This window comes from Stenella coeruleoalba, assembly GCF_951394435.1.
Source record: "Stenella coeruleoalba genome assembly, chromosome: 19".
NCBI classification, from domain to species: Eukaryota; Metazoa; Chordata; class Mammalia; order Artiodactyla; family Delphinidae; genus Stenella; species Stenella coeruleoalba.
The window spans coordinates 48,517,848-48,794,499 of NC_137165.1; the positions used below are offsets into that span (position 1 = coordinate 48,517,848).

The 276,652-nt window shown below is 49.8% G+C and overlaps 10 protein-coding genes and 2 long non-coding RNA genes across 23 annotated transcripts; 6 read left to right on the forward strand and 6 right to left on the reverse strand.

Annotated features, from left to right (window-relative positions):
- The first annotated feature begins 346 nt into the window (after nt 1–346).
- Nucleotides 347–33,105, forward strand: WDR45B (WD repeat domain 45B). 3 transcript variants are annotated; one of them, XM_079904058.1, is made up of 11 exons: nt 349–646; nt 4,922–4,996; nt 17,210–17,311; nt 20,930–21,017; nt 22,326–22,420; nt 25,732–25,922; nt 26,510–26,595; nt 27,797–27,898; nt 28,382–28,503; nt 28,876–28,995; nt 29,120–29,137. In XM_079904058.1, exons 1-10 carry the CDS (start codon nt 580–582, stop codon nt 28,980–28,982), a joined length of 1,035 nt encoding a protein of 344 aa, XP_079760184.1. In that variant the 5' UTR covers nt 349–579; the 3' UTR covers nt 28,983–28,995; nt 29,120–29,137. The 3 variants fall into 3 exon arrangements, with proteins under 3 accessions (XP_079760182.1, XP_079760184.1, XP_079760183.1); XM_079904056.1 differs by lacking the exon at nt 28,876–28,995 and having other exon boundaries at nt 347–646; nt 29,120–33,105; XM_079904057.1 differs by having other exon boundaries at nt 351–646; nt 28,876–29,262.
- Nucleotides 33,106–33,397: 292 nt separating this feature from the next.
- Nucleotides 33,398–43,664, forward strand: LOC307177183. Its single transcript, XR_013824994.1, has 4 exons — nt 33,398–35,509; nt 41,800–41,917; nt 42,855–43,047; nt 43,531–43,664. It is a non-coding gene; the product is annotated as an uncharacterized lncRNA (long non-coding RNA).
- Nucleotides 43,171–114,681, reverse strand: FOXK2 (forkhead box K2). Its single transcript, XM_079904008.1, has 9 exons — nt 113,665–114,681; nt 72,056–72,250; nt 69,235–69,382; nt 65,529–65,675; nt 60,252–60,445; nt 59,258–59,433; nt 57,826–58,122; nt 57,395–57,604; nt 43,171–46,546 (listed from the first exon to the last, which is right to left on the reverse strand). The coding sequence occupies exons 1-9, from the start codon at nt 114,075–114,077 to the stop codon at nt 46,350–46,352; spliced, it is 1,977 nt and encodes a 658-aa protein (XP_079760134.1). The 5' UTR covers nt 114,078–114,681; the 3' UTR covers nt 43,171–46,349.
- Nucleotides 114,682–125,676: 10,995 nt separating this feature from the next.
- LOC307177184 lies at nt 125,677–128,225 on the reverse strand. Its single transcript, XR_013824995.1, has 4 exons — nt 127,878–128,225; nt 127,089–127,262; nt 126,222–126,414; nt 125,677–125,853 (listed from the first exon to the last, which is right to left on the reverse strand). It is a non-coding gene; the product is annotated as an uncharacterized lncRNA (long non-coding RNA).
- An 8,314-nt stretch (nt 128,226–136,539) lies between these two features.
- Nucleotides 136,540–157,448, reverse strand: NARF (nuclear prelamin A recognition factor). 2 transcript variants are annotated; one of them, XM_079904034.1, is made up of 11 exons: nt 157,312–157,448; nt 156,288–156,368; nt 153,171–153,314; nt 150,553–150,685; nt 147,422–147,556; nt 143,412–143,530; nt 142,693–142,822; nt 141,611–141,674; nt 140,563–140,700; nt 140,125–140,282; nt 136,540–138,201 (listed from the first exon to the last, which is right to left on the reverse strand). In XM_079904034.1, the coding sequence occupies exons 1-11, from the start codon at nt 157,336–157,338 to the stop codon at nt 137,960–137,962; spliced, it is 1,371 nt and encodes a 456-aa protein (XP_079760160.1). In that variant the 5' UTR covers nt 157,339–157,448; the 3' UTR covers nt 136,540–137,959. The 2 variants fall into 2 exon arrangements, with proteins under 2 accessions (XP_079760160.1, XP_079760161.1); XM_079904035.1 differs by lacking the exon at nt 153,171–153,314.
- Nucleotides 157,449–161,495: 4,047 nt separating this feature from the next.
- CYBC1 (cytochrome b-245 chaperone 1) lies at nt 161,496–166,688 on the forward strand. 3 transcript variants are annotated; one of them, XM_079904071.1, is made up of 8 exons: nt 161,496–162,000; nt 162,371–162,589; nt 163,043–163,170; nt 164,006–164,047; nt 164,646–164,719; nt 165,296–165,392; nt 166,008–166,152; nt 166,555–166,688. In XM_079904071.1, exons 3-8 carry the CDS (start codon nt 163,086–163,088, stop codon nt 166,673–166,675), a joined length of 564 nt encoding a protein of 187 aa, XP_079760197.1. In that variant the 5' UTR covers nt 161,496–162,000; nt 162,371–162,589; nt 163,043–163,085; the 3' UTR covers nt 166,676–166,688. The 3 variants fall into 3 exon arrangements, with proteins under 3 accessions (XP_079760197.1, XP_079760196.1, XP_079760198.1); XM_079904070.1 differs by lacking the exon at nt 162,371–162,589; XM_079904072.1 differs by lacking the exons at nt 162,371–162,589; nt 164,006–164,047.
- Nucleotides 166,689–166,728: 40 nt separating this feature from the next.
- Nucleotides 166,729–186,139, reverse strand: HEXD (hexosaminidase D). 6 transcript variants are annotated; one of them, XR_013824993.1, is made up of 16 exons: nt 185,861–186,139; nt 185,496–185,612; nt 185,147–185,196; nt 183,236–183,376; nt 180,363–180,472; nt 178,583–178,670; nt 173,962–174,126; nt 172,647–172,830; nt 171,738–171,809; nt 171,412–171,607; nt 170,552–170,634; nt 169,536–169,614; nt 169,359–169,460; nt 169,086–169,175; nt 168,567–168,710; nt 168,341–168,475 (listed from the first exon to the last, which is right to left on the reverse strand). XR_013824993.1 is itself a non-coding variant. In XM_079904026.1 (15 exons), exons 3-15 carry the CDS (start codon nt 185,159–185,161, stop codon nt 168,289–168,291), a joined length of 1,512 nt encoding a protein of 503 aa, XP_079760152.1. In that variant the 5' UTR covers nt 185,162–185,196; nt 185,496–185,612; nt 185,861–186,137; the 3' UTR covers nt 166,729–168,288. The 6 variants fall into 6 exon arrangements, 5 of the variants coding, with proteins under 5 accessions (XP_079760152.1, XP_079760155.1, XP_079760153.1 ...); XM_079904026.1 differs by lacking the exon at nt 168,567–168,710 and having other exon boundaries at nt 166,729–168,475; nt 185,861–186,137; XM_079904027.1 differs by lacking the exon at nt 168,567–168,710 and having other exon boundaries at nt 168,275–168,407.
- OGFOD3 (2-oxoglutarate and iron dependent oxygenase domain containing 3) lies at nt 186,115–205,363 on the forward strand. 2 transcript variants are annotated; one of them, XM_079904061.1, is made up of 9 exons: nt 186,115–186,232; nt 188,131–188,348; nt 191,132–191,207; nt 192,338–192,380; nt 194,532–194,596; nt 195,152–195,208; nt 196,145–196,298; nt 199,595–199,718; nt 203,110–205,363. In XM_079904061.1, the coding sequence occupies exons 1-9, from the start codon at nt 186,159–186,161 to the stop codon at nt 203,244–203,246; spliced, it is 948 nt and encodes a 315-aa protein (XP_079760187.1). In that variant the 5' UTR covers nt 186,115–186,158; the 3' UTR covers nt 203,247–205,363. The 2 variants fall into 2 exon arrangements, with proteins under 2 accessions (XP_079760187.1, XP_079760186.1); XM_079904060.1 differs by lacking the exon at nt 203,110–205,363 and having other exon boundaries at nt 199,595–200,174.
- Nucleotides 205,364–215,426: 10,063 nt separating this feature from the next.
- UTS2R (urotensin 2 receptor) lies at nt 215,427–216,569 on the reverse strand (the record flags this gene model as incomplete). The annotated part of the gene is made up of 1 exon (XM_079904073.1): nt 215,427–216,569. Exon 1 carries the CDS (start codon nt 216,519–216,521, stop codon nt 215,427–215,429), a length of 1,095 nt encoding a protein of 364 aa, XP_079760199.1. The 5' UTR covers nt 216,522–216,569.
- A 5,491-nt stretch (nt 216,570–222,060) lies between these two features.
- On the reverse strand, nt 222,061–225,242 carry TEX19 (testis expressed 19). The gene is given in 4 exon segments (XM_079904059.1): nt 222,061–223,053; nt 223,056–223,491; nt 223,493–224,290; nt 225,105–225,242. Coding segments are annotated over 3 exon segments (1,029 nt in total). The 5' UTR covers nt 224,024–224,290; nt 225,105–225,242; the 3' UTR covers nt 222,061–222,991.
- Nucleotides 225,243–241,470: 16,228 nt separating this feature from the next.
- On the forward strand, nt 241,471–247,374 carry SECTM1 (secreted and transmembrane 1; the record flags this gene model as incomplete). The annotated part of the gene is made up of 6 exons (XM_079905234.1): nt 241,471–241,501; nt 244,981–245,134; nt 245,318–245,632; nt 246,206–246,238; nt 247,055–247,181; nt 247,290–247,374. The coding sequence occupies exons 2-6, from the start codon at nt 245,047–245,049 to the stop codon at nt 247,372–247,374; spliced, it is 648 nt and encodes a 215-aa protein (XP_079761360.1). The 5' UTR covers nt 241,471–241,501; nt 244,981–245,046.
- Nucleotides 247,375–250,272: 2,898 nt separating this feature from the next.
- Nucleotides 250,273–253,188, forward strand: CD7 (CD7 molecule; the record flags this gene model as incomplete). Its single annotated transcript, XM_079905235.1, has 4 exons — nt 250,273–250,342; nt 251,591–251,905; nt 252,150–252,289; nt 253,087–253,188. 4 exons carry the CDS (start codon nt 250,273–250,275, stop codon nt 253,186–253,188), a joined length of 627 nt encoding a protein of 208 aa, XP_079761361.1.
- Nucleotides 253,189–276,652: the final 23,464 nt, after the last annotated feature.

Sequence of the window (276,652 nt, forward strand, 5' to 3'; positions counted from 1 at the left end):
TTGCTAAGCACGGACTCTAGGCGCGTGGGCTTCCCTAGTTGTGGCTCACGGGCTCTAGAGCGCAGGCTCAGTAGTTGTGGCACACGGGCTTAGTTGCTCCGCGGCATGTGGGATCTTCCCGGACCAGGGCTGGCACCCGTGTCCCCTGCATTGGCAGGCGGATTCCCAACCACTGCGCCACCAGGGAAGTCCCTGGGCTGTCCCTTTGAATCGCCGCCCCCTGGAGGGCTCGTTGGCACTGGGGGTCTCCTTCCGCCTGGAACAGGTGGTTCCCGCCCCCAGATGCGCCCTCCACAGATGCGGCCCCTCCCCTCAGACCAGGCCCCGCTCCCGAACCGACCAGACCAGCCCTCTTCGGGCAGGCCCCGCCCCCCATAGACGTGACGCTCTCGGAGCTCCTTCCCCGCCCGGCAGGCCTCGGGTGGATGTGCTCGGCGCTCCGCGGCTCTCTGGCTGCGCGCGCAGGCGGTGGGCCTTTCGCTTCCGGCCGCGGCGGCCTCGGAGCTGGCCAGAGGGACCCCGGCGGCCTGCCTCCCCGAGCGGCATGCGGCGCTGAGGCGCGGTGGACCCCGCTGCGCCATGAACCTCCTGCCCTGCAACCCGCACGGCAACGGGCTGCTCTACGCCGGCTTCAACCAGGACCACGGTGAGGGAAGCCCGTCGACTGCCCCGGCCCTCCCGACGCCGCTGCCCCTTCGAGCGGGGTCCCGCCCTCGGCGCCCTGCGGCAGCGTCCGTACCGCGTCCAGGCCGCTCGTCGCCTCCTCCCCGGGCGCCTGTTCCCCTCCCCACGGCGTTCCCTCTCCTTCGCCCGGCGTCCCTCCCCTCCCCCCCGGCCGCCCCACCTCCCAGCCGCTCGCCCACCGCCCCGACGCCCACCCCTCACCCCGGTCGGACGGTGACGGGATTTTCCGGGCGGCGTCGGTTCTTTCCTGTCGCTTTAGGGTCCCCAGCGGCCGGGACGGGGTCGCGCTGAGGTGAGGACGGCCCCCCAGGCTCAGGACCTCGTCCGCGAAGGTCCTTGTCTTTTCTGTTGATTTTCATAGAAAAAAAATCGCCGGACTCACAGTTTATTCTTTTGTTGGGTGGAAACCGGATCGTCCAGCACGGCTTTGGGGAAATGGCATTTTTCGCGTTTCCGAGTCCGGCGGGCTGGGGGGCTGCGCCCCACTCTCACCCGGGGAGGGGGACCCGCGTCGGTTCCGAGTGTTCGCTTTGGAAGCCAGCTTGAAGAGAATCCAGAAGCGGGAACTGCAGGACCCGTATCTGTGGAGCTTGTTTGGTGTAGAGTTAAATAGGCCGGGCGGAGGTGGCCCCGCTGTGTCAGTGCGTGGGCACTTGGGCTTGTGGGGTTATGGCTCCAAGGTCCTGACTGTGGGGCCCCGGGAGAGTTAAGTGTGTCTGGGAACCGAGGCGAGGCAGGGGTTTTCCTTCGGGGAGGAGCCCTTGAGGGCAGGAAGTGTTCTTGGAGGGGTGGAGGTGGACGCGGGGAAGAACGTGGGATGGGGGCGGCTGGGCTGGGGACCGCAGGTGGTGTGGCCCCACGTTGGGGTGCCCTTTTGGGGCCACATGTTGGGCATCCAGCAGTATGTGGCAGAACATTTGGGGTTTTGATTTCCATAGGAGGGCCAGTAGGTTTTTCAGTAGGTTCTGATAATAATTGAGAACTCTTTAAAGAGTTAACCGTGTTACAACTCCTTAAGAAATGTGTTTTCAATGGAAAGAGGTGACTGGCTGATAGTAGGGGAGGGGAGAGGCAGCCCTGAAAAGCAAACACAGAAGCAAAAAGCTTACTGACTGAGGCCCTTTAAAGGCAAGATCTTCTACACCTGCCTTAGTGCCAGATGAGGCATCTTTGTACTAAGTTTCAGTATAGTAATTGAGGCTCACGATGATGCTGATTATTTTAGAAACCAGTGAAGTTTATAATGTTTTTTTATAAAGGTTTCATCAAAGATTATTTAGAAAATACAGCACTGGCTTTTAGATGGATATATTTCAGTTATCTGAAAAATACACTCTCACTTTTGTAAAACCATTTCATTTCATTGTAATAAATTACAAGTAAAGCTTACAGTGTTGCTGGAAAAAAATATACTTTTATACTTAAGCTTCTGCTTACCCTTAGCCTAATTTCCTATAATGTAAGTTTATGCCATATTGTTGAGTTCATTATATTTTGTTTTTATACTGATTTTTAATTTTTACTCAGCTTTTTTAGCACTCGCATTGCAACTTTAGAAACATCTGCTTATAATTTTAAATTGTTTAAACTTTTGTCTTCTCCCAAAGATAACTTGCATTACAGTTTTCAAGATTCTGAGGTGTGGATATGTACATTTCTATAATCTGGCTGCCGTTTTTCTTTCTCTTCCCGTGGGAAACACAGGGTTTGAGTACACACACCTTCTCTGTAGACTAGCTTGTCCTGCCTCGACCGAGACTGAGGCGACAGGCTGACTTCGCTGGCTCACTCTGCTGTGGTTCTGGAGTGTGGGCTCAGAGCACTTGCATGTGGACTGCACATGGCTCATGCGTAGAAGAATGCCCTTCAGTGATTCTGATGCCCTGTTGCCAGTCGGCTTCCTCTGCACTGTGCTTGGTCACCAGCTGTTGGTTTGAACACTTCTGTGTGGGGAAAAGTTTTGTTAAGATAGCAAGAATGAGAAGATTAATGCCAACTTTTGTATGATAGCCAAGTAAAATACGTTAATTATTTCCTCTACCCAAAAAATAGCAAGGATAATGCCTAGCCTCCTTAGTGAGTGGTTTCCAGTCTTGTGGTATTTGTAGTACCTTTTCTTCTAGCTTTTAATTGAAGCACACTATTCTTACAGAAAAGTGCTCGTATCCTAAGTATTCTGCTTGGTGAATTTTCCAAACTGAAAACACCTTGCACAGCACTCAGGTTAAGAAACCAAACACCTGGCCACCCTGTGCTCCTTCCAGCCACTCCCCCATTCGACTTCCAATGACATAGATTAGTTTTGCCTATCCGTATTGTATTTTGTTTCTGGCTTTTTTATTCAGTATCATGTTTGTGAGATTTTTTTTTTCCATACTGTTGAGTATAATTGTAGATCATTCTCATTGGTGTGGTGTTTCTTTGTGTGAATATATCACAGTTCATTTATCCATTGAACCATTCGTAGGTCTTTGGGTAGATTCCCAGTTTGGGGCCGTTATGAGCATAGTGGTGCTGCTGTGCGCATTCTAATACCTGTCTTTTGGTGAACGTATGTTGTCATTTCTGCGAGGCTTGTATACCTAGGAGTAGAATTGACAGCGGTAGTCGTGCAAACAGTTTTCTGCAGTGATTGTCCTGGTTTGCCCTCCAACAGCAGTTCTGAGAGTTCCCATGCGAGTTCTACACACTCCTTACATTTGGTGTATTTTCTATTATTTTGGCCCTTTTGGTGGATGTTTAGTAGATCTCATTGTGGTATATGTGAGATTGTATTTACATTTCCCTGATTCTGTGTGTTTATTGACCACTTGGATATTCTCTTTTGTGAAATGTCCAAATATTTTGCTCATTTTTCTCTTGAGTTGTCTGCCTTTTTCTTGTGGATTTGTAGGGATTGGTTGTTTATTTTATACAAGTCTGGTCAGAAATATATGTGTTCTGGCAAAGAAAAATAAGATAGGTGCAGGCTTAAAACTTGTGGAAGGTGTAATAGTTGAGAAAGAAAGGGAAAAGTTTCAACTTTGTATTTTCATATTTTCCAGAAAGCCAAGCTCTGGTTCCCCTGTCCAGATTACATGATTACAATAACACAAAGAGGGAGTTACAACCCAGAATAAGTTAGAGATAATAAGTAACGCTGTACTTTAGCGTGAGTGTCAGGCTCCAGGCCCAGATAAAGTGCCTGAGAGTTGACTGCAGAACAGTCTCCAACTCCTGAGGAGGCTGTCATGGTCCTTGCAGTTTTATAAGTAACCTGGACAAAAAATAGAAGCATGCTTTCCATGTTGGGGGCAGGGGTGGCAGATAGGATAGAATAATGTCTTCCCAACGCTGGAACGCAGATCAAAAGCAGGGGAAGAGACCCTGAGGGTGGCTTTCGCATTCAGGCCAGTAGTGCGGTCGCAGTGAGGGTGCAGGCTCTGCAGCTTGTCTTGGAAAAAGAAGCAGAGGGTTTGGTGTTTCTCCTTCTGGCCACAAGCTTCATATGAGCCTGCATGGTGGTGTTGAAGGAGATTAATGTGGTCTTGGTCACACTTAGGCAAGTGAAGTCCAGGTCACAGGATCGTCTTGAAACTTGAGTGCTTCATTCAGTTCATAACAGTGCCTTTAATTGGACCATTAACAATCTGGTGTGTGACTTGGGGATGGTGACCATGACAGAGGTTTAGGGAGTTAGGATTAGTTCCAAGTGGGAGTGAGGTCATGGAGACCTCAAGCTGCCTTCTAGAAGACCATCCACACCAGCCCTTCCCCCCCTTCCCCAACTGGGCGTGTCCATACCTGCTGGGGTTGCCTGCTTTGTGGCTGTCCTCATGGACTTTCTTGTTTGTCATTGCCTCTGTAGGACTTGGTGGCTGATACAGTCCTCGAGAGGTGTGTTGGGAACGGGGAGGCCAGTGGTGAGCATTAGAGGCGGGAGTTGAGGGAAGTGCTCAGTGGCAGAGTGGCTGGTGCAGTAGCCGGTGAACCCCTCGTGCTGGAGTTAAGTGAGCCTGGTCCACGGGATGCCAGAAGGGCCCTGAGGGGGGCAGTGGAGTGACGTGCAAATCTTCTGATAACAGTTCATGAGGAGAGTCGTAGTGACACTTGCAGACCACGTTCGTGTGGTCTGAGCATCCACAAGAGTTCCTGGGAGAGGTCACTGTCTCTGGACCCCTTGCTTGTGACGGTCCAGGCCTGGGGTCCTCAGCTGAGACCCCAGTGAGGTGATTAATTTGTCTGTCTCACACTTTAGGGTGCTTTGCGTGTGGGATGGAAAATGGATTCCGAGTCTATAACACCGATCCACTAAAGGAAAAAGAGAAACAAGGTAAGAGTAACTGACATTTCTTGGTTTCTGCCCTTTTCTAGCCGGTAGAGTCTAGATTTTATCTTGCAGATTAGAGGGGAGCTGGTTTTGAGAAGTGAACAGGGTTCGTGGCCCTGTCAGCTTGGATGCAGCTGTCCTCTTTCTTCCGTTGAGCTTCTATGAGTGCTGGGCCCTGTGGGCCGGGTGCAGTGGTGATTCAGCCGGTGTTGGCGACTCTGGGTACTCTGGTGAATCCAGTACCTGCTAGCCCTGCTGAGAGAACCAGGTGCGGTTGTGCTGGCCACTTCACTCTTCCTGTTGAAGTGTGAAGCTGTAGGGAGCTCAGGTGAGGGCTTTAGTTACAGCACGTGGGACTTTGACTCTTAAAATGACCCACACTTAGAAAATACTATTGTAGCAATATAGTTGCTTCTGTTTACTTATTGCAGTGTCTTAAATTATGTTTTCATGGAATAAAAGTTTTCAAAAGCTGGAATTAGGAATTCTGTTGGTAAAATAAAATAATGGTGGTCCTTTTCCCATTTGACAGGAAAAATGTGTAATTTACAGGTAGAATCATCCCATTTTCTTCTTCTCCTATGTATTTTTCTGAAGCTTTTAGTGTCTCCTGGTCCTTATCTGCCAACGGATGAACAAATCTCAGATAAATCGTAAACAATGAGAAACATTCTTTTCCTTCCTGCAGTTGTGGTTGTGGTTTTTATTCAATGTGCAAGTTATATTTTCTGATGCAAGAACTGTTTCTCATCTGTAAGAGGAAGTCACTGCATTCTTAAGCTTTCCTATCAGCCCCTTTCCATTTTGACAACTAATATCCTACATCAGGGATTTTCAGAATCTTTTTTTTTTTTGGTGGTGGAACTTCTTTGTCAAGTAAAATCTTCCATACAACCCTGGTATGTAAAACAGTAAGTGGTGCTTTATATTCAGGAGTTTATTTTGTAAGCTGAAGTCTATAACTTTTATTTATTAGAGAAAGACCATGTAGCTGGTTAGTAAAGGGCTCAGACTCTGGGCCCACACTATTTATTTATTAATTTATTATTTATTTATTTTTGGCTGCGTTGGGTCTTCGTTGCTGTGCATGGGCTTCCTCTAGTTGCGACGAGCGGGGACTATTCGTTGCGGTGCGCGGCCTTCTCATTGCAGTGGCTTCTCTTGTTGCGGAGCATGGGCTCTAGGCACGCGGGCTTCAGTAGTTGTGGCGTGTGGGCTCAGTAGTTGTGGCTCAGGGGCTCTAGAGCGCAGGCTCAGTAGGTGTGGCGCACGGGCTTAGTTGTTCCGCAGCATGTGGGATCTTCCTGGAACAGAGATAGAACCCGTGTCCCCTGCATTGGCAGGCGGATTCTTAACCACTGCACCACCAGGGAAGTCCCTGGGCCCACACTGTTTAGATCCCAGTCCTGCTCTGCTCCTTGTCACGTTGCTGTGTAACCTTGGGCAAGTTCCTCACCTGTTGACCTCAGTTTCTTGATGTGTGAAAAATGAAGATGATAACTGCCTACCTCCTAAGGTTATTGTAAAGACGGGTGAATTAGGATGCGTGAGACACACAGACGAGTGGCGGTACACACAGAAAGTGCTTTGTAAGCTTGTGCCCTTGTCATTGGTGGCAGCAGTGTTACCCTTAAAGAGTGGGTCTTTGGGATTAATGAGTGTTACAGGCGACAGTGGAAGTCTCCTATCAGTCTTCTATGCTGCTGACTTCTATTTGTTTTGTTTTGGTTAGGTAGTGAATTAAGACAACTCTTTTTTTTTTTTAAATAAATAAATTTATTTATTTATTTATTTTTGGCTGCATTGGGTCTTCGTTGCTGCACGCGGGCTTTCTCTTAGTTGAGGCGAGCGGGGGCTACTCTTCGTTGCGGTGCGCGGGCTTCTCATTGCAGTGGCTTCTCTTGTTGCGCAGCATGGGCTCTAGGCATACGGGCTTCAGTAGCTGTGGCACGTGAGCTCAGTAGTTGTGTCTCGTGGGCTTTAGAGCACAGGCTCAGTAGTTGTGGCACACAGGCTTAGTTACTCTGCAGTATGTGGGATCTTCCTGGACCAGGGCTCGACCCCGTGTCCCCTGCATTGGCAGGCGGATTCTTAACCACTGCGCCACCAGGGATGCCCCGACAACTCTGTTTTATACAGAAAAATAGTTACAAAATATTTTGAAACAGCTTAACTTGAAAATTTCAGGATTCGGTATGCGGGCCTCTCACTGTTGTGGCCTCTCGCATTGCAGAGCACAGGCTCCGGATGCACAGGCTCAGCAGCCATGACTCACGGGCCCAGCCGCTCCGTGGCATGTGGGATCTTCCCAGACCGGGGCACGAACCCATGTCCCCTGCATCGGCAGGCAGACTCTCAACCACTGCGCCACCAGGGAAGCCCTCAGGATACTTTTTACTTAAATTGACCTACTAACTTCGGAGTTACAGACTTTAGTTTCAAAGTTGAATCATTAGAGGCATATTAAAAACTGCTTCCTAATTAATGAAATGTTTACAGTAAATCTAGGATTTCTTATAAAAATAAGTTAAACTAGAAGCGTCTAAACCTCCTAAGTGCCAGGAAGGTTTGCTGCTGTCATGTCACAGTGCCGTGTTTGTTCCCTGTCCCTGCTTAGCTGCACTGTGTCTGGGGCAGGCCATCCCCGAGCTTAGCTTGTAGTGAATTTTGAATTTGCGAGGGATCCAGCAGGGCTGTGTGGTGCTTACTAATGATGTGTTTAAGGACTTCTCCTACATGCACTTGCAGCCTTGTCTGCTGCTGCATTTCTGGCAATTAACTCAACAGTAGAAAATAGGCAGAAGACTTGACCTTATTCCTTTTTTATCTTTGAGATTTACTTTCCTAAACGAGGAAGGAAGTGTGCCTGCATTGTAGGGTCATTCCCAGATCTGGGCTCTCGGCCTTGTCTCTGCTGTGACCGTGGCTCTGAGTAAGGGGACTGCGCGACTGGCCGTGAGCTGAATGCCTCTTGCAGGCACACCCACCATCGGGTGGAGCTGGCAGTGCTGGGATGCCATCTTGGGCATCCCCAAGACCCCAGTGGAGGCAGCTTTCTCCTCCGAGGTGGTGTAGGTCCTGCGTCCCATGCACAGAGCAGCATGGCTCAGCTCGGGGGAGGCGTGGGAGCCCTGGGAGCACAGCCCGTGTGGTGTTCTCACAAGGATGCTGTGGGGTCAGAGTGTAGAACTCCGATTCATGTATATCACATACACATCCAAGCATATCCTGGAAGGAAGGTTCAAATCATAATTTGAACAAAGATGTGTCAAGAGTGATGCCTTTGGGTAAAATTATATCTAAGTGATTATAGAAATAAAAGGAGTACTAAAAAGTCAACTCCACTCTTCACTTAGAAACACAACCCTCCCACATTCCAAAGCTGGCTAGAACTTTTGTAGCCTACACTGGATGAACTTGCAAGGTCCTCAGGGCGGGCAGCAGGGTCCAGAGGAGTCCCCTTGTCTTTAGTGCCGCCCGCCTTTTCCTCCATGTGACCAGTGCTCACACATGTGACATTGGCAGCCATGTGTCGGGAAGCAGAGGGGACACAGAGGCCTAGAGGGGATGCCGAGTGACAGGTGGAGCAGCAGGTGAGTCTGCTTGTTCCTGAGCCCACTGAGTGCTGCACTGGGGGCTGAGGATGCAGTAATGAATAATATGGGCAGGGCTCACGCCAAGGAGTACTTCCCAGAACTTCTGCTGCCAGTGTCCTTGTCCCCACGGTGAGCCACAGGCCCCCCCCCCCCACCTCTGCAGGAGACCCTCCAACACTAGCAGGTAGGTCTGGTTCATCTCCCCTGGGGTCACTGCTCCTTCCCCTGGGTCCCGATGCACACACTACTTTGTGTGTGCCCTTCAAGAGCGGAGTCTCTGTTTCCCCCAGTCCTGCTGAAGTCCTGCAATCAATTCCCACTAGGCTTCAAAGTCTGATTCTCTAGGAATTCCTCCTCCCATTGCCGGACCCCCAGGTTGGGAAGCCTGACGTGGGGCTCAGAACCTTCACTCCAGTGGGTGGACTTCTGTGGTATAAGTGTTCTCCGATCTGTGAGTCACCCACCCACCAGTTATGGGATTTGATTTTGCTGTGATCGCGCCCCTCGTACCGTCTCATTGTGGCTTCTCCTTTGTCTTCGGATGTGGGATATCTTTTTTGGTTTGTTCCAGTGTCTTCCTGTCGATGACTGTTCAGCAGCTAGTTGTGATTCTGGTGTTCTCTCAAGAGGGAGTGAGAGCACGTCTTTCTACTCCGCCATCTTGGTTTCTCCTCTCCGGTATCGGCCTTAAAGGATTTTATCTGAAGGAAAAAATTGGGAAAAAGATGCTAGATGCTGTGGTACATCCTGACACGGAGGTACAGCCATGACACACTGTTAGAGGGAAGAGTTGGAAAATAGTGTGATGGTGCCAAATGGTACAGCCATGACACACTGTTAGAGGGAAGAGTTGGAAAATAGTGTGATGGTGCCAAATGGTGCCATTGGTTTGAGTTCAATGCAAGTTACACGCATGATCTCGTTTACAGCTGTTTCTACTTTATGCTTTTCTGTGTTGTTTTATTTTCATAGTGATAATATATAATTTGTATAATGAGAAACAAGATATTTCCATTAAAAGAAAACTCCTCGGAAATAGAAGGAGCTGGGGGTTGCAGGGCAGAGGCAAGTTGAAAAGGCAGGGGCCTGCCGTCGTGCCAGGAAGGCTGAGTTCTCCCCTTTCGTATAAGAGCCTCTCAGCGGAATGGAGGTTAAGCCAACACTTAGACGTCCTTCTCCCCCATTTTATTTCAGTTTCTTTTCTTTTTTTTTTTTTTTTTTTTTGCCAAGCTGCTTGTGGGATCTTAGTTCCCTGACGAGGGATCGAACCCGAGCTCTCGGCAGTGAGAGCGTGGAGTCCTAACCACTGGACCACCAGGGAATTCCCTCAGTTTCTCATTATTTTTGAGGCAGGTTCTGTAGGAAGAGTGGGACCTGTCAGGTATTGATTTGTGCCTGAAGCTTTCATCAGTCGAAGTTTCCAGAGCCTGTCTTGTGTCTTCCATCTCTCTCTGTAGTTTAGTCTGCTGCATAGCCAGCTGCTGGGCCTGGGGACTTTTAGAGATGTGGATATTAACGAGCATCCTTGGGCACATGTCTCTGCTATTCTGTCAGTGAGTGATGCCTGTTGATCTTTCAGGACTAGCCCTTGGTGCCTGGGACTCGGGGGCTCTAATGGCAACCTTGGGCTTCCTTTTGGAAGACCCCCTCCTCTCCAGCTGCAGGAGGTGGGGGTCAGACACCCTTGGAGGCTGTGGCAGGTGCTCACTGGGTTGGAGGCTGTGGCCCTGGGTGGGGGTCGCTAAAAGTCCTCTGACTCTCCTGGAGTTTGGAGTCTCGCCTTTGATTGCTTCCGCTCTTCCCAGGAAAGCCTCACGTTCCCCTTTCTCTCCCTCACCAGTTGATGCTGAAAAATCTGCTTTTCTCTTCCTTTCCAAAGGCCAGAGGCCATAGCAGTTTACAGTGGTCAAAACTGCTGTCTTAATCCTTAACTATTAACATCTTTGTAATCTTGACATTGATTTTTTTTAATTGCATCAGAGTCAGCCATAGATAGGCATCAAGGTAACACAAAATCTGATTTCGTATAATACTGGGTTTTTTTTGTTGTTGTTGTTGTTAGAAAGAGGCTTAGAGAAAAATCATAGCCTGTACCATTTAAGTTAAAACCTTTTAAAACCTTTTAAACAGAATGTAATATCCTTTTAACACTCTTTTTTTTGCGGTACGTGGGCCTCTCACTGTTGTGGCCTCTCCCGTTGCGGAGCACAGGCTCCAGATGCGCAGGCTCAGCGGCCATGGCTCACGGGCCCAGCCGCTCCGCGGCACGTAGGATCCTCCCGGACCGGGGCACGAACCCGTGTCCCCTGCGTCGGCAGGCAGACTCTTCAACCACTGCGCCACCAGGGAAGCACATTTTTGGTGATTTCTTCACGTGGAGTACTTCAGTTTTTGTTTTTTTCCCCATCCCACCCAATCGGTTCTCTGTCCGTGTCACATTTCAGAAGCTGTTGTGCCTCCTGGCATTTCTTCATTCTCCCATTAGCTTGGTTACATCTTGCTAAGGGAGTGACTCGCTTTTAGAACTTGAGAAAACTCATGACTTTAACAAATCCAACATTAATAAGTTTGAAGTCTCAGTGCTCGCATAGTGTTGTGTTAGTATTAAATATTCTCCCTTGGTTGGATAGTATTTTGAAAATATGTTGCTTACCTCTTGGCATAATTCACAGGTTTCTCTAAATAAATTTGATTCTAGAACTTAGTGAACCTGCACTGAGGAAATAATTACACTCCTAACAGACCCCCAGAACTGTTCATCTTGCAAAACTGAAACTCTGTCCCTATTAGACACTGACTCCCCTTCCCCCTCCCCCAGCCCCCACCATCCTACTTTCTGTCTCTATGAATTTGTCTACTCCAGGGACTTCATATAAGTAGACTCATACAGTATTTGTCCTTTTGTGACTGACTTATTTCATTTAACATAATATCTTCAAGGTTCATCTGTGTTGTACCAGTGTTGTACCATGTTCCGGAATTTCCTTCCTTTTTAAGCTGAGTAATATTCCATTATGTGGATGGACCATGTTTTGTTCACCCCTTAATAGACATTTGGGTTACTTCTACCTCTTGGCTGTTGTTAATGATGCTGCTGTAAACATGGGTGTGAAAATATCTCTTCACAGCCTTGATTTCAGTTCTTTTGAATGTATACCAACAAGTGGGATTGCTGGATCATGTGGTAGTCTGTTTTTAAATTTTTGAGGAACCACCATGCAGTCTCCAGTAGCAGCTGCACCAGCAGTACACAGGGATTCCTATTTCTCTACATCCTTGTCAACACTTGTTATTTTCTGTGTGTTGTTTTTTGTTTTTTTTTGTTTTTTTGATAGTGGCCATCTTAATGGTTGTGGCAGGATATCTCATTGTATTGTTGTTTTAACTGAAGTATAATTGATTTAAAATGTTGTGTTGGTTTCTAGCGTATGGCAAAGTGATTCAATTATCCATACATACATCTTCTTTTTCAGATTCTTTTCCATCATAGGTTATTACAAGATAACTGAGTATAGTTCCTTGTGCTATGTGGCAGATCCTTGTTTATCTATTTTATTTTATTTTTTAAAATTTATTTATATATTTTTGGCTGTGTCAGGTCTTCATTGCTGCACGCAGGCTTTCTCTAGTTGCGGCGAACAGGGGCTACTCTTCATTGTAGTGCATGGGCTTCTCATTGCGGTGGCTTCTCTTGTTGCAGAGCACGGGCTCTAGGCACGCAGGCTTCAGTAGTTGTGGCACACAGGCTCAATAGTTGTGGCTTGCAGGCTCTAGAGCGTGGGCTCATTAGTTGTGGCGCATGGGCCTAGTTGCTCCACAGCATGTAGGATCTTCCCAGGCCAGAGCTCGAACCTGTGTCCCCTGCATTGGCAGGTGGATTCCCAACCACTGTGTCACCAGGGAAGTCCTACCTATTTTATATATAGTAGGGTGTATATATTAATCCCAAACTCCTAATTTATCCCCCCCTCCCCCGATCCCCTTTGGTAACTGTAAGTTTGTTTTCTGTATGTCTGTGAGTCTATTTCTGTTTTGTAAGTAAGTTTATTTGTATCAGTTTTTAATTATTTTATTTTTACAATATTTATTTATTTTGGCTGCTTTGGGTCTTAGTTGCAGCACGTGGGATCTTTCATTTCGTCACGTGGGCTTAGTTGCCCCGTGGCATGTGGGATCTTAGTTCCCCAACCAGGGATCGAACCAGTGTTCCCTGCATTGCAAGACAGATTCTTAACCACTGGACCACCAGGGAGGTCCCATTTGTATCATTTTTTTAGATTCCACATATAAGTGATACCATATGATATTTGTCTCTCTCTTTCTGACTTCACTTAGTATGATAATCTCTGCATACTATCTCCATATTGCTGCAAATGGCATTATTTCATTCTTTTTTAAGTCTGAGTAATATTCCATTATGTATATATATATATATCACATCTTCTTTATCCTTTCATCTGTCAATGGACATTTACATTGTTCCATGTCTTGGTTATTGTAAATAATGCTGCTGCGAACATTGGGGTGCATTGTATCTTTTTGAATTAGAGCTTTTTCTGGATATATGCCCAGGAGTGGGATTGCAGGATAATATGGTGAACTCTATTTTTAGTTTTTAAAGGAACCTCCATATTGTTCTCCATAGTGGCTGCACCAATTTGCATTCCCACCCACAGTGTGGGAGGGTTCCCTTTTCTCCACACCCTCTCCACCATTTATTATTTGTAGACTTTTTGATGATGGCCATTCTGACTGGTGTTAGGTGATACCTCATTGTAGTTTTGATCTGCATTTCTCTAATAATTAGCGATATTGAGATCTTTTCGTGTGCCTGTTAGCCATCTGTATGTCTTCTTTGGAGAAATGTCTGTTTAGGCCTTCTGCCCATCTTTTGATTGGGTTGTTTGCGTTTTTTTGTTACTGAGTTGTATGAGCTGTTTGTATATTTTGGAAATTAAGCCCTTCTCGGTAGCATCGTTTGCAAATATTTTCTCCCACTCTGTAGGTCACCTTTTTGTTTTGTTTATGGTTTCCTTTGCTGTGCAAAAGCTTTTAAGTTTAATTAGGTCCCATTTGTTTTTGTTTTTATTTCTATTACTCTAGGAGATGGATCCAAAAAAAATATTGCAGTGATTTATGTCAAAAAGTGTTCTGCCTATGTTTTCCTCTAGGAGTTTTATAGTATCTGGTCTAACATTTAGTTGCGTTTTTTTCTTTTGGTTTGGTTTATTGTTGTTGTTTTGGGTTTTTTTGGCAGCGCCACGTGGCACGGGGGATCTTAGTTCTCCGATCAGGGATCGAACCCATGTGCCCTGCAATGGAAGTGTGGAGTCTTAACCATTGGACCACCAGGGAAGTCCTACATTTAGGTTTTTAATCAATTTTGAGTTTATTTTTGTATATGGTGTTAGAGAATGTTCTAATTTCATTCTTTTACGTGTAGCGGTCCAGTTTTCCCAGCACTGTTTATTGAAGAGACTGTCTTTTTTCCGTTGTATATTCTTGCCTCCTTTGTCATAGGTTAATTGATCATAGTTTGTGGGTTTATTTCTGGGCTCTCTGTTTTGGTCCATTGATCTATGTGTCTGTTTTTGGGCCAGTACCACACTGTTTTGATTACTGTAGCTTTGTAGTATAGTCCAAAGTCAGGAAGTGTGATTCTTCCAGCTCTGTTCTTCTTTCTCAGGATTGTTTGGCTATTTGGGGTCTTTTGTGTTTCCATACAAATTAAAAAACTTTTTTGTTCTAGTTCTGTGAAAAATGCCATTGGTAATTTTATAGGGATTGCATTGAATCTGTAGATTGCCTTGGGTAGTATGGTCATTTTAGCAATATTAATTCTTCCAGTCCAAGAACACTGTATATCTTTCCGTATGTTTGTGTCATCTACAACACACTGACAACAGAATATCAGAAAGAGAAATTAAGGAAACAGTTCCATTTACCATTGCATCAAAAATAATAAAATACCTAGGAATAAACCTACCTAAGGAGGCAAGTGACTTGTACTCCAAAAACTAACATGCTGATGAAAGAAATTGAAGATGACACAAACAGATGGAAAGATATACCGTGTTCTCATTGTGGTTTTGACTTGCATTTCTGTATTTAGTGATGTTGTGCATCTTTTCATGAGTGTTGAACACATATATCATCTTTGGAGAAATGTCTATTCAAGTCCTTTGCCCATTTTTTATAATCCAGTTATCTGACTTTTTTTTGTTTCGTTTTATTATTGTTTTAGGGTTGTAGGAGCTCTTTATATATTTTTGATATTAACCTCTTATCAGGTATATGATTTGCAGACATTTCTCCCATTTTGTAGGTTTCCTTTTCACTTTAAGTTCTTTAATGCACAAAAGGTTTTAAAGTTTCATGTAGTCCCATTGGTCTGTTTTTGCATTTTTTTAAAAAATTTATTTATTTATTTATTTGCCTGCACTGGGTCTTAGTTGTGGCATGCAGGATCTTTAGTTGTGTCATGCAGGATTTTTTATTTAGTTGCAGCATGCGGGCTCTTGGTTGCGGCATGCAGGATCTAGTTCCCTGACCAGGGATTGAACCCGGACCCCCTGCACTGGGAGCGTGGAGTGTTAACCACTGGACCACCAGGGAAGTCCCAGTCTGTTTTTGCTTTTGTTGTCTGTGCTTTTTTTGGGGGGGGCGGGGAGCGGGCCTCTCACTGTTGTGGCCTCTCCCGTTGCGGAGCACAGGCTCCGGACACGCAGGCTCAGCGGCCATGGCTCATGGGCCCAGCCGCTCCGCGGCATGTGGGATCCTACCGGACCAGGGTACGAACCCGCGTCCCCTGCATCGGCAGGTGGACTCTCAACCACTGCGCCACCAGGGAAGCCCCTGTTGTCTGCGCTTTTGATGTCATGTCCAAGAAGTCATTGCCAAGTCCAGTGCCATGAAGCTTTTTGCCTTTGTTTTCTTCCAGGAGTTTTGTAGTTTTGGATCATCTTACATTTAGGTCTTTAACCCATTTTGAGTTAGCTTTTTTTAAAAAATTAAGTAATTTAATTAATTTATTTATTTTTGGCTCTGTTGGGTCTTCATTGCTGTGTGTGGGCTTTCTCTAGGTGCGCGGTGAGCGGGGGCTACTCTTCATTGCAGTGCGTGGGCTTCTTATTGCGGTGGCTTCTCATTGCAGAGCACAGGCTCTAAGCACGTGGGCTTCAGTAGTTGTGGCTTGCATGCTCTAGAGCGCAGGTTCAGTAGTTGTGGCACACGGGCTTAGCTGCTCCACAGCATGTGGGATCTTCCTGGACCAGGGATCGAACCCGTCGACGGACCAGGGATCCGTCCTCTCCATTGGCAGGAGGATTCTTAACCACAGCACCACCAGGGAAGTCCCCTGAGTTAGCTTTTGTACATGATACAAGTTAAGGGTCAACTTCATTCTTCTTTGTTAGTTTTCCCAACAGCGTTTGCTGAAGAGACCGTCTTCTCCCCCGCTGGCGCTCAGCATTTGTTTAATAGCCGGTTATTACAAGTTTTGCTCAGCTTTGTTCTGTTGGAGTCCATTAATCTCTTCAAGAGTGTAAAGGCCGAGGCTGAAGGTTAACCAGCAGCTAATCTCCCTGTGCCTAGTGAGTGCATCCAGGGAACCAGGTGGTGCCTGTGGTGATGGAGGCATGTCCTGCATTGTGGGATGAAGGATTCCTGCGTGGTCATGGGTCTGAGGCCACACACTGAGCCGAGAGCGGTTTAAGGACTGAAGCATTGTAGTCCTTTGAGTTTGGGCTGTGGCCACATCCTGTTACAGCCAGAATTACTTGAGGTGGCTTGTGTGTCACAGGACGATTAAATTGTTTATAAGGAGAGCTGTGTTCCTTGTGGATAATGTTAAGCACAGAGTCCTTTCTAGGGTTTCTGCTAGGCCTTGAATTTGAAACTTCCCCTTGAGCAAGCTGATGGACTTTGAGTCCATCTTGGGTGGCTCTGACTGGACAGGTAGGAGTCAATTTTTGGGCTAACTTGTGATTTTCAGAGGTTTTGTTTCCTGGCTTGCCCCTCACTGTCCCAGGAGCTCATGGTCACAACAGACCAGAGTGGAAGCTGGGGAGATGGGGTGGGGTGGCCCTGCTGCGACGGGAACCATTCAGAGTGCAGTGTGCTTTCCTGAGCCCCACACTCCTCCTGGGGTTTCCTGTTGCTCCCCTGAGAGAGCGTGTTGGGCTTCCTTCTGTCGTGGAGCACAGCTGAAAATCTGCTGGACATGTTCATCTTCACATAATTTGTGAACATTTTTGAGCATTTCGGACGTCCAGTGGAAGAGGTGTTTAAAGTGGTGAAAAGGAATTCCAGCTTTTGCATCACAGCATACTTTCTCAGAGCTTACAAATTTTGCTGCACCTTAAAATACGAACTCAGATATTTCATACATTTTGCTACATTGGCTTCTTAGGCTCTTAGTGTTTACACATGAAAATATAGTTCATGATGACAGGATGCTGAGAGGTCTGAAGCTAATTATTTTCCTAGCCGGTCACTATTCTCATTTCTGATGGCAGATACAAATTGCTGATTAAAAATCAAATTCTGACTATTACGTTTTTACTTTTTTTCTTTTTTTTTATTGTAAAATATACATACTGACTTATTTTTATCATTTCAGAATTTCTAGAAGGAGGAGTTGGCCATATTGAAATGTTATTTCGCTGCAACTATTTAGCTTTAGTTGGTGGTGGAAAAAAGCCGAAATACCCTCCGAACAAAGGTAAAGTAATCCTGCATTTAATAATGCACCTCATGTGTAGTCCTCTCTTGAACTTTTTAGAGTATCTTTGTGTCTCTGGCTACATTGGATCTTCCCTGGTGGCCCTGTGACACATGAAGGACTAGTCCCTGGGAAAGAAACATCCAGAAAGAGAGTGTCTTTTCTCTGCTGCTCCTGGGAAAAGAAACGTGTGACCAGGGTCACTTGTCCCCATGGACATAGAGCACGTACTTTTCAGTTGTGTTGGCTGGATGGGGGCCTTCGCCCCATTTTGTTCTGGATATTCTTCTGCGGTTGATGTCCTGTGCTGTGAGTTCCTTTTAAAGCCAGGTGTGGGGAGGCTGCTTCTCCTGCAGAGAGCCACTGACTCACAGAAACACAGAGAACAGACAACAGCTGGGCTCTGGGTTGAGGAGTGTTGTTCCTGGTATGTGTGTGTGTGTCTGTGTTCAAAGAGATGGCATTGAAAAGAGTGTGGCTCTTTGAAAGTAAAGGAGAGGGACTTCCCTGGTGGCACAGTGGTTAAGAATCCACCTGCCAATACAGGAGACATGGGTTCGAGCCTTGGTCTGGGAAGATCCCACATGCCGCGGAGCAGCTAAGCCCGGGCACCGCAACTACTGAGCCTGCACTCTAGAGCCCGTGAGCCACAACTACTGAAGCCTGCATGCCTAGAGCCCGTGCTCCACAACAAGAGAAGCCACCGCAATGAGAAATCCGCATACCACAACGAAGAGTAGCCCTCGCTCACTGCAACTAGAGAAAGCCTGCACGCAGCAATGAAGACCCAATGCAGCCAAAAATAAATAAATAAATTTTTAAAAAAGGAAGAAGAATTACTTGGGCTCCTTGGGGATGGGCAGAGATTCTGCCGCTGGATCAGTCTTTGTCATATGAAGAATTTCATTGATCATTGGTGAGGAGTCAGGAGCCTAGCCCACCTGTGGCACTGTTGGGGGGTGTCACTGCTCCCCGCCCCCAAGGGAGCAGTGGACCGGATAATCTCTGGGGTCTCTTTCACCTGTAACATCTTATTCTCAGTAAAAAATTCCGAGAAGTGAAAGTCTCAGAAATTTTGCAGAAGGAAAAAATTTTTTAGAAGAAAGAAATTTTCTAACTGAACATTTTGAGTAAAATTTAAGCTTTTTGTAGTGTGCTAAGGGCAATTTTTAAAAAAGAACTTGGTCTGTTTAAACTTTTGTAAGATTAAAAATACATTTTTTCAATGTCAAAATTACTGCTTAATATTTTAATAATTATCAATTAAGATGCATGGTGTTACAGTGTAAAGAATCTAGTGTCTTTGGTTTGTGAAAACAGAATAAAACAGGACTGGAGGAGACTGGTTTGTCACGGTCACCTACTGGGTCCTGACAGGGTGCTGTTCAGGAAGCAGAGAGGCCCTTTCCATTTAGGAGGAAGTCCAGAATTTTGAAATATATTTTTTGCTATTAGGAACTGTATCAGGAGACAGACACACAGAATCCCGCCCAGTACATTTAAAATTTTTGGTTTCCTGCAGTAAGGCAGCTCACAGCCCTCAGAGGCCATGGATTTTTCTCACTACCGAAGGCATCATGTCTGGTCACTTTGCTTTTGTGAATGAGAATTTGTGCTGCTGCCTCTGGGGCTTCATCACACTGTTTCCAGATGTTTCTGAAAATGGAGTTCACCCGTATTTGTGACACCCTTGACATCCGCATCTGTTGGCTTCTGTCTGGTTTGGGCCGGTTTGGGCCAGTTTGCCTTTGTGTTGAGTTGTAGGCTTTCTGGTGTTAGGTTGCAGGGCCAGAGGAAGTTCACTGATGCTTTCGTGTTCAAGAGTAGAGTGTCCTTTGCCCAGAAGGTCGTGAACATCTGGTTTGGGGAAGATACTATTTTCAGTAAGGTAACTGTCTACTCACTGACATGTTGGTGCCCTTTAAGGAAGAGCCGATGGGAGAAGTTTATCAAAGATGGTGTTGGAAGGAGCAAGAAGAGCACTATTCTCTGCTTCAGTTTTGAGTGGTTATAAATTATAACCTCTTTGATAGTAAATACCTCTTATGTTACTTGATAATTTTGGAAGTTCTGGTAGGCTGGTATTCAGTTCTCTCTTGATTTGAAACTTAGGATACTTACCCCTTATGGCAAAACTTACCCCTGAATTCCACCGGGCTATTGTTGGTCATGGTGTTGGGACCTTTAGGGGAAACATTCTTTCCTTCCATTCTCAGTCAGCCGTAACCTGACTGTTTAGGGAGCTTATTTCCCTCACCCCACACGCTTTGTACCCAGCTTTTCAAGTGGAAAAGAGGTCTGGACACACACTCCTCATCCTCCAGGGTTGTCTGTAAATTGTCTCAGCCCTTGGGGCATAAGCTGCTAATCCATCCTGAGGGAAGATTGTAGTGTGAGCAGAAGATATTCCAGAGCTTGAAGCAGAGCGAGAACAGTCAGGGCTGAAGAACACTGGCCCTGGTTTTTATGTGTCTGATTTCCCCATGAAACAACCCTTTCTTTTTTTTTTTTCTTTTTTTTTTTTTTTTTGCGGTAAGTGGGCCTCTCACTGTTTTGGCCTCTCCTGTTGCGGAGCACAGGCTCCGGATGCGCAGGCCCAGCGGCCATGGCTCACGGGCCCAGCTGCTCCACGGCATGTGGGATCCTCCCGGAACGGGGCACGAACCCGTGTCCCCTGCATCGGCAGGCGGACTCTCAACCACTGCGCCACCAGGGAAGCCCATCTTTTCTTTTTTTTTTTTGACGTGGTAAAATATTTAATGTCTGTACGTGTGCCTCACCCTCCCATTCCTGTTACAATTCAGTAGCCTCTCCAAACTGACTGTACCAGAGAAAACGTGGACACTTTTTCCCAGCAGAGTTCGAAAACCATTAAGGCCCTGATACTCTTGGTTCAGAAATGATAGCAGGTGAGGTCTTTCCACAGCATGCCTCAGGTCTCTCTGCTCAAGGAAAAATGCCCCCCAGCTCTACGGGACTCCCGAGGTCTTCTGTTCTCTGCAGCCTGGCGCTGGGAGCTGCGCCGCTGGAAATAGTGATAGGCTCGGGCACTGCAGCGGTAGCCGCCGTAAGCAGTGAGGGGCATCGTGGAGGCGGAGGAGGTCTTGTAGCCAGTGTCGGCTAGTTGCTTGGCAGTTGGCATGTTGCCTCCAGCCTGCGTGACCTCCTAGCACAGCCGGACCCTTTCTTTTCTTAATCCAGGTTTATCTGTAGCACTTGGTACCTGTGGCTGGGCTTGCTTTTTGGCTCAGTCTAGTAGAACCAAGGAAAGAGAGGTGGAGAGAAGTTTGCCTAAAAACTAGGCAAGGTTTGGCAGAGAGGAGGTTCAAGTGTGCTTGAATGTCTGTGTGCATGCCTGTGTGGGTAGAGGCAGAGACTGGCTGCCTGAGGTGTGCGCAGGTGTGTGGTTGCTGAACAGGAGGGTGGGGGGGGGGGCAGGGGGGCGGGTCTGAGACCTGGGGGCGGGACCGTCCTGCCAGTGGGAGAGCCTCGTGTCCCCTCACCCCCCGCCAGCTCCCAGTCAGGTGTTTGTGATGTGAGGACCCCTTCAGGAGTGGCCTTAGCAAGCCAGCCCCTGGCCTGTTCATTACCATGTTCTTACATTCTTTCCTGTTTCAGTGATGATCTGGGATGACCTGAAGAAGAAGACTGTGATTGAAATAGAATTTTCTACCGAAGTCAAGGCTGCCAAATTACGGCGAGATAGGTAGGTTTGGTGTCTCATTTTTAGAGGTGGAACAGTCACTTTCTCTGAAGATGGCTGAAATCATTTTATATTGAAGGAAGAGAAGTGTTCAGGAAAACGATATATAAAAACGTGAGACTGTAGTTTATGACCCAAGGACATAAGGAAGGCAGTGAGTTTTATTTGCCTCCCAGGATCACTTACAGGTGAGTGGTTGGTGGGCGTGGGTGAAGTGCACCTCCATGGACCTGGCCCCTGGCCAGCCCTGCCCCCCCAGCTCTCAGTCCTTCAGGGGAGCCGTCCCACCCGACAGGTACAGACTGAGGACTCGAGTTTTGAACCTTGCATTGCCTCCCTCTTAGCCCACACTTGTCCAAATGCTGCCTCGTAAATGTTTCAATCTGAAAGTAAAGGAAAATTCAGGAACTCCTCACAGAGAAGGTGTCATTGAATCTCACCTGTTGAAAGTAGTAGGTCTCTCTCTCTTCTCGGCTGTTGCCTTCCTGGGGTTTAGGAGAACACAGGAGTTTTTCCTAGTATGTTGATGGAGGTAGAGCAAAGCTTCATCACTTTGGATTTTGGTGTGATTTACATGTTATGCTCGGCTGTGGTGTGATTTACATGTTATACTTGGCTGTGGGAGGACAGATGCTGAACCAGACAAGTGTGAATAGGGGTCTGTCATCCCTGCACTCATAGGTAGACTTGTTTCTTCCAGGAATGTCAGCATTTAGGGGCTCGTAGTAATGCAAATCCTGGAGCCAAATCAAGGATATTACACTTTCTTACATTTCTGGATTGTCAAGACGTGTCTAAAAGTGTGTTAAGATAGAATTTCTGCCTTTGTGTCCTACTTGGTTCTTACTCTAGACAGAATATTTGATGACAATGCCCTCCCAACCCTTGGGCTATACTTTCCTCCAGCCGGGTGAGAGGCGCTCATTCCTAGTGCCAACCTCGTGCCCAGGGGCTCCCTGCCAACCTGCTCCACAGACCTTGCTGCCCAGTGCCTGGGTTCAGGAATGACCCTCTTTTTTAATAATTAATTAATTAATTTGGCTGTGCTGGGTCGCATGTGGGATCTTCAGTTGCAGCATGCGAACTCCTAGTTGCATCATGTGGGATCTAGTTTCCTGACCAGGGATTGAACCCAGGCCCCCTGCATTGGGAGCGTGGAGCCTTAGCCACCACCAGGGAAATCCCAGGAATGACCCTCTTGTATTTGCTCTTTGCGGTGTTTCTGTTTCCAGATGATAAGAACAAAAATCACAAAATGTTTGAGTTTCACTTTGGGGGAGAGAAATTCTGATGGTGTTTTTTTCTTTCCAGAATTGTGGTTGTTTTGGACTCTATGATCAAGGTGTTTACATTCACACACAATCCTCATCAGTTGCACGTCTTTGAAACCTGCTATAACCCGAAAGGTAAGAATCCAGAGGAGGATGGATGGTGGAAACTGGCTTCCTGGGTCTGATCCAGGCGGGACGCAGACCCATGCTGGGTGCCTCTCCTCCAGGTGTGTCACCCTAGTGGTGGGTCCTGAGGCATCTGGGGCTCTGGGGAAAGGTCTGGGAGATGCAAGCTCCCCACCTCGGTCCCTACCTTCTCCCCTGAACCTTCCCGCGGTCACAGCCCCGCTTCCTCGCTGTGGTTCTAAGATCCTGCCTCTTACCAGAATCATCGGAGTCCCTCTTGGGATTTTTCACTGTCAGCCATTCAGGAGCTCTATGGTGAGCCCTGGAATCCATGTTTTTATTAAGTTCTGAGACATTTCCTTCCCTTTTTCTTCTGGCTGGTGGATTATGTGTGGCTGACTTTGTTACTCATTTTATCATGTTAACTTTGCTTTTAAAATTTTGGAGTTTTTTCTTCTAGCTTTATTGAGGTATAATTTACATAAAACTCATTTTAAGTGTATCATTTGTTAAACTTTAGTCATTGTAAACAGTTGTGTAGCTGCCACCACAGTCAGGGCAGAACAATCCCGTCACCCAGGAGTTTCCCCAGGCTGTGCCCTTCCCCACCTGACCTTCAGGTTTTGCCTTTTCAGATGTGTTTGGTGTCTTTCTCTTAGCTTAATATTTTTTAGATTCCTCCATGTTTTTGTGAGTGTGCTATTATTTTGCTCCTTTTTATTACTGAGTAATATACCATCATATAGATATACCACAGCTGTTGATCCATACCAGATTTTTGGCTGTTATAAATAGAAGCTGCTGTACATGTTTACATGCAGGTCTTTTTGTGGATGTATTTTTTCATTTCTCTTGGAGTGCAATTGCTGGGTCATATTGTAATTATTTTTTAGATTCCATATATAAGTGGTAACGTACATTATCTGTCTTTCTCTGTCTGACTTATTTCACTTAGCAAAATACCCTCTAGGTCATCCATGTTGCTGCAGATGGCAAGATGTCATTCCTTTTTTATGGCTGAGTAGTATTTCATTGTGTATATATCCACTGTCTGTGTTTTGATTGGAGCATTTAGTCTATTTACATTTAAAGTAATTATTGATATGTACGTACTTATTGCCATGAATTGTTTTGGGTTGTTTTTGTAGGTCTTTTTTGTTCCTTTTTCTTTTGTTCTCGTCCCTTGTGATTTTTTATTTTTATTTTTTGGCTGCATTGGGTCTTCACTGCTGTGCATGGGCTTTATCTAGTTGTGGCGAGCAGGGCTACCCTTTATTGCGGTGCATGGGCTTCTCATTGCAGAGCACAGGCTCTAGGCACGCAGGCTTCAGTAGTTGTGGCATGCAAGCTCAGTAGTTGTGGCGCATGGGCTTAGTTTTGCTCCACGGCATGTGGGATCTTCCCGGAGCAGGGATCAAACCTGTGTCCCCTGCATTGGCAGATGGATTCTTAACCACCGTGCTACCAGGAAAATCCCTTCCCTTGTGATTTTATGACTGTCTTTAGTGTTATGTTTGGATTCCTTTCTCTTTTGTGTGTGTATCTATTATAGATTTTTGGTTTGTGGTTACTATGAGGTTTATATATAGCAATCTGTATATATACATGTGATTATTTTGAATGGCCTGGTCTCTTAATTTCAAATGCATTTTAACAACCCTACATTTTACTCCCCTCTACCCACGATCTGTTTTTGACATTATGTTTTATATCTTTTTGCTTTGTGTATCCTTTACTTATTGTGGATGTAGATGATTTTACTACCTTTGTCTTTTTTTTTTTTTTTTGTGGTACGCGGGCCTCTCACTGTTGCGGCCTCTCCCGTTGCGGAGCACAGGCTCCAGACACGCAGGCTTATCGGCCATGGCTCACGGGCCCAGCCACTCCGTGGCATGTGGGTTCTTCCTGGACCGGGGCACGAACCCTTGTCCCCCGCATCGGCAGGTGGACTCCCAACCACCACACCACCAGGGAAGCCCACTACCTTTGTCTTTTAACCTTCCCACTAGCTTTGTGTGTGGTTGATATTACTACTTTTACTCTATATTTACTTTAACCAATGAGCTTTTCTCTTTTAACAGTTTTCATGTTTCTGCTTGTGGCCTTTTCTTTTTTGCTTAGAGAAGTCCATTTACCATTTGTTGAAAAGACTATTTTTTCTGCATTGAATTACCTTGATACTTTTTTTTTTTTTAAATCAAATAAGTGTAAGATTCTTCTGGACTCTTTATTCTGCTCCAGTAGTCTTGTGTTTCTCTCCTTATGCCAATATCAGATGACCTTGATTTCTGGAACTTCAAGATAATTCTTTTTTTATGTATGTATGTATTTATTTAGTTTTGGCTGCGTTGGGTCTTCATTGCTGCGCACGGGCTTTCTCTAGTTGCGTCAGGTGGGGGCTACTCTTCGTTGCGGTGCATGAGCTTCTCACTGCGGTGGCTTCTTCTGTCACAGAGCACGGGCTCTAGGCGCGCGGGCTTCAGTAGTTGTGGCATGTGGGCTCAGTAGTTGTGGCTCGCAGGCTCTAGAGTGCAGGCTCAGTAGTTGTGGTGCACAGGCTTAGTTGCTCCGCGGCATGTGGGATCTTCCTGGACCAGGGATCGAACCCGTGTCCCCTGCATTGGCAGATGGATTCTTAACTACTGCACCACCAGGGAAGTCCCTGGAACTTCAAGATAATTCTTGAAATTAGGTAGTATAAGTCCTCTAATGTTGTTCCTATTTTATAAGAAATTGGGGGGCTATTCTAGGACCTTTTACTTTGCTTATAACTTAGTGACAGGTTGTCTGTTTCTTAAAAAAAGCCTGCAGAGATTTTAACTGTGATTGCACTTACTCTGTAGGTGGGTGAAGGTAGGTTCCAAGCTGTGGTCACAGGACAGCTCTCCACCCACCACGTCTTTGGTTTTCCTTTGCAATGTGTTATAGTGTCTTTTACATCTGTCGTTAAATTTATTCTTCAGTTTTGGTTTTTTTATGTTACTGTTAGTGGATTCATTTTTATTTTATTTTATTTTATTTATTTTTTAAGGATTCATTTTTAGATTTTACAATTTTGCATTCTCGTGGCTGACACCCCAAAAGACAGACATTTGATAAAGTTTATTCAGTAATAAGTTCAGCAAATGTTTCCAATTGTGAAGCCATCTCATGGGAGGGAGCTTTGCTTGGCCCTCTGCTGCCCTTCACAGGGAAAAGATTCTGTGAATTATTCTTACTTTTTCATGGGACCTGGAGGGCAGGGAGCAGGTATGGTTGTGGAAAAGCAGAAGCTTTGAGACGGTCCTGAGTCCTTGACGCATTTCCTTGTCTCTGTTTAGGCCTCTGTGTCCTGTGCCCCAATAGTAACAACTCACTCCTGGCCTTCCCGGGCACGCACACGGGCCACGTGCAGCTTGTGGACCTGGCCAGCACCGAGAAGCCGCCAGTGGACATTCCTGCCCATGAGGGCGTCTTGAGCTGCATTGCTCTCAACCTGCAGGGAACAAGAATTGCGACCGCGTCTGAGAAAGTAAGTGGGTGTCCCTGCCCCACAGAGGTGCCCCCAGAGTGGCGTCTCCCGCCGTAAGGTGCAGGCTCCCGGGAAACCAGCCCTTCCCTGAAGATCCTGACCCCTGAGAGGCTCTTAGCCACCTTCTCTCAGGAAGCAAGTCATAGTTGACAGAGAGAGTCCAAAAGTTATTTTATTTGGTTGTGCCCCATCTGTTTGGCAGTAGAATTAGTGTTTTTCTAACTGGCTGTGGGCATTATAATTAAGATGCCATTTCTCTGGACAGTGAGTGAACTGGTGGCTCTCAGGGTGTGAAACAGCCCGGGGCCTCTGCCAGGGGAGCGTGTGCACGGGGCTCCGAGAGGGCCATGCCTGTGGGCCTGGGCCCTGGGTCTCCCTGACCCTCTCTCGGCCCCTGCCCGCTGCAGTCGGACTAAAGAGACTCTAGTCTGTTCTCGGTAACAACAGAGGGAAAGTTGAGTTTTAGATGATGTGGGTGAGTTTGGGAACGGGTCGGATGGGTTAATGGGTTTGTGAATATAAATCATTTGAAGAAAACTAAAAAGTTGTGAATCTTTGATAATGAAACACTTCACTGTTTTTCAAAGGGGACCCTTATACGAATATTTGATACTTCATCAGGGCATTTAATCCAGGAACTACGAAGAGGATCTCAAGCAGCTAATATTTATTGGTAAGAAAGCACGTTATTTTACTCTAGAGAAGGGGCCCTATGTGATCCGGAGGAGAGTCGGGACTACCCCCACGAGGCGGGCGGGGGCTGCTCTGCTGGTAGGGGCTGTTTTATTAGCTTGTTTTATTATTACTAATTTAACTGTTTACTTATTATGGGAATATACACAAAAGTAGAGAGAATATTATGATTACCATGAACCCATTGTCCTGCATTTGTTAGAATTTGCTTGTTTTATTTCATCTCTTCACTGTCCCTCCAACTTATTTATTTATTTATTTTTAAAAATTTATTTATTTATGGCTGTGTTGGGTCTTCGTTGCGGTGCACGGGCTTCTCATTGCGGTGGCTTCTCTTGTCGCAGAGCACAGGCTCTAGGCACGCAGGCTTCAGTAGTTGTGGCACAGGCTCAGTAGTTGTGGCTCACGGGCTCTAGAGCACAGGCTCAGTAGTTGTGGTGCACTGGCTTAGTTGCTCTGCAGCATGTGGGATCTTCCCAGACCAGGGCTCGAACCCCTGTCCCCTGCATTGGCAGGTGGATTCTTAACCACTGTGCCACCAGGGAAACCCCCTCCAACTTATTTTTCAGTAGCATCTTCAGGCAAACACTGGAGGCCTAGTTAGCCCATCTGTAGTCATTTCAGCCTCCTGTGAGGTTGACCTGCTCTTTCTGTGGTGGTTGTTACCATGTCCCACAGTGTCTGTAGCTCTGACAGGGCTGCACCCCTGCTTGGGTGGGACTTCGTTCTTTGTGTCTGTGGCCTTTGCAGGTGTGGAGCTGCACTGGGGCCTGAGTGATAAAAACACAGCTAGTACCTGGATGCTGGATGTAGTGTCCTTGGGGCCTCTGGTGCAGCCCGCTCTCCCATCTGTGTGCTCTCGGGCCCTTCCAGCCAGCCTGCGTGACGCCCACCTCTACAGGGCCTGGGTTGTTGGAGGGGAGTTTTTCTCCTTCAAGTGGCATGTTTGGGTGGCCTCAGGGCCCCTGGGGTGGCAGGGTGGTCTGCAGGGAGCCCTTTCCCTCTCCCTGGCACTTGAGGAGGGGCTGTGCCCTCGCTTTGACCATCTGGTTCTGTGCTGAGCCCCGTCAGCTGGTCAGGAGGGGTGGTTCTTAAAATGACTGTCCTGACCATGGGGGGTTGAGGTCAGGGCTCACTCCTGCGTCCACATGAGACCCGAGCTTCGTCTGGTTTCTCTGCAGCATTAACTTCAATCAGGACGCTTCTCTTATCTGTGTGTCCAGTGACCACGGCACGGTGCACATTTTTGCAGCTGAAGATCCAAAAAGGAATAAACAATCAAGGTAGGTTTTCCAGTTAGAAGGACAGAACATTGCCTGAGCGTTGCCCCACTCAGTCTGAGTCACAGCCGGGATGCTTTTCTTTGGTCGTTCATTTGATTCTCTGAAAACCAGTGCAGATTACTTGATGCTAAGACAGTGGCATTCCGACTTCCCCTTCCACTAGCTCCTTAGAAAGTATCTGATGAGGATCCAGGCACCTTCCAATGAGGTAGAACTTGGTCCTGAACTCCAACCGTCATCCTTGTGTTAGCTGTTCAGAAAATTAATTTGGTGGCAGTAGAGCCCTGTGCCCCTTCTGGTGCTGATGGTTTCTGGATTTATAATAAACCCATTTGTAACAACTTAGTTTTTTCATGTGAAAGATAAAAATTAAAAGCAAAAATAGAATTTAAATCATTAAGGCTAAGCCGACATTAAAGAGAGCTGTGTCTCTAACTTTGTTATGTGACCGTAACTTACTTTCTTTGCTTCCTGTCCTCACAGTTTGGCATCAGCCAGTTTCCTTCCAAAATACTTCAGTTCCAAGTGGAGTTTTTCCAAGTTTCAGGTTCCCTCAGGCTCTCCATGCATTTGTGCCTTTGGAACAGAGCCAAATGCTGTCATTGGTAAGTGGTCCTTCCAGAGGAGAGTGGCCCCCAGGTGTGGTCAGCGCCCCACCAGCTCCACTGGTGGCCCTTCCTCTCTCCTGGGGGTCCTGTGCATCCCTCTCAGGGTCCGCACAGCCACCTGCCCTCCGGGGTTTCCCGGGCAGTCAGTGAGACAGATCATTTGGTCTTGGAACCGGCGACCAAAGAGGGTTCCCCCATCACCACACTAGCTGAGTAGATGCAGAACCCCCAGAACAGTGGGGTTCTCGGTCGAGTGCCCCCACCACCCACAGATCCCTCGGGGCTGCTCAGCCTCCACTCAGCCTGTGCAGTGAGCTCAGTGCGGGCTGCTTGCTTTCCACCCTGAGTGACACGGTCTCCTCTGCCCAGCGATCTGTGCGGACGGCAGCTACTACAAGTTCCTGTTCAACCCCAAGGGGGAGTGCGTCCGGGACGTGTATGCGCAGTTCCTGGAGATGACCGACGACAAGCTGTGACCCTCCACCAGGAGTGCGAGCACCACAGGCCCTGGGTGCCCAGCGGCCCCTCGAGCTCCTGGGAGTGGTGGTGATGGGCTGGGGGGATGGCCTGGGACCTTGTCGCGAAGCCATACGTTGTCGTCTGTTTTCCAAAGCCAGACCTCCCGAGTCCAGTGTTAAAGGAAGAATCTTCAGGGCACGTGGACACTCACGCCCAACTGCTGGCTTCACCTTTCATTCAGCCGTGACGCTCACTTCATTGGTTCTGCCGCATCGGCCACCTGCAGTTGGGGCTCCGGACAAACTGGGGGTACGTGGAAAAAAGGAGGGACAAAGTGAAATTTGTTTGTGGCGACAGATTTCATCATTTTTACTAAGTCTGTAATGGGGAGGTGAACACACGTGTAAGTGTTGGTTCTCACCAGATTTAAGTGGAACAATCATACCGGCAGCCTTAGGAAAGGAGGAAGGAAGCCCTTCTCCCATCTAAACTGAAGAAAGAGGGCATAGGTCTGGCGTCTCCCTCAAGAGCTGCATGTCGTGCGTCCTCGTCTTTTTGGAGCCATTGGAATTGAGGCAGCACCATGCCCACCCTGTGAGCAGTGCCTGTGGCCTCCTGGTGAAACTCTGGGTCAAAGGGAGTTTCCCTGTTACACGTAGGCAACAGAGTAACGCATAGACTTTAAAACTTAGTCATAGAAGAAAGCGTCACTTAATTTGGAGGATACCAAGGGAAACGGGCGTCTCAACAAAGCAGTGCCTGGTTTCTGTGGGCCTGGAGAGGATGCCTCGGCCGGCCGATTCCACTTCCCTTTCTCACCATCTTTTCTCCCCATTTTTAAGACTAGCTGCACACTAACATTCTGGGAATGAGAGGCACATACTTTTTTTAACGTTTGGTAACTAAAATAGGTTATGGGCTCTATATTATTAGTAGTACTTGAGGTATATATTTAATTTTCTTAAATTCCCTTAAAACTTAATTTTATGTTTGATTTCAGGTTGCAAACATTAAAATCTGCAGCAGCAAATTCTCAGTTTGCCAGTTCTTTTACTGTCATGTAATCAGCTAACTTTGTCTGTGGATTTCAATGTGAAGTATGCATGTTACTTTTATGTGTATTTAATCATGAAATTTAATTTTGCACACTTACTTGTAATGTTTCTTTTAAATAAAAATGACTAATTTTGTTGTACTCTGTACCCATCAAGGGAAAAGAATTGTATGTTACAAAACCAAAGCCCCAGTTTTAGAACCTTGTTGGACTGCAGGCTATAGGAACGGCCCAGTGCACTTAGTGCCTAAACTGTCCAGGACTGCGTGGGGGCCAGGTGGACGCCCTGCTGCCCGTGTGGGTGGTGGCCTGGCTCGGGGAGCAGGGGGGAAGAGAGTGATGTTCACTAGCGGTTTCTGTCGTCTCTGGTGGGGAAGCTCTGCCTGAAATCCCTTTGGGGGACACTCCCTTTGGGGGAGACAACAGCATGGTGTTGGGCCACCCGTCAGTGTCCGTCTAACACTAGCCCTAACTTTGGCCCAGGAGTAGGAGGGGTCCTTCACATTTACATCGTCAGTTTATATTTTCCCCGAATATAATCCCTTTCGTGTTTCCACATATACATTAAACTAGGAAAAAAGTTCCTCCTCACAGTGTGTGGAGGTGCTGCAGGCTGGTGAAGAGCCAGTTCACTGGCCCAGGGAGAGGCTGTACCCAGGACGACCCGTAATGCTCGGCACCTACATTAAGAGTCCACGGTGTGGGAGCACGTCCTGGCTCTGCCACGCCGGGCACAACCTTGCCTCCTTTATAAAATGACAGAACAGGGACATCCTGGGTGGTATGGATGACCACCTAGGGGCTCTGGTTTGTCTTCTTGGGGTTACCCTTCGCGATGGTAAAGGCACCACATCTCACCTGGGAAATGCCCTGGACGAGGCTTCCAGAGAGCACGGTGAGGTCTGGAAGGCTGAGGCAGCCAGGCACCGTCCACCCTCCCCAGGCCTATGCGCGTGGCCTCGCTTTACCCTCTCAGGGACGTGGCAGGAAGAGCCATACCTGGCGAGCAGGCTGTTGGGTGAACCTTCCTCGGTCTGTTTAGGACAGCAGCAGACTTGGTTTTTCAAATTGACAACCACTGTTTGTTGCCTTATTCAGAGAAAGGGAGTTGCTCTAAGCCAGAGCTGCCTCCAATTCCTCCCTCAGCTGAGTCCTGCCGGCCCCTGAACGTGGGTACAGAGGGACACAGATGTAAAAGTCCTGTGTCCAGGGCTTCCACAAGCCCCACTTGGTGGCTGGGCTGGACAGGCCTGGTTTGTTTCTCCCCCAAGTGTCCATGTGAATGAACATCCAGGAACCACCTCACAGGGCCCTGCTCACTGGGCTCTTCTGCCTGCTGTCCAGGCCATGGACGGGGAGGGCTCCTCTGCGCCCTGCAGCCTCCACCCCCTCCCCCCTGCCCCTGGCTTGTCTGTCCCTTTAGTCCTCAGTGGCAGTGCCCCTGCTCACTGCGGCCTGGAGGGTGAGGCCCGCTCCCCTCCTTACTCTGCTTGTGAGACCAAAGCTTCTCATGTTTGCATTTCTTTTTCTGCAGCCAAACCAAACTTCTAGATGAGTTCACACAACTTTGTCTCTGGTCTCTTTCCTTTCTTTCTGTAAGAGGCATTTGAGCAATTACAGTACTTTTGGAACTTGTGCTGAAATTTTCCTCTTCAAAATGGATCAGAAAATACTTACCAAATTACAAAATGTTCATTGTAAGAAAAGAACATAGAGAAGAATGTAAAGTTGGAATCAAAATCGCCCTGAGTTGCCGTCTCCAGAGAAGACTACTCTCGGAAAGCCCACGCCTTCTGGGGTGAAGTCTGTAATTCTCAGCAGCATTATAGGGACCATTCTTTAACTTTTCACAACTCGTGAACATGTCAAAACACTGTAATTGCCCGAAGATGCCTATTTGTATTTTTTGCTTCTATAAACGTTTTGGAAATGGAAATCCTTGTGCATACATGTTTACACACTTGTCCACCTATTTCTTTGAATAGAACTGGAATTGCCAAGCCAGAGGATCTGCATGTATAAGATTTAGTATGTTTGCCACCTTGCCTGCCATGATTCTGTCAGCTTCAACAGCCAACACCTCACATGCTCACCGGGACCAGGCTCTGAGCATGAGCTTTTTAATCTTTGATGGAGAAAAAAGATCGATTTCTAGCCAGGTTGAACATTTTGGAATACCTTTGCTGGCCATCCGTAATTATTTTGTAAATTGCTTACTCATGCCTTCGACTATATTTCTGTTGGTGTATTTTGTCTTTTTTGTTGATGAGAACTTTTAAAATAATCACCCCTTGTCGTTTTTTTTCACTTTGGGTTTATTTCAGTTTGAGGGGTTTTACTTTGCTGTGTATGTATCTTGAATTTTTACATAGTCTGATCAGCCTTTTTCCTTTATGGTTTCTAGTATTGGCTTGTGATTAAAACAAAACATTTTTCACCGGGTTCGATGTACAGGTCTTATTTTCATAATTCAGTCTGAGCGTAATTTCCAAACACGTAATGGGGAAAGGGCCTCATCTTCCTGCGCCGGTGGGTGAGGCATTGCTCAAGCCAAACCAAGCCAGGAATGACTCAACCCCAGGTCCTCTTCCTGCCCTGGGTTGTGGTATCTCATCCACCTTAGTGCTCTTTTCTGGTTTGGATGAAAATGATGCAGTTGCCCTACTACAATGCCATTTATCAACTGATTCATTTGTTACGCACGGACTTACTGTACTACTTCACAAAGAACTATGTTCTGGTTACATGGCTCTGCTGATCGTAAGCATCCTTAAGCATTTTTTTCCCAGATGAACTTTAAATGGAATAATAGCTAAAAATAGAATTTTATTGGAATTCCAAAAACTCAAAAATGATTGTTTCTGAAGTGCTGAGGGACAGAATGTATCAGGATTTAATAAATATTTTCTCCCCAACAGTAACGTGGTAACATCACTGAGGACACCGTAAGTGCACTGTCATTCATATTTGTTTTTTTTTAATGACAAAGCTATTCAACTCGTGTGGAAAGAAGCTGTGAGTCTTCCTTTTGTTCTTCCTGTGTCCTGTTTCAATATGATAAAAATTATTTTATGAAATTACAATTTGGAAACTATGGTATGTCTACATTTGCTTTTCTTTGTGTTTATCATGCCTGGGGCTTGCTGAGCTTCTTGAAACTAGATTTATGGCTTTCATCAAATTTGTGAATTTCAGCCATTTCCTTGAATAATTCTTCTGCTACTGTCTCTTTCCTATTGGGATTCAGGTACACATGTATAACACCTTATATTGTCCCACTCTGATCATTGAGGCTGTTCATATAGTTTTTACAGTATTTTTTCCTGTTTTTAAAGATAGCATTGGGACTTCCCTGGTGGTGCAGTGGTTAAGAATCCACCTGCTGATGCAGAGGACACGGGTTCGATCCTTGGTCCAGGAAGATCCCACATACTGTGGAGCAACTAAGCCCATGCGCCACAACTGCTGAGCCCACGAGCCACAGTTACTGAAACCTGTGCGCCCTAGAGCCTGCGCACTGCAATTACTGAGCCCACGTGCTGCAACTATTGAAGCCCACGCACCTAGAGCCCGTGCTCCACAAGAGAAGCCACTGCAATGAGAACCCCATGCACTGCAACAAAGAGTAGCCCCCGCTTACCACAATTAGAGAAAGCCCACGCGTGGCAACGAAGACCCAACGCAGCCAAAAAATTTTAAAATTTTTAAAAATTAAAAAAAATTAGCATAATTTAAAAATGACCTATTACTGCCCACTCTGCTTTCAAGACTGTACCATGTACTTTAAACTTTAGATGAATCTGTCAGTTCTAAAATTAGTTTCTAATTCTTAACTAAGCTTTTTCATTTGCTCATTCACATGAACAATCTTTCTTTACGTCCTTGTGCATATTTGTAGGACATAAGTTAAAATCTTTGGTAATTCTCACATTTGGATTTTCTCAGAGCAAGTCTCCATTGATTTTCTTTTATTCTGTGTATGAGTCACATTAACCTGTGTGTCTAGTACTTTGGGGTTGTACCTTGGACATTGCAAATGGTATGTGTGTTGTTATGGATTCTGTTATGTTTCTCTGAAAAATGCAGGTTTTTTTCTTTAAGCACTCTGGACCCACCTGAACAGTCAAGACAAGAGTGAGGCAGACGAGGTGCTGAGAGCACCAAGTTTAAGGAGGCGCATGCTCGCAGCTTCATGCCACTGGGAATGATTGTGTCGTTTTGTCTGATGGTCTCTTTGTTAATGTGGTGAATCACATTGATTTTTTTAAATTAGTTTTTATTTATTTTTGGCTGCATTGGGTCATCGTTGCTGCACGGGCTTTCTCTAGTTGTGGCGAGCAGGGGCTACTCTTCGTTGCAGTGCGTGGGCTTCTCATGCGGTGGCTTCTCTTGCTGTGGAGCACGGGCTCTAGGTGCACGGGCTTCAGTAGTTGTGATGCGAGGACTCTAGAGTGCAGGCTCAGTAGTTGTGGCCCGTGGCCTTAGCTGCTCCGTGACATGTGGGATCTTCCCGGACCAGGGCTCAAACTCGTGTCCCCTGCATTGGCAGGTGGATTTTTAACCACTGCACCACCAGGGAAGTCCCAAGACTACATTTCTTGTCATTCGTGATCACTGAAGTCTGTTACTTTAGCTTGTGTTCAGCTAATGTTTTGTCACAGATTTCCTTATGTTCCTGGATCCAATAAGATTAAAAAAAAAGAAGCTATTCTGCCCTTTTAAATCACCTGACCCATGCTGCCAGGGAAGCTACTTCAGGTTGTGGGTGTTGAAATAATGGCCAGATCTGAACCAGCCCCTCAGCAAACCGCCAGGCAGATTAAAATACACAACTCAGAATTTTGGAGGAGAAAGTCCCTATTGTCCACCCTGACTTCAGCAAGCTGTACCAGGAACGTGGGGTGCTGTCCCCATGGCTGTCTGCCACAAGGCTGGATGATGGGGGATGGTAGTTGCTACGTGAAATGCCAAAATTCACTGCAATTTACCAGCCTTTCTATATAGAGCACTCCCCTGGATATTGCAAGTGTTTGCGTAGACTCCATAGTTCCAAAATAGTTAATTCAGACAGTTCTTACAAGCTCAGTAGCTGATTTGATGGGGGGACAATTCCTGGAGCTTATCTATGTTGGAAGGTTTTGAGTTACAAATTCAATTTGTTGACAAGTCTATTCTGTCTACCTATTTCTTTAGTAAATTTGGTAGTTTGTGTATTTCGAGGAATTAGTCTGTTCCATCTAAGATGTCAGATTTATGAGCACAATTTTTCATAGGATTCCTTTATTATCCTTTTTACAGATGTGGATGTGGTAATGAAGCCTGCAATTAAGGTTCAGTATTACGTGCTGCCTTAACATTTGGTTCAGCTGGGAAGGCCTGGAATGGCCTAACTACAAGTTCTGCTACCCACTCTACTTCCATGGATAAAGCCCCCCAGCCAAACAACTCTCCTTATCAAACAGAACAGGTGCAGTTCCTGCTTATCCCTGAGTAAGCATTTTCAGTTCCCTTCCAGCTCATGGGGTTATTCAAACAATCACATCCTCCCGGCACGGGGTCCCCCACTGTTTTTTTTTTTAAACATCTTTATTGGAGTATAATTGCTTTACAATGGTGTGTTAGTTTCTGCTTTACAACAAAATGAATCAGTTATATATATACATATGTTCCCATGTCTCTTCCCTCTTGCTTCTCCCTCCCTCCCACCCTCCCTAGCCCACCCCTCCAGGCGGTCACAAAGCACCGGAGCTGATCTCCCTGTGCTATGCGGCTGCTTCCCACTAGCTATCTACCTTACGTTTGGTAGTGTATATATGTCCATGCTCTCTCTCGCTTTGTCACAGCTTACCCTTCCCCCTCCCCATATCCTCAAGTCCATTCTCTAGTAGGTCTGGGTCTTTATTCCTGTCTTACCCCTAGGCTCTTCATGACAATTTTTTTTCTTAAATTCCATATATATGTGTTAGCATACGGTATTTGTCTCTCAGTCCCCAACTCTTGATACTACAAAGCCTGCCTCCTGTAGCCCTAGGTTATTCACTGTGTTCCCAAGTGACGCCCATGTGATCCTACTTGGCTTGCAGTGTCCTCGGGTGTGCGTATGTGTGACTGATAAACTACAGTTCATCTCATCTGGCCAGTGTCATAGTGTCACGTCCAGCCACCCCCATGTACACAGGGTGGGAATACTGCCTCCATAATAGGGTGAATAGGTGGTAGGTAGAGCAACGGAGCTTATCACAGAGAGCCCATCTCTCATTCCTGATGGTGGTCATTTGTATCCTCTCTTTCCTCCGTCATTCCAGTCGAAGTTAATTTGTTGATTTTTTTTTTTTTCAAAGAATCAGCTTTGATTTCATTGATCTTTTTTTCTCCTTATTTATTTTTTCAATTTTTGCTGATTATTTGCTATGGGTTATATTCATTCTTTTCTAGTTTAAGGTAGAATTGTAGATGACTGAATTTTAGGTTTTCTTTGTGCTATAAAATTCCCTATAAACACTTTTAGCTGCATTTCACAAATTTGATATATTTTCATGTTCATTCTGTTACAATTATTTTCTAATTCCCTTTAAGACTTCCTGTTTGAATCATGGATTATTTCAAAATATGATGTCTAATTTCAAAACATTTGAGGATTTAAAAAATATCTTTATTATTGATTTCTAGTTTAATTCCCTAATTGTCAAAGAGCATACTATGTATGATTTTAATTCTTTAAAGCTTGTAAGTTTTGTTTTATGACCCAAGGTTTGGTCTATATTGGTGAATGTTCCATGTGCATTTGAGAAGAATGTGTATTCTGTTGAGTAGAATGCTCTATCAATGACAATTACATTGACTGGTGTTGCTCAGAGCTTTTATATAGCCTTGCTGACTTTCTGTCTACTTATCAATTACCTAGAGAGGAATGTTGAAGTATCAAAATGTAATGTGGATTTATTTATTTTAGTTCTTTCAGCTTTTGCTTCATTTATTTTGTTACGTTGTCTTGCAGAATTGTTCCTTTTATCATGATGAAATGCCCATCTTTATCAGTGATAACTTTCCTTGGTTTGAAGTCTGCTCTCTGAAAATAAAGTAACTACTCCTGGGAATTCCCTGGCGGCCCAGTGGTTAGGACTCTTGTGTTTTCACTGCTGAGGCGTGGGTTCAGTCCTGGTCAGGGAACGAAGACCCCTCAAGCCGCACGGCACCGTCAAAACAACAACAACAAAAACTACTCCTTTTTTTTTCTTATCAATTTATTTGTTTTTATTTTTGGCTGTGTTGGGGTCTTCATTGTGGTGTGCGGGCTTCTCATTGTGGTGGCTTCTCGTGGAGCACGGGCTCCAGGTGTGCAGTCTTCAGTAGTTGTGGCACGCAGGCTCAGTAGTTGTGGCTCGCGGGCTCTAGAGCGCAGGCTCAGTAGTTGTGGCGCACGGGCTTAGTTGCTCCACAGCACGTGGGATCTTACTGGACCAGGGCTCAAACCCGTGTCCCCTGCATTGGCAGGCAGATTCTCAACCACTGTGCCACCAGGGAAGCCCCTCCTACTTTCTTTTGTTTTTGTTTTTTGCGGTACACGGGCCTCTCACTGTTGTGGCCTCTCCCGTTGCGGAGCACAGGCTCTGGGCGCGCAGGCTCAGCGGCCACGGCTCACGGGCCTAGCCGCTCCGCGGCATGTGGGATCTTCCCGGACCGGGGCACAAACCCATGTCTCCTGCATTGGCAGGCGGACTCTCAACCACTGCACCACCAGGGAAGCCCCCTCCTACTTTCTTTTGATTAGTGTTAGCATGATGTCTTTTTTTCCATTAATTTACTTTTAATCTATATTAAGTGTCTTTATATTTAAAGTTTCTTGTAGACAACATATAGTTGAGTCTTGCTTTTTGATCCACTCTGACAATCTATGTGTTTTATTGGTATATTTAGACCATTGATGTTCAAAGTGATTACTGATATAGTTGGATTAATATCTACCACATCTGTTATTGTTTTGTATTGTCCTTGTTTTTTGAAAATGTTATGCCTAGGTAGTTGTTTTTTGCATTTATCCTGATTGGTATTCTCTGAGCTTCCTGGATCTGGGGGGCAATTCTCATTCATTCTTGTTTCAAACATTTCTTCTGCTCCTTTCTTTCTGGTACTTCCATTTTCTCTAGTACTCCTGTAACACATAGGTTATACCTTATGTAGCTGCCCCCACAGTCCTTGGATGTTCTGCTTTTTATTTTTATTTTTCCCAGTCTTTCTTCTCTTAGCTTTTTACTTGTGAAAGTTTCTATTGATGCATCCTGAAGTGCAGAGATTCTCTCCTCAGTTGTGTCCGGTCGACTAGCAAGCCCATCACAGACACTTCTGTTACAATGTTCTTTATAGTTCTTTAAGGATTTCCGTCTCTGTGCTTACATCGCCTATTTGTTCTTGCATGCTGTCTACTTTATCCATTAGAGTCCTTAACATATTAGTCCTAGTTGTTTTAGATCCCGTCTGATAACACCAACACCCCTGCCACGTCTGGTTCCGATGCTTGCTCTGTCTCTACAAATTGTTTTCCTTTTAGTTAATACTTGTAATTTTTTCTTGACAACTGGATATGGTGTACTGGATAAAAGGAGCTGCTGTACACAGGTCTTCAGTGACGTGGTAAGGTGCGGGATGGGGGTGGGGCAGGGCAGCGGTGTACAGTCCTATGGGCAGGTCTCAGGGAGCCTGTGCCTCTGGGCTATGAACTACATAAGAGTTTCTCAGGTTTTCTTCCCTCTTAGATGGGACAGGGTGGCTAGAGTGGGCTGGTTGGGAATTTCCCTTCTAGGTCAGGTAGGCTCTGGTTAACTCTTTTTTCCTGAAGGTAGGCTTCGTTAAGAACGCAGTCCTCTAGGGACTTCCCTGGCGGTCCAGTGGTTAAGATTTCACCTTTCAGTGCAGGGGGTGTAGGTTTGATACCTGGTCAGAGTGCTAGGATCCCACATGCCTTGTGGCCAAAAAACCAAAAAACAAAGCAGAAGCAATATTGTAACAAATTCAATAGACTTTAAAAATGGTCCACATCAAAAAAGAACCTAAAAAAAAAAGTGCTCTGGTCTATTTCAAACATGGTTCCTTTCCCCTCCCCTGGTTTTTTCCAATATTTTCTGTGAGAACCTGGTTGAGTTTCTGGAAGTAAAATGTACAAAAGTGTGGGAAACCCCTAAGACTGGGTTCCCCTGGGGCATTAACTCTCAGAGTTGTCCAGCAGTTGACTGCTCACAGGGGAGGTTTTTGTAGCCCAGCACCGGTCCCCGTGGTAGTCTCCACTCCTGTGTTCGCCCATCTGTCTCTCCTATTTTGGGGGTAGTGGTTTGCCCTGCACCCTCACCTCTCTTAGCTCCAAGACGAGTTGTTGATTTTTGGGCTGTTGCACTATTTATGTGTTAGGAGGAAGTGGCAGCTTCCCAGCTCCTTACACGTGGAACCTGAAACCAAAGTCCCTGCTTCATTTATTTTGAGGCACTGTTGTTGGGTGCTTGGAACCCTAGGGCTGTTGTGTGTCTTGGTGCATTGACCCTGTATCATTATGTAACATCTTTATGCCTGATAGTTTTCCTTATTCTGAGGTCTACTTTGACATTAATATAGTCACTCCAACTTTCAAGTGTTCGCAGGATATACTTTTTCTATCCTTTTACTTTTAACCTATCCATATTATTTAAAGTAAGTTGGGTTTTATTTTTTGATCCAACTGACACACTCTTAATTGGTCTATTTAGACTATTTATATTTAATGTAATTATTGATAAGATCCTACCATATTATTGTGTTTTGCTTGTCCCCTCCCCTTTGGGTTCCTGTTCTCTGCCTTCGTGTTATTTCAAAATAAATTTTAGCATTCCATTTTAATTTACCTTTTGGATTTTTCCTTTACCTTTGTTTGGTATTGGGATTGCACTAGTGACTACAACAGACAAAGCTAGCTTTTCAGTCTACTTAAGAATGTTTTACCACTTCAGTGTAGAAATGTAGAGACCTACAAACCTTTGCCTTCCTCCTTTGTATTATACTTTTGTCAATATGTGTTAAGTTTACATACACTGAAAACCCTGATAGACAATGTTAAAACTTTTACATTGGAAAGTTAGAATATTTTAAAGAAATTAAGAGGAAAAACTAGTTATTATAGTTGCCCAGATATTTACCATTTCTGTTGATCTCTTCCTTCATTCCTGAAGTTCCAAAGTTTCTGTTGTTTACTTTTTGCCTGAAGAATGTCCTGTAGCGTTTCTTTTTGAGCAGCTCTACTGGTTAAGAATTCTTAGTTTTCCTTCATCTAAGAATATCTTTTAATCTGCACTCCTGATATTTTCTATGGATATAGTATTCCAGATTGAGTTACCTTAAGCCCTTTAAAATTTTTCTAGTCATAGGGCCTCCATGGTTTCTGATGATAAATTTGTATTCAGATTGTTACTCTGGATGTAGTAACTTTTCTTTGGGTGCTTTCAAGATAAAATGTTTTCAGTGTCAGTAGCCAGTGGTGTGTCTTGACATGGTTTTTCTTTGAGTTTATCCTGTTTGGAGCTTTGTGAATCTTTACAATTATATCTGGGACATTTTTAGGCATTGTTATTATTATTTTTAAAACACCGATGTCTTTCTCCTCTTGCTGTGAATTCATTAACCCAGGGTATATTTGATCTTTTTATATTGTCCCACAGGTCCCTGAGGCTAAGGTTCGTTTGTTTCCGAGCATTTTTCTGTTGATCCACCGAATTTTTCATTTGTTAAGTTCTATAGCTTTTGGTTCAAGAGCATTTGTCCTTACTTCATGGAGTCTGGTTACAGTAATTAAAGCCATAGAAAGCTAATGTCCTTTTCTGATTATTCCAACATGCTTAAGTTGACATCTCTTTTCTTTCCCCTTAAGAGATTTTCCTGGCTCTTTGTACACTGTAATTTTGAACTGTATTCTGGACATTGTTCATTTTATGAAGCTCTGAGTCCTGTTTAAATCCTGTAGAGAATGTAGAATCTTTTTTTTTTTTTTTTTAAGCAGGCAAATAACCTGGCAAGGTTCAGAATAAATGTGCCGACCTGCCCTCTGTGGGTTGTGGTTTGGGGTCAGTTGTTGGGGGTCAGTTGTTTCCCAAGCTCTGCAGTGCTATTTGGGGCCATTCTTCACGGGAGTTCAATTAATAAAGACTTTGCTTTGCTTCCTCAGTCAGTTCCAGGCATGTGCAGCTGAGGGTGAGCCCAGGATGCCATACACAGCCCTAGAGAATCTTTCTCTAACTTCCTGTCTCCTAGGTACCCGCTTTCCTGGCCCTTGGCTAAGTCTCAGGCTTTAGCCTCCCTGTGATGTTGCATACTCCTTGGGGCCAAAGAAAAGTATTTCTCCCTCCTGCCCCCAACTTCTTTGGACTAGAAGTGTCCCCTTTCCCAATTCCTCTTCTCTGAGTCCTCAGTGTCTCCAGGGCTCCTGCTTACAGGTATACAGTTTTGTGATTCCCCTCCACGTGTCCCACAGGGGCCCCCTTCCCTTGTGAGGGGAAGGCTTCTCTTGGGTATTCTGATGTTCATTCCTAACATGCAGTTCTGATATTCAGGCTGTCCTGGAGTCTACATCAGGAGATACAAGAGGGGAGAAAAATTCAGGAAAATAATGACCACGTTGGTTGTTCTTCCAGTTTTAACCCCCTTGCTACTATTTCTTTTTCAGAGGACTGTGACAGTTGCTTTATTTATTCAGCCAATGGGTGAGACACAGGGCAGAGACCTCAGAAAGACATTTCTAAAATCAGAAAATTTTGTGCCCACAGGTTTAGTCATCTCATCAGAGATCACCTGAGAGACCCATGTTAAAATCTAATTTTGTATTGCTATGGATGTAAACATGGAGGGGTAACAACAAGAGGCAGTATTCCACAGAGACCTACGGTGAGTGCTGGCCAACAGGCTACAGTTTAAATCACTACATACTATGGGTTCTTTCACCTCCCATATTTAGGACTGAACTTACCATATGGCAACTGCACATAGCTTCATGACATGCCCCAATGCCTTCCCTTTTTTTTTGGGCCGTGCCGCATGGCATGCGGGATCTTAGTTCCCTGATCAGGGATCAAACCTGTACCCCCTGCAGTGGAAGCTCAGAGTCCCAACCACTGGACCACCAGGGAATTCCCCCCTATATCTTCCTTAGAGACTAAATGTGGGCCTCTCCGCAATAACTAACATGGCTTTTGCTACATGAAAGACCTCTTATCAGAGTTACTGAATTGTTTCCTATACCTGAAGGCCTCCTGCCTTCAACATCTTTTTCTTGGGTAAAGGTAGGTTATCCTGTAGGATAGCTCTATTTGACTCAGTTTAACTTCAACAAGGCGACCCTAATGAATTACCAGAGGAGCTTTTCCTGAGTGAGAAGGGGGAGGTAAGACCTAATGCACTTTAAAGCATCTACAAAATGGACTGCACCTAAGAGCCTGTGCTCTGTGACAAGAGAAGCCACTGCAATGAAAAGCCCGCGCACCACAACGAAGAGTAGCCCCCGCTCGCTGCAACTAGAGAAAGCCTGTGTACAGCAATGAAGGCCCAATGCAGCCAAAAAATAAATAAAATAAATACATTTGTTAAAAAAAACAACATGGACAGCAGATCTGAAAAAAACATTTAGGAATGCGCCCTTTTGTTAGGAGAGAGAGTCTCAGTACACGAAGAGCAGCTCTTTTACGCTAATAGAACTGTTTTTACACTAGGACATCAATGTCAAGAACAAAACTCCATGTGAACACTCTGTGCTTGAGCTTCATTTAGCTCCCAAAGGGGACTTCGTGTCATTTCAGTATTCTCCCTTCCTCTTCCTACCCCTCAGGACATCAGCAATCCATACCTTCTAGGAGCTGGACAATCCAAGTGTTAACAGTGTGGGGACCGGAATACCATGTGCCTATTTAGACAAGATTTTCATCTCATGGGAGGATGTATCTCAGGCTGTTTGCAATGATCTTTCTCAAGCTGAGGCGCAAGTCTGCAGAAGAAATGGCAGCTACAACCAGAACCTCAAAGTAAGTTTGAAAACTCTAACATGATGGATTGAAAGCCAGCAAGACTGTTATCGCTGCCTGTGACCCAATGCCCTTTTCACACGCAAACACTCAATGCCTCCTTTCTTCTGGTGGAGTCAAGAAGCCTGAACTGCTGTCCTCACAGCAGCTCCTTCGAATACCCGCTCCAGTGCTCTAGGCCTTTGGTGTGCTCAGAGAGCATTTAAAAAAAGCAAAAAAGCATGCCTGCTTAAGCTTATCAAAATGACAATGATACTCTGTATTCAATTAAAATTAATAAAAATATTTTATTGAATTTCAGGAACTTGGTACTTTTAAAATTTCAAATCTTTGCACACAAATCACCACTATACCTTCTAGAATAGTGGAGGTTAGGACTTGAAGATTGTCACTTGTCTCTTTGTGTAACATAGCACAGAAATCCCAAGTCCTGACACGCCCCACCCCCTTCTGACCATGGCCCCCTCTACTCTGTTGTTCTAGGAGAGGACGATGAGAGGTGTGATGCATTTAAGGAGCTCAGCTGTCCGGGTGGAGACTCAACTGACGTGAGAGGAAGATTAATCCAAAAACCATGCATAGACACCTTGGGATGCGCCACATCACTTGGATCACGTGTGAGTTTCCCTTTTGTATTTTTGTCTGGTTCAGGGCAAAGCTGCTGAAATGAAATTTCTAGTCCCTGAGGGAGCTCAGAAGTTTGGCAGAAGTCAAAGCAGAGACTTTTTGAAATGAGACACTTAGGAACCACCAGTGGACAGCCGGGCGGGAGTGAATTGCAATGTGACTGTTGATGTAGCACCAGGCATCAAGTGGGGCCACAAGGACACAAGCTCAGTGACTCGTGGGTGTTGAAGGGCTCCTGGGGATTCAAAGCTAAATTTAAAAAAATTTTTAAGTGCCCAGGACACGGTAGTTTGTTAATCTATGTTTTCCTTTTCCTGCCCTCTCCTTGATATTCTTAAATTCCTGTGTGCCAATGAATGAGCCAAATGAATAAGACAGAAGGAAAAAGGAAAGAGAATGCCCCACCTTTGAAAAAGGCATGCTCTAGCTCCCAGCAGCCAAAACTAACCTTCTCCCTTCTTTAAATTTGAGAACAGGGTACTTTTCTTACCTATAAACCAAGCAGAAATCCCTCCAGGCCCATAAAGTCTACATTTTAGGCTCAGAAATAATCAACTGATGGACTGGGCTTATGCAGGGAAAATCTACCCGAGTCTTTCTGGACGGCTGTGGAGATGCGTCTCCTGGAGGACGCACAGGGCATTTGCTTAGTGTTGCCCAGGCCATCTCCCCATCAGGGTGGTCTTGTCCACTCACCTCCCCAGAGCTCAAGGTTAGGGGGCTGCGGTGGCCATGACTAAGGTCTGGAGCACTCAGTGGAGTGACCCGATCCCACATGTAGGACACGGCAGATCCGAATTATTTTGCAAATTGCAAACCTTCTGAGTAAAAAGAAAAAAAATATACATTCCAAGGTATCTGTAAAGTGCTGGGAGATGCAGCTTGCTGCCCTGAGGTGCTCTGATCCATCCGTGCTGCAGTCTGCAAGTTAGATTTTGCTACTGTCACACACGTGGTCTCATTCACATGATGGTTTCGTTTTTATTTTTTAAATGGCTGAGTTATAAATCCAGCTAGTGTGCAGTAATTTCATAATTTTTAATATGCATTATCTGCAACAACATTGTGACAGCTCCATACCATGGATTGACACACAATACTTAGAACAGGTTTATCATATTTGGTCTTTAGGTAAATAATAACTGTTTTAAAATTGCCTAAATATACCATTCTGAGCTGTTTCATTCCACCAGGAAAATACAGGGGTTTTTTCCTCTCTTTAAAAAAAAAATTAAATACCAAAATAACTACATTTAAATAAATAATGACGATGACATTTAAAAATTCACAATAAGGCCAAAGCCCTCTTTCTGTTTGCATGCTGCTCAGCTCTGACCCCCAGAACCCTCTGGAAAGGTGAGTGGCTTTCTTCTGGAGGAACATGGGCTGAGGCCGTGCGGGCCTCCTACTTCTCATTCTCTCACCTTTGTTTCCTTTCCTTTCGCTTTTATTTTTTGTAGGAGAGAAGTCAGCCTTAGTACTGAATTCAGTTCTAAAAGGTTGAGGGGAATTTCCTATTACAAATCAGAAAGCAACCTAGGTGTTTCCAATGCTTACCGGGACGGAGGGTGCCTGCTTCCAAGACCCTTGTATCAACAGGCAGCTTCTGCTCCACCCCAGCAGCTGCTCCTGCCATGAGGGGGGCAAACCGCACCATCATCGGGTGGCCGGCTGGTCGGACGATGCCGAGAGCTGGTGACGGCACCTAAAATAGCGAACGTGCCACGGAGAGATCTGTGACGTTTGTTTGAAAAGGGTGTGTGATAAAAGATTGAATCTTTTTTTCCAAATGAAGAAGTAATAGTTCTTTTGTTTTAAACATACACAATACATAGGAGACTTGTTTTACTTAGAGTGGAAAATTATGCCAGGGACAAGGTCAACACAAAGAAACAAACAACAAAAAGTAGCAAGAAAGAGAAATGGGTAAGTGCAGCTCCGCGAGCCTGGCAGCTCTTTCCGTCAGGGTTACAAGTGGCCCGCGGGTGTCCGTCTGTGTGTCTGTCCGTCTTACACACGGAAATGGAGGTGGATTAATTCAGGTAACTGCTCTAACGTGGAAAATTTGTAGATGTCAAGTAGCTCCACTTAACTTAAACAGGACAGACAAAAGTAAATCATTCCATAGGCTGAAAACAAACAACAAAAACAAACAAAACTACTTTGTTTCTTCTCCCCAAATGAAATCCACACAAAAGGTCCTGTGTGATTCCAAAATTACCAGAGTAGAAATGGAGTGATCTGAAATGTCCAAGACCCCATTATTTTGTAAAGAAAGAAAGTACACCTCAAAATATTCTAATTCCACATGTGAACAACAAAATACTGTCTTGTCTACTGGTGGCGGGGTGGCTCCGGCCCAGCAGGCCTGCTCGCACCGGGTGCGTCCTCCCTCGGAAGGACTGAGAGTATCTACTCGGAACTAAGCTGAGCGCTGGGCGGGGAGACACTGCCGGAGCCCAGCTTTGCTGCGTGTGGTTTTGTTCAGGGGTGACTTCAGTCTTTAAATTAAGGAGTTTTAAGGCCACCTGGGTTTGTGTTTCCAGTGCTGAGGTGAAGTCCAACCGCAGGGCCCTCTACCCACCGAGGGAACGCGCTCTGAGCGTCGGTGAGAGGCAGTGTCTCCTTTTGGCACCACAGAGTTGACGTTAAAGTGAGAAACACTCCCCTGGCCGCTAGTTCTGGACGCCCTTCTCCCGCACGGCTGCCGGCGGCGCATCCATGCTCAGGGCGATGACGAGGCCCTCGCCATCTTCTGTCTTGACCCGCTTTAGCTCTGGCTGCTCTGCCGGGTCGCCGTTCTGGCGCTTGGTGGGCAGGGAGGCCGACGCCGAGGCGTGTGTCGCCAGCATGTGCAAGGGACTCGCCGCTGCTGTGGAGAGACAGTGAGTCAGCGCCCGTGCTTCTGGATGGACCCTCGTCCCCACCACACATTAACCACGTGAACAGTGAGTCTGTTTATGAACAGCCGGCATCTGTTTATTGCTTCCAATCGTGTGCTGTCTTGCTGAAGCGAGAGGAGGGGTAAAGGGACTGAGGCAGAGGTGGGGCACAGAGCAGATAGCTTTGCTGTTTTGGCCCATGGGCTGCTGCCGGCTTCTCCCCGATGCAGAGTCCCCAAACCCAGAAGGGGATCGGGGTGCAGCAAGCCAAGCCTGCATCGGAGCCACACACCTTCTCCTGAGCCCAGCCTGTAGGGAGGGAGCTCTGCGCGCCCTGGGCCGGCTTCCCCACACCCCTCCACCCAAGCCCTTCTTCTCTCCCGTCTTCATCACAGAGGGGCCCTTCCTCCTCATGGGGCTCTCACTGGGCACAAGGGTCTCCACCACCTCTGATCTCACCTGCCTTGTGCTCTGCACAACCAGGCAAACTGGTCGTCCCACACCTGGAAGTGCTGCTTCCTCCAAGGGGGAAAGCAGGCCTGGGCTGGGAGGAGCCTGGAGCTATTCCACTCAGAGGGGCTTGGGGGTGAGTGGGGGGTGGGATGTGTGCTGGAGGATGCACAGTGACCTGGAGAAGCAGCATCCTGTCCAGGAAGACCCCTGTCCTCCCACCCCATGCCCTCATGCCCCGAGGGAGGTTTAGGACCATGGCAGCAGGTGGCCAGATGGAGAAAGATAAGGGCACAAAGAGCTGGGAACAGCGACCCTGTCTCCTGAGCACGCCTGAGTCCCAGCAGTGACACGCGTGCTGTCCCGCCACACTGATGTTAGTAAGTAGACATTACGGCTGCTGCAACTCATGACAGTTTGCTCTGCATGCTGCATAAGAGCTGTAAGTGTAAGGAGTTTACGCCAAGCTTTATAACTTTAGGTGTTTAACATACCGCTTTAGCTGGCACGGGGATTACAGAATTTCCTCTCAAGAAATGGAACTTGAAGCTAAGTGAGATGAGGGAGGGTCTACAAAATGAGAGACAGGAAGCCACGGGACACAGACTGAGGTCAAAGAAAGGGCAGCTCTGACACTGCCAGGATGCCAGTGTCTCCACTTTGATCTCCAGATTCAACACCATTCCAATCGAAAGTCCCAGTAGGAGTTTGTGTAAGGAAATTTCACGTGCATGCCTTTAGGGAACAAAGGGATCAGCAGCTGGACCCTGGTTAACATGGGGCCTCTGACCACCTCCAGTGTCATCTCTCAAGAACGACTGCTGTGTCACTTTCATGAATAAGGGCATGTGTGGTGCTGGGGCAGCACTGCCACGGAGCCTGGGTTCTTCCAGCAGGACACACACTTCACTGCTGCAGTCCATGGCAGAGACCCAGAGCCTTGGCTAGTCTAGGAGCTGCCCCATTCTGGCTTGAATAAATGCTATTTCAGGAGGATTTAGTGGTTGTAGAATCAGAGCAGAATGGAGTTAACGGTAGATCAGTGCAAACGGTCAAAGCCTGAAAAATGATGTGACTGGAAGAAGGGGCTGGTGTGCTGGGGCGGGGCAGCAGAGAGCAGGGCCTGCTGTCTGGGAGGCAGGGATGTGGGTGGAGCCTGGGTCCCAGATTCCCAAGCAGGCATGGCGTGGTTCCTAGGCCAGGCTGAGCAGGGTCTTCCGCTAACCATGAACTGCAGACCCTTAAGAAAGGTGACAGAAAGAAAAGGAAAGGACCAGGACAGTGAGGGAGACTGAGGAGTGGGCAGAGGAGAAATCTCAGCAGGAAGAGTGCAAAGGGGCACTCAGGCTACAGTGAGCAGGTGGGACGCCACCTAAGCACGGTGTCGGCCCAAGACTCCGTATCTGACCAAAATGATGAGGAGTCGTTGAAGAAATAACACAGCCATAACCATGCTAGTGAACCACACATGTGCAACTGTGACTGAAGCCAGGGCCAAGAGCCCACCTCACAGCTGGACTCACCCTACCTCTCCACTGCCCATGAACACCGGGCATCAAAATGCCAGGCTTTCCTTTCCGTGCCCTCCTTATGCCCGTGGTGGCAGTAACTGGAGCTCAACGCACGTTCCTGGGGAGACGGGCTTCCTTTCCCAAGGGTGAGAGGGCAGCTGTGACAATGTGCTATGACAATGTGCTGCACCGGGGCGCTCTCGAGAGGCCACGCAGGTGCCCACAGAGCAGGGAGAGCACCATGTTCCTGTTGGGGGTACTCTGCCCTCAGTCACATGGTGCCTCAGCAGGAGGGTGACTCAACTCCAGGGTCACATTCCAAGGGGACGCCAGGCACCATCCTGACCCCTCTCGCCCCCCCCCCCACCCATCTAATTAGCACTGTCTGCGTACACAGGCAGAGGCCAGCAGCTCCAACCTGGATGGTGGCACGGCCTCCTGGCTGATCCCCTGAAGCCCCCAGCCTCCTTGTGGCTGTGAATGCCCCTGAAATACCCATCTTAGGCTTGGACACTCGTTGGTTCCCCAGCTTGCCTGCTTCCCACACCAGCAGCCCCTGGCCCTGCAGGTCTCCCTGCCAACGTGCTGTCCTACCCAGTTTCCTGGCTGTGTCCTGGGATGCACTCTCCACTCAGGCGAGACTCAACTCCCCTCCAAGCATAACGCACGGACGCATTTCCTGCTATAGCCCAGCACCACTGCTCCTAAGAGATGCCTGACACGGCTGTGAGTGAATCAGTGCCCAAAGCTGAGCCATACCAGGTGGGATACCAAGCTGGCAGGTGCTGAGCTGCTGCCCCGGGGAAACACGGGGTAGGGCTTGTCAACTGATCAACACATACCTTGTTTTATGTGGCTTTTGATTAAAGACGACTTAATCTATACTGTTGATCCATTAACACTGAACTCATGCCTGTACTTTCTCCATAAGGCACATCACAGCCTTCTGTGCCTAGAACACTCCAGGCCTTTTCAGAACCATGCTCGGAGTCCACTTTAAACAGCAAAACCGGGACTTCCCTGGCGGCGCAGTGGTTAAGAATCCACCTGCCAATGCAGGGGACACGGGTTCGAGCCCTGGTCTAGGAAGATCCCACATGCTGCGGAGCAACTAAGCCCCTGCGCCACAACTACTGAGCCTGTGCTTTAGAACCCGTAACCCACAACTACTGAGCCCACACGATGCAACTATTGAAGCCCGCGCACTTAGAGCCCAGGCTCCGCAACAAGAGAAGCCACCGCAATGAGAAGCCTGTGCACCACAATGAAGAGTAGCCCTCGCTCACCACAACTAGAGAAAGCCCACGTGCAGCAACGAAGACCCAATGCAGCCATACATACATATACATAGAGTTTTATTAAAAAAACAAACAGCAAAACCACCAACAAAAATTACAAAACATGAAAACCGTGGCCCTAAGAAACAGTGAGTACAACACGTGTTCACAGTGGGAGCTGAAATGAGGAGGGGGCACTGCCGAGTTGTGCTCGGCTGGGAACCAGCATGCTGAACTCGAATACTTTGCTGCTCTGCACAAGCCCGCAAAGGGCTGTGAAATCAATACAATGAGTACTGATCTGGGAGTTATAAGTAAATTTCAGTGATCTGCAAGAAATCTGCAAATACGGAATCCATGGATACAGGCTCAAGTGCGTGGGACCACCTACCAGGAGTCCCACAGAGCAGCAGCCTCACACGGGGCGGGTGTTGCAGATGCAGAGGCAGAATGATGCCCCAGAGGAGGCGGCGCCGCCTCACTGCTAACCTGGCCACGCCCCACCAAGTCCAAGCAGCTCCTCCCCTTGGGCCAGCGGAAGACGGTGCTGGTCCGGCGGGCGCTCTGCCTGCTGCTACCACAACCTGCAAGTGGTTCCCGAAGGACGCTGGGGTAAGTCAACAGAGCACACCAACAGGCAGATGGAGAAGGCTCCCACAAAACCCTTTCACCTCCTCAACACCTAGCAGGGCCTGGACCCCAGGGCAGCACAGGCTGGAGGCTGGGGCCACTTTCTTATAAGAAGGAATAATACCTGTGAGCCGAGGGGAGACTATTCAGGACAACAGGTGGGAACGCTGGTCATACGAGGACACTGTCTACAGGGTAAAGACACCTTTCCTCCCGAGACCACTGCCCCACAAGATGGAGGTCTAGGGTAGCACAGTCTCCACAAAAATGGACTGAGTACCTGTGACCATAACTGTGGTCCAGTGCAGAAGAGGCTGAAAAGTGGCCAGAGCATGTTGGACTCAACCAATGGAATACACTGTTTTAACAGACTAAAGGAGTAACGACCATCTTAACACAGAAAAAGTATGTGACAAAATTCAACACCCTTTCATGATAAAACTACTCAGCAAACCAGGAATAAAAGGAAAAGTCCTCAACATAGTAACATGTACGATAACCCACAGTTAATCAGCTTCAATGGTGAGAGACTGGATGCTTCCCCCAAGATCAGGAACAAGACAAGGATGCCTGCTTTGCCACTGCTAGTCAACACTGCATTCGAAGTCCTACCAGGGCAGCTGGGCAGGAAAGGGGAATAAAAGGCATCCAAATGGGAAAGGAGGTAAAAAACTATCTCTACTGGCAGATGACATAATCTTTATATATAGAAAATCTTACCAAATTGACATAAGGAAACCCCCTAATCAAAAAGTAACACAATCAGGGCTTTCCCGGTGGCTCAGTGGTTGAGAGTCCGCCTGCCGATGCAGGGGACACGGGTTCGTGCACCGGTCCGGGAAGATCCCACATGCCGCGGAGCGGCTGGGCCCGTGAGCCATGGCCGCTGAGCCTGCGCGTCCAGAGCCTGTGCTCCGCAACGGGAGAGGCCACAACCGTGAGAGTCCCGGCAAAAAAAAAAAAAAAAAGGCAATACAATCAATTAGTATTAGTTTTTGAATTCAGCAAACTTGCAGGGTACAAGATCAACATGCAAAAAAATCAGTTGTATTTCTATACAGTAGCAATGAACAATTTCAAAAGAAAATTATGAAAAGAATTCCATTTAGAAAAACATTCAAAAGAAATAAAATAGGAAGAATTTTAACCAAGACTTAAACACTGCAAGACTTATATACTGAAAACTATAAAACACTGAAGAAATCAAAGACCTAAATAAATGGAAAGACATTCCATGCTCAAGGATTAGAGAATTAATATCATTAAGATGGCAATACTACCCAAAGTAATCTACAGATTCAATGCAATCCCTATCAAAATCCCATTTTTTCCCCCAGAAATGGAAAAGCTGATCTTAAAATTCACATGGAATTGTAAGGTATCCAGAATAGTCAGAACATTCTTGAAAAAGGATGGTGGACTCACACCTCCGATTTCAAAACTTCCTACACAGCTACAGTAGTCAAAACAGTGTGGTGTTGGCATAAGGGTAGACACGAAAATCAGTGAAATAGAACTGAGAGAAATAAATGCATACATCTGAGGTCAACAGTTTCAACAATGGAGCCAAGACCATTCAATGGGGAAAGAGCAGTCTCTTCAACAGGTGGTGCTGGGACAACTGGATCTCCACATGCAAAACAATGAAGCCGGGCCCTCACATTATATACAAAAATTAACTCAAAATGCATCAAGGACCTAAACATAAGAGCTAAACTATAAAACTCTTAGTAGAAGAAAACACAGGAGTCTAAGTGTAAGTCTTCATAACCTCAGATCTGGCAATGAATTCTTACATATGACACCAAAAGCATAAGAAACAAAAGGGAAAATAAACTTGACTTCATCAAAATTAAAAACTTTTGTGCATTAAAGACACTATCAAGAAAGTGAAAAGACAAACCCACTGAATGGAAGAAAATATCTGCACATCATATACAGGTATCCCCCCACGCCCCCCTTTGCAAAAGTTCCCTTTATGCCACTTCACTTTTATGAAAGACCTACGTTAGTACCCATTTTTGATAATGGAAAGAAATCTGAAGAGGATTTTCACTTTTATGGAGAAAGGCAAAAAGCAAAAATAGCGTTTACCATGTGTTTTGCAGCGAGCCATTGGAGAGGCGGCAGCAGCCCGAGCAGTGAGTGACATCGCCAAGTTCCTCCCCAGGAACCATACTCCATCTCAGCATCAAGCCGCCAGAGCTCTGAACTGTGTCTCTGAGTGTCTGTGCTCTACCTTGACTCATTTTGTGCATCTGTTAGGTTTCACAGGAACCCTCTACTTTGGATAGCAGGGGAAACCTGTATCTGATTAGGACCTAGTATCCAGAATATATAAAGAGCTCCTATAACTCGACAACAAACAACCCAATTTAGAAAAAAAGTCTAAGGATTTAGACATTTCTTCAAAGACGCTATACAAATAACCAACAAGCACATGAAAAGATGCTCAACACCATTAGTCATGGGGAAAATGCAAATCAAAACCACAATTAAGAGTAAGATGGCCATGATCAAAATAAAGGAGAAAATACCAAGTGAGGATGTGGACAAATAAGAACCTTTGCACATCATTGAGGATGGAATGGAAAATTGTTGTGGCTGCTGAGGAAAAGTTTGGTGGCTACTCAATAAATTAACAGAGAATTACCATACAACCCAGTAATTTCACTCCTAGGTATACACCCAAAAGAAATGAAAACAAGGACTCAAACCGATACCTGTATATGAATGTCATAGCAGCAATATTCCCAATAGCCAGAAGGTGGAAACAACCAAAATGCCCATCAACTGATGAATGAATAAACAAAATGGAAACATATTCAGCTAAGGAATGATGTACACATGCTACAACATGGATGAACCTCAAAACATTGTGCTAAGAGGCCAGCTAAGAAGAGCCACAATTCATACGATTCCATCCACAGGAAATATCCAGTACAGGTAAATCCACAGAGATGTAAAGTACATTAGTGGTTACCAGGGAAGTGGGGAGTGGGGAGTAACTGCTTAATGAGTGTGAGATTTCCTTTTGGGGTGATGAAAATGCTTTTCAACTAGTTAGAGGTGATGGCTTCAAAATACTGTGAATGTACTTAATGCCACTGAACCACATACTTTAAAATGGTAAACTTTACATTATGTGTATTTTATTGACTACCACAATTTAAAAAAAATACAGATGATTTGAACCCTAAGGAGACACTGGGTATAAAAGAATTATTGTTGGGACTTCCCTGGTGGCACAGTGGTTAAGAATCCGCCTGCCAATGCAGGGGACATGGGTTCGAGCCCAGGTCCGGGAAGATCCCACGTCGCGGAGCAACTAAGCCCGTGCGCCACAACTACTGAAACTGCACTCTAGAGCCCGCGAGCCACAACTGCTAAGCCCGCGTGCCACAACTACTGCAGCCCGTGTGCCTAGAGCCTGTGCTCTGCAACAAAGAGTAGCCCCCGCTCCCACAACTAGAGAAAGCCCGTGCACAGCAACGAAGACCCAACGCAGCCAAAAACTAACTAAAAGAATTACTGTTTATTTTTAAAACTATAACAATGGTATTGTGCTTATATACTAAAAGAGAGTCCTTCTTTAGAGACGCATGCCAAAACAGGGAATGACATGTCTGGATCTGGGTGGGAGCAGATGGGACGGGTGAGGAATATGGAACAAGGCTGGCTGTGAATTAATTTTCAGAAAGTTTGTAATTTTCCGTAATAAAAATTTAAAATACCAAAGCTTCTGATTTTCAAAATTCATTAGTACTAGGCACTGCTTCCCTTTCTTGAGAGTGACTTTCAAGGGTAAGGGAGGTCACAGCTGGGTCATACAGCATCCACATCACACCCAACAGCAGTTTTCAAAAAAAACCACCATCAGAGCCTCTACTTGCCCATGGAATCTTTCTAAAAGCTGATCTGCCACCTCCTCCCTCCTCCCCTTTCTCAACAGCCTCTCTCTCACCCACTCAACTGGGCTGCTTTTGGGGATGCAAATGTCAAGATGGAGCATGAAACAAAGGAAGAGTGGAACACTGGCACTGTGGACCTGACTTACTACTGACTAGACATCAAATCCTCTTCTAGACCAAGTGATTTCTAAGTAAAAGGTTGAGACTAAATTCAAGGAGAACCAATAAAATTTCCCACTAACAGATAACTCCCACTAAAAGATGACTAAAACTGGAAGGAGTTTTAGCATTTCTTCTACCCTTCCTTCTTCTGAGTGGGAACAAGGTTTCTCAGGGCTGACCCAGCACTTTGCCTACTGTTCCCAGCAGTGATTGTCAATATAATACAATAATTGTGTGGTTTTCTTTAAAGCCCAGATATATTGAAAAATGCATCTTTAATACTACCTACCTACCTACCTATCTATCTACCTATCTAGCTGTGCCATGCGGCTTGCAGGATCTTAGTTCCCTGACCAGGGATTGAACCTGGGTCCATGGTAGTGAAAGCGTGCAGAGTCCTAACCACTGGACCACCAGGGAATTCCCAAATACAATTTTTAAAGAATTATAAGTTTGGTTTTGATCAATTCTATAGTTATAACAATTGATAAGTGAATCCTTATAGTCACAGACAATTAAATCTTTAATATTTCTCCATTTTATTATTGCAAAGAAAATATGTACTCAGTAAATGACATTTAAGCATAAAGTATGTGGCACTAGCACAAAATCTGTGGGGGACATGGGATTGAGCCACGAGGACTGGCGAGCCTGCTCGTCTGTGTGCTGATATGTGGGTGAGAAGGGGCATCAAATCAGAGCAGTATTCAGAGCCAGGAGCACGTTTAAAAGAATAATGTAAGTTTTATTTTAAAACATCAGTATTGGGAATTCCCTGGTGGTCCAGTGGTTAGGACTCCGCACTTTCACTGCTGAGGGCTCAGGTTCAATCCTGGTTGGGGAACTAAGATCCTGCAAGCTGTGCAGCACAGCCAAAAATAAAAATTTAAAAAAATATTTTAAAATAAAACATCAGTATTTTCAATAGTGGAAAATTTAATTCCTTGCTTATTAAATTTATAAAGAAAAATTTTAGACACCAATTTAAATATGTGAAAGGGATACACAGTTTCTCAAACTCCTTAGACAGGTGGCCATAAAAGGGCCCTGACCTGCACAGCAGTTCTCAGAAGGTCTGGAACATGTGAGAAATGTACATTCTAGGGTCCCAGGCCAGACCTGCTCAGTTGGGGACTGTGGGAGGGAGCCCTTGAGTGATTCTAAGGCACATGGTATCTGGGAATCAACAGCCTACACCATGGCTTAAGACAGGGAAGAACGGCTCTGACCAGAAATAGACTGTCCACCTCTTGACACCACCTGCTCACAGCCACACACAGGGCCACCAGGTTTGCCACATCTGGACCACCTGTGACAACCAAGTAATTCATGAAGAAAAGAAGAATGAGGCCTGAAAAACTCTTAGTTACTTAGGAGACACCGGGCTTGAGGAAGAAAGCATTTTAAATGGGCAACTGGTTGCAAACTTCTCAATTTATCCACAAGTGGCATGTTACCTATTACTTAAAAACAAAAAACTCTCAGTGGTTAGTCTTCCCTAGAAAAGGTTGCAGATATTATTCGTCCATTAAATTTGGGGAGGAGCAAGGGGGAAGCAGAATCACATGAGGTGTCTGTCCCAGGTCTCTGTCCCTTAATAGCTCAGTAAGGAAGGATTCAGAGGTCAACACTATTAAGCCTTCTGTTCCCCACCCGCTTTCCAAGAAACTTTCTCTGGGCACAGAGAGCTACTTCGAGCCAGTAGCTTCTGATTCTACTGCTTGGAGTCCTGTAGTTGAATCACGACAGCCCACGTGTGTGGACAGCAAGCACACTCCACATGCCTGGGTGAAGCCTCACTGCAAAGACGTCTGAACACCAGTTCCAAGGAGCCCAAACTCCTGAGCTGACTTAACAGCCAGCTGGACTCCTACCCTTCACACTGCTCCACAGGACTGGGTGGAAGAAGGTTCTCTGTCCTCTGGTTTAAAAGCCAAGCTCCCTTAGGCTCGTCCATGTCAGAACATCCGTGGGAGCTATGTGCACGGGGCTCCAGAGGGCTTTCAGAGCAAAGAGAACAGGAGACCAGCATTCTCCCCTTCCACCATCAGATACTCTCAAGCACACCCGTGCCCCAGGGGAGGGCACCGCCATTGCACAGATCAGCTGTGACAGCCCCCAGGTTGCTTCTAGGCCACACCCAGATGTCTACAAAAGGTGGGAGTATTTTCATCTCTCTAGATAAGCAAGTTCCCTACATACAAACCTTCAAGTTGCAAACTTTCAAGATGCAAATGTGCATTCCATCTACATCAGGCGTGGGTGAAACTGCAGCTTGCCCTCCGTCTCCTATTGCTGTTGATCCTTCAGCTCTACCATCTCCCACCTCCTCTCCCTTCTCCAGTCAGTAACGTTTCTTGCCTGTTCACTCCATGCCAGCCCCTGTATGCCAGCTGTTGTACTGTACTACTGTACTTTTCAAGGTACTGTGCTGTAAGATTAAAAATGTTTTATTTTTTGGTGTTTGCTTGTTTTTTATGTATTATATGTACGAAAAGTTATTATAAACCTATTAACAGTACAGTACTATACAGCCAATTGTGTTAGTTGGGTACCTAGGCTAACTTTGTTGGACTTACGAGCAAAATGGACTTAAGAACGCGCTCTTGGAATGGAACTTGTTCATATGTAGGGGACTTACTATATTTAGAAATGCTTCTCTCTTCAGATGGCTCCTCCAATGGGAATCACATGGGAGCCAATTCCCACAGCCAATTCCCTGGTATCCTATAGCACTATTCAGTTTCCTATAGTTTACAAATGCAAACACTTCTTCAGACAAAAAAATTAAAATTGTAACAGAATGAAAACCTTGAACACCACGCTCCATAAAAGGACAGCAGAGGACCTTTGCTCAAGTTGTTAGCACCCAGTAACCCATGGAGGACACTGCTTACCATTATTCACCTGGCCGTGGACGGCGGCGGGGATTGGCACCACGTGAGTCCCGTTTTGTGTTACAGTTTTTATTGGAAGCTGGTGCTGACCTAGAGGTGCCTGCTGCACTATGGTGACCGTCTGGACAGGGGTGGTCTGTGACGTCTGAATGATCCGGCCAGCGGCACCTAGTGTGGCATGGCTAATCGCAGGAATAGGTTCTACTTTCACTAAATTCAAAGAAAAGGAAAAGAGAAAAAATGACACCAACTAATATTACTGGGTAGCTTACAGAAATCTCACTAGTTTGAAGTACAACAAACCAGGCGGCGAGCAGCCCTGCTCCAGCACAACATTACATAACATGTTAGCAAGGGGGTCAGGATGAATGAGGCTGGCGGGTTTCTAAGAGCTTGAAAAGCTGCCCGAAGTGACTGCTTCCGCTGCTCACCTTTTACTTCTCTGTGGTCTCCATTCTCTTGTGGCTCTGCCTTAGGGGGGGCCAGCACGGCCGCCTGAGTGACCACGGCCTGTCCTGCGACGGTGTACGTATTTGCCGGGGCCAGTCCGGCCACGCTGGTGACAGACACCGCTGGGATCTGGTGGACGACATGAACCGTCTGCACGACGGGCTGCTGGGAGGTCGAGGTGGTCACAGGGGCGGCGACAGTGTAGGTAACAGGCTTGATCGTCGGTGGCAGTGGTCGCTGCACGGCGATTAAGACGGGCTGACTAGACAGAGGTGAGCCTACCGAGGACGGGAGTGGAGGTGAGGCTCATACATCCCAAACCAACTAACTACGACCCCTCACTAGCAACATGCAGACTGATTTAAGAAAACAGGACATGGCCCCTTTCTCCTCGTAATAATAAAGTCATTCATGATGAAAGAAATGACATATTTAATGGGGATATTTAATGTATATCTAACTGTTAAAAGGGTAATCTCTGCTTTGTTCACATTTCTTTTCTTTTTTTTTTGGCTGCACCATGCGGTACGCAGTACTCCCTGACCAGGGATCGAACCCGGGCCCCCTGCAGTGGAAGCACGGAGTCTTAACCACTGGACCACCAGGGAAGTGCCTGTTCAGATTTCTTACAACACCTCTTCCCACAGTTCTCTCATCATGAAAAAGAAAACCTCAACACAGGATATGGGAAGAAGCTGCCCAATGAAGCCTGAAGGAGGGGGCCATGTTCCCCAAGATCAAAGTCTCCATCTTATGATAGGTGCAGAGGAGCAGGAAGTGTGGAGACAGAGCTGGCAGCCAGCACCTCTGCCAGTCTCTGTTCTTTCTGATTTGGGCGTTTAGGCTCCAGCAACAGGAATGGGGGCTGGCAGGGGGTGTTGCCAGCACGGCCAGGAATTCCAATATACCAAAATGCACATTTTGCCAACCAACTAGGAACCATAACAGAATTACTTTGGACACATTTTCACACTATTTTTTTTTTTTAATTCCCCAGGGCACATATTTTTATTCTACATTGCGACTTTTATAAGTACACTGAGAAATGCTCACCTATTCATTAAATAGACATTTTTTTTGCTGCTAATGTCTACTTTGTCTAATTTATGCTATTTCTTTACGAGGGGAATCTTTCTCATAGATTTTTGAATGATGAAGCAACTAAGAAACGGGTTAATTCTAAAATTTTTCAGGCACCTACACACAGAGTCATAAAAGTTGACTTTTTTTTTTTAACACAGTGCAATTAATTTTTCAGAGCCTATAAAATAACATTCAGGTACTATGCAGAAAGTATCAGGCACAAGGTGCAAAGGATCCAAGGCCTCTTGCTATTTCTTCTCTGATGAGACTGGCTCACATGCTCATCTGACCCACCCCTCTCCCACCACACTTGCCCTCTGCACATCTCACCTGGTGCACTCTGGGCAAACCGTGCCTCCTGGATGACAGCGAGTTTGGGCTGTGAGGCACCAGGCTCGGGCTCCAGAGGGGCTGGTGAACCTTCCCTCGACAGGCTCTCAGGGGTCTGGGCGCCACTGGAGTGAGCAGACAGCACTCCAGCATGATTGGGGGAGGCTGGGGCACTTCTGTATGACCAAAAAGAAGACAGTGGATTTTTACAGGTAAAGCACTCATAAAGCTGCCTTGTTTTAATAGGCGTATTTTGCAAAAACAAAGGTGTCATTTGTCTTCTGCCAACCAACTACAGTTCCTTAAGTCTTACTTTAGGTGTGATGCCTGTGACCTGAGATGGACACTTAGCGAGGCTGGCATGGCTGTGACAGAGCCACTGTATGCAGGGCGCCGCTGCTCCACACCCAGCACAGGCCGCACAGCATGGGGCGGGACTGGTTGCTTCCCTAAGCAGCTCCCATCCACAGCCAGGCAGCAGGAGCCAGCAGCGTGCGAGCCGGCTGGGGCTCAAGACTTAACATTACAGTCATTTCTTTTTTTTGTTTAAAAACAGAAATCTACTAATGGAGCTAAAAATATGGATTTTAAAATCAGGCAATTAACACTGTATAAACCAATCTTGAGTTTAAGCAGCTAAGATGTAGCTTTAAAGAGCTTTTCACATCCAAGAAAAAGGAAAAAACATGATTCATCAACGTGGCATCGTGATATTGCCGACTCATCATATTGACAATATGCATTCAACGAAGCAACAGTGTTACGTAGGAATGAAATTTAAGTAAAACTTTATAATCTGAATTGTTTCAGACCACTAGAAACAAAAATACATGGGTGGCATCCAACATTTTTTTTTTTTCCAAATCCCCAACCCAACATTTAATCATAATGCATTTGGTAATTCCTTCATTTTCAAAAGGAAAATTTACCAATACGTCAAAGGTAAATTTACTGACCATTAAATGAGGTCTTTTTGTTTGTCTTTTTTCCTTACCTAGACGAGAGCGGTCCCAGAGGGGTTCTAAAGCAAGGCACGCCCCTAGGCCGTCTTTTCCTAAAAGCCTGCTCTATTAATTTGCTTTCAGAGGCAGGGTCTATCCTCCAGAATGAGCCTTTGCCTGGTTCTTCCTGGGAACGTGGTACTTTGATGAAATAACGATTCAGAGAGAGATTGTGGCGAATTGAATTCTATGAAACATAAAAAAATACGTAGAATTCATATATTTCTTTGCTGAGAAATAAAAATGTGCCCCAGTTTTAGTGCCCTGCAAAGGTCCTGCAGCTCTGTGCTGGAAGGAACCGGCCCTCCCCAAAGTGAAGGAGGAGCTGCGGGGGTGACTACTCAGAGGCTGCGACGTGGCTTCTACAGAGGAAAAGACACAAGGACACAGGGCACTGTGAACAGCATGGCAGGATGGGCACCAGGAGGCAAGGAAGGGAACTGGGGAATGGGGAAGGGGTGAGAAATCTACACCACACAGAAAGAGGCTATTTCCAACAGGAAAAACGTCAACTTCCACCTTTTTACCAGGTAGGAAATCAAGGGCTATCACTGTGACCTCTCCCTGTTTGGAGAAGGACAGCGCTGAGATCCACTATTCCTTTAAAATACTTTTTTGAGCACAAAATTAGCTTATAGAAACTGTCACAGCCTTTAAAATGAATTAATCCAGCATAAAGTATTTGGCAAACCAGCAAAGGAGAAAAAATGAGCCAAAGTTTAGAAATATTATTGACACCATCTGCCCGTAAAAGAACTATATACTTTGATTCTCAAAATAATATTGTGAGGCACATTGAGAAAATTTTTCTCAATTCCTAAGTCCATTCTTCTTTCTATTACAAAAAGCTCAGCTCACAGTTTACACGTGATTTGAGGACAGCTCCCTGATGCACCGAAATCTGAGACCTACGAAAGGTCAGGAAAAGCTGGATGGAAGTCCTGCATTCAGATCCTTTCGGCATTTACATTAATGCTTAAATTTAAAATTAATAAAGTTTCAACCCAAACTAAAATTCTGGCTATCCAAAAATCATTTCTAAGTTCTCTAACTAACTTTCTAATAGAACTGCTAGTCACGACCTGAAATTCTGAATTCCCAGAGGTGGCTCAGAAATCAAAACATGTCAAATACTACTTTACAGCCAATCTAAGGGACTATTCAAGAACCAGACCAGTCACAGGCCATGACGAACCACCAGTGCCCGTGGATGTCAGGCACCTCATTGGCAACATGAAGCGACAGGCTAAGCTATGTCTGTGATTTGTGAGACTGTTTAGAAGCAGATGTAGTATATTAGATTTAGAATATATGCATAACCACAGATACTTGCTATGACGTTTTATCATAGGGTTTGCCTGATAACCAACCAACACCTACCAATCCCTCCAGAAAATCGAATCTGTTATTGGTGCCCCCATCAAGCCAGAGCAGGCAATCCTTCCCCATCTGCATTCAGACCTTTCGGGTGTGGAGTAGAAGGCAGATTCTAAGAAAAAACACTGAGAAAAGCCAGCCCAGATCATGACACTGGAGGACACTCTCACTGTGAACTGTGGGTGAGGGTCCTGAGTTCCTGACTGCACCATGGGAGGCCGGCACCCAGATGGGAGCTCAGAAGTGACCACTAAGCCACAGTGCTAGGTGACACGTGACAAGGGAGGTGCCGAGCCTCAAGTGAAGGCTGGAACTGCACTGACTTAGGTGAAGTAGGTTCACATGCATGTTGTTAGGAGGAGAAAGGGAGGTCAGCACAGTGGGACTCTGGAGGCAGGAAGTGCTACTTCAGGGGACTGGGCACTAGGATTTCTACCCACTGACAAAGGTCAGGACCAGGATCAGCAATACAGCTGCTCCGTTAACCCTCACACCACGGACAAACTGTACAGTTAAGTCCTTAGGTCAGGGAGTTGCTATTTTCTGTTCTGAAAATGTAACAGAACCCAGTCTGCACCATCAAAAGAGAGTCTAACTTCCTCTGCGCTCTGACAACAATCTCACAGACAAATGAGCCCAATTACTGGTCACCTGTGATTCTCCAGCCAACAAGACTCTAGAAAACATGAAGAGGTAATAAGAGATATTTAATGTATACACAGATAGAATAAATAATTGTATTTCTAAGGTAATTAAGGCCTTTGTAATTTGATCAAACCAAGCTATATACATTTAAACCACCCTGATTCAATTCCAGTGACTCAAATTATTTTAAAGTATTCAGAGAGAAGGCAGGTTATTATTTAAAACTAAATACAAAGAAAAGGATCTGCAATACTGTGCACATTCTCTTTCCCCCAAATTCTCCCCAGTAGGGGCTGCTTCCCAGAACCCAGCTGACAAAGGGGAAGGGCGCAGAGCTGATCACTCGTGCCTGCTCTGTGCTGTCCTCCCTGAGCGCCTCCAGCCTTCCTGCCCATAACCTACACTTCTCATGGGCAGTTTGTGTCTGTTAGTCCCACTCAGCACTGAGCATTTGCCAGTGTGTATTCAGCATAGTAGGACTTGTAAAGAAATTTAAGGGAAGGACCTTCCAGAGGAGAGTCCAGTGTGCAGGGTGTGGGTGAGCACAAGTCACTCCCTCTACTTTCAGAAACCAGCTCTGGTCCTTTCAGAGGCCAAGAGCTCCAGAATTCTCAAACTTTTCAGTCACAACAAATACCTCAATTCTGAGCAGGGTAAAATTATAAGTCATAACAAAGTAAAACATTTTGGCATAAGTATGCAACCAAAAGAGATGCCATCTTTCCAGCTAGTGTTACTCAGACCACCTTGCTTTATACTCAGATTTGCTCCGGATTAATCAAAAAGCTTTTGGCATGGGTAGACTGCAAAATACCAAAAGTCAGTCTGAAAGGAGCCATGGATTTCCATTAAGTGCTCAGAATTGGCATGGTGGGAAGTGTCCACAGGCGTCATCTTAGGAACTGAGGCAGAGCAAGGGGCTCAATCACCGGGACCTGAGCTCCGAGAAGCATGGCACTGCCATCTCCCCTGCCCCACTGGGGAGGGCAGGATGCAGTCTGCAAATCCACACTTGAAAAATGGGCTGTTTTGGTTGACAGTTATTTGTGGGTTTTTTCTCAAAAGAAAAAGGATATGGGTCCTTTATGAAACCAGGTTGCAAAATAGAAGGCTTTTTGTTTTCAGCCAGGAGAGAGGGACTAGGAATGAGCCTTCCGTGTAGAGTCTGTAAGTGCAGTCCCTGAGGATGGGCAGCTCAGAGAGTCCCGTGACAGAAAAGGACACATGCGGGCATGCTGGGGAGAGCAAGGACTGCTGAGGACAGGAATTTGAGTGCATATCCATGAATTAAAGGAGGGCTGGAGCAAGAGAGCCCTTTCTCGCTAAAATAGCTGGAGCAGGAGGTGTGAAATGTCCCAGGAACAGCCTTACACAGGCAAGAGGCGCAGTCACCCTTACGAACCTTTATCTGGACAGAAAAGAAGATGTTTCAATAAAAACAAGCGTTAATGACAGTTCAGTAAAGAGGGTGTTTATAACTCTCAGTTCTAAGTGGGCTGTGAAGTCACTTCAGGAGCCAGCAGCAATCAGAGTACTCAGGGGTCACCTCTGCAGGCCTCGCCTCTCTGTGATCACGGCCCCTCCTGACTCACTCCCCAGGATCCCGAGGCCAGGAGGAGGTTGCCCTTCAGCCTTCAGCCTTCTTTAGCAAGAAAACCCTGTGATGCACGGAATCAGTTCTCTCGTAAATGGATGCTACAAAGCACAGGGAAATACGACCAGAAGGGAAACACACCACTGAAAGTCTGGCCAGGCTTTTCAGAAACACTCACTCCCATTACAACCCAACTCACTGGCATTTCAAATCATCAGAATTCTACACACAGCTCCTGGACAGGACTGTGTGACAGATCTCACCTGCCTGTGCCCAGGGAGCTGTGTGACATAGACATGGATATAGACTGTCGTCTGCTTCCACTTCTTTTGTTTTTCATTTTCTTTGAAGCACAAGCTCACTGTTACAGATTAAAATACGGTTAAGTACTGCTGGGACCTAATTGTACATCATCTTAAGAGAACTGCCAGGTAGCTGGATACGGAAGGGTTCTCCCGAGCCACTGTTTCCCTCACGGCCAACTGAGAAATGCCACCTTGCTGTGAACAGGAAGGCGGGCAGGGCACAGATGCTCCAGGCCAGGAGGACAGGCTAGGTCTCATTTTGTACCTTTAGTCTTTACACGACTAAAGACCCCTTACAGAGGAAACAGTCAGGATTTGGCTGGAACACTTTTTTATTACAACATGTTTATACATCTGCAGGTAGAAGAAAAAAGGTTTTACCTTCCGTTAAACAGAGTGGCTTACCCCCTACCCCGCCCACATCACTTGATTATGGTTATGGTCAACAGATGCATTTTTCAAAGGATCGTTTACTCATTAAGCCTCAAAGGAATTCTGTAGCCACTCCTGGTTACTTAATAAATTCAGAATATGTAAATGTATGTTTCTTCTCTCTTTTGTGATGCTTTTACTATTCCATACTTCAAACTTACCCTTTCCCATACTGTCTGAATTAGTGAGGTCCTGCTAAACACCTGGTAAATGGCCACACATAACACAGACACGCAGAACAAGGGAAAACATACACAATGTAGAGGTTTAAAAATTAAACTAAATTAAAAAGCCAAACAATGGAAATACTATGCACCAATTTCAAAGTGTCCTCTGAGGAGGCCTGGATTCACAGACAGCCTAGGAATAGGCTGGAAGTCCAGGTAGACAACTGAAACAGGGCAGCGCTGTGTTCATCTGCTCTGTACACTGGCCAACTGGAGGAGGTATCTTTTGAAGAAAGGGTTCCTCAGTAAAACAGTTTGAAAACCATCTCTGTGCAAACTTCAAAAAGCTACATATGTCAGCAGACGTATAGCTAAGGAAGACAGAAGAATGCCAAAGTAAATGGATGGACAGGATTTTTAACTCTCCCTCACTTTAGACACATGAACTGCACTGGTCCAAGAGAAACATCTCAAACGATCCACACCTTTCCCATCCATGGAGACCATAACAGTAAGAAACAGTGCTGAGATTTCTTCTAGAACCACTATTCCTCCCACTCTGCGCTAAGGAGGTCAGAGAGAGCGTGGCAACAGCAGGCCTCTTCCTTTCTCGGCACAAGAGGCCCTCACTCATCTCATTCTACCTGTGCCCCAGCTACATACATAGCAGCTCAATTCTCTTCTCATTTGCCAACCAGCATCTACCAGACATGTAACAGAAACATTTAATAACAACTGAAATGGATTTACCTGCCAGCCCTTGTCCGCAGTCCTGTAGTAGGGATAGTTTTTCGTGATGTGCGTATAAATTCCATTTAGGGTGAGTTGTTTATCAGGAGCCATCGTAATTGCTTGTACGATTAATTGTGCATAGGAATAAGGTGGCTTTGAATCATCCTGTGTTTAAGTTAAAAAAAAAAAAGTACTGAAATTATCAAAATTTTTACTAAATTTACTAAAATTCAAGATTCTTGACATTTTTGAGCATTCCTATGATAATGCTTGGTTTTCCTTCCTATAAAAGTAATCTAATATGATGGGGGAACTCCCTGGCAGTCCAGTGGTTAAGACACTGCACTCTCACTGCTGAAGGCCCAGGTTTGATCTGTGGTCAGGGAACTAAAATCCCATAAGCCACGTGGCAGGGGGAAGAAAAAAAAGTAATATAATATGATGGGAAAGCATTTGGAAAATTGGGAGGAAGCAAATGGATGCATGTACAGCAGCATAAAAAAGAACGTTAAAACCACATAAGGAAAAAGTCCAAATGGCAGAAACGGAAAGAATAAGAAAATGAGAAAAGCTGCCTCCCCTCAGCAGGGTCCACAGCATGCACACTAAACCACGCCAGAGGCCCATCACGTGGCTCTAGCAGCCGAGTGAAGAGCTGGGCCAGGACAGTGGTGGCAAAGGGTGGAGTGAGCCACCCTCTCTCAGGCCCCTGTGGGGGTCCTCATACACACAAGGAGATGGGGCAAGAATGCTGAACACCCCAGCGCCAGAGTGAGGACCACTCAGAAACAAGTGTCCATCAAGAGGCTCCTCCTGTAAGAAAACCCCACTCAGAGGAGAGCACCAGAAGCCAGATGCAGGGTTCCCACACCGGGGTCCAAGGCACTTGGGCAGGCATCGTTCAGGTGTGCAGGGCTGCCATGCACACCACAGGATGTTGGCATTCCTGGTCCCAGCACACTCAAAGCCACCAGTGGCTCTTTGCCATTGTGACAACTCAGAACCCCATACACATGCACAAAGTCACTGGGGAGACGGTGCACCTCTGCTGTGAACTGGGAAATACACATATCAACGGAGAAACCACAAAACGTAACGCTATGTAAACAGTAAGCTGCAAAAGAATGCATTCAAGATGATACTCCTTATATGAGGTTTAGAAATGAACAATTTAGATATTGTTTAGAGATAAATACAAATAGGCAGACAAGCAGAGGACTGTAGGATGGGTGAGGAAGGAGAGTGAAGTGCCAAAGAACGGAATGCAGGCTTCACCTTCACTAAAGGCTAACTTTAGTCCTGACAGCTGGCCGTGGGCATGTGCTCTGCACTGGAAGACTGAGCCATCTGTTATCCCAGCACCCCACTTTCATTTACATTTTTTATTTTTTAAAATATTTATGTATTTGGCTGCACCAGGCCTTAATTGTGGCATGTGGGTGTGGCCCGTGGGATCTTCGTTGTGACGTGCAGGATCTTTAGCTGCGTCACGCAGGATTTTTATTAGTTGCGGCATGTGGGATCTCTTTTAAGTTCATGTGGGATCTAGTCCCCTGACCAGGGATCGAAGCTGGGCCCCCTGAATTGGGAGTCTTAGCCACAGGATCACCAGGGAAGTCTGTTAGCACCCCATCCATCCATTCATTCACTCATTCATTCATTTATTTATTTATGGCTCCATTGGGTCTTTGCTGCTGTGCACGGGCTCTCTCTAGTTGCAGCGAGTGGGGGTTACTCTTCGTTGCAGTGCGCGGGCCTCTCATTGCGGTGGCTTCCTTTTGCTGTGGAGCACGGGCTCTAGGCGCGCGGGCTTCAGTAGTTCTGGCACTCGGGCTCAGCAGTTGTGGTTCGCGGGCTCTAGAGGGCAGGCTCAGTAGTTGTGGCACATGGGCTTAGTTGCTCCGCGGCATGTGGGATCTTCCCGGACCAGGGCTCAAACCCGTGTCCCCTGCACTAGCAGGCTGATTCTTAACCACTGAGCCACCAGGGAAGTCCGCAGCACCCACTTTTAAATAGCTGATATTTCCTGAGCACTTGGGCCAGGCTCTGCCCTGTCTGTCCCCTGAGTGAGCTCACGCTGAGTTACAGGAAAGGGACAGTGGAATGGCTGAGCTGGAGTCCACACCAGGTGAGAGTACAAAGCCTTCCTCATTGTGCCTATGCTGCTGTGTTTCCTTGTTATCTTTCTTCTATACATTTCAATTTTTTTAAAAAGCTTTTTTATATTGAAAAACATAACACGGACAGGAAAGCCCATAATACATCCATATCAGGTAAAAACAAATTTTTGTAAAGTGAACAACAGTACAACCAACACTAGGTCAAGAGAGAACACAGCCCCCGTCTCAGTAGCTTCCTCATCCCCCGCTGCCTCCCAGAGAGGCCACCACTACTCCTGACATTTTATACTAATCATAACCTCACTGTGACTTAAGTTTTACCATCTAAGAATGCATCTTGAAACAGTTTAGTTTTGCCTGGTTTTAAACAGGCAAATGGACTACGGACAAAAATGGAATCCAACAGAGGGTGCCCCTCTGTGTCTGCCCCTGCCCAGCACCCTGTGCAAGAGGCTCCTGGCTGCTGTGGAGAGACAGTGCACGGCCACAGCTTATCCATTCCCATGGCTATGACGTGTCCTATGACACGAATATACCACATTTTATAAATACATAAAGTAATACTATGCCTGGTTTTATTTTTTCACGTAGCATTACATAAAGAGCACGTCCATATCAGTAACTATGCCACATAATATCCCCTTACTTAATCATTCTTCCCTCAGTTAGGGGCATTTAGGTTGCTTTCAATTTTCTGTTTTATATGAACTTTTGTTTTGAGATTTTTGTCCATTTCCCCTAAATGAAGTCCTAGAAGGGGTATTACTGGGTCAAAGAATAGAAATAGGCAGGGTCCTATTGTGGGCCATCAATAATTACCATCCAGGGACTTCCCTGGTGGTCCAGAGGTTAAGAATCCGCCTTCCAATGCAGGGCATGTGGGTTTGATCCCTGGTCAGGGAACTAAGATCCCACATGCTGCAGAGCAACTAAGCCTGTGTGCTGCAACTACTGAGCCAAAGCACCACAACTACTGAGCCCAGGCATGCCGCAACTATTGAGCCTGCACGCTCTGCAGCCTGTGCTCCACAACTAGAGAGAAGCCTGCGCACCGCAACGAACAGCCTGCGTGCCACAATGAAAGATCCTGCGTGCCACAACGAAGATCCCACATGCCACAATCAAGACCCGATGCAGCCAAATAAATTAAATAAATAAATAAAATTTTTAGAAATAATAATAATAATTACCATCCAAAAGGGGGACTGATGTGTCCTCTCTAAAGTGTGTGTTTGTGTGCATATGTGTTCACATGTACATTCAGACATGTGTGTGTGCAACCTTCACCATCTGGGACAGGAGGACTAAATCCCAAGGGTGGTCTCCTAGGACACCAGGCAGTGACCTTGTGAGGACCAAGGATTCAAGCTCTCAGCACCTGGGCCCATAGCTGCCACCAAGGAGGGCCCAGTGCTGAATGACCAAAAGAATGCATCTCTAGTGCCCAGCACTGAGAACATGCTCAGCAATGACCCAACATCCGTGCAGACGTGCACTTCTCAAAAGGCCCTGGGGGGGTGTTCCTTGACATGCAGGCAATGCAGTGAGGACAGCTGGCTCCCCAACAGGCCCTGGGTTCTGTTTCGAGGCTATAAAACATTTACCTTTGGGCTGTCTCCACCTGAAGCTTCCTTCTCATTTTCTGGCTGTGAGTTGTCGGCCATTAAATTGAGGTCAGATGGTATCACACGGCCCATTTTGTACCCTGAAGACCCTGCTCCCCGGGGGCTGGATGGACAGGAATTCGCAGCACTGTGGGCGAGAAAAGGTTGCTCCTATTAGTCTATGGTAAAACGTACATCACACTGTGTTTCAATAACTGACTCTTATTTCAAGGAAAACAAATTTTAAAAGTAAGAGAACTTCAGCATTTTCCATGGAAAAATGGACTCATTAACTCTGTGAAATTTAAGATCACCTAAGAAATCAGGTATTTGCTTCCACATGTATCATCTTAGGAACTTACCAAGGACACAGAGCCATGCATGATGGCTCCAGGGCTCAGCCTGGTAGAGGGACACAGACCACTGCTCTGCTCGCCCCCTCCCACCAGGGAGCTGAGGACAGGCTGCAACAAAGGACATGGCTTCCAGCTACACTGGAAAGGTCAGGGGGAGTCTGAAGAGACGGGGACAGCAGCGAGGCTGAAGACAGGACGCACAAAGAGGGGAGGAGGCCATGGATACAGACACGCAGGCTGTGACGGGCTCACAGGGAACACCCAGAAATCAGAAACAGGAACCTGTTTTCAAACATGCACTTTTTTTTTTCACAAGGTAGGGCTTGGCCATGATGCTGAGAATGTTCTGATTCTTGATCTCTGCTGATTAAGAGCCACATTCACTTGTGATAATTCACCAAGTTATGTATTTAACTTACTCTCCCTTTTCTGTACAGTATTATACTTTACAAAAGAGAACAAGCTACTGAAATGGAAGGATGCCAAGATAAGACTGTTTTAAAAATCCAGTAAGTTATAGGACAGTATGTATGGTTAGATCTCATTTATGTTTTGGATAAAAAAAAGTCAAGTATTGCAAATGTATAGAAAATTTCTGGAAAAAATACCTAAGAAACAGTAGTTACCTCCAAAAAACTGAACTGGAAAGGAGGGGCCCAGGAGGTGGAACAACACACTATTACCTGGCACCCCCTGAACACTACTGGGCTCTCTACCATGAACATGCACCGTCAGTATATGCACTCACCCACGAAACAAGTGTTTACCGCATGCCAGGAACAACTCTTAAAGCACTGGGGAGAGAGGAACAAGACAGATGGCAGGACCATACTCTTGGAACTCCTGCTTAATGATTTAAAACTAGCTAACATAAATGAAGGGCCAATGTGGTGAGTGGCCCCACTGGCTGGGTGGTGGTGGGCTCCACCACCATGAGCTGTCTCAACAGGGGGGGTGCTCTGCTGCTCAGTGCTGGCGGTGGGATATGTAGAGGGGATGAGCAAGGAAAACAGCATGAAGATGGGGCAGGGGGTGAGGAGAGACTGCATCAGCTCCTGACCCAATCCCTAAAGTTTCCAACCACCTCCAGTTCCCTGAGCGCCCACAGAACTTCTGTCTCCACATGGCCAGGCAGTGTGTCAGTGATCTGACCCTAAGGCTGCTGCTTCCACTGTGGGCCGTTGTCCCACGTGGGTAAACACGGGCTTTCTCCTCTTCCTCTGTGAATTCTGTGCACTTTTCACACGGTGCTGAATAAAAATCGGGCCACCGGCTGCTGTCTTCTGCCTACCCACTGCCACACTTACCTGGTGCACAGGTAAGTGCACCTGGTCCATCTAGTCACATACAGACAAATTCAACCAAGTGGGAGAGACAGAGGCAGTATCCTCAGCAGAGCAGCCATGGCAGGGGGCAGAGAAGGGGCCCGGGAGCAGCTGCACTCACATAACACCAAGCAAGGGTACAGCCAGAGTCTACCTGACACTCCTTCCAGGCCTTTCCAGAAGGATACCTTTCTGTCCATGCTGGTTTTTAAGATAAGAAACAGAAGTGTCCGACTAAAAGCTACAACCCAGAGCTGCCCGTGTTCCCTCTGTGCCCTCCTTGCTCTGCTACATGTAGGGGTCAGTCCCAGTGGACGAGGCAAGGCCTTCTCTGCCTGCCAGCCATGCCCTGTGGACACACCTGGACAGTAGGAGCTTGGCTCTCAAGAGAAGTAAATGTGTTCCTTTTGCACCTAAGTCTAACATTACTCACATGGAAGAAGATGCCTGAATACATACTTCACTCTTCTAAGACCCAACAGAACACAGGAGGACCGACCATCTGACCCTAGGACAGGGTCACGCCTGCTGGTCCCAGGCAATTCCTGACCTGACCCTCAGCTACTGCCCCCTGAAAGCGCGGGTTATGCAGTGGAGAGCACGCCTTGAAGGCACCATCCTCCACTTCCTGAGGCTCCCAGTCTCTCTTAGGACATCAGGACAAACAAGTTTGTCACCTCACTGTGGTCAAACTCAGTAATCCAAAGTGTAAGTCATCAGAATTTGCATGAAATTGTAGGAAACCAAAAAACTCAAAATGCAACTGAAAACCCACCTCACATTTTAGACCAATAAGACAAATCATCTATCCTTTAAACTTACACTCAAATAAAAGAATCCCAAGTGAAAACTAGGAACATTTGTGAACTGTGTTTCATATGCAGGAAACTAAGAGCAAACAGTGCTCAGAAACTAAACAATATTTTAAGTGCCCTCAACATCTCCCTCTCCATGTAGGTCAGCCCCAGGGAAGGGAGAAGACGTTGCTGTGCGCTGCTGCCCACTACTGTGACGTACGATGGCTTCTGAATGTCCCACGCAAGAGGCAAGGACTGAAATTTGGACAGGGTCATGTCCACCTTGGCACATGCACACCCTGACCCCACGGTGACCCCGTCTACCATGGAAGCTGCTGTGTACCTGATGGTTCCTGTGGGGGAGGGGAGGGGGCTGATGAGGTGGGCCATGGTGTCTGGAATGTTGATGGTCAGCGGCGAGATGTGAGCCTGCACGGGCTTCACGGGGGACTCGGGCGCTTCCTGTTTCTCCCTCTTCTCGCTGGACAGGGCAGTGAATGTGATCTTGATGTTTGTGCTCGGGAACCTGAACGTGCACCTAAAAAAGAAAAGCCAACTGTCAGCGCCCATCTGCCGATCGGTGGGCAGGATGCCCCATCCACAACAGGTCGCAGAGCCCGAGTGTCCCCAAACATACTGGAGCCTCGACTTGCATGGAAGAGTCGGAGAGAAGCCCATTTCAAGTTCACCTCACATGTTACAAGTCGATTAATGAGGGAAACACAAAGGAGGCATCACATGATTTAAAAACACTAGTAAGCAAAAACATCATTTAGACCAGTCCAACAGGAAAAAAAAAAAAACGGGAGAGGAGACTCAAAAAAGACTCAAATACCACTTAATCTACACTGGGTAAGGGTCTGGAGACAGGCTTGGGATCTGGAGATGTGCTCTTGGCACTGAGTAGGTGGAGGCCAGGCAGGAATGCTGCTAACCCCGCAGTGCATGGAAGGTCCCATCGCAAGGAGGAGGTGCCCCAGGCATGCCCCTCACCTGCTTACCTCTGATGACATCTCTTGCCCAGCCCTTCTCTCAGGTTCCTACTCTAGTCTGTCTGCAGCCAGTAGCCAGGGTGTTTCTAAAACAGCAAGATCTGCACGTGGTGTTCAAAGATACAAAAAGGCCAGCCTCTGTCTCTGCTGCCCTCGGGGCACAGCCCTTTCCTTCTCGAGGTCCTTCTCTCATGCTGTCCTCCCTCCACTTTAATACCCCAGAGGCCCCCACCCCACTGTGGGTCAGACCCCACATCCCTGCCTCTTGTCCATTCCTCCTCTTGCTCACTACCCAGGGGTCCCCTCCCACCCCTCAGCTGCCTATCCGAGGGTTTCCTGACCGCCCCACACTCTGCCCTTGCTGCCACCTTGTTCTTCATTTCACTCCGGCCACATGATTCTGTGTTACCCCACTTTTGCTTGTTGTCACCCCAATAGGATACAACCTCCAGTAGAACAAAGCTCAGTTCACTGCTATAACCTGGAGACCAGAAGAGTCCCTGGTATATACAGAGAAGGCCCTCAGTACACACTTGTTGGAATTAATGAACAAGTACCCAGTTTCATACATTAAAAAGGTAATTAAAACAAGCAAATCACATGAATACAACGAATGGGAAGCCCACAACTGCAGCTGCCCCTTTGTCGCTAGCATGAGATCTGAATAATCAACTCCAGGCCTAGAAAAGAAAGGGATTAAGACCCGACTGGCCTTAATTTCTAGCACAATATATATAACAATTACAGGAGTAAGGAAGTTTCCTCCTTTTCCTCCCATTTGTAGTTCCCGAGCTCCTGTCCTCAGGCGATAGTCACTGTTCACCAGGAAGGCCAGGCTGTTAGAACAAGCATCGTCACCCAGCACGAGGGCATAAGATCCCGCAGAGCAGTTACCTCTCTGTGCCTGTTTCCTCATCCACAGAACAGATGACAGCATCTATCTCTGAGAGTACCATGAGGATTAATTCAAATATTTATCAAACACTCAAATGTTTACTAAAATGAAAAAACCACACTACCTTCAGCCCCACTGTAAGATGTCAATAGTACTTGCTTTTCCTACAGTTGGACACTCACCATCCACTGTGTTGTTCGTTCCGTCATCACCTGGGAACTCACAGAAGCCCAGACTGAACCAGAGGAGCAGCACACCCACCTGCCTGTCCTCCACATGCCACGGAAGCAACAAAGCACTGTGCACAATTCCAACACGGGAATGTGAGAATGGGACTCCTCCCTCCCCCAAGGGGTACCTACATGTCTCCGGGGTTTATTTCTGCTTTCCACAAAATAGGACCACACCTTGCATGTTGGCCCTCAGTCTACACGTTCCCTCAGTGTCACCCACAGGGTCTGTTCGCAGACAGACCTCAGCGCAGGCTGAGCGCTGCCTTCAGGGCTAGCACCACCACATGGAGGACTTCCTTCCTTAGTATCCTATTCCCAAAGTTTCCAATTAAAGACAACAATCGTCTCCACGGCACAGGCGCCATCCATAAACCTCAGGCTCCAAGGGCACAGAGGGCATCTAAAGCAACGCAAGGCACTGTCAGGCCACCTGCTGACAGCCTCTGACCGACAGCATGTGAGAGTGTCCCGGCCATCAGTGGACACTGCCACTAACCCCACCCCCTTGACAGGTGAAAATGGTATCTCTGTTTGCATCTTAGCATGAACTTCTCATAGGTGTATGAGCCATAAAACACAGTTAAAAGCTACCCAGGTTGTCTGGTAACTTTCTGTTTTTCAATCTGAGTTATGATTACATGGGTGAGTTCCTATTAGTGAAAATTCATCGAGTTACACATGTATGAAACATACACGCTTCTGTGTATGTAGTATACTTCAGTAGAGAGGTTTTTTTTTTTTAATTAAAAAAGCCATCTGTAGATGGATACAGAAATCGGTAAAATGTTGATAACATGCCAGGGGGTTCACAGAACATTTCCTATACTTTTGGGTTAACAATGGTGTATTTCTTTACCTGGGCAGCCATGTTATAATTATAACCGATTTTTCTATGTAGGTTACATTCGAAGCAAAATATATCAAAACAGTGTTTGAGTTCTCTATGGAGTTCCATTAGTGATGAAATCCTTGTTCCCCTTTAGGGAATGCGAATGGCCACTGCTTGACTTTTCTAAGCTAGAAATAAAAAACAGTGGGATAGGGACTTCCCTGGCGGTCCAGTGGTTACGACTCCATGCTTCTACTGCAGGGGGCCCAGGTTGGGTCTCTGGTCAGGGAACTAAGGTCCCACATGCCACACAACCAAAAAGAAATAAAATAAATTAATAATGCAGGTAGGTAGCCCAGCCCACCCTACCCAACATGTTAAAAAAAAAACAGTGGGATAATTTTAATTAATTGTTTCACAAAAGTAAAAAGAGCAGCAAAACATTAAAACAGCAGACAAAGCAAGGTGAGTGTCAGATCTCTGTCTCCCCCACACCACCACCAAGAGGCTGTTACGTCTGGGCACGCTGGTTCTCGTTCCCATGAAGCACTTCAGGTCATGGAAAGGGTTTAAGAGCCTAAGATACTATACTGATTAGGGAAATTAAGAGCATGCTGCCCGGGTCTCACGCTGCTTCGTACCATCACAATACCTAACACCGTGTGCTCTTTAAAAATACTTTAACTGATCCTGAAAGATTTGTAATAAAGCTCAGTATAAAAACATGCATCTGTTTATGAGAACTCTGAGAAATATGACAAAATAACAGAGAAAAGGGAAAGATTTTAAAATGAACAATAAGAAAAACCAGACCGCAGAAAGCAGAACGGCAAACCCCTAAGCAAAACATGACCAGGTACTGAGCACCTCTGAGAAGCCGTGCAACTTGAGCCACGAGTCAAAACTGAAGCAACACAACAGCTGATGGCTTCAACCTTAGGCAAGGACCCTGACAAAAACTAAGCTTCTTTTACTTGAATAAACATTAACAATTTTAATATGGATTCAGAGTTGCAAATATCCTTTTCTTCACCTCTCTCTTAGTCTCCTATACTTGGTGACAGGCATTTTTCTTGGAATGGAAACTCTTACAAATGAGATATGCAAGCCAATGGCTTGGGTCTAGAGCTCTGAATTTTAGAGCTCTGAATTTTCAGATTCACAAAGAAGCTCTAAGGATTCTGAAGACCTGTTATTTATTTATTTATTTTTGCGGGGGCTGCATTGGGTCTTCGCTGCTGCGCCCGGGCTTTCTTTAGTTGTGGCGAGCAGGGATCACTCTTCGTTGCGCGGGCTTCTCCTTGCGGTGGCCTCTCTTGTTGCGGAGCACGGGCTCTAGGCGTACAGGTTTCAGTAGCTGTGGCACACGGGCTTAGTTGCTCTGCGGCATGTGGGATCTTCCCAGACCAGGGCTCGAACCCGTGTCCCCTGCATTGGTAGGCGGATTCTTAACCACTGTGCCACCAGGGAAGTCCGTGAAGACCTGTTCTTTATGTATCAATACAAAGCCAGGCCTTACTGCAAATATTTCAACACTAACATCATACAGCTAGGCAGAAATAATAAGCCACACTGAAATAAGCCTCCAACCAAACGGAAAGTCAAATTTAGTGATATCTCTATGCAAAGCAAGTTCAAACAATTAACCAATTAGGCAAACTATTCCCTACAACCAAGTCCAACTGGGCCACTTCAGAGGTGTAGGTGGCCTCAGGAAGAGGTTGGTTCCCATACCCTTTACCCCACAGAGGACGAGACAGGCAGGAACAGTGGTCTGGCCCCACAGCACCACTCGGAAAGGTGAGTGCAGCAGAGCAGCCTTCCACCTCAGCATCCACAGTGACGGCAGGCCCCGGGGGAGGACAGCCACCATGTCCCCCAGCCTCCTGTCATCCTTCTCTGTCGTGGCACAGATTACTCAGACACACTTCCTGAGCTGGAAAAATCTCCCCACAAGTGGGCTCCATTTCTACCTACTTAAAACAACACGTCTGAATGCGATTCAGACAGTCATTGTTAGGATAACTCTGGAGTCCCTCAGTTTTTAAACAGTATTTTAGAAAGTTTAATGGGACAAGGCCTGCAGATGCCACCCTCATGGCCAGGGCACAACGCAGCAACAGTGTCCCTGCCGTGGGGCACCAAGAAGACACTGCCTCACCTTTGGATTTCCTGCTAAAAATAACAAACCCAGATCTCACCAAGAGGAAACATCAGACAAATATTCTACAAAACAACTGGCCTGTCCTCAAATATTCTACAAAACAATGGGACTTTCCTGGTGGTCCAGTGGTTAAGACTCCACGCTCCCAATGTAGGGGGCTTGGGTTCAATCCCTGGTCAGGGAACTAGATCCCACGTGCCGCAACTAAGAGCCCACATGCTGCAAATAAAGATCCTGCATGCCGCTAAGAGCGAGCGCAGCCAAATAAATATTAAAACAAACAAAAAAACCCCAACTTTCTCCAGCTCCCTAAATCTATGACCTGCTAACTTCCTATCTCACCCCCAGCAGATGACCCTACTTCTTTAAAAAAAACCAACCAAACAAAAATCAACACAGAAGACACAGAAAGGCCAAGGAATGGTCACAAATGAGGGTAAAGTTCAATGCATGTGTGATCTGACTCTAGAAAAAGGGCATCAGTAAAAGACTGCTAAGTCCAGTTAAGGCCGGTGGGTTAGGTCACGGTGTTGTATCAACGCTAATTTGCTTTGGTACCTGGGCTGTGGTTATGGAAGGAAATTTTTTAGGAAATACACATGGAAATATTTTAGAGGTAAAAATGCATCACATATGCAGCTTATTCTCAAAAATTTCAGGGAAAAAACAGAGCAATGAAGCAAGTGTGGTAAATGTTAATATTTGGGGAATCTGGGAAAATGAGAATCTCTGTTCTATTTTTGCAACTTTTCTATAGGTCTGAGTAATTTCAAAGAAAAAGAAAATAATTTGGAAACGTTCAAGATGTCCCATGCAAAGCTTGATGATCTAGGCTGTGCCACTCCAGGTGTTGCTGGGCCTGAGCCAGGCCAGGAACTGTGTCATGAGCCATGACAAGGTGAGCATAGACACAGAGTGTTTGGAAACCACTCACTCTTCTACTTGTTCAGAGTGGACCTTCTCCACAGACAATCTGAGAGCCCTGCTCTGGGACACACCCTCATCATTATCTGTCTTCTATACATTTCAGAATCCCACCAAATTCCAAGGACAATCTTGTGGGACCCCTGACACAGTTATGAAATGTCACCTCACTGCAATTCTTATCAACTCCAGACCCTCCTCCAGAGTCTGTTTGTCCCTGATAGTCAGCCTTGGGCTAAGCAGGGAAGTACAACCCCAGTTCTGGAGTTCACAGGACAGGGTCATGGCCACATTCACACAAGTGACCCTGACACCTGTGCCCTCACATTCACCCAACACAGTTGATGTCTGTTAAACCTACACACCGTCCCATCACTGGGCTTCCAGATTGTGACCCAAGAAGCTGTGGTTTGTGGTGACACCATACTCTGTACTCTGGATTTCTTCTCTCCTGGGAAGATTTGTCCCATCCTACATATAACAATATTCACACAGAACAGTATCTCCCTACCATGTTCCTAGAGCACAGCATTGAGTGTCCTGACAGCCAGCATAGGCTGAACCCTGCTGTTCTACATACGGCCCAAGATCTCTGTGGCTCACAGCAAAGGTCTGGGTCCAGCTTCTACCATCCACTCACCCCATAAGTGGCTGCTTGTGGCTGCTCTGCTCCACTTTTCCCTCACTCTGGGGCCCAGGCTGATGCAGTGGCTCCAGTGAGGATACTGCTGGTTCCAAGGCAGAGAGAAAAGACAGAAGGAGCGAGTTCCGTGGCCACACCTGCGGTCAATGGGCAGAAGGGCTTACAGCGAGGACCCTCCCCACATACCACCACCTCCCTAGTGTTAGCAATCCCAAGGGATGTCTGGAAAATCATTTCAAGTCCTTTCAGCTATGCAACTGGCCACAGAGACATTAGCTGAGCAGCTGAACTGCTCTCCAAGGGAAGAAATGAGAGGCCAGTTACTCTGTCATTCACCTGTGACAGCTGACAAAGATAATCTAATAAGAAGAAGACAATCCGATCATTTAATCTCGGGATTGGCAAAGCAATGACTGTGTTAATAAAAATAACATGTCACACAGGGTGGACAATGCTCTGAGGCCATCGATGACTTGCTATGAGCAGCAGTGATTGCCAAGGAGGAAGGCAACAGGATCTTCTGCATTTGAAGAACTGTGTGGACAGTTACATCCAAGACTGGATCGGGAGGTAAGGGGGGAAATGAGGAAACCAGTGAGGAGGCTTCCAAGGAGCCAGGGTGTGCAGTGCTCACACCACGTGAGGCAGTGAGGACAGAAAGAGGAGCCGGGATCTGACTGGTATGGGAGATGGAAATAAACGGCCCTGATGACCCACCAATATGTGTGGGCACAGAAGGGAGAAGACCGCAGGACGACTGACTTCACATCTGGCTCGTGTGGCTAAGAACGCTGGTACCAATTACTGAGATGAGGATGGATGAGGAACAGGCTGGGGGGTGCAGTGGCTAAGTGGACACATGACCTCTGAGGTGCCCGTTACCCATAATCCCAGGGGGATGTCCAACCAGCCCCTCCTGAAACCTGAACAGACACACTCGGTGTTCTCTGCAGTGAGAGGGTACATTCGCCACATCACAGAGGAGAAAGAGCCTAAGAAACGCAACCAGCAGGTCTGGTGGAAGAGAACAGCCTTCAGGACTCAAGCAAGCATTACCCTGCAGGAGGACACACTACTGTGGGAGTTTAACAATGGGTTCTAGTCCCAACTCAGTTATGATGGCAAGCCATGCCTCTTTTTTATCTTTTACAAAAATGGAAGAAAAATTCCTTTTCTTTCCAAACCCTGAGGCGGACTTAGCCAAGAAGGAACTTTAAATGGGCCTATATATACACTTTGATCATTCTCTTCTACTAGTTTCCTCTAGTTTTTGACAGAAATATCAAAACTTTTACTACAACCTTTAACGAATTGTAGCCCTTAATCAATCACATTTGTCAGTGACTCATAAATCACTCCCCCACCTGGGGCTGCCTTTTCTGTGGCTCCAAGAGCAACATGTCCACACCACCAGTCAGTCCTACCCACTGGTCACGCTGAGCTGCCACCACCATGGGTCTGAAAGGGCCACTTAGAGCCTGGCGGGTGCTCCCTTCGCCCCAGGAGAAGGTATGTGGAGGGGCAGCTCATCAGCTCAGGAGAGGGCTGCCCCTCAGAGGAGGTGTCTTTGGGAGGCCAGCAGCCACTTATTAAAGAGCACAAGTCACAGGTCAACAGCCTGACCCACTATAAGGCAGGTTAGGACAATGAAGACCATACTGGAAGGAGCCCGAAACCCTAAGTAGTTCACAATTTTCTCTGCTGCTCCTCTGCAGTAAACCTCAAGCAACACCTTACCTCAGCTTGACTTCTTACCCTAAAAAATGATAAAACATTCTATAAAACTCATGAAACACAATGGTGTTTATTAAAAGAGGCCACGTTACTATAGTTTTTGTTGGGTTTAGCATGGATTTCTTTTTTTCTCTTTTTTTTTTTTTTTTGTGCGGTACGCGGGCCTCTCACTGTTGCGGAGCACAGGCTCCGGACGCACAGGCTCAGCGGCCATGGCTCACAGGCCCGGCCGCTCCACGGCATGTGGGATCTTCCCGGACAGGGGCACGAACCCGTGTCCCCTGCATCGGCAGGCGGACTCTCAACCACTGCACCACCAAGGAAGCCCCGAATTTGCTTTTTATATATAATAAAGCTATTCCTTCTTTTTTAAATTTATTTTTTATTTTTGTCTGCATTGGGTCTTTGTTGCTGCGCGTGGGCTTTCTCTAGTTGCGGAGAGAGCGGGGGCTCCTCTTCGTTGCGGTGCACGGGCTTCTCATTGCAGTGGCTTCTCTTGTTGCAGAGCATGGGCTCCAGGCACGCACGCTTCAGTAGTTGCAGCACACAGGCAGTAGCTGCGGCACTCAGGTCCTAGAGTGCGCGGGCTTCAGTAGCTGCGGTGCATGGTATCAGTAGCTGGCACGCAGGCTTCAGCAGTTGTGGCTTGTGGGCTCTAAAGCAGGCTCAGTAGTTATGGCGCATGGGCTTAGTTGCTCCATGGCATGTAGGATCTTCCTGGACCAGGGCTCGAACCCGTGTCCCCTGTATTGGCAGGAGGATTCTTAACCACTGCGCCACCAGGTAAGTCCCTAGCATGAACTTCTAACCAGAGCCTCAAAAGTCTGATTCAATAAGACACCTGCGGGGCTTCCCTGGTGGTGCAGTGGTTGAGAGTTTGCCTGCCAATGCAGGGGACACAGGTTCGTGCCCCGGTCCGGGAAGATCCCACATGCCGTGGAGTGGCTGGGCCTGTGAGCCATGGCCGCTGAGCCTGCGCGTCCGGAACCTGTGCCCCGCAACGGGAGAGGCCACAACAGTGAGAGGCCTGCGTACCGCAAAAAAAAAAACCAAAAAAACAATAAGACACCTGCAACCTGGGCTCAGGCCCTGCGAGATTTATCTTTGAGTGAAGCACTTTTACTGCATGTTTAGCTTTGAGGTGACTTAGAAACTACACAGCACGTGAAACAAAGCTTTTCTGCGTGGACAGGGCCACTGCAGGCATGTGGCTAGTTAGTGAGTCGAACAGGCGTTGTGCTCAGAAGGGCCCAGACGAGGCTGAATGTTCCGTAGCCAGCACCCTGAAATCTCCTTCATCATTTTATCTGAGTCTGTGTCTTGTAAATGAGGTCCAATGGGTCAAAGGACCACAGCCTGGGGCGTGGAGGCTCAGTTCACACACATCTTGCCTCCCACACCCCCTTCCCCTCCACGACCACCCACTGTCCAGGACGGGGCCTGGACAGGGGCACCTTGGGCACCTGGGAGAGTCTGCACTTGCCCCACGAGTAACCCTCCACCTAAGAAAGCTTGATATTAATAACAAAAATACTGCAGCAGGTTGAGAGAGAGAGACCACAAAAGAAATGAAAAGCTTTTTGCAGCTTCTTAAAAAAACGAGGTATAGTTGATGTACAATATTATATAAGTTTCCAGTGTACAACACAGCGATTCACAATTTTTAAAGGTTATGTTCCATTTATAGATATAAAATATTGGCTATATTCCCTTTGTTGTACAATATATCCTTGGAGATTTTTGCAGCATTCTTAATCCACACTTTCATTTTGCACTGGACCCGATGTATTATGGAGCTGGCCCTGTATCCTAAGACTAGTAGGAAATGGTGCATTTCCATAGCCAGATCTGCTTTTGTACCCACAGACCACGAAGTCTTGATTCCAGAAACATTCCTGACCCAATTTAGAGAGCTGGTGTTGGGTTTTCCAGCAACACATGTGACCAGCAGCTTCACAACTGCTTCTGAGGTTTGTCTTTGGCTTGGAGAAGAATTTTGTCTGTTGGCCACTTACTGCACTGCGATTCCATTAATGAAGGTACTGGAAAGAGCTGCCTTATCTACTACTTTGCGTGGCAATTTGCTGTTGGGGGAAAGGCTGACTCAGAGAAGCACACTCATTAAAAATCCTGATGCCAGGCTGAGGGTGAAGGCAGTACTGGATATTAGTGTAGTCAATGTGATGCTTTGTGCTTCCAGCAGTCTTGAGCCCTCTCTCGCCTGGATCACAAGCCACCACACCCACGGCTCTGGGTGCAGATGGCTGGGTGGGCCCTCCGTCCATGTCGCTGACGGTAGCAGCAAACAGTCAATCGTGCTGAGCATACAGTAGGTGCTCAGAGAGAAGCGACTACCCCTTTGAGGTGGGACTACTCTTGAGATTACCCCAAACTTGCCAAAATAACATTCACATGAAACCAAAGCAGGCTCTCCAACAGACACCTGACTCAGACTGAACTCACAAGCAAAGCTGTGGGGCAGGGCCTGGGCTCCCTCCTTCCTCTCCCCAGTTCACAGCAATTCCTTCTGCCAATGCAGAAGAGCAGTAGCCTCCAAATATTTTTGATTGTACACTTTTAAGTGAAAAATTAAGCAGGAGTCAACATATGGCTAATATATTATCAAGAAATGAAAAGGCAAGGGACAGAATCGGAGAAATATTCATAATACACATAGCTCACAGATGACTTGTGTTCAGGATATACAAAGAATTCTTAAAATTCAATAAGAACACAACCCATTAAAAATGGTCAAAGAGACCTTCACTAAAGTAGTACAGAAATGGCTAACAAGCACATGAAAATATGCTCAACATCATTGGTCATCAGTGAAATGCAAGTCAGAACCACAATAAGATACCACTGCACACCCACAGAATGGCTAATATGAAAAAACTGACAAAACCAAGTGCTGATGAGGTCACAGAGCAACTAGAACTCTCCCACACTGCTGGCGGGAATATAAAAGGGTGGGACTGCTTTGGGAAAGTCTGTTGGCTTCTTGGTAAAGCCACTCCACTCTTAGGCATTTGACAAAGAGAAATGAGAGCATCTGTCCACACAGGCTCCTTCATGAATGTTCACAGCAGCAGGATGCATAACAATTCAACCTGGAAATGGCCCAGGTGTCCAGCAACAGGTGAATGGATCAACCAATGATGTTAAGTCCATGCAAGAAGATATTTCTCAACTACCACTCAACAATCACAAAGGAAAAAACTGGGGGCTTCCCTGGTGGCACAGTGGTTAAGAATCCGCCTGCCAATGCAGGGGACACAGGTTTGAGTCCTGGTCCAGGAGGATCCCACATGCAGCAGAGCAGGTAGGCCCGTGTGCCACAACTGCTAGGCCTGCGTTCTGGAGCCCGCGAGCCACAACTACTGAGCCCATGTGCCACAACTACAGAAGCCCGCATGCCTAGAGCCCATGCTCTGCAGCAAGAGAGGCCACCCACCTTAATGAGAGGCCTGCACACCACAGCGAGGAGTGGCCCCCACTCGCTGCAACTAAAAAGAGAGCCCACACGCATCAGCAAGGACCCAGTGCAGCCAAAAATAAATAAATAAAGTTGCAAAACCAAAACAGAACCCAAAAAAAGTGCCCAAACAAGCAACATGGATGAATCTCAAAAACATGTTAATCAAAAAAAGCCAAACTGAAGAGTACACACTGCATGATTCAATTCTTAAGAAATCCTAGAAAAGACAGAACTAGTCTACAGTGATGAAAAGCAGATCAGTGACTGCCTAGGACTTTCAGTTTAGTGAAGAGGGGTAAAAGGGCAGGAAAGAGATTCTGGGAGGGAGAAATGTTCTATTATCTTGATTGAAGTTTTGGTTACATAAATATATGCATCCGTCAAAACTCTTTGAAAGGTACCCTTAAAATAGCTTTTTTTTAAAAAAATTATTTTATTTATTTTTGGTTGCATTGGGTTTTCGTTGCTGCAGGTGGGCTTTCTCTAGTTGCGGCGAGCGGGGGCCACTCCTTGCTGCAGTGCGTGGGCTTCCCATTGCAGTGGCTTCTCTTGTTGTGGAGCACGGGCTCTAGGCACGCGGGCTTCAGCAGTTGTGGCTCGCGGGCTCCAGAGCGCAGCCTCAGCAGTTGTGGCGCACGCACTTAGCTGCTCCGCGGCATGTGGGATTCTCACAGACCAGGGCCCGAACCCATGTACCCTGCGTTGGCAGGCAGGTTCTTAACCACTGCACCACCAGGGAAGCCCCAAAATAGCTTTGTTTTATCCTATGTAAAGTATACCTCAAAAAATGTTTTTTAAAAGAAAAGATTAATGTGGCAACAACACATTCACATATGTATAAATTATATTACTGTACTACACATTATAAAACATAAAAATAGCAACCAAACAGGACGAGAAAAACAATCAGAAGTATATCTTCTTCCAAAATTCTAAAAGATCATCTTGATCTCTTTCTGGGGTACACACACACACTCTGGAGACTAATGTACTAGAGAAAACATCACTTTTGTTTTCCCTGTGAGGTTCCAAACACAAGGAATATAATGTCTAGGATTGTGGAATTTTTTTGTTATATTGAGATATAACATGATATAAGTTTAAGATCATGTAAGGTAATGATAAATGCATATAGTGCAGACTGATTAGCACACTAAGGTTAGTTAACACCATCAACTCAATAGTTACAGTCTGTGTGTGTGTGTGTGTGTGTGTGTGTGTGTGTGTGTGTGTGTGTGTGTGTGTGTGTGTGTATGCAGAACTTTTAAGATTTACTGTCTTACCAACTTTCAAATTTACAATACAGTATTGTTATCTACAGGCACCATGTTGTACATTACATCCCCAGGACCTATTCATCTTACAGCTGGAAGTTTGTAATTTTGACCCTCCCCGCTTCACCCACTTCCTCCATCCTAGGATTGTGTTTTTTAAACCATTGATAAGGCTACCAATTACACAGCAGTAAGAGACATGACTGCATCAAGTTCCTTATTAAATGGACAGTTGCTACATATGTTCGACAATGGAGTAAGGCATTCCGTTCTTGAGGCAGTTTATAAAAAGATAATTTCCACTTTATGGGTAGGAAAACAAAAGCATAACCCATGAGGTCTGCTCTCTGAATCGGCAGTTCTGATGCAGCGTCACCCTCCACACTGATGTATTGCCGATGCTGAATACCTGCAGATGCATTTAGACTTCTCACTTATTAGGTCAGCTGGACACAAGAGGTGTTCATTTGCTCAATCTGCAGGAAAGTCTTTTCAAAATACTACGCTGAATGGCCAATATGCACAGGAAAAGATCAACGTCATTAGTCATGAGACAAATGCAAATTAGAACCACAGTACAATACCACAACATACCCATTAGAAAACCTAAAATGAAAAAGAGAAAATGCCAATGTGACGAAGCTGTGAAGACACCTGAACTCTATCTTACACAGTGTCAAAGAAGTGTAAATGCAGAAAGTGTTTTCCAAAGTGGTTGTACCTATGAAAGCCGAACATACGTACATCCTGCGAGCCACTGAAGCTTATCTAACAGAAACGTGCACGTGCTTGTCAAAACACAGCTACCAGAATCTCAATCAAGTGTTCAACTAAAAAAGTCTTCCACTTAAAAAAAAAATCTGTAAGACTCATAGCAGCATTATCCATTATAATAGCCCCAAATAAAACTACCTAAATGTCCATCTATGGCAAAATATCAAACTGCACTATACTCACATTATTCAATACTTTACAGCAATGAGAATGAATGATCCACAGCCAAGTACAGAAATATGGGCTAATCTCAAAAACATTTTACTCAGTGAAAAGCCAGCACCACCCTCTGAAGTACATTCTGTATAACTCCATGTATACGAAATCAAAAGCAAACACTCTACACAGTTTAGAACTCGGGATAGTGGTTCTGTGGCTAGGAGGGACACATGGCGGGCTTCTGTGCGCTGACAAGGCAATGTTTCTTAACTGGGGGCAGGTTACACCGTGGGTTCTCATTAAGCTTTATACTTAGGATCTATATTGAGCTTTTCTGTATGTAGATTATACTAAAGACAAAAATAAGAACAAATTGTAGACGGTGACAAGACTAGAGACCAACTAAGAAAGTACTCCAGAAGGCCAGGTGAAAAATCGCTAAGTCAAGAGCTATGCAGCAGGAAGGTAAGGGAAAGATCTGAGAAATGTTCAAGTGGAATGAAGGGGACAGATAAATAACTCTATGAATTCAGAGAAGCAGAGCAGACTGGGGACAGTGTGAGCCCTGGTCCTTGATAGACATCAGCTCACAGGAGGAAAGGAGGATACTTGAGCAGAGAGAAACAGCAGGACTGCAGACTCTGGGCTGGAGGACAGCCACCTATCAGCATCTTACTCTTCATATCCTACCACAATGACTTGCCTTAAAGGCCTCTACCTTATACAGGCCCACAACCCCTTGTTCACAAATTCCAAAAAGCAAATAGCTCCAAAAAACCTGATCTGAAATGATTTGCAGCCAATTCTGATCTGAACTGAGAAAGAGCTAATTCTAGCCTTTAATTATCCCACTTAGAAAATTCATGTGTTTTGTAACAGAAATTCTAATGTGTTGGATTACAGGGTGCTGGGAATTTGAAACAATATACAGTACACACACTGTACTACTTTTCTAAAATCCAAACTACTCTGATTCTGAAATATGTCTGGCTCCTTAGGTTCCGGGTGAGATCTGTGTATGCCTGCTGGGTTAGAAATGGTACCATTTCCTTAAGAATTTCTCCAGAAATAATTCTGATTGTTGAAGGGGAAATCAGATGGCTTACTTCAAAAAAAAAAAAAATCCATTAAGCTACTGTCCAGAGTAGAATATCAATTAGTATTTTTGTTGCTGTCATTAACAGGCAATAAATGTGCATGGCACAAAATTTAAAAGCCATGAAATAGTAAAAACAGCAAGACTCCCTCTTACCGCACCAGTTTCTAGTGACAGCTCTCAAAGTAGAACCCAGAACTATTCAAACAAACAAGTAAACAAGCAAAGAGAAGCCTGCCTCAAGAGGCAAAGGCCCTGGGTTCCAAGCAGACCAGCAGTGTCTGCCTCTCTGCTCACTGTCATTTCTTCAACTCCCCCCTTGTGGTGCCTCCCCACACCACAGCGTAGCTCACAAAGTCCCTTAAAAGAAGTGTTCATCAGTGTGCAAAAAGGTTGTCTCACCTACTGCCTCGCTGGTAACATGATTCACTTGTGTTGATTTGATTAGCCTCAATAATTTGATTAGCCTCCACAAATGACCAAATTGCAATGTGTTTTTCTTTTTTAAAAAGACATTTCATCAGAAAATTCTGGCACAGGCTACAGCATGGATGAATCTTGAAGATATTATGCTGAGTGAAATAAGTCAGACACAAAAGGACAAACACTGTGAGATTCTATATGAAGTCCCTAGAGGAGTCAAATTCATAGAGACAGAGAGTAGACTGGTGGTGGCTGGGCCAGGGGAGGGGAGGGAATTAGTGTCTAATGGGCACAGAGTTTCAGTTTTACCAGAAGAAAAGTGTTTTGGAGGTGGTGGTGTTGCACAGCAGTGTGAATGTGCTTAATGTCACCGAACTGTACACCCTAAAGATGGTTCAGATAGTACATTTTATGTTATGCGTATTTTACCACAACTTAAGAAAAAAATTTTAAGAGCACTTACAATTGTGTCAGAACATAGTAAGCACTCAATAAATCTTTATTGTTTCTTTATTTTTCAAAGACATTTCACTGAAAGTATTTGAAGACAAGCCTGACTGGGAGAAAATATTTCCAAAAGACATACCTGATAAAGGGGTGTTATCCAAATCACACAAAGAACTCTTAAAACTGGACTAGAAAACAAATAACCTGATTTAAAAATGAGCAAAAGGGCTTCCCTGGTGGCGCAGTGGTTAAGAATCCATCTGCCAATGCAGGGGACACGGGTTCGAGCCCTGCTCCAGGAAGATCCCACATGCCGCAGAGCAACTAAGCCCGTGTGCCTCAACTACCGAGCCTGCGCTCTAGAGCTCACGAGCCACAACTACTGAGCCCGAGTGCCACAACTACTGAAGTCTGCACACCTAGAGCCTATGCTCTGTAACAAGAGAAGCCACCCAATGAGAAGCCCGCGCACTGCAACAAAGAGTATCCCCCGCTTGCCGCAACTAGAGAAAGCCCGTGTGCAGCAACGAAGACCCAATGCAGCCAAAAATAAAAATAAATAAATTTATTAAAATAAATAAAAATGAGCAAAAGAGCCGAACAGACAACTCACCAATAAAGATATACACATGGCAAATGAATATAAGAAAAGATGTTCCACATAATATGTTAATCAAGGAAATGCAAATTAAGACAATAATGAGATACAACCATGCAGAATGGTAAAAATCCAAAACAGTGGCAACACCAAATGTTGAGAAGGGTATGGAACAATAGGAACTCTTGTTCATTGCTGGTGGGAATGCAAAATGGTTCAGCCATTTTGGAAGACAATTTGTCAGTTTCTTATAAAACTAAACATACTCTTACCATATGATCCAGCACATAAACTGTGGTCCATCCAGACAATCCAATATTATCAAGTACTAAAAAGAAAGGCGCTATCAAGCCTTGAAAAGACAGGAGGAAACTTAACTGCACATTACTAAGTGAAGGAAGCTAATCAGACAAGGCTACATATTTGTGTGATTCCAATTCTGTGACATCCTGAAAAAGGCAAAACTATGGAGACAGTAAAAAGATCAGTGGTTGCCAGGGGTGGGGTTGGAAGAGGGAGGGATAAGTAAGTGGAGCACAGAGGATTTTAAGGGCAGTGAAACTACTCTGTATGGTACCATAATACGGTGGATACATGTAAATATACACTTGTCTAAACCTATAGAATGTTCAAAACCAAGAGTGAGCCGTATTGCAAACTATGGACTTTGCGTGATTATGACCTGTGGATGCAGGTTCATTGACTGTACAAATATCCCACTCTGTGGCGGATATTGATAGTAGGGTAGGCTGTGTGTGTGGAGGCAGGGGGTGTATGGGAAATTTCTGGACTTTCCATTCAACCGTGCTATGAACCTAAAACTGCTCTAAAAATATATTACCCCCCTACCAAAAAAAAAAAGACATCTCAAAATATTATTGATAGCATGTCCAGTTTTTAGTTAATAATTCCAAATAGTTGAGGGGGAAAACAGATTTAGAAAATACTGAGCCCCCCACACGGGAAATGACCTCTGACTTGTGGCCCCTCTGGAGACAAGCCAAAAAGGCCTTGCTACACAGTCAGACACAGGCGTATCCACACAGGCAACATTACGCCTTCTAATCAGCTCAGGAAGTTGAACCAATTCCATATCTCCTTCTCATGTAAATAACCTAAAACAGTAGCCAAAGGCAGGCCATTTTAAAAGAAACAGAGAAAAACAAACCCACACAACACAGCAAGCACCACCTGCACACTGGCTGACCAACCCCTAGTTAATGCAGCTCTAACCGCCCCCCGCCCCCCGGCCAGGCTCCTTCTCTATGTCTCAGCCTTCCCACCTCCTGAGCCCACAGGAGCTTTAAGACACAATGTAGTTTAAATAGTAAGTTAAGCATAATAAAACCATTTATCAGAAGTTTGCCAAAAGTTTTGTTTTGAGTGTCATATCTGGTTGTCACGCAAGTTGTCAATTTTTAATATACAGATTTAATAAATTAAAAATTTAAATCATTAGACATTCAGAATCTGTAACTACTTTTTGAAATCCCAACTCCATAAAATTGCTTACTTCAGGAGTACTTTTTTGATGATTTCTTCCACACATGCTCTCCTCCCTCCCTCTGTGAGAGAGGCTGGCCTAATGCACACCTCCGCCCAGAGGACGGCCTGTTGGTGGAGCCAGAGACCAACGCACTCCAGTGTGGACCCACCGCCCCAGAAGGTGGCAAGTCAGTCCTCCAAGGGGGCCGCTGCACTCCAGCCTACACAGTATTAACAAATGAAAAGGCTTCCCACTCTGCAAGCCCAGGTGCCAAGTGCCAGGAAAGCCACCCACTGCTCACCTATCCATATGTGTGCCCTCCGCCATCACTCTTGACAAACTACTTGGGAAAAAAACCTCAGAAAATGAGTATTCAATGAAACCTATGATGTTTCTCCTCTAAACCTCTTCTTAATATGACAAATGACACAAATAAAGTAAATGGTACTAGGTCCAAAATTATTAATTATTTTACTGAACTACTGTTACTGTTGTCTTTTCTTCACTTCTATATATAAGCAAAAAAAATTTTAATGTTTGATTCTTTGTAGTTCATCTCAATGTAACTAAATTAAAAATTTTAACATTTAAATTTACATCCAATTAATAAGTTGTCCTAGCTGTAGATGCAAATTTAAAATACTAGTAATTTCAAATAAACCAAATTTAAATATAAATATTTGACCTAAAAGTCAGTCAGCTTTACAGCTGTAAAAGCTTCAATACTCTTTCATTTCTCCCTCCCACACTCACATCAAGTTTTCAAATTCAAAAAGAAATCCTACCACCTCCCAGTTTTAAAAAAATTTTCTATCTCACCAGAAAACAAACCAGAAAAGGAAAGAAAATAAGATTCTCAAGGACTCATCATCACTGCCTGGGCTGGGTGGTCTGTAAGCCCCTCCTCAGTGTGGTAGGGGGACAAGTCCTTCACTGGGCTGCCCATGGCTGAGCATGGCTGGAGGAGGTATCTTAAGTTTGGATGGGGGTTTCTACTCCATATAAAAAGAGCAAAACACTTTGCTCTTTTATTTTATACCACAACACAATACACAGAGGAGCCCCTAGCAGCAGTCCAGAGGGCAGCTTTCCACCATTCATATGTCACAGACAACAAAAGGACCACAAGAGGATTCTGGGAGAATGAAGAGAACTGCTAGAATGGTACAATCAGGGTGATCTTTCCTTTTGCAAAATGAACTCAACGGTGCTACATGTCACTTTTAATAAACAGAAAGAACATTTAAAAACAGAAATGTGCATCTGACACAGGAACAGCAATTGTAAGAATCTACTAATTCAAAATTCAATCACAGTATTGTTCATAGCAAAAACAGTTAATCTAAATGTTGAACCACAAGGGATGATAAGGTAATTCACAGCACGTCCAACAGAAGAAAGCTCATGCAGCATGTTTTAAGAGTTAACACCATGAAAAAAAGTAACTGAGTGAAAAGAGGAGACAAAAATCCTATCTATAAAGGGAGCCTCTACTATTTAAAAAACAAATTTAAACCTATTCATTGAATAATGCACATATGTTTTGTGCCAACAGTGGCTATCTACGGATGGTGAGATTACAGGTAATTTTTCCTAACCCTTTTAATGGTTCCAAATGTTCTATTGCAAGCATTATGTTATATTATTTTAAAATTTACAATATTTCAAAATAAACTTAATTTGATCTTTTAAACTCTAGCCCACAGCCCCACTCGGCTGTGTGCTGGAGGTCCGCCCTCAAACACATGCCCAGAGCATGACGCACGAAGAGCCTTCTGCAGCAACTGCTAAGTTTTATACGCTTTTTCCTGGAGAGTGCTTTTTAACCTCAGGTGCCTATCAGAAGCTGCTGGAGAGGTTTTCCAAAGTATACACACACACACACATCCCTCCCACTGTCCCCTCCGCCAGTCTCTGCAGGGAAAGGGAGGGTCCAAGCACCATTTTTCAAAAGACCCCCATATGACGGTAATGCGTACCCCTGGTAAAGAGCCAAAGGTGGGAACGAACAAAGTTGGACATTTGGCACCACCTCACAGCCCATCCCAGTAAGGGGCTGAGTCAACTAGGGCTCCCGCTTCGCCTGCAGAGCAGGGCTTACTCAGGTTCTAAGCACCAAGTAGGGCCAACACATCACCAAAATGATAGTAATGAGGCCAGTGAGGGGTGCGAGGCAGAGGGAGGGAGCAAAGGCGGCGGCCGGGGAGCATAAGGGCTGAGAATCCCGAACCTGGGCAGGGCACTCTGACCACAGGCCCCACAAGTCTGAGCGACAAGCTCAGCTTCCACTGCACATCCTATCTGCTCCCCAAATGCTATGTTTTTGGCTGATGTCAAAATTGGAAAGGCCAAAGAAACCTCTGCCTTAATAATAAATCCTGGGGATTTACCAGTGCCTCAAATTCAACAGGTCCAAAACGAAATCCAGCCACTCCCCATCGGTTAGGGCAGCACTAAGGTGTAGGTTTACTCCTGGGACCTCCCCGCCCCCGCAGCATGTGCTGCCCTCTGACAGGACCCGGTCCTGTTGAGGTGCTGGTCTCAGCACCCTGTCCACTACAGCCTGTGGCCCACGCAGAACCAACCAGTATGCTTCCACCTCTTCTCATGTTTTGAAACAGGTGACCTCCTGGGAGCACCAGGCTAGATCCTTCCCCTCCCTTCAGCCATGAGGGAACTCAGGTCCATGGGAAAGCAGGAAGAGCCTAAGGACATCACCACCGAGAAAGACACAGGAGACAGTGGGGAATGGAGACATCACAGGCCCTGAGTAGCACCTGAGACCACCTCAGTCCCTCCTCCTCCATAGTGGAGCTTCTGCTTCAACTAGCTTGAATTCCAGCACTCCGCAGGTCAAAGGGGGCCCAGGACAAGAAATACACAGAACAAAGAAAGGACAGTGAAAACTATAGGACAAAAAAACCAAACCAAAACAAAAAAAACTATAGGACAATACCAGAAAAACCACCAGACTAGAACATTAATGCCAGAAGGAAAAACATAAAGGGCATATACGTAAGCCAGAAGATCTGTGTTATCCTCTTGGACAGGGCTTAGCACCTGCTCTGTCTCCCATGTGCTCAGACTAGTCAATGGCAGCAGCCAGAACCATTAACTAGAGCCTAGAGGTCTGTCTGCCTGATGCCCACACCCCCCTCACTCCCGCGAGCTGCACCATACAGTATCCCTGCTCCCTCCCTCCTTGCAAGAGCACCTATAGTTGCCAGCTTACCCACATGCTCTTGCAGTCAGGTAGAGCCATGAATTCCAGTGCTAAGCAAGAAGATGCACAGGAAGTGCCTGGGACTCCAGGAAGTGCTCACCCTGCTGCCTGGAATGCAGAGGTAACGCTGGAATGCTGGCCATCAAACACTACAAAGACAAGAGCCATAGTAAATTCATATTTTTAAAATGAGAGAGAGGGACTTCCCTGGTGGCGGAGTGGTTAAGAATCCACCTGCCAATGCAGGGGACATGGGTTCGAGCCCTGGTCTGGGAAGATCCCACATGCCGAGGAGCCACTCGGCTACTGAAGCCCCGTGCGCCACAACTACTGAAACCCTCTTCCCTAGAGCCCGTGCTCCGCAACAAGAGAAGCCATGGCAACAAGAAGCCCGCACACTGCAACGAAGAGTAGCCCCTGCTCGCCGCAACTAGAGAAAGTCCACGCACAGCAACAAAGACCCAACGCAGCCACCCCACCACAAAAAATAAATTAAAATAAAAAAATAAAATGAAAGAGAAATACACTTCCATGGGTGCAAAATCCCTCATCCATAATTCTGAAATCACCAAAGTCTGGGTTTTTTTGTTATTCATTTGGCCACAGAGCCTGATCTGAAAGCGGCAATGTACATGTTTCTCTGCAGAAACAGGATATGACTGAGGGGTAGCACTGCCCAGCCTTTGCAGGAGACCCCAGGAGCTGATTTATACTTAAGCACTGGGTCACCCTTCTACAATCCCAAAGCATTCGGAATTCCAAAAGATTTCTGCCCCGCAGGCCTGTGCAAGGATCTTTTTAAGGCGCTGCTAGCTTCTGTCTAGTCACGAGCAGCAAAACCTAGGCCTGGCTCTGCATCCATCTCCAGGCCCCCTCTTCTCAAGTGCAGCACCTAACCCTAATCCCCCACCCCCACCCCACTGCTGTGTAGTCATGATCGTCCTGCTCAGACCACCAGAGCTCCCTGGCTGACGAAGGACAAACTCCTGGGCAGGCAGGGTACTCCCTAGCCTCAGGCCCCATGCCCATCAGTCCACACACGGAGCTTTCTAGACTGTGCCTTACTCCAACTACCCCCAGCCTCCCTGTCCCCCACATGCTCCCTCCCACCAAGGCAGGGCCACATCTTCTTGGCCCTCGCATCATAGCCCTGCCTGAAGAAGCTCAACTGCTGGGCCCTCGAAAAGCCAAGGAGTTTCCTCGTGGATTCTTGTTTATTGTGAGGGAGAGACTTGAGATCAGAGAGAGGCAACATTTACTATAGTTTAAAGTACTGGGGACTTCCCTGGTGGCACAGTGGTTGGGAATGTGCCTGCCAATGCAGGGGACACGCGTTCCATCCCTGGTCCGGGAGTATCCCACATGCTGTGGAGTGGCTGTGCCGCAACTACTGAGCCTGTGCTCTGGAGCCCACGAGCCACAGCTGCTGAGGCCCGTGTGCCTGGAGCCCGTGCTCTGCAACGGGAGAAGCCCCAGTGGTGAGAGGCCCCCGCACCACCAATGAGGCGTAGCCCCCACTCGCCGCAACTAGAGAAAGCCCGCGCGCAGCAATGAAGACCCAAAGCAGCCAAAAATTAATTAATTTATTGATTGATTAATTAATAAAACTGCCCATGCTCAAGCTCCAGTCCAGGCTAACTAAATCAGAGTTTCTAGGGGTGAGGCTTGAGTATCAGTGTTTTAAAACAAAAAAAGTACTGACCTCTCTAAACTGGAGGTGCCCTGAGGCCCTGCCCCTGCTTTGCTCCCCATCTGAAGCCCCCTGGGCCCACCCCAACCAGAGAAAGGGCAGGTACCCAGACACCTAAAAAAGGCACAGTTACTACACGGAAGGAGCAGAGTGACCTTGAACTGTCCAAAGTACAGATGCCAACAACAGACAGGATGGTCTGGGGCAAAATCAGGAAAAGTAATCCCTCTTTCCTTTCAAACATGGAAAGAAAGCTTTCTTTGCCTATGTCCACAGATAAAAACTTTAACACAAGCCCAACAAATAAACAATTTATTTTTGATGAATCGGATTTTCCTTGCTAGCAATCAGAAAGTTAGATCTAAAGAATAAAATCCCCATCAGACTGCCCTATGAAGGCAATGCAAACAGAACACAGAAATTTCAACACGTGGGGGCCATGTAACATTTATGCCAATAACTGACTTCACGTTACTTCCTATTCCTCCTTTAGAGCAGGAGGGCAATCCTCACATCGCTGAGAATTGGAGATTATTTTTAAAATACTCATTCCTAAGAGCTGACAAGCAGTGACATCATCTACTGATGGGCACAGATGCCACAATCTGTGGACACAGCCTATTCTACGAACAAGACACACGTAGCATTTCAAAGCGAGACTAAATGTTCTTCCATGTCAAAAGAGTATTACAAAATAAGCAAATATTCACCTATATCATCACAGGTCTTCAGCCTATTATATGACATACACAGGCCACTTCACAGTCACAAGGCAGGTCTAGAAGTCACAGGGAGTGCAATTCACTTGCTGCAGAATATGAATAACTAATATGCCTAAAGAACACATTAATCTAAATCAGACTAGTCAACTTTTAGATGCAACAGTTTCATATTAAACAGAAACATATGCTCATTACAGTAATTTTTTAAAAAAGGAAAACAGCAATGTCAACCCATGATGCCCTTTTTTTTTTTTTTTTTTTTTTTTTGCGGTTCGCAGGCCTCTCACTGTTGTGGCCTCTCAATGTTATGCCCATTTGAAGATAAGCATTCTTACCATCTTAATGCTGTTTTAAAGGCAGATATGCATCAAGTATGCCACACACATACACATACACGATGGAATTACACCACACACTGTTCTTTAACTTTTCCTGCTGAATACGAGACTTCCTTTCTATGTGAATAAACACACTTCAATGACGATATAGTATTTCCCTGGCCATGAGTAATTTACATATCTAAATGCAAAAAACAGATTAGAGAAATCAGTGCTATTAAAAAGCTTATTTTATTATTAGAGAAATGCAAATCAAAACTACAATGAGGTATCACCTCACACCAGTCAGAATGGCCATCATCAAAAAGTCTACAAATGGACTTCTCTGGTGGCACAGTGGTTAAGAATCCGCCTGCCAATGCAGGGGACACAGGTTCGAGCCCTGGTCCGGGAAGATCCCACATGCCGCAGAGCATCTAAGCCGGTGCGCCACAACTACTGCAACCCGCGTGCCTAGAGCCTGTGCTCTGCAACAAAGAGAAGCCACTGCAATGAGAAGCCCACACACCACAACAAAGAGTAGCCCCCGCTTGCCGCAACTAGAGAAAGCCCACGCACAGCCACGAAGACCCAACGCAGCCAAAAAATACATTAAAAAAAAAAAAAGTCTACAAATGATAAATGCTGGAGAGGATGTGGAGAAAAGGGAACCCTCCTACACTGTTGGTGGGAATGTATATCGGTGCAGCCACTATGGAGAAGAGTATGGAGGTTCCTTAAAAAACTGAAAATAGAGTTATATTATTTGGCAATCCCACTCTGGATCCTACGGGGCATATATCTGGAGAAAACTCTAATTCGAAAAGATACATGCAGCCTAATGTTCACTGCAGCACTATTTACAATAGCCAAGACATGGAAGCAACCACTGACAGATGAACGGATAAAGAAGATGTGGTATATGTATACGATGGAATATTACTCAGCCATAAAAAAGAATGAAACCTGGCCATTTACAGCAACATGGATGGACCTAGATATTATCATACTAAGTGAAGTAAGTCAGAGAAAGACAAATATCGTAACACTTATATGTGGAATCTAAAAATTATGCAAATGAACTTATTCACAAAACACAGACTCACAGACATAAAGAACAAACTTATGAAAAAAAAAAGAACAAACTTATGGTTACCAAAGGGGAAAAGGGTTGGGGAGGGATAAATTAGGAGCTTGGGATTAACAGATACATACTACTATATATGAATAACAAGGTCCAACTGCATGGCACAGGGAACTAGATTCAGTATCTTTTTTTTTTTTTTTTTTTTGGTGCGGTACGCGGGCCTCTCACTGTTGTGGCCTCTCCCATTACGGAGCACAGGCTCTGGACACGCAGGCTCAGCAGCCATGGCTCACGGGCCTAGCCACTCCACGGCATGTGGGATCTTCCTGGACCGGGGCACGAACCCGTGTCCCCTGCATTGGCAGGCAGACTCTCAACCACTGCGCCACCAGGGAAGCCGCCTAGATTCAGTATCTTATGATACCCTATAATGGAAAAGAATCTGAAAAAGTACATATATATATATATCTGAACCACTTTGCTATACATCAGAAACTAACAGCACTGTAAACCCACTATAGTTCAATTTTTTTTAAAAAAAAAGAGCAAAAATAAATAAATTGAATAAACATCTTATTGGATTAAAAAAAAAAGCCAATTTTAGATTGACTTGTAGAGTTCCCCATCTTCCAACCAATGGCTTTTTCTTGGCCTTGAGTAAAGCTTAGGGCTTTAAAACACTGGCAAGAAAACTGCATGTGGGTTCGAATCTCAGCTCTGCCATTTCCAACCTATGCAACTTTGGGTTAATACCTCCAAACCTCAACTCTCAACTGGAATAGGGATAGGAATCAACTCAACAGAACTCACAGAGCAAATGAGAGCAGAAGCTGCAGGTTGGTGCCCCACAGCCTCCATTCCATCCTCGGTACCATCTATATGTAAGAACTTCACCCTTTCCCACTGGCCTACACATGGCAACATTTGAAAACATCTGTAATAACTTAAATGCAAAATTATTTCTTACTTTATGCAAAACATCCTGCAGGTACTAAGAAACATTTAACAAAATCACTATTATGATCTTAACTTTTTTCTAAGGGATTTTAAAGAAAATGAATCAACTTCACACAGTGTTAAGACTCCTGAAGAAATTTCATAACTTCTGATTCAAAGTATAGACCCTAACAAATTACTAAGAATAGCCAAGACATACTTATTGGAAGTGAATGAGAGTGTGACTTTCATGTCATTTTGCACTCAAGGTAATTTAGAAATTTTGTCGCACTCTATTTCACTTTTTAAAAAATGAGACAATAAGTTTGATTTTATTCAAATATTGTCATATCTCTAAATGCAAGGAAATCAACTGGACTATTTCATACTCAGTGAAAAATGAGAATTAAAAGAATTAAAAATTTCACTGGCAAGAACTAATCAATCAGGGTGATATCAGCAAAATGGCTCAGTAGGAAGCTCCAAGCTCTCTTCCCCCACAACACACACACAGAAAAACAAGCAGAAACGGTCAGAACCAATTTGTGGAAAACCCTGCAAAGCAGTCAGAAATCTGTAACCACTAAGTGCTGAATTGAGAAAGAGGTACTGGAAGGTAGGAAAGTTTTAGAATTTGCTACCCCTGTCCATCCCCTCTGCAGGGCAGCAGCAGACTTGGTCTTAAAGCATAAATGGTCTTAAAGTGAAGCAGCCTGGGTTGCCAATGTGGGACTGTTTCCCTGGTCCTAGGGAGCAGAGCATATCTCAGGACAATTTACTGCATATGTCTGCTCCAACCCGTCTGAGGGCTACCTGAAGGACTGACATAGGCACCTCTGTGTTTTGCCTACTTCAGAACTCAGGCTGAAAAAGCTTGAAAACACTGAAAATCAAATCTGCCCCAGAGCAGAAGGCAAAAGATTACAGTCCAAATACACAATACACTGCCTAAGGGCAAAAGCTGGGGAGAGTTTTCCTGGGAAATTAGGACATTCAAAAGTAACAGTGCAGGGGGTAGAGGGGGACTCCGAATTGTACTAAATACTTTGCATATTGTCTGATTAAATACAAACAGATGGGGTGGGGGGAGTAACAGTGCATGCTGGGAAATTAAGAAAGCCACACAGATACCCAGCGCAAGATGCATGCTCATGTAAGACCTGAGAAGACCCTGGGCTTTCACCTTCGGCTGATCCCCAAGCACAGTGCAAACCTGACCAAAAGTTGAAGGAGGGCCCAGGCACAGAGACAACTTTCAAAGACTGGAAGATGGGAGAGCTCCTGGTGCTCAAGGAAAACTCTGTCAAAACACCAGCTGAGGGACTTCCCTGGCAGTCCAGTGGTTAAGACTCCATGCTTCCACTCAAGGGGTCATGGGTTTGATCCCTGGTCGGGGATCTAGAATCCCACATGCCACAGCCAAAAAAAAAAAAGAAAAACCAAACAACAACAACAAAAACCCCCACCAACTGAACACAAGCCATGAAATAGGACTTCAGGGATCACTTTGTCAATGAATACAGTCTTTGCAATAGCAGTCTGAGAAAATCACTAGGCAAAAAGGAGTCCTGTAGCCTTCAACAAATGAAAAACAGCAACCCCTAGGGAAGGAGGAAAATCTGATTTTCAGAACTATTACAACAGTCAAATGTCCGGTTTTCAACAACAAAGAAATTACAAGGCACACAAAGAAACAGGAAAGTATGACTCAAAGGAACAAAATTAATTAACAGAAATCATCTCTGAAGAAGGTGAGAGACAGGACTTGCTAGATAAAGACTTTAAAACAACTGTGTTAAGTATGCTGCTCAAAGAACTAAAGGAAAACACAAAGAACTAAAGGAAATCAGGAAAACGACGTATTGACAAAAATGGAATATCAATAAAGAATACAAAGTATAAGAAGGAACCCAACAAAGCCTGGAGCTGAAAAGTATAGTAACTGAAAAAATTCACTACAGGGGTCCAACAGTATATTTGAGCAGGCAGAAGAATGAATCAGCAAACTTAAAAGATAGGACCACTGAAATGATCAAGTTTGAGGAGCAGAAAGAAAAAAGACTGAACACAGCCCAAAGGACTCATGGGACATCAACGAGCAGACCAACATACACATTTTGGGAGTCCCAAAAGAAGAGGGAAAAAGATAGAAAGAATATTTGAAAAAAAATCATGGCAGAAAATGTCCCAATTTTGATGAAAGGGCATGAACCTACAAATCCAAAACACTCAACAAAGTCCAAGTAGGATAAACTCAGAGGTCCCACACTGAAACATTATAATTAAACCATCAAAAGACAAAGAAAGAATCTTGAAAGTAGCAAGAGAGAAGTAACATGTTATATACAAGCACTCTCAATAAGGTTAACAGCTGATTTCTTATCAGAGACCACAGAGGCCAGAAGACAGTGGAATGACACTTAAAAACAAAACAAACAAGCAACAAAAAAAACTGTCGACCTACCAAGAATTATATCCAGCAAAACTGTCCTTCAAAAACAAGGAAGAAATTAAGACATTCCTCAATAAACAAAAGTTGAGGGAGTTTGTTAACACTAGACCTGCCCTACAAGAAAGGTTAGAGGGTGTCCTTCAGGTTGAAATGAAAGACCAGTAAACAATGACTCAAAGTCATACAAAGAAAAAGAGATTTCCAGTGAAGATAAACACATAAGAAAACATAAAAATTAGTATTGTGACTATGGTTTGTAACTCCACTTTCCTACAGGATTCAAAAAACAAATGGGGCTTCCCTGGTGGCGCAGTGGTTGGAAGTCCACCTGCTAATGCAGGGGACGCGGGTTCGCGCCCTGGTCCGGGAGGATCCCACATGCTGCAGAGCGGCTGGGCCCATGAGCCATGGCCACTGGGCCTGCAATTCCGGAGCCTGTGCTCTGCAACGGGCGAGGCCACAACAGTGAGAGGCCCGCATACTGCAAAAAAAAACCCAGAAAAACAAATGCATAAAAATAATTATAAATCTGAGAGTTCCCTGGCAGTCCAGGTTAGGACTCGGCACTTTCACTGCTGTGGCCCCAGGTTCAATGCCCAGTCAGGGAACTAAGATCCTGGAAAATGCAAAACGCAACCAAAAAAAAAAAAAAAAAAAATCTATGTTATTTGGCACATATGTATGAAGATGTAATTTGTGACAAAACATAAAAGGGAGAAAGAGGAACTGTATAGGAGTAGAGTTTTTGTTTTTGAAGTTGATATCAATTCAAAATAGACTGTTTTAAATTTAGGATATTAAATGTAACCCACATGGTAACCATAAAGAAAATATCTTAAAAATACACTCAAAAGGAATTGAGAAGATAAAACAGTTGACTACAAAAAAATCAACTGAACATAAAAGAAGGCAGTTAGGGAGGAAATGAGGAACCAAAAAACTCTTAAGACGTTGAAAATAAAACAAATAGCAGAGTCCTTCCTTATCAGTAATTACTTTAAATGTAAATGGATTAAACTCTCCAATCAAAATACTTGAGACAAGAAATTTAAGATGTTTTCTTTAGAGAATATTAATATTCATTCATCAACTCTCCTGAGTCAGGCAAAGGCAATCCATACAACAACCCCATGAAGTCGATTCAGTAATATCCATATTTACAGAAGAGGACCCTGAGGTTAAGAGATTAAATAGCTCAGCCACAGGGGGAGGGGCTCTTGCCTTCCCTTGGCCAAAGTGACATTATGACAGTGTTTCAGTAGCCTGATGAGCATACAGTGCCTGCCTTAGTCATTCTCAGCCCACCCTCAACCCTTCCTACATGGAGAGGTTTGTGGAGAATAACACAGAGAGGGGAATAACAAGCAACCTCTGGGATGTGATTCTTAAGTGAAGCCCCTGGAAAGCTGCCCTCCAAAGAACAGAAAGGAGACCTAGGCTGATCCAGAGCTACCTAGGGATACTGGACACCAGGAGGTGAGGGATGCTCAACCAGCCTTCTCAGTTGAGCTCCACCTCAACCTACAGACAATGCAATGACTCACAGAGGCTTAGTCAGATGCCCAAAGTTAATCTGCAGCCAAGCCAGGATGCTGTTCCAACAGCATGAGGTGTCCTCCAACAACTCTAACCAAGGCTTGGCGCACTACTTTAACAAATAATGGCGTAAGTATACAAGCCAGTCACAAATAAAAGCGGTCAAATAATCGTCATTCCCAAAATACTAAAATCACTTTAAAAATTATTTATACGGACTTCCCTGGTGGTCCAGCGGTTAAGACTCTGCTCTACCAATGCAGGGGGCCCAGGTTCCATCCCTGGTCAGGGAACTAGATCCTGCATGCCGCAACTAAAAGATCCTGTGTGCCCGCAACTAAAAGATCCTGCATACCGCAACAAAGATCTCGCACCTGGCAACAAAGATCCTGCGTGCCACAACTGAGACCAAGAAATAAATAAATAAATATTTTAAAAATTTATTTATAAAAGTAAAGCTCTTCCCATTAGAGATACACAGGAAAAGAAACCCTAAACATTGAATGCCTGGTTACTAGGAACCCACAGATGTTATAAAGAACTAGATATTTTTCAAAACTGTGACTAACAGATAAATTTGCATCAATGAGAAAATGAACACTCTGAAAGACAACTTTTAAGAGAGAACAAAATAAAAGATCAATGGAAAATAAAGTATAACTTTCAGAGGTGGGGCAGGAGTGGGGGTTAAAGTTGGACCACCTCATTAGGACAAGGACACGCTCTGGACTGGGCAATCCCAGAAGGATCTCCCCAGACCTCTGCAAAAGTCCTAAGCCAGAAGAACCACTAGGAGACTGGCCCTCCTCCAGCCTAAGGCACGAGGCCATAGGAGCCAGGATCTGTGCACCTGCTCTGTGGGAGAAGTGAAGACATATTTGCAGGGATGTAGGCAAGACTAGATCCACCTTGTCTAGCATGGAGCAACACTGAAGAAAAGAAAACTGCATGGTCTGACTTGCTCCTGGAACAGGTCTACAGAAGTTACCCTGCAGCATGACAACCGTTATATGATCAATGCACATCATCAAGGACATTTTTATTCAACTACAGGAAATTCTGTCCACATGTATCCAGGCTTCCCCTGACCCCCTCCATGTATCAATCAACTTTAACTTTAAAAAACATATATACAAAACCAAAAAGCCCACTTAGGATGGTCCACCATCAATATAAACAAGAAGACAAGTGCAGGGAATTGTAGAATCAAAGAGTGAATTTAATTTTATTTATAACTGTTCTAAACTGTTTCCTTTGGTGCAATATCTATCAAACACAAACCTTGCAGCCTACAAACAAATTCACCAACAGACACTTGAGTCCTTATCAGGTTCCTGGCACTACTCAAGGTCACAGGCCACAGTCCCGGTAAGTGTACAACCTGAGGATGAATGAGCCCAGCCCACAGAACACTTGAGTGCCAAGGTACAGGATATGAGCAGCGTTTAAAACACATGTGGGCAAGTCCAGAAGGAGACTAGGCAAAATGGGAACACAAGACTCAAGGAGGAACCAGAATGGACAGTTTACATTTAAACCACATCTTCCTCCACCCAGCTCAAACAGCTGTAAAACTGATGCTCATAAACCTAACATCCTCCAAAAGTTTAGAAGTGGCAAAAACATAGTATTTTTAATACATCACTTATGCACTCAAAATGCTGTTACAGTCTGAAAAAGACCAGAAAAACACAACAGTCTCCAACCTACTTGTTTAGGGTTTTCTGTATCCCATCTGTTCAAGAGTCAAAAGATGAGTTTCATACTGCCGATTACTGGTGACTAAATACTATGAGAAAATGGCATCTGACAGCAGTCTTTCACAGTGTGGTTGTAGTGACACTAATTCACACTCCCTCACACCATCAGTTCGTTTTCCAGGAGAACCAAGACCACAGAAAACTGGAACAACTCCACTAAGACAACTCAATGTTCTTCTCATTAACCGTAAATGCTTGTGAAGTAATTTGACCAACCTAACTAAAGCCACTGGATATGCCTGAGCGCACATATTCCAAGGGGGAGAACATCAGGCTACTCCCCAAAGTACTAAGGCCAATCTCCTTACAACCCAGGTTAAGATTTAGGATTGCTTCCTGTGAGCATCCTTGCAAAGCTGCAAAGAGAAAGATTCTATGCCAGGCCTCTCCACCTCAGGCTTCGTTTCAGAAAGGCACCTGCCACTGAATTAGAAACAAACGCTTTGGTACTTTAAAGGTTTTAAATAGGTACCATTTGTAAGTTATTAAAATTCACCATCTATGGGGTTAAGAATAACATCCCACTGTTACTGACTGCTAAGATCACTGTGCTCCAGGGGTCTCCACCGTCCTACCACTGATGCTTGGGGCAGGATCATCCTGCTGTGTATCGCATTATTTTTGGCAGCATCCCTGGCCCCAGCCCACTAGAGGCCAGTTGCACCCCCTCCCAATCGTACCAACCTAACATGTCTCCAGAGATTGCCGAATATTCTGGGGAAGGGAAGGGTACCCCAATGAGAACCACTGTTGTACTCTGATACCTTTCACTGGATAAGATAAGATACAGAAGCACTCTGCAAATGACAAACGGCAGCAAAAGCCAAATAATGTCTAAAATCCCCATGGAATTCTCAGCAGGGCACCAAACATATACTCCAGAAACTGAGGCATGCTAGGAAAGGGAGCTTCCTACGAGGTACTTTCTAATCTCCCTGCAGCCACTTCCGGGGATGATGGCAGTAACACTTTGTCATGGTGCTCAAGCTGCTTCAAATCAAAGACATGGCAATGTGTGCCGCCTTCAACGTGCCCTGGTGTACTGTGTTTCATTAGCAAATTCAAAAAATCCTCATTATAAGCTAAGACCAGGGATTTCCCTGGTGGCATAGTGGTTAAGAATCCGCCTGCCGGGCTTCCCTGGTGGCGCAGTTGTTGAGAGTCAGCCTGCCGATGCAGGGGACGCGGGTTCGTGCCCCAGTCCAGGAGGATCCTACATGCCACGGAGCGGCTGGGCCCATGGGCCATGGCCGCTGAGCCTGCGCGTCCGGAGCCTGTGCTCCGCAGCGGGAGAGGCCACAACAGTGAGGAGAGGCCCGCGTATCGCAAAAAAAAAAAAAGAATCCGCCTGCCAATGCAGGGGACACGGTCTTCGAGCCCTGGTCTGGGAAGATCCCACATGCTGCGGAACAACTAAGCCCATGCACCACAACTACAGAGCCTGTGCTCTAGAGCCCGTGAGGCACAACTACTGAGCCCGTGTGCCAAAACTACTGAGCCCACACGCCTAGAGCTGGTGCTCCACAACAAGAGAAGCCACTGTAACAAGAAGTCCGCGCACTGCAACGAAGAGTAGCATCCGCTCGCCGCAACGAGAGAAAGCTTGCGCACAGCAACGAAGACCCAACGCAGCCAAAAATAAATTTATTTTTTAAAAAAAAACTAGGACCAGAAGTGTGGGAGCTGACTTACTGTATTATCGTTAAGATATTGTAAACTCTCCAAAACCCAGACATAAAAGAAAACATGAGCTACACAAAAATGTTAAACAGATAAGAATACTATCCAAAATGCTAATTGCTTTGGCTAAAAGCTTCCTTATTTTAGAAATCCTCTTTTCTTCATTTAAAACACAAAAAACCTTTCTCCTCAGCAAAGCAAGAATCGTTGAATTTTCACAGTGGAAAAACTTGCTACTGTTACTGAGGCTGCTGCCTCGTCTTGTGGAATATTTCCACCAATTATGCATGAAGCTATGCTGTGCTTCTGCAACTGTGTATCTAGATGAGACCTGCTGATGAACAGGGTACCATAAATGGGGGAGCCACACCTGACTAGAATCATGACACTAAATGATCAACATTTGAGAATATTCAAGTAACAGTAATGTCCTAAATCAGCAGCCAACAGGCACATGTATGTTATTTTTTTTTAAGATTTTTTTTGACGTGGACCATTTTTAAAGTCTATATTGAATGTTACAATATTGCTTCTGTTTTATGTCTTGGTTTTTTGGCCCTGAGGCATGTGGGATCTTAGCTCCCTGATCAAGGATTGAACCTGCACCCCCCTCGTTAGAAGGTGAAGTCTTAAACCACTGGACTGCAGGGAAGTCCCTGCACATGTATATTATATATGTACCAAGTGATGATGGATCTGTGCCATTACCAGGGGGTACAAAAACGTGTAGGACCTGGTCCCCACCTTGGAGGACCAGCAGGGGAGAAAGTCAAACAAGAAGACAAGTTCCAGCACAAGGTGATGAGGAGGGAACGTTCTGCCTCACCCAGCTTGACAGCGGAAAGTGTTGCTGACAGGCTAGTCCCAAGAATGGGCTCCATGACCTATCCCTCCTAGGGGGTCCACAGCACTTTGAATGTCTGAAAAGCACACGGCTGACATTCGAGGGCTGCAGGGGAGCCCAGCTTCAGGTCCTCACTGCCTCTAAGAAAGAGACCATGGCCCAAGTTTCAAAAGTATATGGGGGAACTTCCCTGGTGGCACAGTGGTTAAGAATCCACCTGCCAATGCAGGGGACACGGGTTCAAGTCCTGGTCCGGGAAGATCCCACATGCCACGGAGCAACTAAGCCCGTGTGCCACAACTACTGAGGCTGCGCTCTAGCGCCCACATGTTGCAACTACTGAAGCCCACGCGCCTCGAGCCCATGCCCCGCAACAAGAGAAGCCACTGCAATGAGAAGCTCGCGCACCGCAACGAACAGTAGCCCCCGCTCACCGCAACTTGAGAAAGCTTGCGCACAGCAACGAAGACCCAACGCCGACAAACGTACATACATACATACGTACATACATAAATAAATAAAAAAATTTTAAAAAGTAAACGTGGTTTGTGGGACTTCCCTGGTGGCGCAGTGGATTAAGACTCTGCTCTCCCAATGCAGGGGGCCCGGGTTCGACCCTTGGTCAGGGAACTAGATCCCACATGCATGCCACAACTAAGAGTTTGCATGCTGCAACTAAGGAGCCCGCCTGCCACAACTAAGGAGCCCACCTGCCACAACTAACACCTGGCGCAACAAAATAAATAAATGAGAAATAATTTCTTTAAAAAAGTGTATGCGGGGGCTTCCCTGGTGGCTCAGTGGTTGAGAGTCCGCCTGCCGATGCGGGGCACACGGGTTCGTGCCCCGGTCCGGGAGGATCCCACATGCCGCGGAGCAGCTGGGCCCGTGAGCCATGGCCGCTGAGCCTGCACGTCCGGAGCCTGTGCTCCGCAGTGGGAAAGGCCACAGCAGTGAGAGGCCCACATACCGCAAAAAAAAAAAAGTGTATGCGGTTCATTACACTTCAATAAAAAGGCAATTTTAAAAAGAAAAACAGTATACTGTAAATTGCAAAGTTCTTCGACTGGACAGAGAAGCCATCCTTCATTTACAAAATGAGTTTGGCCAATGGCATTAATGAACAAGAATCCTTCAAATCAGACGGCAAACAGGACATGACTTTTAACCAGTTCCTTTTCCTGACTTTGCCCCCAAGGCAGAGGCACTTTTCCTTTCCCCCTGAAACTGGGAAGGTTTGTGGTGAAGCCGACATACTGGAGTGGAGGAGAACCAGAACAGAGGCTCTGGGAGAGAGGGCACCCCCAGACAGACCTCTCGTAGCCTGGCGTGCTGGACGACACCATCCTCGTCCCATGGCCTGGCTTTATCCTCAGGTCCTGGCAGCGAAAAGACAACTTTTCCCAGCTGAAGAAATTTCAAACTTTGCTCACTGTTCCCAGAGGCTCTTGATCAATTTACTGCACACACGTGTGCATGTGTGTGGAGCTATGAGCAAGTTGGAGAGTGCTGGCCCCTTGAGGACATTTTCACCCCCATGTCATATTTTCTGTCACGTTAGATCTCCATAGGCCCCTCCACACCAGGACACTGTGATAGATAAAATACAAGCAGCCCCTGATGTCTAACAAGGGCAAGGGCACAGGCATGGTGCTAACCGTGCCACACAATGTCAGTTATTATCCCTGTTAAAAGTAAGAGAACTAAAACTCAGGTTAAGCGGCAGGGCTGGAATTTGACTCCAGTCCGTCCAGCCCCAAAGCCCATCCTTGCCTTCTCCTGATACAGTTAGCTGGCACACAAATGACCACTACAGGTGACAGGTCCCACCATGTACGCTTGTTTTCAAATTCTGTTAGAAATTAAAATTATTTAAAATCTAACCATCTTAAACTATTCCTTAAGTAAACATTAAAATGAATAGACTGAGCTTTACCACTAGAAGAACTACTAAACACCAGGTAAAGTGCAAGTAAGCTGGTTACTGGGTTATTTTTAACTTAGTCAAGTAACAATCATGCTAAAATAGCTGCACTGTGTTCCCAATGTCTACAAATCAGTGATAATAAAAACGTATTTCAATTTGCCAAATGAATATATATTGTAGCTTTTTAAAAAAATACATAGTGGTCATTAAAAGCAATTAATTTGTAAACTGAGCACTTTCCGAAGTGTAAAGCACCTCCGCTGCTCTGCTATGGATCTGCCATTACGTGTCGCCCACTTCTGGGTCCTGGACTCCAGCCATCCTAGACCCCAGATCTTAGCTCTGCCTACAGCTGGTCAGTCTCAGGTCATAAAATGAAGGTGTTTCAGCCAACCCTGCAGCCCTGAAACAAAAAAACACGCCAGACCTCACTAGTGGCTCTGCTTAGGTCTTCTCAGAAGACAACTTCGGGACTTCCCTGGTGGCACAGTGGTTAAGAATCCGCCTGGCAACGTAGGGGACACAGGTTCAAGCCCTGGTCTGGGAAGATCCCACATGCCATGGAGCAACTAAGCCCGTGCACCACAACTACTGAGCTCATGTGCCACAACTACTGAAGCCCATGAGCCTAGAGCCCGTGCTCCACAAGAGAAGCCACCACAATGAGAAGTCCGCACACCACAACAAAGAGTAGCCCCCGCTCTCCAAAACTAGAGGAAGTCCGCGCACAGCAACAAAGACCCAACGCAGCGTTAAATAAAGAAAAGAAGACACCCTCATTTTGGTGGGAATGCAAACTGGTACAGCCACTATGGAGCACAGTATGGAGGTTCCTTAAAAAACTGAAAATAGAGCTACCATATGAGCTAGCAATCCCACTCCTGGGCATATATCCTGAGAAAACCATAATTCGAAAAGATACATGCACCCCAGTGTTCACTGCAGCACTATTCACAATAGCCAGGACATGGAAGCAACCTAAATGTCCGTCAACAGAGGAATGGTTAAAGAAGATGTGGTACATATATACAATGGAATATTACTCAGCCATAAAAGAAGAACAAAATAATGCCATTTGCAGCAACATGGATGGACCTAGAGATTCTCATACTGAGCGAAGTAAGTCAGACAGAGAAAGACAAATATCATATGATATTGCTTATATGTAGAATCTAAAAAAAGGCTACAAATGAACTTATCTACAAAACCTAAATAGAGTTACAGATGTAGAAAATAAACTTATGGTTATGGTGGGGGTGTGTAAAGGTAGGCGAGGGATAAATTGGAAGACTGGGATTGACACATACACACTACTATATATAAAATAGATAACTAATAAGGACCTACTGTATAGCACAAGAAACTCTTACTCAATACTCTGTAATGGCCTATATTAGGAAAAGAATTTAAGAAAGAGTGGATATATGTAATTGTGTAACAGGTTCACTTTACTGCAACTAACAAAACATTGTAAATCAATTATACTCCAATAAAAATTTTTAAAAAAGAAGACACCCTCATTTTATCATCTCCTACTGGGAACTCTAACCTCCACACCTCATCTGTGTCCATTCTTTGGGCCTCAGCTACATCTCTCAGTGGTTCCCCCACCCACTTCACCCTGGTGATCCACATGGTTTCTACTCCTTCTAACCCTAATATCGCCTCTGCCCTCCTTAGAATATCCACACACACACCCTCACAAACACTTCTTACACCCCCACTCCCTCCTCTCTCTCTTCACCCCGGAGTCCCACACCCCATCTCCTTCCTCATCCTCCAAAACATCCTAATCACCAAGCCCATGGCTTCCCATGGAGGGTGACACTGCAGGTCACTGTCCTTTTCCTGAGGCTCTCCTCTCTTGGCACTCCCCTTCTTATTTCCTTCTTCCTGGTACTGGTATTCTCTGGGAAACTTGGTTCTGCCCAATCCCTTTTATCTAAGCAGGACCGAGTCACTGTGAGATCCTTCAGTTCTCTTCTTGGAGTCTTCACCTGCGAAGCTCCAGAAGCCACTGTCTGCTCAGCTTTCTCCTGTCCTCACCTTAGAGGATGCTACCTGTGATTTAGTGAGGAAGTCTTCAAGTGTGACATTACCAAACTTCATCTGCAAGATAAAACATGCCACATAAGAAAGAGGAGGTTTGCTGTATCACCAACCCATAGGCAGTTAATTCAGCATAGAAACAGGGTCACTTTCTAAATAAACACAACTGCAGTTCTGCATGTTAAATATCTTTGGGCAATAGTAAATTCAACTTGTTCTATTTATGCTTGGCTATTAGATATTTAGGATCTTACTGATCGAAAAATACATCAAATTCACTTGACATTTCAAAGTATAAACAACTGTTAAAGAGTTGTTTATTTTTATTTATAAATTATGCTTAGTTTGCTACCATGGCCACAAGAAGAGCAACAGCAGCAAAACCAGACATTCCTGCCCAACAGATCTTCCTGAAACACTTTACTGCTCACTCAGGCGCCAGACCGGGTCCTTAGACAAACAAGGACCCTGTCCTCAAAGAGAACATTCTTCATTCTCTCGTTGACCACTGTGAAAATACTCCCCCACCAGGCCCAGGCAAACATCATGCTCCACAAACCTGTCCCCAAAGTCCTTTCCAGCCTGAATTCTATCTCTCCAGTGCCAGGATGCTGGCCCAGCCACACCTGCAAGGTCACTCTACCTGCCCACTTCAGGAGCCCGGCCCAGGTGGCCCAGGGCTCCCCCACCTAGACCACTCCACAGACCACCTCCCCCCCCGAGTCCCAATAACACCTGAACCTCCAACAAGTCAGACGCTCCTGGGGAGGAAAAAGTTGCATCTCTGTACACACAGCCCTGCATACTTGGCCAAAAACCAAGAATTTTTGGAAATCACTTGTTTTCTGGAAAACCACACACTATGGCACTCTTGTACATATTCAGCTCAAACCCCCGCCCCCGCAACATACACACTCACGTACGGGTCCTCACTAGGCATGGAACTTACCAACCACCATGGAGAAGGTGCTTGTACTCAGATCTTACCCAAACCATTTAAAATACTCACGACACCAACATACAGGATCACACTCCTCATTTTCCTCTATTCCTCCCAAATTAATACTTTAGTATTTTAATAAAATAGTGAACCATACTTTAAGCCTAAAGTGTTTATATACTCTTCCAAGTTCTCTGTATATAAACTTTTAATACTAACTACAAAATTTAAGTTCATTTTAAAATTGGAATAAAGTCATTTTTATTCAAATAAGAGAGCAACCATAGACTGTCATATTTTTAAAACTCCTCAGTGATTTTTCAATTCAGTAAGCAAGTGTGAAACAAACAGTAAGAATACTTATTAACCTCTGGGGACTTCCCTGGTGGTCCAGTGGTTAAAACTCTGCACTTCCACTGCAGGAGGCGTGGGTACAACCCCTGGTCAGGGAACTAAGATCCCGCATGCATTAGGCGTGGCCAAAAAGAAAAAAAATTTCAACCTCTGCGTAATCACTCTAAGTTACATTTGCTTTTAAACTTTCACAATTTAATTTTTTTAATGTTAAAAAGAACTTGGAACATAAAACTGAGATTAATTTCAAGAAAAAGATTTTTAAAACAATTTCTCTGCATTTAGCTAGCACCAATCGTCTTTACACAGTTTTTTTCCTATAACCTGTATCTATGATCACCCTACACCAACTTGGAAACAATGCCTTACAAAAAGGGAGGTGCTGCAAAATCCTAACAGTTATCCACTCATCTCACACTGTAAAACTGCCAAAACCCCTTCCATGAAAAAAACCACTCCCCTCTGTCAGTATGGGCAGAGGTTCCCAGGCCCAGAAGTCCAGGGCTGGTGGTAGGCTTGGTGGTCCACTGTACACTAGCTGGAGATGAAGGCCAGAGACCCCGCATCTACCCATCACCTTTTTTTGTTTTGTTTTGTTTTTTGTTGTTGTTGGTTTTCTTTTTTTGGTCCCTGCCACGTGGCACGTGGGATCTTAGCTCCCCAGGATGAAACCCGCACCCCCTGCATTGGAAGCGTGGAGTCTTAACCCCTGGACTACCAGGGAAGTCCCCCCATCGCCCTTCTTACTCATCTCCTCTGAAAGCCTCACTCCACTCCTCAAAAGTCTGAATTCTGCTCCCTCGCAGAAAAATCAATTTATTTCCATGTTTGGTATGTCAACGCAAATGGTTTTGGCTGAATGGTAATAACAGAATTTTCTTTAAAAACCTCAAAGTCCTCAGAGTAAAAATATAATGCCCTTTGCTGTGATGCCAAGTTATTTGTAAACAACAAACCATCAAATTAAAAAGCTGCCATCAGGTCCCTACTATCGATTTTATGCAATCTATAGTACAAATACACACAAACAGCGTTCTGGTTTGAAAAATAACGTTCCCATCAAGATTTAAGGAACCAGCTGGTGCAGCTTTCCAGGCTAAACAGTAACACAGCACCCACATACAAAAGTGAAGAAATAAAGAAAAGCAAGAGCTCTTATCACCATCTCCAACAACTGAAAGCAGTCAAAAATTCCAGTTTATGGAGAAAGGTTCTACTTGGAATAATCTAGAAAGCCCCTGAGGAATAACTAGCATTTCCTAGAGAGCAAATTTGTTTTTCAAGCAGACTAAATGATAACTTCACAAAACCACAGAACCAAGCTGAACTGCTTTGTAGCAGGATTGACAGTTCCTCAAGAAGCTCACTTAATTATACTCTATAACACGTTATAAAAATTTCTAAATAATTGATTTTTTAAAAAGTATGTTGAAAGTATCTAGTTTTCCAACATTTTAAGGTTCAGAGCACAGATTTAAAAATCCATCATGCTTCAAGAGCTTTCAATTTTTAGGCTACAAAAAGCACAATGAGAAAACGAAGTCCTTTCAGCTTAAAAAACACACGCTTGAAATAATACACTACTGAAAACGTGTAGAACAAAAAGAAAGTAACAGATAACCCAACGGCAGTTAAGAAGACACAGATTTTTGTTTTGAGCAGTTCCACCAACCAGAGTTTTACATTTCTATTCCATACTACCTACATGCTAGTCACGAAAATTATATGCGAACTCCCAGAACACACAGAGTACCCCAGAAAACCTCAGCCCACGTGGACAGCTGCCTGAGCCTCCAGCTTTGGATAGGTGAGGATGGGGGTCCCGAGCAGGAATTGTAGTCTGTGTTCCGGTCGTGGGTACGGTGGATGAGGTCGGGACATTGGGGTCATGGACTGGGATCCGGTCGGGATGATGGGATCTGGGTCTGGTTCTGGCCGTAGAAAGAACGAACCCAGATGTCGGGATCTAGGTCCTGGTTGGGAAGATGGACAAGGGCTTGGAGTCGGAATGGGGCTCCGAGTCTGGGTCCTGACTGTGTCCTACTTGTGTATAGGTCCAGGCGGGGATCGCTGGCCGGGGACTGGGTCCTGTAGGTGGGGGCAGCAGATCCCGGGGGGGTGGTCAGGACCCAAATCTGGGTCCTCCTGGTCGTGGGTGGGGGTAGGGGGGTCGTGGATCGCGAGTCGGTGGTCCGGGTCGGGGTAGAGGTCGTGGTCTGGGTTCCGGTCCCGCCGGCCAGGCCGCACCCCCGTCCGCCCGCCCCCCCCGGCCCGGGCCCCACTCACACGCGCGGCAGCTGCAGTGGCGGCGCCCCGCGCCTTTGGAACACGCCGTCCACGAACACGCCATTCTTGCCGAGGCAGCGCAGGTAGAAGTCGCCGCCCGCGTCGGGCCCGGGCTGCGCCGACGGCTCCGGGGCCGCCCCGCCATGGCCGCCGCCGCCCGGGGGCGTGAAGATCTCGAGGTGGCGCCGCGAGATGAAGCTCGAGTGGCCCATGCTCACGTCCACCGAGCCCTGCGACGAGTTGCGCCCGATGGTCACCGAGCGCTTCTTCATCAGGTACTCGAACTCGCGGCCCTCGAGGCGCGCCACGGCCCAGCCGCCCGGCGGGGATCCGCCGCCCGCGCCCCCGCCGCCCCCGGCGCCGCCGCCCGCGGGAGGCCCGCCCGCGCCCGGGAGCGCCGCGGCCGCCGCCATGGGCCTGCGAGGGCCCGGGCCGCCTTCCGCCGCCGCCACGGAGCTGAGGGCCGAGCGAGGCCGCCGGCCGGCGAGCGACGAGCGGCGGCGAGGGGCGGGACACGCGCGGCGCGCCGCGGGCCGGCGCCGGGCCCGTGACTGACGGCGGCACCCGCCTATAGCGGCGGTGCACGGCAGTGGGGCTACCAGAGGCTGGTCAATGGAGAGGCACGCCGGCCGTGCGCCCGCACGTCGGCCGCGGCGCCCGACGCAGGCGCGGCTTCTGGCGGCCTGGAAAACGCGGTACGGAGCAGGGCGGCCTTGGAGCCGCCGAGCCGACGCACGGAGCCGCGCAGAGAGGGGAACCAGGACGGGGCGGGGGCGGGGGCGGGGGCGGGGGCCGGGCCGGGGTCAAGGTCGGCGGGGGCAGGGGGCGGGGGCCCGCACACTCCGCACCGGCCCCGTGGTTTGCCGCTGCCGTCACGCGCGCATCCTCAAGCGTGGCCGGAGCCTGCCTCGTGTTACCAGCCGAAATCCACGCGTTTCCACGGTTGCAATGGCTGTGAGACCCCACCGCGAGTGTCTGCGGGCTGGCGAGGAGGGAGAGAAGAGTGGGGAGAGTCCGTGAGGAGGGTCCACGAGGCAGGGGGAGGGTCCTCCGGGAGGAGAGTGGGGAGGGCCCGCTGGGAGGGTCCAGGGGAGCGTGGGGAGGGGACGAGGGGAGGGGCGCAGGAGCGCGGGTCAGCGTCCCGACGCCGTGGGCCTGGAGTGAGCGGGAAGCTTCGAAGGCCGCAGGCAGGTCGGGCTCCGGTGGTGGCAGAGCCCGGCACTTGGTCTCTGTGTAAAAACCCATTCTAAAGAAATGGAAATTAACGTGCCCCTCTGAATGCGACATCTTCCTGTCTCATGTGCTGTAGATGTGTTTGTGGTTATAGTACAAACCCCCAAGGGTTACCACTGCTTTGAAACATAGGCCTGGCAGAATCTCCTAGACAGAAGAAAAGTAGTTTCGTTAAATACTTATTATATGTGGGAGAGATTTTAGGTGGTGTTGAGACGAGAATTTAAGTATTGGGTTTGGCCAATGAGTTCGTTCAGGTTTTCCATACGGGAAAACCCGAACGGACTTTTTGGCCAACCCATAATAAGTGGGGAACCTTTCATTTTCAAACAAAACACAGTCGATCAAAAGAAAGAGCATCCCATCAAGTATAACTGATGTTTTCAAACCAGTTGTCAAAGTGACCAGTGTGTTGTCCCGAGGTCCTGGTGCTCTGGTGGGGGACAACCACCACTCTGCCTTGCATTCGGAAGCTTCCTTGTGATAAAGTAACTGACTGTGTTCGGAGTATGTGTTGTGTGCTGTTGAACTTATGTAAGGCCGCTCACTAGAAACGTTCACTTGCTTTTCACATTTTTTCGTCAACACAGTGTCCACCGCATGCAGGGAACCCAGGCCTATAGGTATGAAGAGGGTGAGTCTGTCCCATTGAACTGATGTGTCTCAACAATGTCACTCCTATGTAGACACAAGGCCCCTTGATGAAAAGATGGACAATGCCAGGCAAGTGGAAATGGTAACCACACGGTTCTGAGAAGGAAACAGGTCACCGACACTGGGATAGTCAGAAAAGGCTCCAGAGCAGAGGGGGCTTGTACCAGCCCTTCCATCCATTCCGAGTGCTCAGTAAGCACCCGTTGTATACCAGTCACAGGCCAGGGTTGGACAGAGAGCAGTGAGCAGACCCGGCAGCCACGTCCCATCAGCACGTGTGAAAGAAGGGGCCAAAAGGAAGCAGCATGCACGATCCATTGAGACAGAGGAAGAGCACCAGGAGATGCTCTCGGGGTTCAGCAGCATCGCTGCTCTTTACATGGAGCAGCTGAAAGCGGAGATGTGGAGGAGACACACCCCACCCAAAGGGCTTACAAACCTTTGTTCTCTCATCCTGGGGTGTGTCCATGCTGGACACAGGTGCAGGAAGAGAGCGAGACCACGGGGCACCTGCCCGGTGGGGCACCTGCCTGGTGGTGCTTGCGGAGGACCCACACCCACGTGTGAACACATATAGGCACAGCCAAGGAGCAGCACATAGAGCAGAGTGAGAGGTCTGAGAGGTGGGCAGGAGGACCAGAGGAGGAGGATACCTCTGACCTGAGGCCTGAAGGACATGAGCCAGGGCCACAGTGACCTCTGGGCAAAGAGCAAGGGCAATGGCTCAGAGGCTGCTGCTCCATGGGGGCCCTTAGCACCTGAGATGGGAAACCACTGGGCATTTCAAGCAGTGAGCAACATGATCCAATTTAACTTTTACAAAGATCAACCTTTCTGCTGTGTGGGATAAAACTGAAAACAGGGAGGCCCATTTGTGTCTCACAATGATTCAGGTGACAGAAAAGGGTAGTTGGACTCATGATCCTCAAAGCTTTTTGCGTAAGCACCCAACAAACTATTAGTTTTGTGAAAATTTGTAAGCTTACACATTTAAGATAATAGCAAAAATTTCCACCATGTTTAAATAGTTGCAATAGATACAATTTCCCAAATATTAGAAATACTGCCTTTTAAAATAAAATCATGGGGCTTCCCTGGTGGCGCAGTGGTTAAGACTTCGCCTTCCAATGCAGGGTGTGCGGGTTTGATCTCTGGTCAGGGAGCTAAGATCCCACATGCCTCGCAGCCAAAAAACCAAAACATAAAACAGAAGCAATACTGTAACAAATTCAATAAAGACTTTAAAAAGGGTCCACATCAAAAATAAAAATTCAAGTTTTGATTAAGACTAAAGAGTTGAATTATATTGGAGATTTGTCTCCATAATGTCTAAGGCTTTTTTTCCCTGACAATTAGTCCATATATCCAGTGATGAGAATTACTAGAATGAGGCAGGGTACAGAATCGGTATTATCCCTATTTTTTTCATAAATGTATACACATAAGTAAACAGAACTGGGGGAAGTTTTATTAAAGCAACCTAACTGTTCTTTGAACCTCTTCTGTCTGCAGGTCCTACATGAGAGCTGAACAGAGATTGCAGAGGTCCTGCAGGACTGGGAGATGTGGAAGCAAAGAGAAGAGATCTTGGTGCAGCCCAAGCAAACAGCTGGGACACCAGAAAGGCCACACGCTAGAAAACTGAATACAGCTGAAGAGAGGAAGTTTAAACTCAAAGTCACATCACTAGAAATCATCTGAATCAAAACACAGGGAAAGGGACTTCCCTGGTGGCACAGTGGTTAAGAATCTGCCTGCCAATGCAGGGGACACAGGTTTGTGCCCTGGTCTGGGAAGATCCCACATGCCACAGAGCAACTAAGCCCATGTGCCACAACTATTGAGCCTACATGCCACAACTACTGAAGCCCGCGTGCCTAGAGCCCGTGCTCCGCAACAAGAGAAGCCACCACAATGAGAAGCACATGCACCGCAATGAAGAGTAGCCCCTGCTCGCCACAACTGGAGAAAGCCCACGCACAGCAACAAAGACCCAACGCAGCCAAAAATAAATAAAGTTATTTAAAAAATGAAAATAAGGAAAAAAGATAACAGAAAAGAGTATTAGAGACCCATGACAAGATCAGAAAGGTCTAATGTACATGAAATTGGACTCTTAAAAGGAAGGAAAAAGAAATGGAACAGAAGAAAATTCTTTTTTATAAATTTATTTTTGGCTGTGTTGGGTCTTCGTTGTTGCACGCAGGCTTTCTCTAGTTGCAGCAAGTGGGGGCTACTCTTCGTTGCAGTGCACAGGCTCCTCCTGCAGTGGCTTCTCTTGTTGCAAAGCATGGGCTTTCGGCATGCAGGCTCAGTAGTTGTGGCTCGTGGGCTTAGTTGCTCCATGGCATGTGGGATCTTACTGGACCAGGGCTCGAACCCATGTTCCCTGCATTGGCAGGCGGATTCTTAACCACTGTGCCACCAGGGAAGCCCCCAGAAGAAATTTTTAAAGAGAGAATGTGTACAGATTTTACAAATTGGTGAGAATATACCAACCCACAGATCCAAAAAGGTTAGCAAAAATAATATATAAAATATATATTAGGGCTTCCCTGGTGGCACAGTGGTTGAGAGTCCGCCTGCCACCTGCTGCCTGCTGATGCAGGGGACACGGGGTCGTGCCCCGGTCCAGGAGGATCCCACATGCCGTGGAGCGGCTGGGCCCCATGAGCCACGGCCGCTGAGCCTAAGTGTCTGGAGCCTGTGCTCCGCAACGGGAGAGGCCACAACAGTGAGAGGCCGCGTACCGCAAAAAAAATATATATATATATAATATATATATTAACATACATAATATATATGCCAAAAATACAATAGAGGAGATGAAACAAAATTTTTAAAGTACATGAATAATTTAGTAGAAGGCAAAAGAAGGAATAAAGGGCAGATGGAACAAATACACAACAGCAAGGTGGTGGCTTTAAACCCAACCATGTCAATCATTACATTAAATGTAAACGTACAGAAAACTACAATTAGAAGTCAGAGACTTTAGAATTCCCTGGCCGCCCAGTGGTTAGGACTCGGTGCTTTCACTGCTGTGGCCCCAGGTTCAGTCCCTGGTTGGGGAACTAAGATCCGGCAAGTCGAGCAATGCAGCCAAAAAAGAAAAAAGTCTGAGACTTTAGACTGAAGGGAAAAAAAAAAACCCACCTAATGTAAATGAGTTTACAAAATCCTGAGCAGATATAATAATATAACTGCCTAATGTTCAAAGCAAAAACTGACAGAACCAAAAGGAAAAATAACCCACTAATAATAGAGTTTGAGATTTTAACACGTTGCTATGTAATTAATGGAACAAGCAGGCATAAAAGTCAGTCAGGATATAGATTTAAATACTTATTAACTAACTCAGCCAGTTACACTCCATAAAAATGATTATGTACCCTGACCATCAAAACTCTGCAGTGGTCCAGCCACATTGTGTGCCAGCAGAGTAAGAAGGAAGAAGGCACTGGGGAGAAGTCTCAGATTTCCACCTGGGTCTTTCCACTAACTGATGAGTGGTGTGGTCTGGGCCCCACCGTCTTGTCCACATTCTCAGTTTCCTCACCTGCAAGGTGAGCCACAGCACGGGCTGCTCTCAGAAGCCTCTTCCAGCTCTAACCCTCCATTCTGAGGAAGCTCTAGGGGCTACCCCAGGATGCTACCCCACTTGAAAACCCTCTTTTTAGAATAAAACGAGATTCATACAAGGCCTGACACCTCCAGTGTTTATGTTGGGGCTGTCCTGACGGAACCTGCTATCAAAATTGTCTGTGATTCAGTTAACAAACTCTTGTGCAGCGTTCTCTGCATGCCAGGTACTGCTCTAAGGACTCTAGATACAGGCTCAGGCCATCCTCATGATACACGTCTAGTTGATAGATGCTCTGACTGCCCACATATTACTCCTCGGAGGCACAGAGAGGTTGACTAACTTGCCCATGTCAGCACACCAATCTGTTCTTTATCACTTTATTGGAGAAGCAAAAACAAGGCTTCCTGTGTGCCACTCACAATAAAGAGGGTGCGTATTGATGATATAATAATCATGAATTTTGATACTCTAAGAAACAAAAATTCAGATTAAACTCCAGCACTGCAACTGGTGTCATTTAACAAAATAATATGAACAACTTGTGATGAGAAGTCCTGTGATCTTGAGAATGTAACACCAGTTATCATAACTTTTCCTAGTAAAAAACCTTCAGAAGGGGCTTCCCTGGTGGCGCAGTGGTTGAGAGTCTGCCTGCCGATGCAGGGGACACGGGTTTGTGCCCCGGTCCGGGAAGATCCCACATGCCGCGGAGCGGCTGGGCCTGTGAGCCATGGCCGCTGAGCCTGTGCGTCCAGAGCCTGTGCTCCGTAATGGGAGAGGCCACAACAGTGAGAGGCCACAACAGTGAGAGGCCCGCGTACCGCAAACAAACAAACAAACAAACAAAAAAACCTTCAGAAGTTCATGGTTAGACACCAGATGGAAGCCAGACCCAACAGTCTGTTGGGTTTCCTCCCTGTCCGGCTCCTGCCCATTTCTTCCCACTGCACCCAGGTGGCATAGAGGACCTGTGCCCACCAGCCCTTCAGCTCCACCTGTGCCCAACTCTACCCCGACCACCACCTGCCCGTTGATTCCTGCATTCCACCTTTGTTCATCAGCTGCCTGCACTCAGCACTCCTCCCGCCTATCCAATTCCCTCTCCCTGCACGAAGTATTCCAGTGCTGCAGCAACTCTGCTAGGCTCTCCAGGGCCCCGGACTTCCTAATTTGTGTGTTCTGTGACACTCAGTAACATACTGCCTACCTTGCATTGTTACTTACTTTCCATACTGTTACTTTTCACTAGTGTGTGGTGTATGTCTTGTCTCCCTGACACTATTACTGCAAACTTTGAGCTGCCACTCCCAGTGACAGGCATTCAGCGCACAGCTGCCTCAGGAAATCATGCAGCTCTAACCATCTGACTGGGCTGCCAGGTGCTGCTTTCAGCTCTGTCCTTGGCTGTGGGTACCCTAACCATTTTGACAAGATGGAAGCAGCACTTCGAATTGCATGGAAAAAAATGTACTCTACAGAGAGGAGACAAATATTCTTATTTTGGCCAAGCTTTCAGAGGAAATATAATGTATGTTCATTAAAACATGGCCCTGCTGGTAGTCAGTACTGGAAATTCAAAAGGTATTACCTTGGATAAAAGATTAATTTCACATTTCTGGTTCTCTTTACAGAAAACACAAATACCACGGAATAAGTCATAGTATCATAAACTTTTTGCTACCCAGGATTCTGAGACGAATGAAATGTTCCATTTGATCACACATCCTCGGCTCTGAGGCAGGAAAATGGCTGTTCCTATGTTCCTACCTCAACATCACAGAGCTGGCAGGTAGTAGGTATTTCATATATTTGTCAAACCATGGAGCTGAATTGAGGCCCACTTGATAAAGAAATCCAAATTTATCATATGATGATATCACTTATATGCGAAATCTAAAATATGACACAAATGAACTTATCTACGAAACAAACAGAGTCACAGACATAGAGAACAGACTTGTTGCCAATGGGGAGGGAGGAGTGGGGAAGGAAGGGTTGGAAGTTTGAGGTCAGCAGATGCAAACTATTATATATATAATGGATAAACAACAAGGTCCTACTGTATAGCACGGGGAACTACATTCAATGTCCTGTGATAAACCATAATGGAAAAGAACAGGAAAAAGAATGTATATATGTATAACTGAATCACTTTGCTGTACATCAGAAATTAACACAACATTGTAAACTATACTTCAATAAAATAAATTTTAAAAAATTTATAATATGACTGTGAAGTTTCAAATAGTTGTGATACAGTCACAACAACCTGACATCAAAACCTTACTCACGTGACTTTTCTTGACAATTCAGGAGGCATTTCACGATCTCACGGTGCCCATGATCATAATTACAAATACCGTTTTTTCACTGGCATGATATATGTGGAAAAGTACCTGCCAACGTGGAGTTCATCCTGATTGGTTTAGTTAACTATATTGGTATAGATCATTAAACAAAAGTAGTGTATTCTTGAATACTGATTTGCTAAGTTGGTTATATGGCCCAATTGATCTATAGAGTCAATATCATCCCAATCAAATCCCCAGCTAGCTTGCTTGTAGGAATTTACAAGCTGATTCTAATATTCATATGGAAGTGCAAAGGATCAAAATGATCTTGAAAAAGAAGAACTAAGTTTGAAGGATTTACAGCTATATTAATATAAATTAAAATAAAGCTGTAATAACCAAGTGAATATAAGATGCCTTCTCTAATTCAGCCTTTAACAAAAAGCTAATAAAATACAGTATAGCTATAGTAATCAAATCAACATAAAACTATACTAATTAAAATTGTGTGGTACTGGTATAAGAGTAGACAAATCAGTGGAACACAATAAAAAGTCCAGAAATAAACCTCCACATACAGAATCAATTGATTTTCAACAGAGGTGCCGAAGTTACTCAGTAGGGAAAGGGCAGTGTGACATAATAAATATACACCTGGCCTGTGCCCCTGGCTCCTGACACAGAGCTCCTAAATCCCTTGGAATTTCCTGGGTGATAGGAGCATCTTTTGTTCTAATGAGGCAACTCTGGGTGGGCTCCTGGATGGGGGCTGGTCACCAGAAAGACCGAGCCAGGGTTAGAAGCAGAAGTTTTAGCCCCACCCCCATCCTCTGGGAGAGGGGCTGGAGATTGAGTTAATAATTAATCATGACTATATGATGAAACTTCCATAAAAGTTTCTAAACTATGGGGTTCAGAGAGCTCCCAGGTTAGTGAACACATGCATGTGCCAGGAGGGTAGTACCTCAACCCCACACAGGCAGAAGCTCCATTTAAGACCCTTCTGGAACTCTCATACATCGTTTACAGTAAGAACATACAATGATGCAGCCACTTTGAAAAATGGTCTGACAGTTCCTCAAAAGGTTAAACATAGAGCTACCACATGACCCTGCAATTCTACTTCTAGACATATACCCAAGAGAAATGAAAAAGTATGCCCATACAGAAAACTGTACATGAATGTTCATAACAGAATTATTCAAAATGGCCAAAAAGTCAAAACAACTAAAATGTCCATCAACTAAAAAATGGACAAATAAAGTGTGGTATATGGGGACTTCCCTGGCGGTGCAGTGAATAAGAATCCGCCTGCCAATGCAGGTGACACAGGTTCGAGCCCTGGTCTGGGAAGATCCCACATGCTGCAGAGCACCTAAGCCGGTGTGCCACAGCTACTGAGCCTGCCCTCCAGAGCCCGAGAACCACAACCACTGAGGCTGAGCACCACAACTACTGAAGCCCGCGTGCATAGAGCACGTGCTCTGCAACAAGAGAAGCCACCGCAATGAGAAGCCTGCACACCGCAACGAAGAGTAGCCCCTGCTCACCACAACTAGAGAAAGCCCCCCCAAAATTTTTTATTTAATTAAAAAAATTTTTTAATGTGGTGTATCTACGCAACAGGGAGGAGATATGGGGATATATGTATATGTATAGCTGATTCACTTTGTTATAAAGCAGAACTAACACACCACTGTAGAGCAATTATACTCCAATAAAGATGTTAAAAAGAAAAAAAAATGTGGTGTATCTATACAATGCAGAATTACTTGAAACCAAAAATTTAAACAGTAATACATGCTACAACATGGATAAAGTTTGAAAACATTATGCTAAGTAAAAGACACCAGTCACAAAAGACCTCATATTATATGGTTTAGGAAGTCTACTCAATAAACAATGCTGGAATAACTGGATATCTGAATAATCATAACAACCACAAATGAAAACTCTGACCCGTATCTTACACCATACAGAAAAATTAATTTGAGATGGATCATAGAGCTGTATGTAAAAGCTGAAACTATCAAGCTTCCAAAAAGAAAACATAGGAAACTATCCTTGTCTTTTGGGTCCCAGCACCCCAAACATGAAAACCATAAAAGGAAAAGAATTGTTTAAATTAGAGTTATGAAAAAATAAATAGGCAGGAGGCTTGAACAGCTACTTCACAAGAGAAGATATGTGAATGATCAATATACACATGGAGAGATGTTTGGCATCACTAGTCATCAGGGAAACGCATATTAAAACCACAAGGTACCGGAAGAATGGCTAAATTTAGTAAGACCGACCTTTCTAAGTGCAGACAGTGATGTGAAGCAACAAGAACTCTCGTATGCTGTCGGTGGGAATATAAAGTTGGCACCACCACTCTGCAAGAAAGCCTGGCAGCTTTTTACATAAAGTCTTACAAACACACACACACACACACACACACACACACACACACACACACACACACACACCCCTACCACGTATGTGTAGATGCAACCACTGCACTCCTAGGTACTTACCCAAGAGAAAAGAAAGCAGATGCCTGCAAAATTGCTTGTCCAAGAATGTTCATAGCAGCTTTATTCGTAATAACCAAAAGCTGAAACAACCGAGTGTCTTCAGCAGGCAAGTGAGAAACAGATGGACGGGAGGGGTGCAGCGGGGCAGGGGCGCCTCCCCGGATTCCGGGGAGCTGGTGCGGGCTCTCCCGGGCACGCCCTTTGGTGCCTCCTCATATAAGCATTTTGTGGAAAGTGTTTTGAGTTTTCACAAAAAGGTCATTCGAATAGAGCAAAGCTGGAAGTGTGGTGTCTTCAGACTTGGAGGTTCCAGGTGTAGGAATTTACAAGTTACCAGCACAGCTGTGCTAGGTTGATTCCTGCAGGGTTCAAAACAGAAATCTACACAGCACTGTAATGTACATCAGTGGCAGCCAGCTGCATATTTACTAGGACATCCACACATTAAAGAAGTGAAGAGGTGCCAAGACTTCCCTGCTGACGCAGTGGTTAAGAATCTGCCTGACAATGCAGGGGACACCCAGGAAGATCCCACATGCCTTGGGGCAACTAAGTCTGTGCTCCACAACTACTGAAGCCGTGTGCCTAGAGCCCGTGCTCCACAACCACACAAGAGAAGCCACCACAATAAGAAGACCGCGCACCGCACTGAAGAGTAGCCCCTGCTCTACGCAACTAAAGAAGAGTAGCCCCTACTCCATGCGACTAGAGAAAGCCCGTGCAGCAACGAAGACCCAACACAGCCACAAATAAATAAATAAATAATAAATTAATTTCAAAAAAATGAAATGAGGGCTTCCCTGTTGCGCAGTGGTTAAGAATCCGCCTGCCAATGTGGGGGACACGGGTTCGAGTCCTGCTCCGGGAAGATCCCACATGTCGTGAAGCAGCTAAGCCAGTGCGCCACAACTACTGAGCCTGTGCTCTAGAGCCTGTGAGCCACAACTACTGAGCCCATGAGCTGTGACTACTGAAGGCCACGCGACTAGAGCTGGGGATCTGCAACAAGAGAAGCCACTGCAATGAGGAGCCTGTGCGCCACAACGAAGAGTAGCCCCCACTCACCGCAACTAGAGAAAGCCTGCATATAGCAACGAAGACCCAATGCGGGCAAAAATAAATAAATTAAATTAATTAAAATAAATAAATAAATTTTAAAATTAAAGAAAGAAATGAAGGGGTGCCCAAATAAATAAACAACATATATATATATATATATATATATATATATATATATATATATATATTTTAAAAGGAATTCCCTCGTGGTCCGGTGGGTAAGACTCCACGCTCCCAACAGGGGGCCCAGGTTCGATCCCTGGTCCGGGAACAAGACCCCACATGCTGCAACTAAGACCTGGTGCAGCATGCATGAATGAATGAATGAATAAATAAATAAATATTTTTTAAAAAAAGGAAATGAAGGAGGTATCTGCCCAGGTGTGGTAATGGGGATGTGGTGTGTGCCCCATGGTCAGGGCTGATCTATCACCTGTTCACCAGGAAAGGCCCAGAACAACACTCTCCCAGCTGCTCATATGAGCTACTCCCACTTCTTAGGATTCTGCCCTTTTCCATAATAAGAAACAATAAAAAGCATGTCTCACTTTTGTCATTGCAATTTAAAATTACATTTTAATTAAGGTTGGAAAACATAATTAGGTCATTTAAAAGTTAAAAATTGGTAAAATGTTTTAAACCCTGTCTAATTTTTGGAAAAAGTGAGTTTTATAGGTGAATAATACACACATTCCTAGTTGAATTTCATTCTAAAAAAATGAGAGCTTCAGGGACTTCCCTGGTGATCCAGTGGTTAAGAATCTGCCTTCCAATGCAGGGGACGTGGGTTCGATCCTTGGTCAGAGAACTAAGATCCCACATGCTGCAGGACAACTAAGTCTTCACGCTGCAACAAAGATCCCACGTGCCACAACTAAGACCCAACCCAGCCAAATAAAATAAATTTTTTTTAAAAAATGAGAGCTTCAGAGATAAATCTTATAATACCAATTTTAAAAAGAAAATACTGAGAATACCCTTAAATTTGCTGATATTAACTGGACCTGAAAGTGTGTTTCTAATCCTCCTCCACCAAAACCTCTTCTCCAAAGACCTCCCTTTGGAGCTTTGGAAAGAGGGGGAGGCGTGTTCTCACTCTCTGTACACCTGGGGGCAGGAAGGGGGTCCTTGGGTGTGTCCCTACATAGTTCTTCACACGTCACAGAAGCCATTGCATATGTGGCTATGTGTACAGTAAGTCCCCTAAATACGAACCTTCAAGTTGCAAACTTTCAAAGATTCCGAAGTGCATTCCACCAATGTGAGTGAAATTGCAGCTTGCTCTCCATCTCCAGTTGCTGACGATCCTTCAGCTCTACCGTCTCCCACCTCCTCTCCCTCCTCCAGTCAGTAACTCTTCTTGCCTGTTCACTCGATGCCAGATGCTGTGTGCCAGCTGTTCTATTTACTGTAAGGTTAAAAATGTTTTATTTTTTGTGTTTTGTTTTTATGTATTACTTGTGTGAAAAGTATTATAAACCTATTACAGTACAGTACTATATAGCCAATTGTGTTAGTTGGGTGCCTAGGCTAACCTGTTGGACTTATGAACAAACTGGACTTACGAACGTGCTCTTGGAATGGAACTCATTCGTACGTAAGGAATTTACTGTACTTACCTCCTGAGTTAAGGCAATGCTCCCAGAAAGGCAGCCCTCAGAATGTGCCCTGGGGCAGGGGGGCCCTGCTCCAGCTGTCTTGTGTGCCTCTGTGCTGTAGGCCACATTTTTTAAAAAGATTTATTATTTATTTATTTATTTTTGGCTGCGTCGGGTCTTAGTTGTGGCACTCAGGATCTTCGTTTAGGCATGCAGGCTCTTGGTTGTGGTGTGCGGGCTTTTCTCTAGTTGTGGTGTCCAGGTTTTTCTCTAGTTTAGTTGTGGCGCACAGGCTCCAGGGCACGTGGGCTTTGTAGCTTGTGGCACACGGGTTCTAGTTGAGGAACGACAGCTCAGTAGTTGTGGCACGTGGGCTTAGTTGCCCTGCGGCATGTGGGATCTTAGTTCTCTGACCAAGGATCGAACCCACGTCCCCTGCATTGGAAGGCAGATTCTTTACCACTGGACCACAGACCACATTTACCTAAGTTTGAGAAGAACACCAGGAATGGCCTGGGAGCGGGGGATGAAGGTGTGAGGCGTGTGCCCCTTGTAGTGACGGTGTCCCATGGTCAGCCACATGCAGACCCATCTTCGGTTGCCCTTGGCATCGCCATCCAGCCAAGTCTCCTCCAGGTGACCTTTCTGGATCTCTGTGCTGAGGTTAGTGTCCCCCAAAGCCCACATGGAAAACATGCAAAACACAGACAGTAGGACAGACAAGGATTCAATAGCTAAAGGGTATTTCTGAATAGAGGAACTTCTATCGCCTCAACTCAGGGCCCCCAGCCCCAGCCCCACCCAACCCAGGCTGTGGCTTCTCAGAATTTGTCTGGGCATCTCTGGTCCTCCCATCTCCTGAGCTCTAAACCTCCAGCCTAACTTTGACTCATGGGCTACTCATCGCCCATTCATGCATTCACTCCTTCATTCCTTCATTCAGTAGCTTGTCCACTCATCAAACATTTCCTATTTCCAGCTTCATGCTGGGCCCAGTGCTGGATGCCCAGGCCCACGGGGAGCAAAGGGGAGCCGGGCCCTACCTTCATCGGGACAGGGAGGGGAGGCAGCCTTGATTCATCACTCCTCACCTGGACCAGCAGCCCACATTCCCTCACACATGGCCAGCCTCCTTCCCCGGGTCCCCCTCCCCTCACATGCTCACCCAGCCACCCAAATGCAAGACCCGGCTCCCATGGCACCTCCATCAGCCGCCCCGGCCACCTCCCATACAGTGAGAACTGCTCCTCCCTCGAAGCCGCTTGGTACCCACCTGGTTCCCAGCTTGCAGTCTGGGACAGTCATTGTGTACATGTTATCCCAACAGGACTCTGAGTCTGGAATTGGATTAGGCTTGGCACTGGTCTGATGCAGAGTAAGTTTGGGAAAGTGACATAATGAGTGAATGATTATTCCAATCAGTTACTGTCCATTGGCCCATGCAGAAAACTTCTCTGAGCTTATGTGAAGCACAGAGGACCAAGATGAAAACCTTGCCTCATCCTGCTGGCCCTGGGTTAGGGATGAGAAATAGAGAGGAAGCAGACAGTCAGAACATGAGCATGGAAGCTGAGGCAACTATTTTGTAGAGAACTCTGATGGTAAACATCAAAGCTAAACATGTCAATTCAACATCGGTGCAGAGCTACATCTGTAGGAGACACTGTGCTTCATTTAGGAAATAAAAAGATGAGAAGACAGGGATCTTGCCTCTAACAAATCAAGTACCACAATTTTTAAAAGTGGGCAAAGAAGATTTCTCATGTTGGAGAGTGAGTTACAGAGAAGCAAGGAAAGGCTGGAGGAAACCACGTGGTTCTGGACTAGAGCTGGAAACGTCAGTATGAACTCATTTCAACCTTCATATGACACAGCAAAAGGGCCTGAAGAAATGTGTTTTCCTATGATAGAACTCCTTCACACAGTCACCTGTAAATCATTGTATGTGGTGTACAGTTATTTTATTTCATAGTCATGGAGCTCAGTACACGTAGGGGCAATAAAAAATGCATCTGAGTTGCACTTGTACTTGCCTTAAATTCAGATTAACTTTGTATACTTTTAAAGAATTACCGATCATATCAAAATTCAAACAGAGGGAAGTAGTTTACTGGAAGGGAGGGGAAAAAAAAAACAAAAGAAAAAGTCTGGTAGAAACTTCAAAATATCAAAACACATGTAACACAATGGAAACTAAAAACGGTAATGGTCAAAATCATGAAGGGAAAGAATCATGATAGCTAAGAAAATATGGGTAATGAAAATGACAACACAGAGATGAAAGGTATTGTGAGAGTCAGAACACTCCTAAACAGGAAGCAAAAAACAAACAAACAAACAAAAAAACAGAAGGAATAAAAAGCAGAAGGAAGATGATGGTAACAGAAAGGGAAACCACAACCAGTCCACTCAGCAGGACACACCAGGTGGCCCCACCCACTGATTTTTTACTTCATTGATTACTTCACTAAACCTGTTAGAATGAACACTAATTCCCCCAACCCTGTTTAATGAAAAATTCATTCGTTCAAAATTATGATTCCATTTACAAAGAATCAAGGTACAACGGACAAAAAAGATGTTTCTTAAAACATTTGAAAGTTACTTTTTAACAGGAAAACTGCTACAGGATGTTGACTAGCCTATTCCAAGACTAACATTGCCTGTATTTGTTTTGCTTGTGTAGTTTTCAACAAGACAGACATCACTTACATCAGACATTCACATCAGTGGATGTCTTTAGAACTGTCAAAAATCATGAAGACTGCACAAAGCACAAGAACATGTTTACTTGGGCCACACACAAATCACATAAAAACAGAGTAGGCTCCTTCTGTAAGGAGGTCGGAAACACACAGAACGTATGGGATCCAATTAGTGAAGATGAGGAAAGCAAACATGGAAAGTGTTTTCCATTTCTTCCTGGTCTGACATGAAATACATGACACAAAGCTCCTAACAAGTCACTGTGAGGCCACCACGGATTAGAGGTGGGTCCCTGCCTCCAGACATACAGGATAGGTTTGGCCAAGTCTGATGGCAACCCTAAAAGCGTATGTAACATCATCAAAAGAACGCAACTCTGGACAATCTTTTCTAAACTATTAATAATAAAAAGCAAAATTTGATTAACCCTGCTAAAGAAAAGACTGAATTATCTATTTACCATATATAAACAGTATTACCAAATCATTCCCATATGAAGGAGTAATTAAGGTCTGCATTCAAAAATTTAGAAAAAATTGAGACTTCCCTCGTGGTCCATTGGTTAAGACTCCACGCTTCCAATGCAGGGGGCCCAGGTTCCAACCCTGGTCAAGGAACTAGATCCCACATGCTGCAAATAAAAGAAAAAAAATTAGAAAAAAATATATGAGGTGTGTTAGGCAGTTAACTAGTGAAATGTTTTATTTAAAATTTTTTTAATTAATTAATTTTATTTTGGCTGTGTTGGGGCTTCATCACTACGCGTGGGCTTTCTCTAGTTGCGGTGGGCAGAGCCTACTCTTTGTTGCGGTGCACGGGCTTCTCATTGCAGTGGCTTCTCTTGTTGTAGAGCACGGTCTCTAGGTGTTCAGGCTTCAGTAGTTGTGGTCCGCAGGCTCAGTAGTTGTGACTCACAGGCTCTAGAGCTCAGGCTCAGTAGTTGTGGTGCACAGGCTTAGTTGCTCCGCAGCATGTGGGATCTTCCCCAAGCAGGGCTCGAGCACGTGTCCCCTGCCTTGGCGGGTAGATTCTTAACCACTGCGCCACCAAGGTAGTCCTAGTGAAACGTTTTAAGTGTTTAAAGTTTGTGATATTAATCAGCTGTGTATAATTTGCAGTTTGTTGTGGTTACTTATTCCTATCAACATTCACCTTCGTATCTAATTCCGTATTCTTAAAAAGGGAGCTCCAAACTGCACAAGCTGGAGACCCCACCCATCCTGTGCCCTGCGTGGAGCAGGGCACCTGGGGCCCGACCGGGAGCGCGCAGCGTCTGCACGGCAGGGGCATCAATCAGCGCGGCCCCACGAAGGGGGCAGGCCCGGAGTTCGCCCTGTCCCCAGCGCGGCCACCAGGGTCCCCGACCCACGCCACTACATGCGAAACGTACGCAACCGCTAGGGGTAGGCAGCAGCGCCGCCGCCTGACACGGATTTACGCAGGGCACGTGACTGCCCTCCCACGTGACCGCCCCCACGTGACCGCCGACGCCGTGCAGAGGGAGGAACCCAGTTCCCCCGAGACCTGGCGAGGTCCGGGCTGGGTCTGCGGCAGTGTGGCCGCCTCCTTCGGCGACGAGTGGAGCGGGTGCCACGCTTGGCGGTGGGCCTGGGGCCCCGAGTTCGACGGGGCTTCAGGCGGAAAGCGCGGCGGCCTCCTCCCGAGCAATTAGGCACAATTGTCCGCGGGAACGGAGCGCTCCTTCGCTTTGGTCCTGCGCTTTCCCTTCTCAGCTGTGCTGAGGAAACAAATAGGCGCTGACGCGCCTTTCTAGGGCACTGCCTCTGGTGGTGAGGTACTGAAAAGAGAAATCCTTTCCCACGAGCAGAGACCTGTCATTGTAAAGCCCCGTGGTTTGCTGGGAGCGGTGTTGTGAAGGGCGCGATGACAGTGGGGCTCCCGAATGGAAAGCAAATAAGTCCAGGTCCGGAATTCGGGTCTGTTCCGACGTGACCTCACCCTCGGGTGGCTGGCTGCCCGCTCTGCCCCGCAGTCAATACTGGGATTTAGGGTTGGCCACTAAAACTTGTACGTGGGAGGCAGGCAGGGCAGGCTTAGTGGGAGAGTCTCCTTCCCTGTCCCCACGGCCAGTTCGGCCCGACGGTTAAGCAAGCATCACTAGGATGGCTGAAGAAAGAGTCTGACAGTTACCTGCAGATTACCTAGGCCACCTGGTTCAGCCTTTCCCACAGTAGAGACCTTTGGAAGAGCTTTTGTGTGGAATATGAATCTCTCAAATTCTGGACCCGTTCAGAAAAGTCCATCCCCACACCTCACTGGCAAAGCTCTTTGACTCCAACCCTCCAATGTGGTTTTGTTCAGGCCCTGCCTGAGGCATTGATGAGATGTGCTGCCCAGAGAGCTTCCCCCTGTCTTCTCCCAGTGGCCACCATTTTGCCTCACAGCGTACCTATGTGGCTAGATTTATCAGACTCAGACAACATCCTAGACCCGGGTGGTGGCGATTCAGGCTCACGGTACAGCCTTGTGGGTGCATTCCAGGGAGTCTTATCCCCCAAGGCAACTGCCGGTCTGTTTTGATATTCTGAGCCAGGGGCTGCCCCTTGTGCCCCTTGTGCTGGATGTGTCACTACAGTTGCAGAAGTCCCTGCCTGGTAGCTTTGCCCAGGCCTTTGCTAAAGTTCCTCCCTCATCTTCACTCTCCCTTCAAAGCCCTTGGCAATGTGGTTGTACGTCTGGATTCTCGTTGTGTTCTGCAGTTCTGGGTGTCTTCTGCTTCCCCTCTAGATCCACCACTACCTTCCTCTTCCCTAAGACCAACAGGAAGCTGGAGGGCCAGAGAGCTGAGTGGCTGCAGCCAATGAGAGGCACTGGTAAGGAGATTAGAGGTTGGGGGAGGGGGGAGAAGGCCTGGGTATTCCTCAGTTCTTCCCTGCCTAGCTGAAGGTCCACAGCCTGCTAGGGAAGAAGGCCACAGCTCCTGTTCTTACTGGGTCCAGGAACTCCAGCTTCCAGGCTTTGGGATTCTGACGGCTCAGCACTGTGGCCAGTGTTGGACTGTATACCGTGTCTGTGGCTTCATTTAACCCTGCTTGTAGAAATAGTTCCATGCACCCCAATGTTCATTGCAGCAGTGTTTACAATAGCCAAGAAATGGAAGCAACCTAAATGTCCATCAACAGATGAGTGGGTAAAGAAGATGTGGTACATATATACAATGGAATATTGCTCAGCCATTAAAAAGAATGAAATAATCTCATTTGCAGCAACATGGATGGACCCTAGAGATTGTCATACTGAGTGAAGTAAGTCAGACAGATAAAGACAAATATCGCAGAAGCTAAGAAAAATGATACAAATGAACTTATTTATAAAACAGAAACAGACTTAGAGAATGAACTGATGGTTACCAGTGGGGGAAGGGTGGTGGGGAGGGATAGTTAGGGAGTTGGGGACTGACATGTACACACTGCTATGTTTAAAACAGATAACCAACAAGGACCTACTGTATAGCACAGGGAACTCTGCTCAATATTATGTAACAAAATTATAGGTACACGTATATGTATAACTGAATCACTTTGGTGTATACCTGAAACTATCACAACATTGTTAATCAACTATACTCCAATATAAAATAAAAAGTTAAAAAAAAAAGAGAAATGGTTCCATGTCCTTTGAATGTCCTGGTGTTCATAGTCTGGCCATAGAACTCCAGCAGTTTCAGTCTCTTTGTTTCTTTTTCCTGATGATTCTGTTGGCTTGAGAGAGGAGACACCCTACTATCTGCAACGGCAAGTTCCATGGACACTTTTTACATGAAAAGGTTCAGCAGAAATTCAGCGAATTTTTTCCCCCAAAGGATTTATTTCCAGAATGTTCTTGGGGGAATAGTTTCTACCTCTTTGAAATGCAAAGTTATTTTTGATTTTTTCTTCAAATTATAAAGCTGAACAGCAAGATTTCATAACACTGTAATTTTAAGCCGTTTTGTATGGAAAAAACAGCTTCCTTGGCCATGGGGAAGAAGTAGGTCAAGAGAAGAAGCCGAATTAAAAGGATAGTTTATTGATAATTGGGACAAATTAGGAGTCTTTTTCAAATGATGGGGAGAAACGTTGCTTTTGTTCTTTTCCGAAATCCAACCAGCATCGCTGCAATACAGAACCTGCCACCATTGTCCAAAGACACTCTGGGCTGAAGCTTGTGTTTCTTGACTTTTTTAAAACAGCAGAAAAGGACGTGAATTCAGAGATTTCTCTGGGTAAGAAGTTGAGGGAGGGAGAGCAAAAATCCACATTATTCTTAAAAGGGCACTTGCAGGAGACTCCCTCCCCCACCCTTTACTTTTGTCTTCTGGGCTGTACCCCAGGGAGGCTGTAGGGCTTGTTACAGGCAGGCTCAGAGGGAAGGACAGTACAGCAGAGTGGCGCAGCGGGAGCGTGCTGGGCCCATAACCCAGAGGTCGATGGATCGAAACCATCCTCTGCTATGAGCTTACACTTTTGCCTGCTATATCTGGCTTTTGGGTCCCCAGCTGTGGGGCAAGGTCCGCCTGTGGACCCTGGTGTCTAGGGGTGGCAGCTAGTTCTATGATGTAACGGTTAGCACTCTGGACTCTGAGTCCAGGGATCTGAGTTGAAATCTCAGTGGGACCTGTGGACCCTTTTTGTCCCTTCCCAGGGGCACTTAGACCAAGGGTGGCCAGCAAAGGGACACAGTGGCATATGGTTCTAAGGCGTAACGGTTAGCTCTCTGGACTTTGAATCCAGAGATTCAAGTTCAAATCTCGGTAGAACCTGCTTTGCCTGGGACCATTTTGTCTCCCTCTCTTGTGTCCCGAGCAGTGGGACACAGGGACATAGTCTGGCACAGGATAGGTGGTAACTCTGAGACCCTGGCAGTCCACCTGATCACCAATGTTCCCCTCCCTCCCACCCCAGAGGGAGCCACGTTAGGGATTTCCTGATCTCCTTGTTCTTTTTAATGTCCTTCCTCCCGTCCTGCCCCCCCAGTTTGGCTTTAAAAAAAGGAGACTAGGGGAATTCCCTGGCGGTCCAGTGGTTGGGACTCCAAGCTTTCACTGGCGAGAGCCCTGGTTTGATTCCTTGGTCAGGGAACTAGGATCCCACAAGCCGCAGAGCACAGACAAAAAAAATTAAAATAAAAAATAAAATTTAAAAAGGAGACCAAAGGGGCTCATACGCTAGTTCTGAGATGTCCCATCATGCACATTTAACCTCTAGAATCCCATGTCAGGACAGACAATTACTTAATCTTCTCCACCGATGAGCTTCAGTGCGGACTGTTTACTCTTCATGCAAATGCAGAAAAGGGTCCATTCAGGTACTGCCCATTGGGCCCCTGGGCGGCTACTGTCATAGGAAAGGCTCTTGAGAGTGACACTGCCCACAAGTGCACCTGCTCTTCTCATTGATACCAATACTTCATAGGTCGTGTGCCCAAGTATATGCTTATGTGTGTATGTGTATATATGTATATGTGCATGTCTGTGTACACATGTATATGTGCGTGTGCACGTACATATGCCTGTGTATATATGTATGCGCACACATATACGTACGCACGTCAGCGTATATGTGCACACATGCACGTGTATGCGCACACACACATGCCCGTATGTGTGCGTGCACGTGTCCGTGTATGTGTATGCATGGGTATGTGCACACGTATGTATATGTGCGCATATAGTTATGCACACACGTGCACGTACACATATACATGTGTGCACACGTGCATGTATGTGTATGTGCAATTTGATTTCAATTTAAAAATCAGACTTCTATTCTGGTACCTGCTCTCCTTGTCTTTAAAACGTACGGCTTGAAAATAATTACCTTTCACTCAAAGAACATTGTGCCTAAAAGTTTTCATGAAGCTTGTAAGAAAAGTCTATATAAATTTAATTTTTTTTTTTTTTTGGCTGTACGTGGGCCTCTCACTGTTGTGGCCTCTCCCGTTGCAGAGCACAGCCTCCGGACAGGCAGGCTCAGCGGCCATGGCTCACGGGCCCAGCCGCTCTGTGGCATGTGGGATCTTCCTGGACCGGGGCACGAACCCGTGTCCCCTGCATCGGCAGGCGGACTCTCAACCACCGCGCCACCAGGGAAGCCCTATAAATTTAATTTAAAAGGAAGTCTTTACAAGGAGACAGTAAGAAAGACAGTTTTTCCTTCAAGAAATCTAGGCTTTTGGCAGCTTCAATGTAGCCTTAGAAATGCTAGTGCTTTATGTCTCATACAATTCACTACTTGCATGACTCACTGAGTGTAACTACCCTTCACTCTTAGAACGCTGTGCTTGAGTTCTTTCATCAAGCTTTTGGAAACATCCATGTAAAACTAACGTGGAACACTTTACAGGGACACGGAAAAGAAGACACTTTTTCTCGGTTAAAAAGCCAGGCTTGGGCTTCCCTTTAAGTCAGTGGCAGAACTTAAGAGCCTTTAACAGGCAGTGCCCTTGCCTCACACCCTAGGCCAGCATCAAACTGATGTGTGGGCGGTGCATGAACTCCAGTCCTTACTCCAGCAAAGCTGAGGAGGAAGCACCAGTATCTACACTGGCTGGAACTGGACCAAGCGGACAGGCCTGGAGGAAATGGAATTGAGAAATCTGGGCTCGGATATGGTCCAGAGCAAGGGCACTAGAGAACAGCTATTCACCAGGATGACCGACATACACACACCTACAGGACACGATCACGGTCCACTGGAGGTATCAGTGGCAACAGGACTCAGACAACAGCACTCCTGTAGGGCAGCTGCTGGGTGTGACACGAATCTGGACCTATTCTGTTCCCCTCCTCATGCCAGGATAGCACTGCTCACTAGCAGACACCCCCTGCCCGATCATGGTGCCACCCCTTACTGTGACTGCTCATATCACTTGAGTTATAACGAAGTAAAACCAATCCTCATTCCACTTTCCTCTCATGTGGCTGTAACCAAAGGTCAGCTGTGGGTAGGACCTGACGCCACATGTGCGAACGCCCCGTCCCCCAGCCTGGGGGGGCGTGTTTTTGTTGTAGCTGGAAGAGGTGGCTTTCGAAGCAAGAAGAGCAGCCCCACCGGACTCCTGGCATCCCTGGCCCACAGAGGGCTTCGGGCAAAGACGCTCCCCTGCTCCAGGGTGGTGCTGGCTCCCAAAGCGCAAGGGAGTAGCCTGGGTGGGGCTGGTGAGGGAGGGCACACGCAGGCCCCTGGCTGGGGAGTCAGCATCTGGTTCATGCACTCTCCACACTCAGACACTCTTCAAGTGTTTATTCCATAATCAGTTACTGTAGAGGATAGAAACTCAATTGTATATAGGTTAAAAGGAAAAAATATACAATTTCACACATTATATCCAGTTGTCAACCCAGATAGGTATACAGGTACAATACAACATAGAGTAGATGAAGGAAATCTAACAGCTCAGGCTTACAGCACTGAGGGATCCAAGAAGAATGTCACCACCCATGATAACAAAATTTAAGTGCTTTGAACAACCAACTGGAGGCCTATCCACAGAAGTCTTTGTTTCACAGGATAAGCCCTGACATGGAGTTCCATGATTCCATAATTTCCAATTCTTTGCTAGCCCTTTCTGTTTGTGGGTAAACTGCTCTCTTCCACCTTTCTTTAAGGCGAGCTCACATGAGCACTACATGCCAGGTGGGGGAGTCCCGTCAGGAGCCACGGAGGCTTCACCGAGCCCTGTGGACGAGCCAGGCCCACGGTGTGTGGGAAGGACACCGGGGAGGAGAACGAGGAGAGGCTGGACCATCAGGAAGCTGCCTCACCCAAGTTCAGGGTCAGAAGGGCCGTCACCTGCCTGACCCCACCCAGGGAAGGATGGAGGAGGCTGACTGCCGACCACACAGCCTAGCCTGAGCAGGGCAGCTGCCTCTCCATCCTTCCCTCTGTAACACCCATCACCCTTCGCAGGCCTCCCTCTGCCTCAAGGTGAGTTCACTTAAAGAATGTGAATGTGAAAGCGTGAATTTGGGACATAAGCTGCAGAGCCTGCAGGGCCACAGTTAGAGGGTCTGGTCCCAGGAGGCGGCTGTTACACAGCACTCTGGACACCACAGCAGTAAGGAATGTGGCCCACTGTTGCCAGAACTTTTCTCCAGAAAAGCTGAAAATCCAGATTCATATTTATGAGCCCCCTGATTCCTAAAGGATGCAGTTTATTCACATTCTGGCAAAAACATTTTTAAGAATAAAATAAGTGGATAAAAATAAGAGCCAACTGGGCAGACCATAGACCCCCGCACCCTGCCCACTTCCTGTCATTTCCCCATCAAATCTGTCTGAGGCATGTGTATGAGAATTTCTGGGGTCTTAGCTGTTCACAGGACACTTTCTGGATTTTCACTAAGCCCAGAAGACAGTACTCTGACTCCATTCTTGTTCTTTGGAATTTTTCAGTCTTAAAGGAAACTCAAATTGGGGCACCCTTCTCTCACGTTAAAATATTCCAACCACATACATATTACGAAGATAGCACCTCATCGAACTGAGGGAGGGGGCTGCTGACAAATGGGGGTAGCAAAGAATTCTGAAAAACCAAAGTAGTAAGAGAAAAGCTGAGCTGTTTTCTTCCAGTGTCTCTGATACCCACACATGGCAGCTCCTCCATCCTCAGGCAGCAGACAGGCCTGCCTCCCAGCCTCCTCGACCTTCACCACTTGATGTCTCGGCTGTTAGCAGGATGCCCTGGGCCCTGGTATGCGGTATGCAGGGCTTCCTGGACTCGGGGGGAGTCGGTGCCATCCAGCCACTCCTGGTACAGCTCCTGCACATGGGAACTGGTCTCCGGGAGCCGCACGGGGATGTCAGTGTAGATGCCTTTCATCTTCTGCAGCAGGGCCTTGTCCACGCAGCCATCCTCGGTCTGGGCTTGGCCTCTGCCGTTAAGGCACCCTGAAAAACAAAGGGAGCTTACTCTTTCCCTCCTTTCACCTTTTTTTTTGGCCGCACTACATGGCATGTGGGATCTTAGTTTCCTGGCCAGGGATCGAACCCTCGCCCCCAGCAGTGGAAGCACGGAGTCTTAACTGTTGGACCACCAGGGAAGTCCCCCACCTTTCATCTTAAAGGGACGATGGTTCTGGAAGAGAGGAATGACAGCAGTGTGCAGTGTCTCGTGGCCAGAGCCTGGAGCTGGACCTTGGGCCCCAAGACCCCGGTCACAGGCTCATAGTCCCTCCTATTTACATTACCCGTGAAATGTTTTTATCTAAAGCCGAAATAACTTGCCAACCTTTTAGAAGTGAGTGGCTATGTACGCAAATCTGGATTTCCAGTTTCTCTTGAAATTTATCAAAACCAGGAGAACATAGAAATTACTAATGAACAGCTAAATCACTGGTGTCTACATAATGTGTGCATCCACATCTGGGCTGCACAGGGGAGGGGGACGGTGGATGGAGACCCATGAGCCCAACACCCTAACACCTCGGCCTGAATAAGGAACATGCCTCCTATGTATTGGCCCTACTTATTTTCAAACGTGTTAGATGATGTCATGACTTGTAAGATAAAAATTCATTTAAGCGAACTTGCAGCAGGACTTCCCTGGTGGTCCAGTGGTTAAGACTCTGCGCTCCCAATGCAGGGGGCCTGGGTTTGATCCCTGGTCAGGGAATTAGATCCCACATGCCACAACTAAAGAGTTTGCATGCCGCAACTAAAGATCCCATGTGCCTGCAACTAAAGATCCAGCATGCCGCAACTAAAAGATCCACACGCAGCAACAAAGATCCTGCGTGCCGCAACTAAGACCCGGCACAGCCAAATAAATAAATAAAAACATGAAAATAAAAATAAAAGAATCTGCAGCAAATTTCCAAACCTCCCTCCGCTTATCCCTTGGCTGTACCCAACAGCTGCCCTCTGGACCTCACATCTCACTTGCCCAGGGGCTGCTTCTCTCTCCTCAGATCCCAGCTCCTGCTCCCCCAGCTGATGCTCTAACTACAGGGCACAAGTGAGTCCTGCTGAGCCTCTACCCTGATCGGCATGCAGGTATGGGGTGCCTCTCCTGGAGGGCCTGCATGGACCCCTCAAGCCCACAGCTCCCCCGCTGCCTCCTCGTCCTCATCTCCTGTCCACTCCTCCACTCAGACCATGGGATCTGCCCTCCGTGTCCTGGTCCCTGGAGCGAGGTCCCCAAGGCTGCCCATCCCCCACGGCCAGCGCTCGCCTCTCTGCCCTCAGCCACCCGCACTGGGGCCTCCTCTCCCTGAGCCCGTCTCGCACCTGGATCCGCGTCTCCCCCCCGCCCAGGTATTTCCACCTGTGTATCTTGTGGGCACCCCCCACCCCAGAATGGTACAGACATCCCTGACCCCCTCTCTGAGTTGGCTCTATCACCACCAAGGGGCCTGATGGGCCATGGGGGCCGCACGCTTCCCTCCTGCCCGACTCCACCAGCAGGTCCTCTTGCGGGACCCCTACCCCCTCTCATCGGCCTCCATCCATCACACGGGTCTCTCCCATCACTCACTGACAAACCTGGCTGGAGGAGGTAGGGGCCATTCAAGCTACCAGGCAGTCTCAGTGTTCTCGACACCAGCTGCCACACGAGCCGGCTCTCAGCTGGTGTCACCCAAGCAACTCTTCTCTGGGACCATGTCCCCAAGAGGTTTTCCAAGGTGACATCTCCCAGCCTGCATTTTCCAATATGTGGGTGTGAGAGGGAGGGACCATCACGCCACAACCACCAGGGCAGCATCCACACTCCCACAAAGCCCTTGGAGCTGAGTGAGGCTGGGGGTGGCCAACAGGGCCCGTTTCCTACAGGGCTCGGAGGTGCCCAGCTCAGCCTGGGCCCCTGAGTCTTACCCCCGGCACAGGCGAGGACCTCCACAAAGTGGTACGGGAACTTGCCCTTCTTCAGCTTTAGGACCACGTTCTGGATGTTTCGAAAGCCATAAGCAGCAGCAAAGCGCAAGAGAACCTCCCCGCTCTTCTCGAGGGTGACCTCCTGGAAGTCTTTGTTCCTATAAAATCAACAGCACAGACTTTCATCTGTAGGGTCCTTCCTCTGTGGTTTGAGGATTATTTCCAGTCTAAGTTTGGAGTGTCAGCAAAATTTAAAAGTCTGTGAATAACACATAAAAGGCCTTTCGATCTTGACTGGTGTAAATTCTATAAATAGGACCTCCCTCCCGGACCTGCAGCTGGCTTTGCAGGGCGGGGGTCCTATTTATAGAATTTACACCTGACAGGCAGCACTGACCACACAAGAAGACAGACAGAGGCCACCCCAGCCCCACACACCTCAGGGTGCGGTAGGTGACCTCCCCCACGTCCTCGTTGAACAGCTCCTTGGCCGCATGTCTGAAGATGTGCGCCAGGTATCCGTCGGAGCTGGCTCCGTCATGGCGTCTAACCTCCTCTTCCTTCATGTCTCCAAACCTCACCAGGCAGGAAAAGTGACAGCAAGAATTAAATCCAACTCCCTAAGATTTATGATCCAAGGTTGCGAAAACCTTTATAAGTATTTAGACTTTGGGCAAAAACCTCATCTGTGTTGGGTTTCACTGGCTGACATGAAGCCTGCAGGTGCAGGCGCACCCACCGCTGCCCGAATGACTCCTTTCCTCTGGCTGCACGTGTGTGAAGGGTACGACCCTTAGAACCTCACAACTCGGGGCATGAGAACTAGGCATCTGAGGGCCACTTGAGAGGGCACACCATCTGTGCCCGGCCAGGACGAGGCCTCTGGGTCAGCCTGGGCCCAAGCACAGGCTCTGGCCACAGGCACACCAGTCGCTTACATCCTATGCTTACAGTCCGCCTTCCACACCAGGGCCACACGTGGGCCTGACGTCACTGCCGGAAGGATCTGCTGCGCAGCCCGTGTGTGCCCTGTGGCCCTCGTGTGCTCTTGCAGTCTGTGTACACTCTGGGGAACAGGATGCAGCAGGACTACGGTCAGTGGTTGGGGTCACCACTGATGGCAGAAACCCAGTCTGCTGCTCTTGGGCAAAGGGACCTGAGGGAGCCACTCTGTGTCTGGAGGTGGCCCCCATCCCCCAGTAGGTCCAGGTGTAACGTCAGGAACATGTGAAGTTCAGGAGTGGGGGGTGCTGGTGTCCACTCCATGGTGCTGCGCATGCTCTATGCAGAGCCAAGGGTCGTACGTAGTGGGGCAACAAAGGGAGTGGCCCCCGAGGCCAGGGGCCTCACCACACCCATGCCTCAGTGTGGCATGTGGCCTCACTGTAAAGGAGGGAGGCCTTGGGACATGCGCCTGGCAGAGGTCACAAGGTCACACAGGAGGCCCCCAAGGTGCAAGGGTGCGTCTCCCTGCAAAGCCACTTACAGAGTGTCCAGAGCAGCGTCTCTCACCGAGAGGTCACTTTGTTCCATCATCTGAGTGATTTCACCTACAGACAAAGAAGCGACATAAGATGCCGTGACAGGACACGGCCCACATTTCCTCAGGAGCTGCTCCCGGTGTCACCTCCTTCCCCCGGAGGACATTCTAGGTTACAATGACCTTGGTCATCACGCCTGTCACAGGCAACAGATGCAAAGTAACACTGATGAAATGCCAGGGAAGAGTCTAATTCCTCCTTCTGCCCCTGAAACGGGGGCTTCTACAAACGTCTCCCAGTGTTTTTGTTTCCTGAGTGGAAAGCTTTCATGTGGATAGGATGTCAGTTATCTGCAACAAGACCGATCAAAAATCAGGACCACTTTTGTATCTCCCTTTGCACAAGGGATCCTGAAGAAACCCTTAACGCTAAGGGTGTATCCTGAATCAACTGCTGTGGTGTCAGGTGTGTGTGAGAAGACTGAACATCTGTGAAAAAGAGTAAAAATCTACTGTATTCAAAGAAAAGATGCCCGAGTGTGCTTCTTAGGAAAACCCATCACCTAAGGTGAGCAGAGGGCTGTGGCTGAGGCTCTCCCACCCCACTCACCCCCATCACCGCCATAGGAGCCTGTGCGGTGGGGACCTTTCCACGGGCTTCCATGTGGGGAGTTTCTGGTCAGGGGACCCACTGTCCTCGGAGGTTGCCAGAGAGCCAGCCACTCTGCCTCCATGCCGTAGGGACCTGTTTTCAAGGCCATTTAAAGTACACCCAGCTGGGCTTCAGCAAAAACTTAATCTACCTCTCAACTGATGGCAGCATTCCGAATGGGTCTTGAGGATTCCAGGGAATCACTCCCATCCCAACACTGAGAAGGTGCTGCGGGCTCTCTGCACAAGTCCAGGGGCAGGGCCTCCACGAGGAGTCCCCCAGCAATGTCCCCGGTCTCACATGTGCTTTCTGCTTTGCTCTGAAGGAGGAAGCTTCAGTGTCCCCAGTGTGGTTGTGTGTCAGGCCCTCACCGCGGACACGCACTGGCCGTGGGGCTGGCCTCCCCCTGCTGCCTTTCCCGAGGCCCCACCCTCACCTGAGGTTAGCACGCAGTCAGTGCCCCGGGAACCCCTCGAAGCCGTGAGAACATCTTCCTGAAGGGCCTCCAGCTTCTTATCATAGCAAGGGGCCACGATGACATGGAAAATCTTGTCTGGGGACAGGTTCTGTGCAGGAAAAGCAAATCCATGTTGGGGGCCATGCAGAAGGGAGGGGGCAGCTTAATGCGCTGGACCCAGAACATGCCACGAGGGAGCAGGCCTGGTGCTTTCTCGGGGTCCAAGACCCGGCTCCCACAGACCAAGTTCCTGAGCCGCAGCACCCCCAAGCCCACCCACGGAGCCACCTCGCTCAAGACCTGCTGCCTGGACACTCACAGGGAGAAGCCAGAAGCTGGCCTGTTTCCCCTGAACTATGCACGTGGTGACCAAACATCGTGACAACAAGCCGCTGCTGGACTGTAAATGAACGCCCAGCCGTTTTCCCTGCAGACTTTCCAGATGCTTCCCAAGAGACCAGGCCGCCCCTCTCCGTGCCCCTGGCTGAGCAGGAATTGGTGGCAATGCCAGAAGCTGGAAGCTGAGTGACCAGGTGTCTGGATGCCCCCTCAATCAGCAGGGCCTGGGGCTGAGACCACCTTGCACGCCCGGTGGAACCTCCCCTGCCCTCCCTCGCTTGCCCTGAGTTCCCATCAGCACCTGTCCTCACATGGAAGCTCGCTGCCTGACCTGCATGCTGCCCTTCAGGCCGGCTTACCTGCCGTCTGGCAAAGTAGTCCTTCACCAGGGATCCCATAATCTGCTGGGGAGACTTGGCAGTGCAGAGGTGGGGGGTGACAGGGTGACCCAGCACCCGCTCAGCATATCGGACCCAGCCTGAGGAGGAAAGGGCCCCGTGTCAGCTCCTCGTGGCTGCCTCACCCGGAGTAGAGCAGGACACGTCTTCTTTCAGGAGTGCGTGACAGGCTCCCTCTGACCAGACCGCCTCTCCTCAGCGGCTCGGCCACGGGAAGCCCAGGTGCGTCTGCCACAAGACTGGAGGGTGCCGGGAATGCACGCCTCCCTCGGCCCCAGACCAGACAGAACAGAGCAAGAGGAAGGTAAGAGCTGGGGTTGCAGGTCTCCCCAAATTGAGAACAAGCTTGAAGGAGCAGCTATGAGGTGGCGTCCTGGGCGGCTTGGTTCCAGCTCCACCTTGCCAGCTGCAAAGTTGTTCTCATAGCCAGGATGGGTGGCCACAGTTCAGACAGGAGCCAATGGCCACCAGGCCTACCCAGCTTCACTCACCTATTGGAAATTAACAGCCCAGTAATTGCCCACTGTTAGGACAATGCAATATGAGAAACCCACACCCCCAAGCAATGCACAATAAGCAGCACAACCTGCAGCGTGCCCACGGCATGCCCAGCACGGCCCTTAGCATCTCCCCTGAGTCGCTGACTCCCACAATGCCTTGTGAGTGCACCACCGCTGCCATAGATTCCGGGGCGGACTGCAGGTCAGAAAGGTCAGCGGACCAAACAGCCAGCAGCTCAACCTGCAGGAGCAACAGCCTGCTCCCTTCTCCCGCTGGGCACGACCTGGTGAGGAGAGCGTCTGGTGACACTGCTGATCCTACAGCAGTGTCTGGTGTGCATACCACAGCACCATGAAAGGGGTGTCGGGGGGGGAGCGGGGGCGAGGAAGCCTGGAGACAAGCTGCCCACCAGAACCCTGGGGCAGCCGCCTCCCCATGCCCACTCCCGGAAGGAGGAACAGCAAGCACCAGCCAATCTCATCTGAACAAACTCAAACCACAGCCATCACCTGCTTGCAGGCCTGAGCATACTCAGGCAATGTCCATGGTCACCAGCATAAGCCCCTAAGAGAAATGCTGCTGGAGGATGGCTCCCCTCGTTCCCAGCCTCTGCACATGTACACAGAATGGTTCACATTAAAAAAGAGAAACTAGGGAATTCCCTGGTGGTCCAGTGGTTAGTACTTAGCGCTTTCACTGCCGGGGCCCCAGGTTCAATCCCTAGTTGGGGAACTAGGATCCCACAAGCTGCATGGCGTGGCCAATAAATAAATAAGTAAAAAGAAAAAAGAAAAACTATCAAAGGTCGTTGAGCATTTGCGGGCTCAAGGCCACTCCCACCACAGGTCTGGCTTTGTAAGGCCCCTGTGCACCCTGGTCTCAGCGCCAGTGCCCACACATGCAGACTCGGCTCTCAGGCAGACCCCAGCTCCATGCTGCGGGTGAATGTGCTATGTGCTGTGAAGGCCTCACACAAGATCAGGCAGAACACCAGGCGGTAGGAGCCAGGGCCCCGGAGAACCTCCTGGCCAGGGCGGGGAAGAGGACCAAACAGGCATGAGGAGGAGGAACCGGGTCACAGGGTCCACAGCACCTGGCACAGACACCAGACAGGCTAGCACTTTCTCACGGGCACCCCTGATCAGAACTTGCCACCAGCACCGGCGTGGGGCTTGGTAAGCCCCGCTGGCCCCCCAACTTGGTGGCAGCATGGGTGTGGGTAGGGCACCCAAATCCCACCCTGTCAGACTACCCACCTCTTCACAGTGACCCTCTCTAAAGGTAGAAAGGGAACCTGCTCAGAGAAGTGCCTGGCACAAGGTTCCCGCTCTCCAGACACTCTGCTGGGTTGGAGAGATTATTTCCCACACTTCAGCTCAATGAGTGCTCTTGGCAGGATATCACACAGCCCAAGGCCCGTGAGCATGTCCAGAGCTGAGCAGCTCAATACCCCCTCTCCCACCCACCCCCGCTGGGCAAAGGTGCGTCGGCAAGGTGGTGCTCCATTGGCTTGTGGGCAGCAAGGGCCTGCCCAGATGTCCCTATCCCGGCCTGGACGTGCTGCCCTCCAGTCTGAGGAAGCATGACTGGGACATAGGGAACCTGTGTGCAGAAGCCTGGCAAGTCAGTCCAGGACCACCTATAGCCTGATTCTGCGCACCAGGTCAAATCGTCCGACTTGGTGTTGTTTTAATTTCCCTAAGTTGTCACAGGGAAGCAAAACATCAGCACCAAATTCTAGAAAAGGGTTAGGTCCGAACCAGATCTCACCTCATCTCCCCAAATTTGAGAGGTGGCATAAACATGAACAACAGATACAGTTTTAACTGGCTTAGCTACGAAGAGCTCCCGAAGGAAAATGCATCATTATCTAGGAAGAAAACTCGGAGAAGCTCCAAACCCACGAGTAAACAGCCCTGAGCAGCTCAGGGAGACCACCAAATGCAGCAAACACCAAGCTGGAGGAGGGGGAGTGGCTGGTTTGCAGCAACAGCAGACAGCCCAGGTCTCCACCAGTGCTGCGCTCACTCCAAGGACAGAGGGCCCATTGCTTTCTGCAGGAATCAACCACCTGCTTACTACCCAGGTCAGCAGGGCTAGTTCCTGCCAGGAGTGGAGGCTTCTGTCCCAGGCTCCATTCCAACAGGGCCTCCCACATAAGGAATCCATCGCTATCTGAAGGTTTGGTGTCAGGACAGCACAGGAATTCCTGTGATCCTGCCAACAGGAACGTGGAATGGGAAGTCTGGAACCACCGCCCTGGGGGCACAGGCCGAGCTCGGGTCATTTTATACTGCCTCTTCCTTGGATGGGTGGGAATGAGCCACAGTGAATGGCTGTGTGGCATTGAGTGAGGGCCCCACAAGGAGCCGGTGCTGGGATCCCAGGGGCAGGGGCATCTCTGCAGTGCCCTTGGAGAGCCAGGTGGTTCCCCGAGACCTCAGCTGTGCATATCTACTCCTAAGCAGCTGCAAAAACACCTACAAGGACGTAAATGCAGAAGTGGACACCACGGTCCAGCAAAGTGTGCATTTAGAGTCAGTTTATACATAGACTCTGGATACAGAAACTGCCTGACACGCCTGGAGAGCTGGGAGCATCCACGTGGGGGGTCATCTTTCCAGGAGGACAACCTACACACGGGAAATAAGCCCCACCTGATGCTGATGACCTCTCACCGGCCCATGGGCCGCTGAACAACATCGCTCAGTTAATGAATCAACCCATGGGCCTCTTGGACAGATGGCAAATTTGCTTTCCATGGTTTTACGACTGGGTGGAAAGTATTTCCAAATTCTAAGCAACCATAATGTCAACGTTCAACTTTATTAAATCGTAATCCTAATGATTGATGGGCGACATGTAAAATGCTAGAAAAATTTGGAACCATGGTGGGGGAGGAGAGGTAAACTGAAAATAGAAACGTGAACAAAAACCTAAGATTATGTAGACCATAACTGGGCTCTCACAGACCTGATTTATTTAGAAATAATTTTTTCACTAAATGTCACTTACCAGTACAGCACTTCCTCCCTTCCCTTACGCATCATCTTTAAACATTTTCTTTTTCCAAAACTTTCTATTTTTCCAGAATTAAAAAACCTGTGATAAAATTTCTCTACCTCAGGCACCAAGCTCTATATAATAAAACTAATTAAAGACTGGTTTAAAAATTGCTCCAGGATGGAATCTACTATTAATGTAAAGAAATATTTTTTATTATGTAACTTCTATTTAAGTTGGCAAAAGATCCATGGGTGTTCATATTATCTATAATTGTTTGGACATTTGAAATATGTCATACTTTTAATAAATATGTTGGTCGACGTAAAACTACTCAAGGCTGAAACTACTCCCCAAGACCCACTGACCCCTGACCTCATCCACTGCCTAGGCCTGCCCCCAAACGTAGACTGATGTGAAAAGGTGCTTCAGGCACCCAGAGGCCCAGCCGCAGGCCCTGTGCTCACCAGGACAGGCAGAGGTCAGCATGGGTAACGTGGGCTCTTCCTCATTGTGCTGGCGGAATCGACGCACAAATTCTTTTTGACTCTCCAGGATGCTGAAATCTGCAGCGATTGTTGTATCGAAGACATAATGCACCCCTGCAGGGAAGAGAGGCGCATTCGGCTCCACATCACAGAATGTGGGATCTATTCTCAGGGTCTGGAGTGTCAGGGACAAACTGAAAGGGCAGACTCCACAAGCATCGATAGCTGCCGAAGTAGGAGACTGTGCCCTTTACTCTTTCAAACAACAGCACGTATCATTTTTCACAATAAAACATATATATTCTCTCTCCTGCTTCCTCTTTTCCCCTCTACATGTACACAAACACCTTACCGTACTCCATATGTAAATTAATGGAATATTACAAGGTACCAGCAGTATTCTCTTTCAATTCACTGGCTAAATTAAATTCCAGTCTGTAATGCTCTTTGATATCTTTAAAATAAACAAAATGAGTAAACTGGCTGAGCATACCTTTATTAAGTTGATTTTTAACTAGCTATTCTTTTCTTAATAAATATTTTTCTTTTTTTAAAACTGAAGTATAGTTGATATACAGAATTATATAAGTTACAGGTGTATGATATAGTGGTTCACATATTTTAAAGGTTATGCTCCACTTATAGTTATTATAAAATATTTGCTATAGGGAATTCCCTGGCGGTCCAGTGGTTAGGACTCAGCACTCTCACTGCCATGGCCCAGGTTCAAACCCTGGTCAGGGAACTAAGATCCTGCAAGCCGCATGGTGTGGCCAAAAACCAAATTTTTTTTGCTATATTCCCTGTGTTGTACAATATATCCTTGCGGCTTATTTTATACCTAATAATTTGTACCTCTTTATCCCCCACCCTTATAGTGTCCCTCCCCCTCTTCCCTCTCCTCACTGGTAACCACTAGTTTGTTCTCTATCTGTGAGCCTGCTTCTGTTTTGTTATATTCACTAGCTTATTATATTTTTTTAGATTCCACGTATAAGAAATATCACACAGTATTTGTCTTTCTCTGTCTGACTTAATTCACTTAGCATAATACCCTCCAAGTCCATCCATGTTACTGCAAATAAGTTCTTAATATTGGAAAATAAACCTAAGACAAAAGAATGTGCTCTCAATTACAATAAAGTAAAGCAAGCAAATAATTTTAATATCTGCAGCTGGTCTAAACCTTAAAAGCAGCCAGTTATTCTTAAAAAGAAATATTATGGGGCTTCCCTGGTGGCGCAGTGGTTGAGAGTCCGCCTGGCGATGCAGGGGACGCGGGTTCGTGCCCCAGTCCGGGAGGATCCCACATGCCGCGGAGCGGCTGGGCCCGTGAGCCATGGCCGCTGAGCCTGTATGTCTGGAGCCTGTGCTCCGCAATGGAAGAGGCCACGGCAGTGAGAGGCCCGCGTACTACCACCACCACCACCACCACCACCACCACAACAACAAAAAAGACATATTATGGGGATTTCCCTGGTGGAGCAGTGGTTAAGAATCTGCCTGCCAATGCAGGGGACACAGGTTCGATCCCTGGTCAAGAAGATCCCACATGCCGAGAAGCAATGAAGCCCGTGCGCCACAACTACTGAGCCTGCGCTCTAGAGCCCACGAGCCACAACTACTGAGCCCACGTGCCACAACTAATGAAGCCGTGTGCCTAGAGCCCGTGCTCTGCAACAAGAGAAGCCACTGCAATGAGAAGCCCGTGCACTGCAACGAAGAGTAGCCCCACTTGCCGCAACCAGAGAAGGACCACGCGCAGCAACAAAGACCCAATGCAGCCAAAAATAAAAATAAATTTATAAAAAATAATAAAGAAATATTATAAATATTGTGTCACCTTAAAGAGTTACCTTAAAAATATCAGTTTCACTGTGGATATATTTTCTTTATTAATATTAACACATAATGCCCAATTATTTATTTTTTAAAAATCCCCCCCCAAAAATAGGGCCTTTCACTATGAGAAGACAGAGCATCTAATAACTTCGATCTCTGGTAAAACTAAGCTAACCTTAGGCTTTTTTTTTTTTTTTTTTTGTGGTACGCGGGCCTCTCACTGTTGTGGCCTCTCCCGTTGTGGAGCCCAGGCTCTGGATTCGCAGGCTCAGCGGCCATGGCTCACGGGCCCAGCCGCTCCGCGGCACGTGGGATCTTCCCGGACCGGGGCACGAACCCGCGTCCCCTGCACTGGCAGGCGGACTCTCAACCACTGCACCACCAGGGAAGCCCTAACCTTAGGCTTTTTAAGATTAAAAGCATAAAGGATGACTTAAGGAGTCCACGCTGGTAGCTGCAGCCTTAGTTTTGATTGTGGCAGGCAGTGCACCGAGAAACAGCTCCACGTGGAAAGCAACACGGAGCAGTGAGGCAGGCAGACCAGTGCGAGGACATTTAGTCTACATGTCATCTTATTTTATTAGTAATCCCAATGCGTTTACATCTTTAAAAATCCATTGAGGAACAGTAAAAACTCTTATTTGGCAAATGGCTCAAGTTCTCCTCTTCTGAGCCCACCTGTAGGACACTCTGGGTTGGAGGGGAAGTTCTAGTCTGACATGACAGACAAGACAGAAGCACTCTTATCACTGTTTGAGGCAGTATTACTCTAGTATTCATTCACATTTGAGTCCTCACGTACTGACCTTTCATTCTTCACACAAAGGACATAGCCCATTCCCTTCCTGCTCTGATCTTCAGAGCTTCCTGGGAAACCAGATGCCAATCATCGTAGATGTGATTCTCTATCGAATAAACGCCCTCTGTAACCACTATGAGCCAGGCGACTCGACATTGCTGGGCAAGCGTGGGTCCCAGGTGTCCCCAGCTACGTGCCCTAAGATGGTCATTTGCTGTTCCTGGAGGGGCCAGCCCGGCCGTAACACAACACCCATCTGCATGGCAAGAGGGTAAGTGACACCAGCCTACCATGCATGGGTCAGAGAGACGGTCCTCTTATGTTCCACAAAACTCTCATGGAAGTTCTTACCTATCCTGTGCCCTTGAAAATTGAACTCTAGAGATTAAAAGGGCAGTTAAAAACTCAAGTTATAAATTCAAATTAAATCAAATTTGTTTGCTATAAATAATATCAAAAGGCACCTCACCAAGACTTTTGAGGAAGCCACAGAGTCTTCTGGATGCATCAGTCACACTGAGGCTGAATTTAGCAGCAAAATAAGGCAGAGACTGAGGACATACTGACACTGCCAGCACCTTGTGCTTTGAGGTATCACATTTCTAGGAGAAATAGAGAAGAACATTGTACATGTGGTGATTACACAAGGAGTGAAAGTAAGACACCTTCGTGAAAAGTCTAGAACAAACAGAATGTAACAGATGCCCTATGGAAAAACTAATAAAATATACAAGACACTGGCAAGCACAAAGAAAAAGGAGAAAAAAACAAGAATGAAAAGAATGAGACATTCCAAGAGATTTTATCAATTTTAAAAACAATATTAAATCAGAAATATATACATCGATATTATACATAAATGCAAACATCTGGAGAAAATGGATAAATTTAAAGGAAAAATAAAAGTTATGTACAATATTGGACTGTAAGTAACTGAAATGACCCATAACAATGAAAATACATGAAAATGGGGCCCTGAGGTCTGCCCCCAAGAGACCTCAAGCCCAGGTCACTTAGTGGCAAATTTTAGCAAATTTTTAAGTAGTAGATGATCCTCATTTTCTGTGAAGTCTTTAATAAATACCAAACAAACAAGCGTGAAACCAGGCTATCACACCCTGAATCCAAAACCAGATGCTGGCAGTTCAAGAAATCCCTAGAAAAATATGAACAATTTGAGTTTAGAAGAATGCTGACTCATCACGGACACGCAGGATGTAACCCAGGGGAGCAGCATGAGCAAGCATGTCGGGCATTAGAAAGTCAGCAGTGGGATCCCTTGACCTGGGATTAGAGGAGAGAAGATGCAGGATTATCATGACAGAGACTGTTAAGGTCAGACACTGCCTGCAAATGAGGAAAAGCAGAAACCTGGACAGAGGTGTTCAGTGGTCACCTTCCACCACAGTCTACCCGTGGACTGGTCACAGGACAGTCTGGTCCTGTCCCCATGCCCCTGCCTCGAAGCTCAGGCGAGACAATGCTGAGGCTGCCTGTCTCCTCTGGATGGGATTTCACTTTCACGTGACGCCTGGGAAACCCACACCCAACAAATCCATCAGGGCACCAAGCTGGCACACACCGACCTCCAGCTCCCTCACCAACTCCTATGATGCCCGAGCCAGCCAGGCATGGTTTCTGTGGTTTGTGACCAGCAGCATCCTAATATAAATTTGGAAGCAGGAACAAGGGGGTGCAAGTTTCAAATGCTACTGGAGGAGGAAGAGCAGAGGGCGGTCTGTCCCCAGCTTCAGGAGCCAGACTCGGCACTTCCTGCCCCTCTGTCTGACACCCTGCCCAGGGAATTGCGAGGACGCACTCCTCACTTCATTCTCACTCAAATATCACCTCCTCTGAGGGAGCCGATTTATGACCAAGAGGGGATCAGCCTGAGCCCAGAGCCGAGGGCAGCAGGGAAATAGAAACTGCTTTTTCCTGATGACAGCCCTGACTGACTGACTCAGCCAAACCCAAAACCTCTCCCACTTCTAAGCTTTCAGTTTCATGAAATAACTAAGCATTTCCTTTTTATGCTAGTCTGACTTGGGTATCCATTTTCTATAGCCAAAATGCTGATTGGTATGAGTATCTACATCTCTTTAATAGTAAAAGATTCTGCAAACATCTATTTAATAGTAAAACTTTACCAGCATTTCCACTAAAGTCTGAAACAAGACATTAGTACTATTTTTTTAATTTAATTTTATTATTATTATTTTTTTAATTGGCCACGCCACACGTGGCATGTGGGATCTTAGTTCCCCAACCAGGGATCGAACCTGCGATCCCTGCATTGGGAGAGTGGAGCCTCAACCACTGGACTGCCAGGGAAGTCCTGACATTAGTACTATTTTTATCACTACTGCTATTTCAGGTTGATTTAAAGGTCCTAGACAATACCATAAGAAGAAGAAATAAGATATACAAAGACTGGAAAAGAAAAAATTTGTTACCTGCAGTCAGTACACCTAGAAAAAAACCTGGGCCTCACGTGGGCCAAAGTGCCCAGCACGGTGTGTAGAGCCGGTACACACACTTCCTGGGAAGCAGCTGTGAGAGCACAGAAACACCCCAGGCCAGAGTGAGGGCGAAGAGAGATGTGCTTTACAGCCTCATCTGCCTCCGCCTTTCCTGTCTTTCCCCTTCACCTGTCTTCCTGTCACTACTGGAATACAAGTGACACTGAGTAGTTCCGTCTGTACAGGGAGTCTGCAGGGATGAACTGAAAGACCACAGCCCTGCCCCAGGACGCAGAGCCTGTGAGGACAGAAGCCCTGCCTCTGAGAATGCCCCAGAGGCAGAGCGGCAGCAGCTGAGCCACCACACCATCCCATGACCAAGCACTCAGAGGCCTCCCCCAAGCCAGGGGAGCCTGGTCGGTGGTGCCGGCCATAGTTGCTGCCCACATCAATGAGGGAGTGTGACTGTGGGTGCGGTTTTGTTCTGACAGGGCTATGGAGAGGGTCAACTACAGCAAGGGACACAGGGCCAGGGCCAAGATGCACTCCCCAAGCCCGAGCAGAGGCTTCATGCCTCACCTTGACCTCCACCCACCTCTGGCGCCAGAAAGCGCCTAGGATGCCGTACCTTGTTAAGGTTCAGAACTCGGAAGAAGTCCTTGGCGTTCTGCTGGGAAACCTGGACTCCTTCCTCTGCAGAAACACAGCTGTCACAGGCCAGGCAGTCACTCAGAAATATCTTGGCATCAGCCAATTTATGGAATTCTCCTTTCTACGAAAGAAAGATGATGCTCTGGCCTGATTCTTCAACAAAAACTCTTTAATACTTGCTTCTTTAGAAAAAGTAACAGCGCAAGCATAATACAGAAAACTGGTGCAGGCCAGGCCTGGAGCTTCAGGTGCTGCAGCCACCATGGTACCAGGGTCCCACGGATGGCAATATGCGGGGAGCGGGCCAGCACCGTCAAATGTGGCAGGAGGAGAGCTACGCTTCTGGGCTTCTCCTGCCCCCACGCCTCTCCCTGCTGCCACTGGGGGCTCCTGGCTTGGCCTGCTCTGCACTCCCCGTTGAGCTCGCCCAGTCCCACGGCTCCCCACAGAAGCCTCCTGTGGAAGCCCGCAGACTGGCCTCCCTGAGAGGCTTAGCACTAACGTATTTCACTGCTGACCCGTGGGCAACAGGGCCCTCACGTCACAGAGCTGTGACGCTCAAACTCACATATCAGTGACTCTGCTCCCTTAGACACCAAGACAATAACCCTTGGCTGCTTCGTCTTCTCCTGGCTGCTCCTGCGCCCACTTGCTCCCTGCAGCTCCCTCCCTAGGCAGAGGTCCACCAGAACACAAGCCACACCTCCGATGGAGGCCCTCATCACCGTCACTCCTGCCAGCTCTCACCTCTAGCCACTCTGGCCCTTCCTGCTCTGGGTCTCCCTGAGGGAAATGCTCCCTGAGAGCCTGGCTCACCCCTCAGACCCTCGCAGACACCTGCCAGAACAGCACCCCCTGGCATCTACGTGTTGCCTCTTTTCCCTGAAATGCAAGCTCTGAGGGAGCAATCTTGTCTCATACCCTTCTGTTCTCTGACATCTCCTGTATACAGAAGGCACTCAATAAATATTTGGTGGATGAACATATGAATATTCTGAAGCCTACCAGAGCCATTTCAACAGCCCCTGATGGTTGTACATTGGTTCTTCTTTCAAACATTTGGTGAGAGAGGGCTCGCGGTGGGGGGGGTGTGGTCCTCCCGTCCACAGCAGCTCTGAACAGGAGTGCACACTGTCACCTCCGTCCTCCCCATGTGCCCCGGTGTCACTGTGCAGCGCTCACTCCGGGACCTTGTTATGTTGCAGATGCTCATTCAGGAGGTATGGACAGGACCCAAGGGTTTGCACTTCTAACAAGCCCCGAGGTGGGGCCAGAGCTGCTGCTCCAAGGGTCTGGAGCACATGGCTTGGCACACAGCTGGTGCCTAATAGGTACTGTTGAGCGGCACTGAGACTTCTGTCTCCACTGCCCCTGCAGAGGTGCCCAGGACCACACTCTGAGCCGCCGCAGGCAGCAGGGCTCCCTCCCGGCCTATGAGCCACACGCCACCCTGTCATCCTCATCCTCTGCAGGCTTTCAAGGGCCAGGCCTGGTTCCTTCCCACCTGTTGCGGTCCTTCCTCTTTCTCCTGCTGCCTCTTAAACACAGGCATTCTCTGCAGAAGCCTATCCATCGGCCCTTCTCTCCAATCAGCCTCACTTCTCAGAGCAGCATCAGGCCCCTACTCAACCTCTCCAATCGCAGCCTCCAGGGAGCTCTCTCCCTCCCAAGCTCCAGACTGATATCCTGCAAAGCTCAGGGTCCGTGCAGCTCAAACTGCACTCAGCTCCCTGTGCCGCACCCCCTTTCCTGCTTCTGCCACTCTGGCTGGCCCACCCAGGCCTCACCACCCTCAGCCTCCCAAGTAGTTTCCTTCTATTCTTCCCCTACTCTAGTCAGCTTAAGCCACCTGCCTTAAGACATGCATCCAATCTATCTCCCTGCCCTTAACACCTTCCCTGTGCCTGATGAGCTTTCACCCCATCCCTACATCCCCCACCCTCAGTTCTCACCACCCCTCAGGGCCCACTTCAGTAGCCACTTTCCTGACTGGCTCTTCCCATCAGGGGGTCCGCCCACTGTGCTGGCAGGGCGCCCACTTAAGCCATGTACACACATTATCTCCCGGCTACCACAGCCCTGGGAGAGAAGTAACCCAACTCCCCATGTCACTGATAAGGAAACTGGGGCTCCCAGGGTTAGATGTCTGTCCAAGGTGATGTAGCCAGAGGGTGGGTGTGGGAGGCCCCAGGCCAGGTGCTCTGGGGCTGGAGGGCCCCAGGTGCTCCCTGCCTCTCTTCTGCCTCAGTGCCCTGGGTGCTTGTCTCATCCCCTGCTGCTCACTAAGGCCTACAGTCACCAGAGCACACAGCAGCACTGGTACATGACAGACCAGATCAAAGCCTGTCTGACTCAATGTTGTATTAGGACTCCTAAACTAAAGAGGAAACCTGCTGCTTGCTTCTTCCATGTTGCCAATTTTCCATTTCTAAAACCGGTACCAGTACTTTTTAAGGGAAGAAATAATCTTAACCTCCCTGTACCGCATCCTCCTCTCTGTAAAATGGGGACAACAGTAGGGCTTACTTGAAATGCTCATTCTGAGCACGAAATGAGATCACATGTATAAAGCACTTTCTCTAGCGCCCAGCTCAGGGTATGCACCTAGTAATTGTAAACTGTCACTACTGGCTAAGGAAAACCTAAAAACTCAAGAACTGAGAGAAGAAACCATTAGAAAAATAAACTTACAGAATCAGGAAATCTGAATTATTTTATAAATTACCTACCTAAAATCCCATCTAACAGAATAGAACTTTTCACTAAAAAAAAAAAAAAAAAAAAAAAGGTTTAAACATTACAGCTCTATTTCTAATAAACAGCCAAGGACAACATTTTTCTTTGTCCCTAACATGGTATGTCTTGGCTTGGTGTATTCTGCGAAGAGACACTGTTTCGTGCTCTTACCTTGAAGATCGTGTGCCTCCAACTGACTGACTTGCACGTTTGGCCCCTGGCAGGGGCTTTTTAGCCCCTGCATTTCTTGCTTCTTTCTTACAGCAATGATGTACCTGGTGATGTGAGCCCCCAAAGAGGAGAAAAACAGCAGCAGCTGTTTACTACAGGCTGATACAAAACTGAAAAATCTACTTGCCTCTCCATTCTCGTGGGCTGGACTTGGTACATCGACTGATGCATTCTCTTGGTCATCGGTTTTTGTTTTTTTACTACATTCCTTGAAAAGGCAAAGGAACATATGAAAGAACAACTTTTAATCTGACTCTGTGAATTTAAAAAAACATACATACTTGCTGATGAATTCATCACATGTCTCAAAATCTTTTCTACAGAAATAAAAGCACTTATAATTGTGGACATACAAACACACCCATACACACCTTTATACCTGCATTGTTTGCAGCAGATGAAAACTAGAAGCAATGTGGCCTCTCATGACAGATAAATTAATGCCAGACTACCTGGACATGTGTATACTTGGAATACAACAAAGGTTGTGTGTAATGCTATGAAAAGGTATCTCCTATATAACGTTGACTGAAAGAAAGAGCAAGTGATGGAATAATATTTATGATACGATCCAATTTTGAAAAAACAAACAGAAACCCCCCTGTGCATCACAGCCTAGAAGTAAGTGGGTAACGCTATCACAGTTACCGTGGTTACCCAGGTAGCAGAAGGCCCAGCCCGTGTTTCCTTCCTGCACTTCTGTGTCGTTTTCGTTACTGTAAGCACTCAAGTTTTTAGGTAGCATAAAGCCCCCTAAAAACACTGTTGATCACCGTATCGCTAATTCACACCAAGGATGGTGTCTGCTGTGAGTGCCCTGACTGGTAGCAAAGGTTGGTCGGTTTTTCTGGTGGTTTTTGGCTTCGAAGGTACTTTGAAAGGATAGACATACGCCCCGACGTCACGCCGCCTCCGGGAGACGGGAGCGGGAACCGGACGCGCGGGTGGCCCACCCTCAGCGGCCTCCACCCCCGAGAACGGGAGCTGCGGGCCGGCGCCCGGAGGTTCTGTCAGCGACGACGCGGAGGCAGAGGCGCTCGGAGCTGCCAGGCTCCCGACGCCCCCGAGGCCCCAGGCTCTGCGAGCGTAGGCTCCTCCCGGCCCCGGCCCCTGACCCGGACCCCGCCCCGGCCCGAGCGCGCGGAGCCCACCTTCCGCGTGCAGTGCTCACACTTCATCTGGAGCGGGGCTGGCAGGTCCGGGTGCGCGGCCTGAGCGGAGCACCAGGAGACGCGGTCACCGCCACCCGCCACCCGCTGCCCGCCACCCTTTGTTGTCTTCGCTCCGACGCGGCCCCACCCCTCGCCGCTCCGCTCGACCAATGAAAGCTCCGGGAGCGAGCGAGCCACAAGCCTGAACCAACAGGAACGCGTAGAGGGCGGTGCGGCTCCACGCTTCAGGGCTCTGCCTAGGCCAATGAGACCGCGGGAAAGGGGCGGGTCAGGCCCTGGAGCCAATAGGAGCACGCGGGGCGGAGCGGGCGGGACCCCCGCGGAGACCGCTGCCGGTTCCCCGGTGGGTTTCCGCGGCGTGCGGGTCTGACGGCGGCTCTCGGCGAGCTAGCTCACCGTCCCGAAGGGACGGCCCGAGATCGTTCCTAGAGTGCTCGGGCGCGTCAGCTTGGCGCCAGACGCGCGCTCCGCTCCGGGCCAGCCGAGACGGCGCCGCCCCGCCGCCATTTTCGCCCCGAGAGGCGTCACGTAGGCCCGGCGGGGCGGCAGTGCGCACGCGCGGCGAGTCGGAAGCACGTGTCGCCGTCGGGAGCGCGAGGCACCTGTGAAGCGGTGGTGCTGGACCTGCGTCTTTCCGCTGCCTCTAGCAAACCGGGGGTGGTGGTGGGGGATACAGGGCTAAGTGGAGATGCTGAACTCTGTCCACTGTGAACATTTTATGAAGTCTGTGCATGGTCATCGTACCATCGGAAATGAGAAATACACCTGGAAGAAAAGCATGAGGGTGTCTCTATCAAACACCAGCAGTTCACAGGAATCTCAGGAATGGACCCTTCTTCCTCCTAACCTTGGCGGGGGGGCGGTCACAGAGGTCAGCAAAACATTCAAGTATATTCCATGTCCCAGAACCGCACCAGGATCTTAAAATTTTCCCCATTAAAACCTTTTTTTTTTAATAGTTTTTGGCTCGTACCACTTTTTTTTTTTTTTTTTTTTTTTTTTTTTTTTTTTTTTACAAATGCCATCAGTTAAATTCAGGAGGTCCTAACTGGCTGCCAGATTAACCCATTGTATTACTCAAATCTATGTCAGCACCTCTCAGAAAACATCTTCAATTATCAGCTCGAAGAAAATAATAATTTTAGGTTATTTGTATATATTTCGTTAATGTTTTAAAAACATAAACAGTATCATCATGTGTGAAAAAAGCAAGTTACAATTAGTTTCATCAAATGTGTAGTTAGTGTTCAGGTTTCTGTCCAGGTTTCCCCAATGGTCTCACATTTTTCTAGTTTCAATCAGGATCTAAATAAGGTTCAATGTTTTATTAGTCTATATTTCAATTGGTTTGTGTGTTTGTCTCTCTTAGGAATCTTTGTTTCTAGAAAAAAAAAATAAGGCTCACTTAGAAGTTAACAAATATAGTACAGGGAGTTCCCAGTCTTAAGGTTTTGGGAGTTTTTTTTGGTTTGTTTTTTAAATCTGTAGGTTCCACCCACATACCCCCCTCTCTCCTTGCGTATCGTAAAGAAATCAGGTTGACTGCAGGGTTTTCAGCAATCGCTGACTGCATCCATGTGGAGTTCTTTAGCATACCCTTATTCTGAATTTTCAGCAAAGGGTAGTTAAAACATTCTAGTGGCTTGATCACAGGTAAAAATTTTTTGTCAAGACTACATAGATAGTGTTGTAAAATCTCTTCAGGGGGTTCTATTGTCTGTCCTTCTTGTGATGTTAATTAGCAGCCATTGATGAGATTGCCTAGATTCATTAGGGTGATGTTTTAAAAATTATTTATTGGCTGTGTTGGGTCTTCATTGCTGCGTGCGGGCTTCCTCTACTTGCTGTGAGCAGGGGTCTACTCTTTGTTGCGTTGCGCGGGCTTCTCTCGTTGTGGAGCACGGGCTGTAGGGTGCGCGGGCTTCAGTAGTTTCACATGAGCTCTAGAGCACAGGCTCAGCAGTTGTGGCGCATGGGCTTAACTCCGCGGCATATGGGATCTTCCTGGACCAGGGCTCGAACCCGTGTCCCCTGCATTGGCAGGCATATTCTTAACCACTGCACCATCAGGGAAGCCTCATCAGGGTGACGTTTTACTCCTATCATTTCTTCTTCACTTATTAGCAGGACTTCCATAATGAGAAATTCCTCTTATCCACTATTTTATTATTCTGTTGAATTCTTCTGACAAGACATTAATAGTCTCTTTGCATTTTAAAAAGATAAATTTATTTATTTTACTTATTTATTTTTGGCTGCGTTGGGTCTTCGTTGCTGTGCGTGGGCTTTCTCTAGTTGCGGCAAGCGGGGGCTACTCTTCATTGTGGTGCGTGGGCTTCTCCTTGCGGTGGCTACTCTTGCTGCACAGCACAGGCTGTAAAGCGCCGGCTCTGCAGTTGAGGCGCACGGGCTTAGCTGCTCTGCAGCATGTGGGATCCTCCAGGACCAGGGATTGAACCCGTATCCTCTGCATTGGCAGGCAGATTCCTAAGCACTGTGCCACCAGGGAAGCCCAGTCTCTTTGCTTTTTAATACATTTCCTTGTACATTTCTTACTTCAGACCTGACATCAGTCTCACTGGAGGCACTCTGCTACAAAACCACTTAGGGCTTGCTGGGGAAGGTGGTGGATGCTGTGTGCAGTTGGCCAGTGTGTATTGTAAAAGCTGGACACTGGAGAAGCCCTGTGTACTGCAGAAGCCTGTGGATCCAGCACAACAGAACCAGAACCAGGAAAGGAAACTCTTCCTCCAAGTGTCTCCAGCACCCTCTATTGACAAAGCTTAATATCATGCCAGAGAGCACAGAACAAAATAAGGGCTCAGATGCATTTTCATAGAACAGGCAATGAAGTCTGAATTTGGAAGAGATATAACGCATTGATAACTGGCAAAATATGCAGATTTTACTCAGTCCCCTATTTATGGATTTTGTATTTATTTCCAGACTTTTGCTCTTATCGATATTCAGCAGGATTTTAACCAAATCAGACATCATTTGTTCACTCATTTAACCTTAGTAGAAAGCTAGTCTAGGCTTCATTTTTAAATGGCTTGTACTCTAGTAAAAAAGGTGAAATTATGCAAATCACTGTAATGCAAAGTAGAATTTTCTGGGTATCAACTCAGTGCTCCCTAAGTCCTAAGCAATTAAGATTACTTTCAGCTGCACCAAGCAAGAGGGACTTAAAGGAGGTGCCAACCAATTCAAATGGACCTTCAAGATGGTGTGGGATCTTACCAGAGAAGGCATTTCAAGAAGATGGAATGTGAGCTGAGGCATCAGGTGAGGAAACCTGCCGCATTCAGGCAGAACCTTCTTCTGTTCCAGCTTAGCGCATAAGTTCTCTGAGTGTGGTTCCCAGAGCAGCAGCACGTGTACATTTCAGGCCCCATCCTGCTGGGAACAGGTCCAACAGTCTGTGTTTCAACAAACCCGCCAGGTGATTCTGAACCACAGGCGGAGAGTATATGGAGACTGGTAAAATAGAAAAGTCATCTCCAAATATTTGACATTGTGCCTATATTGATAAAACATCTAGGGTTATACATATCCATGTATGTATATTTCTTTATAAGGTAATATGCACTGTGTATTAATCTTATGTAAATTATAAGACACATGACAATAGATATAAAAACATAAAATAAGTAGGAATACAAGCTCTAGTATGTTTTTCTAGCACTCCACAGATCGTCTTGACCATCCCAGTCTGGAGGTCACTGAAGCAGGCAGTGGCCGTGTTGTGGAGGCTCTCCTGTTCCAGGTAGGGTCCTTCTCCATCTGGTGGAAAATAGGCAAGTCAGGGTCCTGCTTGGGGCCTCATCTGGGGGCTGTGGGGACAGGTGCTGAGTGTTTTGGTGGAGAGTGGAGCAGGGAGGCCACCGAAGCGGCCATTCAAGATTTTCCTGGAGAAAACTGTCTCTCCTACTACAATCCTCCTTCCCAGACACTGGGGCAAGTTTCTGAGCAACAGCAAAACTGCCATCACGAACATGTGAACGTTCAGTTTCCCCAGCTACACTGAGTTTTTTGGGGGTCAAGGATCTCTGGTTTTCCCCTACCCTCCTCCACTGTGCCTTGCAGCATTGTTCAGATTTAGTTTTTTAACTTGCTGATATTCTTACTGGGTTCGCAATTGAATCTGCAGATCACATTGGAAGAATTTACATTTTTACAATAATTTTCCAGTCCATGAACAAATATCTTAGTTCTACTTTAATATTTCTTATTAAAGTTTTTACAGAATCTACCATAATGTTCGTACGTATCTGTTGTGAGGTTGACTACGTACTTCACGTTTTCTCACCATCCTAAGTGGATGTTTCGTAGTACAACCCACCTCACCTTCCTCTGCGGACTTTCTAAGGGTTGTGACCCCGAACGCTTTGTGCTCAGCGCCCGGGCGCGCACACCACACCACGCGGCCGCCTCTGGGGCTACGTAGGCGACCTCCCGTTGTAGCCCCGCCCGTTCTCCCACCTCGAGGGCTGAATGGGGGCCTCAGAAGTCAACGCTCGCCCGCTCCACCGCCAGTCCGGAAGTCAGCTGTCCCATCAGCCCCTGCGGGTCCGGAAGTCAGCCGGCTTAGCCCCCAGCTCCGGAAGTCGGAGGCCGGCGGGTCCTGAAGCCTAGCGGTCCGGTCTTTCCCCGCGTCCGCGCCTGCAGGTTAGTGTCCGCGGTGGACAGGCCATGCCGCCCTCGCGGGTGGGAGGTGCGGGGTGGGCTGGGGGGAGGCTCTCGCAGCCGGGGTCCTGCTGGGAGCGCGGTCTCGGGACCCGGCCCGGCTCAATGCCCCGGAGGCCTGGCGGCGCGCGAGCCGGGCGGGGCGCCCGGTGTGGCCGCAGGGATCAGCGGGGCGTGTCCAGGGTGGCTTGTGCCGGTGACAGGCGTGATCTCGCCCCGCGGGCGGCTGAGTCGCGCGTGGAGACAGATGAGGCATGTCAGGGGAAGGAGCCGGTGATGTCCCAGGATCCTGGCTTCGTTTGTGTGAACTGAATTCACTATTTGTTGTCAGAAATTTGACTTGACTTCACAGGGAATATCTGAAAAGCTACCCAGAACGGGGTCCCCGGAGCCAGCATTTCGAGCGTATTGCAGCGTGCAGGGCAGAATTCTCCACGTGTGGAAGAGCAATCCCCTTTGCTGACTCGTTCATTAAACCAGTGCTCTGGACCCTCCGGACCCTCCGCTCCCTCCACTGGGTGCAGACTGTCCTTCTCGGCAGCTGTAGGAGACCGCAGAGCTGGCTTTTTCGGTCAGTGCCAGTACAGACTCAAACCATGATGAGACTTTCAGTTCCCTTTTTCAGAGGCCAGCACAGGGAAATGAGGGTGTTCTGGTAGGTTCCGGTAGGGTGCCGGAAGTTTGAAGCCTGCTGGGGGCTAACGGTTTCCAAGAGACTGAGGTTTCCAGGTAGGAAGGGAGCAGGTGATGATCAAGTGCTTGTTGATGCTTTGTGAGTCGGAGCAGGGGACAAAGCCCCAGTGCAACCATTACAACAGAGCAGAGAAGAAACTTCCTTACAGGTCTCTGGGGGATTAAGTGATTTGCCTGACCACAGAGACTGCAGTCAGCACGGGCTGACTGGTTCCTGAGCCTGTGTGGGCCTTGCTAGTGGGCAGCCTGGCTTCCTGTTCTGGAGAGGAGCTGGGTTCTTGTCTGTTGGCAGTGGCTCGAGGCCTCCAGCTGTCTGTCTGCCCTTCCCCAGCCCCCCAGTCTCCTGTTGAAAGCTGTGGCAGCACGTTCCAGGGATGTATATGCAGGTGGAGACACGCACCAGTTCCTGCCTCCATCTGAAGAGGGCTCCAGGCATCAGGTCCTGGTCCCTGCTGGTTGGTAAGGATGTTCATATTTGTCCTCAAGTTAAAAATCTAACTTTAAAAAAGGATGCAAATTACACTAAATTTTTCCGTGGTTCTGCTACCCCAAGATATGGCAACTATTGTGCCTTTCCATCTTTTATCCTCTACGTGTGCTTTTACAGATGATGTGTGTCTGTCTTGTCTTTTTTCACCATTTAACATCCTTTCGTTAATACTCTGCATGCTCTTCTGAGGTCCCCGTACTTCCCCTTTTGCTTGTTGTCATACACCCAGCCCCAGGTATCTGATTTATGTCAGGGCCCACGTGATGGAGACAGTGAGGAGTAAGGCGGCGGGGACCCTGGCCTCCCTCCCTGTCAGTACCCATTGGAGGGCCCTGCGCTCCCTGGGCAACTGCACCATGCTGATTGGAACCTAGGTGGGTGGGGAGAAGCTGCTGTGCCTTCAGCGGCCTGGCTCTGGGCCTTCTTTCCCAGGACTCTGCCTGATTTGTCTCATGTGCCGAGTTGTGATTCTTTACCTTCAGTCTTGTCTTCATTCCACACAATGTGCTGTCAGTGGGTAAAACCCACATCAGGTTCCTCTTTCTGGTTCCCCCGTCAGCTCTGCAACCTCACATAGACATGTGTCCAGTGAATACTGTGACTGGTGTAGAACATTCTTCTCAACAGACTTCCCAGTTGTTTCCCCCACTTCTGAGCCTGGTGGTCTTCTTGCCCCCTGCTCCCTGCCCTCAGCCATCCCAGGCAATGGGAAGGGGCTGCTTACCTGGGTCTGTGGGTCCTGGGAGGAGTTGGGCTCTGGGCTGGTGGTGGCCCAATGGGAAGGTACCTGCTTTCTCCTCGCAGGAATCTTGTCGATTGGCCTGGCTGCTGCCTACTACAGTGGAGGTGAGATGCATCACCTGCCCCCCAGGAACTTCCTCAGCTGATTGGAAGAGGGAAAAAAGGAAAGCCCATCACTTGTAATCTGCCAGGGCATGGCTTTGGGGACTGCCTCTGCCTCTAAATTGTTTGCGGATGCGGCCCACTTCCACGTGCTGGTGTGTCCCCCGCAGCTTATGTTTTTCATTTACATCTTCAGCATTTTCATATATCATAAAATATTTTTCAGAAAGGCACTCCTGTGTCTGCCTCATGTTCTGTAGGGATGATCCGTGCTTTCAGCAGCTCCTTGTAAGCGTTCCCACCTTTCTGCTCTTACTCACCGTGCCGCGATTGCCATCACGAGTAGACATGCAGGGGAGAGTGAGGGCAGAACTGGAGGAGCACGTCCTATCCCAAGTGACAGGGCCTGCAGTGCTAGGTGGCCATGGTGAGGGTTGGGTGTCCTTGCAGGCATGGGCAGCAAGCCAGGCCCCCAGGTGCCACTCCTGCCCTCGGTCTGGGAAGCAGCTGTGCTGGGGAGGGGGCACCGTCTCTGGGCACGTTGGCCTTCACCCCTCTGCTGCCTTCCCTCGCCTGATTGTCTCCTGTGTTTGCTCCCCAGATAGTCTGGGCTGGAAGCTCTTCTATGTCACGGGCTGTCTATTCGTGGCCGTGCAGAACCTGGAGGACTGGGAGGTGAGGCCAGCACAGGAAGGGTGCCCAGGCTTTTGGGCTCCTGGGCTTCCCTGCAGTGCGAATCAAAGCAGGAAGAAAGGCTCCAGGGGCCTAATGCCCCCCCATCCTGAAACTTGAGCTTAGTGGTTTCCGGATAGCTGGACTTGGCCTCTGGACATTGCCTGTCTGTGACCATCCCTAGGTGAAGGAATCCTCTAAAGCTGTTGTTCTCCCAGAAGTTCTCCTAGAACAGAAGGGCAAGGCCACTTCCCTCACCTCCCTTTTGTCCCTCTTCACGTGTCCTTTGGGTCGCCTGGCCCCAGTATTGCTGACTGCCGATCTCCATTCCCTTGTTTGATGACCTCGTCCGCTGTGCTCGCTTCTCTTGAGTGCGGAGAGGCTCCTCCTTTTCACACCCCAGCCCCTGGAGAGATCAGGCTGCAGGGGTTTGGGGTTCTGACTGGGATGGGAAGGAAGAGGGGCCGCCTCCTTGAGTGTCTGCTCTGGTGAGGGTGGGGACGCAGTCGGCAAGTCTGTGTGTGTTGGGCTGGCTCACAGGCTAGCAGCCAGGTGACTGCCTTGTGGCTGGCGTTCTAGGAAGCAACCTTCAATAAGAGCACCGGGAAGGTCGTGCTGAAGACGTTCAGCTTGTATAGGAAGCTGCTGACTCTCTGCAGAGCAGGCCATGATCAAGGTGAGGTGTGGGGAGTGAACAGGACACGGGTTACTCTGGGATGGACAGAGGGCGGCGAGCGTCTGTGTGTGATGGCAGGGAGCAGGCTTGAGGCCTGGAAACGGGCTGGGTCCAAGCTGGCCGCTCAGTGACCAGGGTTGTGTTCTGCCTCGTGGACACTGTGTACCCCGGACGTGCCCTGGCCCAAAGGAAATTGCTGGGCAGCCCCCAGCTCAGTGACTGGCCACTAGAAACCAGGACGGCATTTTCCCGCGGTTGGGGAAAATGAAGCAGAAAGCTGGGCAGCACTGTGCTTAGCCGCCCCCTGACGTGTTAGACTGAGAGAAGGGGTGGGCTTTTCAAGACAACAGTGGGCCTGCTGGACATTCCTTCTCACCCAGACTGGACGTTAACCAGCAGCCACACAACCCTGCACTGTGGTCACTGACCTGTGACATCTAGGGTCAGGGTCTCGGCATGAGCCCAGCCTCAGACATGGAGTGACACGTGCTCTCTGCTTCATGACAAGCGTGATGTGATCCTCTGCATTGTGGCCCCGAAGCAACTGTGCCAGCACCCAGGTGGGAGGGGCAGGGTGAGTGGGGGACACGGCCACTGACAGGGCCCTGCCCACAGTGGTGGTCCTGCTCAGTGACATCCGGGACGTGAACGTGGAGGAGGAGAAGGTCCGGTACTTCGGGAAGGGCTATGTGGTGGTGCTTCGGTTTGCCACGGGCTTCTCCCACCCCCTCACGCAGAGTGCTGTCATGGGCCACCGCAGGTAAGCTGAGGATGGGTGACTTGATTGGCCAGGGCTACCCCTTGCCCCCAGTCAGGTGGTCCTCCCCAGGAACTGCCCAGCACGGCAGGGCATAGAGAGAGGCCTCAGGAACGTGGGGGAGGAGGTGAGGCCAGGGGAGCAGGCCTGGCACCACCCACTAGGGGGAGGTCAGGGGTCCCCACAGGGACAGAGAGGGGATGGGGACGTCAGGGGTCCCCAGTGGGCACAGAGGACTGGGCTAGGGTCCGGTGGGGGTGGGGATCAGGACTGAAGGTGCTGGGTCCTAGTGGGTTACCGGAGGCAGATACCTGGGGTGAGACAGGTATGGTCTTGTGGCTGCTGCGGGGTGGCCAGTACCTGTCACAATAACACACCCTTCCTCCCTGTGCCCATCTGGACCAGTGACGTGGAAGCCATCGCCAAGCTCATCACTACTTTCCTGGAGCTGCACTGCCTTGAAAGTCCCATGGAGCTGTCTCAGAGCAGTGACAGTGAGGTCGATGGCCCTGGGGACCAGAGCTGACCTCCACGGAACCCCTGCCTTGGTTCTGGTGGGGCCCCAGCAGGACTGATGGGCCGCCTACAAGTCCTCCTCCTCAGCTCCCTGCTGTGTCCCTGGAAGCCCCGGGGCAGGACCCTCAGCCGTTCCTGCTGCTTGCTTCTGTCCTCTGAGCAAAACCACAGTGGGACCTTCTCTGCAGGCTCCGAGCGGTCCAGAGAGGGCACAGGCCTCAGATCTGTCTCTTCCTGGAATCAGACAGCCCACTGGGACAGCGGCCTGGTGTGGACAGGTCAGACATGCTAGCTGTGTGAGGCTCAAGGCCTGTGAAATGGGAAGGAAGAACACCCAGGGTCCCAGGGTATCAGGGCCAGGGCTGAGTTCTTTGGGTCGAGAGGTTCTCCAGGACCAGGTCCTGAGGGCTGCGGTGAGACTCCAGCAGGGCCAGCGGCTGGGCGAGGCTCTGAGGATGCTGCCGCCACACGTCATCCCCAGGAATCCCATCTCCTGCCCTGCTCCCCATGCCCATCCCTCCCCGCAGCCGGATGTCCTCAGTGGTCAGAAGCGAGGTGCTTGCCTGCGGAGCTGCCGGGGCTCAGGGTGGACGCTAAGGGGCACGCCTGGTTGGTGTGCTGCAGCCAGTCTTGAGGCTTCCACAGCCCCCAGACCGCTGTCCACTCAGGTGGCTCATCTCGAGTCCAACCAGGATTGCAGCCGGGCTCTCACAGAGAGGATAACCTCCCGCCCCTGCCCCCAGTATAGGCAGAAGTTCCCTCTTCTAGCATTGTGCAGCACTTAAAAACCTGGACCCATCCCTCAGAACCCAGATTCCCAGCTTCTCTTGAACTCTGGTGCTGGGCCTGTGTGTTTGGGGCCAGAATCGCTGGGCTCATGGCTGCCCCTCAGCAGCGCCTGAGCAGCTAGCTGCAGCCACCCTCGTGGAGTCTGGGTGCCAGCCACACTGACCCTCAACTGCACTATTAGTTTTCTCCTGCTTTCTCTGAACCTAGGCTCCTCCGAGGTACAGCATGTGCCCAGAGCACCTCTGAGTGAGGGACCCAGGAGGCTGTGCACCTGGGAACAGCTGCATGGACCAGGGGTTCTGAGGCTGCCTGGGTGAGAGACAGCAACTTCCAGGAAACTCCAGAGAAATGAGATCCTCTCCCTTACCAGTGGTGGCCGCCAGCCAGCCCTTAATTTGGGCACACAGTCATTTAAACATGCCAAAGTTAGGTTTCTAAATGGTTAAACCTGAAATACTCTTTTCTTAAAAGGTGTGAAACAGCTATGGTTGGTTTCTTGTGTGTTTACCGCTGGGCTGGAGGAGGGAGGGTGTTTGGCCAGCTCCCCTCTCCCAGGGCTGGGTGGGGCGAGGAGGGTGTCCAGACCATCGTGAGGGCCAGTAACTAAGCCTTTGAGATTTCTGGCTTCCACTCTCCTTTTTATTTTGAAAGAATTAAAGTTCTAATGCTGATCATTGTATAGGCCCAGAGTGTCTTTTCCTTCCATGTTTACTCTTGTTTCTGTGGGCGCTGTCTGCTGGCACGGCTGCCCAGGGCTCAGGAGGCGCACGTGGGGCCGGGTGCAGCTGGATGAGGGTGCAGGGAGGCCGACAGCCTGAGCTTGGCCCCCTCCCCTCAGGGGTCCTGACCCGAGTCGGGCCTGGGGCCGGCTGCCTCACCCAGATCCTGCAGCAGAGCCTGCAGCCGCCGCAGGCTGGGGCGCACGTTTTCCTCCAGCCACTCCTCCACTGCGTCTGGGTAGAAGACACGCTGCAGGGCAGCCTCCAGCTCCCCCACGAGAACGCTCCACCTGGCCAGGAGACTGAGGACCAGGAGGCAGTGAGCCTGCCTGGCGAGGGCCCTGGGGCATACCTCATGGCCTCCAGAACCCCACGGGTCAGTACATCCCGTACCTCAGTTTACTCATCCATAGAACAGGGCCGTTAGCACCAGCCTCATAGGGTTGTTGGGAATAAGTGAATGACTGTCACAGTTTGGCCTCTGAAACTAGAAGGCACTTCACAACTGGCTGGCAGGGTTTTTCTTGGTGCATGAACCTGTTGACAGTTGACTGCATCTTATACTCAGCGGGGACAGTCTGTGTTGGCCTCTCTCAGAGCCAGGAGAGCACTGGGGAAGGCTGGCTGGGACCCTGTCCCCATGGTGACACATGCAGCCGCAGGGCCAGGATCAGCCCTAGGCAGTCTGGTTCTATGGTGAGCCCTGGACCCTGCTCAGGGCATCTGGTGACCCTCACCCTCTCAGGCAGGAACGCCCCAGCTTCTCTAAAGCCTAAAGGCACAGCTGATGCAGTTGCGTCACCTAGGAATCCACGGCTGCAATACCTAGAAAGCTTGTCCAGAAAGCTGCCAGCATGCAGCAGAGGGTGGGCAGCCTCGGGGATGGGCACAGCTGGGAGGGGCATGGGCTACCTGTGCGCCTGGGGCTGGATGTGCTGGATCATGACGGGGTGGATGAACTTCCGCCTGCGATGGTAGGGGCTGAACCAGCCGGTCACATACCTGGGGGCAAATCCACACACACAGGTAGGTACACTGTGGCTCGTAAGGCTCAGTGGTTGTAAAATAAGACCTTTGAAAATCTGGTGGAAATTTTAAAAAGGTGTTTTCTGCCCAGAAAGTCTTCTTGCAGGATTGGCTGGCCCTCACCCTGCCGGGTGGGGGGTCACTCCCCCGCCCACTCACCTGTCCCTCTCCAGCAGCGCATCCACGGAGCTGCACAGATGGAGGCTGACTTGTGTGATGAGGTTCAAGATGTCGCTGCCAGGGAAGGAGCCGGCCCTCTCACTGCACAGGGAGCCACTGTGCTGAGGATGCATCCAAATATGAGGGGACGGGCAGGGCTGGGGGTGAGGGTGTTACCTCCTAAAATCCGTTGCTTCCAAGCTCGAAGTCCCAAGAAAGTTCTCCACTCTTGCTTTAACGTTTTCGGCAAAGCCTCCTAAAACCAACCACAGACGGAGGTTGGAGGGGCCTCTGGAGGAGGAGGTGGCCTGGACTCCGTGCTGGCTGGACCTCCTGGCCCTCGGGCATGGGTGGTGGGCAAAGCAACTGAGAAGGACCGCCGGCCAGGCCCAGCTGGGCACATGCTGACCTCAGGGATGGGTTAGCCCAAGGCTACTGCAGCCTGGTGGGGAGGTGAGAACACGCTGGAGGCTCTGTGCTGCCTGCCTCCTGGGGAAGGGGTGCCAAGGCCAATGTGCTCCTATTAGCACAGGCATCTGCTCTGTTGTCTGTACCTTTCCCCAAAGAGTTCAGAACTGACACTTCAAAAAAGGATAAGCCAGAGTCCCAGTATCTGTCCTTCTGGAAACCTCCCTGTAGCTCAGCACAATACCAAGTGTGTTTATTTTTCAGTCCTCACTTTCCTCAACCACCTCGATGTTTTTCTGTGCCAACACCACATACGTTGCTACTTAAATTCCCACCTGGTCCCATATAACATGCGGTTTATGTAACCAGGGCCTCGTCACCAACCTTGCCTGCTGGTCTCCTCTGTCTCTAAGCATCTATGCCCACACCTGGCTGCTCCCTCGGGAACCAGAGGTGAGGGAGCTGCCTCTCTGGGGCCACACCCACCAGCACTGGGCATTCAGGATATTTATGCAGCAAAGGCGGGCTCTCTCCTGCACCCTATCCATGATGAATTTCCTTGTGGGTTCACTGTGCCTGCAGGGCATGTCCCCCTAACTTCCTGGTCTGTGTCTTGGGTTTAGGCTCGAAGACCCGGGCTGCAGTGGGGTGGGTGGGTGGCTGAGCCGGGGCCATGGGTGCGTTCCCCTCCCCCGCACTGGTTGGAAGACCACAGTCCAGCCCCAAGGAGGTGGCAGTTGGGGGCCCCGGGCACTAGGCTTCCTGGGAGAAGCAGGGGACCATACCATGTAGAAGCACCTGCAGACAGACAGCCAGGGACGGGATTCCCACGGGCAGCAGCTCGCACAGCACAGAGAAGTGGTCATACCTAAGTCCGCGGGAGAGGGGTGCTCAGCACAGCAGATGCTCAAACACGAGTCACCACGAGACAGGACAGGGATCTAGAAGCTTCTGCAGAGCGGTTGCTGCTTCCAGAAGGTTCCATGGCTTTGCAGGAACCCCACCCAGAGTGACCTGCCTGGGCTTAGTTCTCTGTGGTTGCCACCCTGAAATCCCTAAGTTAACCTTTGACTCAGCTTTATGAGTGAGGGCTGAGGTCCAGTGGGTCAGCCCTGCCTCCTGATCCCTCCTGTGGGTTCAGGGCCTCCTGCTCTTGGTGTCAGGGCCACCTGGCCTCCTCCTCAGGATGGGACCTGAGGGCAGGACTTGCCTGGGACCAGGGGTTTAACTGTAGCTCTACTTTTCAAATGGTATGAAATCCTAAACAAGCCAAAGTCTGACCTCATGCTTCTCCCAACATGACCTCGGGTGGGGCGCAGGATGGGGTGAACAGGCAGAGACGGGTGGTTCAGACAGGGCATGGGCCAGGAGGGCCAGTGCCCTAGGGCCCTGAACACCCCAAGCAGCGTCCCCTCTGCAGAGTGTGGTGCGAGGGGCTTGACCCCAAGTGGCTTGTTTTGTGCAGCTGGTCCTTCCACACCCTCCTCAGAGGGCCGGCTGCTTCCCCTTGACCAAATGGCGGGAAGGACTGAGGCCCAGACTGGATGGGCCAAGGAGGGCAGTGTGTCCTAGGTGACGGGAGCCGCTTGGACCCTCCCGGGAAAGGCCGGCCCCGAGAACGTCCCTGGGGCCTGCATGGCCTCACCTCTGCCAGCCAGTCAGGACGATGCCCTGCAGCGTGTCCGCTGGCACACTGCCCGCTACCTGCAGCCACTGCATGTGGTTTCTGAGGTGGTGCTCGATGGGGGTCAGGGCCTGGCTTGCCCCCGTGGCTCCCTTGAAGGCACTGGCGGCCCAGAGCCAGGAGAAGCCGCTCTTCCGGTACTTCTCCATGAGGAGCGCTGGGTGAGCAAGTGAGAGGTGTGAGTGGCAGACCCTGAGGAGGTGCAGCCGGGAAGCCCGAAACACACACTTGTCCAGGTGGAAAACTGGGAGGAGCCCAGGACCACCGGGCTCTGCTCTGGTACTGACCCTTGCTGTGGACGTCCAGGTCGGCCCCGTAGTCCCAGAGCACAGGCTCCACCAGCTGCGGCACCCTCGATGCTGGGGGTGGAGAGAGGCTGTGAGGGTGCGTCCTTCTAACTCTCCCTTATTGCGTTAAAATGGATTTAAGTACAGACTCAATACTATGCTATGATTTGGGCTGTAAATGCCGCAGCCACAAGGCCAGCTGGCTTTGGAAGTGACTGGACACTGCTGGAGCTGCCAGGGGTGAGTCCCAGGCCAGCGGTCCCAGAGCTCCCTCAAGGGGGACACACTGTCTGCACGCGGGGCCGGCCCAGGTGCAACAGGGACATATCGCTAAGTGGACTTAATTATAATTAATTAAAACCCAAGTGGCCACATGTGGTAGAGGCTGCAGCAAGGACACCTGGGTGGGCCTTGCGGAAGCATGGGCCACGACCTCCCTGTCTCACCCCAGAGCCTCAGGCAGGCTGGGCCCCGGAGGGCTGGGGGGCCACTGCTTCCCTCCACCAGCCAGTGTGAACCTCAGTAGAGGCCCCTGCAGGGCTGGCTGTGCAGGTGTGTGGGGCTGAGGCCCCTAGAAGCACTGGAAGCTCTCAAGTGCCACCAGGGGCCCTTGCCCCCCTGCACCCCCAGCTTTTTATGGCCAGCGCCCCTAGGGGCCTCGTGCTGCTCTCTGGGTCAGATCTCTCACAACAGTACTCCTGGAAAGACTCCAGGAGGCCTTTCAGGGGAATGGCATTTTCATGTGAGAAACGGTCCTAACAGGACGGTCTAGAGTTAGCTTTGGTACGGATCTACTACACGTCTCTCCTTGACAGTCGGGGGCTCAGAGTAGCTCGGCTTCCTCCCCTCATGGCACCAGGAAGCCCCCTGCGGAGCGTGGCCGGCCCCCCAGGGCCATGCCTGGCCGACCTGAGAGCTGGTCCTCGGGGATGTCCCGCAGCATGTCGTCCCACACCAGGGGCGTCGTGGTCGGGTGCCGAGCCTGCACATGGCTGGCCACCGCCTCCATGTAGGACAGACACAGCTCTGCTCTGGTGTTGGGCTCCTGCTGCAGCCACTGTCTTGAGTCCTCACCCTCTCCGAGGTAGTAGACCTGGGATGAGACACAGGTGGGTTTGCCCCAGGACCACCCATCCTCACCCGCGGGTTCACGCTGGGCGACTCCTGGGGCAGCTGCCCACGGGGAGGAGACAGTGAAGGGTGCCCTTTCCTTCTGCACCGAGACCCGAACCTCGACTCAAGACTCCCTTGAGGCTGGGCAAGGGAGTCTTGAGTCTGGAGCCCCACAGCAGCCAGAAGGTGGAAATAACCAGATGTCCAATAACACAAGATGGATAAACAGAGCATGGCCCGTCCACATGCTGGAACATCACTCAGCCACGCTGGAGAAGGTGCCCAGTGAGAAAAGCCCACGCACGGGGCAGGACTCCATTTATGGGGTGCTGGGGGGGCAACGCAGAAATGGAAAGGAGACTGATGGATGCAGGGGCGGAGGACGGGGGGCAGGGAGATGAAAGGTCCTGCAGTAGCCGGGGGGAGGGCTGCACAACACTGAGAATGGCTTAAAAGTTACTGGATCATTCACTTTAAAGTGGTTACAGTGGTAAATTTTATGTTATGTATATTTTACTACAAAAAAGAGATTTTTTTTTTGAATAAAAGGATCAAGCTCTGGGGTAAAATGTCTACAAACCACCGTCCCAGCTCAGATGCCTAAGCTCAGAGGAGCAGAGGCCTTTGGGTCACTGTGCTCGGTGGCTTGGTATCTTCCTGGCCACTGTGTTTCTCAAGGACAAGGAGGGCACCCCCGGGAACCACCTTTCCAGCCAGTGCTCCACGGCCCTAAAGTGGTAATTTCCTTTCTCCCACAGTCCAAAACTGTACTTCTTCAATTGGAGGAAAGTAACCGGCTCAAACTCATGGCCACACTGACCCCGAGGACATGAATGTGCCGTAACCAGGGGCTGCTCTGCTGCTGTCCCGTGGCTGTCTGCACCCCATGGCACCCTGCTTGGCTTGGCAGGTTTGCCGGCACGAGATCACCCATCAGCTGGGACCAAGGCCCTCACTGGGGACATCTCCTCGGCCAGCACTTCTTTATCCTCGGAACTACTTTTCTATTTAAGAGAAGAACCCACGAGGTGGGAGAAGGTGACCGTGAGGTGAAGAAAAGGGGCTGCTGCAGAGCTGGGGGAGCCGCCTGCTGGCAAGGCAAGGCACCCACCTCGTCACAGCCGATGTGGAGCCACCGGGCGCCCGGGTGCAGCGCCATCACCTGGTCAATCATGGCTCCAACCAGTGCCAGGGACTCCGCCTTGTGGGGATTCAGGGTGTTGGGGAAAAGTGCCACTTCCCGGAGGTGAGCGAGAGCCTCGTGCTTCAGCACAAACTGTGGGGAGACAACAGGAAAGCTGGTGACCCTGGGGAGGAGCTTGTCCCCGAGCTCCCCGAAGTCCGGCTCCTGCCTCTGCGTCCTGATGGCCTCATGTCTATTAGAGTCCCCGGAGGGGCTGGCGGGGCTGCACTGCGGACCAGAGCCAGGGTGCCAAGTGGGCGGGTCTCTGAGTAACCTGGCTGCTTGGTCAACAGTCCTTCTCCCTTCCAACTCTAACTGGGCTGAATGAGAAAATGGAAAAGGTAGCTTCCCTTCACAACAGAATTACACACGGGTGGACTTCTTGCTCAAGTGAAGAGGCTGGCAAATCCTCTCCCCAAAACAAGTACAAAGAGGAATGATTTGTCCAAAACGACCTTTTGGGGCTCCAGAAACCAACCAAAGGTGAACAACAAATTGGGAAATGCGTGTTCATGAAAGGTTGCCATAACTGGGTAAAAACAGATTCTGCAGCTTCTGCCTAGGTGCTCCCACCCCCCACAATGGCTGGCTGTGGGTAAACCTGGCCTTTGGGGACCTGTCAGTAAAAGTGGCAAACTGTTCTGAATTCTGCGGTCCCCACAGGGCTACAGAGGTGACACATGTTCTCCGTACGCACGGGCTGGCTGGGGCCACACCCACCTGCGGGCCCGAGCAGGCTGGGTGGAAAGCAGAAGCCGTGGCAGACTGAGAACTGCCTGAACCCTGAGTGTGGCCTCCCAACCCCTGTGCCACAAGGTGGGGCCTATGGGCTCCGGCACAACCACCACCCAAGCCCTGCGGAATCATCAGCTGTGAAGACCGAAGAGTGACCCCTAGGGCAAAAACCGAAAACAAGAATACAAAAACAGAGGCATCCGTGGCCACACACAGCCGGGGAGACATTAAATCCAGGCAACTTACAACTACCCATGGGGGGAAAAGTCAGACTTGCTATAACATATGATCTGAAATGTCCAGTTTTCAACCAAAAATTGAGACATGCAAATAACTGGAAAGTGGGACCCAGACTCAAAGAAAAAACAATTCTATGGAAACTGATGCTGAGTGGGCCTAGATGTTGGATTTATCAGACAATTATTTCAAAGAAACTATTATGAATATGTTCCAAGAATTAAAAGAGGGGCTTCCCTGGTAGTGCTGTGGTTAAGAATCCGCCTGCCAATGCAGGGGACACGGGTTCGATCCCTGGTCCGGGAAGATCCCACATGCCACAGAGCAACTAAGCCCATGCACCACAACTACCGAGCCTGTGCTCTAGAGCCCATGCTCTGCAACGAGAAGGCACTGCAATGAGAAGCCCCCACACCGCAATGAAGAGCAGCCCCCGCTCACCACAACTAGAGAAAGCCTGCGTGCAGCAACAAAGACCCAACACGCCAAAATAAATGAATTAATTTTTTAAAAATTTAAAAAAAAAAAGAATTAAAGGAAACTATTTACAATAAGGGAAATTAAAAATCCATTCAGGGGGAATTCCCTGGTTGTTCAGGGTTAGGACTCTGCGCTTTCACTGCTGAGGGCCCAGGTTCCATGTGCTAGAAAGCACATTTTCTTAATGTTGTACTTCACCTTGCACAATAATACTTTGATGAATATACGGTCAAGGAACTAAGATCTTGCAAGCCACGCAGTGTGGGAAAAAAAAAAAAAACATTCAATGGGCCCAGCAGCAGGTCTGAAATGTCAGAAGAGAGAGTCAGTGATTGGAACAAAAGATCAACAGAAATTCAAGCTGAGTAACCGAGGAAAGGTGCAAGAAAATGAACAGAGCCTCAGAGACCATAGGGCAACATCGAGCTACCAACGCATGAGCAAAGGAGTCCCAAAAGAAGAGAAGGGGACAGAAAAAAACATGAAGAAATGGCCCCAAACTTCACAAAAGTGAAGAAGCTCATCAAACTCCAAGGAAGATAAAGGCAAAGAAACCCAAACCTGGACACATCATAACCTAAAAGGCACATTTAGGGGAATAACACAATTAATGGCTGACATGCCACGTTCTGGTTTGGAAAACTCAACACAGTAAAGAGGTAATTTTCTGCCAAAACTGATTTACAGATTTAACACAATCCCAGTCAAAATCCCAGCAAGGTTTCCAGTAGATACATAGAGAAACTGAATCTAAAATACATATGAAGAGGCAGAGGAACTAGAATAGCTAGAATAATTCTGAAAAAGAATAAAGTTGGAGGAATCTCACTACCTGATTTTAAGACTTACAATAAAGCTATAACAATCAAGATAATGTGGTATAGACAAAGGGATAACACATGGATCAATGGAACAGAATAGGGTCTAGAAATAGATTCTCATAAATGTGGTCAATTGATTTTTGACAAAGGTGCAAAGGCAATACCAAATTTCAAAGAAAGCAGTCTTTTTGACAAATGGTGTTGGCACCATTGGTCAAGGAGTGCCATACTACATGCAAGAAAAATGAACCTCCACCTCACACCTCACACAAAAACAAACCCCAAATCGATCATAAGTCTAAACGGAAAATGTTCAAGTGTAAGACTTCAGAGGAAAACAGGAAAAATCTTCATCACCTGGTGACTGGCAGAGTTCTTAGAAATGACATCAAAAGCATGATGCATCAAAGAGAAAAACTGATAAACTGGACTTCACCAAAGTTAAAGACTTTTGCTCTTTGAAATACATTGTTAAGAGAATGAAAGGACAAACTGCAGATTGGGAGAAAATGTTTGTAAATCACGTATCTAACAAAAGACTTTGTCCAGAATACACAAAGAATTTTAAAAACTCAACAGTTCAGAAAGTGAAATGAGCAAAATCCTTGAACTGTGCTTCACTGCTGAAGAGGGTATTCTGATGCAAGTGACCAGACGTAGAGTCTTCGCCAACCCTGCTGACACTTGACTTCGGACCGCTGTCCTCCAGACAGTGAGAACAAATGTCTGTAGTTTAAGCCGCCTGGTTTGTGGTCCTTTGCTATGGTAGCCCCAGGAGACGAATCCACCGTAAGAGCAGAGCAAGGCCACTTAAGGAGAAGGAGGGCGTGGTACGATGGAGCTGTACTTGAGGCGCTCAGACCAGCTGTGGTGGGGAGCAGGGCGCGGGGTGGGGATGGGCGGAGTGATGCTGGGAGACCCACTGGAGGACTTTACAGCCGGTCCAGCAGTAGCTTAGACAAGGATGGTGACAGTGGGACGGAGGGAATGCTAACTCAGGAGGCAGAGGAGCAAAGGGTAGGACCTGACAGTAGACGGGAAATGCAGCTGGAGTGGGGGGTTGGGGATGGTACAGCCCCTCCCTGAGGCTGGAAGAGGCCTCACAACAGAGACGCCAAGCAGACAACTGTAGACTAGAACCCAGGGTCTGCACGAGAGACGGGGGTCCTGGGAGTCACTGAGGACAGGAAAGGGAAGCAGGAGGGGAAATGGCTTTATCCAGAGAAGGAGTGTGAAGTGAGTAGAGGGCCCTCGAGAGGTGCCATGGGGACAGTCAAGTCCAGTGCAGCTACAGGACAGCACACGGAGAAGATGTCGGGCACAGCCAGAGCCGGGGACCAGGAGGCCATAGGGTTTAGGAGGAGGGGGTTGTGGGTAACGAGTGTGTCAGGACCAGAGCCCAGAAAGCACAGCAGGGAGAGTCCACCAGGAGAGCTGGAGGGCAGATGGTGGGAGAGAATCCCTGAACAGGAAGAAAAGGGCAATCACTGGAAGTGAAAGTGAAGATGTGGAGGAAGGACTGCTGATAGATCTAAACGGAGCCTGAGGGCCATTAAATCAGTATTATGTTTAATTTGCTTCCCCTTATCTGAGGCAGACGTGAAAAGTATTTTTGAAGATCACATAGGAGCTTGGGAGAATACTTTCAACATTAAGTGAAAAAGGAAAACACAGAAAGCACGTTTTCTTTTTTTTTAATAAAGTATTTTTTAAAAAATATTTATTTATTATTTTGGCTGTGCCAGCTCTTAGTGGCGGCACGTGGGATCCTTAGCTGCGGCATGCAGGATCTTTAGTTATGGCATGCAGGATCTGTTTTTAGTTGTGGCATGCGGACTTCTTAGGCGCAGCATGCATGTGGGATCTAGTTCCCCGACCAGGGATCAAACCCCGGGCCCCCCGCATTGGCAGCACAATCGAACCAGGCCTCCCTGCATCGGGAGTGCGGAGTCCTACCCACTGGACCACGAGGGAAGTTCTAGAAAGCACATTTTCTTAATGTTGTATTTCACCTTGCACAATAATACTTTGATGAATATACGTTAAAGAGGAAAACAACCCAGTCTGCAGGGCTCTGTGGGAATCAGGCCCCCCATCCAGCTCTTCCCCTCCCCTCCTTGGACAGAGGGTGCTCCCACCTAGAGCTCCGAGCTCCTCAGCCGTTCACAGAGCTTCTCTGTACAGTGCTGAGCTGCTCCCTGCCTGTGTCTGGCCCCATCCGCGCACCCCTGAACCCCACACCTGGGTACCAGGTAACTTTCCTTCCTCCCACTTACCTCCATGTGCCCAAATGTCTGCACCAAGGGAATGACCTCCAGCTCATTCAGTGTGGCCAGATGCAGGATCTCTTTGATTTCGGAGGGGCTAGAGAGACCAAGACCACCCAGAGAGGTTCACACAGCCTTCCATTCAGGCTCCCCCCAACCCCCCTCGTCAGGTTCCTGGGGGAGTTTACCACGGAAACTAGCAGGGTTGCTAACTCTGAAAAGCCCAACGGATATTCTTAAGTTTTCAGAGAAGACTCCCACGCTAGAGTTTAGGAAAACGATGCTGTTATGTCAAGTAACAGTTTACTTCTTGTGAGAATAGTACCAGCTATTCTGACCCAAACTCGACAAGAGGCTAAAGCCATTTTACAAGAAACTAGGCCACACAAGCAATCATATTTTAGAGCAAAGGTGGAAAGACAGGCCTGAGAACAAACACACCACCTGTTTCTGTACAGCCTGTGACCTAAGAATGGTTTCTATGTTTTAAAATTGTTGAGAAAACTCAAGAATATTTTGTGACATGTGAAAATCGTATGGAATTCATCCTTCAGTGTCCACAAATAGGGTTTTATTGGAACACAGCCACGCCCACTCATTATTATCACCTGTGGCTGCTTTTGCCCCACTAATAGTTGGAACAAAGATCAGATGGGCTGCACAACCTAAAATATCTACTGTCTGGCCCTTTGTACAAAAGGCTGGTGATCCCTTTAATAGAGGAAAGAAAAACGAAGAGTTTCAAGATTCAGGTGGGAGTGTCCCTTCAGGCCAGCATTTCGTTGCTGAGGCCACTGAGGATGCCAACCTGGAAAGGCCCACTGCGTGCTCCACCATGAGTTGTCATTTGTGAATTTATCTCAACTTCTGTATGTGTTTGAACCATCTCTAAAGTTAACCAGTTCTATAGATGAATTGATTATATAAAGTTCTGTCTTTAAATATACCTTTTTCAAGCTTCACCGGAACCCTGGCACCTTTTTCACTTTCAAAAACAAAGGAACAAAACGTGTTCATTGTAGGAATAAACACGAATACCTCCGCCATGCTCTGGTTCATGCCTTTCCTGTTTCCTGCCCACACGTACGTGCTGGGAGTTCTACCACATGGAGCCAAGCTGCCCTCCAGAGCGGCTGGGCTGCTTCACAGCCCACCAGTGGGAGGCTTGCTCCTGCTCACCCCCGTGGACACAGAGCATTAGCATTTTTTTAAAAGCGTCACCAATTTGGTAGCCAAAATGGCATTTCACTGTTATTTTATTACTATCATATACTTATTGGCTATTTTTCTTTCTTTTTGGGGGATCAGAATGTTCTTTGCCCATTTTCTTTTGGGCTATTTATTACCGATTTACATGGATACCCATAATTTTAAAGCCAAGTGGGGTGCACCCATGACCACACTATCCGACTTCATTGATTCTGATTCTCTCCCCTTTAATCCTCACTTCCCTGGTGAAGATCCCGCCTTAAAGAGCAGCCCTCCCTCCCCTGCATGGACACCTGTCAAAGTGTCCTCCACGCACTTCACACCCAGACAAGACTGAAGCAGATCACAGCGCTTCCTTGTGGGGGATCATAGCTGATGCTTATTTTCTTTTAAATGTTTCTAAATTCTCTTCGGTGAACATGCTTTATTTTTATGACTAAAGACATGTATTTAACAAGACAGAAGAGGACTGTCCTGCTGTCGTTCAATTCTCGCCTGCTCTCCACTCCCTTCCAGGTTGCCACCCCCACACACCCCATTTTCTCTGCAGAGGCATCGCCTTGCTTGGCGGCTCGGGTACCTGTATGCGTGCTTGGCCCTCAGCAGCCTCAGGTGGCCCTCGTAGGGAAACATGTCTTCATACTCGATGAGGAGGCCGTTGGCACCCAGGGCACGGAACAGGGGGAAAATCTGGGGGAGAGGGGGATGTGATGAAGAAATGACTATTTGAACAGAAAGTGACACATGTGTAGCGCATGGACTCATTCTTCCAGCTGATGGACATGGATTGTAGTTGATCTTTGTATATTTCCCACGTACCCCGTGTGACGCCAAATCAAATTCTAATGTAGTGATGTGTTCATTTGATACAAGGGGGCGGAATTGGGGGGTGCTGGGGTAAGGGGAGCCTACAGGGCTCTGGAGGGTTACTGGAGCACCTGGAAGGAGCCTAGAGGAGGGAGATGAAGGAGGAAAGAGGCTGTCCCGCTGTGCTCATGGGGTCCCTCCCCTGGTTCTCCCCCACTTCTTTCTCTACCTTTATCTCAAAGAACATGGATCCCTATTCTCCAGTACTTTTAGGATTGTGTCTACTGTACACAGGACTGAGATTTTCTTCTAGCCTGGCATCACGGCCAGGGGTGGGTGTTAAGGGAGGGGGCTCCTGCAGAAACTCAGAATAGTAACCCACCTCCAGACAAGGGCCACTGTGAGTTTTATGTGATTTGTAGCATTCTTGTTGATGTTGCTGTCAGAAGTTTTCTTTCCCCAAGAATATGGGGATGTTCTGAAGCATGCTGGATGGAAAGAGGAAATCAGCTTGGGACTAAGAATTAGCTGGGATAATTGTAAAACGGGTAATCAATAATTGACTGCAAATTACAAGAAGAGGCAGATTGTGGAAAGGAGTAAACTAACCCAGGTCAGTCACTTACACAAATGGAACATAATGGTTATGGCATTTTCGTGTTTTCCTCAGCGTTTTTGCTCCTGGTTTCCCTTGTAGCCTTTTGGCCATCTGACCACTGGGTGGCCTCTTTGGCACTTCTATTGGGGGTGGTAGGGATCCTTGGTGCTGTTGGTGGCTAAGGGGCTGCTAAGCTCAGCCTAAGGGTGCCACCCAGCCAACTTGTGGAAACAGGAGGAATAAGAAATTGTTGTCTAAACCTCTGACTCTGTCAGCAGCAGCAGGTAACGAAACGGGGGCTCCAGCTACACATAAGCTGGATCTTCTTTGCCTGTCTTCCACATCTATCCACTTGTCACCATGCTTTTATCTCTTTACACTTGGCTTTTTCTTCTCTGCCATTTATTTCCCGATACTGTTTCCCATGGCGTCTATTCACTTTTGTTCTTTTCCTAGTTTGGTCTCCGTTTCTGACTTTTTTTTTTCTTTTTCTTTCTAATTCATTCCCGAGTCTGGAGGCAATCTTTTCACAACCTCATTCTGTCTGGCTGTCACAGTTCTGGGCTTTTCTATTTCTGACTTACACTGTTCTTCCATAACTGTATCACTTTCCTAGTATCTCTGCTCTCTTTCTGAAATACTGCGGAACTATGTCATCTGCTTTGTGGTCACACGTTCCTGGTGCACCTTCGCTGTTACTCAGATCATCGTCCTTTTTTTTCTTAGTGTCTTTGTGTGGCACAACTACACTCCTTTTCTGTTGCTCATTTTTAACTGAGATGTGTTTTCTTGTGTTTTTGAGAGCAGGTTCTTCTGTTTGGGATGGAGCTGGGCCAGCCCAGGGCTCCCTCTGCTGCTGTTACATGAAGGATTAGCGGTTAGAGACTCTGTGCAGCTGCTGCCACAGCACGTGGTCTCCACTCCCTCTGGATCCCGTCCCCCCAGTATTTGAAACTTCTCTCCACTTCACCCTCAATGTTCCTGCCCAGCTCAATGTGGATTTTTCCCCCAACACTGTGTCCTTAGTGTGGGCTCTGTCCTTCTGGAAGAAGGTTCTGGAAGGTATTCTGGAGTGCTTTGAGGCCTTGGGCACTCACCCTCAACCTGGAGCCAGGGACAACTCGCCCAGTTTCTGACAGATCTTTACTAGCTGGGCTCTTTTCTGGGTCCTCTGGTCTTGACATCGTCTGAATTCTCTTTTCTCTTTCCTCTACCACCCCCTGCCTGGCTGCTAACCCCACGTGGGTGTTGTGCTATAGGTGGTTTGGCCCCACCCCTTGCATTCTGGAATTCACGGGGATACCCTGATGCCTACTTTTGATTTAGAGTACATACGTTTTCTGTGGCTGCCATAAGAAGTCACCACAAACTGGGTGGCTTGAAACAGTCAGAATTTATTCTCTCACAGTTCTGGAGGCAGAAGTCCCAAATCTAGGGTGTCAGCAGGGCCATGCTCCCCCTCTGAGGCTGTAAGGGGAATCCTTCTTGCCTCTTCCAGCTTCTGGGAGTTTCCAGCACCCTTGGTCCTCCTGGGCTTGTGGACGCATCGATTCTAATCTCTGCCTCTGTCCTCATGTGGTACCTTCCCTGTGTCCTCACATCATCTTCCCTCTGTGTATGTCTCTGTGTTTAAATTCTCCTCTCCTTATAAAGCCACCACTTATTGGATTAGGGCTCACCCTATCTCCATATGGCTTCATCTTATGTCAACGACATCTGCAAAGACCGTGTCTTTAAATCGAGTCACATTGCAAGGTCTGACGGGTTAGGATTTAAACATATCTTTTTGGGAAACACGATTCAGCTCACAATGAAGAGGTTGTGTGTGTCTTTTGTCCTTTCTGTTTTTCCTTTTGCTATCCTGGTTGCTGTCTGCTTTGTGAGGGGATTTGGGGGAAATTCAAAATCTATGCTGTTGCCACCACCGTGCCCCAACACAGAACCCACAGTTGTGTTCCAAGCACACGTCTACAGAACATCGATTGTTCACAACTTCATAACCAAACCCAAGGCAAAGTGATTCTCTAGAGGAGAAAGGGAGCTCTCACCTCCGAGAGGTAGCAGACCCTCGGTGGGGCTCCTTTCAGGTCCAGATGAACTAGTCGCATCTTAAATGGTGAGCAACCCGACATCGTACTATTTTTTGTGAAATCATGAGACAAAAAAACCTCTTGTCTGGACACTTCTTCCTAGTGGAGAAATTCAGGGTTATAGACTCCAGAGGCTCAACTGGCCTGGTCCTTCCAATGTCTGTTTCAATTCTGACACGAACTGGGAGGGAACTCATTTCACCGACATGAAATCGAATCAAGATGTCTGTCTTGGGACTCTCCTGGCAGTCCAGTGGTTAAGACTCCATGCTTCAGACTTCCCTGGTGGCGCAGTGGTTAAGAATCCACCTGCCAATGCAGGGGACGCGGGTTCGAGCCCTGGTCCGGGAAGATTCCACATGCCACGGAGCAACTAAGCCCGTGCGTCCCAACTATTGAGCCTGCGCTCTAGAGCCCACGAGCCACAACTACTGAGCCTGTGTGCCACAACTACTGAAGCCCGTGCACCTAGAGCCTGTGCTCCACAACAAGAGAAGCCACCACAATGAGAACCCCGCGCACTGCAACAAAGAGTAGCCCCTGCTCGCCACAACTAGAAGGAAAGCCCGTGCACGGCAACGAAGACCCAACGCAGCCAAAATAACTAACTAACTAACTAAATAAATAAATAAAAAGACTCCATGCTTCCACTACAAGGGGCATGGGTTTGATCCCTGGCCGGGGAACTAAGATTCCACATGCCACGCAGCGCAGCCAAATCAAAAAAAAAAGGATGTCTGTCTCCATGTTCAAACATAGGGACCCTTGCCATTTAGTTATGATTTGTCCCTAAAATAGAACAGCACTGTTTCCTTATAAGATGGCTATAATCTGTAATAACACAAATGACTGCAAAATAATTTCTTGTTTTAAAGACCCTCTTATCCTATGTATACTATGCCAGTGAAAACAGGCAAATATCTCAAACACTTTTCAGGCCCCACAATATGATGTTTTTGTAGAAAATTTATCCTCAATTTTATTCTACTTTGAATAGCGTTAAAAACAATTATGTTTCTAGAGTTCGAGTCAGCTTGGTTGTACAGAGGAAGAAGCTCTAAAAATTTATTCTAGGTCAGAGAAAACTATCTATGATTTAAAACAGGCCATTGATAATTTAAAAAACAAGTAAGCCACAGTTTATCAGTGTTGGCTAGTTTATGTTAAACTAGAGAAAGTATCTGGATGATACTGAAGCAGCTGGGAAACAGTGAAATCTTATTTCTTCTATCATAAAACACAAAGGATTAGATTGAAAAATGAAAGAAAATCTTTGTACATTGGTCATATATTCAGCTCAGTAATTCAAACTACTCATTCTGTGCAAGGATTCATAAATCCCTGACCTTAAGGAATCCATAATATAGCAGAGGAAATAACATAATGCACACAGAAACCAATCAGTTTGATTTTTTTAAGAATAAACTATATTCAAGACAGTCTCAATGACAAAGTTCTTAAAGCAATTACGTAAATTACCACTGATAAGTGGATGAGTTTAAGACAAAGCATTCTGAAAAACTGCAATGTTTTAAAGTTGAATTGTTTTACATTTAACCCCCCCCCCAAAAAAACCCAAATCTATTTTCCTGGGAATAGAATTAAAAGAAAAAAAAATTTTTTTTTTAAATATTTTCCTGGCTGCGCCGTGCGGCATGTGGGACCTTAGTTCCCCGACCAAGGATCGAACCTGCGCCCCATGCATTGGAAGTGCAGAGTCTTAACCACTGGACCACCAGGGAAGTCCCAAAAGAAAAAATTTTGAGCTGAGAAGTCTGCATTGGTCCTGTGTGTGCCTCCTCGTGTTCTGAGAGAAATTCTCCAATTATTCTTGTAGTCCTAGGGCAGGAATGAACACAAACATCTTACCTGCATCAGACACATTCAGAGTTGTTTACCAATGTAAGTTGCTGCAAAATCTAAAGGAAAAGGAGAGGAAGAATTCAGTAATCCATCTTGTGAGTCTGTAGTTCTTTGCTTTGATTCCCTCCTGCATGAAGTCTATAGAAATGTGATTATTTCAAAGACTTGGGTCAACTGTCATTGTTACCAGACAACCTGGCAGGTCTGCAATTGTCCCAGTTCCTCGGGCTTCCAGGTAAGTTACCAGGAAATGGCATCCGATTTCCCCAGTTTCGGGACTGTTGGGCAGATCTCTTTTCTTGTTCAATGAGTCTAAGTAGGTTTTCTTTTCCCCCTGTATCAGTAAATTACTCACCTTCTTCAGACTTAATCCTCATGAATGCACCTCACTGCTAATTCCACTCTTTCAGAATCAGGTATCTCCACAGGGTTGGTTAAGATCTTACTTCTTGCCCACTGGACCTAAGGTTGTCTAGGGAAATTGAATGTTGTAAACAAAGCAGCAGGGCCTAACGGATACATGTGTACTGAGCACCAACTGGACCCAGTGCCCTCCAGTGTAGCATGGGCCGGGGGAGAGGGGCATGGAAACCCCACAGAAGAGGGTGCGGAGTCCCTGGGAGGAGGGCTTGGAGACCCCGGGCGGGGAAAGGGCTTGGAGAGCCCCGGGAGGAGGACACCCCCGGGAGGTGGGCTTGGAGACGCCGGGAGAGCACGCACGGTTGGGCGAGGACACACTTCAGACGAAGACTTGGAGACTCGTCGGGTTCCGCGGAGGGCAGGGGAGGAGGAGGGGGCAGGCAACAGCGGGTGCGCCGCGGACGCCCTCAGGTCCCCGTTCCGTCCCGCTCGGCGCTCGGCCTCCGATTGCTCAGGCCTGGCCACCAGACCGGAGGTCGACGGCGGAACGCGTCGCTCCGCGTCCCCGGCCGCGCTGGTCTCGCGCTAACTCTCGCGGCGCTCGTCCCGGGCTCGCGGCGGATCCCGCGTTCGACCCGGCTCCGCGGCGGCCTGGACAATGGCACCTCAGAGGAGGGGCGCTCCCAAGGCGCCCGAGGGCAACCGGGCAGCTGACCGCCGGCGCCCGAGCAGGTACTGGGCAGCTCCGGGAGCGCGCGGACGGCGGCGTGGGCGGGGCCTGGTCGAGGGGGAGGGGCCTGGTCTGGAGGGGCGGGGGCGTGGTGTGGCGGGGCTGGGGGCGTGGCCCGGCCAGGAAAGGCTGGACCTAGCGTGGGCGGGGCCTTTCCCGGGACGGGCCTGCAGTGTGGGTGTGGCCTGGCCTCGAGGGGCGTGGTGTATGCTTGGGCGAATCGGGCTCTAGAGGGGTGTGGTCTGTCTGGAGAGCGTGGCCTGAAGAATCCCGCGAGGCCCGCGCCAGGAGGGTCGGGGCTGGGTGGGGGGCGGCCCAGGACGGGGCAGACCGTCGGGAGTCTTTTTTGACCTCTCTCACCCATGTGTACCAGGGGGGCCTGATGAATGAAAAAGTGATCTCATCACGTAGCCTTCGAGGGGATTCTGCCTGAAGCTTTAAGAGCCAGGGGTGTATTTTAATCATTCCAGGATAAATTACCTTGTCGTTGTGCTTGCCCCATGGGCCATGGACCTTGCTCCAAATCCCCTTCTGTTTTGGCAAGATTCTAGGGGTGCAGCTTGAGCGAGCTTACCCTGAACAGGGGTGCTTATTTTGAGGAGACCTCCAGGGGAGTGTTGCATCCGAATCTGGCCCAGGTGGCTGTTTTTTCCCCTCTTGTCTCTGTCCCTTCCTCTCTGTCCCTTTCTGTCTCAGCAGCCGGGCTGTTCCAGGCGAAGGTGTCACCTACAGCTTTGCACCTTCAGTTGGGGTTCCAGCCCCTGCTGCTGAGATGGGCGGGCAGTCTCCCTGCCCCATTCGGAATTGGGGAAGAGAAATGATGGGGCCACCGGAGTGAGGTGTCCACCCTGGTCTAATTAGAGGAGACCAGGTGGGCTGGAGGCTAGACAGCAGTTCTAGGAGTGGGGGTGGGGGTCTTTGTGTTCTGGGCACCTATGCTCCCTGTTTAAAATGATCATGTATTCACCCAACCTAGTCTGAGTGAGCTGTGCCCACCTTGGGATTTATTTAATCGGAATTTGTGTGTTATATATATAGCAATTTGCAGTGTGGAGAGACATAGAAAAATAGAAGGCAGGCTATCTGCTTTTAATCATATACTTGAAGACATGAGGTGCACCTCCTGAAAGGATGCCTGGATCTCTTTTCTCATTTCTGCCAGTGCTTCAAGCCCTTCACATTTTTCTTAGATAACAGAGTGCACGGCTACTCAGTTACACACACGTGAAAACACACGTGCATGTACACAGACACACATATGCATGGTTATATACCACCCAAACACACATAGACACACATGTGCACACACACACAGACATGCCTACAACTTCTGCACAGGCAGTGTGAATCCCACAGTTAACCCGGGTGGTACAGAAAGTGTCTTACTGGTGAATCATTTCTGTTGTACTTGTATTCTCTTTGTGGCTGGCTGGTGGTTTTAGTGAAGTGGGCTTGACTCATGCTTAACTTACTTCACATTGTGTGTGTGTGTGCACGCACGCATGCACAGGCATGTGCACTGGGACCATATGCATGGGGTTGTGGCAGTCATTTTTGGATGCAGGCAACGTGATCGGTGCCACAGACTCTGCCAGGACCTCGCAGACAGGTTCTCCATGGGCCTGGCCAGGCTGGGAGGAACACCAACAGGCAGTTCATCTTGTTGCCCTTGGGAGCAAGTGAGCCCTGTCTGGTCATATGGGGTGAGGGGCACGTTCCCCACCACATCCTCCCATGCTGGCGAGTGCCTCTGGATTGATTGAGAGTATCTCTGACAGCAGCCAGCATGGGAACAGTTTAAGGCTGTAACTAAGGGTGGGTGTGGTCTCTGGTCATTGTGGTCTGCATTTTCAGCACATGCAGGTGCATTTGGGTGACCACAGCTGTTTTCTGTTCTCAGCACCAGGAGTGTCCGGGCGCCTCGGGATGTGTGGAAGAAGTGGCTGAGAGTTGCCGTCCTGGGGGCCTGCACCACGTTCGTTGCACTCCTGCTCTGGGGCAGTCTGGGGGGTGATGACAGCATCACTGAGGTCCTAGCTCATCGAAGTGAGGTCCTGCCAGGCAGGTTCATTGAGGTGCCCTGCTCCGAGGACTATGACAGTCACCGAAGGTTTGAAGGTACATGATGCCGAGGTGATCCGGGAAAGAGCAGCATGTTAACATGGAATTCAGTGTGTTCAAAATGCGTCTTTTTTTGCTACAATGAATTGATGGGAATCAGGTTGAAAGTAGTGTGGGGGTGGCGTTGGGCAGGTGACCTTCCTCACCCCCCGCTGCTGCCCCCCCGTCCCCCGCCCCCGGTTGGTTAGCCCACACATGGACCCGGAAGTGTGGGTGTTTCAGGCCCTGCCTGTGCAGGGGCAGGCCCACTGGTCACTGCCCAGGCCTCATTGCCCAGGCCGTGGCCAGTGTTTCACTGAGGTCCCCCACACTGTGGGTGCCATCTGATGGAAGAGGCGGTTTGCCTGGAAGGATGTAACAGAACTGGGATGATAGTAATGAGCAAGTGGAACCCAGAAAAGGCATTTTCTGTCTTAGGGTGTTGTAACTGCAGAAGATGTTGCAACAGGGAACGTAGATACCAGAGGCCCTTCCCCCATGTCGTGTGCCCCATCCCAGCGCCTGACTCCTCTGCTCGAGGGCAGCAGTTTTAAAAACCTAACCAGAGTGACTGGGTTTTAAAGACAAAATTCAGTTTATTTTTCTCTTCAGAGCAATGCTTTGGACTTGAACCAAGAAAATATTGCTAAATCCTTCCACCAAGGGGCGCCATTGTGATGCACACAAGCTGGGTTTAGACGAAGGGAGGCAAAGACGCGCCCAGGGAATGGGGGCTGCCTTTCCCTTCAGGGGGTCAGGAAAGTGGATAGGTTCTGTTGTGGGCATGCTCTCTCTGTCTTGGTCAGCTTTTTCACTCTAAAGTCACAGCTTTTGAGAACGTATTTTTCCTACCCATTTAATAATTTATCAACGTTAAAAACTGTTGGAATGAGGTGGAGGGGGAGTTAGTGGAGACGGGTATGGGTTTTCAGTTGGGAAGATGAGAATGTTCTGGAGATGATGATGGGGATGGTTGTACAACAACGTGATCATAGTTAACGCCTCTGAACTGTACACTTTAAAATGGTTAAAATGGTAAATTTGGGGTTATATATATTTTACCAAAAAAAAAAAAAATGGTGGAGTGTGCATTAAAGCCTCTGGACTCCCCATCCCTCGCCCCTCTCTCCTCCTGTAGCTGACAGGGGCTCCGCCTGCCCTGGGCCTGTGTGTCTGGGTGGTGTGTGTGCGTGTTTGCAGCGTGTGCACTCGTGTATGTGCACTGACATTGTCAGCCACTCACAACTCACTTTCTCACCAAATTATGCTTTTGATGCTCATTCACGTTGAGCCTATTGTGTCGCTGCTGGATTGTCTTCTTGAACTTCTGTCTCGCCGTCCCCAGTTACTGGGAACCGCGAGGCAGGGTCCCCACTGAGACTCTGGGTCTGGTGGCCGCTTCGCCGCCAGAGGTGTTTGAGGCAATGTCACTTGGTGCTTTTGTTGCCCCTGCATCTTCCTGGTGAAACTGTTCCTATTATCAATCTTTTCCCCTCTCACAATTCTTTTGTGTTAAAATGTATTTGTTGATATGATGTCGCTCCCCAAGCTGTCTTTTGGTTATCGTTGTTTTTGCTTTTACCTTCAACTTTTATAAAAAGCATTTTTATGTCTTAATAAAAACACCTATATTAATATATTGTATTTAGCTCTGTGGAACTGAGGCACCCCTCCCCTAATGACCCCCACGTAGAAGTTTATTTTTCCCACATGATGAGACCCAGAAAAAGGCACCCCAGGCCAGCCTGGCTCCCTGTAAGCGCCCCAGGCCGAGCGCCCCAGCTCTGCCACTCAGCATGTGGCTCACATGGTCCCAGGACAATCGCTCCACCTCCAGGCATGTTCCAGGCAGGAAGAGAGAAAGGAGGATGAAAGCTAAAGGTCAGCCAGCCCAGTGTGTCCTGAGAGTGTCCCAAGGCCAGGGGGTGGCCATGAGAGTGTCTCATCGGCCAGGACATATCCTAGGGCCCACCCAGTGCAAGGCAGCCAGCCTGCCCTTGGCGCCAGGATACCAGGGGCTTGCTAAGCTTGTCCATCTCTGGTGCTCTGCCTCATCCTGGCCCCATCTACCTGACCCTGGCCCTTTCCACCCTGACCCTGGCCTTGTCCACCCCAACCCAGTGGCAACCCTGGCCACTTTAACCCTGGTCCTGTCCACCCTGACCCTGGCCGTGTCCACCCTGGCCCTGTGCTCCCGACCCTGGCCACTTTCACCCCGACCCTGGCCCCATCCAAGCTCCCCCATCCTCCTCCCTCTAAGCAGCTCAGTCCTGGGTGCAGAGGCAGGAGGAAGCAGGGTAGAGTGTGTGGTGACCACCTTGGGGCAGCTTTGCCAGGCCCTGCAGAAGGACAGTGACTACAGTTGCAAGCACAGCTTTGGTCATCCAGGAGGCACTAGCCAACGGGTCTGGATCTGTGGTCAGTGATGGTTCTAGAATACCGTGGATGCCGCCTCTGGGCTGTTTTCTCAAGGGTGGGTAGAGTGTCAGCTGCTTCAGGAGTGTCCCACCTGGTGTGGCGCTGCCAGGACCTACCCCCTTCCGGTGAGATGTGTGCGCTGCAGGGGCTCTGCTTGTACTGGAAAGTCACCGTTGCTTCTCTGAAATTCACATCTGACCGAGTGGCCTATATTTTATTTGCCAAACCTGCCCCCCTAATCCCATGGAAGGCAAGGCCCCATCCCACAAAATTCCGTTGTCCCTGGGGAGGGCCGCCCACAGGTGAGTCCTTGACAGCAGCGGGCAGCTCTTTAGTCGGGGTTCAGCGGGGTTGGCGTCTCATCCCAGCTCAACTCTCTCCAGGCTGCTCCCCGAGGAAGTGTGGCCGGGGCGTCAGCGATGCCATCATCACCAGGGACGAAGCCCGGAGGATTCGCAGGTACACGTGTCTCTGAGTTTCTGTCCTGAACGAGCAGGAGAGTGGGGCTGTGGGTGAAGCACAGGGAATTACTACTAAAAGGATGATTTAAAGAAATTCATTAGAATTCCCTAACAATTCCCCTTTGCACTTCCAAGGCAAAGAGGGGCTTTTCTGATTTCCAGGAGGAAAGGCTGTTGTCATCAGTGATGTGGTTGCTGACGGAACCTTCCAGAGGCCTGGGCCCTCTCCAGAGGCAGCAGTTCTGGCCCAGTGGGGAGGTTGGGGGGATGCTGTCCCGTCAGCCATTGAGGGGCCCAGCAGGTGCCTGTGTAAAGACAGTGTGTTCACCCAGCAGCCCCAGGCGGTCACTAGACTATTTTCGTCTCCTCTCCAAAACTGGTTGGGATAGCCCTCCTGCCTCCTAGCCGTGACTCATGACAGGGCAGGAAGTCTTACTCAGAAGTAGTTGGCACTGGATTCTTCCTTATTGTCTTTTAAAAACAAGATCTTGAAGCTCTGATTTTCCAACAAGGAGTTCAGACCCAAGCATGTGCCCAGTGGAGCAGCGTCTGGTCCGCATGCCGAGCTGTGTCTTGAGGGGAGATGTTCCTCCTGTTTCTAGATAACATTGTAGAGGCTGGTTGGGTGGGGAGGGTCCCTGGTGTGAGGGATGGATCCAGCCCCCAGTCAGTTTCCCGGGCGGCCATGAAGCATCTGTCAAAGGCACCAGAAGCCCCTGCATCTTTGGTGACGTGGGTGGTCCTGTGAGCTCCAGCACAGGCCACCATGTGGCCACTGCCTCCTGAGCTGGTGATTACAAAGGCTGCCCCCGCAGCCTGTGATGACAGGAGAGGGACCTTCCAGTCCAGAGGAACCCATTCAACTCAGCACCAGGTCTCTGAGCTAAAGATGGAAACTAAGCCCACTTGTCCCCAAGCTATGTCATACGTGGTTAAGGAGATGGTGACAAAATATTAACATTTACTCACTTAGCTTGAAAGTCAAGTCCTTTGGTCCAAATGTGATTTTTGTCATAAACATTAAGCAGTCTGTTAACGTTGTGCTAGTTGTGCTGGTTGATATGTGTCTAGATGTATCATAGATGATGCTGTTAACTGAATTCTGATTTAAGACGGTCTTCCCCACAGCATAGCTGAGAAGGGGCTGTCCCTGGGAGGATCGGACGGAGGGGTGAGTTGTGTGCCGTTCCTGCTTCGGTTTTCTTTTTACCCCTTTAACTTTGCTCTCCCTCCGAGGGGAAGGCGAGGGCACCGGGTGTTCAGGCCCTGCTCCTGGAAATGAAGTACCCCCTCCCTTCACAGGAGGGCTGCCTCGGATCACATCTTTGTGTCAGGCATCCTGGTTGGGGGCAGTGGGGGGAGGTCGTAGGCAGTGAGTGAACAGAGCAGGTGACAAGCAGGGGCCGACTGAGGAGGGTGACGGCCCTGGGAATGGGAGAGCCAGCACACGCAGGAGGAGCTGGTGGGAAACAGTGAGGACCATGCAAGGTGGAGGACGCTCCCACAGGTGCTGCATGGGGACTGTCATCCACCAAGCGAGACTGCAGGGGGTCTAACAGTGGCCCCTGAAAGATGCATCCACCCAGAACTGTAAATGGGACCTTACCTGGGAAAAGGGTCTTTGCAGATGTCATTAAGTTACGGGTCTCAAGATGAGATCTTCCTGGATTACTAGGATGGACCCTAAATCCAATGACAAGAGTCCTTGGAAGAGGAAGGCAGAGGGAGATTTGAGATTGAAGAGGAGGCCATGTGAAGATGGAGGCAGAGGTGGAGTGATGTGGCACAAACCAAGGGACCCCTGGGACCACCAGAAGTCCAAAGATTCAAGGAAGGATCCTCCCCTGGCGCCTTTGGAAGGAGCGGGGCCCTGTCGACACCTTGATCTCGGCCTTCTGGCCTCCAGAGCTTGAGAGGATGAATTCCTGCTGTTTTAAGCCTACTGTTTACGGCAACCATGGGGAGCTCGGACAGGCCAATGCAGCTCTGCATCTCATCCGCTTCCTGGGCGGGCTTAGGAGTGCACCCCTGCGAGCACCTTACGTTGGCCGGAGTTCTTGTGTGGTCCCAAATGGGGATCTCCTCGCCTGGCGTGTGGGCCCGTAGGAAGATCCACTCTCCTCTGCATAGTTTGGTGATTATCTTCATGAGTCTTTTATTCTGCAGGCTCTTTCCTCTTGAGATCTGAAAATTAAGCTTCTCCTTTTATTTTGGTTCAGTTCAGGGGAATATTTATTAAAAACCTATTCGTGCGTGGACTCATCTTTTGCCCGGCGCTCAGCATTTACTCGGGAAGTTGTCTTGCAATGAATCATCCAGGTTTGATACCTTTAAGTGCAGTTAACGTTTTTAAAGCCCAAATTATGTTCAGACGAACCCCTGGGCTGATCGCTGCATCCATGAGAAAAGACACCCAGACAGGGTAGAGGTGGTCCGTGCTGGCGCCCACTCCCCTCTCAAGATGTGGGAAGGCCCCCCGGAGGCAGGGTGGGCAGGGGTGGAAAACACTGGCTGTTCATTAAAGGGTTATGACCCAGCGATTCCACTCCTGGGCATTTACCCAGGAGAACAAGAGCATCTCCCACGATGAAATGCTGTCCCAGTGTCACAGCCACTTCATTTACAACAGCCCTAAGCTGGAAACAGCCCATGTGTCCATCTCCAGGTGAATGGACCAACAAGTGACTCCTCCCCAAATGATGGGTGCCCCTTGGCCATGAGACAGTGGGCAGCGGGTACTGCACCGACGTGAGGGAGTCACAGGGAGGCAACACTGAGTGAAAGGAGCCAGGCCAAGAGCGAAGTGCAGCTTCATGACTCCAGGGCCTCAGGTTCTAGAAAGTAACCAGCTGCTGTGGCAGAAGGCACCTGGGGAGGGGCAGGAGGGAGGGGTTGCAAAGGGTGCAAGGAAATTTGAGGTGATGGATGTGTTTCCTATCCTGGTAGTGATGGTGGTTTCACTGGTGCATGCCAGCATCAAAACTTACCAAACTGAACACTTTAACCAGGAGCAGGTCGTTGTGTGTTGGTTATACCACAGCAAAGCCGGGGGAAGGGCTTGTTCTTAGACCCATGGAGGAACTGTATCTGTGGACTGTTTTCAGAATTTTAGACCAGAGAGTCTCCATTCTTAGGGCAGGAGAGAAATATCCGCCGTCACACACCTTTGTCCAAACGTCTTGACACCCAGCCCGTGTGCATCGTCGCCCTGACCCGGGTGTGCAAAGATGGGTCTCAGGAACACGTGTTTAACGTTGGTGGCTTTTAGAGCTCAGTCGCCTGCCAGGCAGCCCTCACGCCGCCCTGCCAACGTCTTTTCCAGGCGTCTATCCTGGACCTGCACTCGGGGGCCTTGTCTGTCGGGAAGCACTTTGTGAACCTGTACAGGTGAGAACCCCGGGGTCGGGGGTGGGGTGGGGTCTCTGCTGGTTTCTTAGCTGGAGACACCTGAGTGAGGCTTGCGTGTATGGATCAGAGCGGCTTCAAGTCTTGGGTAAATTGCGACGTTTGCCATCGGGCCGAGGCCAGATGAGGACTGGAAGGTGCAGCTCTTCCGAAGGGCGGGATCCTTGCCAGCTAGCTTCAGGGAACAGCTTAGTTAGGAATGGACCAAGGGGTGGGGCTGGAGGGAGAGGTGGGAGAGGTGAGCGGCAGGCCAGGCTCCTGAGAGCTGCCTCCTGAGAAGCTTTGATCCTCCCCGAGGGCCAGGAGAAGCAAGAGATTCCCCCAACCTTGATAAATGTCACCCCACCTGCCAGGTCCCTCCCTCCCACCCTCCTCCCTTTTATCACACAGTTATCACTGTAGAAGGAGCAGCTCCAAGATAATAAGGACCAGCTGGTTTTCAGGGACTTGCTGGTTAACTGGAGGAAAGGCTGAATTTAAAGGAAATAAGGAAACATTAATAAAACATCACATTTGTCAATACTCATTTTTTCACAGATACTTTGGGGATAAAATACAAACTATCTTCTCAGAAGAGGACTTCCAGTTGTACCGGTGAGGGAAGGAATGCCCAGGTCAGGAAGGGGGATGGTGGTGGCAGGGCTGGGAGTGCTGGGGTCAGTCCTGCAGAGAACTGGCCCTCAGGTTCCTGGGTGTGCACGTGATACCCTGTCCCACGTGTGCGGACCTGTGTGTGCATCTGTTCACCTTTCACCTTTGCCAGCCCTTGTCTTTCTGTAGTGCTACCGAACCCAGTCCAGCTGCTCGCTGCTCGAAAGCCAATTCTTGAGAGACAAGTGTTGGTGGGGAAGGAAAGGTTGCTTTATTTCAGGGGCCAGCAACCAGGGGAGAGGGTGGACTCCTGTCTGAGAACCAACTCCTGATTGCTGCTCGGGGACAGGGGCTTTTAAAGGGGAGTTTCAGGGTTGTATAGGCAGAGAGAGGGAGCAGAACAGCATAGTCAGTTCTGACAGTCAGCTTGAAACCAGTAATGTGGTCTGACCAGCGTCATCTTGGTTAAGTACAGTTAATCTTTAGTTCCAGGGTTTGTTCCCATTTCTCTGAGGCCAGTTCTCGGAATTGTGTGAAGTGGAGTAGCTTATGTCGTGGCTTCAATTCGGTCATCATGTAGTCATCCTCCTTCAGCCTGGTGGGGGCTTCAGTATCTGCAAAACAGCTCACAGGATATGGCTCAGAATATTATCTATAGCCCTTGAGGGGGAACTAAAGGTCCTTGACTTTGCTTAATGACTAAACTATTATTATTTGGTCTCGTTTGACTATTTTCCTTTGTTTCTGCATTTTCTCACTTCTCTGATTAAACTTATTCTTTGGCTAAAGTGTTTCCACAGACAAAAGGCAGACTGAGAACATGGGGGTTGGGGGCAAGGACCAGAGGGTCCTGCTCCGTTTCAGTGTCACATGGTGCGGGCCCTATGGGCCCGGGGAGAATTCTTTCCTGTGTGGCTGACACCTGTGTCGTCTCGGCAGGGACCTGCGGCAGAAGGTCCAGCTGGCAATCGCCCAGGCATTTGGCATCAGCACGTCCTTGTTGCACCTGACGAAGCCCACCTTCTTCTCCCGCATCAACAGCACGGCGGCCCGCACGGCTCATGACGAGTACTGGCACGCGCACGTGGACAAGGTGAGCGAACCTGGGGCTTGTCCACCACGGCCCCAGCTGGGTGCTGTCTGTTCACGTGGTCAGGGTTTTAGAAGTTTCCTCTCTCACTGATGAGGTCGAGGAGATAAGATTTGTTTCTCGCGTGATGAGGTGACAGAAGACTGTGACAAGCACATTACAGAACAGTGAGGGCCTGATGGGGACCATCCTTTGCTACTTGTTCCCACACGCAGAGCTGTCTCCACCTGAGCTGTGAGCTTCGTCGGATGTAACCTGACCCGGCCTTGACTGACCTGGCCTTTCTGTCGTGTGGTCTCTCCTCGGGCCTGCGTCCCGCACCCTGCCCAGGAGGCCCCCTTCTTCCCACTTTTCACCTTTCCTTGGGAAGATTTCTCGACCACTCCAGATTCTGCAGATTCCCCTTTCTTGATCTCTTGCTGTTCTCTAGACACAGTGGCGCCTAATCAATCTGCGGTCCTGGTCAGCCACAGCTGAAGCCCTCTCCCGCCTGCATCGCAGCCACTGCCCCGCCCCACTCAGCCAGCACACGCAGCATGGCGCCAGGGGACGGTTGGCCACGGAAACGTCTGAGGGCTGTTGGCGGTCACCCCAGCCGCGGGTGTGCTCAGGTGACCCAGATAATCTCTGTGTCGCTTGACCCTGGAACACAGGAAGCGAAGTGAAAAGTAAGCAGAGGGTTTGGGCAGAAGCTCGCAGGTTGGGCTTCTGCCTGAAGTTCAGTCAGATACGCATGTGTTTATTTCATCTCGACTGTCTGAGCTCAGTGGAGGAGGGGAGCACGTAAGTGTGGTTAGTGAGATTGAGGAACCCAGTATTTAATTAAATTAACTTAAATTGAAGTAGCTTTATGTGGCCAGTGGCTTGTCTGAGCCAGTGCAGCTTGGAGGGCTCGATGGAACTCGGGTTGGAAGTGTGGGCTTCACCCTAAGGGGGAGTACAGTGTCTGCTCGTTCTCTTCCCATGGGCTTAAGGTTGATCAGTGGGTTCGGTCTGATCCATCCACGATCAAGCCTCCTGTCCACCCTCACTTCATGGCTCTAGCAGCCATTGACCCATTGATAACCATTGCCCAGGTGCATTATTTCATTAGGGGACCAGGACCGAGACCTTCAGTATAAGATCATCGTAGATATTGCAGAGGGAAAAACAGGGTTTTATGGGGTTGAGGGCAAAGACGACGTGTGTGGAGGACAGACAGGTTCGCACAGCAAGGAGCCTCATGCGTGGGACGGAGTCCGGAGAATTTCCCTGCAACGAAGGAAGAGCAGCCCTCCATGTACCGGGAAGTGTGGGTTCAGGAAAGACAACACTGAATGTAGCCTGGTTTGGTGATCCAGCTTCAAAGGAAGAAGGATAAGGAAGAAATTCTTCAGGCAGAGAAAACGAGTCAACAGTGACAAGTGGGGTAGCCTCAGACATCTCAGAGCCAGGAGACCTTGGGACAGGGTCTACAGGACCAGGGTGGCTATAACAGCCAAGGGGTCACTCACGCATGGACACAGCAAAAAGACGTACTCGCACAAGGGGACCCCATGCATCTGCTCCTTCCCTTGAAGCTCTCCAGCCTCTAGCTCAGGACAGCTCAGGCCCCACTGGCCTCTGCCATCCCATCACCTGCCATTACCTGCCTCCTTCCCAGGTCACTGTGTTCATGTGGGTTTGGGGTGGTTCCTTTGCAGAATCTGAGCTGGGTGGGTAGGAGAGGGTCAGGCTCCTGGACACCCCCCGCCCCCGGGTCTCTTTTATGTTTTATGCAGGTAGTGGACATGAGGTTCACTGCTGAAGCGATTCAGAAGCACTGCCCTGGGCTGTTCTCAGGTTTAGGTCACTTTGATGTTTGTTTGGTGCCCTGATGCTGGATAAGGGGCCCCTAAGTGGGGTCTTGGTGGGGGAGGTGGAGGGAGCTCAGGTCTGTGTAGAAAGTCCAGTCCCACAGATGGCATGGTACTGAGTTCATGAGAAGGTGACAGGGACTCAGTCACCTTGGCAGGCTTGCTGCCTCTCCCTCCTGGTCAGCCCACCCTCTCTCAGGAGATGACCACTGCCACGGTGATGGTGGTCTAGCTGGTTGCAGGGGGAGCGGGGCTTTTGGACTTTTTGAGCCTTGATCAAATGTGTTATGGATATGGACCTGGGGCTTCTGTGTACCGCTCCCATGGTGCCTACAGGCGTCAGTAAAATCATTTAAGAATCTATTCCTAAACACAGGAGCCTTGGGCTGTGCGATAGGGCACTGGTAGGATGACTTTGGGCTGCTGTCCTCGGACTCTTTCATTCTTCCTTATCTCTTACCCCAGTCTTACTAATTGAATGATTCCTCAGGCTGGGAGCTGTTATCATGTGATTAAAATTCCTTGTACATGCAAGTCACTATCTTTGCATGGAAAAAAAAAAATAGCCTATCTCACTGATTCCCTCTAATAAGTAGGTGCTAATTTGTATGAGTTCTTATGTCCTTGGAAACAACACCTGCTTCACATATTACAGACAGCAAACTCCTCTATCTCACATTGAAATCAAGCTCTTCATGTGGCACCCCTTACCTATAGTAAGTCCTGAAGATCCACAGATGGGACAACTATCCGGCCACCTCCCGTCCCGGACTTCAAGGGGTCCTTGGGAAACAAATGATAGTGCCTCCTGTTTACATTATATCCAGGCCCAGAGGGTCCATGCTCCTATGAGCCCAGAGCACAGATTTCACCCCCCATCCCCTGCTTTCCACCGCCCATGCCATCTTCCAAAAGAATGTCCACGCAAAGAGGACCAGACAGGAAAGGACAGACAGTGTAGCGTGGGCACTGGGTGGTGGTGGTGGGGAGTTAGTGTTTAATGGGAACAGAGTTTCAGTTTGGGAGGTTGAAGAGTTCTGGCGATGGTCGGCGGGGGTGGGTGCACAGCAGTGTGAATGTGCTTAGTGCCCCTGAGCTGTGCACTCAACGATGGGTAAAGTGGTCAATTGTATGGTTTGTGTATTCTACCACAATTTAAAAGAAAGCTTGGGGTGCCCACATCTGGAGAAGGAGCGGAAGCACCACCTTTGCTCCCTGTGCTGACGCGGGAGGGTCCTATTGGTGGGTGGGTGGGTGGCGTGGCGGCCCTGGGGCTCACGCGTGTGGGCTTCTTGGCGTGGGCTGCGCCTCTGACTGTGCGGGAACCAGGCAGGACCGCACGCCTGTGCTCAGCAGAGGGTTTTCTGTAGTTGGGAGGCAGAGCGAGGCCTGGGTCTGTCCCTCCCTGAGGAGCGTGTCCTCCCACAAGCAGACGGTGACACGCCCTCACGCTCTGCCCCACAGGTGACCTACGGCTCCTTCGACTACACATCGCTGCTGTACCTCTCCGACTACCTGGATGACTTCGGTGGTGGGCGGTTTGTGTTCATGGAGGAGGGGGCCAACAAGACGGTGGAGCCGAGAGCAGGTAGGACTCATGGGCGGGCGTTTCCCGGGATGCAGCGTTTACGGTGTGTCCAGTGTGTCCATGGAACACATTCGTCAGAGGAGGAAGTGGGCGTGGCCACGGTCACTGAGTCACTGCAGAGTGAGTTCCCAGAGCCAGCCCCCACTCCATCCCCTGTAGTGACTCAGAAGCTTAAGACAGACGGATGAGGCAGTGATCCTCACCTAATGTTGGTAAACCACACCCGACCTGGTGGTCCCAGAGCTCCCGCTGCCCCCAGCCCAGCTCGGACACTCAGTGCTGCTCAGTGAGCATGTGTGGAGCGAGGAAGCGTCCCCTCTCCTCCCCAGGTTTTGGGGTGGGGAGGGGCGGGGATCCCCCAGGGGCTTCCTGAGGGGCAGCCCAGCCCCAGATGAGACTCAGAGACAGAGCCAGGCCATTTGGCTCCGGCCTGGGCACCTCGACTGTGCAGCACCACTCACCTGCTGCCGTGGCTCACCCGACCCCACTGCGTCACCCTGCTTACTGGGTGTGTAGCTGTGTCTGCTTCCGCCTGGCAGCAGGCAGCTCAAACCAATGAGGCTGTCCACCTGTGTTGGTTTAGAATGTTCCCGTCAGCCATGAGGCGGTCCTGCAAGCCATTGAGTCCAAATGCTCCTTGCAGTGGTGCTGAATCCACGCAGAAGTGGCTTGGACATCAGAAGGTGTAGAAAGGAAGTTAAACAGCTCAGGACTGGCTCTCTTCCCTTAGGGGGTGAGTGCTGGAGGGGGGCAGACCCAGGCGCAGGTCAGTGGGCAGGAGGGGCTCAGAACGCCCTGCAGCTCCAAGGCTTTAATGGACCAAGAGCCAGAGAAGCTGCTGGTGCTAAGGCTGGGGGTCACATGTCACGTGCTTCTGGGAGGTGTCCAGGAATGCTTGTGGACTAAGAGGAGAAATGCAGGTGGGTTCCAAAAACGGAGATGACTGTATTTTTGGTTACTAAGTTGCCGAGCTAAATCCTGCTTTAAAGAAGTGGGTGATAATCTAATAGCTGTTTACTGAAGAAAATAAAAAGCCAGAAAGCACTGTTCATGAATGCCGAAAGTTTCACGTTTCTGGGGTTGGGTGGGCCGTCGCCTCCGTGTGAGTGTTACGCCTTGTAGGGTGAGTTACCAGCGCTGGCCTGCTGGTCACTGCGCGGGTGGTGATTTCATGCCAACAGTTTCCTCCTGGTTCTGATGACTGGCAGCCTGCCCTCGGGTTCTTCCTGGTGTTTGTGTCGTGCCCGTCATTGTGTTGATCACTCTGGACTTGGGAGCTGTCAGAATAGGTGTGGGGCTTAACTACTGGTGCATTAAAAAGGGAAGAAGGTCTTAGGCAAGATTGTGAGCCCTTGTGGGCCTTTCCTCAACAAGCTATCACGTTGACGTTGGGTTGGGTCAGCAGATTGCCGTTCCGGGTCAACAGGACGAGAGTCACTAACTCTGTCCCATCCGCACAGACGTCACCGGGAGCCTGGCGTTTGGCGGGGAGCGTGATGCAGCTGCTCTGACAGGCTGTGCCAAAGAGGTTATCATTTTCCCTAGAAGAGTTCATTCTCTCTTATGGAAATTAACAGGAAAATATGCTGAATGTTTTCAGTTTTCCCACTTACTTTCCAGAGCCCTCCGTCCCCTCCTGTGCATCCAGGTTTCCAACAGGTACATTCCCCTTCCGCCTCAGCATTTCTTGGAGTGCAGGTCTGCTGGTGATGGTTTTTCTGAAAATGTCCTTATTTCACCCTTTTTTCTAAAAGATATTTTCACTGGATGTGAAATTCTGGATTGGTGGGTTTTTTTCCTTTTTCTTTAAAAGCATCATCCCTTTCCTCTGGCTCCCCTGTTGCTGTCACCGCTGTCACTGCCCCATAGTAGCTGCCTCTTTGCTCTGCCACCTCCAGGATGTTCTCTAATCTCTGGTTTCATCAGTTTGACTATGATGTGCCTCAGTGTGGAGTTGTTTGTATTTATCCCACTTGGAGTATTTATCCTGCTAAGCTTATTGGATTAAAAGTCAAAGTTTCGTCACATTAGGGAAAGTGTTGGTCATTATTTCTTCAGATTGCCTTTTCCTGCCCCAGTATGAACCCCTCCTCTCTCCGAGGCTCCAACATGAATGGTGGACGGTTTCCTATTGTCCCACAGGCCACGAGGAGCTTCACTTTTCCTCAGTCCTTTTCTTCTCTGTTCTTTGGTGCCTCTGTTTGCAAAGTGTGCAGAAATGCTGGGGTGTGGGGGGGGCGCCCAGAGACCCCCACTCTTGCTGTAAGTCGGCGACATTTGATAACTGTGTCTGCAGTGGGGTGGCGACAGAGGCGTGCACAGATGGCGTGGATGGGCAGACGGGCCTGGCTACGTGTCTGAGGTCTCAGGTATGACTAAAAGTGGAAAGACTGAGGACAAAACGTCCTTTAGCAACGTGAGCCTCAGAAAGTGGCGTGACTCCAGGTTGCTCTGGGAAAGAGTGTTTCCTTCAGGTCAGGGGCGGCCTGGCTGGTGCAGAGGCGGGTCTGAGTTCTTGGTGTCCCCGGGCCCCCATGCAGAGGTTTCCGTGTGTCACACGATTTCTTTTGCTCCCTTGTTTCTGGGCAGAGCACGGTTCTCTGTTTACAACCAGAAAGCAGCAGACTCTGGGGTAGACTTTTCTCCTCTCTCAAAGATTTAGCAGTTGAGTTCCTGGCAGTGACCTTTTGAAGAGAAATGAAGTTGTCATGGGACATTTGGGGCAGGGCCGTGTGGCGGTGACGCGGCGCCTACAGGATCCCGGGGCTCCTCCCACACGATTCTGTAACGGTCAACTCGTTTGTCCTAAAAAATCTATGGTGGGTGTATGAGACCAGTTAAATATGGAAGCCCATAAACACGGGGTTCTCTGAACACAGGTGGGTGGAGGACCCCTGCTCCAGGACGCTCGGAAGCCGCCTCCCGAGTCCTGTCTTTAGCTGCCCTGGAGGGAGCTACAGGCGCTGGGTGTCTGTCTCGACACGCCTTCCCTGATCCGTTGCCAAAACATTGTCATCGCCTCACAGGGTTTGGTTTTGTTTCATGTGTGATTAGAAATAAGATCATAAAAAAAAAAAAAGAAAGAAGATCATAAGGTGGGCCCGAGGAGGTCACATGGCTTGTAGAGGCCCCTGGGGGTGGTAGCAGGGCCTCACCCCAAGTCCAGGTTGCCCCACAAAGAGCCCGCGGAGGCTGGGCTGGGTGCTTGGGGTGCCCTTCGTCCTGTGCGAGGGCTCTCCTGCTGGTTTGTCTCCAACCCCCGCCTTCCTGCATCAGCTGTTTCTCCAGCCTGCCCGGTTGGTCGTGTTGCTGCATTGGCCTAAACACAGGTCCTCTGAGGCCCGGCCACACATATGGCCTTGAAGTCATGCTCTGCTCTCCTCTCTCCCAGGTCGGGTGTCCTTCTTCACCTCGGGGTCTGAGAACCTGCACCGGGTGGAGAAGGTTCACTGGGGCACCCGCTACGCCATCACCATCGCCTTCACCTGCGACCCTGACCATGGCATCGCGGACCCAACATTCACATAGCCCCGGGAGGCCTGTCCAGCAGCCCTGCAGGGAAGCAGCCATGCTGGCCACACACCCCTTCCCTCTCGCTCAGCCCATTTCCACTGAACAAGGTGCCTTACGAATCATCCTGAATTTTGATTTGCTAACATTTGATCATTTTTCAACTGTGAGTAAATGGAGGGAACCAATTTCCCCTCACAAGCATCAGCGTTGGCTTTGCTATGCTGATGTGGGGCCCGGGAGCTGGCAGGGCCAACATGCCCTCCTTTTCTCAGGAAGGGATCCCGTGCCCGGGGTGGAATCCCCGTTTGTCAGCAGACAGAGTGTCATTACCCGGCCACTGGAGACTGACTTAAGTGTGGATGAAGCTGAGTGGGGCCAGCAGCCTCCACTCGGGGAACCAGAATCAGCATTATGGCACCTTGGAGAAGGTTCTGGGGGCAGGCGGCTCTGGGAGCAGCAGCTGGAGGGCTGATACTGCTGGATTCTGGGTGGAGGCGAACATCTGATGTTCTGGCGACTCTGGGCAGAGCCCCCAACACTGCTGGCCACTGAGAGTCACCCTGGCACCATGTTCATGCCAGGCTGGGCTCTGCCCCATCACCAGACAGGGTCCCTGACACAAGGTCCGAGGGTGTTCCCAGCGTGGCCATCCGCAGCTCGCCTGGGGCCTTCTGCCAAGCTGAGGGTCCATCTGCTCAGGTTCAGGTCTTAGCAACCCTCTTCTCGTCCTGGAGCTGTCCATGCGTTTTACATAAAAGTAACAGGGGAGCCAGGAATAGTAAATAAACTGGTCATGGGGGAAGCCTGGGTAGCGCGGCCCCAAGATAAGGGCAGCATGTCCATCAGTTGGCTTCTGCCAGGGTCGGGCAAGGTCCCAGGGCCGCCCCACAAAGCAACTGGCCTGGGGTTTGGGCATCTTCTGGGAGAACAGCTGATCACCCGCTGTGAGTGCAAAGGGATCCCCAGAAATGGCTCTGGGAGCAGGACTCTCCCGGCCACCCTGACCCAGGAGCCTCAACACTTTCCCCTTCGCCCACCCAGCATGGACCTGTGGACACGGCCACCGCAGCCCCACATGCTCCCCACACTCTGCAGTCACAGGGCTGCTTGGGCTCATACAGAAAGGGGCAGCATTCCTGGACCCTGGGATGAGCCATTTGCGTGGCACCTGAGGAGGCTCCATGAGGGTCTGGAAGCCAGGACCCCTGGGTCTGCCCCCCTGGGTTTGCCGGGTGTCCCTTCTGCACCGTGGTGATGATATGCGTGTCTCAGGGCTGTAGGGGCCGAGCTTCCACGTGCAGATAGTGGCTTGGGATCTGCTCCCTTTTGGGTCATGGTTGCAGTTTCCAGAAAGGCAGGGCCACCACCCACATGATGGCCTGGATCGTGGTTCCTGTTTTTAAAGGACTTTGGGCAGATCTGGGAAGGATGAAGCCCACGCTCTGGGTGGCGGGCAGGGCTGACCTTAGGGTTGGCGATGCTTTGGGGACACTGTCTCTAGGCTGGACCAGCCGGCCTCAGTCCTGTGCAGGAAAAGCTACCCCCTCCCATCCAGGTTGTCCTCTGGCTTCTCCTGTCTTGGCTTTTCAAAGGTTTGTTGCTCTGGTCTCAGGTTGGGATGCGAATTCCGACAGGAGAGCCCCGTGCAGGCCTCACTTGGTTCTGTAACCTTCACGTTATCTGAATGACGCCTTACCCTCGGCGTGAGGATGGGCAGACGTTCTCGGGTATTCCACAGCCCACTTGGCCACTCAGTACATTTAAGGAGGGGGCGGTCTGATGGTTTAGTTGTGGTTAAAGTGCTTTGGAAATAAGTAAGTTATTGGTTTTAATTGACATTCTTTGCTACTTTTCCTGTTTATAATCATCACAGAGGTACTTGGACAAAGAAATAAAGATATTTGGGCAAAAGCAAGAATGTCCTTCTTTTTAGAAATTCCCTGGCGGTCCAGTGGTTAGGATTCTGCACTTTCACTGCTGAGGGCATGGGTTCAATCCCTGGTCGGGGAACTAAGATCCCACAAGTCACTCTGCGCGGCAAAAAAAAAAAAAAAAAAAAAAGAATGTCCTTCTTTTAAAATAAGAGAAGATGCGTAGCCCATGCCGGTGACCTCCAGACGCGCTCACCTGGGGCCGCATGGGCATCTCCGTCCTACGGGATGGTCCTGACTGAGAGCAGATGTGGTGTGTTCCAGGGAGAAGAGGACGTTCCTGGCACATCCTCTGCTGAGTGATTTATTTCCTAATAAAAGTGTTTAGTCTGAATCAAAGAACACGAGCATTGGTCTCACTGCTGGAAAGAAGGGGTTGCCGCTCTGTCTCTCCTGGTGAGCTGGCCGCCAGGGCCAGGTCTGAGCACGGCTGAGCCTCCGTGAGAGCGGAAGCTGAAACATCAGGTCAGGAGCTGACCCAGTGGGACGGGGTCCGAGCCAGCTGCGAGTTACCTCACCTGCCCCGCGCAGGAGGAAATGGCAGAAGATCACAACGTGCCAGGGAGGGCGTCCAGGGAGGGCATGCAGGGCAGGTGTGGCCCCACCATTTGTGTGGGAGTTGGGCTCGGCCAGTGCAGGGAGGGTGGGGTCCCTGTGTCCACCTTGAGGCTGGGCACCTCCGCTGTGCAGGGCCTCTGCTTTCTCACCGGGTGGGCAGGTGTGGCTGACCTCTCGCCTTGCCTTGGGGTTCCGGGAGGCTCGGAAGGTGCTCGGCAGCGACAGACAGCAGGACCGGGCGTGAGCGTGGGCAGGCGGGAAGGATGTGGCTGTGGCATCCCCGTGATTAGGGCGGGGCCGGTGGGCAGGGGCCGCAGAGCAGGGCGCCGTGGCTTCGGGTGGTTGTCGCAGGGGCCACAGAGATGCCGCTGGCAGGACGGCATGGAGGTTGCTGTTTATAGAAATCTCCGCAGCTGCCCAGCCTGTCTCAGGGCTGGCCCCAGAGCAGAACACCAGCCTGTTTGTTCCCCTCCGAGTTACAACTGGAGCCACCTCGAATGGGATCCATGCTGCTTCTCAGTCCTGATCTTCTAATCCTGGAGCCACTTCGCGTCCGTGTTCTCTCCTCCAACATGGTCTTCACAAGAGAACTGGGGACCGAGCTGCCCCGGTCCCCACCAGCCCTCAGCCCCCAGGCAGCACTGACTCCCGGGCATCTCTTGGGCTTGTGCTGTGGGGCCTCGGGCGCAGGTATTTCTCATGCAGTCCAGGGAAGTGGTCCCAGCCACCAGCCCCCTAATTGGCGGCATCTCTGCCCCAGCCGCCGGGTACTGGCTCATTTGCCTTCTGAAGTCACAGCGTCTCAGAGCCTCTCACACCTTCTAGAGGTTTTCACAGGGAGGAAGAGTTTGGGGACACTTCTGCTTATCCCTGAGGCTGGGGGCCAAGGCCCCAAGACCCCAGCAATGTGAGTCCTGAATGATGCAGCGTATTCCAGAAACCAAGCCAGTCACACCAAACTCAGGGGCCTGGCAGTGCTTAGCCTGGAAGGCAGGGGCCGGGGTGTGTCGGGGGGAGGCAGGTGGGGGCAGGTGGGAGCAGCAAGAGTTTATCCCCCAGCGTGTGTACAATCTGAGAAGTGTTGACAAAGTACAAAGCAGTAAGACAGACGAAATGACAAAGCAGATTGAGGCCAAGAACGGGAGAACACCAGTGACCCAGATGTCAATCAAACTTCAGGCCTGAGGCTCCCGGTGGCCCCAGGGAAGAGGGAAACATCCTAAGTCCACATCCAACCCATCTCGGGGTCTCCTTGGATGCACTGACACATTAATACCAGTTTCTTATCTTGATCTTGAGTTTAAGGCCCCCATTCCGCCCCAGGAATGGGCCCTGCAGGCTCCTGTCTACTAACTCGGCCCCTAGTAGCCCCTCTGTACCCCTGTTCACCCTCGGGGGCCTGAACCTCCCCTGCTGGCCAGCACACCATGCCCTGCAGAGTGGCAGGGGAGGCTCTGGACGAGCACTGATGGCTGTGCTCTGTCCCCTGCAGATCTGAGGCCCCACCTTTGTTGCAGCAAAAAATAAAAAAAATAAAAAAATAGAAATGAGTAAACGGCCTTGGGCACGTACCAGCCAAACAGGCCTGAAAGAGTTAAGCAATCTCAGTTATTCTTTAGCTGTTACTACTAACACTTGTAGCTAGACTTGTCCTTCACAAAGCTAATTCCTTTCTGATTCCATAGGAATTATACTCTGCACCTGGCATCCTTCTCCCCCTACACTTCCTTGTAGGATTCTGCATCTCAAAAGGAAGGTCACAGCGACAACTTCGGGGACACCAGACTGGGTCGCTGAGCTGCCTGACGCCAGCTTTTGGCTGAAAATTTGCAGAAGAAAAAAAAAAAATACAAGACCTTCATTGCTTTGAGACTTATCACCTACCCATAGACCATGAGCCCTGGAATATAAAACTCTCTCCCTTCCCAGGAAAAGGGGGGCACAGTTCTCAAGGCGCTGGCCTGCTGTGTTCCCCCTTTGCCAGGCAAAGAATAAGAAAAGCTATCTTTCCCGTTCCTCCAAAACTCTGTCTCCGTATTTCTTTTCAGCATCGGTGCCCAGAGAGCCAGGATTCTTGGCATCACCTCTATGTTCCTTCCATCTCAGCACCCTTGAGGCCAAGCAGATCCCAATGGAGCTGGGGGTGCAGGTGAGCCCCCATTCCCGAGAAGGCCAGTGGGGGCTCTGGGAGGGCTGGGCCTTGCCTGCCCCGATGCAGGGCACCTCTCCCACCCTGCAGCATGTGGGTCATGGCTACCACCCCCCATCCCAGTGAACACACAAGGTGGGGGCTTGGAATCTTGCTGCAGCACACACCTGGCCAGGTGCCCAGCTTGAGCCCCCTGTCCCCACCAGTCGTCCCTGGGTTTCCCAGGCCTGGGGGCATTCACCTGTCTCCTCCCATGCCCCTTGCTAAAGAACAGACAGCTGGGGAGGGTCTCTTAGGAAAGGCCCCATTCCTGGAAAATTCCAGTGAGAGGAGGAGGGAGGGGAGAGAAGGGGGGAGGTGGGTGGGCACCGTCCAGGTTCTCTGCACACCCAGGGTGGGTCCTGGACCAAGACGTCCTCCCCAGGAAAAAGTGGGCCACGTGCTTACACCTGCTGCCCCCTCCCAGAGTCCCCAGCCCCCCACAAGCTCTCCCTGCCCACCCCATGTAGCCAAATCTCCCCCTCCCCCTGCCCTTACCTGTAGGGGCTGCAAGGGGCTTAGCAGGGCTTGTGGGGTGAGGTGGACGTGGCAGTGAGGTGGGGGCCACGCAGTGGGTGCTCTCCTGTGCCCGTGTCTCTATGAGGCCAATGCAGGGCGGGGGTGGAGTTGCTGTTCCCTGGGGACCCCTGCCCTCCACGCCCCGCTGGCCCCTTGGAGCCCTCGCTGAGGCCTCACATCCAGGGTGTGTGGGTCTTGCCTCCTGGGGCATGGCGTCAGGCACACACCCCTCAGAGGGGGAATCCAGACCCCTCAGCCAGGTCAGGACCTGCCCCCGAGACCCCAGCTAGCACCCCAACCTCGCTGCCAGCTCAGGCAGCCTTCCTGCACCCATCACAGGTGGGCACGTGGGCTCACGTTGATCCTGCACACCTCCCCCATCCCTGTAATCACTCGTGCACCAGGACCACCTCCCGGCCACATCTCTGGTGGAGGAGGCTCCTGGCTTCCAGCTGCCTGCTGCCCAGCCTGGCGCATTGTGGGGCACACAGGGTCCATCCCAGCTCTGCCCAGCCACCATGGGCTGGGGGGAGGGGGCAGGACGAGGAGAGGGGTGGGGGGCGCTGGGAGGCTGAGGGCAGAAATGGAGGCCCCCCCCGCCCCATCAGAACCCAGTCCCAGCCCTGACTCGCCCCGGCCCTGGGGAGTAATCTTGGTGCAGGGCAGCCAACTCTGAACCCGGGCAGCCTCGGTATTTCACACTGACACATAGTTTTGGGGTGAGACCAGGCTCTGGGCTTTCAATCACGCTGCGGGATACCTCGAGCCACAAAGGGCAAAGGCAGGTGGATGCTCCCAGCTCCTGCGGGTCCCGGGTCCCATGTGGCCTGGTTCCTCAGCTGTGAAACAGGAATAAGAGAATTTTGTATAAAAGATGACCCAGTGGTGAGCTCGCCAAGGGGGCCACCTGAGGGCCAGGGAATTTGCACATGGAAGAAGGGCAGAGAGGGGCTGGAACACTGGACCGGAGTCCCCAGGCCGCCTACCGCCCCAGCTGCCTCCTGGCTCTGACCCTGCTCACCACTCAGGCCTGCAGGCCTTGGTCTCCACAGCTCCAGGAGGGGAAAGGTGGCAGGACAGAGCCATCCAGCCTGGGGGCCCGCTCTGGGCAGCTCAGGGGATGGGGCTCTCCTCTGGGCCCTCACGGGGTCCCAGGAGAACTGGCCCCCACCCCCTGTGTGGGGCTGGGCCCTCGGCCGGCCTGGAAAAGGCAGGAGTCTGGAGCGCCTGGCTGCTGGCCATTGGCAGCCTCTCGGGCTTCCTGCTCAGAGCGTCATCTGTCTGGAATTCCAATGGAAAAAACCCTGCTCTTGCAAGTGGGCCCTGTGGCTCTCAGATTCCCGGTTTGGTGGTTTGCAGATGTATGGGACCCAGGCTGGATTCTGGTCATCCCCACCCCCTGCCTGGGATGGGGGGCTCCCACCTTCTGCTGACTGAGCCCCCTCCTTTCTCTTGCATGCTGGGTGTGTGAGTGAAGGTGCCCATGAGCTGAGGGCTTTCTCCAGAGCAAGAAGGCTGGCCCTCCAGGTGACCTGGATCAGGAAGACCAGTCAGCTGGGCGTGTTCAGGTGTGGAACCAGGTAAGAGTTCAGGTCTCTGCACCCCTGAACTAGGCCACCCTACCAGGCAGGGCCACTGTCACTGTGTCACCCATGGCCCCCGGCACTGCCCCCCAGAGCTCCATTTGGTGAGGACAGTCTACAAGAGCAGAGAGCTCCCTAGGCAGGTAAAAGTGATGTGTCTACTGGTTGTAGGTGCAACTCAATTCCCAAAGAATGACTTCCTGGAAAAACTAGGAGTAGAGGAAACTTTGGACTGTGTGTGTATCTTTGTTGATGAGTAATTTACACAAAGTGCAGCAGCCCTGGGCATGCAGCCTGGTGACACGCACTCTGTGCGCTGGTGCATCTCCTTGTGGAACTGGGCTCTCCCTGCCTCCACCCCTGGGGACCCACAGAAGGTGGCAGGGAGGGGCTCAAGGCACAGGTCTCTGGACTGGGCCAGGCCACTCTCCTGGGCCTGTAAAAACCCACAGGTCAGCAGCCAAATCCCGGCCAAGCCTGAGCCTCTTGGAAACTGAGTGGCCTGCGAAGCAGGAATGCGCTGCACCTGGTAAGTCCATCATCCATCATCCGATCCTCCGCCACTAGGCTCCTGGATCCCTGCGCCTTCTGTGAGCTTGGCTGTGAACTCGGCTGTGAACTCACCCGCCTCTGGCTCCTTCCCCACCTTCCACCAACCCCCCCACCACCTCCAGGAAGACGGTAGACAGAATAAGAGGGGTCAGCGGGTCCCTGGTGGAGGGACAGTTTGTCCATTCATTCACTCATTCCCCACTGGGTGCTGGCCGCCACTGTCCTGGTCACAGGCCCCACAGCCTGCATGACCCCTGTCCCCACTCCTTGTTTTTGCTATAGGAACCGAAGGGAGTGGGCTGGAGAAACTCAGGGAAGAGGGTGCAGGGGGTGGGGTTGGGGCCGGGGACATGCCCCAGGCCTGGCACACGGCTCCCTCCCGATGCAGCTGGGCACCCAGTCCCCATGGCTGTGTGCCCAAGGTCTTCCAGAGGAGCTCCATGCACCACCCCCAGCAAAGGCCTCCCTGCCCAGCCCACACTCCATTAACCCAGCTTCAAGGGAGACCCCCCACCCCGGAACCAAGTCCAAATTCACAAAAACCTTCCATCTGAGCACAGTATCTCACAAAGGGATCCCAGTGGCCGTCTATGAAAAGAAATTCGTTCCCCCAGTGCAGTGTGGGGGTGGCCCTGGGGCAGTGGTCAGGACTGAAGTGAGGGTAACAGTGCCTCAAAAGAAAGCCGTAAGGAGCACCGTGGGCTGAGCCTGGCCTTGGCATTTTGCCTCTTCACCTGCAAGTCTGGGCGTTGGGTGGATGGCATTGAAATGTCGAGACCTTGTCCATCACCCTGAGTGACCCTCAGCCCGAGTGCTCATCCGTCAGACAGCCGACAGCCCTCTCGTCCCCACTACTGGCCACCACTGCCTTGGAGGCCAGGGCTGGACTCAGACAGAAGGCGCACTCAGCTCCTGGCATCCAGGGCCATAGCAGGAGTGCCGGCTGCTCTTCCTGGTCCTCCCGTCATTTCCCACCCCTCCCCCTCCTTTCTCCCCCCCATCCCTCCCCTTTTCTCCTTCCTCCTCCCTTCTCCACTCCCCCGACTGGCTCCTCAGGCCAGGAAGGCGGTAGCCCCAGGTGAGGCCTCCAGGTTTCAGGAGCTCGGTCTGGAGCTGATGCTTGCAGAGTGGACAGGGACACTGTCACGATTTTCTCGAGTGGTGGCCTGTGTCCCCCTCCCTCCCTGTTATGTGTAAAGTAGCTCTGTGCACAGCTCTGGTGGTCCCCTGCTCAGGATGAGAAGATGCTATCATCCAGGGCGTCCAGTGCAGGCTGTTGGGGGACTGGGGGCCCTGACAATGGGAGAAGGACGCCCAGGCAGAGGCCCACGCCCACACTGGCACCTGTGGGGGCCTGAGATTCTGGGGCAGGCAGGGAAGGGACGGGATGCAGGCAGCGGAGCAGCCCACACTGGTGCCGACAGCACCTGTGCCCACCCCGGGGGGGCCCTGCAGGACCAGGCCCCTCACCACAGGCCCAAGAGCATCTCAGGCTCCAACTGTGGTTGGGGAGTGTGGGAGTTAAGGTCAAAGGGCCCCAGCGCCTGGGGGTGAACATCCACCCGGGGCTTCCCTGGCTCTGTTCCCGATGACCTGCCCCCCACGGCATCCACACTGCCAGATCTCCAGCAAAGCCCTGTGGCCTTAAGCGTCGGATACCATGAGGGAATCTGCAGAGTGAACCCCGGGTTCTGAGCCCTCCTCCCTGCCTTTGAACTGTTGGAAAAGAGTCAGCATGCGGAGCAGCCCCAGCCTCCCAGCAGGATGTGAGAGCAGCCAGACCTGTGGACACGCCTGGTCAGTGCCTTCCTGGAGACAGGGGACGGGAGACCTGGTCGGTGCCTTCCCCAGGTCACAGGGGGTGGTGGTGACCTGGTCAGTGCCTTTCTGGGGACAGGGGAAGCTGGCCGAAAGGGTTCCGATGACCTATAGAAGCAAGACGATCCAGAGTGAACATGGCTGTGAGGATGTCCCTTTCTCTCGAGGGGCCCTGCCAGCTGCCCCTCCCTCAGTACATGTTGCCAGGTGGGGAAGCCCCAGGTGGCTGGGACAGAACTGGAGGTGAGGAAGCCTGCACTCACTCCCGTTGGAGGCCAAGGTGATGAGGATGGGAAGGGGGGTGCCCCTGCCCCCCACAGCCTGCAGGCAGCACTGCCCTCCCCGCCCCTGCCCATCTGAGCAAGGCCTATGGCCCTGGCCCCACAGGCGCGTGACTCTGAGAGACGGTCACCATCGGAGCTGCCCGTTCTTAATCCGAGTTTACCCAGAACAGCTGCTCTTTCGCCATAAAACAGTGCCTGCCCCGAGGGAGGGCAGCGTGGGCAGGACGGAGAGGCCAGGAGGACATGAGGACAGGAGCCCTCACGCAGGGCAGCTGGAAGGATCGGCAGATGCACAGCCCTCCGGGAACAGTCCAGAGGTTCCAGAGCAGCAACGCCTCCACACAGACGTGCACACGGGCGTCCACGGCGGCCCTGTTCATTTGGAGAAAATGTGGCAGCAGCTCACATGCCCAAAACCGACACGTGTTCATCCAACGGGGCATATTCAGCTCTGCCCAAGCTGTGCAGCCGGGCGTCTGTTCCCGGAATGTGGTGGGTGAGGCCCCTCCACGCGGTGGGAGGCCTTCCAGCAAAACTGGAGGTTTCCGGGAAAGAAAGAATTCTACCCCAAGGCTGCAGCATCTTCTCCTGCCTGAGTTTCCAGCCCACCATCCCGTCGATGGACCTCAGACGTGCCAGCCCCTTAATCGCTGAACCAGTTCCTTCATAGAAGCTTCCATTATTTATGTCTGTCCTCACTGGTCAGTTTCTCTGGAGCTCCCAGCCTGACAGACGTCTTGAGACTGGATTGTGAGGATGGTTGCACAACTCTGTCTTTTCACTGAAAATCATTACTTGCACTTTAAGCGGGTGAGTTTGATGGTGTGACACTGTCCCCAGTAAAGCTGTAGCATTTGAACAGGAGCCCTCACCTGCTAGAGCCGGTTCTAGACATGCCCCGGTTGGCCCCTCACCCCAGGACCCTCTGCTGTCCAGCTTGCCAAGGGCTGGGCACCATTCCTGATGGGCTGGTAACTGCGGGTCTTGAGCCAGACTAGGCCTCCATAAATCACCCGTCCCTGACTGGTTGGTCCCGGGGGCCCGGGGTGAGGGGAGAGGGAGAGGCTGTGGGTGGTGGACCCAGGGAGGTCGGCCAAGCCACAGTAGGCCAGCAGGAGTCTCCTTGTGGCTGTGTGTGTGGGTACCCAGGCGTGAGAGCCTGCCTAACATTTTGAAACACTCTGAAACACTCAGGGTGTCATCATGAGGCTCCCCAGAGGCCGGGCACTTCCAAGCGGAAGATGGGAGGACAGCCCCGGCCGCTGTCCCAGGCCTGGCGGTGGAGGCTCGCCCAGCCCACCTGGGAGCATTAACCAGGGTACTCAGGTCTTAAGTTTGGAGCCAAAAATGTAACTTTTTCAGCATCACTCCGAGAAACAGCACACAGAGCACCTTCACACATACAGATGAATGGGGGCCGCAGGGCCATTTCTTGGGGTCTCAGTTTTCTAAGTTTGGGGGCTTCTCAACACATCCTGGAATCAGGATTTGGGAAGCAGAGACCCAGGGTCTTGGTCAAGGTACGAACTTTGGGCTGTTTACTTCCAAAAACATTTGGGGTCCCAAGTTGCACTGGTGGCCTCGGACCCCATACTTAGGGGCCAGTGGGGAGGGGGGTGTAGATCTCCACCTGCCCACACATTAGGATCCTGTCAGGGTCTTGAAAGGGGTCCAGGAGGGCCTGGCCGGTGGTGAGTCTGATGTGTAGCCAAGGCGAGGCCCAGCTGTGGGATGTGAGCTGGGGCCACAGTGTGGAGTGTACAGGCCGCTGGATGGTTGGGTAGGGGTGGGGAGAGGTCCAACATCTCTCCCTGTGGGCGGGCTCTCTGCAGGCGGGGTCCAGTGGCCTTGACGTCCACAGGAGGCCCAGCTCGGATGCTGCACACAAGAGGCATGAGATAAACCCCTACGTGTGTTGTATGATCCACCCCCCACCTGACCCCCACCCCCCCCAGGTCTGGGGAGGGAGAGGCAGGTGAGCTGCTGAAGGGAGAGGAATTCTGGCTCATGGTTTCAGTTTAGGTGCCGAGTTCCTGCCCTGGAGTGATGCCCCAGCTGCCCCTCCTCCCTGAGCAGCTTGAGGCTGGTGGCTCCCTGCCCCGCCCCAGGGTCTCAGGCCCCACATCCAGGGCCCGGCTCAGGCCTGATGGCGCCCGCCCACCGTGTCAGGAAGGCTGAATGGCTGGACATGTCTCCTCCCCAGCCAGGTGGACAGGCTCATCCAAGTGCCGCGGGGACGTTCTAGGGGTCCTGCCTCCGTTGACATCCCACCCACACTGCTGTGGCAGGACAAGGCTCGAAGAGCTCAGAGTTTATTGTTCCAGGTGCTGAAGCTGTGAGGGATGGAGCCACATGGGAGCCGGGAGGGATGGGGAGAGGGCCACGCACCAGCCAGGAGGAGGGTCCCATGCAGGCAGCCTGTGTGCCTACACGCTGTCGCCTGCCAGTGTGTGCCCTGCCACGCGTCATGTAGGCGCTCACGTCTGCTGGGGGCAGTGAAGACTCCACTCACCAGCGTCTTCAGAAGCTGGTCCTGGGCCTGAGCCTCCTACAGACCCTCACAGATGGACGGGGCAGGGGGGCATTACGGGAAGGTGGCTGGGCTGATGGAGCTGAAGTGAGTGATGGGGGAGGGAGAGCAGGGAACTTTCTGGAAGAGGACTGAGGAAGGGAGGCAGGCAGTGGGGGAGTCCAGGAGTGACCTGGGCTCTGGGGGCCACTCCCCACCCCCACTCCAGCGCCCACGTGGAGGCTGGGGACGCTCAGGTGCAGAGCCCCCTAGGGGCGGCCTGGGACAGCGCGATGGTCTCGCTGGCCTGCTGGCTGCTGGAGGACAGTGAGTGGCCTGAGCTGCGCTGGCAGCCGGCGCGGGCCTGCGGGAAGCTGTGGGTACCCCCGGGCCGGTGGGCGCCCCTGCCTTGGAGCGAGCGCTGGCGGTAGTCGCGGTAGTTCTTAGTGAGCAGCGTGTAGAGGAAGGGGTTTACGCAGCTGTTGCTGTAGGTGAGGCAGGTGGTCAGGTAGTTGACGATGCGGGCGGAGCGGGGCGTGAGCGGCGGGGCCCCGCGGTACTGGGTGAGGAGCTGCCACAGCCAGAAGGGCAGGAAGCAGGCCCAGAAGAGCAGCACGATTCCCAGGATGACGTAGAGCACCCTGGGGTTGGGCAGCCGCCGCGTCTGCGTGAAGCAAGCCCGCTGCGACTGCCAGTAGGCCCGGGCCAGGCGGACGTAGAGCAGCCCGATGACCACGCCGGGCCCCACGATGCTGGTCCCGAAGAGCAGTGTCAGGTAGGTGCGGTGGGCGCGCTGGCCCCAGGCCGGCAGGCAGAGGCTCTTGTGGCCCCTGCGGACCAGCCGGATGGCCAGCATCATGGGCAGTGCCAGCAACAGCGCCAGCAGCCACGTGCCCAGCGCCAGGACCTTGCGGTAGCCCTTGGAACGCTGCACCATGTCCAGTGGCCTCACCACGGCAGTGTAGCGCTCACTGCTCATGAGGGTCAGGGTGAAGATGCTGGCGTGCATGGTCAGGAAGTCCAGGCTGAAGAGGACACGGCAGCCCACGTCGCCGAAGTGCCACGCCTTGGTGACGTAGGTGGCCACGATGAAGGGGATGCTGAGCAGGTAGAGCAAGTCCGCCAGCGCCAGGTTGATGACGTAGACGTACATGGAGGCCGAGGTGTGCAGGAAGCGGCACATGACAGCCAGGGTGTACAAGTTGCCCACCATGCCAACCACGCCCATGGCCGAGAGCACCACCCCAATGGTGCCCGTGGCCACCAGGTCCTCCAGGGAGCTGGGCTCCGCTGGGCTGGCCCACGAGCTGTTGAGAGAGGCATTGGGGGCGCCAGGTGGCTCGGGCATGGTGCTGCCTGTCGTAGCCAGCACAGGGAACCTGCTCAACGGCTCTGGACTCAGCACCGTCTCTGCTGCCTCACACTGGGCTTGGGGCTGGGGCCTGCCGCTCCTTTAGGCAGAGAAGGGGCATCTGTGGATGACAAGCTCGTCCTGCGGGAGAGGATGCCCATTAAAGATGCAGGTCAGGCACCCCCTCCCACTCCCAGGAGGCCGTGAGAGGACACAGTTCCCACTGGGCTAGGGAGGCCTGCAGAGGGATGGGGTTCGCCAACTGCAACACCCCCTTGGGGACTCTTCATTCAAAACTCTAACACTCTGCCTCGCTTCCCCAGCTATGTAGGGGGACCACCTAGACCAGCTGCTCCCCGTGCGTGCCCCAGCAGCACCCCCACCCTGGGCCTCAATGCAAGTCCAAAGGCCTCTGGGCTGGCTGGACTTTTCTGAAAACCAGAGCGCAGCAGGCAGACTGCAGGGGTGGGGTCAGCAGTGGATGGAACCAGGAGTCCTCCCTAGGCCTCCTCACTTCCTCATCTGTGAAGGGCAGGGTGACCGTGCTGGCCCCTGCGTCCTTTCTCCCAATTTATTTCTCCTGTATGTTTAAAAAAAAAATTTTGTTCGGATTGCAAAAGTAGTATCTGCTGACTTTAAAGTTCAAATAGGAAAATATGTTTGGTAAAGAGGGGAAAGCCCTTGTAATCTCTCTTTATCTACGTGGGGAAAATGAGCCTTAATGCCTACCTCCCACCACATGTGAAAATAATTCAAGATGGACTGTGCACCTGTATGTAACAGAGTAAATCAGTTAATTAATCAAGTTCTGGAAGAAAGGAGAATATCTGCATGACCTTGGGTAGGCAAAGATTTCTCAAAAAAAAAAAAAAGAGCAAGAAACACTTGCAATAAAAGACCCATCAAGTGGATTTCATTACAATTAAGAACTTCACTGAGAGAGTAAAAAATGTAAACCATGGACTAGGAAACGATTATCAGAAGACATATATCAGGGCTTCCCTGGTGGTACAGTGGTTGAAAGTCCGCCTGCCGATGCAGGGGACACAGGTTCGTGCCCCGGTCCGGGAAGATCCCACATGCCGCGGAGCGGCTGGGCCCGTGAGCCATGGCCGCTGAGCCTGCCTGTCCGGAGCCTGTGCTCCGCAACAGGAAAGGCCACAACAGTGAGATGCCCACGTACCGCAAAAAAAAAAAAAGAAGACATATATCAGACAAAGAACTAGTAATCAAAATATATGAAAGAACTACAAATCAATAAAGACTAATGACTCATTTGGGAAAAAAAAAAAAAGACAAGATTTGAATAGGAAATTCTCAAAAGAGGATGTCCAAATGGCCAAGAAGCACATGAAAGGATGCTCAACATCATTAGTCATCCAGGAGATTAGGGTAAAAACCTCTGCACCCCCACCAGGATGGCTGGAATCAAAAAGGCAGATCCCAAGTGCTGGGAGGATGTGGAGGAACCAGACTCCTGAACTGCTGGAGGGGCCATAGAATGGTGCAGCCCCTGTGGAAAACAATCTGGCACCATCAAAAAAAAAAGGTAAAGTTGGACACATGCATGTCCTCTCATCCAGCATGTCCTCTCATCCAGCAGTTCCACTCTTAGGTTTGTGTCCAAGAGAAATGAGTGCAAATGTCCACAAAAAGCAAAAGTGAGAATGTTCACAGCAGGCAGGAGCTGGAAACCACCCAACTGTCCATGAATAGTAGTGTGGATAAAGAAACTGTGACCCCTCCATAGAAATGCTCTGAGATGATGAAGAAGATGGAATTACCCTACAGTCAACAACTTGATGAAACTCAAATATGCTACGTTGAGAAAAACAAAACAAAACAAAAAAACAGACACAAAGAGTACACTGTGATTCCATTTACCTGAAGTTCTGGAGCAGGCAAAATCTCTATGATAGCTGTTGCCGGGGTGTCAACTGGTAGGGGGCGCTGGAGAGCACTCTGAGGGATGGACTCGTGCTGTGTCCTTAAGTGGTGGTGGTTACACAGGTGTAGACACGCGTAAAAACTAACGGAGTTGCACGCCTATGACCCTTGCTGTGTGAAAATTGCCGTCATAAGAAAAAAAGACCTAAAACTGGAAATACTTGAACTGAGAGGAGAGGCCCCTCTGTCGCCCCATCTCCCCACATCCAGGGACACTGGCTCCAGGTTTTTCCCCTCTACAGGTCCAGCGTTCACACTAACACAGATAAACTCGGGGCGTCCACCCGACGTGGTCTGAGCCCTCCGTGCAGAAGGGAACCTGGGTGCAGAGATGCCGCCCCAGACCCCCTCTCCGCGGGACCCGGCCCAGCCTCGAGTCTGGCGAGGGCAGCTGGGGGCCTTCCTACTGGCCGGAGGCTCCCTCCCCGGCCGCCGCCCCCCGGGGGTCAGGGTTCCGGAGCCCTCCCCCAGGGGCTGCAGCGAACCGAGCCGAGGGCGCCCCGGGAGGGACGCGAAGCCCTCGCCGAGACCGCGGCGCGCACCTCATCGCTCGCCACCCGAAGCGCTGCACACCCTCCCTGAGGCGCGAGGAGGGCTCAGTGGCCTTGCGATCCTACCTGGCACAGTGCGGGCCGGCGGGGAGGGCGCCCCGCGCACCAGGTCCCGGCCCCCGCCCCGCACCCTCTCAGCGCCTAAGCCCACCTCAGTCACTGGGCCATCAGGTCTGTGCGCCGAGCCCCGGGGTCGCGCTCGGGACGTCCTCCTTGCCGCCACGCGTCTCCGGGAACCTTCCCGAGGGTTCCGTCCCGGACGGGAGCGCGGAGGGGCGTGCGGGCTCCCAGCGGCGCGTGGTGGAAGGGAGCCCGCCCGCCTGTCCCGCCGGGAGAGCCTCTCTCCGCGCCCAGACCCCTGTCGCCGCCGCCACCTGCCCGGCCGCCAGCTGGGAATGCGCCGCGGCCCTGCGCCCGGCCTGGGCATTAATAACCCGGGGGGGCCGCGGGAGGGGGGGCGGGGATGCGCTGGGGCGCCTGGGGAGGCGCGGGGGGGGGAGGGCAGCCGGCGCGGGGGCGGGGGGGCGCGCAGGGAAGGGGGCAGGTCACTCCTCGGCCGTGGGGTGAAGCCGAGTCCAGGCAGGTTGCAGCCCTTGTGCGGGGCGTCTCTGCTTCCCTTCGCCCTCTGCACCCCACCCCTCAGTTTCCCAGGCGCTGAGCGGTTGTCAGTGAAGCCCTGGACCCTCCCGTGCACCTGGTGGGGACACAGTGGGGGGGGGGTTCTGAGACACCGAGGCGGGGCCACGACCCAGTGGCATTAATGACATTCATAATGTGCACTCGTCACTACTTCCAAAACCTTTTATCAACCCAAACAGAAACTGTCCCCATGAAACAACTCTGCATCCCACCCCCCCAGGCCCTAACAACCACTATTCTCCTTCTGTCTCCATTTTTTACTTGACTACTGTAGGAACCCACCTCCTGCGAGTGGGATCATACAGTTTTTGTTGTTTAGTGTCTGGCTTCTTTCACTTACTATGATGTCTAAGAGGTTCCTCCATGTTGTAGCAAGTGTCAGAGCTTCCTTCCTTTTCAAGGCTGAATACTATTCCGTCGTTTACACACCACATTTATTTATCCCTTCATCTGTGATGGACTCTTGGGTTGTTTTCCCCTTTTGGTGATGGTGACTAGTGCTGCTATTTTGATTCACAATTTCCTGTTCCTTTTATGGATCATATTTCTTCCTTAATCTTTTTTTTTTTTTTTTTTTTTTTTTTGCGGTAAGCGGGCCTCTCACTGTTGTGGCCTCTCCCGTTGTGGAGCACAGGCTCCAGATGCGCAGGCTCAGCTGCCATGGCTCACGGGCCCAGCCGCTCCGCGGCATGTGGGATCTTCCCAGACTGGGTCACGAACCTGTGTCCCCTGCATTGGCAGGCGGACTCTCAACCACTGCGCCACCAGGGAAGTCCTGGCAGGTGGATTCTTAACCACTGTGCCACCAGGGAAGCCACTGCAGCTGTTTTAATGGAAAGAGTGAATTAATTCTTATTGGAACGGCATTGCCAGGGGGTGGGGGCTGGGAGGACACTGGGGGCTGTTCTTCACAGGCCCTCTGGAAAGAGAACGGACAGTTATCCCTACTCTGGGCCAATGTGCTACAACTTTTACATTTGATTTTTTTAAATTGAGGTGAAATTCACACAACATAAAATCAACTATTCAGTGGCATGTAGTGCATTCATAAAATTGTGCAAGTTATTGCCTCTGTCTAGTTCCAGAACATTTTCATTACCTCAGAAGGAGACCCTACATCCATTAAGCAATTATTTCCCCCTCCCCCTTTCCCTCAGTCTCTGTCAACCACTCATCTGCTACTGTCTCTATGGATTTGCCTATTCCGGACATTTCATATAAATGAAATCATACAATATATGGTCTTTTGTGACAGGCTTCATTTACTTATCACACTGTTTTTAAGATTTATCCACCTTGCAGCATCAGAACTTCACTCCTTTTTATGGTTGAATAATACCCCTTTGTATGGCTAGATCATAGTTTGTTTACCCGTTCGTCAGTTGATGGACTTTTGGGTTGTTTCCACCTTTTGCTATTGTGAATAATGCTGCTATGAGCATGTGTGTGTCTGTTTTTAAATTATTTGGGTATATAGCTAGGAATAGAATCACTGGGTCGTATGGTAATTATATGTTTAATTTTTTTAGGATACATTGGATCTTATTTCGTCTTCACCATAACCTTGTGAGTTGATGTTCCCCCCCCCCCCATTTTCAGAGGAGAAGAGCTGAGGAACCAGCTGTAGCCTCTTGGCAAAGAACTGGGGCTCTTGCTTGGATCCTGCTGCAGGGCTGCCTTCTCCTTACCTCCACATCCCATAATACTGCAAAGCAGATGGGTCATTAAAAAAGAGTCTGCCCAAAACAAGGGTTTGTTGGAGTGATGAATAAACGGACTGTTTAACCTGGAGGGACAGAGAGAGGAGGGAACGAAGGCAAGACCGTGCTGAGTTTATTTGGAAGCAGAGCCAGGTGCACGTTGAAATACAGATTCCAAGTCGATAAATGCCCACAGAATTATGAGATCGTGTTGAAATGAAGTGTTTCGAATGGCTGCTGCATTAATGCCTTCTCTCTATCTAATTAGCATCGGAAGTCTTCATGATTTAAGACCTGGAGACTTACTTCTGAGAGATACGAGAGAAAAAGACTGCCCCCAAAGTTCGATGAAAGGATCTCATTGCTACTGTTAATACCTAACACAGCAGCACCCCCTCACCCCCACACCCCCAGAGTGGACCCTTAGATCTGCACCTTTCACTGAAAGGGATACAGCCCATCCTTGAATCATTGGAGGCTATGCCAGCTGAGACCCGCAACGGAGGATTGTAGAAACCTCCAGATTGGTCGTTTATAAGAAAGAGAAGCTGCCAATTAAGAGCTTTTTCCTGGCCCACAGCACCCTGGTGACAAGACCTCCAGAGCTTCCTTCTCCAGTGAGTCTGCAGAGAACGGGTAGGCTGGCGCACACTGCCCCCTACCCCTGGTGTCATGAACGTTATTAGCAATCTTTGCACATGGTTCTGCCTCGAGTTGTTTTTGTTTTAATATCAAGGGCACAGATTTAGATTCATTGAAATCTGTATTTGGTGACACACTCTCATTGTAGTTCAAAGCATTCCCTTTCTTATTTTAGGCATGTGTGTATGTGTTGTTCTTTATAACGTGATAAATACCTGTGAACACCATGAGCCGAAAAACTGACCAGAACCCTCATCTGGCCTGTGCTGCTCCCCACTCTGTTCCCTGCTGCCAGGGGATTTAAACATGTAACAGTGACTCCACCGAGACACTGAGGCCAATCCGCAGGGACTAGTTGAGGACAGTCAGCACAGGGGCTTGATACAGAACTTTTATTGCATTGTTTAATTAAACAAACAAACAAACGGCAACTAAACTGTCAAACGCATTAAACGGCCAACGTTTGAAACCAGGTCTTCTCCTGCTACAGACTAGAGTGTCCAGTGCTGCTGACAGGGTCCTGTGGAGCCCCAGAGGCCGTCTGGTGATCCTGTCACCCCAGACGCCTGAGTGTGCCTGGAAGTATCTCACCCATACCGTCTCTCCACGAGTCCAGGGCAGGGCTGGGGCATGGCACTGCACCCTGCTCTCCACGCCACACTCTATAGCAGTTGTTCACACCAGCACATCCTTGTCAGTGTCATGTCCCTAACTCCATGACAGCTGACAGGTAAAAACTTCCCTCCCCAACATTGGCATTTGTGCTGCTTCCCCCCTTAGGCTGCGGTGGGTCCCATTTCTCAGTCTCTGGGCCACTCACCATTCTTCTTCCCCAGGCCCAAGTCTCCAACCTTTGCTAATTGCTAATAACAACCCTGGCTGTTGTGGAGGGGTCAGTCCCTCCCAGCTTCCGGTGTCCTGGGGAAGCCAGGACAATGGTGACCACTTGGGCCTCAGTTCCTCAGTTCAGGGGCCCTGGGCTGAGGGTCTAGAAACATGGCAGCTCCCCCAGGGCTGAGGCTCCCATGACAGCCAGGCTCTCCCCAGGCCCCTGGGCCCACTGGTGCTGGGATCCCATCCTTGGGTGGAGGACTGTGGCCTAGAGGCCGAGTGCCCCTCCTCTGCCTCCCTCTTGGTCCAGGGTGAATAGGAGAGGATGGTGAGTCCCCTTTGAAGCAGGGCTGAGTCCGCAGGGACCAGCTCTTCACTCTGCCCTGGAGGAGAGGATTCCAGAATGCTGAGCCTCCACCGGTGCAGGTCCTGCTTCTGGGGTGCATCTTGGAGTCCCACCACTCTCACCTCATCAGGCTCCAGCAGCAGTTTCCAACACTGGGCTGGGGTCCTCAGGGCCCATCCTGGCTTCATCTTCCGGAGGTAGATGGCGTCATAGCAGCCCACCATAAAGATGACCTGCAGGTCCAGTAACGAGGCCTTGGCCTCAACAGGGCCCGTGGCCCGGGTGGTGCCCAGCTCCAACGCCATGGGCTCCCGCCGGGGGCAGGTCCACGCTGAAAAACGCCTGCCAGGGAGAAGGGCTTGGCCAGTGTGAGCAGGTAGGGAGTCCCCCGAATCTCCAGGGAAGGCTTTGGGTCCAGTCAGCATCCTCAGCACCCAGGCCCAGGGGGGTGGCATCCTGAGGCTCCAGCTCGGTGGGCATAAAGTGCTCGTCCAGGTCCAGGTCCTCCTCGTCTGACTCCACGAGGCCTAACGCCAGGGTGCCCCAGCCCCAGTCCACAGACCCACCCTGTGCAGGGTGCCCTTGGGCCAGCCCCCAGCTTGGGCCCATCCCCGGGGATGACCCCTGCTCAGACCCTGCCTCAATGTGCTCCATCAGCTCAGGGCCCCAATCTTCATCTTCCCAGTCTTCCACCTCCAGCACCTGTCCAAGGTCCAGAAAGGCAGCCTTGAAGCAAGCGAAGCAGACCCTCAGCTGGCTGCCGTGTTGAAGCTCATACATCCAGGACGTGTACAGGTAGGACAGGCCCTCCGCCTCACACCGCAGGCTGACCGGGGGGCACATGGCCACGCCGCCTACAGGACCTGCTGGGATCTTAGGGGGTCTGGCCCACAGGTGGGGGCACAGTGAAGTGCTGGGGGGCAGGGAGGAGGGGCGTGAGAACGAGGAGGAGAACGGGGAGGATCAGGAGGACGACAAAGGTGTTTCCTGTGTGGGGATTGGGGGGCGGGGGAGGAACTGGGTCCTAATCCAACAGGGACCTGCAGAGGTTGGGAGGGACAAACTTCTGGAATTATCTTCAGCTGATGCAAGTGTTCTGTCCTCTGGGAACTGCAAAGGAAAGCAGTGAGGTTAGGGCCCCCCAGCAGGCAGGTGGGAGCAGGTCACGCAGGGACGAGCTGGGTGCAAGGACCTTTGGGGTCAGACCTGGCCCTTTCGCTCTGCCTCTGCTCAGTTTAGCTGATCTGGGGCCAGTGGGCCACACAGCCTCTCCCCCATCCGACTCCCTACTCTCCCACCTCAGGGATCCCCAAACCCAGTCCGCCTTGCCTGATGGAACTGAAGGAAACTGAGGCAACCTGTCACAACCTGAGGGAACCTGACTGAACCTGAGGGAAACTGTCGGAACCTGATGCAAGCTGTCAGAACCTGAGGGAACCTGTCAGAACCTGACCAAATCTGACAGAACCTGACCAAATCTGACTGAATTTGACAGAACCTGACTGAATCTGAGAGAAGCTGTTGGAACCTGACTGAACCTGGGAACCTGAAGAAACCTGTCAGAACATGACAGAACCTGAGAAAAACTGCCAGAAACTGAGGGAACCTGTCAGAACCTGAGAGAATCTGTCAGAACCTGACTGAACCTGTGAGAATCTGACAGAACCTGAGTGTACCTGCAAGAACTTGACAGAACCTCACTGAACCTGTCAGAAACTGATGGAACCTGAGGGAACGTGTCAGAACCTTACGGAACCTGTCAGAACCTTACGGAACCTGAGAGAGCTGTCAAAACCTGACAGAACCTGAGGGATCCTCACAGAACCTGAGAGAATCTGTGAGAACCAGTCAGAGCCTGACCAAATCTAACAGAATCTGACAGAACCTGACAGAACCTGAAGGAGCCTGACAGAACCACCCCTACCTGAGCTAGCCCGTCTGGCCTGAGGCCACGCTGGACCACGTGAACTCTTCAGCCGCCAAGCCCCACACTCCAGCAGCCCACAGGCCCCAGACCCTCGCCTCAGTCTGAGGGGCTCTCTGCTGGCCTGGCGCCTCACTCCTGTGGGCACCTGGGGGGAAAGGAGGGGACACAGCCCACCTGGGTATATAAAGAGCCATTTCCCATGGTGCTCTGGGCTCATCTGCATATCTCCCATGAGCCTCAGCCCACCAGGAAATGAAACTGCTGAGTCATTCCTCTCCTCCCCTCCCCCCTCAACCCCGCCCTGCCCCGCCCCGCCCCGGAGAGCTTGTGCAGCCCCCATGGAGGGCAGGGCAGTTTCCCCAACACTGTCCACAGGGTGATTGTGCCCGTGATATTTGCTCCTCTGAGGGCTGAGAAGACTGTTTCCATCCGTGTTTCAATCTGCCGGTTTCTGAAAATCTGTGGCCAAGCGTCTCTCTTATGGTCATTGTTCTATCTCTGGGTGCTCTGGGTGAACTGCTTGGTCAAGGGTCCTAGCCTTCTGTGATTATAATAGATTCCTTCTTTGTACCTCTTGGTTAAAGTTTCTTTATGAATTTCAGAAACTGATCGATTGCCAATTATTTACATTTTAAGCACATTTCTGTCTCTTTGGCTCGTCTCACTTTTATTTTGTTTTGTTTTTGTTTTGTTTTTTTGCAGTACGCCGGCCTCTCACTGTTGTGGCCTCTCCCGTTGCGGAGCACAGGCTCAGCGGCCATGGCTCACGGGCCCAGCCACTCCGTGGCATGCGGGATCTTCCCGGACCCGGGCACAAACCCGCGTCCCCTGCATCAGCAGGCAGACTCTCAACCACTGCGCCACCAGGGAAGCCCTCTTCTCACTTTTAAAATAAAGCCTCTTTAAATGAGCCTTTAAGCCTCTTTCACTTTTTTGAAAGTACATTTTAACCACATTTTACACTTCTGTGTTTCACCTTTTCACTCTGTTTAAAGTCTGTAGGTATGGTTAAATGTATCAATCTCTTTTTTGAGAAAATATTTTTTTGGTCTTTGTAAAGAACATCTTCAGTTCTCCAAGACCACAATGTTAGTTTCTTATATCTTCATATAATTCTTTCACATTTTTTTGTTTCTTTTGCTTCTTAATTTTTAATTTAAATGTAAGTTGCTTTTGTAAAAAAAAAAAAATGTAATACAAGAGAATAGGTACAGGTATCCCTCGCTTTTCAAAAGTTCTTTTTACGCCACTTCTTTTTTATGAAAGACCTACATTAATACCTGTTTTCGCTAGCCAAAAGAAATCCCAAGAGGATTTTTGCTTTTACAAAAAAGGTGATTGTTTCATTGCTTTATGCCATTTCGGCTTATGAAAGATTTCATAGGTAGGCTCTACTTGTATAGTGGGGATCACCTGTAGATGGCTTTTTAAATAATTTGCTAAATTAATCACATCATTCAGTCCTTCCTTGCAAATTTCCAACCAGTGCATCCAACTGCATCTGCCACATCTCCCCAAGGACATCTGATGAGTATTCCCAAGTGAACAAGTTTGCATCTAGGCTCCTGGTCAGCATCTGGGTCTGCAGGAGAAGACCACCTGACTCTGGAATTAGATGACAGTAAAGTTCCTTGGATCAGGGGTTCCCCAGTTTTGCTGCATGTTAAAATTGTCTTAGGAGTTCGAAAAATCCCATGGCACAGCATGTGGCAGACACCCTGAGATGACCCCCAGGCAGTCATGCCCTCCTCATGATTGGAGGGGAAAATGTGAGTTGCTTCTAACCAACAAAAGTGACAAGGTGATGGATGTCACCCTCTTGATTACATTATTTTATATATATGTACGTTATTGCATATATTATATATTACACATTATTTTCTATACACACATACACTATCAAATATTTATATCTTTATATACATGTACACACATACACATGTACATGTGCAGACGCACACTTCCTCTCCCATGGTCTTAAGGAAGGAAAGCTCTGTGCTGTGACTGGCTAGAGGCTGGAGCTCTGGGGCCCCTGGCCCTCGCCTGCCGGGCAGGGACTGTGAGGGACAGGTGGCTGCCTCGGGTGGTTTGGAAGAGCTGTGGACTTGGAGGTGGAGGGACATTCTGTGACCTGCAGGGACACGAGGTGCCCCCTCTCTGGCCCCTCCCAGGGCTGGGACACTAACAAATAGCAGTGGCCCTCCTGGTGACTTCTCACTTGTCTGCTGAGCCCGGCAAGCCATTGCCTCCCCAGCATTAGTCTGTCCTCTCTACGTGCCTTTATCACCACCTCTGGGCCGAGCACCCAGCGCAGAGGACTGACTTTGACTCAGGTCTCTGTATTTGTATTCAGAGAGGAAACTCAGAACATAAAATGTGATCATTTGGAGAGATATTCCCCCATTCCCTTCTCAATGCCCAGTGTTGTCAGGCTTTGATTCCACCCAGGACATCTCTGGGGCAGAGCCTGTGCCCCCAACCCCTTACCTGACCCCAGCTGTCCCCTCCAGCAGATGAGCAGTGCTGAGGCTTGGGGGGCGATGCCCCCACAGCAAGGAGGCCAAGAGTGGGCATCTGAACCCTGGCCTGTCGAACCTTCTCCTGCCACCCGACACTGGGGCTCACCATCGAGGGGCCTGCCCTCAGCCGTGAGCTGTCATGGACTCCAGCATGCAAGGTGACAGTCTTGGCTCGTGGACCCTGAGCCTGGGTGGGAACGGGCTGCCCACCTTGGCTCTCCTGGCCGTGTGTGTGTGTGTGTGTGTGTGTGTGTGTGACCTAGGGGAGTGAAGGCACTTACACACCTGGTGGGGGCAGCCCCCATCCTCCCACTCCCTCCCCCTCCCGGCATTAGGGATCCCCTCCGGAGCCACTACAGATGAGCACGGAGGATCCGAGGACAGGCTCGCTTCCTGCGGATCCGGTCCTTGATTTTTTTTTTTTCCAAAATTGTAAAAAGGTTAATCATGTGTTCATATATTAAACCCAGTGCTTTAATATTATAACTTCTTCAAAGAATAATCACTTCTTAGATGAAAATGATTAAACTTGCTCTTAATCCGTGTGAATTCAATAAAAATTTAAATATGTTTTGTTATAAAAATCTTATCATTCCTGATGACAGAGTCAGGGTTACTCAAGAGAAACAATATCCTCAATATTTCAATCAGGTTTTCTTCAGTGAATTCAGACATGATTAACTAAGATCTCTCTTTATGAGGACTAGTTTTTTAAATGTCATTTTTTAGATTATTTGTTTTTATTTTTACATCTGTAAAATTCTGGTCATTGGTTTTTCATTGATCCATCCACACATCTGTTCAACAGGCTCCAACTGCCCCTGCCCTGTGCTGAGCACTTGTCCTCGCAGGACGCACCATTGTCCAAAGACAGGCCCGAACAAACGGCCGGCACAGTGCCAGGACGACATGAGCGAGGTGCTGGGAGCAGTTTCCCACACTGGGGGACGGCAAGACTTCTGGAGCGGTTCCCGAGCTGGGAGGGACAGCGACTTGTTCTCCGTGTCATGGAGACATGGGCACAGGCTTCCCAACATCCACGCACCATTCAGAATGCTCGGGTGGGTCCATGGAAGGAACAATCTAGAACTTAGGACAGCCTGGGGAGCCTCAGACCCGTGGATTCTCCCCGCAGGTCTCTTCAGAAACCAAAGGCAGTGGCCAAGGATGAAGACAATAATGAACATCATGAGAGAGACGGAAGGGAATGATCCTGCACGACAGGAAGATTGCAGCCCCTTCCCGCGAGGGGTCAGCAAAGATGCTGATATTTACAGGAATAAGTTTAAAACTGCAAAACTGGAGGTCCATTTTGGAACGACGTGAGGAGTGGAAATTGGGAAACAATATCAGCGTCCACCGGTAGGGATGCACAGGATACGGCCACACCATGGAACACACACGGCCACACCATGGAACACACACAGCCACAGACAACAAGCTTCAAAGAAGATCTACTGTGAAGTGATCAGCATCTGTCCAGTGAAAAGAAAAGAGCAGGTTGTAAGTTGTATACATATTATTTTTTAAATGTGGGCCATTTTTAAGGTCTTTATTGAACTTGTGACAATATCGCTCCTGTTTTTATGTTTTGTTTTTTTGGCCGAGGGGCATGTGGGATCTTAGCTCCCCGACCAGGGATCGAACCCACACCCCCTGCATTGGAAGGCGAAGTCTTAACCACTGAACGGCCAGGGAAGTCCCTATGTGTGTACATAGTATTGCCTTGATTTTGTAGAAGAAAAAAATCTGCGGCCACGTGTGCAAATGTCAGGTGTGATACGTGCAGGTGGATTCCTGCCCGTGTGGACACGTAAGTGCCATGCGTCTGGGCACGTCTGTGCCCTGTGCACACATGTTGGGTATCACATGTCTGCAAGCGTATAAAGAATGGAAACACGAAATCAGCATGATTACCTCTGGGTGGTGGTATTGTGAGTTATTGAATTTTCTTCATAGATTTCCATATTCACCTAATTTTCTAGAATAAATATGTGCTATGACCACACCTCTGGAAGCCACTGAAAGCCCTTGGAAGTGCTTTGTGTGTGGTGGTGGGGTCTAGACCAGCCCCTCCTGGCTGGAGTCCTGAGCACGGCTCTCTCCACTGCTCACCTCCCCCAGCCGCCCTCCAGCACCTGCCTGTTAGGCTGCCATGGACTGTGGACCCTCACACCTCCAGACTCCAGCCAGGGACTGGCGCTCGGTGAATGGATAGGATGGCGGGGTGAGTGCTGTCCCGTGAGACAGGGGACAGGATGGCAGGGCTGGACCTCCTTCCCAGGGTCTTCTGCTGCCCAGAGCCCTTGGGGGGATGACTCCGGAGCCCCTGGAACCACCCTCAGGTTCTTTCATGTCAACCCTTGTGAGCGTCTGTAGCTCCCCCGTGCCACAGCCTCCACGTGCACTCAGACCTTGAGCGGCTGTACACACATCCATCAGCCGTGCCGTTGCCACGGCTACTTCCAGGCAGGGGAGGCTCCAGCAGCTGCAGCAGCCGTGAGAAGAGCCAGATTCAGGGTGAACATCCCCCAGCAAGTGATCATCACATGTTGCCCGTGTCCCCACATGCAGTGACCAGCCGCCCAGCCTAGCTCTGGTCACACTCTGCTGGGAGGCACCCATCCCTGCTCTGGATGCCACCCTCGACATGGCTGCCTTGACCTCAGGGAGCGCATTGGACATGGGACATCTCAATGTCCCCTACTCCAGAGCCCCCCAGAACGACCCAGGCAGAAGCACGTTCATCCTGTGAGTTTGTGGTGGCTGCCACAACTCAGTGGCTTAAAGCCACACAATTTCTTCTCGTAGAGTCTGTAGGTCTGATGTCTTCAGTGGGTCCAGGGCTGCTTCTTTCTAGAGGCTCCAGGGGAGAAGCCCTCCATCCCCTGTCCCAGCTTCTAGAGGAGCCATACTTCTTGGCTCACGGCCCCTTCTTCCGTGTCCAGGTCAGCAGCGCAGCGTTATCTGTGACCCCTTCTTCCGTCCTCATGCCTTCGCTCTCTGACTCTGCCCCCCTCCTCCTCCCCTTGTAAGGATGCTGGTGATGCCATTGGTCCCACTGGCGTCCACGCCATCCCCACCCCCACCGCATGTCAAGGTCCCTAACTTAACCATACCTGCAAAGCCTCTGCTGTGTGTGGTGACGTACTCACAGGTCCCAGGATTAGTGGACATTTGGGGGGATGTTGTTCAGCCATCCTGTGCTCTCAGTTGTTCCTGTCCAGCTCTGGAACTCTGGAAACATCTTTCCTCTCAGGACACATGGGAAGTGCCCTGGCTCTCAGAAGCTGACTTCTTGTACGGGGCCGAACGAGAAGCTCACATGAGTCAGAAGTGGAGGCTCAAGGCCACCCTCTGCTCCGAGTTCTGGGACAACTTGTCACAAGCATCTTCCCAAGGGGCTGAGAAAAGCCAGGCTCTCGGAGCACACACCTCCTTTCCCTCTTGTTCTGGCCTTTTTCATGCCCCATACCTGACAGGACAAGCTTAAACAATGATAAAAAAAAATCTCCCTTCAGTGTCAGATATGAAGAGGGTTCTGCTGCCCAGATGTTCCCAAAATGAAATCTCTGCACAAACCATCCATGTTTCTAAAGGGCATTCCTACAACCCTTGAGAAGAAAATGAATTCATCCAGTTACAGATGGTTGGTGCCACAGAGACTCGAAATGCACATTTGCTGTGAGAAGTAGCAGCAGAAGAGAGAAGGAAGAATTAAACGGATTTCCCGCGTCTGCCCGGGATGTTGAGTCTCCCACGAGCATTCCCCTCCCGCACGTGCCCTCTTCCTAGCTGGGATCATAGCATCAACTCCCGCAGTGGCCCCACTGTGTCCACGGCGGCCCTTCCCTGGAAACCCTGCAGCCCAAGTTCCTGCTATCAGACGTGGCCTGTTAGTATCGTTTGGCGATATCATTTACCTCATTCTGGTAAAACACAGAACTTTCAGCCCCAAATCTGAGTCTGGCAGGTCAACTTGGTATGGAGGGCTGGGCATGTCTCCCCCTACATGGAGGTCCAGCTGCAGGGACATAGTGCAGCTGGATTCTGGAGCCCACTGGGACTCCTGCTGCTGGGACTGACAGCCCACCCGCCCACCCATGGGACAGATGCCTGCCGAGGGCCTGTCCTGGGTTACGGAATTCAGGGGGTAAAAAAAAAGTGCCATTTCTTGCTCTGCAGGCTCCATTTTAGTGAGGAGGAGCTAACAACAATGTCCTCAGCAGAGAAACACCTTAATTTCAGATGGTGGAAGTCCGGGGCGATGTCGTGGAGAGTGTGGCCACGCACAGGGCATGTCCCTGCAGTGTGACACGTGGCAAGCCCTGCGTAAGGAGGCGCAATCTGCAATATGTTATCCCCCCAGGAAGCCCCCGAAGCTTGTGCTGCCTGGAGACTGGAAAAGGCAAAAGGCCTGTTGGGGAAGGTATCCTTTGAGGTCAGACCTCTAATTGGTGGCAGCCGGAGGCAGAAAGGACGATGGGGCTGTGACTGGATGTGAGACAAAGACCAGGACAGAAGGAGAACGGAAGCAGCTGAACTCTTTGATTCTATAAAATTCTAATGGTAAGAGGGAAACAGATGAAAATGACTCTCACACGCTTAGGTGCAAATGATATGAAAATGGAAATCCAAGATTCTTGCTATTTCTTCAGATTTATCATGGCATTCAAAATTTAATGTCCCTATAGAAGTATGTGCCTCTAAGGGAAACTGGAGCGATTCGAACCCACCTCTCCCAATCATTGACAAATCAGCTCAAGATGATAAAATTCGGCAAGTATATAAAAGACCTGTACTACCCCACCGATCACCTTGACGGGAGGGACCACAGAGGATACAAGGATGTCTCAAGGACCCCGAGGCATTTATAACAATTGACGTGCGTGAGTGTGTGTGTGCGTGTGTGTGTGTGTGTGTGTGTGTGTGTGTCAACTGAGGCACAAAATGGCAAGGTGTCAAAGTGAGGGAGCCCAGAGAATGAGGACTGAAGTTAGAACGAAGTTACAAATTGGCAACAAAAAGATAAACATCACAGCATTTCTGGGATATGAAGAACGTGCTGCTGAATGTTGTTTTTTTTAGTCAGATAGGAAATCAGAACTGAACTCTACGAATTCCTAGAACTGAGGGAAAATGAAACTCCACCTCTAAGCAGAGGCTGAGATTCTAGTGTGAAACTTCTGAGAGAAGAGAAGGGAAGACAACGAGGAAGCCCAGTGCCCTCCAAAGACGGGTCCCAGGATTGTCTAAAAACGTGAAAGATGCACACCTTGGACGACAAGCATGTGTGTTTGTACAGACACAGAAAACTTCTAGAAAGTTATATGAGGAAGTGTACACAAGTGTTACCTCTGGGAAGTAAACAGGAGTCCCAGCGAGATACAGCACAGTTTGTTTTAGCTTATCTTCTTATGACATATGACTGGTTTACTTTCAATACAAACAAACTAGTTTCATTTCAAAAGTGTAAATGCTTTATCAGGACACCCATGTTCATCAAAGCTCCAGTGGATCTCATTTCGTAGGGACGAGACTAAGCCCTCAGCTGATGCTCAAGGCCCCTCAGTGTGTAGGACCCTTCTCCCCCCCGCTCAAACAGCCCCTGCCCAACACCCCCCGTTGAGCTGAGAGACCAGGCAGGGCTGGATGGGAGGGGAAGGAAGGACTGACTTGGGAGGTGGCTTTAGGGATCAGACGCTCCTTCCAGCCCAGGTGGGCATGATGGGCAAGGGGATGGCATGTGGCACTTTGGTCCCCAGGCCAGGTTATTTGTGAGGCCTTTCTCTAGTGCCTCGTTGGCCCTCGGGATGGGGCTGGGGACCCCAATCTCGGTGCCCCTCTGTGGGGGGGCTGAATTTCACACTGACCTTGATGCCACCTTCCCGTGAGGATGACTGGCTTTGAGGTTTATCTGCCCACTAGACAAAGATTACTCCTTTGGCACATCCAGGACTTTGTCCTGTTCTGCCTAGCTCAGATGTCAGGTTGTTGGTCAACCTTCAGGCCCAAGTCCAGCTGAAGAGGTGGTCCTTTTGCCCTCTGACATCCTTGAAGGCCGAGATGCTCCACCTGTGGGACAGCTGGAATGTTCTGTCCTGTCCAGTCTGGGCCCCTCCTCTGCCACCCACAAAATTCAAGGGTCCCCCAGAACTCAGCTCTGCATCCTCCTCTCTTTTCAGGAAAGTGGGGCATCACCTACTCCGGCACCTCTCACTGCCTGCCTGACAAGGACTTTCCCACCCATGGGTCCACAGCCTGTGGGACCTCTCCCCTGGTGGCCTAGAAACATGTCTTTGCCCCTTACTCAACCCTGCCAGCAGGTCACCTTGGGTTCTAGTGGAAGGGGGCGGTCCACGTGCCACCCAACTGGCTCTCCCTTCTGCATACACCTCTGAGCCTTCCCCACCCCCATGGAACCACTGCAAGCACCTCCAGACTCGCTGCCTCCACCCCACCCCTGCCTTCCGGGGGGCTTTTGGAAGCTCAGGTCTGATGAAGGATGTCCCACTCTGGATAGAGACAAACCCCTTCTCCTGCCCCCATCCCCTGACACAGCCCTGCACACGCCCCCTTATTTCTCATAGCCACTGACTCATGACTCCACTGCCCCAGGTGTAAGTTCACAGGACAGGACACAGACTGCCTACAGTTGCATCTGTACACCTGCCCCTCTGTCACAAGGAAGATGAAGCTTGGTGAGTTTAAGCAGGTTGGTCAGTGGGGAGTGACAACGAGTGGATGAAGGGTCAGCAGCTGCCTCCTGGTCTGCAGTAAAGCTGGGCCTTGCTGACGAGTCCCCGAAAGCTGGCAAAGCTGGACATGGACCAAGGACTCTGGATTCAAGTCCACAACACCTACTTCCCTCCAGCAATTTGAAAAATGGAGCCTAGAGTGAACAAAGAATGACTCAAACACGTCCGCCCTTCCCCACCCATGTAACACTCACATATTGCCCTTATTCCCCACTTTCAGAGTCTCAAAGAGAAACTTTTAGCTTAGTGATTTTCATAATAAGCACCAAAACCATCTGTACATGAGAAATGTACAAACCCCTGTAATGAACCCCTAGCTTCCAATGTTTCTCCAAGGTCAGCACCTATCGGCCTCCACCCTCTGGGAACGATTTCACACAGGTACGCCCCCTAGGTCACCTTCGTTTGCCCATGATGTGTCTCCACACCCACCCTGGGTATGACCCTCAGTGCGGAGGGAGCTGGGAGGAGGAGCTCCTCTGCTTAAGGGCTAATAAAGGGCAGTCTAACCTTTTAACTCGTTACCACTGTGCCTATTTATCGTGGTTCCTTATCCCTGTCTGCACCCCCAGTCCTACTTCCAAGTGGACCCAACTTGCATTTCTGACAAGTTGGAATCAGGCTCTGAGGAGTCTCAGTAGGCAGCACCCTGCCCCTCGGGTGCGAGCCTGTGTGTGTGGGTGGTGCACACAGGAGGGGACCGGCAGGTCCCCTGATCCACGAAGGGCAGTGAACCCACCCAGCTCCCCAAAGAAGCATCTGTTCTGAGGAAGCTTGAGGATGGAGAACTCCAGGGATCGGCTCTCCAGGAAAACAACCACCTGCTGTTATCTTTAGAATGATCATCTAGTGCAGTGTAGGAAATCACTACCAAGAAAATCGTCAACTTTTCCCGTGAACTCAGGGCAGTTCCTGATACTCGAGTGACTTCCCATTACTTGGGTTTCCTTCCGGAATATAGGACCTAGGTGCCCAACCTCAGGCGGATCCTGGATCCTCCTTCCCGCCACCTCCCAGCCTGGCTCCGCCCCGGGATCGCTCAGTTTTATCCGGCCCACGGCGCGCAGACGAGCTGCAGCTGCGAGCGTGGAGGAGCCGGGCGCACCAGGACCCTGGACTCAGGTGACGGGCTCGCGGGCCGGGAGGGGAGGCCCAGAGGGGCGGGGGCGGGGCTCCGGTGTCGGACAGCTTGGTGCACTCAGGCACGCGCTGGGATGAAGACGGCGGGGCGCGGAGCTCCCTACCTTCACTCACGCCTGCCGCCTCTTGCCACAGAGATGCTCCCAGAGCGCCGGGCCGGGGTCCGCGAGCCAGCGACCGGGGGCGCAGGTTGCACGCCGAGGGAGGGGACGGGGACTTCGCGTCGAGGTGGGGAACTGCGTCTCTGCAGGGCGTCCCCAGGCTCGGCTCTTGGAGGGGCAGAGAGGTGGCATCTCGGGCTCCCAGGCGTCCACCCATCCGGACAGAGACCCTCCTGCCCCCGACCACGTCTGTGGCGAAACACATTCACGTCCGGGCCCAGCACGGCGGCTCTCCCACTCGCGCGCACACGCTCACTTTCGTGCACACATTCACACTTGTGTGCACTCCCAGGGGCGCACACGCACACTCGTGGACTCTCACACTCACAGGCACTCAGCTCATTCACTCACAAACACTCGTAAAACAGAATGAAACCCCCCAGAGACTTCCCCTAAGGGTGGCGTGGGGTGCTCGACTGCCCCTTTCCACGCTTCCCTTTCCTTTCTGGTTTAACTGCAGCAGCAATCACTAAATGCAATTCACCACCCACGACTGATTAATGAGCTGCAGTTTGAAAACCACTTTCCATGCCTGTGGTGCCAGAGCCCCTGGGAGGCCTTCATCCCCAGGAACATAGTGATAGTGATAGTGAAGGTGGTGGGGAGGCGCCGAGGTCCCAGGAGGGTACGACCAGTAGGTGCTGGGGGAGGAGGGTTCTCAGAGGAAGTGCCTTGTGGTTTTATTTAATTATTATTTTATAAAGTCTTATGGGATATACAAATGTATGTATTTGTTTATTTAAAATATTTATTTGTTTATTATTTGTTTTGGGCTCACACCGTGTCTTTAGTTGCGGCATGCATGTGGGATCTAGGATCCTTAGTTGCGGCGTGCATGTGGGATCTAGTTCCCCAACCAGAGATAGAACCCAGGCCCCCTGCAGTGGGAGCACAGAGTCTTACCCACTGGAGCACCAGGGAAGTCCCCAGGAAATACCTTGTGAATGAGAGTGAGAAGGAGCCAGGCAGAAAGGCAGAAGGGAAGGCATGTGCGGAGGCTGAGGTGGGAAGGGTTTTCAGGCTTGGCCCCTAGGCCTGGAGGACTTTCATGCCCAGTGGGGATTCCCTCCAGGCCACTGCAGCAGGGACAGGACATGGGCAGTGGCGCCCTGGACTGGGGCATTTCCTCCGTCTGAGCCAGGATTGGGGCTCTGCGCCTTTTCAGCTATCTTCTGGAGGTGGTTGGTCACCTCCCTCCACAGTGTTGGTGCAAAGCCGGCCGGGGCAGCATTGCGCTCACCTTCCCATGTAAACATCCACGTACATACAAGTGGGTGTTACCGGAGCCTCTGCGGTAGGCGGGAAGGCTGTTCCAGCTGCTCTCAGGTGCTGTGGGAATGGAGATCCCCGCTGACCGAGGACCCCTGTGCACCTGGCCAGCCGACACCCTTGATTCCACAAACCTGCTGCCTCAGTTTCCCCAAGATCCTGTGGCAGGACAAGGTGCTGGCAATGGCATGCACTTCCCAAGGTGTTTCACTGACTCCCAAATGTGAACAGCTCCCAAGTGACTGCACAAATCCCAGCTGTGTTGCCCCATCTTGATATGTGCAGATGCCAGCACCTGTGTCCATGATTTGAGAGAAATCTGAATTGTTGCCTCGCTTTTCCCAATCCCAGAAGTCTTGGGGCCCCTCCAGTCCTTGCCCCATGCATGCAGTCTTCCTGTACCACACCCGAGCCTCTGCCTTCTCACCCCTCACTTTCCCTGTTGTGCCCTGGCCTCCCTCTCTCCCATTTGTCTGTCCTTTGCAGCACTGGAGAAAAGAGGGGAGACTCAAGCAGAGGAGTGGAGCTGCCAAACTTAAAAACCCATCTGAATTTCAGATAATGAATCGCTTTGAAATACAAGTATGTCGCGAATGTTGCATAGAATATACCTAGGTTTAAAAATAAGACAGCAGTGGAGCCCCAGACAGATCAAGGCAGCAGAATGTTCCTGAGGACATGGGGATCTCCCTCCATGCCCAGTCCAGCTCCTCCATCTCCAGTATAGCTCTTTGCAGACAGCCCTTCTGTGCTCTATAAGGTGGAAGTTTGTGTCTCCATTATATAGATCTTGTTCAGTTGAGTTAAGACTTGTCCACAGTTTTGGGGGTCTGCCCCGAGGTGGAGGTCTGCCCAGCTCTTAGGCTGTATCCTCTGATGGTGAGGAGCCAGGCCCAAGGTGGCTGTGCTTTGGGGGCAGAGATGGGTGCGACCCAGGTGTTTTCTTATCTGGATTCTGGAACCATCCAGGGGCTTTCCCGGTGAGGAGAACCTCAGGGAGCACATGAGGTTTGACTGAGAGGTTTCCTGTGTGTGAGGGCAGAGCCCCCCCATGGCCTGAGGAAGGCTCAGAGGAGACTGGAGGCTTTGGGCAGTGGGAAAATGAGCCTGGAGTCCCAGCCAGGGCGTGTCTGGGAGCCCACACCTTCAGCAGCCTCTGGCTTCCGTCAGACAACATGACAGAGCATGGCCAGGAGTCACCTTTACACAGGTCATACCCCCTCAGGAGGACACCAGGTGGTGGTAGGAAGTCTGTGACACTTCCTGGTCTAATAGTCTGGTCATTTCATTGTGTGTGACAACATACCTATAAATAGCACATCTAATGACTACAGATGGGTGTTTCTTAAGGTGAGGCTAAAATAGATACTGTTTAAAAAATGAGTCAGTGTAAAAAAAATGGTACTGATGAACCTAGTGGCAGAGCAGGAACAAAGACACAGACATAGAGAATGGACTTGAGGACACGGGGGGTGGGGAAAGGGGAAGCTGGGGTGAAGTGAGAGTGGCATCGACATATATACACTACCAAACGTAAGGTAGATAGCTAGTGGGAAGCAGCCGCATAGCACAGGGAGATCAGCTCGGTGCTTTGTGACCACCTAGAGGGGTGGGATAGGGAAGGTGGGAAGGAGGCTCAAGGGGGAGGGGATATGGGGATGTATGTATGCTTATGGCTGATTCACTTTGTTGTACAACAGAAACTAGCACAGCATTGTGAAGCAATTATACACCAATGAAGACGTATAAAAAATAAATAAAATAATTGTTAGGATACTGGGGTATGTAGTGTGGTGAAAACCACAGAGGTTGGGGCGGGAGGCTGGTGGGATCCAGAGACTCGTGGGCTGGCCTCACTAGGGTGTTTCCCTGGCAGGCAGGTGAAGTAGGACATACCAATACTGAGGGCAAAGGGTGGCCTGGCGGACCTGACTCAGGCTCGGGGAACCCCTGCACACCTCTCTCAGAGGGCCACGTCCTCATTGCTGGAGATCCCCGGTTGTCCTCCCAGCCAGCCTCTGGACCTCAGCCTGCTGCTTCCTTTTGCTTTCCTTTTACTTGGTAACGTACATGCTCCCTCCCAAAGTCCAGCCAGGCAGGTCAGCCTCTGCTACGTAAACATACTTTTGCTGAGGTCACCCCCTCTCCATGTCACCTGATCCAGGTGCAAACAAAGGCTGACCTTTACCCTCCCAGCTCAGCTGAGGTCCCTGCCCAGGGCCCACCATGGGGGACTAACTGCACCCTTCATGGGAACAGCCCTGCAGGGGAGGCTGAGCAGGTCTGCAGGGATTGAGCACCTACTGTATGCAGAGCAAGTGGGAGGCCCTGAGGGGCCCTCCCCCCAGCACTGTGTGTGTGTGTGTGTGTGTGTGTGTGTGTGTGTGTGTGCCCTGTGTGCTTGCTTGCACGTAGAGGGGTGGGCCTCGCGGGGAGTGGGAGTAGGATCCAGGAAGCCTCTGAAGAGGAGGCGGTTTCTCCCGGCTGTTGAGGCCCTGCATGGTCCAGGATTGTGAACTAACCCACCCATTCATTTATTCTCAATCAACATCCCAGAAAGTGTACTTGGAACTTGAAACACGACTCTTAAATTTATAGGAAAGATAAACGCCGGACAACAGTCAGGAAAACATGTGATGAGGAAAGGTTTTGAGGGGGAGGGTTTCCTTCTGGATACTACAGACCCCTGGGTATCTCCCTCCCAGAAAGAACACGCCTGCTAAGTCTCGAGGTTGCACAGAAGGAACGTGGTAGAAATAAATTCCCGTTCAGAGGACTCCGGGTGTCAAGTCTGTGCACTGGGCATTCGGTGGATATGCCAGGCCACCAGCAGGGGGCTCCACCACTCATGCCGCTGAAGGGCCAGGCTCCCAGAGCATGGGCTTAGGTGGCGTTCATGTTTTGGTCCCCTGGGGGTGAATCCTTCACGTGGCCGTGAGGACACCTGCCTGCTCCAGCCTTGGGGGTCAGCGGGCAAGCCTCCCTGGGAGCGTGTCCTCCCGCATCTCCTGCCTGGGGAGACTTGGCCTGCCTCCCTGTCTATGGGGCACCCAGACCCACGTCGGATGGCCGGGGAAGTGTGGGGACCAAAGACTGTTCTGAGGTCGGTGGAGGCAGCAGAGCGGCAGGGGTCGGGGGGAGACCTTGAGGAGACTGGAAATGCTGGGGGTCCTGCCCAAGGCTTCCTCTAGGGAGGGCCAGTGGCCAGAGATGACCACACAAGATGAGTTTCCTGTCTGCTCAGCCAGGCTCGGGGTAGGACACACCTGTGCAGGGGTTTCCCTCCAGGTAGCCCTGAGGGCTCTGGCCAGGGGGCCAGGAGTCACTGTGTACCACCAGCAAGGATGCCTTTGGGCCCCATGTGTTGCTCGGCACCATTTTGTGTATTCCAATTTAAGAAAACTTGTTTTGCAAAAATACTCAAGAAAAGGACTGAGCAGATCTTATCTGAGGTGCCAGGAAAAGCCCCAGCACAGAAAGTTGCAAAACCTCTTTCTAGAACCTTCTATCACATAAGGCTCTCAGCAACATGTAATGGTGATGAGCTATTTATACCCATCCTGGCAATTGCTAACTGGCAGTAAAATCAGAAAGGTAGCCACTGGATTGTGTCCAACTGTGAAATCTCCGCCTCTTTTGTGTTATGCTGAGCAGGTTCGGGCAGGATCGGGACAAAGGCCCCTCTCCATTTGGTTCTAAAAAAAAAAAAAAATTGATTAAAATTATGTTAATGTTCTCATGGAACACAAAAGTCCGAGGAAAGATAAACAGCAGTAGAGAGAGCCTGCCATCCCAGGGGTTAAAACACACGATGGACAACAGCGGCTTGGACCGCATGGCTTGGCAGACTCTGAGTGGCCCCGCTTGGTGGGGGTCCCTCGGCCAGAGGGGACAGGGTGCTTCACTCTTCAGTGCCTTGGGCACCACTTGCCCTCCTGGAAGGAAGCAAAATTAGACCCTGTTACATGCCACTTGCAAGAAGACCTTGAGGTGGATGTAAGATTTGAACATAAAAATAGACAAAATTTGGTCATGATGGATTCTCAACGGTCTGGGAGGCCATTTTATTTTTATTTTCTTTTAAATTTATTTATTTTATTTTTGGCTGCGTTGGGTCTTCATTGCTGCGCACGCGGGCTTTCACTAGTTGCGGCGAGCGGGGGCTACTCTTCATTGCGGTGCGCGGGCTTCTCATCATGGTGGCTTCTCTCGTTGTGGAGCACAGGCTCTAGAGCACGGGCTCAGTAGTTGTGGCGCACGGGCTTAGTTGCTCCGCAGCATGTGGGATCTTCCTGGACCAGGGCTCAAACCTGTCCCCTGCATTGGCAGTTGGATTCTTTTTTTTTTTTTTTTTGTGGTACGCAGGCCTCTCACCGCTGCGGCCCCTTCCGCTGTGGAGCACAGGCTCCGGACGCGCAGGCTCAGCGGCCACAGCCCACGGGCCCAGCCGCTCCGCGTCATGTGGGATCCTCCCGGACCGGGGCACGAACCCGCGTCCCCTGCATCGGCAGGTGGACTCCCAACCACTGCGCCACCAGGGAAGCCCGGTAGGTGGATTCTTAACCACTGTGCCACCAGGGAAGTCCTGGGAGGCCTTTTTAAAAAGATACTTTAAACAAACAAAAACCACTTTAAAACAAAATCTTGAAACTTTCAAGGAAAAGACAGGCAGGATGACATAAACATGTGGAGTCTTTATTCCAGAAACAATCAGGGGAGAAATGATGACGGGGAGGCACTTGCCGTGGATGGTGGTTTGTTTCTGTAAGGCGTGAAAGTCTTATAAACCTGTAAGGAGAAGACAGACAATCCCAGGAAAATGGGCAAAGGGTTTGCAAAGGCAGTGGCAATGCAGAAACCCAAAGGGCCAAAAACAGGATGAGCCGGTCTGCCCGCTGTAGTCCCGGACCTCATCTTTAATTATAGCTGCAAAGGCCCTATTTCCAAGTGAGGCCACCTTCACAGGTTCTGGATGGACATGTGTTTTGGGAGTCACCATTCACCCCACTACATACAGTATGAAGGGAGAAAGGAGAGAGGACGGGCAGTGGGCATCTCTGATGAAGCTCGTCTAATATGATTCCACATATGTAGAATTACTCGCGTGTGTTTGCACACGTGTGCACAAGAATACGTGTCTCTCAGCTGACATCTTTCAGTGCTGCTTTCTTCCCCAGCTACAGATATGGTACATATATGAGAAAAGAAGGCTGTCCTTCTGATGGTGAATTAGGAACAGAAACAAGTTTAGAAAGTCAAACAAAGGAAACTGGGATACAGCAGCACGGGTCACACGAGTTCAGACTCTGGCCCGCTGACCACTCTGGAACCCAACCCCGACCCCACGAAGCTCAGAACCGCTGGGAGGGACCACACCTGGTGAGGCCTGGCGTCTCAGCTTCCAGGGTGGCCTACACCTCCCCTGCCTCAGGACCTGCCACTGCCTCCTGGCAACCGGGTCCACCAGCTAAGCCTGGAAGGATGGCAAAAGGAGGCTCCCCACCCGAAACTGGCCAGCAGCCTATCATACTATTAAAGACAGCTAAAAGAAAGCTTCTCTATTTTTTAGGAATGCAAAGGCGAAAAACAATGCATAAAAAAGCAAGAGAGTGATGTGGAGGGTTGGGAGGGGGAGGCAGCGGCTGGGCCGGCGGGGCCGCCTGGCGGGTGCAGGTTAGGGGCAAGGTCAGCCAGAGCCTGATGTGGGAGGTGGGCTCATGGGTGCTGATTATTGTGAGTGAATGAATGAATGAACTGGACCAGTGGTGGGAAGACACACACCAGGAATCACAGTAACGCAGCTCTGGGCCACGTGTGCTCTTCGATTAAACGGGCATCCAGGCATAGATGGAAACCTGGCATCCAGGGTAGAGCAACTGCCTCTGATTTATGAAGTTTAGGAGCAGTGCTGCTAGCACTGTCATCAGATGCCTGGGCACATGCAGCACAGCGATTAATCAGACCTCGGGGAGATTCAGCGTCCCTGTTCTTAGGAGAATAGGCACATACCACGTAGAGTCCATTCTGGGTTTGCCATGGGGTCTCATCCAGGATGCACCCAGGGTCAGCACCATCTACGAGAGACCAGAGCACCAAGACACCTAAGGGCAGGGGGATGCGTTGTCACCGGTACACCTTACCCTGTACACACCCCACCCCGGGACTCCAGAATCCCATGTGGATTGAGTGAGAAAGAAAGCACCACCCATCCATCAGCCTGGCCATCTGTCTGTTTGCTCTGCCTGGTCCATCCCCCTGGAGGGTGAGCCGGCTGGGACCAGCCCTGGGCCCACGGGCGCAACCATGCTGGAGTCCACCCCCGCCCTCCCCAAGAGTGTGGCCGCCAACCCAGAGCCCCTGCAGACCCAGCCATTCAGGAGGAGGACAGGAGAGCATGGGTTGGTTTGCATTTTACGTTCTTGAAACCCTTCCTGACTCAAATTAGATATTTATTTCAAAAGCTGGATATTGCCACTTTCCTTCCAGGGTAGAGTGGGCCTCCTTCTCCTGCTGCTCCGAGGCCCCCAGATCAGCAGGGCTGGCACCCTGTCCCACTCCCACCAGGAACTCCCAGGGCCACCAGTACACTGGCCAGGACCTGCTGGTCCAACAGGAGTCCCAGGGGCGAGGCAGGTAGAGGAGGCAAGACTACAGGCAGTCAGCTGTCAGCTCCGCTCTGAGGCAGGAACCCAGTGAGGGTTGGGGCGGAATGGGGAGATGGGACAACAGGGAGGACCACAGGCCCCACCTGGTCAAAGTCCCATGGATTTGACGAGTTTCCACATATGCAGTGCTTGGAATGGGGGTGCGATGTGGCCACAGTGTGTGTTGGGGGGACTGAGATTGTCCCTCCCAATGTCATTCTCCTTGCTCGGCCCAGAGCCTCCTGAGGTCAGGACCGAGCCTGTTCACCGACGGCCCCAAGCTCCTGGAAGCGGTTGCGTTCACAGTTCCCTTTGCTCCTGGCCCTTCTGCCCAATTCCCCCAAAAGTGGAAAAAAATCAGAAAGGCTGAATTCAAAATGGAAGGGTCCCAACTCTATGACATTCTGGGAAAGGGAAAACTATGGACACAGTAAAAAGATCAGTGGTTGCCAAGAGTTGGGGGGAAGGAGGGACAGATAGATGGAGCACAGAGGATGTTTAGGGCAGTGAAACTACTCTGTATGGTACCTAAAGGTGGATGCATGTAATTATACATTTGTCCAAACCCATTAAATGTCCAACACCGAGAGTGAACCCTGATGTAAAGCGTAGACTTCAGTCAGTGAGAACAAACCACTATAGGCTCATCAGGTGTAACGAATGCCCCACTGACTGGAGATGCCAGTAATGGAGGATGTGGGAATTGTCTGCACTTCCTGCCCAATTTTTGTGTAAGCCTAAAACTGCTCAAAGACAAAACCAAAAAGTCTATTATTATTATTATTTTAATCAAAGGGTCAATAGTTTAAATAGCTTAAACCAATCAGGATAAATGTCACTTTTACTGGAGGCTGAAGCCTGAGATGGACACTTGTTTCAGAGGCAGTGAAAGTTCAGTTTTCCAGATCAGAACTCACGAGTTCCACAGGAAGACTCCTTTGTTAATAAATCTGGCAAGCGGGCCAAATGTCCCCAAATGCCCAGCTGTGGAATGCAAGAGCGGGAGAGGGGCTGGGGGCTTCCAAGGTGGTCTTAGGTTGGTGTCAGGTTCAAGCGGCTACACGAGATTCTATGTGTCACGACCCGTCCCTACAGGACACACGGCTCAGGCAGTTTTGTATGTTTTATATAAAATTGAAGGGTAACCCCTGCGATGTAAATGGGGTTGTCTCCCAGGGACTTGTTTCCTGTCTCATCCATGTTTCTCATCTGTCTGACAGTGGCCCCACTGCACACATCATAAAGGTACAGAGAAGGGTCGAGGCACAGTGGTCAGGGAGGAGCTTGGGGACCCCCACCCGCCCTGGCCAGGCTGTGGCCGCTCCCACCGGCTTCTGAAGGAGGCCAGGGGGCCTCTGACTCATCGGCTTTCCTTCCTCCAGGGAGTGTCCAAAAAACCACTAAGGAAGACGAGGGACCCCTGAGGCCTGCTCCCCATCCTGCCGGCCATGTTGACCTCGGCATCTCCCCTTCCCACTCCCAGGATGCTCTGCGCCCTCCTGCTCTTGGCCACCTCTGGGACTGCTCAGAGTAGAGGTAAACTTCGTGGTCCCACTCTGCTAGGGGGGCCCCCCCGGGGGTGAGACAGCGGTGGAAGGAGAGACCTAGGTCAGGCCAGGAGGGCCCAGGCCCCAGGTAGTGTCAGTAACCCCAGGGAGGGCAATCAGTGGAAGTCCTGAGGCCCAGCCGTGACCCACGTGTTGGACTGTATCCCCACAGACTGGGACAGCCCCAGCTGCACCAAGGACGTGGTTTCTGTGTTCAGGGGCAAGCCAGCCGTGATGGCCTGCAGCATCACCAACCTCTTCTCCCACATCAACATCTCCCTGCGAACCTACCACGGGGAGAGCTGGCAGCTCATCTTCAGTGTAAAGGCCCCAGGAAACTTCCGTCAGGATGGATGGCAGCTCTGGGTTAAAGGGGGCGAGGCACACCTGGTGATTGAAAAAGCCCAGGACACCCAGGCAGGGCAGTACAAGTGGAATCTTGTCGGGCTCCAGAGAAACCTCAAAACCACCACCCTGAACGTCTCAGGTGAGGAGAGGAGCACCTTGACCCCCAGGTGCTTGCCTGTTTGGGAGGGGCAGCAACCAGGGAGGAGCAATTCCTGCCCACCTGAGGTGCCCAGAGCCACAGGGATGGGGCCTAAAGAGGGCTTCCATCTGCTCCACCCACCCCACATCTGTGACCCCTCCGAGCTTCTCCCCAGGGCAGCCCATGCACGCATGCCCTGGGCACCATCCCCTGTCTGCGCAGGGAGCTGGTCCCTTCCCTCCCTAAAAAACTCCTACCCCTGACTTCCTTTGCTGCAAAACTCCCCAAGTCACCACCCCTCACTCTCATCCCCCCACACCTGGTTGTAATGCAGTCATGGTCACCCCGAGCTCTGGGGACAGGGAGCAGGGGTTCAGCTTTGCCCCCAACCAAGTACAGTGGGAGGGGCTAAGAACGGCACCCCCAGCCTAGCCGGGCCCTGGGAGGGGAAGCCAGTGAGGCCCTCGTGGACTCCTGTATCCAGAGCTCATCTGATACCTGGGGTGGAGGGACTGCTTAAGGGCTGGCCCTGGGCAGGTCCCCACCAACCTACCTGGAATCTCTCTTTGGCAGAGCCCCAAGACACACTCTTCACACCTTCCTGGGGTAGGTGTTTCTATCTTCATCCTGGGGTACGGGAGGGGAGCCTCAAGGAAGCCCCCTGGGGTCTCCCCCATCAGACACCCCCACCCTCTGTGCCTGGCACCCTGCCCATCCCATGCACCCCATCTCCCTGCCACTCTCCCACCTATGGGCTTCCTGGCTGGAGGTGACGTCCCCCTCGAGGGTTCCCCCAAGGCAGGCACCCCCAGCCTAGCCTGCACCAGTGAACGAAAGGTGGAGGTCCCGCCCACTCCCCACAGGCCCGGAGATGCTGCTCCCCAGTCTCAGGCCTGACCCCGAAGACAGGAGCCAGGCCCAGGTGGTCCTCCTCATCCTCGCCCTGGTCGCCCTCTCCGTCCTGCTGGTCTGCGTGCTGGCCTGGTGCAGAAGGTCTGGCTCCCTGAAGTTCTCCAAGCTCTGTTAGGTATGGGCCTCTGTGCCTGGTCTGTGGGCCGGGCAGGGAGTCTTGGACGGGGTCTTCTGAGACTCAGCATGGACACTCGGCCCCATAGCCTTGCACCCACTGGGGCTAGTGGGAGAGTGGGGAGCGTGCAGGGTCCCAGAGAGCTGGTACCCCTCCCCCAGAGGACCCCAGCCCACTGTGGCAGTTCCAGGCCCAGAACACAGATGCCCCACTCCCAGTGAGACCACCAGGTCCCCACTGTCCCCAGGACACCCTGGAGGATGGCATGGGGGGAGCTGGACTTCCTGCTCCTTCCAGGAGACCTACAATGTGTGGGCAGTTGGTGTGTCCTCAGGTGTGCCGGTAAGCACAGGCGTCTGCTGATGGCTCTCATCCCTCCCTCCCTCTCTCCGCAGATAAGGAGGCTCTGAGCCACAGTGGGGAGTTCTGTGCACCACGCACTGCACTACACAAAGAGCAAGTGAGGCGAGGGGCAGGCCAAGGACCAGGAAGCCTGGCAGCATCCTGGCCTCTCGCTGACACGCAAGCCAGGGGGGGCTCTTCAGCAGCTCCTGTGGCCCAAAGTGCAAAAGTCTCAAGTTCCAAAGCACTTGACCCAGCAGGACCCTCCCCCTCCTCTGCTCCATCCAGGCCTCTTGGCCTGGGCTCCTCCCTGGGGCAGGAGGGCCATGCTGCTGTCACCTCGGAGACACCCCAGTCTGGGGTCCTGTGTTGATCGTGGACACCCTCCTGTCTTTGGACTATGAACAAGGACAAGTTTTGGGGACCCTCCTGCCAGCAGTTGTGGCGCCAGGATGCGGGGATCAGGGGCCTGAGATGGCGCGTGGGCCCCTCCTCCACCACCAGGGGGTAGAGCAGCCCCTCTGGAAGGGAAGCAGGACAGGTGGCTGCTGGGGACCTGTGTCCAACCCCCTGCTCTCCCCTAGCCCTGGGGCTCCCCTCCCCCACATCTGCCCCACCTCCTGGCTCTTCTAGGTCCCAAACCCATTTATGCCAGATGTCTTCATGATCAAAACTGTGTAACTGAGTGTGTTCTTTTTTTGGCGGCGGGGGGTAGGTCTTTTTTCTTCCTTTCCTCTTTCGTTCTCTCCTCATGATTTGATGACTGTCTTTAGTGTTGTGTTGGAACTCCTTTTTCTTTTTTGTGTGTCTATCTATTATAGATTTTTGGCTTGTGGTTACCATGAGGTTTTGATATAGCAGTCTATACATATGCATGATTGTTTTAAGTTGCTGATCTCTTAATTTCAAATGCATTTCAAACATCCTGCATTTGTTCTCTCCTCTCGTGATGACTGGTCTTGATATCACGTTTGTGTGTGGGTGGTTTGCTACCTTTACTGTGTGTTTGCCTTCACTGGTGACCTTTCCCGTTTCATAATTTTCTTATTTCTAGTTGTGGCTTTTTCTTTTCCGCCTAGAGAAGTTCCTTTAGTATTTGTTGTAGAGCTGGTTTGGTGGTGCGTTTAGTGTATTCTTAAAACGTACATATAAGGTGATAAATGAAGGTTTTTCTAGAAGTACTGCATTCAGTTCTTTGCGAAACATCCGTATTGCTAACCCTCAAGATGAATAAACTAAACCAAATAGCAAACCATCAAATGAGCTGAGAAACACATTTTTAAGTGGAGAAAATAAAAATCTGAAACAAGCTGCTCTGAGTCTTAAAAACTAAAAAGTCCCAAGCCATCCAAATGACCAGACATCTGGGAGTCCTCACTCACCATGAAGAATCCAAAGCTGGAGACCCTGCGCGGTGCCCGACGACCGTGGCCTCACAGGAGGATGATGACCCCAGAGCAGCTTTGCTGGCACCCAGAGTCCAGGTCTAGAATGGGCTGCATTTGCATCTCTCAGGTTAAAGTAAGGTTCACACGAGAAATACTGGGTTTGTGCCACCACAGGGCCAAGCCCATGGGACACAGTGTGCACGGCACCTGGGACCTCCATGCTTTGGGGGCCATGGAAATCTGTTCCGTTTTGCCTGAAACAGACAAAAAGTGTTGATGCATTTGAAGTAATTCAAAGGTTATTTTAACATTGGTATTATGGTGGGAAGGGCTCGCGTAGGTCATTCAGCCCCTGCACACCCAAGGCAGGAAACCTAGAAGGAAATACTGCATCTGGGTCTTTGACTAATTTTCATTTTCTACTCGTTGCTTGTCTGTATTTTCAAAGATTTCTCTAAAGGAGGTTTAGTTCTGAGTCGTTGCAATGCCCTGGAAGCCCTTCCTCCTGATTCCCCCTCCCCCTCTGTAGCCACACTGGCCCTCTTGCAGACCCTCAGACACACCAGGCACTTTCTGGCCTCAGGGACCATGCACCTACTGATCCTTCTGCTTGGAATGCTGTTCCCAGGCACCACATGACCCTCCCTCATCTCCTCAGTCCTTTATTCCTATGGCCCCTTGAGGTTTGGCCCCCCTCTCCCGACACAGATTGTGTGTCCTGCTGCAGGTCTGCTTGTCCATCCCTGGAGGTCAGCTCCAGGCCACAGGCCTCTTGTCCATTTTGCCCTCTGCTCTTGGCAGGCACTGGCACGTACGGGTGCCCAGTGAGTGTTGGTGATAAACAAAGGCAGAATGAGATGAGGAAGGGTCTTGTTTTGCCAAGCCCTATGCTTTCATGACCTCCTGCAAACAACCTGCTAGGTTCCTAGGGGCCTTTGGCAAGATTCTGCCCCCGAAATAGATGCCCCTCGTGCAAGGAGAGTCTGTGGGTCTGCCCCCACCCCCAAACCCCACTCAGGACCCTGAGCCATCCACAGACAGGAGCATCTGGCCAGTGGAGGGGGCTTCCAGAGAGGAAACAGCTTAAGGCTGTCAGACCACACGTGAGCCATGCGCACACACCTGTGTACATGCACATGTGGCTTTGGGCGCAACACTTGAGGCTTGGCCATCTGGCCTGTGGCCCACAGAAAAATGACCTCCTGGTTGCCTAGAGTCTGCCTCCGTGTCCTCGGGGTCAGGGGCCAGGCATGGGTCTCCCTCTGCCCTGGGGGCTGATCACCAGGGCCTGGTGCACCAACATAGGATGCTAGTCCAGCTGAGATGCCTCCAGCCCCTGCACCCACAGGAAGCAGAATCGCAAGCCACCAGGGCAGCCGTAGCCTTGGGCACATGCCCTGGCCCGGTCCCTACAGCCACACCAAGCCTCCACACTGCGGGTATGACTGACATAATACTCCAAGTTTCTGGGCATAAATCAGGTCCCCACGTGGGGACCCCCTTATCTTTCTCCTGGGCCTGACCCTTCCTCACCCTCCTTTCTCCTCTCCCTGTTGTGAAGCAGGGGCAGAGGACCAGGACCATGGGTCTACCTGGGGGCACTCAGCAGTTTAGAGGCGGGGGGGGGGGGGGATGAGGGCCGTCCCTCCCAGCCTCGCCCACAGCGCCTCCCCTCACTCAAGGCACCGCCTCCAGGAAGCCCTCCTGGAGTGTCCAACCTACAGTCACTGTGTGCTGTCCCCCTGCCTACCTCCTGCTCCATCCTGCCCTGACTGCCCCTGGAAGTGGCAGTCTGTGAGGTGGTGGCACACAGTTGGGTGCTGCAGACAGGAAGTCTCGACAGCCCTGTAAGGGGGCCCTGTTCTTCCCCCACTGCAGTGAGCATGGCTGGGCTCCTGGGGCTCCAGCTGCTCCCCATGCTCCTCGTGCTCCCCCGCAACCTGGCTGCCCAAGGTAAGCACTTCCCAACCATCCGTCCCCCCGTCCCCCACTGCACCCATCAGCGGGCTCAGCGCTCCCACCCAGCCACCCTTGCAGCCCTCCCCTCCCCGCCCCGGACTCTCCTTCTGGGAAGGGAGTGCTCCCCCTTCCCAGGGTTGCTGAGTGTGACCTTCCCTTGAAGCCTTGGTAGCTCCTCCAGAGGGTAAGGTCCAGCTTTGGACACTTAGACAAAAAACAATGGGCACCGAGATGCTGATATCTGGGTGCAGAATCACTATGGTTGAATCTCTTCTTTCTCTTTACCTGAATGTCTGGGGACTTTCTCTCCTACAACCAGCAAGGCTGCCTTTGTCCTCAGAGAACACTGTTCTTCGGTTTACCTTTTGTGCGAAGTTCTGCAGTAAGAAGGAGAGATTAGTTCCGCAAGGTGGGATGGGGGACCCGGCAGGTGAAATTCTTGTGTTCTCTCTCCCAAAAACAGCTGCAGAATTTAGTTTGTGGAGAGCTGGTATTTGGATTATGTTTGCACCTAGAAGTGGGTCCTGCTGGGCCTTGCTGGGCAGATGAGGGAACTTTCTGGGTGTCCCACAGACAAGCCAGGATATGCCCACCCCATGGAGCCACTGGCTTCAGGTGCCTGGAAATGGTGGAGAAACTGAGGCAGTAGGCATTGGAAAGAGACAGGGAGACAGGACAGTGCCCCCAGCTCTCTCGGGAACTGTCGTTTAAGAGAGGGAGAAGGTGTAGAGCCTGGGAGAGTGGTTGGAGGTCTCAGCGGACGGCCTGCCGCTTTGGAAGGAAGAGGCCCCAGCTCTGACTTCCCCCGACCCTCAGGGTGGGGAGAGGTCACAGGCTGCCCAGCCCCCTGGGGCCCCTCTGGAACTTGAGTATAGCCCAGGGTGCTGGCGCCATGAGCTGCTTCAAGGCTTCCGAAAGTTGCCTCGTCCTTGATAACAGCCGGCTGTCCAGGACTTCCTTGGTGGTCCAGTGATTAAGAATCCACGCTTCCACTGCAGGGGGCAGGGGTTCGATCCCTGGTCAAGGAACTAAGACTCTGTATGCCATGCGGTGTGGCCAAAAAAAAAAAAAAAAAAAAGAAATTAAAGCCTTCTTTAAATTAATAAACAAAATAAAATAAAAACAGAAAAAAGCCAGCGGGCTGACCCTGGGCACCTCTGCCCTGCCACCATCCCCGGCAGAGAGGTGGGTCCCTGCCCCTCTGGCCAGGCTGGTGGTGACAGTGGCAGGTCCTCCTTGCAGAGGTGTGGCAGTCTCCCACCTACACGATCGCTTTAGAGGGGGACTCTGTCAACATCACCTGCTCCAGCCGGGGGCCCCTGCTTGGCCTCTACCTGAAGCAAAGGTGGCCGAACTGCAGCAACGTGATTTACTATGAAAACGGGAAGGAGCCCACCGTGGACCAGCGGTTCCAGGGCCGCGTCACCTTCTCAGGGCTGCAGTACAACCTGACCATCACCATGCACCACCTGCAGCTGGCCGACACCGGTGACTATGCCTGCCAGGCCATCATGGATAACGAGGTCTGGGGCCCCGGGACGTTGGTCGTGGTGACAGGTAAGGAGTGTGCCACCCCAGGGACCACTCCACCTGCCTGCTGGCCAGCCCAGGCTCCGTCTGCCCCCTGTCTGAGGATCTTCCCTCTACCCTTGCTTGAGTTACCATGAGCCCACCTCCTCCAGGAAGCCTCCTGGATTCCCACATGCACACACACTCCAGAGCCCCGCCCTTGCCCTGAACCCCAGAGGCTCTTGTGGACTCCCTCACCTGCCAAATGCCTGTCTCTGTTCCTTCCTCCCAGAAAAACTACCCCAAACAGTGAACACGTGCCAGGAGACTCAGCTGATACACTTTGCCCTCCCCACGGCCCTGGCTATGGGCTTCTTCCTCGTCGGACTGGGGCTGGGAGCCGTGTGTGTGCTGAGAAGGACACAGGTCAGTGTGGACCCTCAGATGTCATCTGCGTCCCTATAAGCCCGCTTCTCTCAGAGAGAAGGGAGGGAAGGAGAGTGGTTAAGCCCCAGGGAGTTGGCCACATGGGAAACCTCAGCACCCACCCACTCCCTCCGTCAGGGTCTCCTGGAGCTCAGAGGGTTTGGACGGCAAGGTCCAAGGTGGGAGGAAACCCAGGAACTGGAGCCCCCAGCAAGGACGGGTGCGGGGCCAGGAAGACACGTCCTGGTCAGACGTTTACGGGGGAGCGAGAGGAGGGTCCAGAGAGACCCTTTCGGAGAGCATGGGGATGCCGCGCGTGACTGTGAGAGTGTGCACGCGTGTGCGCACGTGTGCATGGGTGTGCATATGCGAGTGTCAGGCCTGTGGGTGTGTGAAATCCATGTGCGATCATGGGCTGGAGGCAGGAGGGGAGGGGGCAACAGAGACAGGGGTCAGGAAGTGGTCAACTTGTCCCTGGTCCATCAGCTTTTGCCCCCACCTTCACCTAGCACCTCCAATTCCATGTCCCCTGCAACAGCCAGACCCCTCCCTCTCCAGGGCCAGGGAGCAAGGTCACTTCCACCTCCACCTCCCTGCTGCTGCCCAATGGCCCTGCCTCGCCCACCCTTGCCCAGGCCTGGGAAGCTCTGGAGAACTGAGGGTCTGGCCGAGGACCCTCCTAAAAAGGGTTCATGCAGTCCCCCAAATCTAAAAGCTTCCTGAAGGGAGGTGCCTTGAAGATAGAGGGTGCCCCTGAGCGAGCTGCCCCCAGTGGTAGATGACAGGCTTTCTTTCAGATCCAGAAACTTTGCTGTGCGAAGGAAAAGAACTCGGTGTGCGTGGTCTACGAGGACATGTCCCACAGACGCTGTAACACCACGTCCATCCCCAACCACTACCAGTGAGCCTGGCAGGACCCCAGGCCTCCCTCTGTCTAGCAGAGCTCTGGGCAGATCATCCAACCCAGCGTGGACACACAGGCAGCTCCCCACAGCAGTCAGGCTCCTGCTGCCTCCTCCAGGCAGCCCTCCTTGCCTGCCTCCCACCCTTGAGGCTGCTCCTGGCACCTTGGAGCCACCGGGAAGGAAGCTTTTCTGTCGTCCTGCTGCCCTGACCCTTCCATGGCAAAAGAGGCTGCTCTGAAGGAGGAACTTGGGCCTGGGGCAGCGGGCAGCTGGGAGGGTGGGCTGCGGAGGCTGGGGACTGAGCACTGACCCCAGCCCAGCCTTGCCAGAAATAAAGGGCTTGTCTTCTCCCCTTTCCAACTCCAGTGTCTATTTCTCAGCCAGCTTAGAGTCAAGGAGGGGAGGCTTGCCTGACACCCTCCCTAGAGTCTCCAAGGACTTTGACAGCCTAAGGGACTATGTGTGAGACTTTCAGGAAGGAGGGAGGGGCAAGGGGACACACACTCACTCCAGCCCCTGTTCAGGCTGGAGAAGGGGCAAATCAACCAGAGTCCTCCTGGCCTCACTAGCCTCCACCATGGGGTGACATGGGGATGGAGGAAGGGGAGCTAGCAGCAGTGGCCTGGGGGTCTTTACAGAGGGCCACTCCCGGTGTGCGCTCATGTTGGGGTGCGATAGGACCTTGGGGAACCGACCTTGGGGAAACAGGCGTGCCCAGAGTGGATGTGAACTGTGGCTGTGTCCTCCTGGACTCAGGGCCAAGAAGCCGCAGACCATGCTGCCCACCAACTGAGATGAGATAACCCTTCATCCACGGGGTTTGCAAAGATTAAAGTGCCATTAGCGAATGATGTTCGTTTTAGCTGGAATTATATCTTTGGGAAATGATCTTTGGGCATAGAAACAAGATTGCAGTGATATCCATGGCAGTGTTGCTTTCAATACAAAAATCAACAACTGAGAAATTACCTAAATGTCCAAATAAGAGAACTGCTATATCGATTACGGTTTGCACATGCAGCAGACATTGAAAGGGCACCATGGGGGCTTCCCTGATGGCGCAGTGGTTGAGAATCCGCCTGCCGATGCAGGGGATATGGGTTCGTGCCCCAGTCCGGGAAGATCCCACATGCCGCGGAGCGGCTGGGCCCGTGAGCCATGGCCGCTGAGCCTGCGCGTCCAGAGCCTGTTGCTCCGCAATGGGAGAGGCCACGGCAGTGAGAGGCCCGTGAACCGAAAAATAACACACAAAAAAAGGGCACCATGAAGAATCTGAAACACCACGCTAGGACCTTTGCAAGATGCCGTAACGATACAAGCTGGTGCAGAGTGTGTGTATGATCCCACATTTATAAAGCACAGATGGGTGTATGTAATTGTTTAAACACATGACTGTACTTTTATGTCTACACAGATCACATAATGGAAGAACAAATGGGGTGTTGACACTGGTTCTGTCGCTGTGAGGTGTGTGTCACCAGGGCAAGGAGTCACTGGGACACCCTGGGCGGTTGGGCAGCTCAGGATGTGATCTCAGCTGTTCTTGTGGAGGGTACCGGGACCTGCAGCTGGGACCCAAACGGGTACCAGGGGCAAAGGCAAGGAACACAGCGCCCTGTACCCTCCACCTCCCAGGGCCCTGAGGAAAGGCAGGCCACCTACAGAGCCAAGTATACAGCAGGTGTCCACCTGTTGCCTGCTGACTTCTGATCTCCACTCTTGTGGCCTTGGGCAAGTCCTGCCTCTCTGGGCCTCAGTTTCCCCATCTGTAAATTAGAGGAGTGGGATCCACGCTGTCTTCAAGGGCTAGGCTCTGTGGTTTCCCAGTCACACTGGCCACCCTTCCCACTGCCCCGACCCTCAGCTGTCACCCCGACCCTCGGGTGTCACCGTAGCTCTGCCCTCTTCCCACCACCTGAGACGGAAGCAGACAGCGCCATCGGCCCGCCTCCAGAGGCCCTTGTCATCGGAGGCATCTCTCCACCCGACTCCACCCCAGCGACAAGAGGCTGTGCCCCCTCGGTCCTCCCGTCCTTGTGATCTGTGCTCGGGGTTGCGCTCCCTACCGTCCTCCCCTCGCATGATCACCCCTGAATCATCTGCTTCTCTGTCCTTTGCCAGGACTGTGATGACACGAAGGGCAGGGCTGGGTCCCTCCTCCATGTGCCCCCTGCCCCACGTTGAGCACCACTGCATGCTGGGCATGTTACATACATGTAAGCACACTGGCATTTATTTCCATTGTGACAGAGAACCCGAGTGTGGCCTGAGTCCTGGTTCTCACATGTCTGTGTCTGGGTCTGAGCCTCTTGGGCCTCGATTTCCTCAGTGTAAAATGGGGGCAGGGAAGTGGTCCAGTGGTCAGGACTTGGTGCTTTCACTGCCGAGGGCCCGGGCTCGATCCCTGGTCGGGGAAGTAGGATCCTGCAAGCCGCATGGCACGGACAAAAAATAAAAATAAAAAATGGGGGCAGGGCTTCCCTGGTGGCGCAGTGGTTGAGAGTCCGCCTGCCGATGCAGGGGACACGGGTTCATGCCCCGGTCTGGGTGGATCCCACATGCCACGGAGCGGCTGGGTCCGTGAGCCATGGCCGCTGAGCCTGCGCGTCCGGAGCCTGTGCTCCGCAACGGGAGAGGCCCGCGTAACGCAAAAAAAAAAAAAAGATAGTCTCAAACTGTATTTAAAAGAAAGGATTCAATACTATATTGTCTGCAAAGAACAATAGGAACAATAGGACACCACGGGTTGGAAGGAAAAGAATGGAAAACATATAAAAAGCAAACATGAACCACAGGAAAGCTGGAGTTATCAATCCTACCTTCTGGCCAAATAGTAATACTGGCAAAGCAACAATATAAAAAACAAATAACCAGTGTGAACCCATGAATCTAAAAATAGCAAAATACATAATAACAGGAAGGACATAACCACTGTGAGAAATAGATCAATCAACCAATTAAGCCTGAGATTTCAATTTGCTCCTTCAGATCTGAACCATGCTGTTAGTTAATGTGAAATCCCACACTCCTGGAACAGAAAATAGACATGACTGTACACGATATGTGAAACTTTACAAAATGATCATTTACTATCAAGAGGAGCTGAGCAGAAATAGAAGCAGAATGAGGTCTTCAGGCCCAGCGCTGTTGACGTGAGCTACAAACACACACACACAAAACAGCAGTGCACGTTTTATCCTAACTAGACACGCCTGGGACAAACTCAGCCTTGGGCTTCTGAGGAGGGGCAGGTTGTGAGTTATCCTGGATGATCTGGAGGGGCCTCTGTCAGGGACCCAGCCTGAAGGCCATGTGGCCACCCCCCTGGACCACCTCAGGCTCGCCCCAGGGTGCGGCAGAGAGGCTCACTCCGAGGCGTGGACAGGGGTGCAGCCCAGGGGAGCCTGAGCTCATGCGCACCAAGAGGGGCTCTCCAAGGAAATAAACACGAAATCACCGGTGCAAAACCAGGTACAAAAGCAAATGTTTATTTAGAACAAAAAAAGGAAACCACAAATTTTAAAAAGCATCCAAAATATAAAAGGAAATAGCAATATTTTAAAATTAATGACCATCATTAACAATTCTATTTTATGCTCCATAATTTCACTGCCTACCCTTTGGTGGCCTCTTGATATGACCACAAAAGAATCCAGAGAGGGAATTCCCTGGTGGTCCAATGGTTAAGACTCCGCGCTCCCAATGCAGGGGACCCGGGTTTGATCCTTGGTCAGGGAACTAGATTCCACATGCCACTACTAAGAGCCTGCATGGTGCAACTAAAGATCCCACATGCAGCAACTAAGACCCAGCGCAGCCAAATAAATAAATAAATATTAACAACAACAACACAGAGAAATACCATCCTTCTGAAAACACCGGTGGATCAGGATGTGCTTGGCCAGCTGGAGAGGCAGAACAAGTGCCTTGGCTCCCTACAAACACAGGGATTTCAGAACATTCTATTTTTCAAGAGTCTCGTACCAGAAGAAAAAGGGAGGGGGGACGGTGCTGTCGTAATTGGGTCGGGCTGCATCATGGAGGGCAGTCCAGGAGGTGAACCAGGTTTTGACCGGCGTGGATGAGCACCAAGGCCTCTGCCAACAGCTTCACGTTTTACACACCTCACCTGGCACTGCCAGGCACGGAAAGTCGCAGGCTCCCTCCGTCCCCCACCCCTTGCCCCAAACTTTCCTGTCTTGAAGCCAGAGAGCCAGCCCAGGAGCCGGGGGCGGGGGTGGGGGGTGGGGACGTGCTGGGAAGAAACCTGTCTTAGTTTCCCGTGGAGTCTGTAATGAATTACAAATCTGGTTGTTTAAAACAACAGAAATTAATTTTTTCACAATTCTGGAGGCCAGAAGTACAAAACCAAGGTAGGGTTGGTTCCTTCTGGAGGCTCCGAGAGAGACTCTGCTCCAGGCTTCTCCCAGCTCCTGGTGGTGCCAGTGATGTGTGCTTGCTGGGCTTGCGGCCGCATCGCTCCGCTCTCTGCCCTGGTCACTGAGACAGGAGATAGATGGGCTCCAGGCTAGACATTTACAGCTGGCCTCCTGTTTACATTCTTTGGGGCAAGAAAAAGATGGGCTTCAGGCTGGACACTCACGACCAGCCTCCTGTTTGCACTTCAAAATAGAAGTAACGGGCTTCCCTGGTGGCGCAGTGGTTGAAAGTCCGCCTGCCGATGCAGGGGACACGGGTTCGTGCCCCGGTCCGGGAGGATCCCACATGCCGCGGAGCGGCTGGGCCCGTGAGTCATGGCCGCTGAGCCTGCGTGTCCGGAGCCTGTGCTCCGCAACGGGAGAGGCCGCGACAGTGAGAGGCCTGCATACCGAAAAAAAAAAAAAAAAAATAGAAGTAACAGCAGAAACAGGGTAAATAAGCCACGACAGTTTAAGATAAAAGTCACGGCAGGAACAGAGAGGGGCTAAACCCTGTTTAAGTAAAAGATCAAGAGGTCATATATTTCCCATCCTTGGGGCAAGGGAGACATTGCATATGCGCAGAAAGGCTCCTTGGGGGTCAAAAAGGAGGGGGCAGCACCCCAGAATAGGTGATGCCAAGGCCCCCCATAGGCCTCTGGTCTGGAATCCATCTTGGAAAAATGTTGCACACTTATGTTGGGGAGGATCCTAGGGCATCGGGTGTGGAAAAGGCAACCAGATGATGGGTCAAAGGTAAAAAAAGCCCGGGAAGAACTGCCCTGTATAAATGATTTAACCGCCTCTTTACTGTGCTCCCTGCCTTAGGGGGGATGCCCACACCCTTTTTCTCTGCGTGTGTATCTCTGCCTTGCTTCTGTCTTAACTAAACAAACTGCTTCTCTGGGTGCTCTCCCACTTGTTGTACTGTCTTTAATAGTAAACTTTGTACCTGTTTTTATAGTTTTTGCCTCCTTGAGAAATGCATTTTCTCAATGGAGGCAAGGGCCGGGGAAGTTTTGCTTCTCAGTCTCTAGCCCCTGGTGGTATAGTGGCTAGGGTTTTCATACAGGTTATCCAGGTTCAATTCCTGGGCAGGGAACTAAGATCTCGCTTCAAGCCACCTCTCACTGCTGCCTCTCCAAGATCATTACCACATGGCCTTCTCCCTGTATCCAAATTTCTCTCTTCTTATAAGGACACCAGTCATAATGGGATTAAGGCCATTCAGGATGGTCTCCTTTTAAGTTGACTACATCTGCAAAGACCCTGTCTCCAAATAAGGTCCCATTCACAGGTCCTGGGTGGACATGAATTTTGGGGAGTACCATTCACCCTCAGTGCACCATCCCTCTCCCAGATACATAGCAAAATCTTCATAGATCTTGAAGCCACTGCACATTCATAAGTAGACCTACTAACCAACTAAATGTATCCCCAGCCCCACTTCCTCTTAGCCAGGCCCCAGAGATGCTCTGGGCCAGCCTGAGGCCACCTGACACACAAGCACACTGGAAGGAGACAGGGGTCTGAACCACCGTGGTTACACACCTTTACCAAGTTTTACATCACACCTTACCCTCCAGGCCTTGGGAGGGGCTGAGGCCTGAGTGTCAGAACCACATAGCAAACCCGCCTGGGCCCACCGGCCAGGGTGGTTCTGGGAGCTACGTCCACCCTGAGCTCCAGCTCAAGCCTTCTAGATGCCACAGACACACAGCTTCTAGATGCCACAGAGTGGGTGGTCCTTTCTGTACAGCAGGCAAGATGGGGCCCAGGTACCTGAGGGGCAGCACCAATCCCAGGTCGCAGACCCGACTCAGCCCCACATCCTGAAGCTTCCCTGAGGGTCTTCTGTGGGCCTCTTGGACCATCAGGCCTGAGGCCACCCCAAGCCCCTACCCCACTGAGGAACTTTCCAGCCCTGCCATACACCACATTGCAGTGGGGTCAGCTCTTGGCTCCCCAAGTAGGGGACACCCAATTAAGGGGCAGTGGGTGTTCAGCCCCTGAAGAACACGCTGGCTGTGCCCTACAGATGTCCGTGTGATGTCCGTGTGATGTCCGTTGTCCCCAACCAGGTTGGGGTCCAAAGGTGGAGCCAGGGGCAGTTCTTGTTCTTCTAAATGAACAACTTTTATGTCCATCCAATAAATACTGACCGAGTGGCCATTCTGCGCAAAGCACAGGTCTAGGTGCTGTGGGTACAGCGGTAAACAGACTAGGGGCCCTTCCCCCAAGGAGCCAGCACTCCTAGGTGGCAGGAGAGAGATCTGGAAAGAGGCACCTGGGTGTGCTGGGGAGAAATACCGCACGAGGGGGATGTGGGGAGCCGGGGGCGGGGGAGGGAGGCCATGGGGCCAGCGTGGGGACACCAGGGGAGGGCCTCAGCCTGACACCACGCCGAGGGTCAGGGCTGTAGATGAGTCCATCTGCTGCCCTCACTGCCCCTATGGAGGACTCTCAGGTCTGCAGGCCTGGGCGAGGGGGAAGGGTAAACACGAGGAGACCCTCCCCACAGGCGCAGAGGTGAGCAGCCACAGAAACGTCAGTCTGCTCACAGGCACCTGTCAGCCGGGCCAGCAGAGGCTGTGGTTGCCATGACGGGATCTGCTGTCTGGGTGCAGGAAGGAGAGGTGAGGCCTGCGGTGCCCCCCACCAAATTCTCGCTCCCCCGCCGGCCTCACATCCGCCCCCAGCCCTGCTCAGCCCTGCAGTCCCCCATCCTCCCCAGCCCCCAACACCCACAAGGGCAATAGCACAAGTGGTGCCTGTATCCAGGCAACTGTCTTTCATACCTAAACCAGGGAACCAGCAGCTAATAAAATGTCCCCCCATCACCACCTTGGCAAATGAAAACCCACAGCCCCAACATGGGCCAAGGATACTTGTGCACCTTGCCCTGAACCCCTGCCCCCACCCAGCCACCGGGGCAGCCACAGTCCTGGTGGGTCCAGCCCCGCCCCGCAAGCTGGGCACTGCTCCCACCTCCTCTGGAGCCCTTGGCCAGCCCTCCCCACCTGTCCCCAGCTCCTGGAGGCTCCTTCCACCCTCCTGCCCTCCCCTCTGCCTGCTACCCTTCCCAGTCCCCCTCTCCCCCTCCCCCTCTTGGGTCCCCTCCCCCTCCCCTCTTCCTCCTCCCCCTTCTCAGTCCTCTGGCTGAGGGATGTCATCCCTTTGCAGACTGACCATTCTGCCCTCTAGTGGATGGTGTTCAGGGCCTCCTGAGCCTCCCTGGTCTCTCTGGGGTTGGACAGCCATGAGCAGGTGGCCTGTCTCCTCAGCCTGGAGCTCCCACAGTTCCTTGGACCTGGCCCCCGACACATGCATGGCATCTGCCTCTCTCAGACTCAAGCCCTGGGCTTCAGTCCTCACAAGGCCATGCCCTGCCCCACCCCCCGGGGACAAAACCAAGCCAGGGTGGGTGATGGCCCCCACCTCAGCCCCCACCCTGATGGATGGCCCAGGAAGGAGGGCTCCCTTCAGGTTATTACCGAACGCAGGTTCAGCTGCTCGCAGCTCAAAAGCCAATAATTCAAGAGGCAAGTATCAATAGAAAGGAAAGTTGCTTTAATCACAAAAGCCAGCAATCTGGGGAGAAGTGGATTCATGTCTCAAGACCAACTCTGAAGATTCTGCTCAGCCATGACAGTTTTTAAAGGGGAAAAAAGGGAAAGAATCTCAGTGAACCATTGAGGGAGGATGTTGGATTCTGCATCATTCTCCATCGTGTGCACGCTTCAGACATTATCTTGCCTGCGTGGTCTGCTTATAGGATTGCTGAGGGGACTGTTGCAGGTAGTCATTTTTTAACTGCTCAATTCCTTTTTTCCCCCCCTTAAGATTTATTAATTAATTATTTATTTTATTTTATTTTTGGCTGCATTGGGTCTTAGTCATGGCACGTGGGATCTTTGTTGAGGCACGTGGGATATTTCATTGCGGCGCACGGGCTCCTCTCTAGTTATGGCGGGCAGGCTCCAGGGTGCGTGGGCTCTATAGTTTGCGGCACACGGACTCTCCAGTCGAGACACATGAGCTCAGCAGTTGTGGCGCACGGGCTTAGTTGCCCCACGGCATGTGGTATCTTAGTTCCCTGACCAGGGATCGAACCCGTGCCCCCTGCATTGTAAGGCAGATTCTTTACCACTGGACCACCAGGGAAGTCCCTAACTGCTCAATTCTTCATTCTTTTTATCTAGGAAACAAATCAACAGATTAGGCAAGCCATGGTGTGCATTCAGGAGAGCATAAGTCAGGAGTTTGGTTAAATTGCCTAGTGATCTCGTTCCTATAATTAGGTTCTTTTAAGGTTGGAGGGGAACAGAAATGGGCAAACAGGAAAGGGGCAAAAGAGCTGCTTTCAATTCCCCACTGTCAAACATCATTCCATTTCTATGAGATCATGGGTGAAGGTTCATCTTCTGTAACTTCTTCATGCTGATATAAGGCACTGTATTCTTAGAGTGGAAGATGTCAACATGCGCCTGTAGTATCTCTTTACTCATAATTTTAATTGCCCGCTTACATATATGGGCAGAGCAAGCTATAAGTATTTTGATGCCCTCAAAGATATAGATTATTATGAGCGATAATATGAGTCCCATTCTCTTGAGGCAGTTCTTGGAATTGTGCTAGCCATAGATTCAGTGCTGCTCAAGTCGGAGCAGCTTCTTTCGTGGCTGCAGTCTGGTCATCATAGCAAGAAGTTCCAGGCTATTCTCAGCACCTCCAGAGAACGACTACCTTGACCTCAGAGTCTTCTACCTGCCTTCCCCCCACACACACACCTTCTGCCCAAGTGGGTCTCTCTTCACCTGGGCTTGAGGCTTTGGTCTTCACACACCAGAGGTGGGGGGTCTCCTGGGAGACCAGGCAGAGGCTGGGAATATTCCCTGCTCAGTCTCCCATCTCCTTGGGTCCCTGCCAAGGGGCTGTCACTTGCCAAGCTACAGGGCTGGAGAACAGTGGTCAGCCCCCCAAAATTGGCTGTGTTCCTATGATCCTCTAGCCATGGTGTCCTGGCGACTCACTGATGCCCCTCACTCAGACCTCATCAGCATCATCAGAAAGAACATCTGGTCCTGGTCACTGAGCCTGGGAAGGCTCTCTTGTGACATGGTCGGTCACATCTTCTTGTCTGTAGCTGGGCCACTTAGAAGGGGGGCTGCCTCTCTCATCCCCTCCCAGGACATTGTATGTCTCCCAGGTCGACCTCAAGTATGCTGGACCCCTGCCTGGACCCCTTTGTCCGTTCCAGCGCCAGGGCTCCAAGACCCGCCAGCTTGCACTGCCCCTCCCAACTCGTCCATTTCTCTTCTGGTTCCCTGCTGCTGTCACCTCCTCCCTCTTCACCCAGACAGCCTGCTCTGAGCTCAAATCTGCCCCCAAGATTCCCCATTTCTGCCCCCTGGTGTCTGAGCCGAACCCTGATGGCCCCACCCAGTCCATTCTGTGTGCCTGTAGCTGGGAGGTCCAGCTGGGCCTGCATGTCCTGGCCCCTCCCTTCCCATCTTCTCAGCTGGCTATCCTCCCATTGCCCCCAGAACCCCTTGTGGTTCTGTGAGACCTAAGGCTTCTCCATCCACTTCCTCTGGAGCCAAAGGCAGGGTCTGAGCAAGGAGTGGGGCCCTAAGGAGCTGCTGTGTCCATGGCACATCCTGCACACACACTCACACCTTCACCGGCCCCTGGCCTGCCTGCGACCCACCCTCTTTGCTGTCTGCTGGAATCCTCAGAGCTGGCCCCTGGCTGCCTTCAAGGGCCTTTACTGCCTGCAGGTGACGAGCTCCCAGATGATGTCCTAGCACCCAGCCTGGCACAGCATGGTGGTCAGGCAGGTTCTAAGCGGGGTCCCCAGCCCCTGTGGGCACTGTGGAGCCCGTGGAGCCCTAACCGATCTGGGTCCAAGCACTGTCAGCTGCCACCCCTCGGAGCGATGCAGAGAGCAGGGCCTCCTGCCCTCTGGCGGCAGGACGGGGACAGGGCAGGGAGCCAGCCCAGCTAGTGTTCCTGGCTTGACACACCAGACCTGGAAGGGAGCACCAAGTTCCTAGAGTTCAGCTCCTCATTGACAGATGGGGAAACTGAGACCCAGAGGTGGCAGGGGCCTTTGACAAGAGATGGAGTCCCCCAGCCTCAAGACGACTTCCCTAGTGGGCTAGGCACTGGTCACAAACCAGTCTGTTCTCACCCGACTGTCCCCCTGTCCCCAAGAAATGATCATCCCCACAATGTTCCTGATGGTTTGGGGGTCTAGGGTTTAGGAACTTTAACAATCAACCCGAGAGGCTGGGGTTATCTGGACCAGCAGGGCTCACACCCCAAGTCAATGATTTGGGGAGCTAGAGGGACAGAGGGCACGGAGCCAATTTTCTTCGTGGGAAAGAGCTCTCCGGAAATGGGTAAGAACGAGAGGAAGGAGCAGGCAGGTCGCAAACAAGGTAACAGCTGACGTAGACACACATGAAAACGCTCACCCACAATTAAAGAAAAGCAAAGGGCAGCTGTCAAGTTTCACCTGTGACTTAGCAAGTCTCAGAAATCTGTAATACAGGGTTGGCGATGCTGTGCGGATCAGACCCCTCACACTCGACGTCTTGTTTACAGAGATGAAGTCAGCAAGAAAAACAGGCAAGGGGGACCACAGCTCCCAGCAGCTGAGACCTGTGGCCGTCAGCACAGGACCTGTGGCCACCACCGCCTACCAGGAGAGGCGTGAGGACGCAGCCAGCCAGGTGGAGGGCACCTCACCCCTCAGACTGGCTGGACGGTCCAACCGCAGCCGATGTCGAGGTCTGGAGGTGTGGGGCATGGGCAACACTGTTCGTTTCACCAAAATCTCTGCAGGGGCCCGAGCCCAGCCTGGACCAGGCTCCGGGCTCCAGGCTCAGGGACGGCGCCACAATTTGTGACTGCAGCTTTGCCGACTGGTGGCCCCCAGACCAGCCTGAAAGGAGGGACCGGCAAGGTGTGTTTGGCTCCACGATGAGGGGTGTCTGCTTCCTTCCCAGGACACCTACTTCATCCAGGCTAGAGGCTGCTCTCATGGAATCCAGCTGTTCCTGCCCCCTTGACCTCTACCTGCCCTTCTGCCAGCCTGCCCTTTGGGCCCCTCCTTTCCTCTAAACTTCTAACTGCCTCCTCCTGGAGCATCTGCTCCTCTGAACCACCCCCTCAGCTTTTGCCCTCAGCTTGGTTCCTTGAATGGCATTTGGGGATTTTAATGTCCCCGAAGTTGAGAGGGTCTGAGGTTGCCCAGGGCTTCCTTGCCCTGGGGATGGGTCTAGGCATGAAAACTTCTATCATTGTGAAGTCCTGAGCTAAGGTCTGTCACAATGTCAAGGGTCTTACAACAGCGTGGGGAGGCCTCTCTCTTTCAGTACCAACTCCCAGACCTCTAGGCCCATCACCTTCATGAGTGAAATAAAGACCTTTCCCCACGGTGGCTGCAGCAGGTATTCTGCAGAGTGGGCTTTTCACTGTTCCTTCCCAGACATCCTGCTCCAGGGCACCAGACTCTTGCCTTTGATCTCTCCTCCTCATCTGACCGTGGAGGGGGCTTCTGGCCAACACCTTAAGACACAGCCCCATCTCCCAGCGTCTGTGGGAGGGCAGGAGTCTAGCTCTGATAAGCACCAGTTAGCAAGCCCAGGTAGGCTTCACAGGGACCAAGCCCCTTCCCACTTTTGCAATTTTCCACTTCTCTGACTCTACTGAGCCATCCCCCTCCCTACTTCCTCATTTTTCCTTTAAAACATCCCATCATCTCTGCACAGATCTGGAATGGAGCTCAGCTCCTTCCCTACTGGCAGAGTTACAGAATCAAATCTTTTTCCACCACTTTGACCAGCGTCCAGGAGCCTCTGCCACGCTCACAGGGCCTCAAAGGTACCTCTCATTCCACGCCCTTCACTCCTGCCCCTAGACCAGTCTACACACTGCTCCCTGCCCTGGGGGGTGCACAGTGCCCTGTTATCTGGGGATAACAGCTGGGGGCACACTCAGAGACGCTCCCCACCCCACCTTCCTGGTGGATGCTGGCCTGGCTTACGAACACAGATCCGCTGAGTCAGGTATTTCATGGGAAGCTACTTGTCAAAATAAGCAGCCTGGGATGATGATTCAGAACACACTGGAAATATAGGAAAGGAAGCTCTTGTAGAGGCAGGAGCCCCACATCCCAGCACACATGCTGGTTCCTGGAACGGTCTCAGGCCCAGGGACGCCTGCCCAGTCTGCCCCCAAACAAAAACACACAGTGTGCTCCTCCCCCACATACACCTGCTACACACATGCACCTGGTCCCCCTCCTATGATGCCCCCCACCCCGGCCCTGGACTCTTCCCCCCAACCTCACCCCTCTCAGCTTTTTCAGGCAAACACCTCCTCCCCATCCTTCTCACCACTCTCTCATCCTCCTGTCCCCCACCTCCATTTCCCACCCCGTGGTCCCAGAGGGAAAGGGCCTGCAGGGCTGGGATTCCACCCACCCAGCACAGCCCTGGGAGCTGAGGGCAGTCCTCACCCCAGTATGACAGGAAACAGACAATGGTCCCCTTTTACTTTTTGTATTTTAATTCAGATTACAAATAATAAATGGAATATTACCTGTCATATCAGTAAACAAAGGATGTCACAGTCATCAGCAATTGCAGCCCTCCAACGTGAGCCGGTGAGGCCTAAGGAAACCCAGGTTGTGAAAACACAGGATACTGGCCCCCATAGCTAAGATGCATATCAAAGAAATGATTTCAGTGAGCCCAGACTCTTGCATCTTCCCATACATAGAAAAGCGCTAAATTCCTGAACTTGAGGTATCTAGTTTTCTTTAATTAATAGTAATCTTTTGTTCCTACTACCTGCCCTTGGTTGCAAAACTTCTATATAACCTGGCTGCCCCCCTTGCCTCTTCGGAGCAATTCTCTCAGGGTTACTTGAGATGCTGCCTCCGGGCTTGAAGTCCTAAAAATTCCCATAGAATAAAACATAACTCTCAACTTTTAGGTTGTGAATAATTTTTTAGTCAACACAAATAATTCACAAAAGTAAAAATAAAAGGATAATAAAATTCTTTTTTAGAAATTTTAATAGGAATCTAAACAGAAAACCTCTTTGTACTTTTATCAAGCGGTTTTAAAGCACAGACATCAGAACTTCCCTGGCAGTCCAGTGGGTAAGACTGCACTTCCAATGCAGGTGGCTCAGGTGTGATCCCTAGTTGGGGAACTAGATCCCGCATGCATGCCTCAACTAAGAGCTCACATGCTGCAATGAAGTCCCCGCGTGCCACAGCTAAGACCCAGTGCAGCCAAAATAAATAAATTTTTTTTTTAAGGCACAGACATCACTGAAGATGAAACAGTACTGTCCTGGGTCCTTTCAGTCGTGTGAGATGGTCCAGGTGCTGGTGGCAAAATACTGGGATGTGGTCACCTGATGACCATTCCTCCCACCATCGCTGGGGCCCAGGACTGCTCTGTTCCGTTTCGTCTTCTGATGCACTTGCTTCCCCTGTTTCTTCTCTTTGCACGGAGGGCAGCAAGTGGGAGATTCCGGACCCTCCACTGTGTTAGGTAGAGCAAACTCCAGCCACAGAGTGGTGTCTGCAGAAAGAGGCTGATACTTCCGAGGCCCCATGGGAAACTGAAGAAGCAGCGTCATCCTTCCAGGTGATGCCATCATTCTTCCGTTTTCTTACTAGTTTAGTCATTGTGGGCATAGTTGGTAATAGTTGATGAGTCATGACGAAATAATTCCTGTAACCAAGCAGGACCCTATGGTGCCTTCTCCCATATCCTCTGCTTTAGCTCCTCTCTGAAGTACCTAGATAACAGTATCTGACACACATTTCCAGAGCAGTCTTACAGATGCTAAATCCCCCGCCAAAAGGCAGATGTTAACTACTTGCTGACCATGAGCCCCAGGACTCCTGGAGCCTAAGGATACTGTTAATCCCTGTGACACCACCCTGTTACCTCACCATCAACCTATCAGAGAACTGTGCATGAGCTGATCACACACCCTGGGACTCCCCTCCCACACCTGGCCTCTAAAAAGGCTTCCCTGAAGCCCACTGGGAGTTCGGGCTCTTTCAGCACTAGCTGTCCCGGACTCCTTGTATGGCGCCTTACAATAAATGCTGCACTTTCCTTCACCACCGGGTGTCAGTAGGTTGTCTTTACTGGGAGCCTGCCAGCGGACCCAAGTTTGGCTGGGTAACATTCCTAGAATGATGAAGTAGCAAAATGTCTCAAGATACCGGAAAAACAAGACAGGGGTCAGTGGGCCACAGTGGTTAAGTGCAAGCCAGGAGGCGCTTTACTCTATTTAGAAACAAAAGTAACCTTGTGTTCCCTTTGTGCTTTGAAGACCTGTAAAAATTAAAGTCTCACAAGAGTTAGAACTGCCCACTACCTGGCGTGCTTAAGAGGCAACCGAGACCGAAGCTGGCCCCGGCCCGGGAAGGTGCAGCAGGGGTCCGTCGGGGCGCGGCCTGGAGGGGCGGGGAGAGGGTGCAGGAAGGGGAGATGGGGGTCGCTAGACGCGGAGCGGGCGGCGTCGGGGAGGGAAATCGCGGGGAGGGGGAAGGGGCAAGGCAGGGAGGAGGACGGGAAGGGAAGGGTGGGGGCGGGAGAGGGAGGGGGAGGGGCGCAGGCTCGGAGCCCAACACCCGCCCACCTGCGGGTGCTCAGGGGACGGAGGCGGTGGGGAGGGCCAAGTGCCAGGGCCACTCCGGACCGGAGGGTTCTGGGGGCGCCCCTGAAGTGGGGGAGCCTGCTGAGCTGAGGGCTTCCGCTCCGCGCCTCGGGGACCACTGAGGATCGCGGGAGGGCCAGGAGGCCGGCTAGGGACCAGGCCAGATCCTCCGGCCGGGTTTGTCAGCGCGGCCTCAGGTGGACAGCGACCCAGGCAGCTAAGGATACCTGGGCGGAGACCCCCGGCCGGAGGCCCTCCATGTCTTTGTCTGAATGCGAAGCCCCAGGGGTGCCGGGCCGCGGCGCAGCCCCGCCTTGGTGGGCCTGAGCCCAGGAGTCAGTCCTGGGGTGAAGGGGCTCCTTGCACGGCCCAATGCCAAACCCCCACCGAGGGTCTGCGCCTACGCTGCTTTCTCCGAGAGAGGCACAAGTCAACTACGCACTTTATATGCCATCTTTTCACAAAGTTGCCAAAGCAACTCAACAAACAAAGGAAAGTCTTTTCAACAAATGATGCTATAATAACCAGACATCCACGTGGCAAAAATGAATCCTATGTTACATCATGTACAAAAATTAATTTACAGTGCACCATAGATTTAAATGTGAAAGCTAAAACCATGAAGTTTTAGAGGAAAACAAAGGAAAATATCTTCTGACCTAGGGACAGGCAAAGACTTCTTAGTTCTAAGAAAATAAATAGAGAAATTCGACTTCATTGAAATTCGAAATGTCTGTTCTTGAAAAGAACTGTTAAGACAATCAACAATCCAGAGGATGGGAGAAAATATTTGCAAAACTAATACCTGACAAAGACTGGTCTCCAGACTATATAAAGAATTCCCACTGCTCCAAATACAAAGTCAAACAACCCACTTGGAAAACTCCATCCTATCTCACTTTTGCTTTTTTGACCACATTTGAAAAAGGGCCAGCCAAAGAGTGGGCATGAATACAATTGTCTTTTATGGAATCAAGTCCATGGTTTGGGGTTTATTTCCATTGCACCTTGAGGAGGAGAGCCAACCAGCCCAAGAAAGTAAATTGGGAGCTGTCATTAACTGAAGGACACAAAACAAAAGTGCCCAGATGTAAGTTAATGTATTATATCACAGGCAGAAATTGGAATATGTGCTTTTTCAGATGTAACAATTTAACTGCCTACATGATAGAAAGTTAAATAAAATGTACACTAACCTTGTTACTCTTCAGTTATCAAATACCCTCCCTGCAATGTGACTGAAGCTGGCAGAATGAGGTGTGCCTGCCCAGAATTACCAGAGGCCTGAAAGTCCTCTTTTGCAACACTATTTGCAACACAGAAGTTTAAGTGGTCCCATTAGACTAACTACACTTTTGCTATCTTAAACAGGGGGTTAAACACAGGGAGGGGTGTTTGAAAATTCCTTTTCCGTATAATAATCCCTTTTAAATGCCCTCCTGGAAGTTACCTGTGATAGTACATTTCTAATAAAATGCCACTGTTGGCAAACAAATTTTTTTTAAGTTAAACAACCCAATTTTTTAAAATAAATGGACAAAAGATTTGTTCTTCTCAAAAGAAGAAAAAAGTGCGTAGTGTCATTCATCATCAGAACAATGCAAATTAAAACCACACTGAGGGGCTTCCCTGGTGGCGCAGTGGTTAAAAATCCTCCTGCCAATGCAGGGAACACGGGTTTGAGCCCTGGTCCGGGAAGATCCCACATGCCACGAAGCAACTAAGCCCGTGTGCCACAACTACTGGGCCCTCATACCACAACTACTGGAGCCCGCACGCCTAGAGCCCGTGCTCCGCAACAAGAGAAGCCACCGCAATGAGAAGCCTGCACACCTCAACAAAGAGTAGCCCCCACTCGCTGCAACTAGAGAAAGCCCGCGCACAGCAACGAAGACCCAATGCAGCCAAAGCTAATAAATATTTAAAACAACAACAACAAAAAAAAACCACACTGAGATACCATTTCAGATCTATTAGAATGGCTACAATTTTTTTTAAAGTGCTGATGAGGATGTAGAGAAATTGGAACCCTGTTAGTGGCGTGCAAATTGAAAGCCAGGATGGAAGAAGATCTGTCAGCTTCTGGTGAAAATAAACAAACTCCTATCCTTTGACCCAGTCCTGGGTATCTTCCCAGAGAAGTAGAAACATATGTCCATGAGAAGACTGCAGAAAGAATGTTTGCAGCAGCTTTATTCACAATAGCCAAAAACTGGAGCCAGCCCAAGTGTCCATCAACAGGATGTTTACAATGGGGCACTACTCAGCGATCAAAATGACAAATGATCAATGCACGAAACAACATGGATGGATCTCAAAAACATTATGCTAAGTGAAGGAGCCTTACACAAGAGTGTGTACTCTGTGCTTCGTTTATATGACTCTTTGAACAGGCAAAACTGCGGTGGAAAAAATCAGAATCATGGGTGCCTCTGCACAGTAGGGGAGGACATGGAATGGGAAAGGCCGGAGGGAACTTTCTGGGAGTGATGAACATGTTGTGTTTGTCTCTGGATAGCATCTTGGCTCACATAGTGGTGTGTATTTGCCAAAGCTCAGCAAACGTATGATTAGGATTTATGTACTTCATTGTAAATTTAACGTTAAAAATCTATAAACAAATACTACATGTTAATGGTATGCGTGCTGCAGTATGTGGGGGGAATTGTGCTTATATTTGCAACTAATAATATTATATAGTTTTTACTATAATGGTTTAATAACATAACGAGCACTTGCAAATCTACCTCCAGCACCAAAACTAGAGCATTTCCAGTAACTTGCATCTATCTATTCGTGTGCTTCTCCCCTTCCCTCTCCCCAAGATATTTAGCATTTTCTTGCTTTAAAGGGTTCCCTCCAACGTTCGTATGCTATTATATGTTTTACGTGCTTATAACACGTTTATATGCCTAACAGTAGACGGACTGCTGGATATAAATGCTAATGGCAGAATTTGGGTGGTGTTCACTGGAAAATAGACTTTGCTGAGTTTCAAATTATCCATTGAACAAAACCCTGAAGTGCAGGTTGGCGTGAGGCAACGGTCTCATCTTTGGGATGTCCACCCTGGACGAGCACTTTGCCTGGGGAAAGGGGCCCGGGGGACTGTGCTTCGAGCGCTCGGAGCTGGCCCGCAGGACCAAGTCTCCGGAAACTGCTGGGAACCCCGCCCCCGCGACCCCAGCCCCGTAACCCCGGTCCCCCTAACGATCCCGCCGGCCTGGCCCTCCCGGCGTCGTAGCCGCGACTACCAGCCACAGCCCAACACCGCCTCCCCGGCACATGACCGGGCCCGACCAATCACAGTACAACGAGCCGTGGCCTCTATGATTGGGCCAGGGGTGGTGATCCTAAGTGACCAATCAGAGTCCAAGGATGTCTCTTTAAGGCGGAGTAGTCCTCGTTCTCTCAGCCCGGCCCCCTGGCAGTTGCAGAGCAGTGATGTGTGGCTACGGCTGTTGGGGGCGCTTGGAGAGGGTCGCCGGCGACCTTAGAGAGCTGCCGAGACGCGAGAGGCGACCGCTTGGACGACGGGGCCTCCTGCTGCATCTCCCAGAAGGGCAACGTGGGATGAGTCTCCCGGGGTCGGGACCGGAGCGGGGTCTTCGTCTTGGTCACATGTGGTTCTGAGGTCCTGACTCGCCAGCTCCGAAAGCCTGGCCCAGGGGACCCGCCCATAAACAGGCGGTGTGGACGTCAGGCCTCTTCCGCAGGCCCACCGCTCTGGGGTCCCCACAACGTGACAAGGACGCGCCGCTGGAAGCAGCACAGGGGGCTCCGGATTAAATGCCGGGCCTTTATTGAGTTAACAGTACACTTACTGTAAAATTCACTTATTTAAAGTGCGAGGTTCAGTAGTTGTCAGTATGTTCAGAGTTGTGCAATCGTCCCCTCTATCGAATTTCCATTTACATCACCCCAGATGGAAACCCTGTACCCGTCTAGCAGTCATTCTCCGTCCCAGTCCCTCCAGCCCTAGGTAACCACTCATCTACTTTTGGTCCATATAGATTTACCTATATTGCACATACTAAAGAATTAATTCCTTGTTCATCTGAAGTACAAGTTTAACTGGGTTTCTTGTATTTTTGTTTGCTAAATTTGGCCCCCAAAGGGGGGAGTATTCAAGCACCCTCACCTGAGGAGGGGGACCAAGGCACTGACTGGAGAGGCCCTGCCCATAGGACATACTTCCACAGAGTATGGTTTCCAAGAAAATGGAACTCCAAAGAAGCAGGCAGACATCAAGCCAATCCCTGGCTCTGCATGGGTCCTCTGGGGCTATCCCTGGTACACCCTGCATGGAAGATACAGGGGCTCATGGAGAGGAACAGTTAGTGCGGGTGATTTCAGGTCTCACAGGCCCTAAAGGTCTTTCATGAATATATTTTTTCTGCAATGACCCTCCTTCCATATTTTCTAGTTCTCCCTATATTTAAAAATAGTCCTGGTTGTGTGCTTCTTAAATCACGTTTCAATTTTGTTGTTTTTGACCATTTCCCACAATTTTGCCATGCAACATTGGTCTCTCTGCAGCTCAGTGACCCTTCCTTTCACCTGGAAGTCCCTGCTGGTGGGGACTGTGGCTGGTGCCTCCCATCCCTGCCCCCCTTCACAGCAGGGTAAACTGAGGCTGGGAGGCCTCACCAAGCTCACCAGAAAGTAAAGGAGGCTCTGCAGCTTGCAGGCTAGCCTTCCAATTTCACAGCCAGTTTCCTTCTTCCTCTGAGGGTCAAGTTCATCACATACCTCAGGTCATGGAATATGATAGTGTTTCCTCAGTGCAAGGCCCTGTCTTCTTTCATCTATTTATATTTTACTCATTCATTCCCTGCTCTCATTTGCCTGACCCCATAGGCAGCCCTTCTGATGTGTTATGTGTGCATGTATTTTTTTCATCTCGAGATAATAGATTTAAGTACTAATTCTTACTACAATTATTAGCAAGCTAGGAATAATGAGGAAGATCTTTAACTTGCTATGGTAACAATCAGGAGCCTACAGCAAATACCTTTTTTTTTTTTTAACTTTTAAATAAACTTCTTTTATGTGGCCACACCGTGTGGCTTGCAGGATCTCAGTTCCCCAACCAGGGATGAACCCAGGCCACAGCGGTGAAAGACTGGAATCCTAACCACTAGGCCACCAGGGAACTCCCTAAACTTTTTATTTTAGTACACATGTATGCTTATAGAAAAGCTGTGAAAATAGTACAGAGTTCCCATATACCCCACAACCAGTTTTCACCTATTGGTAACATCTTACATGACTGTGATGTGTTTCTCACAATTCATGAGCCACTATTGATACGTTTTTTTTGTTTGTTTGTTTTTTTAACTAAGGTCCACGCTATTCAGGTTTCCTCAGTTTTAACCTCATGCCCTCCTGCTGCTCCAGAACCGTCCAGGACCCCACGTGACATTTAATCATCACGTCTCCTCCGGCTGCTCTTGGCCGGGAGGGTCTTTCAGACTTTCCCGGTTTGAACGACCCCAATGGTTTGGAGGAGGGCTGGGCAGGGGTGTGCAGACTGTCCCTCTGCTGGTTTGCCTGATTTTTTCTCGTTATTACTCTGGGCTTGGGGGAGGGAGACCACAGAGGGAAAGTGCCCTTCCCACCGCATCCTGTCAGGGTCTGTGCTCTCAACATGACTCCTCACTGTGGCTGTGCCCTTGGTCACCTGGCTGAGGTGTGCCTGTCAGGTGTCACTGCTGGGGAGTTCCTCTCTCTCCCCTTTCCATCCTGTTCTCTCTGGGGGGACGTCACCATGTGCAGCCCACACTTAAGGGGGGGTTTGGTCTCCCTCCCGGAGGGCACAGCCATCTATATATATGACTTGGAATGCTTCCACACAGATTTGTTTCTTCTCCCCGTTCATGTATTTATTTAATCGTTTTTATATCAGTATGGACTCATGGATACCTACTTTTATACTTTGTGTTTTAATCTAATATTTTGTTGCTCAAGTTATTCCAGGCTTAGCCTTGGGAACTCTTTTACTTTGTGTCCCTTTAACAGAACCCCTTTGTTGTGGGTTGTTTTGTTTTTGAGCACTTCTTGCCTTTCTAGCTATATTTGTCTGCTAGGGATACCATAACAAAGCACTGAAGGCTGAGAGGCTTAAACAACAGAAGTTTGTTTTCTCACAGATCTGGAGGCTGGAAGTTTGAGATCAAGGTGCCTGCAGCTTGGTTTCTCCTGAGGCCTCTCTCCTTGGCACTTAGACGGCCATCTCCTCCCCAAGTCCTCACACGGCCCTTCCTCTATGCGATTACTCAGTCCTTATGTCTCTTTCTCTTCTTGTAAGGACACCAGTCCTATAGGATCAGGGACCCACCCTTATGTCCTAATTTAACCTTAATTACCTATTTAAAGGCCCCCGTCTCCAAATATAATCGCATGGGAGGTTAAGGCTGCAACCTATGATTTTCTGGGGTGGGGGGGGAGGTGGCCACAATTCAGTGTACTAACCTGTGTATATACATGTATCTATAAATATTTCTACATGTTTCCACAAGTATCCATAATAAACATGAATTCCTATTGGTGTCTCTAATTCTATTACCTCATGGATCATTCTAGCCTTTTCCCTTGCTTATCTGTAAACTCCCACTCCAACAGAGAGAAGTGGCTCACAGCGTCCACCATCGTGCACTCAGTTGTTCAATTCCAGTGTGCCTGCACAGTAGTTTCAGAATTAACCAGTCCCAGTGGGAAGCAACATTACCAACTACAGTATGGGTCTGTGTGCTGTTCTTTTGCCTTTAGTCTTAGGGGCCCACTCCTTCCCAAAGTTCCTTAGGTCAGCACCTTCCCCCCACCCCCTACAGTGAGATGGTCTCATCTATTTGTAATGCAGCTGGATTCTTTTGTCATTCCATCTGGAGATCCCCATCTCCTAAATGATTCTCCTACATTTGCATACATTAAGCTTCATACAGTCTCTGGGTTTTAACAAACGTGTACTTTCATGTGTCCACCATTACAGTACCATACAGAGTAGTTTCACTGCCCCCAAAATCTTCTGTGCTTCACCTGTTCGTCCTTCCCCCCACCCCCACCCCGGTAACCATTAATCTATTTAGTGTCTCCATAGTTTTACTTTTTCCAGAATGTCTTATAAATGGAATCCTACAGTATGTAGCCTTTTCACGCTGGCTTCTTTCAATGTAACATGCATTTATGATTCATCCATGCTTTGAGTGGCTTGACAGCTTTTTATTGCTTCATAATGTTCCATTGTATGGATGTTCCAGTTTGTTATCCTCTCACATACTGAAAGATATCTTGGTTACTTCCAGTTTGGGGCAATTACAAACAAACCTGCTATAAATATTTGCATGAAGGTTTTTGTGTGGATATAGGTTTTTAACTCAGTTGGGTCAATACCTAGAAGCATGCCTTAGTTCAGGCTGCTATAACAGAACACATAGACTGGGTGGCTTAAATAACAAACATGTATTTCTCATAGCCTGGAGGCTGGACATCCAAGATCAAGGTGCCGGCAGATCTGGCATCTGGTGGGAGCTGCTTCCTGACTTGCAGAGATGTCTTCTCGTGTCATCATATAGCAGAGAGCAGAGAGTGAGAGTGAGCTCTCAGGCCTCTTCTCAGAAGAGCCCATCAGGGGCTCTGCTCTCATGGCCTAATCACCTCCCAAAGGCCCCACCTCCTCACACCATCACACTGGGGGTTTCAACAGAGGAAATGGGGGGGGACCAACATTCAGTCGATAGCCACGCACGATTACCGGATCTTGTAGCCTCTGGGACTATGGGGAACATGGGTGTCACCCAGCAGCTCATCCTGGTCTTGGTCTGAGCCACTGCACATTCTCCTTTGCACCCACCAGTGCTGTAGGCTTGGGGGTGTAACCCCCACCAGGTGAAGGAAACGCTCTTCTGTTTCTACTGTGCTGAGAGCTTTTTAATCAGTAACAAAATAAGACTAAATCCATCGTATTCAAGACACACGTCAAACGCTTTTCTGTATATATCAACTTAATCATAGGATCTTTCTCCTTTATGTATGGGATGAATTGTATTGCTGTGTTTGATGTTAAACTAGAGAAACCCAGACCATGAGGTCTATTTCTCACTTGTAATGGTTCTTTTTTTTTTTTTGGCCACACCTCGTGGCCTGTGGGAACCTAGCTAGTTCCCCGACCAGGGATCGAACCTGTGCCCCCTGCAGAGGAAGCACGGATTCTTAACCACTGGACTGCCAGGGAAGTCCCCTACGATTGTGTTTTATTTCAGATGTTTTGTACCCAAGTTCCTGAGTGAAATGGGTCTCTCATATTCTCTTCCCACTTGTCTGCTTCAGAGCCAAACACAGTGAGCTGG

Coding starts and splice junctions, on each gene's coding strand:
- NARF (XM_079904034.1), bottom strand. CDS start 157,338: ATGAAGTGTGAGCACTGCACGCGGAAG. Junction 156,369..157,311: donor GTGAGCACTGCACGCGGAAG/GTGGGCTCCGCG, acceptor TGCCTTTTCAAG/GAATGTAGTAAAAAAACAAA. Junction 150,686..153,170: donor GAGTTCTGAACCTTAACAAG/GTACGGCATCCT, acceptor TATTTCTCCTAG/AAATGTGATACCTCAAAGCA.
- WDR45B (XM_079904056.1), top strand. CDS start 580: ATGAACCTCCTGCCCTGCAACCCGCACGGCAACGGGCTGCTCTACGCC. Junction 17,312..20,929: donor GAAATACCCTCCGAACAAAG/GTAAAGTAATCC, acceptor TTCCTGTTTCAG/TGATGATCTGGGATGACCTG. Junction 26,596..27,796: donor CAAGCAGCTAATATTTATTG/GTAAGAAAGCAC, acceptor GTTTCTCTGCAG/CATTAACTTCAATCAGGACG.
- CYBC1 (XM_079904071.1), top strand. CDS start 163,086: ATGTATATGCAGGTGGAGACACGCACCAGTTCCTGCCTCCATCTGAAG. Junction 164,720..165,295: donor AGAACCTGGAGGACTGGGAG/GTGAGGCCAGCA, acceptor CTGGCGTTCTAG/GAAGCAACCTTCAATAAGAG. Junction 166,153..166,554: donor GCTGTCATGGGCCACCGCAG/GTAAGCTGAGGA, acceptor CATCTGGACCAG/TGACGTGGAAGCCATCGCCA.
- HEXD (XM_079904026.1), bottom strand. Junction 172,831..173,961: donor TCCACATCGGCTGTGACGAG/GTGGGTGCCTTG, acceptor GTCTCATCCCAG/GTCTACTACCTCGGAGAGGG. Junction 169,461..169,535: donor GAAGCAACGGATTTTAGGAG/GTAACACCCTCA, acceptor CTCCCTGTGCAG/TGAGAGGGCCGGCTCCTTCC.
- OGFOD3 (XM_079904060.1), top strand. CDS start 186,159: ATGGCACCTCAGAGGAGGGGCGCTCCCAAGGCGCCCGAGGGCAACCGG. Junction 191,208..192,337: donor GAAGCCCGGAGGATTCGCAG/GTACACGTGTCT, acceptor TCTTCCCCACAG/CATAGCTGAGAAGGGGCTGT. Junction 194,597..195,151: donor CACTTTGTGAACCTGTACAG/GTGAGAACCCCG, acceptor ATTTTTTCACAG/ATACTTTGGGGATAAAATAC.
- FOXK2 (XM_079904008.1), bottom strand. CDS start 114,077: ATGGCGGCGGCCGCGGCGCTCCCGGGCGCGGGCGGGCCTCCCGCGGGC. Junction 69,383..72,055: donor TCCCCCACAGGAACCATCAG/GTACACAGCAGC, acceptor TCTCGCCCACAG/TGCTGCGAATTCCTGTCCAT. Junction 60,446..65,528: donor CTGCGGACAAGGGCTGGCAG/GTAAATCCATTT, acceptor TATGTTTCATAG/AATTCAATTCGCCACAATCT.